The 288,358-nt window shown below is 35.1% G+C and overlaps 2 protein-coding genes across 2 annotated transcripts; one reads left to right on the forward strand and one right to left on the reverse strand.

Annotated features, from left to right (window-relative positions):
• Positions 1 to 49,476: 49,476 nt before the first annotated feature.
• On the reverse strand, positions 49,477 to 49,848 carry LOC131801736 (uncharacterized). Its single transcript, XM_059120679.1, has one exon. It carries the CDS (start codon positions 49,846 to 49,848, stop codon positions 49,477 to 49,479), a length of 372 nt encoding a protein of 123 aa, XP_058976662.1.
• Positions 49,849 to 80,954: 31,106 nt separating this feature from the next.
• On the forward strand, positions 80,955 to 234,479 carry LOC101896748 (protein prickle). Its single transcript, XM_011292690.3, has 7 exons — positions 80,955 to 82,455; positions 135,290 to 137,041; positions 194,493 to 195,348; positions 207,266 to 207,379; positions 219,648 to 219,776; positions 224,350 to 224,553; positions 232,247 to 234,479. Exons 2-7 carry the CDS (start codon positions 135,771 to 135,773, stop codon positions 234,092 to 234,094), a joined length of 4,422 nt encoding a protein of 1,473 aa, XP_011290992.2. The 5' UTR covers positions 80,955 to 82,455; positions 135,290 to 135,770; the 3' UTR covers positions 234,095 to 234,479.
• The last annotated feature ends 53,879 nt before the right edge of the window (positions 234,480 to 288,358 follow it).

Below are 288,358 nucleotides of genomic sequence, written 5' to 3' on the forward strand. Positions count from 1 at the left end.
GGATAATTTAAACTTTATTTAGAGTTTGTAATGGGTTCTACCTCACGTGGCAGAATATTGTCTATATAGGAACTCGTTTTCTTATCTCCCAATATAATTGTACCTCCCGATATTTGATATTTTGATGATTTTAACTTCAGATTCTAGCGGAAAAGCTGAAAACTGGGTATTTAGAGTTCATAATGGATTCTATCTGCTGTAGGAAAACATTGTCTATACACGCCAAAGTTTTCGTATAGCCCCGATATAAATATACCTCCCAATATTCGGAATTTTTACAATTTTGCCAACTTTTTACAGAATTTTTCGAAATTTGCTTAAGATGTTCCTAATAACAGAAGTGAATACTGAAATCTCGGCATTTACAAACATATTTTTATACTGTTCTCGCTACTGCGTCAGCGAAAGATCCACTTTAAAATTTTAGATTCGTTCCAACAGTTCGTGTTAGGCCTTTTTGGTACTCAAAGTTCACAAATTGTTCAGTTTAACAAAATTTCATTTATCAAAAATTCATACATCGTTTCAAAATTTTCAAACATTCAATGATTTATATATTATTCAAGTTTTTCTTTTTCGAAATGAATAATAGGAAACGATTACTTTTTACACCAAAAAGTCTTCAAAATCTTTCATTTTGAAGTTTACCGAGGAGGATCACATCCAATCCATCCACATCCAATTTTACGGGTCTAAACTATTTCAACGTTTCCATATGTAAACCCTAGAAACGAATAATGACCTAAATCTCAACTTTCAGGATTCAAGCTTTATCCACACACTCAGAACTATATACCAACAGTGGCTTCCATATCAAGTTTCAGGTTTTCAGCTATATCCCTTCACCCAATAGCAAATTAAGTAACATTTCGTTCTTTTCGTAGAGTTAAAGTACGTATTATCGTAACAATCTCCATATATCTTCCATAGATACCAAGAGTGGCCTTAATATCCAATTACATCCCCTTTATATTCTCTGTTACAAAACTTAGTAGTACCATTTAGTACAATTATAGTACGCATATTCAAAGCCAGCTCTTTCTCTCAACCATCGTCAACAAAAGTGACATTCACATCAAATTTCAGGATTTATGCTCTTTGAATTCATCCAATACCAAATTTAGTACTTTTCCTACAATTATAGTATACATTTCCAAAACCACCTCCATATATTAATTCCAGATCCCAACAGAGACTTTAATAGCAAATTTGAGATTTCCAACTCTATTCCTTCGCTCAATATAAAATTTTGTAACATTTAGTACCTTTCGTATGATTTTAGTACTCTATTGCAAAACCGTTCCAAACCTCAATTCTAGGCATCAACGTCTATATCAAATTTCTGGATTTTGGCCCCATTCCTTCACCTTCACCAATACCGAATTTAATACTATTTAGTACTTTTCGTGCAATTATAGTACACATTCCAAAAACCACCTCCATATCTCAATTCCAGATAGCAACAGAGAGAGAGAGACTTCAATATGAAATTTCAAGATTCCAGCTCTTTCCCTTCACCCAATACCCAATTTAGTACCATTCAGTAATTTTCGTACAATTATGCCTCGAATTTTCAATTTCTCCTCCATATCTTAACCACAGACATTTGACATTTATGCCAAATTTCCGGATTTCAACTCTATTCCTTCATCCAATACCAAATTTAGTACTCCATATGTCCAGGCTTCACATGAACAGCAACTCTAATACCAAATTTCAGATTTCAAGAACTATCTGTTCACCCAATATCAAATTGTACCGTATATGGTACTATTTAGTACACATAAGTATGAATTTCCAATGATTTTTATATACATTAATCCTACACTTCCACAGTAATCCCATATCGGTTCTCTAAAAAAATATAAATTGTACCGAATTAAGTACCATTTAGTATACTCCTTTACCCTCCATACCTATATGGCTAATGGTATGTGAGATAAAAAAATCTGTAAAAAAGCCAAACGCCATAATTTTTAATTTTTTTTTTTAATTTCATTGAATGAAAGCAAAAAATGCCGGAATTAGAATCAAATTTTAGAATAAGTTTAGATTTGTTCAAATTGGTCACCTTTGGCACGAATTATGGCCTTCAAACGTCCAATGAAACACGCTGCTCGAATGTTGCTCTGCGGTATTTTGGCCCATTCCCGGCGAAGCGCTTGCCTGAGGTGATCGACACTTTGGTATTTTTTAGTGCCAACCTTGCTTTCCAAAATAGTCCTTGCTTTCCAGACACAATAGTCCAACGGATTGCTATTCGGAGATTTTGGTGGCCTTTGTGCGCTGGAAATGAAGCGAGGAACCTTATTTTGTAACCATTCTTGGGTGGCGCGTGCTGAGTGCGACGGTGCTGAGTACTTTTGCGTGTCCAAGGCTTTAATACACCCTCCAGAATGCCACAGTTGATTAATACGAGCGAAGAGCGACCATCCGCTGTTATGACGGCCCACACCATCACCATGGCCGGCGCTTGGGTTCTGCAAGTAAACACGATAATTTTGTTTGTTTACAAACTGCTGGACAACGAATGTTTTCTCATCGGAGAAAACCAAATTCTGCAGTTCACCACTTTCGGCCAAGCGGATCAACTCTTTTGAGTCTATTTTCTTTCTGTTGCGGTGTAATTTCTTGCACTTTTTGGAATTTTAATGTCTTTACCTCCAGCTTATTTTTCAATATTTGCCGAATGGAATATTGTGATATGTTCAGCTCATTTTCAGCCATTTTTTCGAACAATTTCTGCTAATGTTGCGGATTTTTTCCATCCACTTCCTTGATGTCGGCCTACGCAACCAGTAACGAGCGATTGTACAAAACACACAAAAGATTTATTCACATTTAAATGATGGAGTGCTCTAACGATAGCCACTTGTAGTTTTCCAGCCAAATATATAAATCACACTATTTTATATGTTTGTTACTGGAATAATTTTAACAGCTGTCGGACGAGTGGTTTATATGTCAAGAATAGCTGCTTATATGTCAAGAATAGCTGGACCGATTTTGACAATTTTTTGTCAATTCAGAATGCCCTCTTTTCATAAAAGTATAATTATACCCTCCACCATGGGTAGGAGGGTATATTAACTTTGTCATTCCGTTTGTAACACCTCTAAATATTCGTCGTAGACCCCATAAAGTATATATATTCATAATCAGCATAAAATTCTAAGACGATTTAGCGATGTCCGTCTGTCTGTCTGTCTGTCCGTCTGTCTGTCTGTACGTCTGTCTGTCTGTCTGTCTGTTGAAATCACGATAGAGCCCACATTATTTGACGGAGACCTTTGAAATTTGGCACAAGTGTGTGTATTGTCCCTAGGATGGTTGGTATTGAAAATGAGATATATCGGTCCACGTTCTGGTATAGTCCCCATATAACGGTACCTCCTGATATTCGGTATTTTAATGATTTATGCCACATTTTTTCACGGATTTATCTGAAAATTGGTATTTGTAGGTCATGACGGGTCCCTGAGCGTGTGGCAAAACATTGCATGTATAGGTCCACGTTTTGGTATAGCCCCCATATAACGGTACCTACCGATTTTCGGTATTTTGATGATTTATGCCACATTTTTTCACGGATTTGTCTGAAAATTGGTATTTGTAGGTCATGACGGGTCCCTGAGCGTGTGTCAAAACATTGCATGTATAGGTCCACGTTTTGGTATAGCCCCCATATAACGGTACCTACCGATATTCGGTATTTTGATGATTTATGCCACATTTTTTCACGGATTTGTCTGAAAATTGGTATTTGTAGGTCACAACGGGTCCCTGAGCGTGTAGCAAAACATTGCATGTATAGGTCCACGTTCTGGTATAGTCCCCATATAACGGTACCTCCCGATATTCGGTATTTTGATGATTTATGCCACATTTTTTCACTGATTTGTGTAAAAGTTGGTATTTGTGGGTCATAATGGGTCCTAGCTCGTGTGGCGAAACATTGTAATTATAGGTGCACGTGTTGGTGTAGCCCCTATATAACGGTACCTCCCGATATTCGCATTTTAATGTTTTTTGCCACATTTTTTCTAATGTTCTTTTACCCTAGGGTGGAGGGTATTAAAAGTTTGGCCCGGCCGAACTTAATGTTTTTTTACTTGTTTTTAAAAAAAATGCTCAGAAGGGCAATATATTTAGAGGTTGAAATGGACCAATAACTAAAAATTTTCCTGTTTTCGCAGCCAATATAAAGGTCACAAATATAAACTTAAGGCGAGTAGAATGTTTGAAAAAAATACCACTATTTCCATTCTACCGAAACGATGAAAATAACTTAAAGGCGAAATCCGAAATACGCAAGAGGCGAGCTTTTCTTAATGCTGATTTCGTTGAAGAATATAGGCAAATATTGTAGACAAGCAAATCATATAGACGAGTCTAAATTTGGAGATACGGACGGACCTCTTGCATTTGGAGATTATCGCAAAATATTTAGGGGTCAAATAAACCCAAAACACAAAAATTTTCCTGATCACACAATTGAAACCAATCGACAAGGTATTTTTTTTGTTCGCTCAGCAAATTTTATGTGGAAAATGCATAATTTAATAATTAATGGTCGAACAACGAATAGAGAGCGAATCACTTGCCATGTAAACTTAGCATTAGGGTATTTTATAATAACCAAGCACTTTAGGTATTTTGTGGTTATGGGCTTCTGCTTCTGAGTTTCTATCCATCCTAATACAATATTCTTATCCGAAAACACGAAATAAAAGATGCACATGTTCCTAACAGACCAAACTACTGCACGGTGTGCGGTACTTCACCGCTATCGCTGCCTCATTCAGCTGGTCGTGTGCTTCTGATGCAGCGTTATAAGGGTGAGCATCTAAGTATTGTACAAAACTGTTGCCACCGAAGTGATGAGGTTAAGTTTCCACTGAGAATAAATAAGTTTTTCTTCATACTTTTATCGTTGTTTTTTTCTTGTTTTGTTTCTTTTGTTGATGTACAATGCATATCTGTTGTTTGTTGTTGGTCATAAATAAGGTGAACAGTGTTTGGAGAGCAGAAATTCAAATTTGTGATATGGATTAATGATTTGTAATTTTGGGTTAACATAAACACATGTTCCGATATTTTCGAGGAGTGGAAACCTAATAGTTTAAGGAGATTGTTATTTTTAGCAACTCAGTTAGGATTGGGTAGAGAGTCCGTCTCCCAATTTTAAATTCTTTAATTACCTTTTTATACCCTAATGTAACACGAGATAGACCCATAGCTACTTTTGAGGATATTCATAGAATCAGTTTCTGAGTCGATTTATGCATATCAGTCCGTCTGTCCATCCTTGTATTCTTTTAAACAAAGTGCAGGTCGCATTTATTATCCGATTTGGATGAAATTTTGCAAACAATATTAGTTTGGCCAATGGACGAACCCTATTGAAATTGGTGTTTATTGGACCAGATTTAGATATAGCAATTGTAATATGCACCCACAAGGATGATGTTTGCATCAGATATTAGATACAGCCCAGAAATACCTCCGCCAAATTGTATCAAGATCGGTTCTGATTTAGATATAGCTCCCATATATATATCTTAAACCGATTTCGGGTTAATTGTGCACCAAATGTAGATTATCAGTCCAAATGGTCTAAATTTTGGCACATCCGACAGAATTCAATCTATAGATCCCATATATATGTTTCAACCGCTTTGGGGTTTAAGTCCCTTACATTCGTAATATGCATTCGGCGACAGCCCAGAAATACCTCTACCAATTTTTATCAAGATCGGATCAGATTTGGATTCAGCTCCCGATTTCGGCAAGTGGCCAATATCTGCCCAAAAGTCCTGGGTTTTGGTACATCCAACAGAATTCAGTCTAGAAGCAAGTACATAAAATTTTGATAAAATCGGTTCAGTTATAGCTATAGCTCCCATATATATGTTTCATTCGATTTTGTCTTTGAGTCCCTCACATCCGTTATATGCTTTCGTCCCACACATCCGTTATATGCTTTCGAGAACAATAATATTTGGTACCTGCTCTTATAGAGCTCGAAAATGTGTTTACCACATTTTATCTTGAACGGCTAAGATTTGGATACAGTTCCCATATATATCCTTAATCCGATTTCAGGTTTATTGTGCAAATAATGGATAAAAAATGGAGTGAATATGGGGATTTTTAATATAATCCTTCTCGAAGTCATATAATGCACTGTATAGCAAAGTTATTTGGTATTAAAGATTAAAATGTCTCCGTCAAATTTAGTGAAAATCGATTCAGAATTGGATATGCCTCCCATATACAGGGTTGCCCATATTCGACGGACCCATCTGGCAACGCCATAACTTTTGACAGAGATGTCACATCGCTTAATGACATACCGCGTTTGAAGCGTCAGTCCAAGCAGATTTTTACCATGAACCAATACACGCCAATGGAATGGGCCCTAAGATTCATCGAAATGGCCGAAGATGACGAGCAATTTTGGAACAAAATTATCATGTCCGATGAAGCCCATTTCACATTGAATGGGACCGTAAATAAGCAAAATTGCCGTTTTTACGCCACTGAAAATCCTCTGGAGATTCAAGAAGTGCCTCTTCATGACGAAAAAGTCACAGTTTGGTGCGGCGTTAGTGCGAAAACGGTCATTTGGCCGTTTTTCTTCCAAAATGAAAATGGCCATGCTGTTACCATCAATCAGGAGCGTTATCGCGACATGATGACCAATTTTGTGATGCTAATTATTCGTCGAAAGCGTATGAGGCAGTTCTGGTTTCAACAGCGCTCCACCGCACACAAGTCGCATAACAAACATGGGTCCGTCGAATATGGGCAACCCTGTATTCCTTAACATATTCGGAGCTCTTCTAAATATCTTGTTTTTCAATGGTTCTGGTTGTAATTGTGGAGAGAATTATGCTCTTTAAAAGCATATGTGCCTGATTTTGCCTAACCCTTCGTTATACGACATTTTCCATTTGTTATTTATTTTGGAAATGAAGACAAAATTTGTTCTAAGGATATATACATAAATATTTCTTGGCGCAAGCTGTAATAATTTGCAATAATTATGCATTTCAAGTTTGATGGAACACAACTGCAAATGTTAACACGCTCATTCACCAAAACCTGTAAGAATTCCACAACTTGTTCCTTGTTCAAACACTGTGTTAGTAAAAAGACTTTAAAAAAAAAAAAAAACTGAATATCCGCACATGTGCGGCTTTTATTGTTTCCCTTTACCAGTTTTTTTGTTTTTTTTTTTTTTTCTTCTTATTGTTTATCATCGGGCGTTGTTAGTTCTGTTCCACAAACATTGAAGTGAGTGAATATCTCTGCACAGCATATGGTTCTTTGTGGATATTTGTCTGCACGTCTTCACATTCGTCCGCTTGTCTGTTGTTTATATGAAAATTGTTTATGCCAGTGTACATTTGATATAGAACTCCATAGTTTTTTATGCACTTGCATCTTGCATCCCCCAAGAAGTTTTTCTGTTTCTGTGTTCTGCTTAAAATGCTTTGAAGACGAAATTCAATTCGACGATATATAAACAAGTATTGTTTACACGATCGAATAGAAAAGCCGAAGCAGTCGTAAAAAGGTAGCTGCTTGTTTGGCATGAAAGAAATCTCCATATGTTTCTCATAGTGCAGACTATGGAGGGTATATTAATACTCATGTCAGACTCAACAAAGTATATATTCTTGATCAACGTAAAATTCTAAGTCGATTTAGCGATGTCTGTCTGTCTGTTATAATCACGCTATCTTTCGAACAAATTGAGATAGAAGGCTAAGAAGGCCATGCAGGCCCACGTCTTCGTATAGCACCCATATAACGGTAACTGCCTATATTCGGTATTTTTATGATTTTAGCGACATTGTTCACCGGAATTGTTTCAATTTTAGTATTTAAAGTTCGTAATGGCCTATGACAGAAATTTGTCTGTGCAGGTCCGTGTCTTCGTATAGCTCCTATATAACGATACCTCCCAATATTCGATATTTTGACGATTTTAGCGTCATTATTCACCGAAGTAGTTTCAAATTACGTGTTTAGAGTTCGTAATGGGAACTACAGTCTGTGACGGCAAATTGTCTATGCAGGTCCAAGTCTACATATAGGTCTCATATATCCATATTCGTTCCTAATGGTGGAGGGTATTCAAAGTACGGCCCGGCCGAACTTAGTGATTTTTAACTTGTTCTTTCCTTTCCATATATGCATTTTCGTCCAAAACCCGTCTGCTTCGTATTTTCCCTTACCCTATATACAGTATTCACACCCTTTTATGTTAATATATTTACACTCACATTGTATTGACACCAAAAAGTGTTAAAAATTCTGAAATTCGAACAAGAAAAAAAAGGAATGTTTTTCCAATAAATTTTTTTTTTGAATAAGCCACAAAACCAATTTTTCCCATAAGAAACCCATTGACCTCAAAGGTACTCTGATATATTTGTTGGCCAAAAGATGTTTCCTTTGATTTTCCCTCTTTTGAATTACATTTGCACACACACATCCACACACACTGATGTGTATGTTCAAACTAAACATCATCATTTCAATCGCTGTTGCACGCCAAAATCGTGGGGAGGTGCTGCCTTGGCGTTTGCCCGCTCGTAGCTTAGGGGATATCTTCGGTAGCTAAAAATAAATAAATCTTTATTCTTTTCCTTTTGGCTTTATTTTGTTTTCGTTTTATTCCCGGACATTCATTGGGCCGCCAATAATTTTTTTCAAATATTTTTGTGGGCATCTCTTGTACTTCTTGTAAGCCGTACTAGTTGGCATTGGTCAGCAAACATTCTCTCGTGGAGAGCAGTGAGCCTGGTTGAACAGATGCTGTTGCTAGTGGTCCGGCATGGACAGGGTATCCAATGGGGCAATGATTGCAAATCGCACATTTGTGCATATTTTATGTGTTTTAAAGAAATGCAATCAACGGCAATCATTCGCCTCTTCCAGGTTTCCCTCCGTTGAAATGTGTTTTCCTTAGGAAAATCTTAATCGCAGCGGAATTACATGGCAGATGTTTGTATCTCTGACCAGAGAAGTATCATTATGGAAATGGAAAAAGCCAAGTTTAGCACGGGTCCCAACACTGTTATTTGCCATGGCATTCAGATGGTCTCCACTCATTTCCCAATACTGGCTGTTGGCTGCTGGCCTTTGCGGTTTGTTTGGTCTGCACGGCCGCCGATTGCCGGCTTGCGGTGCGAAGCATTTGATAATTGCACTGGAAATATTAATCATGGATTTCTATGCCGACAGCAAATGGATCTGTGATTAAATCATTTTAATCTGCCACTTTTAAGTTGTTGCATTAGACGTCGTGTGTTTGTTGCCGGCCGTGACCGTTGAAAGGGGTGGAGTATGAGGTGTTACATGTTCGATAAATCGGTATTATGTTTTGTTTAGTGCCGTTAATGCTATGCATTTGGAAGATAAAAACCGCGCCGATGCGAATGCTGCGGACATGTACAACATCATAGAATACATCGCGATGTGTGTAATTATTTTCCTGTTAAATATTGTGAATGTGCTACCAATTTACACAGGAGATTTAATATGCTTCGATGTAGGCCGCAATGGACGATTGTAACTTAAACAACATTTATGATAACAATTTATGTTTGACAAATTTGTATGAGAGAAAAATGTTGTGTTTGATTTTGATTGTGGCTGGAATGTAACTTGGAGTTTCAGTGCTAAGTTGTGTAGAATGCTACCCAAAAATTTAAATTTTGCTTGCAGATGTGATTTTGTTTTGCGACATTTTCTCATCAATTTCGGTACTGCATTCCTGCAAGGTTCTTCATCACAAATGCATAATGACTGCTAGATTATTACCATTGTATAACTGTATAACTTAAGCTACATGGCTGCAGATGGTATATGTGCTTCTTCCAAATAACGGTTTTAGACCCTAGGTCTCTTTGAACCAAATCCGTTTCATGGTGATTGAAGACGATTAAGAGGTTTTCGACTACCTGGCTTTCTCTCTGGCGGGTGCGCATTATAACTCCCTAAGGCGGTACCCGAGTTCGCCCAAACTTGATACATTGAAATATTATTATCAAACATAATTCGAGTTCGGAGGATTGACTAATCCCGACGACTTCTTCTTGTACCACCCCCACAAACTGTCAACATTTTCAAGAAAATAATTTACCTCGTGGAATACTTGTATCAGTTGTTGGTTAGGAGAGAAAATAGACAATGTCGGCCCACTGAATGATACTACGATTTAACTTGTTGTGAATTTATTTCATTCAACAGTGGGATATCTCATCTTTCTTTGTTGCATGCAAGTTTAGTATATTATTTATTATTACTAAATTGCTAGATATATACGAGTTTTCCAGACTTCCCTAAATTATCCAACAAATCCGCAAGTCTTCAACTTTAAATTTTCGTCCCCAATTCTGTTGAATATCAATTTTATTTAGGAATAATCCTCAATCGATGCAGAAAACTAATTTTCAAACGGTACACATTTAGTATAATCTCCCATAATTCAAGGGTATGCTAATTAGTTTAATCGTATTTCGTACGGCAGAATTTCAATTTCAAATTAGTATTGCATTTCCTATTACTCCAACTCATTCCACTACAGATCAATTGTTTATATGTTTTATAATTTTTCAAAACAACGCAAATTATATTAAATTCATCGGAATTGTTTCAAATTTGGTATTTGAAGTTCGTAATGGATGCTACAGCCTATGACAACAGATTGCAGGCCCACGTCTTCGTATAGCCCCCATATAACGGTACCTCCCGATATTCTGTATTTTGATGATTTTAGCGACATTATTCCCCGGAATTGTATCAAATTGGTATTTGTAGTTCGTTATGGATACTAAAGCCTATGACAGAAAATTATCTGTGCAGGTGCACGTCTATTTTTTATTATTTTTTTTTTTTATTTTTAAGATTTTAACAGAATTTTTAACGGATTTATTGTTTTGGAGAATTGCCAAATTCGTTCCAAACGGTGGAGGGTGTTCTAAGTTCGGCCCGGCTGAACATACACCTTTTTATACCCTCAACCATACTATGGAGGGTATATTAACTTTGTCATTCCGTTTTTAACTCCTCGAAATACTCATTTCAGACCCAACAAAGTCTGATCAGCGTAAAATTCTAAGTCGATTTAGCGATGTCTGTCTGTCCGTCTGTCTGTCTGTTGTAATCACGCTATCTTTCGAACGAATTGAGGTAGAAGGCTAAGATTTTGCACACATGTTTATTTTTCCAGTAGGCAGGTTAAGTTCGTAAATGTGCCATGTAGGTTCACGTTTTTATATAGCCCCCATATAACGGTATCTCCCTATATTCGTTATTTTGATGAGTTAAGCGACATTATTTACCGGAATTGTTTCAAATTTGTATTTGAAGTTCGAAATGGAAACTACAGTATTTGAAGTTCGTAATGGATGCTACAGCCTGTGACAGAAAATTGTCTATGCTGGTCCAGGTCTTCGCACAGCTCCTTATATACGTTATTTTGATGATTTTAACTACATTATTCACCGTGTATTTCAAGTTTCGAATTTGAATATGGTAATGGCTCATGACAAACAATGCCTATGTAGGTCCGCGTCGTATAGAACCCAATATAACGGCTATATTCGTTATTTTCGGTAATTTTAACAGAATTTTTTAAGGATTTTATTTTTTGAGAATTTTCAAATTCGTTCCAAATGGTGGAGGGTATTCAAAGTTCGGCCCGGCCAAACTTACTGCTTTTTAATTTGTTTGCTTGTTATGATATGCAAAAGATTTTACATATTTCAATAATTTCTTATAGAAAGTTTATAATTGCAAAATTAGTTTGACATTTCCGTGTCCAGGAAGCTATGTCGATGTCACTTCTCGTATTCTTCTCCCTCCATTCTATGGTGGATAGTATAAAAATTTGGATACCATTTCACGGTAGCGGTCATCATTTTCTGGACGCATTGATAGCTATTGCAATGCTTCTTGCTCATCATCACTTTAAAATCGCACTTGTGCTTATTTACGGACCTATTGAGCCAAAAATGAGGTTTATCGCTGAATACCAGAAGCGCGTGATAAACTTTCTTAACAGATCACGCATATCTAAACGAAATATGTTTGACAGCCAAACAAATGACGGAAAGTGCGGGAACTGTTTAAAACAGTATTGCCAAGAAGATGATAGCTAAAAAATCACCTTTAATTTGAGTGGCATAAAGTATATATTTTTACAAATGATCATGTATAATGGTACATATTAGACCTACCGATACTTTTCAACACGATTTTTCTAATTTTGGTATTTTAAGTGTCCTCAAATAAGTGTTCAGGAATGAAGTGTGGGTGCCCCATATGCAGCGTTAATTACTTAGGGTAAGGTATTAACCTCTGCCTTCGAAACTAAGAATGCGCCCAATGGTGGTGAAGACATCTTAAAGGATTCTACTCGACCATACATAGATCTTAAAGTCCAAACATTCCAAATCCACATTTAACCCTCATTTATTTGTAATCACAAAGCAAATCATCACAAATAGTATGAAAATAATTACACAAGCACGTTTCATGTCATTTCCTAGCTGAGGCATAGCCACTTGAAATATTAAACAGATGGGGAAGCTTTGTTAGACCTTCGGCTTACTCTTGCAATCTTGTTAGCGTGAAAATGTCTGGAGTTCAAAAGAAACCCTTGTAGTGACAAAAAGGAAGAATACAAGGTCCCCTTGTTTTTTGTTTTGTTACAATTCCTAATTCTATTTGTTAAGCGAGGGCGAGTCACAGTGCGCGGGAGAGAGAGTGAATGTCAAACACTTGGAAAATGCTGGAAACCGCACAGTTTGGCAAACAACAACCGCTCCCACCAGTTCATGCAACATGCATGCGTTGTGCCGTTCGTTTGTCACTTTCGCCTTATTGAGTTTGAATTTTCACTTCGAAAAAGAAACGATAGTCGTCGAACTTAACTAGATTTTGGTTTATTTGCACACAATAAAATTTCCTAATTCTATTTTTTGTATGTTGCGCAACAATGCTACCAAAAACCACCCATTTTGAAAAAAACGAACTACATCTGGATGTGGATTTCATTTGCGAAGGGTTAGTCACGGCCATACGGAGGGTTTTTGTATTTGATTTTCTACCAGTGACAATAATCACAAGAACGTGGGTATCGTTTTTTAATTTGTTCGGTTTTTGATATGTCACGTTTTGTGAAATATTTGGAGTACGTACTTGTCAACTCGAATGGCGTATTAAGTTAATTTGTTAAATTCTAGTGTTTGTTAATTGGAATATAATGACGTTTATTGGCATAGTTTCAAGATCAAAATGAATTCTATCGATAAAATTGAATCAGTTCTTTTAATTTTCCACTAACTTCAAGGAGTTTTGGATGATATGACTCATTTTTTATAAAGTTTAAGTTTTTGGGGTATAGTGGTTTCAACCTATGCGTTTTGACCAATTTTTGTAATCAAAACTTGGAATCCTTAAATCATCAGAGTTTTGTTGAATGAAGGTCTTGAAGTCGGGCAAAGGTTAGGTTAAATTTTGTGTAGTTACAATTGAAATTGTAACTACCTCACTGGTGACCTTTCGGTCCATTGCGATCTTCATTGAGTTTATACTCCTAGTCTCTTTACACGACTAACTCTAAAATTGTGTATTCGATTTTTGTAAGTTCGAAAATGGCCCATTGCCCAATAAGGATTTAAATCGGATGAAACATATATAAGGGAGCTATATCTTAATCTTAATTGTTTTCCGTTGTTGCAAAAATCGTCAGGCTTAATCCCATTTTTGTTGTTTTTATAAAACAACATATGTTTATTAGAGGAGAACGATGTTTTCCACTAAATTAAAAGGAGATATTTTTATGCTGTAGTGAGCTCTCGTACAAAATGTCATTTCTTTAGAGGGTTTATTATGCCTTTGAGAAGACTTAGATATAAAATCGCATGAAACATATACATGAGAGCTATAGCTATAAAGAAATTGATTTGGTCCAAATATGACAGGCTTTAATTTAGACGGAATTTTATCGTATAATCCAAGACACAACCTAATTAGACAAAATTGTCACGGTTGGTGTATCATTTACTTAAAAAATCGGCATTTACAGACATATTTTTACATGAGCTACTTTTCAAATGGTAGAGGGTATAAAAACTTCGGCCGGCGAACTTAAATAATTCTTAATATGTTAAAAATTGTATTCTTCATAAATATTATGATGTTTTGTGGGAAAGGCCATGCCAACTTCGCTCTGGTAACAATGCTGAAAAAAATATTTAAAGTGAGTGAATTTTAGTATCGGTGAATTATTCGACCTTTTGTGGTAAAGGTATTAGAAAGACAGGTGGCAATATTGTATTCGATACTCCCTTTGAGAGTTCTCATATGCAATTGATATAAACCCTCTGTAATTATACAGCTGTTGGTATAATTAAAGTCATACAAAATATGAAATTTGTAAAAAATCTTGATTGTAGTTTGCTGCGAACGAAATCTCCGTAATTGTACCATGTTTTGATATAGCCCCAATATAACGGAACCTTCCGATATTTTCAATAGAATTGTTTCAAAAATGGTATTTGGAGTTCGTAGTGTCATAAAATTACTCAAACAGATCCATGTCATTGTGTGGAATTTGTACATACATACATATAGGAATCCACACTCCAATACTAAAGGGTGATTTTTAAGAGCTATAGAAAACACATACAATTCAGAAAAATTCCAAATTCATCAAATCTTTATCTGAGTTGAAGTACGATCCATACAATTTAATGTTTGAAGATAATTTCATGCAAATGTTAAACTCGACTTCGTCGCAAATGGTCCATCCGCTTAGTCCAATTTTGGCACTTTTCAATATTCCGGTACCTTACGAATAAATGATTCAATATTATCTTGCAATGCATCAATTGAAACGGACTCGAAAATAGTCTAAGGGCATTAAAATGTACGGTCCTGCTGGCCAATTAATTGACCGGTTCCGAACCTTGAAGAAGAAAAGTCGAATGATCCTAGCAGCCCATAAAGCGAATCAAACTTTGACCTGTTTCTGGATGCATTGGTAGCTTTTGCAATGCTTCTGGTCGGTCTTCATTCCAAAGTCGAACATTTTGCTTATTTACATACCAATTGAGCCAAGAGTGACAAATCAATGATTTGCAAGCTCCGTTTTTTGTTAAATGTGATTATTTGAGATAACTTATTTTTAGACATCCCTACTTGTTTCTTATTTCTATTTTTTAAACAAAGTTAAAATCAATCGTAAAATATATAAAAAATAATACTCGTTTCTTTTAAATAAACCACGCTTTACGCACGGCTGATTTACCACAAATGAACACACATTTTTAACCCTCTTTCCTTCTTTTCATTACAGGTAAGATAAATAATTAATTTCCGGCGTTATAACCAAATAACACTCTGAGATATGGGTACATTTTAATGATACATAACAAAATTTCTCAAATTCTAGTCTGTGAGAGAAGCCATTTATATATGTAAAGTTCTCTTTTGACGACATTTTCACTACATAGTCTCACAATATATAAATGTTCATTCCCATTCCGAATATTTACAACAAAAAAATCTAAAATAACAGATAAATAGAGAAGGAAAATATTTTCACATTTGCATGCATCCCCCCGAGCTACAAATCCTTTGCAAATGAAAATTTATTTTATGTTTTACATACGAAAACGATTAAAACGCGCTCAAACCAAATCTGGTGATTTTCAAGCCCCCCCATTCCCCAACATCGTCCGAATTAATTTCAATCTTTCGTCCATTCAAACCTTTAATGGATTCCTTTCTGAATATTGGTTACAGTTGGGAATGAAAGGACGGATGGACGGACGGACAGACAGACAGAAAGAGTCAACGAGTAAATGGTTTGATGGTTGGACGCATTGACGTTTTATTCGAGGCATAACCATTGTGTTTTTGATGCTACGGATGGATCTCGGTCGATGTTTGTCCACATAACATGGGGTGACTTTCCAAATGATTTTTTGCCCTGTGACAACAACAACAGTACTGGGCAAAATACAACGCATATATGAAACTTTTTAATCTACGGAAAAACACGTGGTTTCACATAAAAACTTGAAAATGGGGATAGAGTGCCAGCCGAAGTGTGAGCGATCACAAAGTGGTTGGATAGCCATGAATACATGTGCGTCTTAATGAATTTCAGTTAACAGTCGTCACAAGGTAATGGTCGGTGGTGGCATTGGCGCCATTAAAAGCTCGGCCTTCTCCCTTGTATCGCAGCACGGCACAACATTTGTGGTACAAAAGAGGTATTGTCTTTAATATTGCATACATTTTGGCGCCCAAGGGTTGTTTGTTGTTTGGATTTGAATATGGTTTTTGGCCACATGGAGGTCGTTTGTTTTGACTGTATCGTGTTGGTGTGGCTGCTTCGCAAAACATGTGATTCTAAATTGAGTCAACAAAGGAAACAAACATGTAGAAGGACAAGCAAAATTTGTTCAACAAAACGATTAAGGATAATGTTTGTATACATGTTAAGAAGCGACAAGCGACGGGGCTACATGTTGACATGTGAGTTTTGTTGTAAACAATCAAATGTTGCTGCATCATTTTTCCAATAAGAAAAACATTCCAATGGGAGATTTCATGCATATTTATTTATCTTAATTTGAGGAAATTTTGGCTAATTTCCTTAAAACGCCCAAAAAAATTTCGAACCGCTGTATCCAGAATATAAGAAACTGTGGGCCCAATTCTGGAATTACAGCTAATTCGATCGGAAAACTTAAAGTAGTCGGAAAAGTCTTTTGAAACCGATTTGCTTCCAAGGACCAGGCAAATAAAATATAGGCTTTTCAACCATTAAGTTCAGAAATTTACCATTTTAATTTTCTTAAACGTGACCCACTAATCTATATTTTCAATGGTATATAAAACTATTCTTTAAGTTTTGTTAGGTCTCCATCTCTTTGTATGATGATTGACTTTATCCTCTTCCTCAATTATATTCCTCTTCGTGACTTTTCACACACTGAAAAAATTGAATTTATTTTATTTTTAAGTAGTGCACTACCCATCGAATATCGGGGGTTGACTGTTGTACTCCAATAACCTCGCATTTTAGGCGACTAATGATTATAAGAACTGTTGATGCCTTTGGAAGAGGTATTAGGAGGTGTACCAAAATATCTTCACGCAAAAAATGTTGATGTGTAGATGATATTTCGAATCATTCGAGGAACTGTAGGTCAATATTTTCATTGAACATACATGGTGAGATAAAAAAGCAGCAACAAAGTCAAACGCCATAATTTTTACATTTTTTTTTTCTTAAATTTATTGAATGAAAGCAAAAGATGTCGGAAACAGCATCAAATTTTAGAATAAGTTTAGATTTGTTCGAATTGGTCACCTTTGGCACGAATTATGGCCTTCAAACGGCCAATGAAATCGTCACACGCTGCCCGAATGTTGCTCTGCGGTATTTTGGCCCATTCCTGGGAAGCGCTTGCTTGTGATGATCAAACTTTGGTATTTTTAGTGTCAATCTTGCCTTCCAAAATACTCCAGACACAATGGACCAACGGATTGGTATCCGGAGATTTTGGTCGCCCACACCATCTCCATGGCCGGCGCTTGAGTTCTGGTGGCCAACCGAAGCTGCACATTTTCAACTGACCTCTGTGGCAAGTAAACACGATCATTTTGTTTGTTTACAAACTGCTGGACAATGAATGTTTTCTCATCGGAGGAAACCAAATTCGACAGTTCACCACTTTCGGCCAAACGAAACCACTTTTTAGCTCTTTTGAGTCTATTTTCTTTCTGTTGCGGTGTAAGTTATTGCACTTTATTTTTTAATATTTAAGATATGTTCAGCCATTTTTCGGTTCATGTTCAGTTCAGCCATTTTTCGGCCACTGCGACGCGGATTTCCTTCAAGTCGCTTCCTTACTTTTCGAACCATTTCTGCTGATGTTGGTGTTTTCTTCCTTCCACTTCCTTGATGTCGGGCTACGCTACCAGTATCACGGAAACGAGCGATGGTATGAGACACAAAAGATTTATTCAAATTTAAATGCTGGAGTGCTCTAACGATAGCCACTTGTGGTTTTCCACCCATATAAAGAAATCGCACTATCACGCTTGAATTCCATTACGAGTAAGTTTTTTCTGGAAAATTCTCACCAAAATGCTCTTGTACGCTTGTAAACAATATAATGAGGTGGCTATACTAAAAGATGGACCTGCACAGACAATTTTCTGCTATAGGCTGTATTATATACTTACGACCAAATACCAAATTTGAAAAAATTTTGGGGACTGAAAGCCAGTTCAAAAAGTATTCCCAGCTTACTATTCTGTAAATCCGTTGACAGAAAATGATTCAAAATGTCACTAACTATCCTTTGGCATGATTGTATAATAAACCGAACATTATATGTAAACGGCCTCACCAAATCAACGAAAATCATTTGCCTTATGCGGTAAACTGCATATTGCCGAAAGCTAAATTTTCAATTACATTGCCAACATAGATTAGGTTTGTTGGTGGATGTTGTGTTCCTTGCTATTGAGGCATGTTCTGGTTGTTTTGCAGTTCCGGTTGTTATTTGTGCTACAATTGGTGCAATATGTCCAATTGTATGTTCTGACTAATGTAATAATGAAAAAAATACACTCCGGCCAAATTTGAAATTTTGGATAGGAGGAATTCCGGAAGAAGGAGGAATTCCGGAAGAAATCCAAACCCCATAGAGTGAAGCAGGAAGTTCTCTTTCCGGAATTCTTCACCCTCCAGACGGCGCATCGATAGTTACGTGTACGGATGATCATGACGTTGGGCACCAGTTTTGATGACATATGTGTAAGGTTGAACACCGTGAACACAGGTATATAAAAATATCAGTCAAGAAATCATCGGCCATACTCTTTACCAATTGATCTGCGGAGATGAGAACAGAACTAAACCCTGCACATTTTCAATTGCCCGGCCAAACCTAGCTCACTTATTTCAGAAGGCCTCCGCCCATTAAAGTAGCCGAATTTTTGAATATGGAGTTAGAACCGGATTAGCAGAACCCAAACAGTATTTAAGTTAGACATGTAAAACATAAAATATTCTTCATGTTCTCTTTGTGGACCTTCTGCCATTGAAATTGAATCAGATAAGTCTGATTCATGAATATCAAATATAAAAATTATTCAGTTCCGAATGTATATTATGAACAGGGTTGGATCTGAGAGTTAACCCGGTAAAACGATGTTAAACTGTTATATTGTTCCTGTCGAACAGTTTTTATTTTATTGTTCTTCATGTTGAAGGCTGATGATAGTTCGACTCGATCTTGGGCATTTCTTTCAGCTCGATTATTCTGGAATTTCTTAAATCTTTTCATTATTGTTGGGTTTGTTTCAATAATATGTAAGGCAAAACACAAATTCTAGTATTTTTTTAATAATCTTATGTTTAAGTTGTGCAGACCGCAAGTATACATTTGGAATAAATTTTATCATTCTTCAATACTCTCCACAATTTAAAGTTTCGTGACAACCTAACAATAAACACCATTTTATCTGTGATAAAATCGTAGCAATTTTATTTTATGCAAACCACATAAATAAATCACATATTGTCAAATATCCTTTAATTACAATTTTACAAACTATATCCTTAGACAAACGCCAGCAACACTCCTTCGAAACAAATTTCATGGAGAGACAGACAACACACACATCCTTTCTGCACCTAAACATGTTAAACACTAATAAATATTCAAAAGACTCTCATAAAAATTTATGATCACCGGTTTGTCCATTGCAACAACGAAACAGGCCAGCCAACCAACAACAGGGATTCCATTCGGTCGAAATGAACAAAAGGTGTTTTTCATTTTCATCGAAAATAACAAACAGCCTTCTCGTGACTCATACACCGCCGACGAGGTAACTACCACCCTTTTTATGTTTTCCCAAACCCAACCGTCAACGACTTGCAACATGGCACACAACCAATCCAATCAGACACCCATTTTCCATTTACATACTGCACTCCCATTCCTAATTGGACTGGGCCGGAATGCTACTGTAACCTTTCTACTATTGTTTTTGGTCTGTTGCAAACGAAGAATGCAAAAACAAAACCGACGAACAAGAAGAAGAAGAAGGAGAGGTGAAAGCATAAAAAGAAAAGTGCAATTCAATATCCAAAATGGACTCGACACTGAAGTGGAAGTGTTTGTGAGTATTTTTATCCTTTATGTGCACTCACAAGCACACACACACTCACTCTCTCATTGTTGTTGACGACGGATTGTTTCGTTTGCCAAATGGAAGTTTGTTTCTTTGTGCGTTGATAGCCGAAACACGTGCCTAAATTGCCGTAAGTTCGCTTAGGGGTGAATTTTTAAAAGGGCCTCTTTGTTGTTGTTAATGACAGCATTGTAAGTGAATTAAAATCCGCGCTCACACATACATGCATACATTCATAGCATTTACTCTCGCAATCTGGGAGCACTAATACATTTTAAGTTTCTTTATAAGGTGTTTGGGTGTTGCTGTTGAGAGATCGCCAAATACTTAAATATTCATTTAGTTATGGTCACAATGACACCAGTCGTTACAGTGGGCCGAATACAAAAAATGTGAATTGTATAATATACGCAGCAAAAAATTCAATTTCCAAATAATTGCACCCCTACGCAATTTCTGACAGTCGTAAATACTTACAAATCAACTAATACATTATTATACCTTCCGCCATAGTATGGAGTCTGTATAAAGTTTGTCATTCCGTTTGTAACACCTCGAAATATATATTCTACAACCCACATAGTATAGATTAGCATAAAATTAGCATAAAATTCTATATCGATTTAGCGATGTCTGTCCGTCTGAGGAAATAGCATTAGTTTCCGAACAAAGTGAAGTAGGTTATTTAAATTTTACGTCTGCAGGACTTTTGTTGAAATCAGTATGCAGTCCACACTTTCAAATTTGGCACAATAGTTCGTATTGCGTCTAGGATGGTCGGTATTGCAAATGTGGTATTTCGGTCCACGTTTTTGTATAGCCTCCAGATAACAGTATTTCTCCATATTCGATATTTTAATAATTTTAGCCACATCTGCCATGGAATTGTTCCAAATTTTGTATTTAGAATTTTAAAGGGTTCTACCTCCGCAGGCAGTATGTATATAATGGTCCTGTATCGGTCTACGATATCGCATAGTCTGGTTATATGCATGATTTGGGTCACTTTCTTTTAACGAAATTGTCTGAAATTCGGTATTTGGAGTACGTAAGAGGTAGTTTAAGTATCACCCCCATGTAAAGTTACCTCCCGATATTCGGCAGAAACTTGTCAAGATAGGTCCACGTATGAGCCCCAAATAAAGTTACTAGTTCTAGTCGGTATTTGGACTTTTTAGCTACATTTTTCAATAGAATTGTCTTGAACTCTAATTATGAAGTTCTTAATGAGTTCTAATCATTCCCTTCCGATATTTGATGATTTTTGACCCTTTTTCCAACGACATTTCGAATATTGAATGCCTATAGTTTTCATTATAGGTTTTCATTGCACGTGGTTTTTATACCCTCCACCATAATATGAAGGTTATATTAAGTTTGTCATTCCGTTTGTAACACCTTGAAATATACATTTTAGACCCCACAAAGTATATTCTTGATCAGCATAAAATTCTATGTCGATTTAACGATGTCTGTCCGTCTATCCGTCTGTGGAAATCACTCTAGCTACCGAACGAAATGAAGTATGTTGATAAAATTTAACTCAAATGAATATTATGTCTGCAGAACTTTTGATATAAATGGACCATGTAGGTTCAGGTTTTGGTGTAGCCCCCATATAATGGTACCTGTATATTTTCGGTATTTTGGAGATTTAAGCGACATTATTCACCGGAAGTGTTTCAAATTTGGTATTTGAGGTTCGTAACGGATGCTACAGCCTATGACTGAAAATTGTCTGTGCAGGTCCACGTCTTTGCATAGCCCCCATACAACGATACCTCCATATTTTCGGTATTTTGGTGATTTTAGCTACATTATTCACGGATTTATTAAATTTAAAAATTCGGCTCGGACGAACTTACAGCTTTTTTAATTGTTTTTTTGTTATATCTTATACATTTAGGTTTTCTGGTGTTGTTTTTAGATTTCTATACCCTCCATCATTTTTTGAGATCTATTTTACGCACGTAAAATTTCAGTTGTTGAAAATAGTTCATATAGGTCCACATTTTGATATAGCCCTCAACTATACCTCCAGTTTTAAAATATTTTTAGTTGTTTCAGTCATATTTTTGACATAATTTACTGTAAATTGGCAGTTTGAAGGAAACATCCTACAAGAAAAGAATTCTCCATGCAGATCCGAATTTAGGTGTAGTCTATAACTGTATCCCTATATTCAGAATTTTGGGCGATTTGTGTGGCTTTTTCAACAATTCTGCATTTGAAGTCCGCAATGCAGGACCACGTCTTCTTATAACCCCATTACAACCCCGGCATTTCGATGACTTTAGCTCCACCTTTTACTTAATTATTTACAATTTGGAGTTAGCAATGCTTACTATTTCCTATGACAGCGGTAACTAACTATATTCGCTATTTTTTGGAGTTCGTAATAGGCACCGCCTTTGCTGGTAAATAATTGACTACACAGGTAAACTTTTTCTTATAGCCTCATATAACTGTAACACTCTATATTCGGAATTTTTAACAGCTTTCGATAGTTTTCGATATTTTGAAATGATAATATTGAAATATAGTGTGAATATAAATAGTTTACCAGATCCAATAAGTGGTTGCTGCCTAAGACATTTATACTATATGGGCCGGAACCAGGTCATCTGCCATCTAAGCATTCAATACTTATAAAAAAATAAGGTTTGAGCGAAAGTACCTAGTAGAATCTATACATATCACTGTCCACTGGTATCGGCTCACTAAAACAGATTAAGGATTAACATTGAAGACAGGACTTCATTTAAGGCCGCCTTATATTTTTTTTGTGTAAAAATGATCACAGCACCCAGGTATGGTGCTCGTTTTGCAATGCATCTCATGAGATTGCCATTTATATTCTTCCCAGCATGCCCCTAATATGATTTTATGCCGTTTTGAGATCTATGGTTCCCCTTTCTGGCCCTGTGTTGGAATGGAGCGTCATAAATCCTATTAATTTTAATTTAAAATGAAATTGGATTTAGGAATGCGGCAGATTTGGGAATTCGTCCAGAGTGGGTTTTCTAGTCCAGTACCCTTATCTTAGCTGCTGAACCGGCCTTGACTAAAATTGTAATTGATAATAAATATTCGACAATATATCTAACTTGGCCCCAAAGAAGTGGAGTGTATCACTTCGTCCCACTGTATTGTTTTTAAAACACTGTAATTGTATCAAATGCTGAACAAAAGCAAAATATTTCTTTATTTGCCACATAAGTTTCCAGGAGACGTTTACTCACGTACATACATACAGACATACGTATAAATTTCAACAATATGCACACTTACTGACAGACCCCAATTGCCGAATTCGACTGAGAAATCAGACACAAAACATTAAATTGCAAAAAAGAACCCTTATTTTGTTTAATAAAAAAAAACGCAGTTTTGTGTCGGCATATCCATTTATGCATTCTCACATAAACCGAACACACAGACACACACACACATATACCCACATTGAGGACTATGTACGCACTAAAGAACATTTAAATACCGGTGTGCCACTGTTAGCCGGCAAGGGAGTCGAACACAACAGTGTGAACACCAGCAAACCTAAGAACAACAACAAAGGAAAATCAAACCAAAACAGTAACTGTAAAATTCCATAGACACAATGTACGCACACAGACACATTTGGGCTCCTGCCACCAAAGCGACTCACTCACCACGGTCATGGGCAAGGACAATAATAACAAGAACACAATCGACATTATCCTGAGAGGAAAGTCTGCTGCAGGGCAGTAGCGAAAACATTAGCAAACGATCCGATGTACATCGAACCAAAAGGGATGCAAACATAGTCGGAATACAGACACACACACACAAGGACACTATTCCAGCATTTTGAAAATTTACCCTCTTATGGGTGATTGTTTGTGTGTGAGTTTCAGTACGTGTGTATGTGAACGAACTATGTTGCAACATAGCCAAAGCAAAGACGACGACGACGACAACAAAATCAAGGAAGACGACGAAGAGGTGGAAAGCAAAATAAAAACATTCGCTCTACTCCCGTGAATGAGTGCTTCCACAACAACAAACAAAACTAAACGTGGTGTTTTTCATGTGACTGTGACTGACGGACGGCGAAAATTGTGAGCCAAAACAAATGTTGGAAAATTTCAGCGATTAGATTCAATTCGATTGCATTGTGAGCGGGACGGTTTTTTGGTAGATAACGAAGCAAAATAAAGAAAGTGCACAACGGCTAAATCAATCGGTCGTGATTTTCTAATTGCAAAATTGCCCGGTTTTGAAAACAACAACAAGAAAAAATATTGAAAATCAAGCACAAATTGTGCAAAATTTGAAAGAAAAAATTGCCTAAGGAAAATAATAAAAAGAAAATAACCGTGTAATTTTTAAGAAAATATAAAAGTGTTGTGTATAATGAGTCTCCTGGTGTGAAGGGCGCTCGCTGTGCACCAAAGAAAGATAACCAAAATTAAGCATTAAATGAAAAGTGAATATTCCTTTGAAATGTTGCCGCATCTTTGTTCGTCCTTTGTTTACCCAGCACGACCACGACAATTACCATTGCCAGCGTCATCATCATCATCATCATTGCAATCACTCGGCAGATGATGAGGCTACTGCTCCGTGTCTTTGTGCTATCCTAAACATCCTTTCTACTACCGTTGCCAAAATTTGTGTTCTTCCTCTTCATCTTCGTGTTATTTTTATTTTTATATGCGTGCGCATCCTCATTGTTTTGGGTGATTTTGCCATTGTGTGTTTTTAGTTTCCGTTTCTAAACATTTGTATCTGTCAAAACCCAAGAAGAAAAGTTTGCCGGGTCTCTCTTTCTCCTTCATCTTCTCCTTCGAAAACAACGCACATTGCGTTGTTGTGATGCTTAACAATGTCGAACATGACTTCAGAAGATGATAACTTCAGCTTGGCCGGCAACAATGACGAATCCGATGAGGAGGTCATTGAGAGTATGGAATTGCTGGAGGGCAATTATCAAATGATACGACAATGGGTACCACCGGCACCAAATTATTGGGATGCTCCACCTAAGGCTGTCATTAAATCTGCCGCAGTGAGGTAAGTAATTCCGAAATGTACAACTGAAAATGAGGATATAGCCAATATTATTTTGTACATTTAATGCAATGGAATTCACTATTACTTTAAAGTGGAAGCTTGGCCTAAAGTTTAGGCCGATTCCATTGCCGCATTGAATGTGATGCAATCCTTTACTTTATTTTATGATACAAATACCCCACAATATCCCACTCTACTGGACACGAAACGGATGTTCTAAATATTAGTTATTTCTAAAATTTTATTTGAATTTAAATTAAATTTCACAAAGCAATGTCCTAGCAAAAGTTTGTAGCCTTATAGACCAATTTCAGCATTAGTGGTAATTAACAATTTCCCCAAAACAATGACAACTACAAATCCTCTGCATTACCAATAAGGTAAAAAATAATGTGTTATTCCCACAAAAATTGCAAGGCAAAATAACTTAATTTGAACATAACCAGTATTGAGTATCATGCGGTACGTGAGTGATCACGTCCGTAAATATTTTGCCAGAATGCATAATACTTAATGTAGAAATACTTTCGAATTACAGACTTTTGGTATAAAACAGAATAAAACTCGACGTTTAGTAACCGATAAGCGTTGTAAGATAATATTTTCTATTTGTGATCCTATCCTATAATTTTACCATCAACAACCACTCTGCCATCAATAGCAAATATATATTAATTAAAATCCGGCCGAATATATGATACTTTACGCCACTATGCATATTTGGTAGAGCTTCCGTAACAAAAGAATTTATTTGAAGTAGGACATACCACCTATCAACTTTTGGCTTTAGAGCAGTTATAATTTAATCTCAGACGGAACTAATATCCAATTCTGAATTGATTTTCAGTAATTTTGATGGAGACATTTGAATCTTTTATACCAAGAAGGATTACATTAAAAATAATATATATCGGAGCCGAGTTTGGCAAAATGGAAACATACGTCCCAAAATTCACTCCATGCATATTACGAATGTGAGGGACTTAAAGATCAAATCGGATGAAACCCATATAAATGTGAGCCATAGATATATCTGAACAGATTTTATCCAAATTTTTATATACTTGGTTCTAGATTGAATTCGGTCGGATGTACCAAAACCCAGGACATTTGTACAGATATTGGCCATTTTGGAGTACAATTAATCCGAAATCGGTTGAAGATATTTATATGAGCTAAATACAATTCGGATGAAACATATATATGGGAGCCATAGCTATATCTGAACCGATTTTATCCAAATTTGATGTACTTGCTTCTAGACTGAATTCGGTTGGTTTTACCAAAACCCAGGAGTTTTGGACAGATATCAGCCATTTGGAGCACAATTTACCCGACTTCGGTTGAAGATAAATGTGGGAGCTATATCCAAATCTGAACCGATCTTGATACAATTTGGCAGAGGTATTTCTGGGCTGTATCTGATACCAAACATCATTCTTGTGGGGTGAATATTACGAATGTGGGGGAATTAAATTCGGTAGGATGTGCCAAAATTCAGGATTTTTGGATTGATATTGGCCTTTTGGTGCACAATTTACCCGAAATCGGTTGAAGATATATATGGGAGCTATATCCAAATCTGAACCGATATCGAAAAAATTTGGCAGAGATATTTCTGGGCTGTGTCTGTTATCTGGTACCAAATACCATTTTTGTCGAATGCATATTACGAATGTGAGGGACTTAAGAACCAAATCGGATGAAACATAGATATGGATGCTATAGCCATATCTGAACCAATTTTCACCAAATTTAATGCACTTACTTCTAGACTGAATTCAGTTTGGACTTATATTGGCCATTTGGTGCGCAATTAACCCGAAATCGGTTGAAGATATATGGAAGCTATATCTCAATCTGATCCGATTATCACCAACTTTGGGCAAAAAAAATATCAATTGGATAGTAAATGCGACCTTCATTTTGTACACAAGAATACATGGACGGTCGGACGGACTGGCATGCATAAATCGACTCAGAAAGTGATTCTATGAATATCCTCAAAAGTGAATATGGGTATATCTCGCTTCCTTCTCCATGTTACAAACAAATGCAGAAAGACATATTATCCTTACATCTATGTGGTGTAGGGTATAAAAACATAAAACAAATCATGGTAATATTAAGTCTGGATCGATTATGGAAAATATTGGTCCACTCGAAAGTATGTATGAAATACCAGTGAATGATAATAGTTCTAATAAATTTAAGCTTAAGTTGAGGTATGATGTCAAATCTTTTGGGACGTCCATAAAAAAAGACTTACATAAAACTTTCTAACTTGTTGTTATCCAGACTGGTGAATCATATAATCCCTCCACCTCATTTCTGTCTTACTGTCATCTTAATATATAAACATGTTTCTTCGTAGGCTCCCACTGTTTTTAAACATTTTGAATTGCTTTACCTTATCCCAACTATTTTTAAGCGCCTATAGTTTAAAATAATCAGACTTAATCCCATTGATTTTCTAAATTTGTATACCCTCTATAGTATTAAGTTTGTCATTCCGTTTGTAACACCTCGAAATATGCATTTTAGACCCCACAAGTTTTGGTATAGCCCCCATATAATAATACCTCCCTATATTCGGTATTTTGATGATTTTAGCTACGTTATTACCGATTTTTTTTCAAGTTTCGCATTTATATATTGTAATGGCTTATGACGAAGGTTACCTATGTAGGTCCAAGTCGTCGTACAGACCCTAATATATCGGCTAAATTCGGTATTTTAAGCAGAACTTTAAAGGTTTTTTTTTTTAAATTAGCAATCTCGTTCCAAATGGTGTCGGGTATTTAAAGCTCGGAGGGGATTTAAAGTTGAGTTAAATCAAATTTTTTTAAAAAAAATAAACAAGTGAAGATCTCTTAAAAGTCGGTCGGGACCGACTTTAGCGTCTTTAAAGTTCGGAGAGTATTCAAAGATGAGTTAAATCACATTTTTTGAAAATTTCGGGACCGAATTTATGATACCCTACACCACTATTCATATTAAATAGAGAGTAGAGCTGTTTTAATATAAATCATACCAAATAGGATTGCTTTTGAATGGATTACGGCTTTAAAACAGTTATATTCTAAAGTAGAAACGGACTAATATATTGGTAAAAATCTCTTCGGAAAAGGATCTTTTCCGAAAAAATTTCTACTAAATTTAACGAAGGCATTTGTGTCTGAACCAATATTCATTAAAATCCACGCTATTTGAACTGATATTAATTTTTTTAGGCGCAATAAACGTGAAATCGGATGATGATATATATGGAAGATATAGAAATCTGAACCAATTTCTATAAAATGTATGCTGTATCTGATAGCTGGCACCAAATAACGTTGTTGTGGGTAGCATTTTATGGGTGTGAGGGACTTAAATACAAAATCGGATGAAACATGTATATGGGAATTATGGCTATATCTTAACCGAGAGTGGGTGCAAATTGATACACTTTCCTCCAGGCTGAATTCTATCGTTTTTGCCAAAATCCATTCTGTTGGGTTTACATCAACCATTTAGTGCACAATAAACTTGAAAACGGATAAATATATATATATGGATGCTATGTTTAAATTTAAACGGATCTCGATACAATTTGGCAGAGGCTTTTCTGGATATCCTTGCATATTACACCTATGGAGTACAAAAATAACAAATCGTATGAACAATATATATGGGAGCTATGGTTGTATGTGCCAACAGACGGACGGAATGTGATTATACGAAGATCATCAAAAGCACATATGGGTCTATATCGCTTCCTTCTCTATATTTGCAAACAAATAACACCCTGACCCTAACAAATAACACCCAGTGTTTGGTAGGGTATAAATAAGGGGTATGAGGTTTATTCGCATTGACAGTCGTATTGTCATAGAGAAAACTGCATTTTTCTTCGGTTCCTATTTCAAGTGACGATCGCAAGACTAACAGATCGTCTCTTTGGTATAAAACAAGCTAAAAAATATCAGTTTAATTTGACAACATATGTCTATCATCAGTCTATATTTAAAACATATTTTCACTTATATTATGAATCTTCCAAATGTTGACCCATTATGGAAGGGAGTGGACCAATATTATCCACTTCGCATACGACCTTACTCTGACATAAATATTACGACGTTGCAGGTTTGATCTCAGCTTTATATAAGATTTGATTTTTGGGGAAATGTTGAACTGGCGGAGATACCAGAATTAGTAGACCGACATATCCAATATTTCCATTTGATATATGGTTGATAGTAATATTGAGATCCACAAAAATTTAAGCAAATCACTGACTTGTTTCAAAGGTAATAAGAGCTATAATTATTCAACATTTTTACCCCTTGTGCGGAAGAAATTAGAAGGAGTGGGTCAATAAATACAAGATCTTGTGTTGGTAGAGATATTGTTGTATGCCAAGTTTGATTATAATCAAATGCCCATTTTTCATTTTATGAGGGCGATGGGAGTGGTCTGATACAAGTGGTCATACAAGATCTAGAATTGGTAAAAATATTGTGAAAAATATTATTTCATATTTTGTAAATGTTGTAGTTACTCAAATTTTTGATCCTTTGTGATGGAGGTACTTGATAGATTGGACCGATATTGTACAGGTTGCGCATATTCGACGGACCCATGAGTCCTTGGGCCCATTCCAATCGACTAGGGTTGTCCGCAGGCAACATTCTTTGCGTCAATTGAATTTTGAACGGGAACAAATGCAAATCAATCCGAATAATCCGTTGTAAAGTGGATCGAGCCATGCCCAACTGCTGAGAACGGCGTTTTTGGGATGTTCTTGGGGCCCTGTCAACACTGGCTCGTACGGCAGCGATATTCTCGGCCGATCGCCTTGGTCGACTTTTTCGTATAAAAGCTTAATGGTGTTCTTCGAAGGCGCACTTCTCACATTTTTTAATGTTTTAAAAGCACGTTGTGTTTTCACAATTGACTTCTTCTGTTGAATTTAAATTTCAACTATTTCAGAGCGCTCGCGTGGCATGTATTGGTTCATGGTAAACATCTGCTTGGACTGACGCTTCAAACGCGGTATGTCATTAAGCGATGTGACATCTCTGTCAAAAGTTATGGCGTTGCCAGATGGGTCCTTCGAATATGGACAACCCTGTACCTGACTTAGCACTGATTCAAATATTGGGATTTGATAAGTTTAAACAAAATTGGATGTTCCTTTCTTGTTTTTATACCCTACAACACTATGTGTTGGGGGTATTATAAGTTTGATTGGGCCAAAAATTATGTAACACCACGAAATATTGATTTCCCATATAGGAAAGTATATATGGATCTTCCTATCTCGGCGATCTGAGTCGATCTAGCTATGTATGTCCGTCCGTCCGTCTGTCCGTCTGTCCGTCTGTCCGTCTGTCCGCCTGTCCATGTTAATTTGTAATCACTCTACAGGTCGCAATTATGGTCCGATCTTCACGAAATTTAAAATGGAGGTGGGGCTAGGGTCAGAATAGAACTCTATTTCTTTTGGTGATGATCGCATAATATTTAGGGGTTGAAATGGACCAAAAACTGAAAAAATTCTTGATTTTGCACTTGGTCTACAGGTCGCAATTATAGACCAATCGACGCGGAATTTCGCATGTAGCTAGAGTTTAGGGCTGGCAAGAAGCCTACCCATTTGGGTGGTCATCGGATAATATTTAGCGGGTAAAATAGACCATATCTTTTTTGTTGAAAAAATTCAAAATTTTTCATTAAACCGCGAATATTTTAAGTCCCAACGAAATCACAAAGCCATGACAAGGTTACTTCTGACCTTTACATTGATGTTATTATCCAACAAATCGGATATATAGCAAAATATGTGCGATAAATATGTCTATCAAAGAAGATATGCTTGAAAGATCTCTTATATGTCGAGAACGGCTGAACTGATTTCGACGGTTCTCATTAATTCAGAATGGCCTCTTGGCAGGAAAGAAAAAACGTCTAAAAAATCGCATAAAAATATCTCTCTAAAGCTGAAAATATTGATTTTGTAAAATTTTCTCACATTTTTTCAATTTTGTCATATTTTTGGCATATTTTCATTTTGAATTAAACATTTGGTAATATTTCTACAGCTAACAAAACTAAGTAGTTAGGATATCAGGATATCATATACAGATCGCATTTATGGCCCGATCCTTACGAAATTTTGCATGGGGATAAGATGAGGGTCAGAATAGAAGCCTACCCTTTTTGGAGATGATCGCCATATATTTAGGGGTTGAAATGGACCAAAAAACTGCAAAATTGTCAGCAGGTCGTAATTATCGCCCGATCCTCACGCACATTTGAATTGGGGTTACCGGACATTGCAAAAGCCAAGCAGTTTTGGATGGTCATCCAAAAATATTCAATGTCTGAAGGAGTTTTCCAACTTTTGTAGACAAAATACGAAAATGTCCATTCCAGTGACTTTTTGGGGAATTCACAAATATAGGAAAGACGCACTTCTGACTATGTCGTTAACGCTGATTTCGTTGAAGAATATAGTCATATGTCTGTATCCCATATAGATGCGTTTCAGTCAAAAACCAATAATAAATGTTAATCTTTTGCCACTTCTGAGAGATTATAGGTCTTTGGGAAATATTGGTTCCAGATCTAGAAAAACCATTTACGTGCAACATCTACCAATAAATTGGAAATGAGCAAATTAGTTTAAGTTGCTATTATCCGAAAATTAGAGAACGAAACCTGATGATTTTCTTTTATTATTTGTCACAATATCTTGTGGAATTCTTTCGAGTATCTCGCCTATATAATCTGTATCGTTTATTATAGTGTTGTAGGGTATTCAACGGTCGGCCCCGCTCGACTGTAGCCTTTGCTTACTTGTTTTTTTTTTTTTTTTTGAAAATTTTGAACTTTTGTGGTGGAGGTCCCAAAATAAGTGGACCGATATTGCCCGTCTTCGAACACAATCTAAGTTTGATAATAAGATTAGGTAGTACCAAGTTTTGACCAAATCAGATACTCCCTTCGAGAGTTATAGTGCGTACCAGTCTAACAGACAGACGGACGGACTGGCGGACAGTACTAGATCGACTTCAAATGTCCTGAAACAGTTTTGGTTCAAAGAGACGTTGGGTCTAAACCCGTTATTTCAATGTGGCGGTTGGCAAAACCATACAATATTCTTACCTGTTAATTGGGTTTTTCTGGCTTCTCACTTTGAAAAACTTATGGTCGGTTTTAGAATAAATTATACGACACTTTATTTCTATTGGTTTATCACTTTATCTGTATTTGAACCGCTAGCTTGTTTAATAAGTTTGTTTAATGTATGTAAAACACATTGTCATCTGCTGTCAGCAACATGACTTTTGTGGAATTTAATACCAAGGAATTAGAACTCCGGTACTCAGTGTTTTTTTGTTTGCCTGTGGTTTCCACTTTGCTTGTTTATATTTATTGGTTTTGTCGTTTTGCTGGTTACCTTTGTTGTTCGACAACATCAAACCGCATTTCAATATTGTCAACAGTATCATTTAACTTGATGTCTAACTGCCAGTCTCTCTCTCTCCTCTGTCTGTCTGTCCGTCGTCAGAAAACAATTGTCTGTCTGACGACCATCATCTGCAACAGCGTTTTAATTATTTTGTATTATTCTGTAATCAAGTACTTATTCCGTAATACAAGTACTTATTCTGGATCTATTGTTGCTATTGTTTTTTTTTTCTGTGCTTTGTTTTGTTTCCTTATCCAGCGGAGGGTTTTAATTTACTTGGAAGACACTGAGGACAATTGTCTTGCCAGAAATGAGTTGTGGTTGTTCTTTGTAAAGATTTATGTGTGAGATGTTTGTATCCGTTTCGACTATGTTTACTCCCAGGATGCACGATTGATTGCAAAAAAACAGCCAAAAGGTGCTCCAGTTTGCAATGAATAATAACCATCAAATGAATTGGAAACCACAGGACTGGAATATGCAATTCCTGCAATTTGATTGTGATTAATGCGTTGTTTTTGTTCCGACTGGATTCGTTTTTTTTTACAAAACAAATCGATATCAAATCCCAATTGGAAATTGGTTTATTAACCTTTTTATCAATGGAAAAATTGATTTATAGGCCAACGTATGCCTGCCATTAGTGCTTGTTGCCCAGGCACATCTATCAATTTCAATCTGCATAAATTTGAATCCCTCGGTATATTCCACCCTTCTGTTTGTGCTCTATCTTAATCGGGGTGGTTGTTGTCGAGTTTTGGGGGTTGGACATTTTGTTAAATCAGATAAGGGAAAAAAACAACCGGTGGTATCAGAAACGTGTTTTTGGTTTTATTTTGTGTTTCAAAGGAAATCTAATTGTGGAAAACTTGAAGAATGTTGTCAAGGCATTGCAACATGTTTATAAACATACTTTTCAATGTTGGAAGTAATTCTGTGTATCATACAATGGACTATGGTTTCTGAAAAGTAAATTTATTCAAATCTTTTGAAATTAGGCATACAATTTTGTATTATGTCTTGAATAATTAGTATTGGCCAACTTTAAGGCATAGTCAGTCAGTATAAATACTGAAATATAGTTCATATAATGTTCGATATTTTAAATGTTTTATCCAGGATATCTAACCAAATCAGTTTTACTTGAATATGTAGGGACTTTCAGTGTAAATTTTTATTAAGGCAATCCGATACCTGTTTTTAGTCATTTTTAGTCATCACATCAAAGAATATAAAAGAGTTTTTAAGTTCCTAGAAGAAACTTTCTATAAAATTACACAATTTGGTGTAGATCCCATATGGTGGTACTTACAGATATTCGGCGTTTAAAGTTTTATCCTTTACTTCCAACCCATATAATAGTAATCTAGCTTTTTTTGGTTCTCAATGACGAAAAATTAAACTAATTCGGTATTTTAGAATAATATCTAGTAAACATTTTGAAACTTGTGAACATTGTATAAATTCAGATGGGATAGCAAATAGGCGGGATTAAAAATATTCATGGTTTAATGGAAAAATTGACTTTTATTCAACACAGATGTCATTGTCTGGTGGAAGGCTTATGCCCAGCTCTAGCCCCATGCTAGCGTCCGCGTCGATTGGTCTATAATTGCGACCTGTAGATCAACTGCAAAATCAGGAATTTTTTAAGTTTTTGGTCCATTTCAACCCCTAAATATTATGCGATTATGTCCAAAAGCAATAGGCGCTTATTCTGACCCTATCCCCACCTGAATTTTTAGTTTCATGAGGATCGGGTCATAATTACGACCTGTAGAGTGATTATAAATTAACATTGAACCAAAAAATACCCAGCAAAAAGTTGGTAGTTATATGTGCTTTTTTCAGCATTAATAGTAATGGAATTCCGTATATTCTTTGCATAACCAGTAGGCCATCAATAATGAAAACTTATATTCTCTGTATTACCAATTAATTAAAAAATATTGAGTTATTCTCAAAAAAGTGTAAGGCAATTAATTAAGATTAGGTTAGGTTAAAGGACGCATAGTTGCATCAAGGCGACTGCTCCAGTAGGATGAACAGTTGCAAATAAAACAAGTAAAAAAACAGCTAAGTTCATCTGGGCCGAACTTTTAAACCTCCACCATTTGAAAGGAACTTGAAAATTTTCCAAAAAATTTCGAAAACTACAACTTAAACGAAAACCGTTATATTGGGGGCTATGCGAAGACGTGGACTTGCATACGAAAATTTTTATCGTAGGCTGTAGTACCCATTACTAACTTTAAATACGAAATTTAAGACGATTCCGGTGAATAATGTCGCTTAAATCATGAAAATACCGAATATCGGAAGGTACTGTTATATGGGGGCTACAGGAAGACGTAGACCTTCATATGAAATATTTTGTCATAGAATTTAGTACCGATTAAAATCTTCCAATACGAAATTTTAAACAATTACGATGGATAATGTCGCTAACATCATAAAAACACCGAATATCGGGAGGTACCGTTACAATGGTGTAATACTAATACGTGAACCTGCATATGCATTTGTAGCACCAACTAAAATCTCCCAATACGAATTTTTTAACGATTCCGGTAGCTAAAATCATTATAATAACGAACTTAGGAAGGTACCGTTATATTTCGTTCGGAAGCTAGAGTGATTTTCATAGACGGACAGACAGACAGACGGACGAACATCGCTAAATCGACATAGAATTTTATGCTGATCGAGAATATATATACTTTGTAGGGTCTAAAATTTATTTTTGTGGTGTTACAAACGGAATGAAAAATTTTTTATACCCTCCATACTATGGTAGAGGGTATAAAAAACTGCATGACAGTGCCTAAACATTTTTTCATATTTACCCAAAATTCGAAGTTATTCCATGGTCAAGGACATAAAAAGTTGGGGCGATTCCTTTACTAGTTCTTGTTTCATTTACATCCTTTGACAACTACACGCCTTCAAACGCATCAAAATATTGGTGAAAATATACTCTTCCCAATACTTCATTAGATGTTAGTTCGTAGTTAAAAATCTGTGGGCGACACAACCACTCAAGACACAACAAATCCATTATCTTATCTCATTTTTCCCAAAGTATGTATGTATGTGTACATTTCATGCAAAGAAGAAAAACACTCACTCTTTGTTTGTTCTTTTTTTTTGCAATAGAACAATATTAGCAACATAATAATGAGATTGGCTGTTTGATGGGTTATTAAACTCACTTTCTAACTTAGATGTCTAACTTGGATGTCTCGACTGGTTTTCTAGCAGATCCTTACTGGGAAAACACTTGCAAAATTCTCGTCTGTCATTGGCATTGAGATTTTTTTTTTTTTGGTTTTCTTGCCTCCGCAACCCAGCCATGGGGATATGACGTACCGCGCATACAGCATAACTTGTCGACATGTAGGTTGTCATTTATGACAAGAAGAACTGTCACTCGTGTACAATAAATACGAGTGAATGTTGTTGTCTATCTATCTAGTTGTTGTTTTGTTATGCTCGCTTGTCTTGTTGCTAGTTTACGCCGCACGTTGCATTTGCGAGCTTGAATAGATGGTTGGCTGGTTGGCTAAATGGCCAAGTGTGGCGGCTATATTTCGGCATGCACGCATATTCGCATGGCATGACAGTGTGTGTGTGCGTAAATTGCATGCATGCATGTATCCATCCAGTCTGCTGTTAATTCCCTCTTTTTTCTACGAAAGCATTGAGTTCTGCCAACCAACCAACCAGCCAGTCAGACATTCAGTCAGTTAGTGTTAACAGTCTGCCAAAGAATTTAATCGTCAACCATATTCGTTTGACAAAAGTAGCTATTCATAAAAAAACCGATTCGAAGTTGTTGTTTTGATGCAAGGAATGAATTTATTGCATATTCTGTTGTAAATGAACAATTATTTCTGGTTTTTTGCCTTGCTTTGTTCGTCCACATTTTCCATTTGTTCAATAATGCCGCACTGAAAAATTCATTATTTTAGATAATGATGAAAAACAAGTGACACTGCTTCCATATACAAAAATACAAACATGCGTATTGTCGTACCTATGTGGTATAGGTATTTGCGTGTGTTTTATATGCATTTATATTCTTGAGATTTTTCTCGTTATCTCTTGAGATTTGCTATTCGATTTTATAGCATTTTTTCGCTACGCAGACAGTCAAATAAAGTCAGAATTTTTATTGGAAATGAAAATTCCAATGACTGTTCCGGTACAAAATATTTAAGGTTGTCACGAATATGTCGGCACAGCGAGTATACTTTTGGCCGTATGAAGGCTATAACATGTGGTAAGGTCTATGATTTTTATATAAAAAGTAGTTATAATTTTTTTCGCAAATACATTGATCTCTTTTAAATCTATATCTATCAAAGAGGAAAATGATTGTACATTTGTTTGCTTGTAATTTATGGACTCGAAAAAAGCTGAACAGATTTTTCCGAAAATTTCCAAAACTACATAAATTTTTGAAATTTCACTTGGAACTGAAGTTATAGCATCAAAATCAATAAATTTGCCAAATTATATTGAAATCGGTTCAGATTTGGAGATAGCTCCCTATACATTTTCGGTCGATTTCATGTATTTGGTGCACCCAACCTGAATACAGGGTGAACCAACTAACTGACTGGAACCAACTTCTGACTGCTGTCATTTTAAAGCCACTCGTCCGTCGTCGTGAGAATTTTCCTGAAAAATAGTTATTCGTGATGGAATTCAAGTGTGATAATGTGATTTCTTTATATTTGGCTGGAAAACCACAAGTGGTTATTATTAGAGCACTCCAGCGTTTAAATGTGAATAAAACTTTTGTGTCTCGTACCATCGCTCGTTACCGTGATATTGGTAGCGTAGCCCGATGTCAAGGAAGTGGACGGAATAAAACAGCAACATCAGCAGAAATGGTTCGAAAAGTAAAGAAGCGACTTGATCCAAACCCCCGTCGGCTTGTGAGCTGAACATATCGCAATATTCCATTCGGCAAATATTGAAAAATGAGCTCGGGGTAAAGCCACTGAAATTCCAAAAATTGCAAGAACTTACACCACAACGAACTCAAATGAGCTAAAGAGTTGCTTCGTTTGGACGAAAGTGTTGAACTGCCGAATTTGGTTTTCTCCGATGAGAAAACATTCGTTGTCCAGCAGTTTTTAAACAAACAAAATGATCGTGTTTACTTGCCAAAGAGGTCAGCTGCAAATGTGCTCCTTCGGTTGGCCAGCGGAACTCAAGTGCCGGCCATGGTGATGGTGTGGGCCGCCATAACAGCCGATGGTCGCTCTCCGCTCTATTTAATCGACCATGGCATCAGAATAAATGTCAATTATTATCCTGAAAATATTCTGGAGGGTGTGTTAAAGCCTTGGGCACGCAAACATTTTGGCCGCAGACCTTGGGCATTCCATCAGAACTCAGCACCATCGCACTCAGCACGCGCCACCTAAGAATAGTTACAAAATGAGGTTCCTCGCTTCATTTCCAGCCCTCAATGGCCACCAAAATCCCCGGATACCAATCCGTTGGACTGTTGTGTCTGGAGTATTTTGGAAGGCAAGTTTGGAAGTAAAAAATACCAAAGTGTCGATAACCTTAAGCAAGCGCTTCGCCGGGAATGGGCCAAAATACCGCAGAGCAACATTCGGACAGCGTCTGACGGTTTCATTAGCCGTTTGAAGGCCACAATTGGTGCCAAAGATGACCAATTCGAACAAATCTAAACTTATTCTAAAATTTGATGCTATTTCCAACATTTTTTGCTTTCATTCAATAAAATTTAAAAATAAATGTAAAAATTATGGCGTTTGACTTTGTTGCAGTTTTTTTATCTCACCCTGTATATGAAGAAGTTTTCTCTAGGGGCTCAGTCATTCATGGGGTCGAATTATGTCGCAACAAACCTTGAATTCTTCTATTTTTGTTGGTTTCGGTTTTATGTCAGCTTCAAGGGCTTCGGTATACTTCATCGGGATCCGACAATTTCCCGAGCAACATTCGAGTTGGTGAACATGATTCGGATAATAAAAATTGGCTGTTTCTTATTTGAAGGTCTGTTCGTTGGAAATAGAGTTGCAAGGGTCACCTTGTTGACGATCGTTGACGATATGTTCCCCGAAAGACAACATTGTTTTCCGACTTTTCGAAAGGTAGTGTTCAACCAATAAGGAAAGGACAAAAGTCGGATAATGCGGACTATGTAATATCCTACACCATTCTGCATATAATAAAGTTCAATTATATTTGAGATTTGTGTAGAGTAAATCATATCATATTTTATTGTAATTGTGGTATTACGATCTGTATGCTGTGTCCGACAAAAGTAAATATTCAGTGGCTGTCAAATAAAAAAAAATTCTTATATTAAACCCAATACTTGAATATTTTAATTAAAATGATTCATTAAAAAAACATAATCTGAAAGACTAAGAATTATACAACATGTGCATAAATAAAATCCTGTTAGTTCAAAAAATATGATCATAAGACTGCATCCAATGTTCTTCAAGGATGGATATTCCTAAACTCCAAATCTAAAATCACTTCTGCAAAAATTGTATTTTCCACTAACAAATTGTTATTACTGTTCATATTTGTGACAGATTATATTTAAAAGTTACAAACATACTTATATAATTATTATGCATGCAATTTACAGTTTACTCATATGTTTTCTAGCAGCAATACTTAATTCAAACTCAACAAAATTGAATGGAAAATAAAAAGCTTCTTATTTTTTAATCTGACTTCAATTCAAATGCACAATCATTTTCGGCCAGACAAGACAATCAGATTTGACAATTCAATTTAAAATAAACAAAAGAATGCACCTGCTACAAAACTTAGAATTGCAAAAGTTATAAATGAATGCATGTGTGTGTGGTGCATATGTGTATGTGCATATGCATTTTTGATTTTTTTTTTGATATTGTGTCTGCGTTACCGATACCATATTGTAATACCCTTGTATGGGTACTATTTCGAAATATAAATTTATACTAAATAGCTTCTGTCGAAAGGATTCCTACCCTTAAGGAAATACAAATTTTCAGGCAAATCTCTTATAGGGCCAGGGTCTTTACTAAACAGTGGACCGACGCATTTTGTAAACCAATGAATCTTGAGGTAATCTCTATAAATTTTTAAAGCTTTAATTATGTAACTATGTCAGTACCGATTTTCGCCAAATTTGAAGTACTTGATTCTGGCATGTATTCGATAGTACCTACCAAAATCGACTTCATTTGGACTTATATTAACAAGTTGGTGTACAATAAATCTGAAATCGGATATATGGGAGGTATATCCAAATCTGAATCGATCTTGATAAAATTTGTAGGAGGTATATCTGACTAGTATCTCATAGCAATTCATCATCATTGTTTTTGAGCGAATAAACGGACTTAAACGCCAGATTGGATGAAACAAATATATGGGAGCTATATCTGCACCAATTTTTACCAGGTTTGAAGTACATGTTTCTAGGCTCAATTTGGTCGTATGTGCCAGATGTGTTCCTATTTGGACTAATATTGCACATTTGGGGCACAAAAAAAAAAAAAAACAATGGGATATATATGGGAGCTATATCAAACTTCGACCGTTTAAAATGATTTGTGCAATTTTTTTATTGATCTGGAAAAAATGCGACCTGCATTTTGTTAATAAATATACAGGGACAGACGGGCACGCATGCATCGGCTCAGAATGTGAATCTATGAAGATCATCAAATGGAACTATGGGCCCGTCTCGCTTCCTTCTCCATATTCAAACAAATGCATAAAGACGTAATACCTTGAGCACAGTTTGGTGTAGGGTATTTAAATGAAATGTCTTTCTTTGGTAGTTGCATCAGCTGACATTTGAACAAATTTGGAAAATGTTTTTTTATTTGTGTGGGTAATTATTTTTTTAAATGGTTGTAGTAATCCAATTTAAGTTTTTAATGAAACCACATCCACTTTTGCACCCACTATCAACTTATTAAAATAATTTTCATGGTGTTAGTCACTGATGCTCTCTGGAATTCGTGAACCGACTTTGTTTTAGCAAACTGTACATGAATATTGACATAAATATTAAAGTTTATATATGTGTGAATCGATTCACGAGTTACATCCATTTTAGTTTATTCATATCGAATGATGTATTATGAAATTATTTCAATGAGTAAGTCATTGACTGATTCAGGCGAAACGGCTTGCATGTGGTGTTTAGGGATAAAATAAAGAAGGGCATTTGAAAATTCGAATTATAAGTGTACTAAAAGCTCTATAATGTATTAAAACTGAATCCATTGTATTGGGCAAATAAAAAGAGCTAGAATTATGACATTTTTAATGAGGGTCTCGGTGGGGTTTACGAAAGTCGTATGAACTAAAACTGTATTTGAAATTTAATAATTTTTTTGGCCACACGGAGGAAGCTAGAGTTCTGAAAAACGAAATGAGTGTCTACTAAAAGGCAACAAATATGGTACCATTTGTTATTATGTAACCGAACTGAAATAAAATTTGACACTTGATTTCTTATATATTATGTTTGAGAGTAGGGTTAATATATGACGGCGATTTTTGAATCTGCACCAAATATAAAAATTCTACTTAAAAATAATAAATTTGGCAAAATTTGTTTTATAAAATTGTACTACAAGTATACGAAAAGTACTAAATTTTGAAGGTGGTAAATGTACAGTGCCTAAAAAGCTTAACATTTTTTAATTAAGGTCACTGTTAGCCTATGAGATTCAGTTTTGAAGGTGGTTTTTGGAAATATGTACTAAAAAACCTACGAATGGTACTAAATTTTATATTTGGGAAAACCAGAAATCTAAGGTTTTAGGAATATGTTTTTATATACCTGATACTACTGGTCGGTACCGATATCTAAAACTCACATCAACATTTGATAATGAAAAATTATAAAGGGGAGTTTCAAAACAGTTTAATCGTCATAGAATTTTACTCTGATCAGCAATAAATACCACCTGGATAAGAATATTTCCAGGTTTTACAAACTGAATAGCAAAATTAATATAACTTTATGATATGGAGGGTATAGAAGAAGAAGCGTTATGTTTGGACTACTCCAAAACATGACATGGATTTTTAGCGTCCTAATAAACGAGTTGTGTCATAACATGACAAAACCTTGACATTGAGATCTCAAAAAATTAAATTACTGACTGTTCGGCTAAAAATGTATAAAATATGTCAGATTCGGAATTGTTTTCAGCAGACATCAAGATTTTACTTCGGAAAGTTGTGGTGTCGAAATATTCTACTCATTGGGAGCCATAGTCAAAAATTACATCTGATGCATTTAGGAAAGAAACTTCAATACTAAATTAGCAACTTCATCGTGACTAAAATCGACCACTAACAATTGATAGTGCCTTAGTCATAACGACAACTATATTGACCTTTTTATAGTGGGGTACTGTATATGGAGAAATTTCAGTAATAATCACCGTAAGAGTACGACAAGTGTTTATTTATCTTAAATCTATTTTATCTTAAATATTGTTCCTTTGAGGTAAATGGATGGAAAGGTTTACATCAATTGAAAAATTGACTTTAGTTCCAAGCCATAATTTTGAACAAAGTATAGATTTTTTAGGCTGAAATCGAAAAATATAATTAAAACAAGTAAAAAAGCTGCCGGGCCGGGACGAACTTTTAATACTTCAAACTTAAACTTAAAAAATTAAAAAATAATCCGAAAACTACCACTTCAATTAAAACCGAACTTTAAATACGAAATTTGAAACCGTTCCAGTGAATAATGTCGCTAAAATCATCAAAATATCGAAAATCGGGAGGTACATATGGAAGCTATACGATTACGTATTATCAAAATACCGAATATCGGGAGGAACCGTTACATGGGGGCTATACGAATACGTGGACTTGCATACAAAAATTTTTGTCATAGGCTGTAGTGACCATTACGACCACATGAAATTTGGAATAATTCCGGTAAATAATGTCGCTAAAATCATGAAAATACCGAACTTCGGGAGATACCGTTACTCCTGGTAAACTATGCATGTATGCAAAATTTTAGCCTTCTATCCCAATTCGTTCGAAAGATAGTGTGATTACAACAGACAGACGGACAGATAGACGGACGACGCTAGATGGTCGTAGAATTTTACGCTGATCAAGAATATATATGCTTTGTAGGGTCTATTATAATTATTTCGAAGAGTTGCAAACGGAATGACAAAGCTAATATACCCTCCATAGAATGGCGGAGGGTATACAATTTTGTGCCAATTTTCTGATAAAATGGCTGGTATCTATTGAGAATATAAAATATCATTAAAATATGGAGTACCTGGAGGTATCGTTGCAATGTTCTACCACCAGAGCTAGATCCCACTATAAACATAGCATGGAGTTATGAGAATATGGGAAATGACTAGGAAAACAAACTGCCTTTGTTATATGTTTTCAATAATTTTTTAACTTTATTAGCCTGTTGTTACCACCAATGGCATAATCCAATGAATACAGGTTCTCTATAATATTCAGCTGAAAAAATTGTGAAGCTTCATCCTACCTATTTGTAGCAATAAAACAAGATCAGAAAATTCCATGAAATTATGATCAGAAATGATGAATGCAACATTTTTATGAAGTTCTATTACCACATCCATATTTATGGCTTAACAATCTAATGAATCGCTGTCATACGTTACAAATTGTATGGAAGTACAACCACTGGGACAACATTGCAACATTGTTGAATCCAGTTCGAATGAAGAGAAGTTGCGAAAAACATGTTAATGCACATAGATAAGGTATTAAGAGATATTTGCTTTATTAAAAGCAAATGAAAGGCTAAACGGCCGTCTAATGGTAACTGTTTTAATTAGAAAATTGAAGAAAAAATACATTCAAGAACTATTATGGCCTACTATGGTCAAAGTGAACTATTTGTTGCATTAATTATTTTCTACAGGGTGAAATGAAAAAACTGCAACCAAATTCAGACTGCTGTCATTTCTAAGCCACTCGTCCGTCAGGTGTTAAAATTATTCCAGTGACAGCTCATTATATTGTTTACAAGCGTACAAAAGCATTTTGGTGAGAATGTGCACCTTCGGTTGGCCACCAGATCTCAAGCGCCGGCCATGGTGATGGTGTGGGCCGTCGTAACGGACGATGGTCGTATTCTGCTCGTGTTAATCGACCGTCGCAGAATAAATGCCGAATATTATCGCGAAATTATTCAGGAGGGTGTATTAAAGCCTTGGACACGCAAACATTTTGCCCGCAGATCTTAGACATTCCAACAGGACTCAGCACCATCGCACTCAGTACGCGCTACCCAAGAATGGTTACAAAAAGAGCGCACAATGCCCACCAAAATCTCTGGATACCAATCCGTTGGACTATTGTGTCTGGAATATTTTAGAAAGCAAGGTTGGCACTAAAAAAACACCAAAGTGTCAATCGCCTCAAGTAAGCGCTACGCCGGGAATGGACCAAAATACCGCAGAGCAACATTCGGGCAGCGTTTGACAATTTCATTGGCCGTTTGAAGGCCATAATTCGTGCCAAAGGTGGCCAATTCAAACAAATCTAAACTTAGAATAAGTTTAGATTTGTTTGAACTGAATTAAAAAAAAATTAAAAATAATGGCGTTTGCATTTGTGTATACGTGTCTTGGATTGTTCTTTCAACAAAAATATGTAAAATTTATCTTCTATTCATTTATTTATTTTAGTTTTTATATTTGAAGATTCCCTCGGAAATTTTTAATAGGAACCTGATAAAAATCACGGTCAATGTTTTCAATATATTTTTTCATTTGGGCTGATAGTTTAAATATTCCCTATTCCAATATTTTCTCTGAGAGCATTGTAAAAACATCTTTTTTCTGTAAAACAACATATGGTAGAAAAATGTTGTCCATAGCTTTAAGTGCATAATTGTTAGAATACAACAACGTTTTATGACGGCACCAGATTCCATTTTTTATTCATTCATTTATGCTTATTTACCAGACACTATACGAAAATGGGAAATTGTTCTTCGTCTGTAATAAATATTTATTGAAAAGCGGCATTAATTGATGTTCATTTTTCCCGTTTTGACTGACAGCTTTCAAAGGAAAAGTCCATACATTCATGTTAATAACTTAACATTGAAGCTTAAAATGGAAAACTAAGTAATTTCTATGTTACACAAATCTACAAATTCACTGAGACTTCACTGAGCCAAATGTAAACACTGGCTTTATAAAAATATTTAGCGTGATTGTGGAACAAAATAAGTGTATTACAATTTTATTGGAATAAAAACTGTTGAAAGCCTTTTAAAATTCCCAAACCGCGTGGAAATTTTATGAAAAGTTATCCTTAAAGAGTCAGCCTTTCCAAAAAGATAACTCTAAATATTGAATGAACTGAACAATTACTAGTAACCCAGCCAAACTAGATTTGCAAACAAATAAGAAGTTGCGAAAAAAATATCCGACCCACAAACGAACCGTTAAGCAACAAATTATTGTTCGTAATTGTGGCCAAGTCCATAGTGACCAATCTTAGGCTTCCAACCTCTCAAGCACAATTACAAAATAATAAGTTTAAAGAAATGTATTCTAAGACCAGTAAAGAAATTTTTAAAGTCGGGCGGGACCGAATTTATGATACCCTACACCACTTTGCTAATTTAGTAGAGCTCAACATAACAATTAAAAGTTTTTATGGGAGAATTCAATCATACACGCTATGATTATAATTTAAAGTCCAAAAGACTCAATATGCCGAAGCATTTATATCTTTTAAATTCGGACTTGTATTACCCATTTGGTGCACAATTAATTTGATATCGGATAAAGATATATATGGGAGCTATATCCAAATCGGAACCGATCTCGATAAAATTTGGCAAAGATATTTCTGAGCGGTATTTGACATATTTGTCCGAATATCGTTGTTACGGAGTGCATATTACGGCTGTGGGTAACAAATATAAGAAATCAGATGAACACTATATATGGGAGCTATAGCTATATCTGAACCGATCTTCACGAAATTTAACATACTAGCTTCTAGACTCAATTGGGTCATAAGTGACAAATTCCATCCCATTTGGACAAATATTAGACGTTTGGTGCACAATAAAATGTAAATCGGACGAAGTTATATATGGGAGCTATATCCAAATCTGAACCGATCTCGATAAAATTTAACAAAGGTATTTCTGAGCTGCATTTGATATATTTCCCCAAATATTGTTGTTACAGTATGCATATTACGGCTGCAGAGGACAAAAATAACAAATCAGATGAACAATATATATGGGAGCTATAGCTATATCTGATCCCATTTATTATTTTCAGGCCTAATTTGGTTGTTTGTGCAAAACTCCATACTATTCGGGCTGATATTACACGTTTGGTGCACAATAAAAGGCAAATCGGACGAAGATATATATGGGAGCTATATCTAAATTTTTAGCGATTATATCCAATTTCAATAGGGTTCGTCCGTGGGCCAAACAAATGATATATGCAAAATTTCATCATTCGAACTGTACTTGCCTGTTACAAACAAATGCACAAAGACATAATACCCTGACCACCTTGTGGTGTAGGGTATAAATAGAACTGATATTTTTGAGTTATTTATTAGATCTATGTGACATTGTTAAGTACTTATTTTCTATGGCATTTCCTTATATTTTAGGTACTGGTTCCAGAATGTGATCACTAAAACCATTATTTGGTAACAAGAGTTTTTCCAATCTTTGCTTCACAATAATCTATCTTATGCATTATGGGGGTCAGTCTTGGTTTGAAGGCAAGGCAAATTAAATACTTTGTATTGGACAAGCGAAATAAGCTAATTTGGTATGAGAGTGACGGAGTACAGGATAGATGTGACAAGGGGTTTTTGGAAACCCTTCAAGGTTACGAAACGTTCAAATATGGTACTAAACTTCTAAAATAAGGTAAACAGATATAAATAATGGGCCTGGAAATGCCTGTTCGAAAAGTCCTAATTTGAATTAAATTTGGCATTGGGTGAAGGGATAGAGCTTAAACCGTGAAATTTTATATTACGATAACTGTTGGTGTCCAAGATTGAGATATGGAACGGTTTTGCAAATGAGTACCAAAATTATAAGGAGAGTACTAAATGTTACTAAATTCGTATTGAGTGAATGTATAGAGATGGAATCCCGAGGTCACCGTTGGAGTCTGGTTCTAAAATACTAATTGGTACTTATTTTGGATTACTTTTGGTGTCCGGGAAAGAGAGATGTATATTGTTTTGGATATGCGTACTAAATGTTACTAAATTTGGTATACTTATATATTGAGTATACTTTAATATTGAGGTGACTGTTGGTTTGGACAGAAATCTTGGATGTGAGCCCATTGTGAAATGGTTTTACTAATATCCTCGGCAAATGCATGATTTTGAGGACTTTTTGCCGACATTTTCCCATTATTATTTCCGAAAAAGAAAAACTTGAATAATATGTAAAATCTTAAAAGCCTGAACATTTGGTACGAAGTATGGAGTTTTGGTTAAAACCTTTGTCAAAGTCAACAAATTGTGAATTTTAAGTACTAAAAAGGCTGACGAAGTATGTAATGGACCACTTGTATTGGTATATAAAGAAAATAAAACCAACTGATTTTATTGGGAAAGAGGAGTGGGCGGGAGCCATTCAAGTGCTAGCTAACAGTCGGGGTTGGGGTGAATCTTACTCTCTCAATTCCCTTTAACATTTTGTTTGGTCCACACTAGAAATAAATTTATTTTAGACTCCCTGATCTTAAGAAGGAATATGAACTATGAATTGGCCCTAATCAAATGCTGACAAAGAATACCCCATTTTGGTCAATAATGCTGAAATTATACGAATCTTATCCAAAATACATATTTGGATCTCCTGATGGAGTGGAGTCCTGTGCCGCAGCCCTCCCAACCAATGATTTTAACGAGGCACATTATCTTAGTTAAAATCCCTAAAGTAGTTATTTAAGTCACTTTCCGATTACACCTTGTAAGAAAATTTTAATCAGTTTATTCACTCATTTTTGTAAACTTCAAAAACAAAAATTATTAGCAAACATAAAAATTATTATATAAGAGCTTCAAATTAGCACATAAAAACTTAATTCAAGATACAAAATTACTCTGTATGCCTATCGTAGGGCTATCGTTAAATATATTCTTTAACATAATTATGATGATGATAATGTAAGACACATTATAAGAAAGAACAGAAAGAACAACAAAAACAATTCTTCCGAATCTGTTATAGGAATTGAATGCAGTAAGTAATAAAAGCAAGCGACATATCAAATGTAATGATGATGATGTTGTTTTTGTTTTCTTTTGTTCTTTCTTTGGCGATGTAACAAGCAATGCAAAAGATCAATGTTATTTTGTTTTGATTAATTTACTCACCAAACAAAAACACCGCTGGTAGAGGCCTCTTCCATTATGGTAGTTGGTAGTTCTTTGTTGTTGCTATGCTGCGATGAAGATCAATTTTTACTTTTGCGTTGCTTACATACCGAAGTTCAATCTAACAACGTGATTATCATCTCCATGTAATTAATGATATATGGGTAACTCCATACATATTTTTTTTTTAACTTAATAGTAGGTATTATTTTATAAATATTAGGTTATTGTAGGAATTGATGATGAAACAGAACTGAAAGGCGTATTTAATTCAGGCTGGGTTTAAAGTTGCGTTGAAACTTTCAAAATTTTATGGCAACGGTAGAAAATAAATTATAAAATTTTCAGCTTCTTAAGACGTAATTGACTGAATAAGCAGACTCCAATATGAAATTGTGGAAATACAATATCCACTGACCCGACTTGACGTAATTGGAAGTTTTTGTACCAAATTTCGGGAAGATTTACAAAACCACAATTTTCAAGCTGTTTGTCTTGGCAGTTTAGATATAATGTCAGGTAGCCAAACAGACTGCTATTTAATTCTGTATTTGGAAATCGAACTTGTCCTGGATTTGTAGAATAGCGTTTAAGTGGTGGCTCCTCAGAGCCCCCAACACGGTATAAAAAGGTTTTATAACCTGTGAGGATAAAAATTAAAAATTAGACAAATCCGCGGAACCCATTACTGTTTTAGATTACCTTTAAAATAATGAATAGCGGTATTGTTTCCCGTGATATAGAGAATGGTTATCCTCTGGCAGAGGTAACACAAAAAATCACGTGGGCCGCGTGGCGAATATGGGGTACCTTTTCTGTTAATAAAATATTTCACTTAAATTGAACACTGTATCAGAAAAAATGAAATATTTACCTCTCGATATTTTGTGTTTTTTTTAGGGTGAGAAACTGTGAAGAAAACTTCAGCAATTGAACGAATCAATTTTACAAAATATTAAAAAACTTAACAGGTTGAAAACTTTTAATTGTCACAATATGTTTTATAGTTCTTTGCTGGTTGGTGGATCGATAGAAAAGAATGATGAAGACGATTAGCTGGTCTAAGTAAACCTCATGCAAGGGCAAGTTGAAACAAGAGAGAGATTGCAGTGTAGTGTTTAATAATCACTGCCTTATTGATTGACGTACGTTGTTTAACATGATATAATGTTAAGTACTGTACAGTAAGTGTACGTTAATTTTGAAACTCATATTACAAACCACATAATACTTGCATTGTATGCAAAAGTATTAGGAGGAGAACTAAATCTGATTCTTTTTTTTTAAGGACGAATGTCCTTGGCATGGTACGTGCCAATATTTGTGGTATCAGCATCCTGCAATATATCGTAATTACTGCCTACTTTTTCTTTAACAACTGCCTTGATGAAAAGAGGGGCTAATTTCGCGTTGAATTTCTTTTCATGTGAACTCTGCGCAAAATTTCTACGAAAAACAACTTGGCCCACCTTATAAATTATAGGTCTCGACCTCAGGTTATACTGATGACGATTAGACTCATAGGCTTCAGTTAAGCGGGCTTTTAAATTTTTCCTTAGTATTTGCAGTGCATCATCTCTATGCATTTGGACATGGGGTTCATTCAAAGCTTCAAGATTTCTTAAAAGTTTGTATGAACTACCGTGGGTAACCATATTTAAACCGAAAACGGCCTGGTATGGCGAACATTTAATCGTTTGGTGGTACGTATTTCGCAAGGAACAACTTATGGCGCTAAGGTGTTGATTCCACATAGTATGGTCTTTTTTCAGGTAACTACGGATACCAGCTATTATAGAGCGATTAACCCTTTCTGAGGCATTTGCTTGCGGAGAGTACAATGCTGTGTAGGTATGAGAAATGCCAAAAGATGTAAGAAAGGCGTTAAATTCGTTGACCTTGAACTGCGAACCATTGTCGCTAACTATCGACTCAGGCACTCCAAATATATAGAAAATATTTGTTTTCAAAAAATCCATAATGGAAGCAGAAGTAAATTTCCTAAGCGGACATAACCAATGGAATTTGGTCAAATGATCCAACACAATAAGTAAGCCGATATAACCTTGTGTGCTACGAGGATATGGTCCTAGCAAGTCAATATACATTCGTTGGAAAGGCCTTGAAATGTCTGTTTGTTGACCCATATTGGGCTTCATTATAAAATTTGGAGCTTTTGAAGTTTTGCAAATCTCACAAGAGCCAATGTAGCTACGAACGTCATGAACTAGTCCTGGCCAGTAAAAATTCCTACGAATCAGTTCTATGGTTTTTCCTGTACCACAATGAGCTGATATTGGTGAATTATGAGCACGGTTATAACATTTTGTCGTAATTTCTCTGGAACCCAGAGTTTCCAACAATATACTTCATGCTCAGGGTCCCCGTCATATGGATCAGTTCTTATATAAACGAACTGGTCTACAATCTTGATATCCGGATACTGAGATAGGTTTTTATTTATTTCATCCTTTAACAGGATATAATCTTCATCATTGAAATGGGACGACTCTAAATCGATCTCGGGTTGAAGACACTCAATTTCAGATATTTCTCCAAAGGGTATTCTTGAAAGAGCGTCGGGCACGACGTTTTCTTTGCCTTTTCTGTGCCGGATAGAAAATTTGAAGCCTTGAAGCTTGAACACCCATCTGGCTAAACGTCCAGTTAAATCTGGTTGCTTCATCAGCCATAACAACGAAGAATGGTCGGTGATGACCTCGAATTCTTGTAGCTCGAGATAGCAGCGAAATTTTTTTATAGCTTCGACTGCTGCCAAGCATTCGCGCTCAGTTACACTATAATTTCGCTGAGCGGTATTCAGTTTGCGCGACATGAATGCAATTGGCTTCTCATTTCCTTCCTCATCTAACTGTATCAGAACGGCACCGATACCGAAATCGCTGGCATCGCAGTGTAAATAAAATTTTTGCGAAAAATTAGGGTTGGAGAGGATAGGAGCAGACGTCAGGAGCTTTTTGAGATTGTCAAATGCTGCCTGCGCTTCATCTGTCCAGCGAAATTTCTTTTTGGTCGACAAGACTTCAGTAATGGGGAAGACAATAGACGAAAAATTGGCTACAAATCTTCTGTACCATCCGGCAAGGCCGAGGAATCCTCTCACCTGTTTAATATTTTTCGGTACAGGCCATGACAATATCGAGTCGATTTTCTGGGGATCGGTCTTAATACCACCGTCGCCGATTATGTAGCCTAAATAATTAACTTCAGTTACGCAGAAGTGTGATTTGGCCACATTTAAGGTTAGATTGGCTTTCCGAAATTGGTCAGCAAGTCTTACGAGAATGGCCAAATGCGTGGGAAAGTCTTCCGAAACTACGACCAAATCATCTAAATAGCCGAATACACAATTTCGTAAGTCTGGAGGAATAAGCTCATCTACCAAACGACACATTGTGGCAGGAGCGTTGCAGAGGCCAAAAGGCATGACAACGAAATGGTAGAGAGGCCTACCGGGCACAGTAAAAGCTGTTAATGCTTTCGACTCCTCCGTGAGCCCAATTTGCCAATAAGCATCTTTCAAGTCAAGCTTCGAAATGATGTTAGCTTTTGGAAGTCGAGAAAATATTCCCTCGATACTCGGCAAAGGGTAAGCATCTTTTCGTGTGACCTGATTGAGCCTACGCGCATCAAGGCACAATCGAACCTTATTGGGTTTTAAAACTAGCCGCATTGGTGAGCTCCAGGCTGAAGTTGAGGGCTCGATTACTCCCAAAGCCAGCATTCGGTCTATTTCCTGGTACATTAATTTTTCCACGGCGGGTGACACAGGATAGTGCCGCTGTTTTACAGGAGGAGCTCCATCAACATCGATATGATGACGTATTAAGGGTGTTCGACCTAAGCCTTGTTTGTCACAATTGGGGAATAGATCAATTACAATAGCTAGCTGTTGACGTTGTGATGGGGAAAGTGGGTAATCATGAGAATTGGATATTTTGGGAACAGATAGGTTTGACTCTGACATTTCGGATACGATTTTAGATGAATCTTCATTGGACGAAGAAAAGACTATACTGCCAAATAAATCAGGAGCTAATTGGAAAGATTTCCAAAATTCCAGTCCCAATATGAGTCTTTGTGAAATCGATGGTACTATTAATAGTCTCATTTTATGCGTAGAATTTTTAAACTCAACTGGAACTTCTAAATAACCGGTTACCCTTTGAATATTACCGTCAGCAGTTTTGACGCTAGTCTTCAATGGAAAAAATTCTCTAAAACTATCAAAATTTGTGTTGGCGAGATCTGCCCCAATACAAGAAACATTTGCTCCTGTGTCGAGCAATCCTAACTCGCTAAAAGTTAAAAATTTTACTGAAGCATAAAAACGTTTGTCTTCGGCATTATTGACAGTAGACGAAATGCAAAATTTTGAGATGAACCTTCTTTGTTTGTAATAACGCCGCAACCTTAAAGTTGATCGTTTTGGTTTTCTGTTGGAAATTGGAAAATCTTCAAAAATTTCCTTTCGCTTGGCCAAATATTGTTCCCATCTCTGATGGTATGGTAAAATAGGGTATAAAACTGGTGTGTCTGAATTTTGAGTAAGTTTATTAGGAGTTTGTCGGTGCAGAACTTTAAATGTGTTTTCTTTATCCAAGCAGTCAGGTCTAGAACAGTCTTCTAATGAACCGTGAGTATGATTCTGCTCTGGAATTGAGTCTTTTGTTAGTTTTTTGACTTGGCAATTTTTTTTAGGGAACACTTGGAGCATTGAGGTTTATAAGTATTTTTGGCTCCACAACCATAACAAAATACTTTCCTTTCTTCTTCACAATCTTCCCAAAAGTGTCCAAACACATCGCAATTCCAGCACTTTACCTGTCTAGGAGGCTGTTGAATCGCATCTATAGATAATTGCGGAGTAACTTCCTCATGTTCGGAATCAGCGTCGCTAGGGAAATGTATTTCAGCCACACGACGATTACATTGAGGCTTTAACGACATAGGTTTTCGGAAATAATCTTCTCCAAGTAGGGATTCTCTCATTTGCACTAACTTGCGCAAATGAGCAATAGAAAAAATGGGTACGTAAAGAAGCTCGTGCCTAATCTCAGGACGCAAGTTTCGAGTCAAAATTTCAAACAATTCTTGTTCGGGCATTGGGGAATCAAGCCTGTCTAACAAAGAGGATACTGCTTCATAAAAAGTTTCAAAGTTCTCATTTGATTTCATTTTTCGGGCTCTTATTTCCTCCTTTATGTCGAAGGACGATCGAAATTCTTTATATTGGTATTTAATAGCGAGACAAAAGGGTTCCCATTCGATGTGGTCTACCTGTTTGTGGTAGCGCCAAAACCAATCTTGGGCTTTCCCAGACAGCAATAAAGGTAAATTTTTGCAGAGTTGTGAGAAGCCATTATTTAAGTTTTCTCTGGTCAGTGTACGAACTCTGTACAAGAATTCATCTACACTTATTCCAGTGGAAGAACCATCAAATTTGATATGCCAATCTCGAATAATTGAGGTGACTTTATCAGGTCTAATCTGTTGGGCATCTAAAAAGTTGGGCGATCTACACTCTTGTGAATGAGAAGGTCTGACTGTATCAACTGGTGGTCGATTGTTTGTGGTTGGTGGTGGAGGAATTGTGGTATTATTTATGATGGAATTTGAAGGTTGATTGCTGTTGTTTCTTTGAATGGGTTGCTGAACTGATGTGTTGACATTTAAAGACAAATTTGGATTACTGTCTCTAGTAGATGTCGTAGGCAACAGGTTTAAATTCTTGAAAATTTTAGTCATTGTGGTTTCAATTATTTCTCCTAATTGAGTATAATCTATTGTAGGTTGAATTGTGTTTGGAATTGCATTCCTATTGCTATAGTTGGCGGGTGAATTAGGCACCTGTGAGTCTTGTACATTGTCTGCCGAAATGTCTACATTAGAATCAGCCAACGAATTAGCAAAACGCTCTTGAAAAAGGTTTCGACAATAGCTTCTTGTATTGTGTTGTTTTGCTCTGGCTCCACGGCCTCTAGATTTATTATAAGATTTACCTTTGTCTATGGGTACATTTTTCTTTAAATCTGCAAGAGAGCAGGGCCTTTTACAAGTTGGGCATTCTGCGGATTCAGCCAAATAGCCTTCTAAACATATACGATGGAATGTATGGTTACATTCTAAAATGTTTATGGTATCTTGATCGGATAGTATTTGTTCGTCACAAACTACACAATGGTTTTCGGATATGGAGTCGGAAATTGATGCAGTAGCACCTAATGCCTGTATTGGAGTTCTCTCCATAATTTAAAATCCAATGTTATTTTAATATAATATTCAATAATAATTTCGAAACAAAAATATTTAATTTTCATAAAAAGTACTTCTTACATATCACGGTGTAATGCAAAAAGGACTTAAGTATTAATGTATTTTGATTGAAGACACTAAATTGGTCTATTGAATGGATATTCAAGTAATAATCAGTCTAAACAAATCATCCTCTTCTTCACCTATATACTACCTCATAATGGACAAAATATGCAATCAGCAACTCTTTTGTAAATCCTACTATAAGGCAGGAGGAAGGTAGTCCAGTTCTGAAAGACTATAACATAGAATCCCAATAACAATGAAATCAAATGAATTAAACAGATTCAGTGAACTGCATAGAAGGAATTCCAAAATTAATTAGGTTGATTTGTTCGGGTTTACAACTCAAACAATTCAAATTTCCAAAAATAATTCTGCAATTATCTGTACAAAAGATTCAAAGCAACTGTTCAAAGCATATTCATTCATTGTTTTGTATGAAACGTACAATTTAATGGATTAATGTGTGAGGTTAAGAAGATCAAAACTTTAAACAGTAAAAAATCTCCTAGGCCCCACGTTGGGCGCCAATTTCTGTAATGGACCACTTGTATTGGTATATAAAGAAAATAAAACCAACTGATTTTATTGGGAAAGAGGAGTGGGCGGGAGCCATTCAAGTGCTAGCTAACAGTCGGGGTTGGGGTGGATCTTACTCTCTCAATTCCCTTTAACATTTTGTTTGGTCCACACTAGAAATAAATTTATTTTAGACTCCCTGATCTTAAGAAGGAATATGAACTATGAATTGACCCTAATCAAATGCTGACAAAGAATACCCCATTTTGGTCAATAATGCTGAAATTATACGAATCTTATCCAAAATACATATTTGGATCTCCTGATGGAGTGGAGTCCTGTGCCGCAGCCCTCCCAACCAATGATTTTAACGAGGCACATTATCTTAGTTAAAATCCCTAAAGTAGTTATTTAAGTCACTTTCCGATTACACCTTGTAAGAAAATTTTAATCAGTTTATTCACTCATTTTTGTAAACTTCAAAAACAAAAATTATTAGCAAACATAAAAATTATTATATAAGAGCTTCAAATTAGCACATAAAAACTTAATTCAAGATACAAAATTACTCTGTATGCCTATCGTAGGGCTATCGTTAAATATATTCTTTAACATAATTATGATGATGATAATGTAAGACACATTATAAGAAAGAACAGAAAGAACAACAAAAACAATTCTTCCGAATCTGTTATAGGAATTGAATGCAGTAAGTAATAAAAGCAAGCGACATATCAAATGTAATGATGATGATGTTGTTTTTGTTTTCTTTTGTTCTTTCTTTGGCGATGTAACAAGCAATGCAAAAGATCAATGTTATTTTGTTTTGATTAATTTACTCACCAAACAAAAACACCGCTGGTAGAGGCCTCTTCCATTATGGTAGTTGGTAGTTCTTTGTTGTTGCTATGCTGCGATGAAGATCAATTTTTACTTTTGCGTTGCTTACATACCGAAGTTCAATCTAACAACGTGATTATCATCTCCATGTAATTAATGATATATGGGTAACTCCATACATATTTTTTTTTTAACTTAATAGTAGGTATTATTTTATAAATATTAGGTTATTGTAGGAATTGATGATGAAACAGAACTGAAAGGCGTATTTAATTCAGGCTGGGTTTAAAGTTGCGTTGAAACTTTCAGAATTTTATGGCAACGGTAGAAAATAAATTATAAAATTTTCAGCTTCTTAAGACGTAATTGACTGAATAAGCAGACTCCAATATGAAATTGTGGAAATACAATATCCACTGACCCGACTTGACGTAATTGGAAGTTTTTGTACCAAATTTCGGGAAGATTTACAAAACCACAATTTTCAAGCTGTTTGTCTTGGCAGTTTAGATATAATGTCAGGTAGCCAAACAGACTGCTATTTAATTCTGTATTTGGAAATCGAACTTGTCCTGGATTTGTAGAATAGCGTTTAAGTGGTGGCTCCTCAGAGCCCCCAACACGGTATAAAAAGGTTTTATAACCTGTGAGGATAAAAATTAAAAATTAGACAAATCCGCGGAACCCATTACTGTTTTAGATTACCTTTAAAATAATGAATAGCGGTATTGTTTCCCGTGATATAGAGAATGGTTATCCTCTGGCAGAGGTAACACAAAAAATCACGTGGGCCGCGTGGCGAATATGGGGTACCTTTTCTGTTAATAAAATATTTCACTTAAATTGAACACTGTATCAGAAAAAATGAAATATTTACCTCTCGATATTTTGTGTTTTTTTTAGGGTGAGAAACTGTGAAGAAAACTTCAGCAATTGAACGAATCAATTTTACAAAATATTAAAAAACTTAACAGGTTGAAAACTTTTAATTGTCACAATATGTTTTATAGTTCTTTGCTGGTTGGTGGATCGATAGAAAAGAATGATGAAGACGATTAGCTGGTCTAAGTAAACCTCATGCAAGGGCAAGTTGAAACAAGAGAGAGATTGCAGTGTAGTGTTTAATAATCACTGCCTTATTGATTGACGTACGTTGTTTAACATGATATAATGTTAAGTACTGTACAGTAAGTGTACGTTAATTTTGAAACTCATATTACAAGTATCGAACCCTTGCTAGTCTTACATAAATCGAATAGAGTACGTAATTTGACCCTAATTACAATGTAATTGCAATGTAATGTTTACTCTAATGTCGTACAGTTTAAAGAAGTATCAGAAGAGTTACATTCCTATGATAGCTACACAGTGGTACTTATATAAATTTCAAACTTCACAAATATCAAAATTTTCGCCAGCATTACATTAAAACTGTGTCTTTTTCCACGCCACATTTATAATATCGCTCGTTTAATATAAAGTACACAATTTGATCGCTCTGTTGATATCGCATCTTTTTCGAGCAAATTGAGGTAGAAACTTACAATTTTGCATGTGTCGAGAATGTTTTTGTATAGCCTGTATATAACGGTAGCCACCGATATTTTGTATTTCGACGATTTTTTCCATATTTGGCAAGGGAATTTTTTAAAATTCACCATATATAGTATACAATGGGCCGAATAAATGAATCGAGGAACCTCATTTTGTAACCATTCTTGGGTGGCGCGTGCTGAGTGAGATGGTGTTGAGTCCTGTTGGAATGTCCAAGTTCTGCGGCCAAAATGTTTGCGTGCCCACCATGCAGAATATTTTCGCGATAGTATTCGGCATTTATCCTGATACCACGTTCGATTAATACGAGCGAAGAGGGACCATTGGCTGTTATGGCGGTCCACGCCATCAGCATGGCCGGCGCTTGAGTTCTGGTGGCCAACCGAAGGTGCACATTTTCAGCTGACCTCTTTGGCAAGTAAACACGATAATTTTGTTTATTTACAAACTGCTGGACAACGAATGTTTTCTCATCGAAAGCCAAATTCGGCAGTTCACCACTTTCGGCCAAGCGAAGCAACTCTTTAGCTCTTTTGAGTCCATTTTCTTTCTGTTGCGGTGTAAGTTCTTGAACTTTTTGGAATTTCAATGGCTTTGCCCCCTGCTTTTAATATTTGCCGAATGAAATATTGTGATATGTTCAGCTCACGAGCCATTTTTAGGCAACTGCGAACGGACATCCATAAATCTATGACTATCAGCAAAAGTAAGATGGGTATAATTCGGTATCTTCGTTATGTCGCAAACAGACGCGTGAAGGCTATATGTAGTCTATAACAGTGTTTCGGATAAGTTTTTTTTTAGGTTGTCTAAATCTGTACGAAATAAAATACGGTGTTTTATCTTTTTTAGAACTGACCGATTTTTCAACAATCACACTCTTTTTGTTATGCGCAGCATTAACATATTTCAAAATATTTTTTTCCTTTTTTCGAATCAAAATCTTTTAGCTTTATGAATACAAACCATTTTAGCAAAATATGTATCTTTGATATTTTTTGTTTAAAATTACATGAAAAAAATATTAAAATAAATTATTTCATTTGCACAGTTGTTTTTAATATGCAACAAACATAACAACATCATAATTACGCAACACCATTAGGCGAAAAACCCAACCATGACTTCTCATCACATTTCGAAGTCAAAAGGTAACATTAATCGCAACTCGATGTATTTGATGATATTGAAGACATCAAACAAAGAAGAAGATAAAGAGAAGACAAACAACAACTAAAACATATAATTTACTTGATTTACATTTTCAACATCAAATACAAGAAGAGAATTGTCAACAGCAGCAGCAGCAACAACAACACCAGTCTTAGCCTTTCAACATTCAACTTCCAGTCAAAGTGTACGGCATGAATACAAAAATTAGCATGTAACGTGCCACAAGGTGGTAAATTAATTTTCGTACCTTCACGTTGCTGTACTATACAGCCATGGTAGGTCGTTGTAGTTGTTCGAATTTGCATAACTAGATTCGAAGCTACCGGCCGGCACCCAGTGACGATTTAACAATGTCGATGAGAATGACGACGACGTCGACGATTTGTGAGTTGTTCTAGAAGTCAAACGCGGCGGCAATGTTAATAGAATTTATTATAAACACACAAAGAGTAACAAATATTATGTGTTGTAATTTGATAATAATTCGAGCACAATGCTGCCCATTTCTGTTTGTTTGGTGGCCTACCCTACAATTGGTATAATTGCCAGGTTGCCATGTTTCGGTGATATTAGTACTGGTTAATTAATATTATAAAACCGACTCTGTAATGATTCTTACGAAATTTAAGATGTATAAATAAAAACGCGCGGAACATATGCTATGGCCTTAAGATTCCATAAACATCGACAAGTTGATATCTGGGCCCCATCGGGTATTATCTCGTGACTATATCAAGTGCATACTTCCTCGGCTTTCGAAAAAATAATGAATAATGGGTATCATCTGAACAATCTCATACATTTTTTTAAAGAAATCGAATTCGGAATCACCTTAAAGTTTGTCTTGTAGCCACCATATAATGGTACCTCTCGATATTCGGTATTTTCTAACAGAATTGTTTAAAATTCGATACTTAAAGTTTGTAATCGGTTATGCCTCCTGTGGCAGAACATTGTCTATATAGGTCCATGTTTTCGTGTACCTCCCGATATTCGGTATTTGGATTTAAGCCAAAGTTTCATTATTTCTTTTATAACTCATAAGGCGGTGTCTCCGAATATTTGGAGTTTTTTGTTGAGTTAAATCAAATTTTAGCAGGGTTTTATACCCTACACCACTTAGTGGTAAGGGTATTATGTCTTTGTGCATTTGTTTGTAACATGGAGAAGGAAGCGAGATAGACCCATAATTATTTTTGAAGATCTTCATAGAATTACTTTCTGAGTCGATTTATGCCTATCAGTCCGTCCGTCCATGTAATGCAGGTCGCATTTATTGAGATGAAACTTTGCAAACAATATTTGTTTGACCCAAGGACGAACCCTATTGAAACTGGTGATAATCGGATCAGATTTAAATATAGCTCCCACATATCTTCAACCAATTTCGGGTTAATTGTGCACCAAATGGCCAATATCACTGCAAATTACCTGTATTTCGCTACATCCCACCGAATTCAGTCTGGCAACAAGTTAAACAAATATGAAAAAAATCGGTTCAGATATCTCCCATATATATCTATATCCGATATCAGGTTTATTGCACACTAAACGGCTAATATTAGCCCAAATGGACTGAATTTTGGTATTAACGACCAAAAAAGAATTGTCCCATATGTATGTTTTATCTGATTTGGGATTTAAAGTCTCTCACAAGCGTAATATGCATTCCACAACAATTCAAAATGCAGCTCTGAAATAAGGGCATCAAATTTTGTCAAGATCGGTTCAGATTTGGATATAGTTTCCATGTACATCCTCAACCGATTTCAGGTTAATTATGCACCAAATGGCTATTATCAGCCCGAATGGATTAAATTTCGGCATATCCGACTAAATTCAGTTCAGAAGCAAGTACATCGGATTCGGAGAAAACCGGTTCAGATGTAGCTGTAGCTTTCATATATATGTTTCATCCGATTTGGTGTTTTAGTCCCTCACATATGTATCCTTAATTCGATCAGCCCAAATGGAGTGAATTTCGGGACGTAAATTTTCGTAAATTCTTTTGTTGCGGGAGCTCTACTAAAAATGCCTAGTGGTGTAGGGTATCAACGTCCGACTTTTGACTTTTCCTTACTGGTTTAATTTTGTATTTGAAATGGATAACAACCACCTAAAAGGAAACCTGTGCCATTGAATTTACGGCATTTTTTCGACTTTTCACTGGCAAAAATGGAAATGAATCAAATATTCAATCATCGATTCCTTTAATTTTAAAGAGTTTCTTTACATCATGGTGGAGGGTAACGCGTTTTTACTTTCTAGTTTTTATGTAGTTACTTGCAAGAGGTAGTCATTTAATAAATTTCCGGGAAAAAAATTCGAAGAGAGAAGGATATATTTCAAACGACGTTGCTTTCAGCGTGTTTCATTAAAGATATTAAATCGTTAAATTCTTTCGAGTCAGGTGGAAAATGGAATTTAATCCTTCTCGACTTCATCTAGGATTCTCTTTCTCAAGCACATTTTTTTACAAACCCATATAACAGAGAGATTCCCTTTTGGTCAAAACATTAGTTATGATTATATTTATCTCTCACTCCCCTGGGATATATCCATGACCGGCTTCGCGAGCTAAAATTGTGTCCAAAATCATTTTAAATGAACTGAAGAGAATCGGATTTTACAGATAAAAAGGCTAATATCACTGGATTCATGTCAGGTGCTGACACATATGTCACTATTTTGGAAAGGTTTTGATTTTCAGTAATATTTTGGCAAATGTTTGAGGACCACTTTAATGGACTCTGAAAAAAATTGTTTTCTTGGTTAATTGTCATATTATTTGCAAGATTTTTTATTACTTGTAGACTGAATATCAAAAAACTGTCAATTTGATCTAAAAATTCTGAATCAATGCACCACATCTGGCCAAACTGTACAAAAATACCAAGTAAAACATATATTTCCTCTTGTTCTTAAATTATTATTTAAAGAGGTTACAAACGGGATGACAAGCCTAACATATACGTCATATCAAATTGGTATCCTCCATATCCTAAAAAAAAATAATGAAGAACTACCAAACAAATATGATTAACATACTTCCGCAAACAAAACAAACATAGAAACAGCAAGCCTCCATTCAACTCGCCCAAACAGTGTGTGTGACAAGTGGTCGTAATTTTCAAATTCATTTTCCCCCAACAAAAAGAGAGAAAAGGAACCAAAAACAAACAAATAGTTTTCATTTCAATAAATACCACCATTTCGTTGGCCAACAACAATAACGGTAGCAGGGTGCCACAACATGTCTCCTCTAAATGGAAAATGGCCAACATTTCAATATGTGTTATTGCCGTGATTAAAACACACAATTCATGCCACTTTGGAAACTTTCCTTGTACACTGTTTCTTTTTGCTGATGCCAATGAAATATTATAAATAAATTGATTTTGTTTTCTAAAAGACAAGCCAATTCCACCTCCTTTCCTCCCACCCAACCAGCCATTCACCCAGCTATCCATCGAAAATTTGATGTTCAAAGTTTCGCACAATGATTTGGGTTGGGCGCTCAGCAACAAAGCATGCCATAACTGTGGATGTCAAATTCATGCTAAAATGTAACTAAAATTGAAATTTGACGAAAGGATGAGTGTCTCTGGCTAATTAATAAGAAAATAATTAATGTCCACTGGGTGGAGGAAAATGAAAGTTTTGCTTAAATTGAGTGTATTGGAATGTCAAAGAGGTATTGAAAAACTGTTTAAACAGTAAATTTATGGCAATTTAAAAGAGAAAATATTCACAAACTCATATTTGTATAGGAATTAATGTAAATGCATGTAATGGCAGAGATTTATATTTAAAAATTAAAATTTTGTCCCCAATAAAAAAATAAAGAAAACACATATATCGTATACGCAAAGAGAACAGATAAACATTGCACATTACAATATTTGTTATATATCAGTCAACTCTTATTCATAAATGTTTCAAATTTTGAATATTCGTAGCTCTTATAAAATTAAAAAGGAATCACTTGTACATCAAACAATATTTTAACAAGTCCGAACTGACCTTCAGTTATAGAAATTGATAATGTCGCCAGATTCCTTTAAGTATCAATCTCACTAATGGTCAAATTATCCGTAACACTGTGCGACAAATTTCCAATTTTTAATAATTACGGGGAAAATCAAAAAGTTTATGAAAGTAGAGCTAAACAAGTAAAAAAGAAGCTATGTTCGGATGGGCATAACTTTTAATACCCTCCACCATTTAGAAGGAACTTGAAAATTTTCAAAAAAGAAAAAAAACTACCACTTAAGTGAAAACCGTTATATGGGACTATACGAAGGCGTGGACCTGCATACAAAAATTTTTCGTTCGCAAAGTAAATTTTGGAAATTTTTTTATTAAGATTGCACAAAATCCGCACTTTAAGATATATAGTGTCTTGAGCAATATTGCAGATAAAAATACAAGGAATATTTTGGTCGAAAATTTTAATCCAATGGGACTTTTTAGTACTTTTTTAAAATTCGGCAAAAAAATACTCTCTTTAAACGGGATGGTAGTAAGTCAAAATATTCGACCAAATGTTTTGTCATAAAATTCTAAATCTTAAATCTTACCTAAACGCCAGGAATCCATATATATATTAAAAACACATTTTATGGTTAAAACCAACAAATCATCATTTTAGAGGGATGACGTCAAAGGCACAAATATTTTTCATCAAATTTTACTATAAGTTATCAAAGAAAAGATATCTCTATTTCCATATTATGCCAAACTACCTTTGCATCAACGTTCCGAAAATATTTCTAATTTTTTTTTATAAATTTTTCAAAATCTACCTTTATACTTAAGTTTTTTGTGAAAAACGTCAAAGTAAGAATTATTCTAAAGAAAACGCTTTGGAAGAAAACTTTGAAATTTTATGGAGATTCTTTTAGATAAATTATCAATTTTCCTTCCCTCAGAAGTATGACTTAATACGTCATACTGTAAAATATTTGTTTCATCTTCCACTCAAAACCAACCATGTCATACAGTATGTCCTTCTGTCTGGTTGGCACACACGGCAACTATTGCAAGACATTAACCATCCCGTCCAGAATAATACGAATCGTATTGAATTATTCCACTTCTTCTTAAACTTCACCTCAGAGATACTTATAAAAGTTCTATTTTAGTCTAAAAAACTAAACATATCGTTATTTTTTCTATGAAAGAAACAGTGGGCAAAATTAAAAATCATTTTTCACTTGTTCGAATAATGAAACCTTATGAACCTTTATAAACATTTTCCGCATTTAATATTTATTTTATATACTCATGCGTAAATTGGTTATCATGTGCCTTGCACTTTTTTACAAAAATTGTTTCTTTCCCAACGAAATAAAAATGCTCCCTAAACTATGCCATGAATTTATTTTTGAAAATTTACAAACGAAACCAGCTAAGACATAAACCATAAATAATACATTCCACATTATACAATCTATTACAATTTTATGGCACAGTACTGAGAGAGTAGAGAACAACTACAAACGCCAACCCATATGCCACACACATTTCGTTTGTGGTAAGATTCGTTTGCCACAATTCACCACTTTAAATGTTTATGTTCGAAGCATACTCCTAGGCAGTCAGTTGGTCGTGTGGCGCCTTTGAATGAAGATGTTGGAGAAGGTCTATCCAATGCAATGAAGTATTTTTCCAACATTGACAAACGCGACAAAGATGGGAAAAGGAACCTGACAAATAATTAAAAATAAAATTTACGTTCATTTGTAATTGTTTGAATAAAAATTGCAAATAAACGTATCAGATAGAAATATACATCTATTAAGAAAATGTTTAGAGAAAGTATAAACAAATTAATATCTTTAATATTTAGGTGTAGGAGGTAATAATAAATCATTTTGAATTCCCTGTAATTTATATAACTAAAACTTCTATAAAAAATTAGCTGCAAGACCAATATTCGATGCATCATCGATAAATGGCTTGAAAGTATTAACTGAATTTTTTTAAAAAAATAATAAACTCCACTGCCTGCACTACTAAACAATTACTTCCAAGCATTTAATTTAATTTTATGCTATATGAATACTTATACAAGTGACTTCATTTTTCAAATCTCGCAAAAAATGTCTGAAATTGTAATTTAAATTCCGAAAAAATGAAAACCGTGCCTATTTTTCCACTAACTTTTCGATAACTCATATAATTTCGAATATCGCCTTTTTCAAAAACTTGTCAGAATCACAATTTTCGAAAAAGCTGTTCTGAGTTTTTCTCATTTTGTGTTTACTTTTGGAGTGTAAAAATCAAAATATTGGGAAGTGAAACTGAAAGTAACGGGTAAAAGTGAAAATTCTATATGTACGGGTGCAAAGTTATAGCGAATCTCGATATTTACACTTTTACGAAAATTACGAAGATATTTCCAAAGAAGTAAAATAACATTTTTTAATTTGAAATAATGCGAAAATATTTTGCTGAGCATTGAATACCCTCCATCATTTGGAAGGAATTTAAAATTAAAAAAAAAAAACTGTTAAAAATCATAAAAATACCGAATATAATGAGTTATGCAGTTTTCTGTCGCAGGCTGTAGTATCCACTACAAATACAAAATTTGAAACAATTCCGATGAATAATGCCGCTAAAATCATAGAAATACAGAATTTAGGAAGGTACCGTTATATGAAGGCTATACGAATACCTGAACCTGCATGGAAATTTTTCTGTCACAGGCTGTAGTACCCGTTACGAACTGCAAAATGAAATTTGAAACAATTTCGGTGAATAAAGGGGCTATTAAAAAACGTAGACCTAGTCAAATTTCTGTTATAGCTTGAAGTGCCCATTAGAAACTTCAAATATGGGGGCTATACCAAAACGTGGACCCATGTAGCCCATTTTCAATACCAAAAATCCAGCAGAACAAACACACAGGACAAAATATGACAAACATTTTTTGACAAATCTATTAGAAAATGTGGCCTAAGTTGTGAAAATGCTGAATATCCAAAGGTACCGTAATATGGGCCTATTGGAAACCTACGGACCAAACGTGGAACAATTCCATGGAAAAACTTGGTTTAAATCATAACGAATATGTGGAGGTACCATTATATGGGTGTATACTTCACAATAATCGACCCCATATTAATGGATTAAACATGAGGTATTTTCCTTGTTTTGTAGAATTCTATCTTTTAACTTAATCCAAAAAAAGAGATATTTAAGCAGTGACCAATTAAGAGAGGTGCGCAAAGTTATATGTAATATTCAGCATAAGTCGGGAATTTTTCATTTTCTTCAATACTGTCCGATATAATGGTACCGCCATAAATTAGGTATTCTGATTATTGATACCCCATTTCCTTTTTTCCATAACTCATGGTAAACAATGCCATTTGTTCCTCTTATTAATAAAATACGTTATTTTTTAATATAAACCATCAACCAATAGTTATGCCTTATACCACACCGACAACTTTGCAATCCATAACATGTAGGGTATGTTTTATATTTTAACCTTCACCCCTAAATTTCTATTTATCACTCATTGTAATAAAATCAAATTCGTGATATGATATAATTTAAAAAAATCATTATTAACACATTAAGTATTTCAATATTTGATTTGAAAAGTAACACCCTCCATGGAGCCGAATGTCTTAATTTCCCAAAGACATACCTCCCCACTCATATGGAATAGGTGATTATTTATACTTACCATTACGATAATATTGATGAAATCCACGGAAGGGTTTCTCCCTTCTCTTAATGTGCCCTAAGTGACCCATTTAAATATTGATGCGATAACGTTGACCAGTCGGTCGTCTGTGTTGTGCTCCACACAAAGACAACTTTACAAAGTTGGCAACTTTACTTCCTCATAACCCAAAAGAACTAAATTACAATATATAAAACTAATTTAGTAGAACTTTTTCTGTCATGTCAGCTATTTTACGGGCACACCTGTGACTTGCCTTTTGCCGAATGGTATGCCAAAAAGAAATAGCAACAACAACAAAATATGTGAACATGTTAAAAAAAGTGGATGGCGAACTTTAGTTTTATTATTTTTTGGCACAGTTAAAGGAATAAAATTGACCATTTGTTAGGAAATAAAAAAACTTTTAAATTTCATTTCAGGCAATTTCTTTTGCCTTGTTGTAGTTTATTTATCATGAATTTGACATTAAGATTTTTATTTTATGACATTTTGGAATTCGTTGCCCAGATTTGAAAAGTTTTAGCATGTAACCAAAATGTTAGATATCGATAAGAAAATGTTGATGTGAATACTTAATAAAATGTGGCATGTAGGGTAAGTGTACCAGTAGTCGGCACTTTTAGGCTTTTCAATATTTCAATCTTTCGACATTCTGAGTGAAATCTTTCAATTGCAGAAAAATAAAGTTGTTCAGATTCCATATTTTGTTTAGTTTTCGAAATAATAAACAACAATTTAATTTGTTATTATTAAATTGGCAAAATTTGCAATTTTACCAAAATAGTAGTTTTTGCCAGTAGTCGGCACCATTTTCCAATGCTCGGCATGTATATTTGCCAGAAGTCGGTATATGCTATTTCATTAAAAAAATATTATTTTGTATATTTTTTATTTCAAATAGTATAAAACAATGCTCTAATACTAATTCACAGTTTAATTAACTAATTTCGTTTTTAAATAGAGTTTTATTTTTATATTATCATTCTAAACCAAATATAGGTAGGAAATCAAGAATAGTATGGATTATTAATTAAAATAAAAATGAGATTAAATAAAAAAGTACCTTTCTTCTATTTGGAATTTGTGAATTGATCTTTTTCCTTTAGATAACCAACATTTTTATTAAATGCCACCGCTATCAAATAGCTGATATAAAAAAAAACCTACTTGATTTAGAAAAGTTGGTCAAAAAGCACAAATAAAAGCAACTGCCGACTCAAAACTATTTTTTTATTTGAGTAGTTTTTGGAACTTTTTTTAATACTTTTCCCAAGTTTTGGTGAAATAGGTCAAAAATGATATTTTTCTAGTAATCAGCGCCCCCTATCGACTACTGGCAAATCTCTTTTTCGCTATGATACCATATGATTTCAATTTTTTTATTTTCTTGGCTTAATATGTCATCTTTATTTGTTTATGTATGTGTTTTCTTTTCAATAACAAAAAAATTGTTCAGAAAACATTCAAATTCGGATGTTTTCAAAATGTTTATTTCATCGTATGCATCGACAAAATCTAGAGTTTTTGTAGCGAAATAATCCTTTAGAGATATATAGAACCTGGTTTTGAAAAGAAGTCTTGACCTTTCATTCAGTTTTCGCGGTTTTCAATTATTTATTGAAAATAAATGCAACAAGTTGTTTGATTTTTTTTATTGTTTTGATACTAATTTTGACATTACAAGCCAAACAGGTAGACATCTATACTTGGAATTTTTTCAAAGTTTACCTACCTTCTCTTCATTGTACCATCAAAATTTTTTTCATCAAAATTGTAATTTAATTTGATAATTGTAACTGAATATAAAACAAGTGAAAAGAATATTAAGTTAATCCGCACCGAACTTTTAATACCCTCCACCATTGGGCAAAGAAAGACTTTTATTACAAAAGTATCTGGATTCAAATGTGTTCCACTTTAAACTACAAATCCCAATAAGACGGTTTGGATAATCAAAAAACCATAAAGTGAGTGAGGCCGTTATATGGGGCCATACAAAAACGAGAACCTCTATAGACAATTTCATACTTCAAGGATTGTCACCTACCAAATCTTCTTAAATACCAAATTTGAAACAGAAAATTATCTGTGCAGGTCCACGTCTTCGTGTATCCCCCTTATAACGGTACCTCCCGATATTCGGTATTTTAATGATCTTGGCCACATTTTTTCAAATTTAGTATTTAAAGCTCATAATAGATACTACAGCCCATGACAGAAATTTGTCTGTGATCCCATACAATGGTTGGTATAGCTCCCATATAATGGTACCTCACTATATTCGGTATTTTAATGATTTTAGCTACATTATTCACCGGATTTTTTTTTCAAGTTTCACATTTGAATATTGTAATGGCTTATGACAAAACTTGCCTTTGCAGGTCCTTGTCATCGTAGAGACCCTAATATAACGGCTACATTCGGTATTTTTAAGATTTTAACAGGATTTTTAAGGGATTTTATTTATTAATTTTTTTGGTGAAAATTGCCAAATTCATTCTAAAGTTCGGCCCGGCCAAACTTACAGCTTTTTTACTTGTTAATTCTACAATGATTGTACCAAAATAAAAATATTAAATAGAAAAGCCAGTCTCTGATATAAAAAAGTCGAGAATAAAAGTAAATCATATGAAAAATATAGTTCAGATAAAAAATATCAAAAACGTATTTATTGTAATACTTTAATGCGTAAGCAAACTAATCGCTCAGTTAACCAACGAGTGAACATGCCAGCAACAGCTGACAATGATTAAAGCAGGATAATGCCTTATTTAATCCGCATACATTAAGAGTTTGTCTCTCGGATTTATTAATTTCATAGTAAAAGCCATGCATTCAGGATACTGCAATCTTTTGAAGTTGAATTGCGGACATATATATCGTGTTTGATGCATAAAATTCATGAAATCAGCCGTTCTGAATTTTATTGGAATCGGATATACGGCGTGAGATAAGAAAACTGCAACAGAGTCAAACGCCATAGTTTTTACTTTTTTTAATTTTATGGAATGAAAGCAAAAATGTCGGAAATAGCATCAAATTTTTGGAATTGGTCACTTTTGGCACGAATTATGGCCTTCAAACGGCCAATGAAACCGTCGCACGCTGCCCGAATGTTGCTCTTTGGTATTTTGGCCCATTCCCGGCGAAGCGCTTGCTTGAGGTGATCGGCACTTTGGGATTTTTTTTTAGTGCCAAACTTGCTTTCCAAAATACTCCAGACACAATAGCCCAACGGATTGGTATCCGGAGGAACATCATTTTGTAACCATTCTTTGGTGGTGCGTGCTGAGTGCGATGGTGCTGAGTTCTGTTGGATTGTCCAAGGTCTGCGGCCGAAATGTTTACAATCCCAAGGCTTTAATACACTCTCCAGAATAATTTCGCGTTAATAGCGGAGAGCGGCGGCCAATCGAAGGTGCACATTTTCAGCTGACCTCTTTGGCAAGTAAACACGACCATTTTGTTTGTTTACAAACTGGTGGACAACGAATGTTTTTTCATCGGAGAAACCCAAATTCGGCAGTTCACCACTTTCGGCCAAGCGAAGCAACTCTTTAGCTCTTTTGAGTCTATTTTCTATCTGATGCGGTGTAAGTTCTTGCACTTTTTGGAATTTCAATGGCTTTACCCCGAGCCCATTTTTCAATATTTGCCAAATGAACTACTGCGATAGGTTCAGCTCACTAGCTATTTTCCGGCCACTGCGGCGCTGGTTTCGATCAAGTCGTTGCTTTACTTTTCGAACCATTTCTGCTGATATTGCTGTTTTGCTTCTGTCCACTTCCTTGACGTCGGGCTACGCCACCAGTATCATAGTAACGAGCGATGGTACGAGACACAAAAGATTTATTCATATTTCTGGTTTTCTCACCAATTATAAAGAAATCACACTATCACAATTGAATTCCATCACGAATAACTTTTTTTCTGAAAAATAATCACCAAAATTTCAAAATGTAAAAATTATGGCGTTTGACTTTGTTGCAGTTTTATATCTCGCCCTGCATGCTTTGTCTACAAGAATACATGGACAGACAGGCGACGGGCAGACTTATCGACTCAGAATATAATTCTATAGAGACCATTAAAAGGAACTATGAATCCATTTCGTATCTTTCCGTATGTTACAACCCTGTTACCAGTGCGGCGTAGGGTATAAAAACAAGAAATTGTAACCAATCTATGATTTTAAAAATCTATATTTTGATATTGTGTCTGCATAATTGTACTGCATGATTTTCGGTTTCGGAAGGTTTCAACTATATTTTCCGTTCGAGTTTTCTGTAAAGTGACATCTTGGAACTTCTTGATTTAATACTAGTCAGATACGCTTTAAAATAGGGAGATCATACACATACAATCCGAATGCATATGACAGCGTAGTCTGATTAAACAACATACTCATACATTTTCATAAACATACATTTTTTGCACTCAGACTTATGCCTACGGACGTCCAAAATGTGCCTTGTGCCACTCCAGCGATATTTCTTAAACTTCGTATATCTAACTTTTGGAATGGAAATTAGAACTAAAAATTACTAAATACTAGTACCTTATACTTTAATGTACTAAATTGTTATTCCGAACGAAATTCCGTACCTTAAACGTCAGAATATATAATAATAATATAGTTTGCCTTCATTTTTATATGAATATTAACATTTTATTTTTATTTTCGTTTCAGGTAAGTCACTATAAAAATGGATATAATATAATAATCAAATGGAAAATATTAATAATATTATGTGGTAAGTAACCCTGTGAAAGACAAGAAAACTGAGTTCATGTATTAGATGTCAAAAAGAAAACAAATTTTTCTGACGTAAAAGTCCAAAAAGTTTTAAGAATATTCATAAGATGGTGTCTGAAAATTTAAAACGACTATTTGTTTACTACTAGATTTTATCTATGTTTATCATTTTATTTCATAAATTCCCAATTTTTTTATAGTTTTAAATAAAAAATACAAATGCGATTAAATGTCAGATAAATACATATTATCTTGTCCCACATTGCCCAGTGTCAAGGAATTTGACATTTTTTACATATAATGATATCAATTGTCATTCAAATTATCCCAATAAGTTTTTAATATAAATCCGCCTAAGTGAAACTCATACGATATTAACACATTAACAACTGTCGGCATATATATTCACTTTTCAAATGCGAGACTTTCACATTTGCATTCCTTTCGCACACAGAATGCTGCTAAGCACATTTAACTAAACAAATACAAGTTTAGTTCAGAAAAGATAGCCCCCGGGAGATCTAGACAAATGGAACATGTTCTCATTTGGATTCAAGGAAATTGTTAAACGTTTAGATTTTCTTTCGTCTGATTGACTGTTTCATGTCTGCTCATTTGATATTCGTTGGCCTATAAAAGTGTTTTCTTCGCCAAACAACAAGTGTACTTTCGAATCGTCTGTGAGAATATTTGCAGACGGAGTAAATGCTGCCGACGGCTCCATTGTGTACAAGGAATAAAAGTTCTTGGGGAATTTGATTGAAGTTATTACGAATCAAAAGGGAAAGAGCAAAATCTACTAATTACATAGTTCGAAGAAAACATTAAAGGTGATACACATTCCCGGGGGTCCTGTGGAATGTTGTGGTCGTTGTAAAGATGAAAGATATTAACTGATATTGCTGAAATATTAACAATTTTCATACATATGTTGATCAAATAAGAATTGAAGTATGGGCCAAAAGATTGATTAAGAGTTCGTTTAATTTATTTTCTAAATTCTATTTTAATATTCAGACGATGTTGCTCGAATTCTACAGGTGGCGTTTCTTGTAAAAATATTTGGTAGGTCATCCTGTTTATCGACTTTAAACCGAAGCTTGTTTAAGAATGGTCCATTGTTTTCCTTTTAAGGAAGAAAATGATGAGAGGGAAGCAGGAGCTTTAATATTAGATATTAAAGGGTTGTCTTCTTTTCAATTTAAATATATAAGAGAGTAGTGAAAAAACTCAGTCAGTCCGATCTAGAATTAAATTCGTATTAAAAGCGTACGAGAAAACTAAAATTTTGAAACTTTTACACAAATGGAATGAGTTTCTGAAATTTGTAATGAGAGACACTGATGGACGGCAGGATAGATTTCTTAACGGATTTTCGAAAACCGAACTTTAAGTTTTCGAAAAGTTCTACTTAACTTTTAAAATGGTACCATTTGGTATTATGTGAAGGGATAGAGCTTACAACTTAAGTGTGCGAACTGTACTATGGCACTAAATTTGGAACAGTTTGGTTCAATGTAAACGGATGTAGCTGAAATTTTCAAATTTTGTATTGGGGTCCCCTTTGGTAATAGGTTTATGATAAAGATAATTACTAAATGGAATTGGAAATGTGTACGAAATGTGTGAGCCGTTCTAAATGGTACTAATTTTATAACGATTTCGTTTAGGGTGAACGGGTAATGCTTGAAACATGAATTTTGGTATTAGCGTCGTTGTAATATGTAGCCTTGACATATGGAGGCGGATTCGGAAATGTGTACTACAATTGAACGAAAAGTACCAAATGGTACTATATTTGTTATTTAGATTACTTATGGTATCTGTGTTTGAGATTTGGTGGTCGCTTGGAAATGTGTCAAATTTTTTGAAGAAAAGTACTAAATGGTACTAAGTTTGGTATTGGGTGAAGGAATAAAGCTGAAATTTGATATTGTAGAGAATGTAGAGCTGAAATCCTGAAATTTGATATTGAGTTCTTTGTTGGTATCTGGTGATGGTTTTCCAAATACTTGCTATTGCCAATTTAGGATCACACTTGGAGTTTAGGATGGAAACATGTAGACTGTCATCCAAATGGTTTTATTATTATTCTCTTGGGTAAACTTTAAAATGAAATATTTTGAAGACTTTTGGGTATAAAAAAGTAAACATTTTCCTATCAATACTTCCAAAAAAGGAAAAAAATTAATAATATAAAAAAACTTTAAAGTCTGAAAATTTAGTATGATGTATAAAGTTTTGATCATTTTTTTTTCCAATTATTGAAATTATGAATTTCGAGTACTAAAAATAGTAGCTAAGTTCTGCCGGACCGAGCTTTAAATACACCAAAGTACTTGAAATTTTTCAAATATTGCTTAAATGAAAACCGTTATATGGGAGTTATATGAAGTCGTGGTCCTGTAAAAGTTTTTTTTTCATAGGTTTTAGTACCGATTCCATTACGAACTTCAAATCCGAAATTTGAAACACTTCCGGTCTATAATGTCTCCAAAATTTGTGAAAAACCGAATATTGGAATGTACCGTTGTATGATGGCTATATGAAAACGTAGACCGGCTTCATCCATTTACGAACTTAACCTGCCTACTGGCAAAATAGACATGTATATTTTGTCATTTTATCTCCAGCTTTGAAAGATATATTACAACAGACAGATGTTTGCAGCATGCAGTGTGTAAAGGGCAAACTGTCTTGAAACTGAAGATCCTGCATGAAGTCTCATTTGGTGTCATAGGTAGGGATATCAACTTCCTTTTGCTGTTTATACGACCGTGCAACCAGTTGATTACTGTTCATTTCACACGTCGTCAAGGTTGATTCATCTCCTGAAACATTTCAACCTTGATATCATCCCGTTTATCCCAGGGATGAGGTATGGCCTCAGACCCCCTCCCCATCTATCATTTGGAGTTCTTGCATAAATAAAGACCATCTCTCTGTGTTCTTCAATATTTTTCTTCCATTATAGTCTTAGCTTGATTTCTATGTGACCACCATAGAGCTTCCTACAAATGATCTAAACTATGCAAGAATTAAAAAATTACAAAACTTTGAAATCTAATCTAAGCTTTTTCCCTAATCTCCCACACAAAACTTCCATATGATATAATGTGTAAATCTACTGCGTTTAGAAGTTGTTTTATGGACGATTTATGAGAAAGAAAAGTTGAGTTCCCCATATAGAAATCTTAAAATTTTGTATTTGAAACTAAATGTAAATACATTTTGATAGCAAAATTACATCTGGTGAAATATATTAAAAGATACTTGCGACTTCTAAAAATTTATGAAATCCCATTTTGATGGATTGGAAAGTTTCTTTCCCTGTCTCACAAAATGTATACAATAAAATTTACACCACTCTTAGCTGAAATCGTAGATTTGACAGACATTGAACTTCAATATACTGCATGGATATAATTACAATTCGCTCAACAACGACTGCAATAATTTCTACACTCAATGTGAATTCATATCGACCTTGAACTTGACTGAATAACTTCGTAAGATGTGAACAAGAAATCTTACAATAATACAAACAAAAAGCGATTAATGTATTTATATATATTTTTTATACTTTTATTCCACGATTTTTAATGATGCATACCAACACAGAAACGTGATGCCATCGACAGTCTACGGAATGGTGGGCAAGTGCATTTTTGAAAACACTAAAGATAATTTACATAGACATAAAAATGATTAATGGCTCATTTTTCATTTCATTGAGAGAATAAAAGAAACAAAATACAAAACGAAAAGAAAAGAAAAACTGAATTCGGATTTATGATGGTTGCTGTAATGTGACCACTGTTTGCAAGTGTTTAGTGTGCATCTGGAAGGAAAAAAGGGCAGCAGTAGCAAATGACCACTCAAGCGAAAACAAAGTTGTGAAGCATAAAAACAGATAAAACGTCTGAATGTATGGTAAATAAATCATTTGATCAATTAAAAACGAAATTAATTAACCATTCAAAGAAATAAATTCAAAGATTAACTGTTAATAAAAAAAATACCTCCAATAAACATGCTACCAAATATTGTTCACGGTATGACTTTGTTTTTGTACAAAACCACATTAAAAATTTTACACCTAACTGTAAAGAAATATCAAATTTATTCTCATTCCGATCTCAAGTCTATAAAAGATGTTATGATTTTCAGTAAAAGGCGCAAAGGGCCATAACGTCCACATGAATAGATAATGGCAAGTGACATTGCAATGGATAAGGTTTCTTAGTATTTTAAACAATTTTTATGTTTTTATTAAAACGTGTTTTTATTAAACTTATATTAAGCTTGCCGAATTTTGTATACCCAAATACCATACGCAAATTTGGATCAAATATGTTGTCTTTAATCATCCTAAAACTTGGGAATAGGTCTAAATGGCCGATATACCAATATATTTGCTGAATATTATTGCCACACAGTTTTCTTCCTGTTTTCAGCCCAAAATACCAAATTAAAAAGTAGCAAATATCAATAACAATATGAGGAATTCCGTAATATTCAGGCCATTCCAAGATCTGGATCTATATTGAACACTTTTTGAGGGATTGTTCTGCACATTAAGATTTCATAAGACAAAAATTCAGTATACTGTCATTTTTTTAATATGAACTTGACTGGAAAGCACCGTCAACCCCTGCAAAAATTATCATTGTTAAATACAGGGTGAGTTAAAAAAACTGCAAAAATGTCAAACATCATAATTTTTAAATTTTTTTTAATTTTATTGAATGAAAGCAAAAAATGTTGGAAAAAGCATCAAATTTTAGAATAAGTTTAGGATTGTTCGAATTGGTCACCTTTGTCACAAATTATGACCTTCAAACGGCCAATGAATCAGTCACACGCTGTCCGAATGTTGCTCTGCTGTATTTTGATCCATTCCCGGCGAAGCGCTTGCTTGAGGTGATCGACACTTTGGTATTTTTTAGTGCCAACCTTGCTTTCCAAAATACTCCACACGCAATAGTCCAACGGATTGTTATCCGGAGATTTTGGTGGTCATTGTGCGCTGAAAATGAAACGAGGAACCTTATTTTGTAACCATTCTTGGGTGGCGCGTGCTGAGTGCGATGGTGCTGAATCCTGTTGGAATGTACAAGGTCTGCGGCCAAAATGTTTGCATGCCCAAGGCTTTAATACACCTTTCAGAATATTTTCGGGGAGAGCGACTATCGGCTATTATGGCAGCCCACACCATCACTATGGCCGGCGCTTGAGTTCTGGTGGCCAACCGAAGGGCCACATTTTCAGCTGGCCTCTTTGGCAAGAAAACATGATCATTTAATCTGTTTACAAACTGCTGGACAACGAATGTTTTCTCACCGGAGAAACCCAAATTCGGCAGTTCACCACTTTCGGCCAAGCGAAGAAACTCTTTAGCTCTTTTGAGTCTATTTTCTTTCTGTTGCGGTGTAAGTTCTTGCACTTTTTGGAATTTCAATGGATATGTTCAGCTCACGAGCCATTTTTCGGCCACTGCGACGCGGGTTTCGATCAAGTCGCTTCTTTACTTTTCGAACCATTTCTGCTGATGTTGCTGTTTTCTTCCGTCCACTCTCTTGACGTCGGGCTACGCTACCAGTATCACGGTAATGAGCGATGGTACGAGACACAAAAGATTTATTCACATTTAAATGCTGGAGTGCTCTATCGATAGCCACTTGTTGTTTTCAGCCAAATTTAAAGAAATCACACTATCACGCTTAAATTCCATCACGAATATTTTTTTTTCTGGAAAATGCTATTATGCGCTTATAAAAAATATAATGAGCTGTCACTGGAATAATTTTAACAGTTGCCGAACGAGTGGCTTAGAAATGACAGCAGTCCATGTATTCTTGTGAACAAAATGCAGGTCGCATTTATTATCCGATTGAGATAAAATTTTCCAAATAACATTTGTTTGGCCCAAGGACGAACCCTAATGAAATTGGAGATAATCGGTAAAAAGTTAGATATAGCTCCCATATATATCTTTGTCCGATTTGCCTTTTATTGTGCACCAAACGTGTAATATTAGTATGAATTTTGCACATACAACCAAATTAGGCCTGAATATAAGTATGCCAAATTTGATCGAAATCGGTTCAGATATAGCTATAGCTCCCATAAAACAATAGTTCATCCGATTTGTTATTTTTGTCCTCCGCAGCCGTAATATGCACTTTAACAACAATATTTGGGGAAATATATCAAATGCAGCTCACAAATACCTTTGCGAAATTTTATCGATATCGGTTCAGATTTGGATATAGCTCCCATATATATTTGATTTCAAATTAATTTGCACCAAATGGGCAATACAAGTCCGAATTTAAAAGATTCACATGATTCGGCATATTTAGTCCTTTGAACTTTAAATTATACTTATAATCATAGCGTGCATGATTGAATTCTCCCATAAAAACTTTTAATTGAGATGTGGAGCTCTACTAAATTAGCAAAGTGGTGTAGGGTATCATAAAATCGGTCGCAAGCTTCCAATTTGTAGTTATACACACTAAACGCTGCTCTTTAAAGTCTTACAGTTTGCATCACAAACTAATTACTTCTTCGTTTACCTTCGTCAAGTTTCGAACGCACAACCTTTGTAGCGCCGTTACCTATTACGTGGTAATGAGTGAAATAAGCCATTGCGATTTGTTATTTTTTGGGGAATAACCAATTATTTTAAACCTTCTGACATCGAAACATGTGGTTTGTTTACATCACCTTGCAATGTTATTCAATCCATTTGGCTCCACATTTTTGCTGGGAATTATCAAAAACCATCAATTAAGGGATACCAAGCAACGGCTCTGACTAGCTTTAACATGGCAAAGCCCAGGTCCCATCTTGGTCCTCTTTCATCTCAATTGTGGACACTGACCTCCCCGCGGTGTCACCTGGGGTAACTATGTTCAACAGCCGTTGAAATAGTGAGCTAATATGTGCCGCGAGTTCAGCCATAAGAACCATAAAAAAATGGGTTGAGGCGTCGGGTTAGTTGCCCACACTCGGAAAACACCCTCTACTATGAAAAAGCAAAGAAAAAGAAAACCAAACCCCCCAAATGTTGACGACCCCCGCAAAAGTATAAAGGACCACGATTTGCGAATCTGAACTTGGAATGTGCGCACGTTGAACAGAACAGGCGCAGTATTAGCTTTGGCGGATGTACTCAAGAAGTACAAAGCCGATATTATTGCGTTACAGGAAATGCGATGGAAAGGGACAGGCGTAAGTAAATCCAATGATTACGCACTATATTATAGCTGCCATGAAACGAGACATGAATTTGGCTCTGGATTTATGGTCAACAGGAGAATAAAAGACCTCGTCTCCAGATTCACTCCTGTAGATGAGCGAATTGCTATAATTCGTATAAAAGCCAAGTTCTTCTACATCAGTCTCATTTGCGCTCATGCTCCGACCGAAGACAAAGATGAGCAGACCAAAGACATATTCTACGAGCGCCTAGAAACAGCATATGACCGCTGCCCTGGCCATGACATTAAAATTCTGCTAGGAGATTTTAATGCAAAAGTAGGAAGGGAGAATATCTTTGGGCCCACCGTCGGAAGATTCAGCCTCCATGAAGAAACATCCGACAACGGTATGAGGCTGATTGACTTCGCGGCAGCAAAAAACATGGTAATTAGCAGCACCAGATTCAAGCACCTCGATATACACAAGGCCACTTGGCTTTCTGCTGATCAAACAACGAGAAATCAAATTGATCATGTTGTGATAGACGGAAGGCATTCATCCAGTGTTTTAGACGTTCGATCGATCCGAGGAGCGAATATCGATTCGGACCACTATCTTGTAGCAGCCAAGGTTCGCACCCGTCTTAATGCAGCAGCAAAGGTGCAATCTAACACAACACGGAAACTCGACGTCGAAAAGCTGCAAACACAACAGATAGCAGAAGCCTACTCCGCTCAACTTACCCACCTTCTTGACGAAAGCACTCCTTGTCCTGATAATATAGAAGCACAATGGCAAAGAATTGCCAACTCCCTACAAACTGCAGCAAAAGCAACACTTGGGTACCAAAGACCACCAGCAAGAAACCCATGGTACGATCAGGAGTGTCGTAATGCTACTGAGATGAAAAACACAGCGTATAGGGCAACCCTGCAGACAGTAGCAACACGTAATGCAAGAGAGAATTATCGGGAGAAAAGGAGAGAGGAGAAACGTATTTTCAGAAAAAAGAAGAAAGAACAAGAAAAACGTGAGCGCGAGCAAATCGAGATGTACAGGAGTCAGAATGAAGTCCGGAAATTTTACCAAAGAGTAAAACACCAAACCGAAGGCTTTGGTGCAGGCACATCCTCCTGTAGAGATGAAGAAGGAAATCTGGTGACAGATACAGATAGCGTGTTGAGGATCTGGAAGGAGCATTTTGCAAAGCTTCTGGTATCAAATAATGGCGGTGAAGAAGATACCCCAGAACCAATAAGAGATGACGGTATAGAGTGTATACCACCTAGCCAAGATGAGGTCAGAATAGCAATCAATCGGCTGAAGAATAACACAGTAGCAGGTGCCGATGGTTTGCCAGCCGAACTATTCAAGACCGGTGGTCAAAAGCTGATTAGGAGCATGCATCAGCTGATTAGAGCAATTTGGCCAGAGGAATGTATGCCCAACGATTGGATCCTCAGCATCCTGTGTCCCGTTCACAAAAGAGGAGACAAGACGATATGCGGCAACTATAGAGGAATCAGTCTCCTTCCCATCGCGTATAAAGTGCTTTCCAGCGTGTTGTGTGAACGACTGAAGCCAATGGTCAATGACATTATTGGACCATACCAATGCGGCTTCAGACCTGGCAAATCCACCATAGACCAGATTTTCACTCTGCGGCAAATCCTGGAAAAGACCCAAGAAAAACATATCGACACATTCCACCTCTTCGTCGACTATAAAGCCGCATTTGACAGCCCTATTCGCTCAGAGGTGTTTAAAGCCATGTCTGCGTTCGGCATTCCTGCAAAATTAATAAGGCTATGCAGGATAACTTTAACTGGCACAAGGTCAGCAGTTAGAGTCGGAAAGGACCTCTCGGAGCCCTTCAATACCGAACGAGGGTTCAGACAAGGTGACAGCCTCTCGTGTGACCTATTTAACATCCTGCTGGAAAAGGTCATACGAGATGCAAAGGTGAACAGAAATGGCACTCTGTACACCAAACAACACATGTTGCTCGCCTACGCCGATGACATCGACATAATGGGTCGAACATTGATAGCGGTAAACTCCACCTTTGAACGAATTGAGAAAGAGTCTGCCAAAGTGGGTCTGGCAGTAAATGGCGAGAAGACCAAGCTGATGGTATCAACGCGCAAGACGTCCAGTAGACTCGGACCAACTGTGGAACTTGAAAACTACATCTTTGAGGTAGTTAGTGACTTTGTCTACCTCGGTACCGCCATAAACAAATCAAATGGCATCAGTTTTGCGATTCGGAGAAGGATAGTGTTGGCCAATAGATGCTACTATGGTCTATGTAAGCAGTTCAGAAACAAGGCCACATCTCGCCAGACCAAACTCACACTCTACAAGACACTGATACTACCCGTGCAGTTGTATGGATCTGAAGCATGGGTACTTGCGCAAGCAGATGAGGCAGCGCTTGGAGTGTTTGAGAGAAAAATTCTCCGAAAGATCTACGGGCCGATCTGCATCGACGGTGAATATCGACGTCGAATGAACCACGAGCTATACCATCTATACTCGGACATCGACATAGTCAGACGTATCGAGCTGCAGCGACTACGGTGGCTAGGTCATGTAGTGCGAATGGATGAGGATGCCCCAGCTCATAAGGTATATAAGAGCGAGCCTACTGATGGTTCACGCAGATGGGGAAGGCCAAGAATTAGATGGAAAGACCAAGTAGAAGACAACATATCGGAACATGGTCTTTCAAATTGGAAAAACTGCGCACAAGACCGACGCGCCTGGAAATCTTTTCTAAACTCGGCTTATGGAACAAATGTTCTGCTCGAGCCAGCTAAGAAGAAGAAGAATTAAGGGCAAGTAAACTTGTTATGGTTTCTCAAAGTGGTTTGTATATTCTTCTCCATATTTCGGATGTTTTGATTTATGAATTTGGTCATTTCATTTGTTCAACTTAAAATTAATTAAATGTTTGAAGAATGCAACAATACCCCAAGTCTGTAATGTGTTATTTAAACCGCCTCACTGAAATATATAATTATAGGCCCCTCAAGTTAATTAATACGAGGTCTGCAATATTTAAAGATCATAACAAATGATCAGCGCAACTTATTTTCCCAAACATAATACAATTACAAGACAAATGTAAACAAAGATTAAACTTATGCCCGGCTTTTTCTATGAGAAAAATACCAGCAAAATGAAAAACAACTTCTCAACAGCCATAAGAGCCGAAGGCTGGTTCGTTTACAACATGTTGCAACAAACTCTCAGTAAAACTTGAACACATCCACAGCCAAAGAATGAAAACGAAACGGAAATTGTAAGACAATGCCACACACACTCACACAACCAGACACATCCAACCCAAAACAACATTGGCTAAGCTGAAGTGAGCGCTTTTGGGCTTTTGGAGCAGTTGTAGATTGATACGATCAGTTTGAGAGTAAACGTAAACGCGAGCGGTTGTAACACCTGTTTAGCGGTTAGATGAGAGAACGTGTGTGGCAAAAACAAACGATAAAATAATAATAACAAAAAAAAAAAAAATAATAATAATAAAAAATAGCGGCGCATGCGCAAATGAATGTTTACGTTTTATGAGGTGTTCTTCATAAAAAAATTGTAATAAAAAATTAAAAAAACCTACGAAATTTTATGATCTTAAAAAAAGAAAATACTCCATAATGGTGAATGAACCCATTATATAAAATTATCAAAAAATACTTATCCTTCAAATTTTTTTCTTAAAAATTTATGTATGAATCCATCAATCAAAAGTGAATAAATGTGAAATCTTGACAAGCTGTGAATCCAGTGCTACTATATTATTCTCCAGCTTAACCTGAATATAATAACAAGAAGAGCAAAAGAAATCATGAAAAGAAAACATATAAATACAAAATAATGGATTAACCAGCTCAACGGCAGCCAAGGAGATACCAACTACATGATCGACAAGGGATCAGCAATCGTTATTCTTTATCAGCCGAAAAAAAATATAAAAACGGATTAAATTGTTTTCCTCTTCGTCTTTTTCGTTTTTGAGGAGTGTTTTTATGCCTGACATCACATTTTCGGGTATTGCTCGTCATCGCCAGAAACAGTCTGTCTGTCCCAGCGTATGGTGTAACAACGATAAAGTTTGAAGGTGCGTTATTTGCCCCTTTTATAGGGCTGCCAAAAGTAAGCAGAAAAAACAAAACTATCTGAAATGTATGTGCATACAGTGGGTCTGGTGTCCATGGCAATTGTCCATAACAATTGACATCAAGAAATGTTCAATAACAATCTATTGCAATTAAAGGTCCATGTTTATTTTTGATGTGTGTTTTTTTTTTTTTATCTGAAAGAAATAGTTATATGAAAAAAAATTCTATCTACATCAAATATATGGAGAATTACCTTGTTTTAAGGTACACCAAAGATATGGAATTGACAATTGAAGTTTTAACTTTTTTCGGAATATATATGGGATATTTAATCTAGAATCGGAGTCAAATGGAAAAGTAAATTTATATTACCCTAAAAACTGATCGGTCTTAGGTGGCGATATTATTGCCTAAGTAGTTACTTGCCCACCAAAAGTAGAAAAATAAATACTTTGCGACAATAAATTCTTAAAATAAGCAAATCGAATACTTTTGTTTGGCAGACTGCCTATTTACATGTCGTACCATGACGGACACCGAAATCCCTCTCATTTGAACTTTTAGCATAACTTCACTACTGAAGATTATCGATTTGAGGACAAGTTGACAAGTTAACATGCTAGGGCGGGCAGTGCACCTCAAAAATGGCTACATTGTGTATTATCCATAAACATTTGGCTAAAAAAAGTTTATATATTGCCCGTAAGGACTAAAAGATAAGCTGTGAACCCTTAAATACTTATAATGAAGTGATATGTTCATACGCAATCCCATATTAAACATTGGACTAAATATAAAGAATTACCTTTGCACATAAATTTGACATTGTTCTCAGTTTTTGTTCGGAGGGTATGCCTAAAGCGGCTTAAAAGAAAATTCCATAGCTTTTTAGGGCCAAAATGTTGATTTCATGATGTTCCAACAGAAAGGAGAAATAATTTTTGATAGAAATGTTGTTGCGTATGCTAATGGACTTGTTCTGAAATTAAATGAGAAATTTCCGGAGTCCAAACGAAACTAATGCAGGGAGGTTCTTGTCACCCTTATAGAATAGAGCCGATTTTTTACAAAAAGAATAAATTACCTCATTTCCAGTTATCAACGCTAGTTTCTTCCAATTCATTTCAATTGATACTCATGGTCTGTGATGGAGAATGCCATTAGTGCAATATTCATCTGGGACAGACTAGATCTCCTTGATGCTTTTTGAGTGTTTTTAAAAGAACATATCAGGCAGCTCAGAAAGCAGCTCAGAATCTAGAACTATGTCTGAAGGTAGAAATGTTCTTCAAGACCATAATTTTTTTAATCTGCATACCCTGCATACTCCTTGTTTTTGCAAAACAGTATTATTTTAAATATTTCTAAATATTCAAAGAAGGGCTCAAGAAATCGTGGGAAACTTACAAAATGTCAAATCAAAAACAAGTCCATTCAAAAAAGTTGTGAAAACCCTTAAAATATTTGAACCAGTGGGGACGTTGCATGATGCGATATCAAACATAGGACCGATTTCGATCAGTATCATATTAAAACAATGTAGAAATACAAAATTTCGTTGGGAAGTGGAATAAAAATCTTACGGGTACCTCAAAGGTCGGATCATAAAGATAGATCATCAGACCAAAATATATTATTTCATAATAAGTTCGTAGGAATTATTCTGTCATCTGGCATAGGTTATAAGAATAACTAAAACGTAATAAATTTTAATTTTTCCAGCAATACCGACCTATTTGGGGAATTCTAAAAATGCCATATACCTCACAGTTTGGATGATTATACGCTTAATAAAAATTAGCCTGATGCATATCGAGAGATAATATGACCTGGAAAACGCGTAGGCTTTGGAAAGCTCTTAAAATGGAATGTAAACCCTATGCAGAAGAATAAAAATTCTAAATTTTCCTATATATCCTATATATGAGAAAAAAGTAATATAAGACACCTTTTTCAAAATACCATGCCATTTTTTATACAAGAAACACGCTTTGCAGAGAAAGCCATTTTAGTAACAAGTTTGGAAATTGAAATTAGTCTGTAATCGGATTTATTAAATAGTTGTACTCAAATGGAATCTTAAATGTTCTGAATTTGAATAATAGAGAAAGTCGCGCGGAGTTTAAGTATCTTGCAGATCTTAATTGCAATAGATTGATTAAAGTATTTTTTAATTTTTAATATTTAAAATGGAATGTATTGGCCTATAATAACATCGCAAAACGCTTTGACCCACTGTATGGTTATTTATTTTATATTATGAAGAGATGTCTCCGTTGTCACATTGTCACCATTGAATGTTGCCCCTAAAGTCGGGCAACCATGTTACTACTTACTATGACACAAAAAATACAACAAAAATTACGATTTAATTTTTATTAATTATTTGAGTTTATTTTAGAAAAAAAAGATTTTTAAGAAAAAAAGATTGTTAATATCTAAATAGAGTGTATTCAGTTTTTGGTCAAACTTGAATCATTTCATCTTATGAACATACCAGTATTAACCAACTAATACAAATAAAAAGTGAACAATAAAATTATTTAATTAATTAATTTATTTATTTTTGTTGGAAAATTTGAAGTGAATGTGGAATTTTTTAAGCAAATGGTTTTAGACATATCCTTCCCATATTTCACATATTATCAAACTATTTCCCTTAAAAGGGTATAATCGATTCGACTTGAATGCACTGAACACCTACCGCCATTCTTTGCAAGCCTTTGCCAACATACTTACTTTTCGCTTTGCTGCAGCAAATTCTTTAATTTGGTATTCTGTGGGTTAAGCTCATGCGATTTTGATAGGCATCAAAATGCAAGTAATATCGTTATTTAACGCTTTATATTCACCTTGGCTAGCAGGGACAGCATGGACGGAATCCATTGTTTTCTAAGTATTCTCTGCCCGTTTGTTTGGTTGCATTTCTGCAACAAAAAGAAAACAGAAGACAAACAAAAGCTTTGGATGGCTTAGGCGTAAACAGATAGACTTGGTGGTGATGGAACCAAACACAAGAATAACAAAAATAAAAAGGAAAATAATCATCGGGCAAGTTGACAAAACATACTAAGCATATTTACATAGATTTATTGTATAAATTATATGTCCCATACCATAAATGGGTGTGTTGTGGTGCTCTGCTACTCTGCTATGTTTATAATGTTATATTGCGAGTATGTGTGTTTGGTTTATTACTTTGTCAACTGTTTCCCAACAATCAACAAAAAAAAGGAAAGAAAAAAGAGGGATTTTCCATGGAGTAAAGGTACGTTTTGAATTACGGTGACAGCGGTGAACGTGTCGGCATAATTGTAATTTCATCGCTCAACTCCCTATGTTTTTTGTTTCGCCCATCAGCGACAATGCAATCAAATTGATGAAACAAACACTTCAATGTGATAAAAGTGATGTGTGGAAGTGATGCAGCAGCCATGCTTGACTCACATATCTGAATTGTTATTTTACGTGTTTGTGTCTTAAGTCTTTTGTTTTATTAACACCTAAGCATTTTTGTAATACGAAACTCAGCCTGCTGCTGTGTATGTTTCCATGTTTACCTCTCCACTAACCATAAATATAAACAATTTTTTTGTTATTGTTATTGTAGTTGCAAATTTCAGATACCTATTGTGTGATGCTGCTCACAACGCACACACACACACACATACTCACGTACATATGTGCTTTCTATTGTTTCCTTTAAAGTCGTTTTTAATGAAATTTACATAATAATTAAATTGTTGCCATATAACAATAATCAAAACCAGTTTTCATAGTTGGACTATTCGTTGTCAACACATATTGAACACAGCCTGCTCTGTCATCAGACCGATGATGTATAGGAAAGTCAAAGAACTACGTGGAGAAGAATTTTAATTTGCGATACCATTTGCTGTTCGCTGTTTTTTTTTTTTTTTTTGCTGGTTGTTGTAGTTGTTGACCACCACAATCACTGATAATAACCAACCATTAGAAACTGGATTTGTAAAAATAGTATTCGATTTTGCAGTGAACTGTAAATTTCACTGAAGACAGGAACAATTTAATCAATATGTAGGTATTTTATAAACAAATCAATCTACAGTTTTTTATACATTTTTTTTGTGCGTTTGCTGCAACTTGTTTGACGCTTTTGTGTGAGGTTGCTGTATTTGCGCTTTATGTGTTTCGCAACACCTGTGTGTGTGTGTTTTTGATAACAATCAATAGCTGTAAAGTCTTAATTGCAGCGGAGTTCTTGAATAGCACATGAAATTGTGTTAAAGTTAAACTATAAACTCTTTAGTTTTGTCTTATAACACTATGTTATCACATTGTCCTAACAATTGTCCTAATTGTGACAAGAATTTGAGAAATTTCTAACTGTTCAAAGCCCATACTATGTTGGAAAAATTGTGATAAGATTGTTTGGGCACGAAATATTGTTACAAACCGGTTAAATGTTCACATAAAAAGCCTAGTTACCTTTCAAAAAGTTTTAATTCGGCTCTGTGGTAAGAAAAGTCTTCCACAAATTAGATCATTATAAAACTGGGGAAGTTCTCAATCACTGATAAATATATTTTACCTGAATCAAATTTGTAAAGTAATAAATAAATAATTTTTAAAGAACATAGTAATTTTTGAAAGAAGCCCCATTTTCGTTATAGTAACGAAGTTAGGGTTGCGGAAATCGGTGTCAGAATCCGACAATTCTACTAGAGTCCGAGTCTGGACTCTAAATCCAAGTATTAATATTTTTCTTCCCTTAGGCATATGGCTACCGAGGGTATATATCATTTGATACGGGCTGATCGTGCCTCTTCGATATAACGGTTTTAGATCCTAAGCTTTTTTTTGACAAAAATGCGTTTCAGGACATTTGGAGTCGGTCTTGGTGTGTCCACTCGTCCGTCTGTCTGGCTGTCTGGTGGGCACGATAGCTCTCGAAGGGAGGATCCAATTTCATCCAAACCTGCATAAAACAAAAAAGAATCACACAAGTCTGTGAAAACTTTGCAAATTCCAATATTTGTATCACAGCTATTCCATGTGCGAAAATGGATAATATCGGCCCAATCCAACAAGTACTTCTCCCACAAATGGTCAAAATTTGGAATAATTTTAACTCTCATTAAAAGATCTGGTATGGAGATGGAATATCTATCCTCTATATAATCGTGAAGCTCATAAACGGGAAATAAGCATCCGATGTGAAGATAGAATATGTCGGACCACTCCTTCTGGAACCTCCCACACAACGGTTCAACATTTTGAGAAACGATGAAGGTCATAAATTCGTCATGAATATTTCTAAATCCCCCACAACGGATGAAAATTGACATGAAGATGATAGATATCGGTCAAACACTTCTATTACCCCCCACAATTCAATCTTAAATACTTACATCTTGCGAACTTGGTTCATCTAAATATTTCTCTCAACCGGAGATCTGATGCGAATATAAAATTCCTCCTTCTCGTACCTTCCCAAAAAAAGGTTGATAGTTTGATTAACTATTTTTAAATTGGAAATAAATGTTCGACAACGCACATTTAAACATTTTCCAAAAATTATCACATATCTCATATAAAGTAAAGGAAGTAGTCGACATAGTCTAGTCTAATCTTTATATCAGAGTTATTTATCCCTCACCATCGCCGTCTAAGTTTTCCCCAATACCTTAAGCTAAAAAAGGATCTGTTCTTAGGAAAAATTGTAAATATAGATGCATTATTTTATATAGGCTCAATTCAATAGAATCGACCGATTTTAGGCATGTCTAAGAAATAAAATGTTATTTCCAACTTAATTTCCAGTAATTTAGAAAGTCAGATTCTTAAAATATATGATCCTGTCTTGCCGAAAATGTCCAATATTAACCAGTACAGAAAGGCATATATACATAAGGTATTTTAGCACACGAATTTAAAAGTCTTGAAATCTTGACTTTTGACCCTGAAAAACTTCCTGGGGAGGTAATTCCTGTTATTTAAGCATTATTTTTATACATTTTCATTTAGCTGCATCGACTATCAATTTAGTTCTTAATTATTTCTATTATATTAACAATTTGAAATATTTAAGCTTTTCGGGCACATATGTTCCCATGTCTACATATAAAAGCACAAAGGATTCCCTTAATGTTCAGAATCCTATGTAAGACTGTTTAGTATAATCCCTCTTTTATAGAGAAAAACTAAATTTTCGGGGATTAAAAATGAGTCACTGACTTATCATTTTTCATGAATCGTTAATAACTCTTCTTATTGATGTAATTGATGGAATTTCAAAATTTTGCACATGAAACATAAATATTAAAAGATATGATGCTTTTATCAGCAAATCCTTACGATAACCAACAGCTTTGTTTTTTCATCACTTAGGAGAAAACTTGTTATTTTTTAAAGCATCTTCCTGCTATTTTTTTTACAATATTTATTATGAAGTGACAACATTTTCGCATACATTTTCAGTATGCGGTTGTGTCATTAGCGATAATCAATGAACTGTTGTGGAAAATGATTTATGATTTATGTCAAAGCTAAATTGGCTTTTCTTCAATTTTCGTTTTGTAAATTTTTATGTAAACACTTTAATTGACTTCACCAACCACATGTTTGCTTCCTAGTTTTTGTTGTAGTCACCAGCGCGCTGTTGACCATCATTATACCTTTCCAGATATTCCATGCCATTCCATAACTGTTATATTTTTTTGGTTTCTGTTTTAATTTGAATTTTTTGTACTCTTAATTATGTTTTGCTGCGGAATTTTTTCATCAATTTCAAAATTCATTACTTTTCTTAATTACTTTTTTTTCTTTTGTCTACCACTCTTAGTTCACTTGCCAAATGGGAGTATTCTTTTAATGATGAGTGTTTGTTTTGGTGTAGTAAGGAAAAAACAAGAACAACAACAAAAATTTTACAAAGTTATATGTAAAGGTGAAAGTTGCTTGTGGAAGGGAAGCAAATCTTAAAAAATGTACATCCGCTTTACTTTCTAATGAACAACAAATGTATTGACAGTTGTTCATTTTCATAATACCTGGAAATTAATTTTGAATTCAATAATCTTCTTCAATTTCCATAGAATTTTTGAAGTTTTTAATTGTTTTTTATACCTCTTAAAAGAACTGAAATGTAAAATGGTCGGCTGTCGTAAATTTAAGAAATCCACATTTCTTTCTTAAAGAAACAAAAGACTTAAGCAACAAACTTGTTTTTTATAAAGGGAATAAAGCAACACACATAAATATATTTCTTTATATTGCATCTGCATCAAGAAAAAAATCACTTAATACCTACAACATATAATATTAACATTTATTGCCACTGTATGGCAATGACTTACTTGAAATTATGAACGAATTTAAACTCGAAGTCATGGCTTGCATGCAGCATAGACCCTGATATGGGAATTTGCATTGATAGTGGAGGTTGGTGGTCAGCCAGTGAAACATATAATTAGGTGAACACTATCGTATCTTTAAACTTGAATGACTTGCAGCTATTTCGTGTCTTTCGAAAATAACAGTGAGGTGCATAATTATTGGAAAAATGGTTAAATTAAAATTGCAATTTTCGGTACTTGTCACTTTCCGTTTGTAACTCCGTCTGTTGTAATCACGCTACAGTCAAAACGAATTAAGATAGGGAGAAGAATAAGAATTTTGCACAGATCTGTCTTTTGTCTGCAGCCAGGTCAAGTTCGAAGATATCGGTCCATGATATCGAATATCCCCATACAACTGTACCCCCCGATATACGGTATTTGATTTTTAGTCTAAAAATTTACAAAAAGAGTTTCCTGTGAGTACTTTACCCCCTGAAAGAGAATTGTCTATATAGGTCCACGATATCGTATAGCCCCCGTATAACGGTACCCCCGATATTTGGTACTTTTATGATTTGAGCCAAATTATTTCAAATTTTGTATATAAAGTTCGGAACCGTTACTACAGCCTATGACACAAATTACTTATGCGGGACGTCTTCGTATGGCCCACATATAGCGGTTTTTATTCGAGCGGTCGACAGCATTTTTTGGAAAATTTTGAAGTTTCTTCCAAATGGCGGAGGGAATGCTGTCCACTTGTTTCTAAATATGAATGTCCAAAATTTAGAATGAATAACATTTAAGTTGTGAACTTCTTACTAGCACCAAAAAATGTTTAAAACTTGACAACCTTACCTCTGGACAACCAAATGCATTTTTGTAACCACCAAAGGATACTTTGGAGACTCTCATAAATATATGAACATTACTGTGTCTCTATATAAACCACACTATCACTTTGCGGTAAAGTGATACCGATTCTCATATCAATTTCAGGAAATTTTCAATGGCCATCGTTGAACGGCGTTGTCAGGTTTTGGTTTTCATGAAAGTTCCTATCTATATTTGAATTGGACATAGCCATTAATAATAATACAAGCAAATGTACAAATGTTTATAAAAGTGTGAGACATATAGGCACACATATTTAAATCTTAGTTTTTTAATTGAAAGAAAGCGGGAATTCATTTCAATTCGCCAAACTGTTGCCGGGTAAACCAGTTTCCGTTTTCTTTTTGGAAATTAAATTAAAGATCGTTGCAATGATAATTTAGTTTTGCAAAAGTTTTTACATTTAGATTGTAATCAAAGTGCTTTGGAACTGGATTGATACGTTTTCATTTTATGATGTTTCTATTTTTGATAAAATATACGCTTTCAATTTGTCAGGGGAAAAGCGCTCAAATGATTTTTCACAAATGAAATACGATTTTTGATGAACACACATGTCAAGCAAGAGCATTGATTATTTTTGCACATACAAATATTGCAATGAATCAAATTCAGAATTATTGGGGTTTGTACTTTCTTTCTTTCTTTGTACTTGTTTTCTTTAATATTTTGCCATACACAACACTTCGCAGAGAAGTTATTATAAGTCTCATTGGGCCCTATACCCACCATCTTTATATGTACATATCATAAAAATCGCCACGAGCTGAGTCGATCTAGCTGTGTCCGCCCGTCTCTACAGGTTACAATTATGAACAGATACTCCCAAAATTACAGAATAGAAGCTTATAACTCCTGGGAATGATTAATAAAAATAACTAAAATCAGATATAATATGTACCAAAATGCTAGAATTTCTTGAAATGGAATGAAAAACATTATCAAACGTAAAGTCGAAATTTAATCAGAGTAATCCTTACATGGGGCTATACCATTTTCTTGACCAATGATTCGGGATGTAATTCAAAGATGACTGTCAAATTTCTATGTTCAATACTAAATGTTGCACATAATTTTCGCTTGCACATAATTTTCGAATGTAATTTTCTTAAGGACTACTGCACTTTGATATATAGTTTAGTAGCTGGCCCGGTCCGCGTCACCGGCCCGTAACGGCCGGCCGGTAAACATCACTATCGGTGGACCTGGGATGTCCTATTATATGGGGACTATACCAAAATATGTACACAAATTGAAAGTTTTCTGTAAAACGATTCTCTACTCCCAAAAGTAGCTTTAATACACGTTTTTAGATAAAGCGATCGGAGAATGGGGAATAGGTCTCGAAATATGTAAAATCAAGAGTTACCTGATGTGGGCTCTACTTGGAATTTTTTAGATACATTTTCTGTGTAGAGGTTTTCTACTCTTTTAGAAGCCAAATAAGGGTCAAGTCAATTGAAAAATGTGACCAAGACCCCGGAAATAGCTGAAATCATGGGATACATTCAAATGAGGGACATGTTAAAACGTGGTCCAATACTTATAATTTTTGAAAAGTATTTCTTAAATAAAAACAAAATAATCGTGGTATAGCCTTACCAAATTGTAGACCTACATGACTCAGAGGAAAATATATGAGGTCCTTTCTACATGGTTAGGGCTATATATAATGAGCCCTAAAAATTTGTTTTTTTTTGCGATTTTGATGTACCTACAAAAATACTATTCACTTAAGTGGAGGATACATAAGCAGCTTGGCGTCATGGCCAGGCATGTTAATGTGAAATTATATGGGGCGGCAGGATTCGAGTGCGGCTCTGGTATCACTTAATGATATGTCACCAAATATGCCATGCGAAGACTTCAATGCTTATGTACCCTCACCTTTAGAATTTCCCAACCCCCAGATTGGATGTTGCACAATGCTATTATTACTTGCTACTGCGTAGAGACTCCCGTATAATGGCACCTAAGATTTAAATTTCTTGCAGGTTCAGAAAAATTTTCGAAGAATATGCATTCTTTTTTTACTACATTTTCAATTCGATCTACCATTTTGTATAGTCCTTTATATTCAGTTTTTTTTTTACTGATTTCAGTCCAATGAATTTGAATTGCGAGTTCTCATTGGGCATATTACTGTCAAATGTAGATACACGTTTTGATATGACATATATACAGCTGTATCGGCCATTTTATGTTTGATTGGAAAGATCACAATCTCACACCGTATTGTGTGATAATCTCATTTTCATCACAAAAAAAATGTACCAGACATTTTTACGCGATTTTTTCGATTCAATTGAAAATGTTTTCTGGATTTTAGAATTTTTGCAATGAGTCCAAACGTCAATTTTTTTACAGTTTTACGCGATTTTTTTTGTATTTTATCCTTTTCTGCCAAGGGACAATTCCGAATTTCTTCTTTTATATATGCAATATTGCCGATGACACTTTATACCTATAATCAATGAATTCCATGGAATTTCCAAATGTGTGGAAGAGGCCCCTTTTATTTGGGTTACTTTGCCAAGTAATCTTTTAAAACGCCTATAAATGCGACTTCTATGGTTAGCTCTACTTTCATTCAAACACGAATATATTGATTGGAGGTGGTCATCCAAGAAATATAACTTCTAATTTTCTCAAGACATGAGGCGATATTCATGAATTGAACTCATTACAATTTCTAAATTGAAAATTGTAAAATAGTGACAGATATTCAAATCTTTTCGAAAAGACAATTTTTATCGAACGAGAACTCAAATAACAAAGAATGAGAATTCAATTATTAATAGGTGCCCAAATCCATAATAAGGATATATTAATGAATGGGATCGATAACAAAAAGTTTATCAATTAGAAATTTTCGCTATATCCTTTGTGAACATGAATTGTCAAATTACAGCTAATTTTCTTGGAAATATATATCTCAAAATTGACAGGCTTCAATAAAAGGATGTTATATGAAACAGTAAACCTATCTAGAGATTGATGTGTAAGATAAGAATCAACTTCCTAAAAAAATTTAGAATACCGAATATCTGGAGGCACTTTTACCTGGAAGAACGTCGCTAAAGTTACTTAAAATTTCGTGCTGTTCAAAATCCACGTTTTGAGAAAGCTTTCCAAGAGAGTTCCCTACTGCAATCTCTTCCATAAAAAATTAATTTGCCAAATTTTTCTCCAAAGGTGAGTTGAAGTCTTACCTTTACATTGACGTCAGATATTGAAGATACGTTCATCTGGGTTTTCAATTTGCATGTCTATATGGTATCATGAAATGCATGAAAAAAATTCAAATACAGGGAACCTATTTGATATAAAAAATGTCAAGACACACAAAGGTAGGTTGGTACCAAAAAGTTTGATGTTAAGAACAAGAAATCGCCAAATTTCCAATAAATCCTTAAAATATATGCCGAAAACTAGGGAACTTCAAAAAATATAACTAGATATATCGTTTATTCCAGGAGTGTAGGTAGCTATAAAACTCCTCATTCCAAATTTTAAGGATATTCTGTTGAAAAATCCGGCGAAATCTATTAAAACATTGAATATGGGGATATACGTTATATTGTGTATTTAAAAAAACGAACACCTATATTGACAATTTTATTTTATTTCAATAAATTGCCAAATATTAGGAGGTAACATTGTATAAGGACTATACAAGTAAGGTAGAACCAAGCTAAAAATACTTGTATACAAGATTCCAACACTTTACTTCGTTTCGGTCGCAAGATAGAGCGATGATGATAAACATATAAGCATAACAAGATTGACATAAAATTATATTCTGATCAAAATGCACCTGGGAATGGGGAATTAATATTATTGTAGGTCACAATCCCATTTAGCAGCTGCCCACATATAAAATATGAAAAATTACGACATTTTCTTCAAGATATATTTTATAAATCGGTGTAGTTACTTGTTGAAAAAGGTTGTATTTTTGGCAATAAATAAAAAATATTCTTTTTAGGTAAGACTTCTTATAATGCCTTAGTAATATTTACGCATAACCACTTTATACCTGTCTAAAATATATAATTTTTCTGAGATCGGATGAAATGGGTTTTACCCAGAAACAACTTTTGGAAATATTTTTATTTGGTATGAGCATTGTATCAATTCGCTGGAAATATTTTAATATGGTATGAGCATTGTATCAATTCGCTCCCTCACAAAAATATTAAACTTTACACACTTTCATGTAAAAATACTTTGTTAACATTTGCATTTACCGTTTTTGCTGAGAATTTTAAGAATTTTGTTAAAAATGATGTATTATTTATAAAGTATTTTTTTTTTTAATTTAACGCTTTATATAAAATGCAAACTTTAACATCTTGAAAAAACTTCTTTAAACAAGTAAGCAAAGGCTACATTCGAGTGGGGCCGACCGTTGAATACCCTACAACACTATAATAAACCATACAGTTTATATAGGCGAGATACTCGAAAGAATTCCACAAGACATTGTGACAAATAATAAAAGAAAACCATCAGGTTCCGTTCTCTAATTTTCGAATAATAGCAACTCAGTTTAAGTTGCTCATTTCCAATTTATTGGTAGATGTTGCACGTAAATGGTCTTCCTAGATCTAGAACCAATATTTCCCAAAGACCTATAATCTCTCAGAAGTGGCAAAAGATTAACATTTATTATTGGTTTTTGACTGAAATGCATCTATAGATACACAGATTTGACTATATTCTTCCACGAAATCGGCGTTAACGAAATAGTCAGAAGTGCGTCTTTCCTGTATTTGTGAATTCTCCAAAGAGTCACTGGAATGGACATTTTCGTATTTTGTCTACAAAAGTTGGCAAACTATTTCGCACATTGAATATTTTTGGATGACCATCCAAAACTGCTTGGCTTTTGTATGTCCGGTAACCCCCATTCAAATGTGCGTGAGGATCGGGCGATAATTACGACCTGCAGACAATTTTGCAGTTTTTTGGTCCATTTCAGCCCATAAATATATGGCGATCATCTCCAAAAAGAGTAGGCTTCTATTCTGACCCTCATCTTATCTCCATGCAAAATTTCGTAAGGATCGGGCCATAAATGCGATCTGTATATGATATCCTATCTACTTAGTTTTGTTAGCTGTAGAAATATTACCAAATGTTTAATTCAAAATGAAAATATGCCAAAAATATCAAATATATACCAAAAAATCAATATTTTCATCTTTAGAGAGATATTTTTATGCGATTTTTTTAGACGTTTTTTCGACGTTTTTTTTTATATATCGCACATATTGTGCTATATATCCGTTTTGTTGGATGTTAACATCAATGTAAGGATCAGAAGTAACCTTGTCATGGCTTTGTGATTTCGCCGTGACTTAAAATATTCGCGGTTTAATGAAAAATTTTGAATTTTTCAATACAAAAGATATGGTCTATTTTAACCGCTAAATATTATCCGATGACCACCCAAATTGGTAGGCTTCTTCCCCGCCCTAAACTCTAGCTACATGCGAAATTCCGCGTCGATTGGTCTATAATTGCGACCTGTATAGCAAAATCCGACATTTTTTCAGTATTTGGTCCATTTCAACCCCTAAACATTTGGCGATCATATCCAAAAGAAATAGGGTTCTATTCTGACCCCAGTCCCACCCCCATTCTAAATTTCGTGAAGATCGGGCCATAATTGCGACCTGTAGAGTGATTACAAATTAACATGGACAGACGGACGGACGGACATACATAGCTAGATCGACTCAGCTCGGCGAGCTAGGAAGATCCATATATACTTTCCTATGTGGGAAACCAATATTTCGAGGTGTTACATAATTTTTGGGCCAATCAAACTTATAATACCCCCAACGCATAGTGTTGTAGGGTATAAATAGTCACTAAATGTTGTGACATTTATTTTCCATACAAACATTTAGTTCGTTGCCACTACCGCCCAACATCTAACCATCGAACCACGATGACGACGCGACTTGGTGTTATCTTTGTGTGTGGCAAAGATGTTCGAATCGATGCGGTTGGTATTCATTGGAATGCTGCTCACAATTAGTGTTGCCTATGAAGCTACAATTTTCTGCCATAATTTATGGATCAACTTGGTTACGCATTGCCTGCATGCGGCTTGCCACAGTTCGACGCCTTGTCCACGCGCTGCATCACATAAATCGAAATTGGCGAGCTGGACTGGCTTTGTAGCGTTTCAACAGCGAATCGATTTAATGAACCAAATAGTTGCCTTAGTTTGCCTTTTTGGCCACATATAGAGCAAAATTCAATTTACAATTTATTTGTTTGTATTCATTAGAGCCGGGCTAGAGCGAACTGAAGAAAAAGAAACAAAACAAAGCAACGCGCTGAACAAACAACAGTGTCGAGTGAAATGTCTTTCATTTATCGGTCCATGCCTAGTTTTTGTTTTGTTTTATTGCAATTTGCCAGTTAAAATGTGTTTTCAGCTTTTTTCCGACGTGCCAGCAATGCTTGTGATCCGAATCGGCAACATCTGTTTTCATGGCAATGTCTTGGTGTGGCTTTGCTGCTGGTAATTATGCAGCTTTAACGCCTGCAGTCGTCTTGTACTCCATATCTTGAATTATTTTTTTTTTCTCCTCTATTGCTGCTCGATGCTTTATTTTACGCATCTGACTATCGCTGTAATGCCAAAAATAGCATTCAAACTGTCTTTTATGGGTTGACATAATTGGTGGTGGTTGGTAGGTTGGCTGACCGACCGGCATATCGCCACGTTGCTGAAACTTTCTCCTCTGAGAGTAGCTGGAATTTCCAAGTCATTGCAGGCGTGATTAATGTAATAATTAATATTTTCAGAGCAGTGCATTAAGAAATGTCCCACCTAATCACAGGTTTTGACCATAAAATATTTCTCTGGTTGTTGTTTTAGTAGGACATTGCCTACTTTAATGGGTGTGAACAGATTTGATTGATTGCATTGCGTTTGTTATGTGTCAGATATTTGTGTTGTCATGCCTTTAAAGAGTTGAATTATTTGCTTATAATTCGTAAAAGGAAATGATTCTTTTTGTCCGTCTAGTAACCCAGCCAATTATTGAAAGTAGAAATAGAGGTCAAATTGAGCAATATAAAAAGTTAGAAAGTGTCCATCGGTTTGAATACAGATAATTTACATTTAGCTTATGATCGATCGTTATGGCGGATAGGCTAATAAACGACACAAAAGAAAGTACTCCTTCAAATTATAAAAATGAATGATCTAGCGGAGCTGAATCAATCTAGCATTGGTGGTCCGATGGTCCGCAATTATGGCCCGATCTTCACTAAATTGTGTTTAGGTTAGGGTCAGGATTAAGGCCTATTTTTGTAGATGATTGCATTTTTTTTTTTTTTTTGGATTTTGCAGTTGCTTTACAGTAATCAATGCGGGAAATAGTTTAAGCGGGTCATATGGACCATAATTTTTTTATGAAAAATACCAACATTTCCGCTGAACCTCGAATATTTTTAACACCGGCAAAATCAGAAAAGGTCACTCTTGACCGTTACTTTGATGCTGCTACCCATGATATCGGATTTATAGCAAAACATGTACAACCAATATATAGAAGAAATTGATGTTTATAATTCAAGAATGGTTGGACTGATTTTGACAATTCTCGCTAATTTGGATTGTCCTCTTGGCGAAAAAAATAAAACCTAGAAAAATTGCATAGAAATATGCAAATTATGGGAGATACACTAAGAGGAGTAGTCCAAACTTGCATTGCAATATGCGAAGTTTCGATCACGTAATACAGGTTGAGATAAAGAAAAAACTGCAACAAAGTCAAATGCAATAATTTTTACATTTTTTTTTTAAATTTTATTGAATGAAAGCAAAAAATGTCGTAAATGGTATCAAATTTTAGAATAAGTTTGGATTTGTTCGCATTAGTCATCTTTACAAGAATTATGGCCTTCAAACGGCCAATGAAACCGTCACAAGCTGCCCGAATGTTGCTCTGTGGTATTTTGGCCCATTCCGGCGAAGCGCTTACTTGAGGTGATCGACCCTTTGGTATTTTTTAGCGCCAACCATGCTTTCCAAAATACTCTAGAGACAATAGTCCAACGGATTGATATCCGTGGATTTTGGTGGCCATTGTACGCTGGAAGTCAAGAGAAGAACCTCATTTTGTAACCATTCTTGGGGGGCGCGAGCTGAGTGCGATGGTACTGAGTCCTGTTGGAATGTCCAAGGTCTGCGGCCAAAATGTTTGTGTGCCCAAAGCTTTAAAAAATCCTCCATAATATTTTCGCGATAATATTCGGCATTTATTCTGATGCCAGGTTCGATTAATACGAGCGGAGAGCGACCATCGACTGTTATGGTGGCCCACACCATCACCATGACAGGCGCTTGAGTTCTGGTGGCCAACCGAAGGTGCACATCAGCTGTCAGCTGGCCTCTTTGGTAAGTAAACCCGATCATTTTGTTTTTTTACAAACTGCTGGACAACGAATGTTTTCTCATTGGAGAAAACCAAATTCGGCAGTTCACCACTTTCGGCCAAGCGAAGCAACTCTTTAGCTCTTTTGAGTCTATTTTCTTTCCGTTGCGGTGTAAGTCCTTGCACTTTTTGGAATTTCAATGGTTTTACCCCGAGCTCATTTTTCAATATTTGGCGAATGGAATATTGCGATATGTTCAGCTCACGAGCCATTTTTCAGCCACTGCGACGCGGGTTTCGATCAAGTCGCTTCTTTACTTTTCGAACCGTTTCTGCCGATGTTGCTGTTGTCTTCGTCCACCTCCTTGACGTCGGGCTACGCTACCAGTATCACAGTAACGAGCGATGGTACGAGACAGAGAAAATTTATTCACATTTCAATTCTGGAGTGCTCTAACGATAGTCACTTGTGGTTATCCAGCCAAATATAAAGAAATCACACTATCACGCTTCAATTCCACCACGAATAACTTTTTTTGGAAAGTTCTCACCAAAATCCTTTTGTACGCTTGTAAACAATATAATGAGCTATCACTGGGATAATTTTAACAGCTGTCCGACGAGTGGCTTAGAAATGACAGCAGTCTGAAGTTGGTTGCAGTTTTTTCATCTCACCATGTATATTTATTTTACTTCCTCTTATCATCTTAGGCAGGCATACGGGGGATAGACGTTGCTAGATTAACTCCATAGGTACTGAATCATATTTCGTCCAAAGATATATACCGTTAGATCCATTGGGAACATTATCCTTATATTCAGGCATGCGCAACATTATTATTTCATCAAAGACATATCGCCGGTGGCATGCCTGAATGCTACATACGTCATTTTTGACTTTTTGAAATTTAGGTGATTTCTGTTTCCGAAATCTTCTCAAATTTCCAAGGCATCCCCGTAAAACTCTAGTTTTTCGGAGGGTTCCAATCATATTATTAGCAGTTCAATATAATACAACAATTAAAAACGACTGCAATTCGCCTTGGCCAAGCTTTTTATACCCTCCAATAACTGAAAATTTGACTTATGGCCAAAACGGTTTTTTTTTTTTTTCAAAAATCGGCAAATTTGAATGCTCTTTTATATGTGGTTGTCGATTTATTTTTAAACAAGATTTAAATTAACCCTGGTAACATGAAATTAGGATAAAAATTTTTAAAATATTATGGGGGGCTAGACCTACCGAACATTATTAATATTAATATTTATCGTAAGAATTGTAATTTTATTCGTACGAAAAATTATTTTCAAGGAAATAATACTCGTTGATCGACAGATCCCAAATGTGAACTTTATATTATTTGAATATTTTCAAGACAACGGACAAGTAAATTTCCTATACAGCTCAAATTATTCTTTCCCCACAGTTCTTTTTGTCCCCAATATCAGCGAATTTTTCCATGTAAATCAAAAAAGTATACATTCCCACCCACGTGCAAAACACAAACAATTATTTATATTTTTATTTTGATTCTGGCTATGATCTACAGTCCGATAAATCACCACAGCTGAAGAAACCATTAACAACTCGTTTACAGCAAAAAAACATCTAGCCAATTAAATGATATGATCACCATAACCGTCATCATCATTCAAATTTTTTCTTCCACGCATAACAACAATAAAACAGACAGACAGTATACAGTTAAGAAGTACAACAACAACTTCATTTCAAATCTAAGACAGATTGTCTGAAACAAAATTAGCGGCAGAAAACCTTAAGTTTTAAAAGGGGCAAAGCAAAGGTATATTTTTGTGTTTTTTTTCAGGTCAATAACCATGTCATTTGGTCAAAATCTTGAAGATAACTTGGCATTGAGAAAAAGAAAAAACACTTTTGAACAAAAGAAAATATTTGGTGGTCACATCTAAAAAAGTAGTTCTTGCAATGTGGAGAAATATATCGATAATTAGCTTAAAGTATAGAGATAAAAGCAAGGTGGTGTTAAACCGCAATTTGACCATTTTCCCCTTACATTAGCCAACAAAAGACTTAAGACACAAACGTCGCCTATTTTTCATATTTTTGAAATGGAATGTTTTAAATATTTTGGTAGATCAAAACATTTGTTTTTCTAGATTTGTTTGTTCAGGGACTTTTTCAATTATTGTTAAAACTAAAAATTCCACTCGTTATCTTATTTGTTGTTGAAATTCCATTTTATAGCACGACACCCTGTATTACGTATTCGAGGTTGGAATTTATAGTTTTTAATTTATTCAAAAATATTTGTTATTTCATCAACTGTTTTTATATAAAACTATAAATCATTTCGTGACGAAAAATAAACACCAAATATTCTTTGATAAATGGCAAAGCAAAGCACTTTGATGAATATCCGTCAACTTCTTAACGGAGTTTCTTGGCAACTGTCATCAATTAACGCTTCATTTTGTTCTATACAAAATATGAACGCAGGAGAATACAAACGTGAAAACAAGAGAAGTTTCAATTGAAGATTTGAATATAAGAAATTGAGAACAATTTAACAGTCCCAGGTCGAAAAAATGTCCCCTTGGCCAAATGATGCAGTATTTTTCTGTTTGAAGCATTTAATTTTATTGTTTTAATATAGTAAGGTTTAATCTCAATGTTATTGTTCTTAAAAAACAAGAGTTTATTTACAAGTGGCAAAGAATGAAAATTTTAATATTGATGCAAGTATTGGGAAAGAAAATAGCTATCTTAAACAGCAAAATATCTGTGGTATATTAACGAATGAATGTCAGCAGTTAATTTGGGTTATAAACTGTAAATTTAAATAATAACTTAAATATAACAATCGATTTGTGGTTAGCTGTATATCTAAAGCCTGTGGTCGTATTCATTAATACTGATTTTTTGAAAATTTTAATAATAAATATTTCACTCCGAAAATCTTTGAAAGTTATACGGAAAGAGCATAGTTTAGAGGATGTGCAGTTATTTTGTAACAACTACTCCACTAAAAAAATTAAGAAAAATGGGGAAGAGAGAAACGAAAAAAGGGTGGAAAGTGAATTATGTGTGATCCACGAAGAAACTGGCTAACTGAAGAATGACTGCTGGCTCAGTTTCGGAGAATCAAAACAAATCTTACAGAATTTGCTTCGCCGTAAGCCTATGCTTAACACCGAAAAAAGTTCGGCAATAGCAGAATAAGTGCTCTACAGTTTCAGTTTCCTCCATATATTGACAGAACCTTCAGTAATCCGCACTTAGAAGTCATGGCCATAGATGTTGCGAGTGACAGTTTTTAAAGTTTTCGACTGTCAAAAAGTTGTAAACGTCGAAAACGTCATATACCTTTATAAAACATCGAAAAAGCTAAAAACGTCATAAACATATTGTGTTATTCCACATAATAGTTGTTTGTTGTACATTTAGCTCATATTTTAAAAACTTTGCTAATCATAATGTAATTATGTGTTCGATATCATAAAGGAAAAATATTTATCGAGGTTTACGGTTTTTTTGACGTATGTATGATACGTCGTAATTGTGTGTCATATACGTCTATGTTTCTGACAGGCCATCTATGGTCATGGCCCTTATGTTACAGTGACCTGTGATTATTTCCACCACAAGTATTAGATATGAATTTGCCATGGATATTAGCGACTTATTCTCAGAGAGTATGTTCATATATCACTCGGAAGATGTGGCACAATGGTGGCTTCACCTAGTTCTCAATCTCCAATCTACGTCTTGCTAACTCATCTCTTGATTAATTGCAATGACCTGGAACCCCAAAAAGCTTAATGGGCGACTTATGTTTTTCCCGAGCATTCCTACATTTCAAAACTTTCATAGATTTAATGGTACATGAATTTAGTGTTTTCAGTGCCGCTTGACTCGGCATTAGGTCATATTGGATATTTTGAATATCCTATTCACATTTTTCATCCGTATGGACATTCATATAATAATTTCTGCATTTAGAAAAATATATTTTGACGTATTTCAATTCCCATATACAAGATGAGATAAAACAAGTAAAAAAGCAGTAAGTTTGGCAGGGCCGAACTTTGAATACCCTCCACCATTTGGAACGAATTAGAACATTTTCAAAAAAATTAAATCCATTAATTTTTTTTTTTAAAATCTTTACAATATCTAATATCGGAAGGTGCCGATATATGGGGGTATATATGATATTATGGACCTATTAAGACAAACCTATGCCTGGGTGTAGAGTACTCACAAGGAACTCCTTGTGTGGATTTTCAGATAATTCCATTGGAAAAAGTGGCTAAAATCATCAAACTACTGAATATCGGGGGATACCGTTATATGGGGGATATACAATATTGCGGACCTATATAGACAATTCCCTTTCAAGGGGTAAAGTGCTCATAAAGAAGGAGTTCTTTGGATTTTCAGACAATAAGATTTGAGAATGTGGCTAAAATCATCAAAATACCGAATATCGGGGGTACCGTTATATGGGTGCTATACGATATCATTAACCTATATAGAGAATACTCTGTCGGGGGGTAAAGTGCTCACAAAAAAACCCTTGTGTACAATTTCCGTTGAAAAATGTGGCTAAAATCATAAAAAACCGAATATCGAGGGTACCGTTATATGGGGGCTATACGATATCGTGGACCTATGCAGATAATTCTCTGTCGAGGTATAAAGTACCCACAAGGAACTCCTTGTGTGGATTTTCAGACAATTCCGTTGAAAAATGTGGCTAAAATCGTCAAAATACCGAATACCGGGGCGGTACCGTTATATGGGGGCTATACGATATCGTGGACCTATATAGATAATTATCTCTCTATCTCTAAAAAATATCAAAAAACCGAATATCGGCTGTACCGTTATATGGGTGCTATACGATATCGTGGACCGATGTGGCCCATCTTCGAACTTGACCTGCTTGCAGACAAAAGAGAGATCTGTGCAAAATTTTAGCTTCCTATTTTAATTCGTTTAGACTGTAGCGTGATTACAACAGACGGTCAGACGGATGGAGGGCTAAATCGTCTTAGAATTTTACGCTGATCAAGAATATATATACTTTGTTGGGTATAAAATGATTATTTCGATGAGTTACAAACGGAATGACGAATTTAATATACCGTCCGTACTATGTATGGTGGAGGATATAAAAATACAGCAACAAAGTCAAATACCAAATTTTTTTAGATAAATACAAATAAATAATAAATAATAATAATAAAATAAATAAATAAAAGCAAAAAATGTCGGAAATAGCATCAAATTTTGAAATAAGTTTTGATTTGTTCGAATTGGTCATTTTTGGCTCGAATTATGACCTTCAAACGGCCAATGAAACCGTCACACGCTGTCCGAATGTTGCTCTGTGGTATTTTGGCCCATTCTCGGCGAAGCGCTTGCTTGAGATGATCGACACTTTGGTATTTTTTAGTGCCAACCTTGCTTTCCAAAATACTCCAGACACAATAATTCAACGGATTGGTATCCGAAGATTTTGGTGGCTGGAAAGGAAGCGAGGAACCTCATTTTCTAACCATTCTTGGGTGCCGCGTGCTGAGCGCGATGGCGCTGAGTCCTGTTGGGATGTGGAAGGTCTGCGGCCAAAATGTTTGCGTGCCCAAGGCTTTAATACACCATCTAACATATTTTCGCGATAATATTCGGCATTTATTTTGATGCCACGGACGATTAATATGAGTGGAGAGCGACTATCGGCTGTTATGGTGGCCCACACCATCACCACGGCCGGCGCTTGAGTTCTGGTGGCCAACCGAAGGTGCACATTTTCAGCTGACCTCTTTGGCAAGTAAACACGATCATTTTGTTTGTTTTCAAACTGCTGAACAACGAATGTTTTCTCATCTGAGAAACCAAATTCGGCAATTTATCACTGTCGGCCAACAAAGCAACTCTTTAGCTCTTTTGAGTCTATTTTCTTTCTGTTGTGGTGTAAGACTTGCACTTTTTGGAATTCCAATGATTTTACCCCGAGCTCATTTTTCAATATTTGCCGAGTGGAATATTGTGATATGTTTAGCCCACGAACCATTTTTCGACCACTGCGACGCGGGTTTCGAACAAGTCGCTTCGTTACTTTTCGAACCATTTCTACACGGTACCGAGCAATGGTACGAGACAAAAAAGATTTATTCACATTTAAATGCTGGAGTGCTCTAACGATAGCCACTTGTGGTTTTACAGCCAAATATAAAGAAATCACACTATCACGCTTGAATTCCATCACGAATACCGTTTTTTGGAAAATTCTCACCAAAATGCTTATGTACGCTTGTAAACAATATTATGAGCTGTCACTGGAATAATTTTAACAGCTGTAGGACGAGTGATTTAGAAATGAAAGCAGTCTGAAGTTGGTTGTAGTTTTTTCATCTCACCCTGTATATTCACTGGCTTCGACCGCTCCACCATGTCTTAAAATAATAGAATGTTCAAAGAACAGACCGCGGCATCTTCAAGTCTTCTGCTCCCTAGCTCCATGTTCTTCTACAAATAGACTCAAAGGGATTTAAGTTAAGAAGAGTGTCGCCTTAAAACTGAATTTTTAAACTAAAAATTTGAAACTTCTAGTATTAGTAGTTCCTGATTAAGTGAAATGATTAAATTATGAAATGAAATGCCAACATTTAGAAAATAAGGGTTTTGTGACCAAAACACCCAAACTCACTGATAAATTCTAACTGTCAAATAATCATAGCACTCAACATATAATCAATTTATACCTAATTTTCACAATATTTCTACTAAAAATCAATAAAATGCAAAATCCTTCAGAGACTCCCTTCACAAGAGACTCAAATTCTGAAACCGATTAAATGGTTGTTTCATTAACATTTTATGAAGAAGTCTTAGTGTCTGGCATTAAAACTAAAAGATCGTTAAAGAAAATTCGAGAAATTTGTATTAACCCTTGCTTAAATGACTTTTTTGCAACTCTAGTGATAAAAAGCCTCTTCAGTCCAATGCATGACATGGGCTCGCAAAAATGTTCATCATCTTAACAACAACATATCCACTTAGCTTATTCGGATTAAATAGTTACGATTATCAAATGCAATTGACAGCAAAAACTGGTTTTGAAAAAATACCTAACCATCTTCGGACAGCACACATTTATATATCTACACAAATAATCAAAATGTCATACATGTCGAGATTATCCATTGATATTTTCAATTCAGTTGCCATTCAGAGTAACAAAACGCACATTTACAAAACATGGAATTGATTTTTCAACACAAAATCCTCAATACAATCTGAGGTATGCAACACATTATGAGCGTAATGCAAATCTATAATTGTGTCACTTAGATTTTCTCCATGCCACTAACTCATCATGTTTTTCTATGCCACCGGTCTAATTGGGAATTATCCGGGGTGTAAACACATTTATGCCATGGCACATACCATTTTGGCTTAGAAAAGATTTCTTGATTTACTCATTTTTGTTGTTGTTGCAGATGTTATTGCGTCACGCCCGTTCCATTATTATTCATTTGCTTGCGTTTTTTTTTTGTTGTTGTTGTTGTCGTTGTTTTTGTGCAAATATTTACCAGTTTCAGTTATTTCTTCCAAAGTCAGCAACTGATTATTAAGTCTTGGATCCAATGCTGATTCTTGACTTTTTGTTTTGTTCGGGGGGAAGATGTTGTTGTCGCCGCCGTTGTAGTTAAAGTTGATGTTCTTGTTGTCTATCTGTCATTTGCAGTTATTTTCTTGCGAGTATATATTCTGTCTGGAAAATCTCTTGTGGCCAACTTCTAATGCAACTTCACTACATGGATAATTCTTCATAATTTTTATCTCGACATGGCTAATTTACAATCGCATTCAAGCGTTTGGTTTCGTTTTGGTATTCTGTTTCTTCATTTTTTCCGCGCTTTTATTAAGATATGATAGTGTTAATGGGGCTACCTTTAGTCGCTGCATCATTTTTTTTTTTTATTATTGTTCGCTGAATACATTTAAACACTTTTGAACAAACTTGGATTTATTCAATTGTGCTATGAAACTCAAATAAGAACTTGATTTGAAATGACACATATTTTGCAGCCACTTTCAGGTTGGAATTGTTTTCCAGACGTTTTCGAGGATAAATTGAAAATGTGTTTTAGAATTAGAGTGATATAAATGTTTTATTAATCATTACTTTTTAGGCTCCATTTACTACTTTTATTCTCTATTTTTCAACTATTTCATTGATTTTCTTTTCAATTTTGAATAATTTTTAATGGGAAAATGTACTCTCCAAAATTTGTTTCCTTTGGATATTTAAGTGACTGCATCATTACTCATCAGTCAATAAAATTCCTAATTTTGTGGTGTCTTCCCATAAATAAATGGACCATAGACATCCTCGGTGTATTGGGTGAAATGGGTATTTATGTTAAAAGTGTTTAATGATGGATATACGGGTGAGATAAAAAACTGCAACAAAGTCAAACGCCATAATTTTTACAATTTTTTTAAATTGTATTGAATGAAAGAGAAAAATGTCGGAAATGGCATCAAATTTTAAAATAAGTTTAGATTTGTTCGAATTGGTCACCTTTGGCACGGATTAAGGCCTTCAAACGGCCAATGAAGTCGTCACACGCTGCCCGAATGTTGCTCTGCGGTATTTTGGCCCATTCCCGGCGAAGCGCCGGCTTGAGGTGATCGACACAATAGTGCAACGGATTGGTATCCGGAGATTTTGGTGGCCATTGTGCGCTGGAAATGAAGCGAGGAACCTCATTTTTTAACCATTCTTGGGTGGTGCGTGCTGAGTGCGATGGTGCTGAATCCTGTTGGAATGTCCAAGGTCTGCGGCCAAAATGTTTGTGTGTCCATGGTTTTAATACACCCTCCAGGATATTTTGGCGATATAGGACATTTATTATGATGCCACGGTCGATTAATACGAGCCATCACCATGGCAGGCGCTTGAGTTCTGGTGGCCAACCGAAGGTGCACATCAGCTGTCAGCTGACCTCTTTGGCAAGTAAACACGATCATTTTGTTTGTTTACAAACTGCTGGACGGCGAATGTTTTCTCACCTGAGAAACGCAAATTCGGCAGTTCATCACTTTCGGCCCATCGAAGCTCTTTTGAGTCAATGGCCTTACCCCGAGCTCTTTTTTCAATATTTGCCGAATGGAATATTGCGATATTTTCAGCTCTCGAGCCATTTCTCGGCCACTGCGACGCAGGTTTCGATCAAGTCGCTTCTTAACTTTTCAAACCATTTCTTCTGATGTTACTGTTTTCTTCCGTCCATTTCCTTGGATAAGAATTCAAGAATAAGAATTCAAAAATATAGCTCATGCCCATCGATCTATACAAAATGTAAAATATTAAGTCTTTAGTCTTTTCCTACCCTTCTAGTACGAATTTCCAAAATATTTTTTTTTCGCAATCACAAGTCAAACAAGAAACAAGGCCTTTTTAAAGGGGTTAATCGCAGTAAAATAAAATAATGAAAAGAGTAGAACATGTTTTAATTAAAATAATAAAATGGTTGGAAATTATGGCAAAAAAACCTTTAAACTACTGAAAATCTGGAGGTATCGTTATACGGGGGCTATATCTACTTGTGGATGTGAATCGAACATTTTTGCAAGGTTAAAACAAAATATTCCTACCGAGAACCCCAATTGTCAAGTTCCACTGGATTTGGTTGGACATTGTGGCAGAAACTTTAAAAATACCGAAAATCTGAGGGTAACGTCATATGGGGGTTATACCATTAGTAGACCTGAGTCGAACATTTTTAGCACGGAAAGAATAGATCTACCAAATGCCCTAATTGTCAAGTTTTGGTTGGAAACTGTGGCAGAAACTGGGGCTACCTTTTTAAGGGGCATACACCTAAACGTGGGCCCATATAGTGAATTTTCAACACCAACCAACCTGCACATAATATAAACATTTTTCAAAGGTCTAGATTAAAAATCGTGGACTGTATCGTGATTTCAACAGAAAAACAGACAAAAATCTCTAAACCGGCTTAAAATTTTACCTTGATGAATAATATATATATATATATATATATATATATATATATATATATATATGCTTTTTGCGGTCTCCAGCGAATATTTCAATGTTGTTCTGAGCTCCAGAGCCTCCGAATTACGCAATATCAATGGTAACAAATTAGATCTTGTTTGTACCCTCCTAGAACCTAATTACAAAAACCAAATCCTATATTGCACCTCCACCACAAGGTTGACTTCATGAGCTCCAGTGCCGCCCAATCACTTAATATCAACAGTAGCATTATTAGTACTTTTTGTACTGTTCATATCCTTCTGGTAAGAATTTCGAAAAATCCACCTTTTCCCCAAGTTTGAACCTCAGTAAAAATTTCAAGATTTTAGTTTCATCTGTTTCGTCTGTGTGTTGATTAATCAGAATCAAGTTCAAAGGCAGAAAGCATTGGTCAATTTTTTTTTATTTCCTCTAAAATCTTTTATTTTTATACGAAAGAGGGGAAATGTAAGCGTGTTTATCCGAAGCCTTGACTCTTTCGAATCGACATCCCCCTCAAGCCGAGTAGGTTTCTTTAAAATTTAAAAAGAATCTATCTTTATGGACCAATATTTTAGATTTTTTTTTCAAGAGGTTATTTTACTATTACCTCTAAATTAAAAACTTATCAAAAAAATCGTTTAATTATTACTGTACCACCCTCGTATGTTTCGCAGCATTTGCAACGTATTTTCATTTTGACAACGGTTTTGGTGAAAATATCTTTGACTAAATTGGATTTGTACCCACATAAAGTTGTACGTTTTTTTTCTCCCTCTTTATTATTGTCTGTTGGTCTTGATAATTGTTTTTATTACATTTGTCTTGTCGATGTCGGATTTTATTTTTTCGCCAAAACAAGTTTTTGCGGTTCGAGATTTTCGAATAAATAAATTGCGAACACAATTGTTGTAGCGATTTAAATTAATTCGATTAGTGGAGGTGGACAATTTTCAGCTTGTCGACATCAATTTCATTTACAACAAATGAATAGTTTTGCGCTTGCGTGTCTGTCTAACTTCGTTTGCAAATGAACACAAATGTTGCGAATAATTGTGCTGGCAGAAATGTCAATAAAATTGTTGACGTTCTACTAAAATAATTTTGTTTTCATCCAAGGCCCTCGGACACAAGAAATGAAAAATATTTTTTTATTATTGAGCGCAAAACAAGATTTGTGCGTAGGTATGCAACATTAACATAAATATAAACTGCGTATTCAACTTAACATCCCATAACCATATCCAAATCGGCACATCCTAATAAACACACATTTCACTTGGCCCCGCTTTTGTGTCTTTATTCATTCATTCATTTACCAATGTTGTGTTGAATACATCCGGCGGAGATGAAGCTACTAATTAAGTTAATCATAACATAAACATCAATACCTATTGTCCACCGCTGAACTTGTTGTTCTGGAAATATCGTCAATGCGCAAACGCAGATCAACAGAGTTGTTTTTTTTTTTTTTCGAAATACGCAAACAACGAACAATGTCTGGGAATATAAAAAAACCTCATTCCTTTTGCATTTGTGTTTCTTCGGACATTCTCAGACGTTTTATAACATATCTTAATTGATTTTGATTGGCATCGCTTCTGATTGCTCTTGGAAAGTCTAGGAAATGTCAACGTAATTATGTTTGCCAAGACATATTTATTTATGTTGTTATTTTCAATATAACTGTAAAATGTGTTAAATATTTATCACTTTAATGTTGTATAGTAACCTAGCAATAACTTGGAAGCTGCATGAACATGAACAAACAACTTTCTGCATTACCACCAAATTGAAAATAATGGACTATTCCTTCAGAAATGACAGGACTAAATAATGTACTTTACTCACTGCCAAGTAATGAGAAACATCGGCACAGAGTGTGCGTCTCCGACTGCAAAACCGAAGATTGTGATGGAGATGCACGATCTTTAACACTCCTTTATGTTCGCAACAGTTGCACAGTGCGCGATGTGTCTAACTGCAAATCATAATGTTGGTGGCAACAGTGGACAAAATAAAATTTAAAAGTGGATTCTGAACAAAACAAGAACTTGTTTCCCGATTTTAACAAATAATAACTGATTCATCAAAATGCGTAGTAGATAGTGTATAGTGTGAACACTCAACTATTCTACAACTATGTGGTAATAATAGTTCTTGCAAGGAATGTATATACAGGGTGAGATGATAAAACTGCAACCAACTTCAGACTGCTGTTATTTCTAAGCCTCTCGTCCGACAGCTGTTAAAATGATTCCAGTGAAAGCTCATTATATTGTCTACAAGTGTACAAAAGCATTTTCGTGAGAATTTTCCAGTTATTCGTGATGGAATTCAAGCGTGATAGTGTGATTTCTTTATATTTGGCTGGAAAACCACAAGTGGCTATCGTTAGAGCACTCCAGCATTTAAATGCGAATAAATCTTTTGTGTCTCGTACCATCGCTCGTTACCGTGATACTGGTAGCGTAGCCCGACGTCAAGAAAGTGGACGGAAGAAAACAGCAACATCAGCAGAAATGGTTCGAAAAGTGAAGAAGCAACTTGCTCGAAACCCGCATCGCAGTGGCCGAACAATGGCTCGTGAGCTGAACATATCGCAATATTCCATTTGGCAACTATGAAAAAATGAGCCATGAAATTGCAAAAAGTGCAAGAACTTGCACCGCAACAAAAATATAATAGACTCAAAAGGGTTAAAGAGTTGCTTCGCTTTGCCGATAGTGGTGAGCTGCCGAATTTGGTTTTCTCCGAAGAGAAAACATTCGCCGGCCAGCAGTTTGTGTTTACTTGCCAAAGAGGTCAGCTGAAAATGTGCACCTTCGATTGGCCACCAGAACTCAATCGCCTGCCACGGTGATGGTGTGGGTCGCCATAACAGCCGATGGTCGCTCTCCGCTCGTATCAATCGACCGTGGCATCAGAATAAATGCCGAATATTATCGCAAAATATTCTGGAGGGTGTATTAAAGTCTTGGGCACACAAACATTTTGGCCACAGACATTGGACATTCCAACAGGACTCAGCACCATTGCTCTCAGCACGTGCCACCCAAGAATGGTTACAACATGAGGTTCCTCGCTTCTCCGTCTCCGGATACCAATCCGTTGAGCTATTGTGTCTGGAGTATTTTGGAAACAATGTTGGCACTATAAAATACCAAAGTGTCGATCACCTCAATTAAGCGCTTCGCCGGGTTTGGGCCAAAATACCGCAGAGCAACATTCGGGCAACATGTGACGGTTTCATTGGCCGTTTGAAGGTTATAATTCGTGCCGGTGACCAATTCAAACAAATTTAAACTTATTCTTAAATTTGACGCTATTTCCGACATATTTTGCTTTCATTCAATAAAATTAAAAAAATATGTAAAAATTATGGCGTTTAACTTTGTTGCAGTTTTTGTTTATCTCAACCTGTATATATGGGGGCTATATCTAAATGTTGACCAATTATCACCCATTTCAATAGGATTCGCCCTTGGGCCAAACTAATGATTGGTTCAAAGTTTCATTTCGATCGGACAATAAATGAGACCTGTACTTTCTTTAAAAAACAAAAAAATACATGGACAGTCCGTCTGTGGGGCGAGCATAAATTGACTCAGAATGTGATTCTATGCAGATCATCAGAAGAAACTATGGGTCTATCTCGCTTCCTTCTCTATGCTACACATAAATGCACAAAGACATAATACCATGACTGTTGTTTGGTGTAGGGTATAAAAAGAAGTCGAACCTGTCCTACTTTCAGTGCTCCAGAGAGAATGTTTTGCTAATTTTTGAGTTGGATTAAAATTACCTCGAAATGGAGCAGATTCCACTCTTGCCGATTGCGCTTTTAAGTTAGGTAGAACAGCTGTTTTATTTATGAGTATGTGTACTTTTCTTGGCCCACAGCTACCACCGAAACGCCTCATCTACATGCTAGTGCTCTAGAGTTTACCTTTCTTCATCCATTCGAAATGCTCTCGAATCTAAAGTTGACTAAAAGGTAAATCATGTGGTTGTTGGCTTGTCATTTGTCATTTCAAATTCGCCCTGAGTTGAACTTCTTGCTTGTGTCCCTGATGTCACCTTTAAATCTAAAGCTTCTTTGGCTTATTTTTGTGATAACATATCTTTAGCAAAATCAAATGAGGTTTTTCAGTCCTTGGACCAGGAGATAAGTACTACGTGATTAATTCGACTTTAAAGTCTTTCGCAAAAATGGTGCTCGTAAAATTTTAGGTATAGTTCTCTCAAATCCTTTACCCGCAAATTGCCAATATTTTCTTTCTGGTTGCCTGCTGTGTATACAACAAATGTTATCCAGTTTTCATTTTTGTCCATTTTCTGAACGATGCAGTATTTTTTCAAGGCTACTAGAGAGAAAATATTGCAAATTGTATGCCAAATCAAAAAATAATTTTAGAAAATAGACTAAAATCCCGTACTTAAAATGCTAAACATTTTCTCGTTATGCATTTCCCCATTTTTTAGCAAATAATACTTAAATTCGCATTAACTGAAACCATTTCCAGTTAAATATTAAACACAGGGAATAACAACAACATTCCAAATGGACTGGGTTGATGTTTTGAGGCAGGCACACTTCATAACAAATATTGCATCACGCCTTTAGCGGTGCTGTAATGATTGACAGTGTCGAACTGCATCTATCTTCTGGAATTCTATGGGAGACCAAGCCTCGTTAAAGGCTAAAAATTTTCTGGCAATATTCCTTAACTTTTGCGTGCGTGACTTTTAACCAACTGCATATCATAATTACACCATGCCATGCATGTACAACCGTGTGTGTCGTCTATATCATTGTGAATAGCCAGTTGGACAGTGGTAAGGCCGCTGAAAATTGCCAGCTGAAATTGCAACAAATGACGTTTTAATTGCTTTATTATGGCCACCATTACAAAACAATTTCATTTTAACAGATGATTGAATGTCGAGAAATGAGTGATGGAAAACAATCACAGTCATACAAATTATCTATGCCGATGCATTTATTTGCCCAAGAAGATGTCTGGTTACGTCTCCAGAAAAAAAAAAAAAAAAAAAAAAAAAAAAAAAACAGAAATAAAAAGAAAATGAAAACTTGGCCTGAGATTGCCTTTGGCAAATTGGATGTGAAATTTTTGCCAAGAAAATGTAATACTACCTCTGCTACTTGGATATCACTTCCACATCAAAGTAATCAACAACAGGAGTAAAACTTTTACCACCCGAAGTCATAACAAAACCGAAAACAAAAACAAAGTTATTTTTCATGAAAAATATCTGCAGTTTTGCCAGACGTTCAGTTGTCTTTTCTAAAAACTATTGCAGTAGCAGTTTTTGCAAATATTCCTTGGAGGAAAACGTTTAGTTTGCAACTCTTGCCAAGATTTGCATGCCGTTGTAGAGTCTTGTTTAACCCTCTTTCTGGAAAATTTTGAAGTTTTGCTTGGCGTTTGCTCTTCGTTTTGACTGGCTGCTGGTCTAGCAGCCTCAGGCAAATTAATCAATCATTGGCATGCAATGGCTGTTTTTTGTTGCAAATTTCAAAATATGCTTGGTTTTTTCTTAGGTCTTTGTTTCCACTGTGTCTTTTGGGTAATATTTGTCAAAAGAAAATTTCCTTATTTTTGTACAACTGTATTTGAATGGACTTTAGGAGAATTTCCAGTTTTTTTGTTTCTTCTGTGGACCAGAAGAACATTTTAAAACGGGAATTAAACAATTTCTGGCCATTTCCAGTTGTTTTTAGTCGCTCACTACCAACTCGAATGAATGAAGTTTTGCTTCGAAAGTGGGTCGGCCTTGGAATAATTTGCAATCGTTTTCATTCATTTAAATTTTACAGTTTTCAATTATTTTTCACCTCTTAAACTGAAATACCATTTAAATGATAATAAATAAATCTCCAGCCATTCGTTATGACATTAACGAGTGTTAGTTAACCATCGTCTTTGCCAATTCTAATTGGAAATTCATTTGGTTAAATGAATGTCACAGTCCCGTTAGAAAATTTTGCATTCCATTTATTTTCGATTATTTTCATCAGATAAATGTGATTTGGGTGTTCGATTAGGAGATTGCATATCGTTTGAATCAAATTTACGGCAAAGAAAGAAATGTTGAGTATTTTATTATTATTAATGACTAAAAGGGTGATTTTTAAGAGCAATGGAAAACAAATTTCAAAAGCACATAAAATTTAGAAAAAAAACACGAAAACTTTATTTGAATTAATTATACAGTTCATATAATTTAATGTTTGAAGATTATTTCATGCTGATGTTGACCGCGAGTGCGCTTCAAATGGTTCACGTCCTTAGTACTATTTAGGCATACTTTTCCAACGTTTCGGGCAAATAAATGCTTCAATATTTTTTTCACTCCAATTGAAGTGGTAGAAATGAGCTTTAACATAGCCCCGCAAAAATAGTCTAAAAAGGTTGAATCGCACGATCCAGGAAAATTGGTCAATCCCGATTATTAAATGTGTAGCCTCAGCCAATGTCCGTTTTGTTTAAATAGTATACACTTTGATTTGCGTTATGATTATCCGAACTTTTGATCCTTTATGGGGGTGGTTCCGAAGCAGTGTCCATTTCACATCTGACAAAAGTCTGATATAAATATTACAACCTGCCAGATTAGGACTATATTGACCATTTCATTCACTTGAGATAATGTGATCATTTTTGGACAATATTGAAATGGGATATGAAAAATTGAAATAAGAATTGTTAATTAAAATTTTAATATTTTGTGCGGAGGGTAGAAGGAACAAGGAGTGAACCAATATGGGGTTTAATATTCACGTCAGATATCTGATTGAGAAAAATATTTAAATATATCAAGTTCAAAAAAAAAAAAAATCGCTGATCGTATTGAAAATTTAGACCCTACCAGAAGGGGTATCTCTAGGCCAAAACTTGTGTTATAAAAATATTGTGTGAAGTTTGAAGAGAATCTGTTGCTTATTTCTATTTTATGAGATTTATAATTATTCAATATTTTGACCCATTGTTGGAGAGGTAGCAGAAGGCGTGGTCCATTCTATTCTGTCTTCATACTAGATCTTGTGTTAAAAAGTACTGACATTTTTGAAATTTTTGAAATTTGAAGACAATCGGACCCTTATTTTATATTTTATAAGAGCTATAATTATTTAAAACATTGACCTTTTTTGGGATGGTAATTGAGAGAGTAAGCCGATATTATCCATTCTCGCGCCTGACCTAGTACTGTCAAAAATATTAGGATTTGGAAAATTTGCACGACATCGAATGAGCCTTGTTCCTTCTACGAGGTAATTGATTTTCTTTGTAAATTTTGACCTTTTTGTGGGGGTGGTACCAGAAGAAGTGGATCGAAGTAGCCCATCTCCGAACTCGATCTAAGTTTGACAATAATATTACGATGAACCAAGTTGGATAAAATCGGATATTCCCTTCGAGAGTTATCGTTCGCACCATCCAACAAGACTGACGGACACCGTTATTTCGATGAGCCACCATAACCGTATCAAATGATATATACCTTGTGTAGCCATGTAGCTGAGGGTATAATGAGTTTCACCGCTAAACACTGAAGCGTGCGATGAATTTTCTTAATAAAGCACTCGATATAGCAGTACCTCGAAATATTCGTCGAAGACCCCAAAAAGCATATATATTCCTGATCAGAATATAATTATATGAGGATGTAGCGGTGTCCGTTTGTCTGTCTGTTGAAATCATAGAGTCCACATTATAAATTCTGGAGCTTTGAAATTTGGCAAAAAGCTTTTGTATTATAGCAGGCAGATTGGTATTAAAAATGGGCTATGTTGTTCCACTTTTAAATATAGCCCACATGAAACCTCCAGATTTTGGTATTTTGAAAGTTTTATGGGTTCTTGGAAGGTCTGTTTTATCACTGCAACCAATATTCGCCACAGGTCCACTAATTTGTAGAAATACCATGCAATGGTATCTCCCGTTTTTCGGTATTTTGAAGGTATCTGCTACGACAATTTCCAACCAAACAAGTTGGTTCTTGAAAGTTCTGTTCTCTCCTTGGGGAAAATATTTGATTAAGGTCTTCTATTTGGTACAGTCCCTATCCATCTACCTCATTGTAATTTATAAACTGTAACTGTATTATGCAGTCGATGTCACCGGTAGTTGAAGTTGAATCACTTTTGAATCCAGATACTTTTATTAAAAAAGCTTTACCAAACGGTGGAGGGTATTGAAAGTTTAAAGATCCGATTTATAGTGGATTTATGTTGTTCCATCCAGAAAAAAAAACAACAAAAGAAAAATCATCTGTAATTATCTAGTCCACTTGAAATCAAATTCCATGTCAATCTTAATACGATACAGAAACGTTACAAAGTAGTAAAACTTTGAATAAAATTATGTTTACAAGTTTTTCCTTCTTTGTTAGCAGGTCTACAAAGAAAATTTCCCGCTACGTTCACACACTCAATCACAAATTTAGATTGAAATGATGCAAATTTTGCAGTACATCAAGAAATAAATTAAAATCATTCAGAATAGCATCAGGTCTCATATCATTGAGTCTATTTTCTTTTTCTACACCTCCGCCTCCTCCACAGTTCAGCTGCCAGACAACAAACAAACAAACAAACATATTATCATACAAAACCATAAATCTAACTATCAAAGTATGAGAGCACATTTCTCACAACATTCCAATGACGTTGAAGAAGCCACATTGTTTTTGTTTCTATAGTTTTTTTTTAATGTTTGTGACTTCTGTTGTTAGTGGTACCGGTTCTGCTTCTGTTTCGACTCCGGACACAGAATTGTACTGTAATTGTACCAATAGAAGATCGCGTGCTCAAGAATTATACATAATTTTATTGTATTTGACTTTTTATAGGGAAATAATGGCATGACATGCTCTTGCATCCTCCCTCCTTCCCTCCTTGTCATCTTCAACCTCCAATTCAGCCATTAAAATGTTACATCTTAGGAAGTTACATTGTGTTGGACTGGTTGTTTCTGCATGTTTTGTGTTGGTGGAGGAGCAAAACAAAACTGTGAATACTTCTTTTGTTTAGTTCGAAATTATGAAAAAAAAACAGATTTTTTTTACTTTTTCTGTACGAGCCGGAAATGACAAAAAGTTCATGTTTTTTATTTCGTTGTTACTAAAATGAAAGACAATATAACTAACAATTCAGTAGCAACATTGTTGTTGTTTTAGGGATATGCAATATCATAGAATAACCGGTTGGGATTGCTACTAGCAATTCATCGCAAATCGATTTATTTTTCGCATTATTTATTGAGAATGAAAACAAAATTATTTTGCATATGGCTGCTTTGCTGTGCTTGCCGCGGCTTTTTTTATGATGAAACTAGTAAAAGAGTGAATTATCAAAATCTCTTATCATGAATGGGGGAGGTGTGATGACATCTGGCGTTCGTTTGAAAAATCAAACGCCGGATGGGGTAATGTAGATGGAAAATTCGCAATTCAAACAAAGCTCCCTTATCAGCAATCCAAGGCTATCGGAACTATTTCCTACTTCTGATTCTATCGCAGAAAGATCCCTCGAAAATGATGAGTTTTCTAACCAATGTTTGACACTCGTAACCACTCACAAGATACAGATCCCAGATTTTCTCGATTTAACTCATAACTGAAAAATACTTGAGAGTTTACAAGGAGAGTAAACCACTCTCGATTGAAAGAGTATTTTTTTCTTTTTTTTTTTTGCTGATTTGTGTATTCGTTTGAATTAGTTTAGTTTAGAGGGCCGTAATTTTTGCGTGAAAAAAAGTTTAAAAGTATCAGTCGGTTTTGCAGACAGATGTATACCCTCAGCCTTGCGTTATAATTGTTCAAACTGTTGGACCTTTATGAGGTGTTTCGAAGGTGTGGGCCATTATTGTCCATTTCGTATTTGACCTAAGTCTGATATAAACATTACAACGTGTCAGATTTGGACTACATCGAATATTTCCTTCACATTTTATGAGAAAAACAATAAAAAAAACTAATAAAATCGAACATTTTTTTCCAGTTTTATGCGAATAAACAAAATGTTAAACTTTTGTGGAGGAGGTGCCAAATGGTGCCAGAAGGAGTGGACCGATACATTTCATCTTCGCACCAGATCGTTTGTTAATACAAATATAGGGATGTGTGAAATTTTAAGAGAATATAATACTTATTTCCCTTTTATGACCGTTTTCCTTATTTTTCTTATTTTTTTGACTCCTTTGTGGGGGAAGGAGTGAGCAGATAGCAGCATTTTCAACCCAGATCTTTTGTTAACAAAAATATTTGGATGGGTGAAATATGAATAGAATCAGTAAAATAATTATTCAGAATTTTAACCCGTTATCAGAGATTATTTCATCTTCATACCAGATCATGTGTTGGTAAAAAAATATGAAGACAGTCGGACTCTTATTTCACATTTTATAAAAATTATAATATACAAAATTTTGAACCTTTGTGGGGGTGGTACTTGATGGAGTGGACCGATATTGTCCATTTTCATACCAGACCTAGCACTGATACGAATATTGCATTGCATTTTTTTCCTGAAATTGTTGGCCTTTGGTGTAGGAGGTACAAAAAGTAGAGGATCGATATTTCCCATCTCCGAACTCAATCTATGTTTATAATAATATTATAATATTATAATAATATTACGATGTACCAAATTTGGACCAAATCAGATACTCCCTTCTAGAGTTATCGTGTGCACCAGCCCGCCAGGCAGATCGACTCCAAATGTCCTGAAATGGATTTGATCCAAAAAGGCCTAGGGTCTAAAACTAGCAATGTTGTTCGTCCAAGCATTTGAACACTGTCGCTCTACTATCACTCTGATTTTTGTACTTTGCATTGAATTCAATAGTTAAAGAAGAATCATAACTGTTTGACGTTTATGTGTGAAAATGACTTGTTATGAGACGTGGAGCAATTAGAAACTTTTCCTCATCATTGACAGAAGTAGTGCCCAAGTATTTATCTACGGACAAGATGAGCGAAATCAATCAGACTCACCGCTTTAGCAATAAGAGCACCAAGATATGCCACACCACAAATAGTACATAGCACATCCATCATCGTTCTATCGACCTCTGGGAGCTCTATAAATTAAAATGGCAGGCGTGCTTCTTCGGATCTCTCGCGTGCACGCTGCAGAAGATGTCATTTTTTACCATGATTAAAGGGATGTTATGGGGGTTCTAATGGTTTTATCACTTTTAAGCAAAATCTAGCCCACTGACCTGCGGTATTGTGGATCATCAGAATATTCATGGCAAACACAATCTCAGTTTAGGTTTCTCTGACGGGAACAGACATCTCTCAAAAAATGGAGTTCTATAAAATGTTGCCTAATTAAGGCCGTTCAGATCGTTATAAGCCACATTGACATAGAATTGTAGGGAAATAAGAGTAGAATGCCCCATTATTTAGATCTAACGGAAGAGGCTTTTATTGGGCAGAGTGGTGCAACTGAATAAACCTTCGCTTATTTTCTGCCATATTTTGCAACAGATGCAAAGATAAAACGACGCTTTGTCTTTTGGATACCGAGGAACTTAAAAAAAAAAATAACTTTTTCGTTTTAATTGTTCAAAAAACTTCAGAAAAGTAACCGTTTCGAAGAGACAAGGTCCACAGACCACGGGGCCCTATGTGCTTTTCTACTAAAACTCTAATAATTGGAAACCTAGGGAAAAGTATTGCCGAAATTTTCTGTATAACTTTTTCGTAACATCTTATATTATGTTGATTAGCAACGTGCGGAATTCCAAATGCCATAGGTAGAATCCAACATCCAACAGGCGGATTTTCAAAATTCTTCCCTGCAAATGAAAACCGGTTTCTTACACGACCATTGCATTTGGTAGCAATCAATTATGCAATAATAAAGTAGATATCTATGTTAAGTTCTCCGGTCTCCTCGCCGTCCGTCCAATGTTAAAGTTCAATTAAAAAGAAATTTAGTTTCTGACAGAAGAGAAAGAAAAGAATGAAATGTAAGCAACGACATTTCGCCCCGGCACTCATTACCGAGTTATACACATGAAAAATGCAATTAATTATTCTTTTCTATTCTATTCGGTCGTCTTTGCGGTGGTCTTTGTCTGTGTCTCAGGCCTGCATTCATTCACAATAGAAGGCATGAGCTGGCTTGCTGGCATCCCTCCTCCATGCAGCGACTACTGGGTTCAATTCGATGAAAATTCTCAACAGAGGAAATGAAATTCTTTGACATAAAATATCCCAGTTTAATGACAAAATCAACCTCAGTGAGAGTTGCAACACATAAAAATCTCCAACATCTTAATGCCGGTCGGAAAACAAACTGGCTGTTAAGTTGGGTGCTGCTGTTGATTATAATGTCCAATATCGAGTCAGTGAGTGTGTATGTTTTGGTGTGTGTGTGTGTGTGTGTGTGTGTGTCTTGTAATCACACATAACCGGCTCTCCAATCGCAGCAAGCTTCCACTCATATCAATGGTTATTAATTCTATTGTTTATTAGCAGCTTGTGGCAGTGGTGTTGTTAGTTAAGGTTGGTTGCATGGTCTTTGTCTTCCGTTGATGATGACATTCTATTCGCTTGGGATTGTGAGAATATACGAGCATATTTTGTTTTCTTATTTGGTTCTTTTTTCGTCTTCCTCTTCTTCTCCTCAATTCATATGTTAATAAAAGTGACAATTCTTTGCATCTCCAGTGAACTGCTCACGTCGAGCATTGTTTCAAAGCTGTCCGATTTAATTGTGTCATAAATTCTTGAGTTTCATTAGAATTTTTTCAATGGAATTTATAATCTATCGTTAGATTGTTTGCCTATTTACACCTGCTGCGGTGGTGTTTAATGTACTTGTCGATCCGTTTTGTGGCTGTCCCACTAAATGACAAAAGACTTAACGATTTTGTATGGAGTCGCTATCAATTTGGAAAAGCTAAAATATGAGTTTAGTAGGCCAACATTGGTCGAATGGAAATATAATCGTGCATTTTATATTCTCAAATGTTTGTGTGATTGTTGAGCTGCTAACTTGATTTATTTAAACGGATTATTCTTCATTTTTAAAAAATGTTAGGTAATTAATGTAAAATATATATTTTACATTATTTTCATCAATTAAATAAATATTAAGATATAAAAGAGAGGCAAATGACTAACTGGGAATCAACACCGAAACAACTGAAGCTTGATCTTTCAAATGTTGCATAAGGGTCAGTCATGGTGCTTAGGTGTGCTGGTGTTTTTGAAAATACGTACAAAAAGGTTACGAAAATTACTAAAATGTACTAAAAATGTAAGACTTTGTATTGGACAAACGAAACGAGGGTCATTGATATAGTGCAGGCTAGATGTACCGAAGGGTTTTTGGAAAATTGAATTTATTGTAAGGTGGTAGTTTTGGAAATGTGCAAAGTACTAAGTGGTTACAAATTGGGGGAATTGCTGGAATTTTAAAATTTGGTGTCTGGGAGGTGGTTCTGGAAATTTGTACGAAAAGTACTGAAAGGTATTATATTCGGTACAATTTGGTATTGAGTGTGCAGAAAGTAAAACAGATCTGAAATTAGGTATTGAGGTTGTTGTTCAAGTATAGCCTTTTATGATGAAATTGTGTACGATAATTCTTCGAAATTTACTAAGTTGTTCTAATTTTGGATCACTTTTGGTGTCTAGGATGAAGAGATGTAGATTGTTTTAGATATGTGTACTAAATGGTACTAAAGCTGTTATCGGATGAAATGGTCGAGCTACAATTCTTAAATTTGATGTTGAGGTCACTGTTGGTTTCTTGGGTTAGCATATGGAGACGTTGAAATAGTTTTGAACAGAAAAAATGGATATGAGTTTCTTCAATATCCTCCTTGGTAAACTTCATAAATAAAGATTTTGAAGATATTTTGGTGATTCCTTTCGAAAAAACGAAAAATTTGCGTTTGAAAATTTGGTACGATGTATGAAGTTTAGATTATAAAAAAAATTATTAATCTGAACAAATTGTGAATTTTGAAACCTGAAAATGTCGAAAAAGACCAAAACGAACTGTTGGAACGAATTTAAAATTTTAATACGGACTTTCCGTGTGATTCAATCAAAAAACTGTAGCTTATTCCAAGGGAATGAGGGGTACTTATTTCCTAAGAGAATATTTCCAAGTTTATTTTTTACCCTCAGTCTCATGACTAAAGAGGGAATACAGGGGGAGATAAAAAAATCGCAACAAAGTCAAACGCCATAATTTTTGTATTTTTTTTTTTTTAATTTTATTGAATGAAAGCAAAACATGTCGGAAACAGCGTCAAATTTTAAAATAAGTTTAGATCTGTTTGGTCACCTTTGGCACGAGTTTTGGCCTTCAAACGTCCAATAAAACCGTCACACGCTGCCCGAATGTTGCCCTGCGGTATTTTGGCCCATTCCTGGTGAAGCGTTTGCTTGAAGCGATCGACACTTTGGTATTTTTTAGTACCAACATTGCTTTTCAAAATACTCGAAACTCAATAGTCCAACGAATTGGTATCCGGAGATTTTGGTGGCCATTGTGCGCTGGAAATGAAGCGTGAAACCTCATTTAGTAACCATTCTTGGGTGCAGGTGCTGAGTGCGATGGTGCTGAATCCTGTTGGAATGTCCAACGTGTGCGGGCAAAATGTTTGCGTGCCCAAGGCTTTAATATACCATCCAGAATATTTTCGCGATAATATTCGGCATTTATTCTAATGCCACGGTCGATAAATACGAGCGGAGAGCGACCGTCGGCTGTTATGGTGGCCCACACCATCACCATGGCCGGCGCTTTAGTTCTGGTGGCCAACCGATCATTTTGTTTGTTTACAAACTGCTGGACAACGAAGGTTTTCTCATCGGAGAAAACCAAATTCAACAGTTCACCACTTTCGGCCAAGCGAATTAACTCTTTAGCTCTTTTTATACCCCCCGACCAAAAAAAGTATGGAGGGTATATTAAGTTCGTCATTCCGTTTGTAACTCATCGAAATAATCATTTTAGACCCAACAAAGTATATATATATTGTTGATCAGCGTAAAATTCTAAGACGATTTAGCCCTGTCCATCCGTCTGTCCGTCTGTTGTAATCACGCAACAGTCTAAACGAATTAAGATAGGAAGCTAAAATTTTGCACAGATCTCTCTTTTGTCTGCAGGCAGGTCAAGTTCGAAGATGGGCTACATCGGTCCACTATATCGTATAGCCCCCATATAACGGTACCCCCGACATTCGCTGTTTCGATGATTTTAGCCACATTTTTCAATGGAATTGTCTGAAATTCCACAAAAGGAGTCCCTTGTGGACATTTTACCCCTTCAAAAATAATTGTCTATATAGATTCACGATATCGTATAGCTCCCATATAACGGTACCCCCGATATTCGGTATTTTGATGATTTTAGCCACATTTTTCAACGGAATTGTCTGAAAATCCACACAAGGAGTTCCTTATGGATACTTTATACCTCGGCAGAGAATTATCTATATAGGTCCACGATATCGTATAGCCCCCATATAACGGTACCCCCGATTCTTTACTTTTCGAACCATTTCTGCAGATGTTGCTGTTTTCTTCCGTCCATTTCCTTGACGTCGGGTTACGCTACCAGTATCACGGTTACTAGCGACTGGAGTGCTCTAACGATAGCCACTTCCTGCCAAATAAAAAGAAATCACGCTTGAATTCCATCACGAATAACTTTTTTTTTTTTTGGAAAACTCTCACCAAAATGCTTTTGCACGTGGAATAATTTTAACAGCTGTCGGACGAGTGGCTTAGAAATGGCAGCTGTCTGAAATTGGTTGCACTTTTTTCATCTCACCCTGTATATTATTTGGTACGGCCAAATTATACCCCACCCGAATCACTGTGTTTTTGACAATTTTGTAATGTCAGAAATTTCTAAAATAATCCTAAGCCAAAAATGAAATACCAGATTTTATAATTTTAAAATTTCATAATAAATTCGCATGACATTTGTATAGTTTATCTATATTCCAACAACATATAAAATGAAATACAGCTTCAGTATGACAAATTACATCTTATTTGCATAACTAATATTTGCTTGTTTGCGTTGTGTCGTTGACATCGTGCAGCTGTTTACAAAAATGATTAGCATGTTCACACTAGAAACAAAATAAAATACCATTTAAAAGTTTACGATTTACAACCAAAGCGTTGATAATTAATCTTTTCAAACACTCTACAATCGCTCGGAGGGTGAACTAATATTGTCATTGTCTTTTTAATTTAACTAATCGATCATTTGGGACCCTATAAAGCATACCTTGTAATAATTTAAGATTCGTTTTTCACTCGTAGAAATCACAAATCGGGAGAAATACCTCGTAAATCTGAGCTTGAAGCTTATGCAACCGTTGTATTATATTACGTATATCTCACAAAGTTTGGTAGTCGTTAGAACATCAAATCCAAAGTGAGTTCTTCTAGAACTAAAATCACACTCTGTCGCAACTAGTCTTTTAAATGACTCACAAAAAAGTACAAGTGTGGAAAAATACTGTAGACAGATGTTTTGCAAAAAAAAATATTTAAAAATATGTAAGGGTCCATTTTGTCATATTAGTTTCAAAACAATATAGGAAAACATTCCTAAAACCTATGCATGTATGTATTTATACCAACGCCTACCAAGTCCTAATTACAACTTTCACAACTTTCTTTTAGAATTAATGTAATTATGGTGGAAATGTAAATCAAAAATTGTATTCAAAGAAAGTGATAAGTCTGTGACATTTGGTTTAAATACATAACGGTGATTTTGGAAGAAAATCGAAAAGAAAACCATTCTTTACATATTTTCCAAATCCCCCAACAATAGAGACCAGATCAGCAACAATAACAACAATATTACCATGTTTTCCCTGACAAAACAAAAGAAGGCAAAAAGTCATTTTGATTTCCATTATGCGACAAGTATGTTAGTCTCGGGTCTTGTGAAGAATATGATAATCATGATCGAAGACAATGGCTGCTGGATGGATGGATCAACCAGACAAAAAAGATAAACAAGAAAAGTAAACAAACAAACAAACAAACAAACAAAAAAAAAACGAAACTGGAGAACTGAACTTGAAATTCATTACCAATTCTAAAAGACACAAGATCGATTTCTTTGCTTGGTTTGTTGCTGGCTGCTGCAACATCAGTTGCCCAGATCGCCAGAGATGCTTTAATGCCCACATTTCAAGTGAGAGATACGATGTACCCACCACGCCATTCATGGCCGTCTACAGAGATATGCTCAGATGAGCGTAAGAAGGCATAATCATGATATGGATTTCATGTAGTTTAACACTTTAAGAAAGCCTCAAAGAACAAACAGCAGAGGACAGCCCAAACATGTATGAATGTATGTATGTCGGTATGTTTGCAATAACTCGAATGCATTAAGAGTCATCTTTTCGCCAGTTGGAGTGGGAAAAAGGGCTTGCACCAATGGATCCTGGTCGTTCTTCTCTTGTTATGGTGTAAGCAGTGGTGTTATTACCACTCTTCGAGACAATAAACAATGCCAGGCGTATCCTATCACACAGGAATGACGATTACGACAGCCACCATTCCGATCCAACACACATGGGAGCCAACACACAGATCTTCTTCCTTACATTTCTCATTATGATTATGTGATATGGCAGTGAATTTATGGCTGGCAGTTTGGCTAGATTGCTGGCCAGCTATCGACAACTTACGATGCAGAGATTGATTCACTTGGAACGGAAGAGTGGTTGTTGGGTGATCAGAAGACGTATTGCTGGACAGGCGAAAAGATAAGTTTTATTTTGATTGTGATATTGGCACCTCTTCTTCTTCTGTTGTGGCTGCTGCTGCTGTTGATCATCAAGCAATTTACATTTAGAACTTATGTTTGCTTGATCATCCAAGTGGCATGGCCCCATAAACAATTTGAGTAAAGAGAGTAGTAAACTAGACAATAATATACGGAAGTATTGACAAAGCATCAATCGGTTTGCTGGCAGAATGTCAGCCTTTATTGAATCGAATTCGACCAGAGATTAAGCCAATGCAGCGGTCATGTGGGTCAAACAAAGAATTCTCTTTTGAGTGGGAGTAAATATAGGAGATTCTACCCTTGCCGAGTTATCTTTTAGCTTTTGTAACATTGTCCTTTCATTTCCAAACAGGGGCAACTCGCTAGCGTTCCTATAATATAAACTCTAAAATTTGTGATATTTTCAAAATTCATCCGTTGACAAGAAGCTACAAGAAAGAGTGGTCCGGTATACAAAGTGAGATAAAAACCTGTAACAAAGTCAAAAGCCATAATTTTTTCTTTTTTTTTTAATTTTATTGAATGAAAGCAAAGAATGTCGGAAAAAGCATCAAATATTAGAATAAGATTAGATTTGTTCTATTTGATCACCTTTGGCACGAATTATGGCCTTCAAACGGCCAATGAAGCCGTCACACGAATGTTGCTCTGTGGTATTTTGGCCCATTCCCGGTGAAGCCCTTGAAAATGTTTGCCTGCCCAAGGCTTTAATACACCCTCTAGAATATTATCGCGGTAATATTCGGTATTTATTCTGATGCCACGGTCGTTTAATGTGAGCGGAGTGCGACCATAAGTTGTTATGGCGGCCCACACATCACCATGGCCGGCGCTTGAGTTCTGGTGGCCAACCGAAGGTGCACATTTTCACGATCATTTTGTTTGTTCACAAACTGCTGGACAACGAATGTTTTCTCATCGGAAAAACCAAATTCAGCAGTTCACCACTTTCGGCCAAGCGAAGCAACTCTTTTGCTCTTTTGAGTCTATTTCATTTCTGCTGGTGTTGCTGTTTTCTTCCGTCCACTTCCTTGACGTCGGACTACGCTACCAGTATCATGGTTATTAGCGATGGTACGAGACACAAATGATTTATTAACATTTAAATGCTAGAGTGCTCTAACGATAGCCTCTTGTGGTTTTCCAGCCAAGTATAAAGAAATCACACTATCACGCTTGAATTCCATCACGAATAACTTCTGGAAAATTCTCACCAGAATGCTTTTGTACGCTTGTAAACAATATAATGAGCTATCACTGCTATAATTTTAACAGCTGTCGGAGTAGTGGCTTTGAAATGATAGCAGTCTGAAGTTGGTTGCAGTTTTTTCATCTCACCCTGCATATATCTTTTTGAACTTTACGAGAAATGCTACCTTTGTGATGGAGATACCAGAAAAGGTCGGCCGGTATTGTCGATTTTCACACCTGACCACAGTCGGAAATAGATAGTACTGTGTGTGAAATATCAACCCACTCTAATGGGATGTATTTTTTTTTTTTTTGTTTGTTTGTTTTTATTTAGAGAATTTTGAACTTTATTTGTAGGAACAATTTGAAGGAACATTTAGCTCATTATCGAACTCTTTCTAAGTCTGATAAACATATTACCATAGAATATTCGAGAGTAATCAACCCGCCAGACAGAAAAGTATTTTGTCTAAAGTGTTTTGAACCTCTAAAGGAGTTATTTCGATGAGGCACATTTGGCCAAATCAAATCGGTATACACGTTCTATTGAACTTTTGAGATTATTTTAGTAAAATGGTCTGTTTAAAAATTTCAATAGATTTTCCCTCTTTCGTGCTCTTGCATTTTATACAAAAACACCCGTCAAAAGTTTCTCTTGGATATAATAAAGTAACCAGCCATGCGCCACAATTCTCCAAAGGTAGACATCTTACAATACAATCAATCCAGTCAATCAGAACAAAAAAGGCAGTTATAAACTGCACCAAAACATTCCATTTGAAATGATAAACTCTGAACTAGCTGGAGAGATGAAAAAAAAAAACACTTCCATACAAAGTCCATGGGTAGATATGCTTGCGCTGTGGCAATAAGTTATTCGAGCCATAGATTGCCTTGAAAGTGAGGAAACTCAACTGAAATGATAAAATAGTAGTATAGTCATCATCAATGCCGTCCCCATCCTCATCCATGGCATTGGTAATGGTAGTATTAATGTTTATCGGTTGGGTACCCCAAATAGTAATGGAAGTTGCCACCACTCCTGCTACTCCAGCAAAAAGGTTCTTTTGTTTGCTTGTTTGAAATATCCCGATTGCAAGAATTTATATGTTAACCAAACGGCTGGATGGTCATGGCAGCAAAGAGAAATGGCTAGCAAAAAGGCAAGATGGAAAGAGAAAATGAAAAGGTATGAAACTGTAACTGGATGAGGAGCAACTGAAAATGGCCAACAGCATTAAATACGGAAGTAATCGATCGATATTGAATCGTGAGCATTGAGTTTTCTATACCAAACGAATGCAACAAAAACAACAACACTTTAATATGGTATAATAAGTTAATCGCACAGTGTGTCAAATTCGATTACACTTTTTACTAGGCCGAATTCTTTCGTATGTGATAGGATAGGAATGGATAGGAAATCGAGTAAAGATATATATAGAAGCTAGATCCAAATCTTAACCGAACTCGATAATATTTGGCAAAGGTATTTCTGAGCTGTATTTTATATATTTACCCGAATATCGTTGTCACGCAGTGCATATTACGACTGTGGATCACAAAAATAACGAATCGGATGAAGAACATATATGGGGCTATAGCTATGTCTGAACCGATTTTCATTTAATTTACTCGTATATGCCAAATTCCACCCTATAGGGAATAATATTACACACATTTGGTATTTATTGGTGCACAAAAAAAAAACGAGTAAGAAGAAGATATATATGGGAGCTATATCTAATTCTTGATCGATTATCTACACTTCCAATAGGGTTCGTTTTTGGGACAAACAAATGATTTGTACAAAATTTCGTTTCGTTCGGGCAATAAATGCGACCTGTACTTTGTTTACAAAAATACATGGGCAAGCAGACAGACGAACGGACATGTATAAATAGACTGAGAATGGATTAATGCTGATATTATTTCGAAGAGAGTATTATTATTATTATTATTATTATTATTATTATTATATTATTATTATTATTATATTATTATTATTATTATTATTATTATTATTATTATTATTATTATTATTATTATTATTATTATTATTATTATTATTATTATTATTATTATTATTATTATTATTATTATTATTATTATTATTATTATTATTATTATTATATTTGGATATATTTAATACACTTCCCCAATTGTAAGAAACTAGCAGTATGCAGTTGAAGAATAACGCTAAAATCCGGATATTAGGTGATTCAGTTATATAGGACCATAAGAAGACTATAGCAAATTGTCAGACCGAGGCCAGCGCATATTACGAACTCAAAATATCAATTTTGAGATAATTCTGTTTGAAAAATGCAGCTTACGTTATAAAAAAGCAATTATAGGGTGGTACCGTTACGGTAGGGGACTGTACGAAAGCGTGGATCTGCACAGGCCATTTTCTGTCAGAGGATTGCCAACTCCTAGAAATCCAAAATAATTCCGGTGAAAAAATGGAGCTAAAATCATAAAAATAGGGGGGTTATACGACGTGAACCTGTATAAGCAATTTTCTGTACAGTTATTTGGGGACTATACGTAAAATTGGATCTCTATAGACAGTTCTGCCAAACTACAAACTGATAGCAAATTCTGTTCAAAAATATGAATAAAATCAAACACCTTAATCTGGCGTTACAGTTATATGGGGGCTATATAGAAATGTGGACCTATAAGGAAAGTCTCATGGTTTAACATTAGTCCAAAACAAAAATTAAGTAATATGAACGATTTTGATCTAGTTAAAGGTTATACCTTCACCCGTTATACCCTTTTGCGTTATATTTATTCAAAAAGTTTCTTGCAATATTGTGAAAATAAAGAAGATTCTTTGTTGATTTATAGTGAAATTTGAAGAAGCCTTTGACTTCTAAAATGATGATTTGTATAAACTCTTTGCGTAAACTTTAATAAAGTAGGACCATACCCTTAAATGTATTTTCAATATATATGAATTAATGGCGTTTAGGTAAGATTAAGACTTCTGATGTCTTCAGGGAACGATATTAGAATTTTTAATACATAAATTTACGGATTTTTTTGACTTATGTATTTGTACTTTGAAGGCAGTTTTTATCAATATTTTGAAAACAGGACCGGAATTTTCGCCCAAAATAATCTTTGGAAATATTAATCAAAAATCCCTCTAATTACGTTAATTTTAAATCCACGAACTGCAAGTGCGAAATTTCAAACAATTCTGGTAAATAATATCCCAAAAATCATCAAACTTCCGAATTTTGGGCGGTACCGTTACATGGGGGCTATACGAAGACGAATGCCGCACAGGGAATTTTCTGCCAGAGGCTGTAGTAAAATATCGAACTTCAAATACAAAAATTGAAACAATTCCTTTAATAATAATGTCTCTTAAATCATAAAAATACCGAATATGGGGAGGTACAGTTATATGGGGCTATACCAAAACGAGGACCTATATAGCCAATTTTCACTACCAAAATCCCGTCAGAACAAGCACACGTCTAAGTAAAATTTTATCAACCTACTTCACTTCGATCGAAAAAGAGTGATTTCTACAGAGGGATTCTATGCTGATCAAGAATATATACACTTTGTGAGGTCTAAATCTGTATGTTTTGAGGTGTTACAAACGGAATGACAAACTTAATATACCCTCTATACTATGGTGGAGAGCATAAAAAATGGTCTTAGCCACGTTTGTCATCTCAACATGTTACAATTTGGTACTTTGGGTTTGTAGGAGAGACTATCTCAAGAATATTTAAATTAAATATTTGAATTATATGTGTAAATATTCCATCCATCCAGCTATAAAGGGAGATTTTGTATTCCCAGTGGGTGAAAATGGTACAACAATGCTATCCGATTTATAGTTGTTTGTATGTGTCAGCCATATTTTCCTTAAAATCATAACATTGTCCAGTTCAAAACACTGTGTCCCTTGTTTTTGTTGCAATATCAACTCGAATAATCATCCAATGCAACACGTACTCCCAATAAATACCACAAAACAATGCCAAAGTCATTTTTGATTAAGTCACGGTCAGTAATGGATTTTCATAATCCAAAGAAGAAATATGGCTGAGCCCTATCTTCAAATATTTTTTTAGTTCGCTTACCGGCCGCATACCTTGATATCTGCTCGATTGTATTTAAAGCAATTTGCAATTTAAAGAAAAAATAAACAATGGCAAAAAAGTTTTTCAATTAAAATTTCGTTCACAGATAAAAAGTACAAAAATTATTCCTCTTATATTTGGTGGGCCCTCGCCCCCTTACCTTGGTCTGCCAACTACCTTTAGGTTTGCGATGCATATTTGCTTGTGGCATTTTTTATGTTGACTTCAAACTTAGATGGTGTTAGCGTACAACATGTTGTTGTTGCGAGATAGGTATATTGTTGGCTTACAGCTTTGTATGTTTTAGGTTTTGAACAAAATACTTTTATTAACTTAACAAAGTTTGAATTTCAAAGAAGACAAAGAATGTGAAAAAGTATGTATATTAGGATGAACTTTATTGTTAATTTGTTAGTTAAATTTTTATATTTTGATGTGGAATAATGAATTTAATTAAGACCATTTTATGTAATATCACAGCCACAAATTTTTTAATTTTGTGAAAATTCGCTTTTAATTAAGCAACACAGAATATTTAAAAATAAATAATAAATTCTCGATAATAAAACCTGTTTTATATATTTCAGTCTGTCCTTCTTTCAGTTCAATATATTCTTACCAGAAATTGTATTTGGAGTCAGCACTTCATTGTGTACCACCCTAATGTCAACAAGATTCATAGAACATGAGCCAAAAAAACAGAAACCAAAAATAAGAAGGCGGAGGATGGTAACTTTTCATAAATCAACACTAATAGTTTTAAAACACGATCATTACCACGAACATAACAATGCGTTTACGTTTACCACTGTGTGACGTGTGAGCATGCGGTGTTTTCTTGTACCGGAATCAGTTGCAAGTTGCAAGCCTACTACAACTTATCTATGCATGTCTGTCCGCTCTCAAGTAAATGTGTATGTACGCCACACTCATGTGCAAATGTTTGCAGCTGTTTTGTGAGAGTGTGTGCGTGTTTGTGTAATCTACACTCTGAGAGTGTGAATGTTCCGTGTTAATGTGTTGGCCACAATTCCATATGGCCTATTGGCACGAGAAGAATATGAGATAGTATCTCGTCGTAGTTTGAATAGGTTTCCAGGGAATGGAAATGGTTTAGCGTTTAACACCACAATTTGGCTAAAGTTCAAAATTTGCCAGCGAAAAAAGAATGTATATATTTCCGTTATTCCAGAAAAAAAAAGAAAAAAAAAAACGACAACAACAACCATAAAAAGCCACAAATGGCTGGTCAATGGTTTATGAGACACGTTTTAATTTTTGACCAAAAGGGTTAGTTGTGGACTGTAGTCACAAACAATGCGGCCAGTAATTAAAGCAATTGTCAAATTGTGTTGGTTGGTTGGTTGGCTGCTTGGTCTTGTTGGCAGACAGGAGAATGGAAACCACAGCAAAAAATTAGGTTAATGTTGGATTATGGACAAAAGATTGAAGAAAAAATAGAAAAATGGAAACAGCCACGAATATTGAAGTGCCAGTTTAAAGAATAGTAATCTGATGGAAATTATAATTGCATTAATTCTTTGTCTATTCTATTGGAATTTTTTTCCATTGTTCTCTTCTTTTCAATCTTTGGCTGGAGTTTATAAAAAGTCATTACTTCTTCAATTTTATCTTTAATGGAGAATGACTCGAATCATATTACACAAACCATGGCGAATTTAGGTGATCTCAAAATTTTTGTAATTAGTCCTTTTGCTATTGACTCATCAGATCGTTAAAGTATAAGAAATGAGTAAAACATGAAAATAATCTATCTTTACAGCTTCAAATAAAAGCAAGTTCATATTAAAATTATCTAGAATAGATCAAGTCTGCTGTCATTTCTGATACAAAACATGCTTTATGTTAGAACGGCACAAAAATGCATAAAGTCGATGTCATGATTAAGTGTTTCATATGTTATTCGTTTGTTTAGAATGGCTTTAGGCCAGCTCTAAGTTATAGTGGGAGTTAAAAAATGTTTTTCAATTTGTTCCACATCAATAATTTTCACAAAAAAAAAAAAAAAAAAAAAAAAAAAAAAAACAAGTAAAAAAGCAATTCGGCCGGGCCGAACTTTGAATACCCTCCAACATTTGGAACGAATAAGAAAATTTTCAAAAAATAAAATCCATTAAATTTTATTTTAAATCTTTACAATGTCTAATATAGGAAAGTGCCCAGATAATTCCATTGGAAAAAGTGGCTAAAATCATCAAACTACTGAATATTGGGGGGTATCGTTATATGGGGGATATACGATATTACGGACCTATATAAACAATTCCCTTTCAGGGGGTAAAGTGCTCACAAAGAACTCCTTGTGCGGATTTTCCCCCAAGGGGGCTATTTAAAAAAAAGGGCCGATACGAACAATTTTCTGTACAAATGATATACCTCTCTGTAGATATATGGCTAATTGTATATAACATAAAGTAGCAAATACAAAAGCCCTTAGCTAGAATTCTGAATTTACTTCTGGTTCTTCTTTGTTGCCCAAAAGGATCCAAAGAGATTAATGGTAGACGTTTCAAATTCGTTTTTTCGAACAAAATGATGTAACGAATAGTATAAATTTACAAAGCATTTCGAATAAAACTTATGGCATGTAAAGTTGAACATTACAAGAATATGGTATAATTTTTTAATAAAAAGTTCAAAGAATTGTTATAGACTTTACAATTTCTGAGATTGGTGAAAGCGTATAATCATTGTTAACTTGTAGTTTCCCATCTATAAGTCCGAATTTATAGGACGTACATTTTCTAACAATTGTTTAGAATATAAATTGGTATTTAAGTAGACCTTTTTAGGTTTTACATACACACAAAAAAATTGAATGTTAGACTTTGATCTTTTGATTCAGATCGGAATGGCAAAAAACTGTTCAGACATCGCGATTCTTACTTTCCCATGGAAATATAGAACACCTCTTTTGACAAAAACTAAAAACCCATTAAATCGTAAAGGAAAATTAACGACTTCGGTAAACAAAGTGACAATGGAGAATAGTTTTTTCCTCAAAAGTTTTTAGAATTTGTGTTTTTCCCTAACAAAAAACATTATTATTCCTTTAGGGAAGAAACAGCTTCTGAAGCGACCACATAGGATGCCGGAGAGCCATTAATAAATTGCAATATTGCCCTGAACAAGAATATTATGTCGCAGACATGCTAAACACCGACATTAATTATGGACTAGCAAATGTTTTTTGTATCCAACGAAATTGGTAGCCAGACACACACAACTGCACGTTAAGTAGAAACAGAGAAAAAACGCTCGGCAAGAAACTAACTGATCGACATGTAGTACAAACGTTCCAAAGAGAATAAGAAGAAAAAGGAAAACAAAGAGGATACCATAATAATTACCACACAGAGTCTATGTTTAAGTACACGAACATCAAGGAGTACGTTTTTTTTTCTCCTCTACTCTACTCCTTTTGCTGATGCTATTGCTGCTGAACTTCAATTGTAAGTTGAAGAAATCCTTGCAAAAAGGGAAAATTATAATATAACAATAACAACATTAATAACAGCTACAACCACAGCAAAACCCATGAGCAGCAACAACATGGAGAGCATGTCATCGTCAATTGAACCCGTCGTTCCACGTACCGCCAATTTGCTGGCCTGCAAACAATGGTGGCGTGTCTGTTTCTTGTACGGCGATCAACAGAAATATTATCGACAGGTTTACAGCAAGGCAGCGGCTCAGCGATTGGCCTTATCGGCGGCCAAGACCGCATCGATGGGCTTAACAAGTGAGCAGAATAATGAAAATGACAATAACAACAATCCCGAGTCAGAGTATGATACGGTGGCCATAGATTTTATCGAGACGCAATTAGACGCAGATGCAGACGACACTGAAGATGCATCCCGCGATAATACAGCAACAATGACGATAAAAAACCATATTAATACGCCATCCAGAGCAACAACCAAAGAACACCAAACGCCAGTGGCCTTATTTCCCTCAAAATGTGAAACAAATGCTGGAGGCCAAGCCAATAACAACGGCAGCAGTAGCGGCGGAGGTGGCGGTGGGGGTACAGGTTCCAGTACCTTACGTAAAAGCAAACGACTCTTACGCTCTTTAAGAGGACATCGAAAGGGCGGTGGCGATACAAATAACGAAACAAGTACAAGTACCAACGAAACAAATAGCGCCCAACACGGAACAGCATCACGGAATCGCCCGTCCAGTCACAATTTGCGCGATACATTGGAGACATTAAAAAACCTAAGCCTTAATAATCGTCAACAGCAACCTACGACAACAACATCGCAGGCAGTGGACAGTAGCCAATTTGTGGCCGAGCCCACCAAACAGAATGCCAAACACACCCTACTCGACGATCCGTTTCTGTTCGGCATCGATGAAGATCATTTGGGCGATTTGATACGAGGCAAAACGCTTCATAATTACACGCCACCGACAGCCATTGAAAATGTATCGAGGTACTTTAATCTTTTCTCTGAGGCAGACCAAGAGGCTTTGAGTAGCTTCAATCCCGAGTGTATGGCACTGGAAATGCTAGTCGATGATGTGGTGGAGGAGGAGGAGGAGGAAAAGAAGCCAGCCCTGCCACCAAAACGTGGTGGCGGTGGTACACCAAAGTCTACGACAGCATCAGCAAATAATGATTTGCGACTGAGTGAAAGTGATTTAGAATTTTTGAATTTGAATTTACGCAATCGTAGCTTACCGCGTCATCTAAAGCCAGCAAAGGATCCGCATGACATTAGTTTCACATTTAAAGAGGACGAAGATGAGGACAGTAAAAGGGAAACTGCAAATGCCGATACGAATGAAAATGACAATGAGTAAGTAAATATTAACTTAAGAGAACATTCAAATTCTAGATAGACATAATCTAGAGTGCCATTATTTTTACATTCTTATTAATCACTGGTGATAATAGTATTTATGAACCGTTGAAGGGATCGAACTAAAATGTAAATAATAATCACAATATTTATAAAATAATTATATTGGACTAATAAGCGATATATCGGTTTATGTTTCTGTCTTTGCCCAAAAAAAACAAAAACAAAAAAAAAATAAGTAAAAATGTAGCTAAGTTCGGTCGGACCGAACTTTAATATACTCCGTCATTTGGAAGGAATCATAAATATAAGGAAGATCTGGAGGTTCAGTTATGAGCGGACAATACCAAAACAAGGACCCATATGTACAGTACTCTGCAAAGATGTTTCCTATATACTGAGAACACATACTCCAATTTACAGCAAAGTCGGTTTGAAATTGTGACTGTATTACCGTAAAATCTTTAATTATGCAGGTACAGTAATATGGGACATATACGAAAACATGGACCAGCCAAATATAAAGAAATCACACTATAACGCTTGAATTCCATCACGAATAACTTTTTTTCTGGAAAATTCTCACCAAAATGCTTTTGCACGCTTGTAAGGAATATAATGAGCTATCACTGGAACAATTGTAACAGCTGTCGGACGAGTGGCTTAGAAATGACAGCAGTCTGAAAGTTGGTTGCAGTTTTTTCATCTCACCATGTATATGCCTTGTGGTGTCTAAATATGTGCAACAATGAATGAAAAACTTTTTCTTTTGAATGAAGTCGCATTGAACCCGCACTTTACCTTATGTCAACTTCTCAGAGAAAAATCTAAAATGACACTGAACCATGGTGTAGAGTATGAAATTAAAATTGACCGTGCATCTCCTTTCAATTGTATTAAATTTAGTACCATTTAGTACAACATAGTTCGAATTTAGAAAATTCTAATGGCACATCTATCCCAAATGCCATCAGCACTTCTCATTCTGAATTTTTCTAATCGAATTTCTAAAAACTGCACCATCATTGAACCACGTATACAATTTCGTGATTTTAGCTTCAGCCGTTAATCCTAGGCGTTTATGAATTGGTCCGACAGTCACTCATGGACATTTTTTCAAAATACTTACATGTTTCGAAATTAATGAAGTTATCACTAAAATAGCTGTAATTCATAAACCAATACACATACAGAGATCGTATATAAATACAAACTTCGGTATTACTAGCGACACAAACTGTCAATGTTTGGTCCCACTTTGAACCGTTATATGGAGTGGCTGACCTTTTGTAGGATCGAAGTGCCGGATGAAAGTCTGAAATTTTAGCCGATTTATGAACCCAGGTCGGACAATATGTAAGCACAAAAAACCTCTCCAAAAAAGAGAGAAAATCACTCCATTTTTTCCATTTTTGCTTTCTTACAACAAATTAACCAGAAGAGAAAAGAACTCTACAATAAGAGAAAAAAATCCTCCGACAAATTGGCAGAATTCGTCGATCGGTCAGACATGTGGGAAAAAACTTCCGACTTTGAGCAGACGTGTCGGACGTACAACATTTGGTTTGGGTACTTATTTCAAAATTCTCAATATTTTATCTACATACTCTCTCATTTATTTATGGTACAATATTTTAGGACAATTACACTGGCCCCAAAAGTCTCAGTGTGGAGCAATTACAAGGCTTTATATAACCTGACCTCTTATTAAATATCTGGGGCAGGGCTTTACCTTACACTTAACACCGCAACCCAACTGTTTTAACAACTCTTTAAAGATCATATAATTTGAACTTCTCAGAGACTACATTCTGAACAAAATATCTCTTTGCTGAAAAATATCCTCCTTAGCTTATAAATAAATTGCTTCATTTTTCAAAGATTATTCGAAAAATGGTCAGTCGTATAACTTTAAAACTGTTCCAGTCTTTTGTGTTATGCTGTTGGAAACATAACCTCAAATAGAAAATTTTATGAATCAATACTCATAGTTTTTGACAATATGTTCTTAAACTTTGATCCATTCATTAAAATGCCATATTTTTATTTAACGATTAGAAATTGAAAAAAAAATCCGTTGTAACCCTCACGAGAAGTGATTATGGTTGACGATAATCACACTAAAAATTCTCATAAAATCTGTCTTTCTTTCTCTTGCTCTTACATAATCACAGCATGATCATAATGAATCATGATTTCCTAATTATTATTATGGTATACAATGACTACAAATCACCGAACATTTTACCACCCTGGAAAATATAGTGGTTGGTTGGTTGGTTACGGCCATTGTTAGTTACTTTCCTGCTGTTAGGCAATCATGTGAAAAAACATGTCACCTCAGTGTAATTTGAGCTGTGTAATGTTAAACCCGACTACAGGGACATAGGGTATAACCTGAAACTTTAAACACAACCTAATTTACAGGATGTAGTCGGCAAGGAATTTCTGTTTCAAAGGGCATGCGTGTCAGTGTTCGAAGACTTCTTCATTGTGACCAGAATAAAATGTCGATGAAAAAAAAAAAAAAAAAAAAAAAAAACAACATGTCACCACACAGATTTTGTTTCAAAGGGTGAGTTTGGTTTATTTTCTGATAAGAAAAGAATACTTATGGTCTATATGGCCTGTAACAATAAGAAGACCAACCGAAAAAAAGTTGTGGTGACCCATTCTTCCTTTCCACCTTTTGTCCATCACTTCTTTTTTTGTAAAGCCTCTGAATGTTGCCTTTGCTTCGGTGTTGCTATCTCGGCCCGCATCAAGTTTTCTCTTTGTTCAACAAGTCACTTACATGTGAGTTGTGGTTTGTCTAAAAGCTTTTAGTGCTCTTACCATAAGTCCATAATAGCTGACGGAAGAAATTAAGATTATCCTCCGGGGAACAAAATTGCGAGTTTAAAGCAAAATGCTTTTGACAATAAAAATCCCATCATTTTCTAACGATTAGTTGTATTAAAAAAGTAATACTTATTTGTATTGTATTGGTGCTGGTATGTTTCGAGTTTGATGGTGTTTTATTGTAAAATATATTTGAACCTCACCTGAGCACATGTTAAATACTCTATATGGAGTTTTTATTCTCATTTTTGTAATAAAATAAACTATATCCTCTTGAAATTGTATTCTATTTGCACTCTATTAATTCCTTTCATCTCTTTCCAAAGTGGAACATTGTAACCAGTTCCACCACTCACCTTTCCTAGAGTACATGCTTAGGATTATATTTTCTCAAAGAAAATCGATTATGTTCGCCAGCATCCAGACATAAGTACATGTAAATACTCGTACTTTGATGCACAAAAGGTATTGCATTGTCTAAAATGTACATTTTATGCAAATAATTGAAACATACGAAGAAAGAAAAAAATAATTATGCATTTCCCCTTTTTTCTTGTTATGATTTATCGTTTACAACGTAAGGCATTGCATAATGACAGTCTATGCTAATTTGCATACGAAATATAATGGCTTTCATGCAAAACCAGTTCATATTTAATGGAAAGGTAACAACAACATTTCTTTCATGTATGTTGTGTTATAAAGAAATACTGATTCGTTATCGATAATGCGGCAAGCCCTTTTTAATGTCATTAATCTTTACAACTTTATAAATTTCTTAGAACATGATGTTACATCAGTTTAAAATTAAAAATATATGGAAATAATTAAAAATAGTTTTTAGATGGAAGTCCAACATATTTCAATAATATGTCGTAAGTACCCATGCAAAGAAATTAAGGTTCGAACCATAATTTCCAACGAAATAAGCCTTTACTCTTTATTTGTAAGTTTACTGTGCTACGTGTTACGTTTAACACTTTAGATGGATATAACAAGTGAAAAAATACAGCTAAGCTCAGCCCCACACTGTTGAAAAATACGAAAGCGTGGGCGTGTTTTGCCAATTATCTGAAAGAGAAGGTTACTTGAGGTTACTCCGTTGAAATGTGGCGAAAATCGGAAAATACGAAATATCGAAAAGTACCATTATATGGGAGCTATACGAAGACGTGGACCTGTTAAGGCAATTTTCTATAATAGCAGGTAGTTAGTGGCAAGTGTAACATTAAACCAAAAAAGATCGCAGGCAGCTCAGCCTTACACTGTTGATTTGCCACTTATCTGCCAGAGAAGGCATGTTGCGAACTTCAAATACCAATTTTGAGGTTACTCCCTTGAATGTGGCGAAAATCGGAAAATGCGAAATAACGAAAAGTACCATTATATGTGAGCTATAAGAAGACGTGGAGCTGTTACGGCAATTTTCTATAATAGCAGGTAGTAGGTGGCAAGTGTAAAATTAACCCAAAAAATATCGAATATTTGGAGGTACCCGTTATCGTTATAGTTCTCTGCAAGAATGTTAACTACAAACAGAAAACACCAACTGTCAATTTACTGCAGATTATGAATAATACACCTCGCTGTATATGAGCCAGATAACACTGTGCAATACAAAAAATTATTGCGGGGAAGATCCAGCAAATTATAAAAGTAGAGCTACACGAAAAAGACATGTATATTTACATTACATCGAAAAGTACCCAAAATAGAGGGGAAAAGTTATCCCCATACTTTTGGGAATTTTCGGATTAAGATTCGGGAATGTTTTGTATATAGTGTCTTCAACATCAAAAATATTTTGATTGAAAATGTTAACCCTCAAGCGAGTCAAGATTGGGGTCTTTCTGATCCTGTTTTTAAATATAGTTAAAAACTCCTGTACAATTTCCGATATAGGCGTTTGGGCTTGTAGGGGTTCTAAATATACAGAGTAGATTTAGAGACGAAAATATATGTTGCCCAAGGCGAACAAAAATAAATATTAAACAAAGCACGGAGTATACAGGCGATACTTACGTGTTGTTAGGCTCCATGTACCTCGGGACAATAGTTTGTATGAAAATTACATTAAAATTTTATCTACTAATTAATTTTTTGGGATAAGTCTCAAAGGAAAACTAATTCTAGATCAAATTTCTCTGAATAAACGAAATCCGTATACTTAATATGAACGATAAAACATAGGATAAATATTTGTTATTAAAAAAAAAGTTAAAAAAAAACTTGTTTATTTCGAAAAGTGTTTGCATTTTTTTCCAAATTCGCTGTAAATTTTCTTATAATTTCACAGCAAAATTGCCAGTCTGGGTTGTGAAAGGGGACTTGATAATACTTATTTTTACATTAAAATCCAAAAGGAGTTTTGGGTTTTTAGGCCAAATGTTGTTAGGGCTCTTATATAATTTGGACAATGTACGAGGGGATAGTTTGAGATATACTTTGCAACATTTAGGTTAAAGCTTTGGATTTTGATAGAAATCTTTGGATTACAGCCAGATTCATTTGTACTGAAAATGGGTCATATCGGGTCAACTTTTTTGAATAGTCTCTTATAAGGATAATTCCGACTTAAAGTATTTTTTCAAATTTTAGCCATATTTTCCAAGTTTTATTGGTTCAGTTACTCATGTAACTCCCTACAAAAGGTCGCCGTTTTGAATAACTATAATAACTGTATCAAAGAGGGAACTTAATGTCCGAATTTCAGTTTTTACTTTACTGAAATTTTCTGCAAATTTATATGGCTGCACTCAAATTTTCACAACATTAAGCCAGTCTCAAAACAGAAATAAGCCGATAAATTGGTAGCAATAAACATTAAACATGGATAGTTATCAGAAAAACAATTAACGTGGACCTATACATACAATGTTTCACCACACGAAAAGGTACCCATTGTAACCAACACATACCAATTTTTAGACAAATCCGTGAAAAAAATTGGCAAAAATCAGCAAAATACCGAATATCGAAAGGTACAGTTGTATGGGGACTATACCAAAACGTGGACGGATAGATCTGATTTTCAATACCAGCACAATACAAATGGTTCTGCTAAATTTTAACGCTCTATGTCAAATAATGTGGGCTGTATCCTGATTTCAACAGACAGGCAGACGGACAGACAGACGGACATCATTAAATCGACTTAGAATTTTATGCTGATTATGAATATATATACTTTATGGGGTCTACAATGAATATTTAGAGATGTTACAAACGGAATGAGAAACATAATATACCCTCCTTTCCAAAGTGAAGGGTATAAAAATAATTAAAATTTGGTACTCAAATGAGAACCAAATTGTAATTAATTTTTTAAATTCAATATGTTTTGTTTTAATTTATATATTGTAATTTAATTTTGGTTTTAAATAATCTGCACTGAAATTATTCTCCTTTTATGAGTTTAATGGAAAATGAAAGCAACACTTTTGTAACAAGTTGACATAAAACCAATTGTTTATATACAACAACCTATTGGTAGCACGTAAAGGGAAGACACAACAAACAATTCATACGAAACAAGAAGCCTATTTTTATATGTATTGAAAATAATTGATAGAAGGGTGTGGCAAACACAAAATGGATAAGCTTAAAAACGATGTCCTGGTCTATAAAGTTGCTCAAGCATTAAAAACATTGAAAACCTTAAAATAGGCATCTGCTACTTGAATATGTAAATGGAAACAAAACAAGCCTACCTCATGCAGTATGCTCACTTCTTACAGATGTCAGGTACAAAAACAAAAATAATAACTTGCTTATGAATTTTTATCTCACCGACAACAACCGATAGCGTATTGAATAGACAGCTAGCTACCACAAGCATGTTATTAAAATTACATTCGTGTGGTCCAAGATCTTATTACTGTCGCCGACACCTACACGAATGTTCATGTCACCTATCATGTTTGAGATATGTATGTGTCTAGCTATTATTGTTGTTACAGTTGTTCTCCGGTTTATCGCATGTAATTGAAAGCTTAAGTAAACTGGAGTGAACACATATACACACACAACCAATCATTCTTTTCTCTGAAGATGCTTTTGCTATTGTCATTGCTGTCTGTGCCGGTATCTGCGTCTTGCCTTTCCATCTCTCGGTTATCGGTTTTGAATGCATATTTGTTGGACGTAAAACAAAAATCACTGGATTATTTGTCTAATATTCTCTGTTAGCTGGTAGTTGAGTGACAGTCACAAGACAGTTGGAGGTCTTACGGAAATATTAGAAGTACTTAGTGGCGGCAAAATGTGTTTGAGTTTTTGAAAGTGTATTCACACTTTTGTGTAGTGGTTAAAATATATTCGTGAGAAGTTCGTTTCTTGAGTCTTTTGTTTCGATGACAGCTGAAATGTATCGAATTCATGGAATTCTATGAATGTTATTCAAATACAAGAAATACAACATAGATTTCATTGAAAAGTAAAAAAACGATATATACATTATCATATTATTAATGTCGAATTTAGGTGATTTCATCTATTCTCCGTAATTGAGAAAATACAATTACACGATTTTTTAGCAAACGATCGAGGTATGAAGAAAAATAAGTTGGGTGTGCCAAATGAAAGCTTTGCCAAATGTGAACCTGCATACTTAGAATGAGGCTATACTAAAACAGGGATCCCTTAAAAACCTAATTTGTCTTATATGAAGACAAAACGCCAGCTTAATGCTGACTGATTTGCAATATACATTTAACTCCTACTAAATATCGTTCCATCTTCTTAAACAATATGAGACTTTCTTGGCATTCATAAAAATGGTAAAAGGCATTTGTAGTCTTTATAAAGCCTCAAATTATAATTTTTATAAACTATCGATAGTTTAGAAATGAATATTGGTTTCACTTGGAAGGAGAAGGTGAGACATTGATTCGGCCATTAGCCAGAGTATTTTGGTTATTTTTTCTTCATTCTTGAAGACCTTGTATTATCATTACCACATCATCCTATATGTATGAAATGATGCCATCGCGTTCGTAACTCCATGAAATACTCGTTTGTATTGTAGACAAAATATGCTTAATGACATAAAATTATAATAAACTTGGAATTGATTGTCCATAGGCAGGCTAAATTTGGCTTCGTTTTGAAATAGCTCCATAATAATCTGTTATCCATATTTGAGGAAGGAAAAGCTTTTTCAAAAAATAGTTAGCATAGGTCAACTCGTTGGTCTGGACCTCATATAACCGTACTACCTGTATATCATTGTTCTTTCCTAATAGATATGAAACCTTCTTGCAAAAATTGTACCTTTTGGCATTTTCTTCACTGAAATGTCCTAATTTGACATTTTTCAGTATTAGGTTGTGGAAACCTGTAATTTGTGGCCCACTTTATAGTATTTTCTATAGAGGCCCCTTACAACATTACCGCCCACTATTCTATATTTTGCAGTAACAATTTTAACTCGTACTTGCTTTTCAAAGGCTTCATAGGCTTGTGCTAATGAAAGAGGTTAACAAAGCTTAGTCCGGCCAAACTTATTGCCAATTATATTCGTTTCCAAATACATTATCCTTTAAAAAAGGCAAGTTTCTACCTTTCCAAAAGTCTTTTCTAAACTTAACTGTGATTTTTTATTATCTTTTTTGTAACAATAGTTTAAACAGCTCACGCATGATTCGTGTTTTGTTTCACTATCAAACATATTAAGTTTGATGTATAATTTACCATTAAATTTTATTATCAAAATGCCTATCCTGTAAAAAAGTTTATTTCTGGCTCAAATTGTCGTTTTTTGAAGATCAGCAAGTAGCGTTGCAAAAGCTAAAAATCTATGCAGAAAAGTCATAGTTTGGTGCGTTTTATGGGCTGGTGGCATCATTAGACCGCAGAGCCATGTTTTGCCCAAGATGCAAAAGGTTGACTCGCATGACATGTGGTTTCAGCAAGAAGGCGCCAGGCACAGGAAAGAGTATTTCAGGATTGAACCAAGCAGTTGAACCATAACTTAAAACAGTTTTCAAATATTATGAAATACATTAAATATTCTAGCAATTTATAGATTCTTATGTTTTTTATACCCATAGTATGGAGGGTATATTAAGTTCGTCATTCCGTTTGTAACTCATCGAAATAATAATTTTAGACCCAGACGATTTAGCCCTGTCCGTTCGTCTGTTATAATCACGCTACAGTCAAACTAATTAAGATAGGAAGCAACAATTTTGCACAGATCTGTCTTTTGTCTGCGGGCAGGTCTAGTTCGAAAATGGGGTATATCGGTATAGCCCCCATATAACGGTACCCCCGATATTCGGCATTTTGATGATTTTAGCCACATTTTGCAATGTAATTGTCTGAAATTCTACACAAGGAGTTCCTTGTGAGTACTTTATCCCTTGGAATAGGATTATCTATATAGTTCCACGATATCATATATCCCCCCCCCCCCCCCCCCCCAAATCAACGGCGAATGCTTATTTGACATTTATAATAGTTATAATTATTGATAATGTTGACACTTTGTGGGGGATCTGGTATTGACATCTGCCATGTTTAAAAGGAATCGTATGCTCTTTTTGCAATGTATGAGAGCTATGGGTATTAAAAATTTGGACCCGTTGTATCTTAGTTACCAGAAGAAGTGACCAGATCAGCCCTATTACATTTTATAGGCGTTGTGATTAAAAAAATGTTAATCCTTTTGTGGTGCAGGTGCCAGAAGGTGTGGGCCATTGTTGTACGATTTTAGACTTGATAAAATATTATGATATTTCAAGTTTTCAAGAAATCGGATACTTCATTCGCTCTCCATGAAATAGAACATTGTTGGCTTGTTTGTTGGGGATACCATAGTATTTTGTTGTTGCAAAATGGTCAGGCTTAATCCTTTTATTGTTGTTTTTATAAAAACAACAAGTGCTTCGATAGTGCCCATTTTTTAACCTGATCAAAATTTGGCAAAAACATAAGGATGCGCCAAGTTTGGCCAATTTCGGATTCCTGTCGAGAGTTATATTGCGCACCAGATAGACATATGGGTATGATCATGGGATATATATAGTTCTTCATAGAATAGGTTATTTTGGAGTTCTTTGTGGTTAAGTTAGGCTTTTTGGGAAGGTAATGCTATTCTGTCCACGGAACAACTAGATGACGGCAACTCACATTATTCCGCATATTTTTACCAGAATTCATGCCTTGAGGTTCTATTCAGTTCTTCGTTAAATATATCTGTATATCTGGTATAATGCTTGGAATAATCAGAAAATGAAAAACAAACGCAATAGAACTCTTTCATTACCTCAAATATCTTTAGGGCGAAATTCAGTTAATTGGACACAGATCCATCAAAATTGAATTTATTTGTTCTATCTTCTTAAGAAGCGTTGATAAAAACTAATGGAAATTAAAATTGTATTATTCCAAACTAATCAAATGTTTTCTTTCCAAAAAGGAGACATTAAGAAGTTTTATAATTGAAGAAAATTAAAACGCTTTCGGCGTGTTTGATATATAAAATATTGGATGAGGGGAATGGGTTCTACAGTAAAACCATCAAATGTGGTGTTGTCTTATCCATTCCACCGAAAAAGCTAGAAATTAGTATACTTCACAGCCACTAAGATGTTATTTTGCAAGCTATATTTATGCGACAAGAATAGATAGAGAACAATTTTCGGTTATATTTTAGGTCTAAACTCGTATTTATGTCAAAATTAACCGGAGAGTACATATAGCTTGAAAAATAAATTATCGTGTGAACAATTTGCATGACATGGAAACCTGAATATTAGAGTCATCATTTCCATCAATGTGAAAATGTGACACTTTTGGTTGAAAAGTGATTCTGCAAAATAGTAGCAGAAGTAGACAGCGGTAATGCTTTTGATAACGACAATTGAGCCGAAAGCAACCAGTACATTCAGATTTGTCTCTTTCAGTTTTCGAATTTAAGTAATTTTATTATTCTTATCAAAAGTATCACAAATATCTAGTGGTCATTTGATATGCATTATCCTCAATGGGTTATATATCAGCATCAACTGTGACAACATTTTTCCATTTGAGAATATCGCAAAGAAAATGCGTTTCAAGTTTTTGTTTTTCTACAAAATTCAAAAGCTGTTAATGCGATTTCCTTTATGGGATCCAGTTTTCGGGTTTTTCTTCTTCAGATTTGCTCTAGTTTTCATTTAAACAAAGATTTCACATGTGATGCGAATAAATTACTACCACGACAAGATTTGATTTTGGACATTACCAAGTTGACACTCTAGATTTGTATCGAAGTGACTAACTGGTCCACAAAAGCAACATTATTTACATACGTACATATGTATGTCACAGTGTTAAGAGGCATTTGATCTTGTCTGTATTCAGAGAATGGGAATCTGGGAATCTCTTCAAGGACCATTTACAGTCATTCGCTTTAATTAATTTGCAAAATGGAAAATGTTAACAACCCATTACGATTCCGTGAGTGATGTTTGCTTTCGACTAAACTGTGATTTACTGATTTGTGGAAAGCGCGCAGCGAGCGGGGCGTCAGCGAAAATGCGCCTAAACCAGAAGTAGAACATAAATAGAGTTATTAGCAAATATTACACCGTTTACAATCCAAGATAGACAAGACAACGAATTGATGTGGCTGACTTGACTAAGGCAGCTGTGCCGTAATCTTCTTCTGGTCGGCTATTACAACATAAATGGTTAGAATGGCCACAAAAAAAAGAAAAGAATTTGTAAAAAACAAGAAACTGCACGAAACTTCTGCTGTGAAAACAGTGAAAAAACAGTCTTTTTCTTTAAAAATATGAAGAAGCGTGCTTTCTTTCCTGGTTTGGCACCACAAACACCGATGGCAGCAGCGGCTACAGCATCTGTTTTTGTGCCACTTACACTCATTTTACAGAAGTTGTTGCTATTTAATTCCTGTTCTAATTGCTTTTGACTATTTCCAGTAGTGGTTGTAGTTATTACGACAGAAGCACTTCACTGCTTATAGCTTTGAGTGGTAGGTAGGTAGCTACCAGCCGAGATGAAGCAAATGGTCAATGGCCCCAGGAGACTGCCACAAAAGATGACAACGACGACATTGTTGTTTAGTTAGATTTCTCAAATTATTTGTAATTCTTTGTGACAATACACAATTCGAGGCATGTCAACGCTTTTGCATTGTATTTTGTCTAGTGCTCAATAAAAGAACTCAATAACTAAAAGAAAAATTGCTTTATTTGTGTAATTATGTCCTCTTGGCGACAAAATCCAAATAATTGTAAAACTACTCTAATTTCTAATTGGTTTATCATCTACCAACTCAAAGTAACAAATTTTACCTCATTCTGTATGATTACGACACTCAATATGCAAATTATTTGGTATATGGTTTTATGAAGCTCTTTCAAAAACTTGACAAATATTGCGAAAACAAGAAAAATAGAAAGTATACAATACTACACACTATACAGTGAACTTATAGTTGCTTTTTTGAAAACGAAATGCTTTTTTGTTCTTGATATTTGAAATACAATAACAGAATTGTAAAATAACAGGATATTAATTTTCGTATTTTTCACACAAAATTGTGGTCTATTTGAACACCTAAACATTATCCGATGGCCATCAAAAATGCTTGGCTTCAGCACAGTTCTAAACCCTAACTACGTATATCCATGTCTAAACCCTTCCAAAACAATAGGCTTCTATTTGACCCTAACCCCTATCCTACGCAAAAAGTTGTGAAGATCGAATAAAATACCCCAAACATATGAAAAAAACTGAAACCAATTTCAGACTGCTGTAATTTCTAAGCCACTGCTGAGTAAGCCGACAGCTGCTAAAATTATCCCAGTGACGGCTCATTATATTGTTTACAAGGGTACAAAAGCATTTTGATGAGAATTTTCCAGAAAAAAGTTATTTGTGATGGAATTCAAGCGTGATAGTGTGATTTCTTTATATTTGGCGGGAAAACCACAAGTGGCTATGGTTAGAGCACTCCAGCATTTAAATGTGAATAAATCTTCCGTATCTCGTACCATCGCCCGTGTCGCAATTGCCGAAAAATGGCTCTTGAGCTGAACATATCGCAACATTCCATTCGGCAAATGTTAAAAAATGAGCCATTGTAATTCAAACAAGTGAAAGAACTTATATCCCAACAAAAAGAAAATAGACTCAAAAGAGCTAAAGAGTTGCTTGTAAATAAACATAATGATCATGTTTACTTGCCAAAGAGGTCAGCTGAAAATGTGCACCTTCGGTTGGCCACCAGAACTCAAGCGCCGGCCGTGGTGATGGTTTGAGCCGCCATAGCAGCCGATGGTCGTTCACCGCTCGTATTAATCAACCGTTGCATCAAAATAAATGCCGAATATTATCGCGAAAACATTCTGGAGCGTGTATTAAAGCCTTGAGCACGCAAACATTTTGGTCGCAGACCTTGGACATTCCAACATGACTCAGCACCATCGCACTTAGCACGCGCCACCGAAGGGTGGTTACAGAATAATGTTCCTCGCTTCATTTCGCACAATGGCTACCAAAATCTCCGGATACCAAACCGTTGAACTATTGTGTATTTTGGGTATTTTGGAAAGCAATGTTGGCAATAAAAATACCAAAGTGTCGATTACCTCAAGCAAGCGCTTCGCCGAGAATGGGCCAATATGCCGCAGAGCAACTTTCGGGCAGCGTGTGACGTTTCGTTGGCCGTTTGAAGGCCATAATTCGTGCCAAACGTAGCCAATTCGAACAAAAATAAACTTATTCTAAAATTTGATGCTATTTCCGACATTCAATAAAATTAAAAAAATGTAAAAATTGACTTTGTTGCAGTTTTTTTTTATCTCACTCTGTATATTCAAGATCAGCGTAAAATTCTAGTCTGATTTCGCCATGTCGGTTCGTCTCTCCGCCCGTTTGTTGTAATCTCTTTTAGGAGTTGTGATAGACTGCTGAAAATTTTTGGTCTACATTTTACAGACTTTAACCGCTATTTCCATTCGAGAAATCACAGAATAAACTAATACCACATTTTTAATTATTTTTGAGAATTTTTTTGTTCATTTTTTATATGTTTTTGCATTTGTTTCTCATTTATTTATCAGATCTGTGAAAACACACACAAGATAGTTGACTTTATTTTCGATTGGTTTAGAAAAACCGGATGTACAAAAAATTACATTTGAGAAAGCCTAAACGGCTATATATTTAGCCCCGGCAATATTATCAAAACTTGCAGATTGACAAATATTCTCTTTATGTTATACCTTTCCATTATTTTCCTGTTATTACTAAGCCTTTTAACCACCTACAAGAAAGTATCAATTTCCACTAACCTAATTTTTTTGCAATTAAAAGCAAAACAAAATTCTATAAATTTCAGATGAAATAAGTGAGCATTATAAAGTTTTCTTTGCTTCTTTTTGTAATCATTATGACAATGTTTGTCATAATTCATGTTGTTAATTCCTGTTGAAGAAAATGTGCCTTTGAAGTACTTGTGAAACTTCCACTTATTATGCTTCGTTATTTCTTGTAATTTTCTTTGGTTTTATTTTTTGTGAAGCGAATTCATTTTTTTCTCGCAGATAATTCTTGCATTCTGTGTTTTCGTGATGGATTGTATATTCTCATCATACCAACTAAGATAACTGCTTTGTATTGCAGTCTGATCCAATTAGGATTTTATTGCATTATAAAAATAATAAGTATTAAGGCGGGTCATACTCATACGAATGTTTGCTTCAATTATACGTTTTTACCAACCAATTTGCCGTTGCCCCCTTTGAATATAATTGAAACACATTAATATGATTTGCGTTTTTATCTGTTTTGTTTTTCTTTTCTTCTTCTAAATATTTGCAGACATTCACAACATACCAATATCAATCACAACCTTGAGAAGTGAGTGTATTGGATACACACACACACACATGCATTGTTTTTATTACCTCTCATATATTTCATTGTTCGCGTTTTATCTTTATTGCGTGTTTGTCCCATTTGTTTTGCTCTCTTTGGATTTCAATGTTTACGGCTTTTTATCTCTGTGTTGCTCTAATTGTTAACACTGGTATTAGAGCAAACAATGTCGAATATATTTTGTGCGAAATTTATGATTTCAAACCGGTCTTCATAAACCCAATTCATAATTTGAATGTAGTGAAAGATGTTTCAAAAATATGAGACACAATTATAATGATGAATTGATATAAAATATCGAAACAATGCTACAGAAACTTTTGTCCCAAACTTTGGAAACCAAAATTCCCTGTAGATCATGGCTGGCCGTATATAATTAAGAGCAGGGCTTCAGAGTCACAGGTAAAGAGTCGAATTCGACCAATTTACTGGAGTGGCAGCCTGAGTCGAGAAAAGTAACTCGACTCACAATTCCAGTTTTATTATGTTTTCATGGGGTTTTAATCTTAGGAAATAAAGGATAAGAAGTGTCAGAAATAAAATCCGCCAAATCTCCTTTAAAAATTTGCAATTCTCCACACAAAAAATGGGCAACATTTTGGATTTAAATGTGAACTACTACACATATTTACAAGTTTTACAACAAAATTCTTATTTCGTTGTTTATACAAAAAAAGATTCAGCACGGTCTAAGTCGATTAAAACGACGTTTAAATCAAAATGGAGACTACATTATGTTATGTGGAGTTTTGAACTGTCTTTGTATTGTCTTACATGATTAGCATTGCAATAATCACATCGCATTTATATTTAGACTCTTGTAACGGTACCTCTTGATTATTTCTGTTATCTGAATGTTTCAGAGAGCTAAATATTTATTCTAAGTTGATAGGTTCCATTTAGTGGAACCTACTGATTCTAAGTATGTCTAAGGATTAAGATGTAGTTTTTAACCAATTTATCAGAAGTTTGGCGAATCAGGTTCTCAAAGATATATTTCCGACCTCCCGAATCTTTCCAACAAAAATAAAGCACTCAATTGATATCGATCCCATATAATGGCATTTCCCGATTTTTGGCGTAAACATTCCAATTTATAAAAATTGTTTAAAATCTGTCCACATTTTGGAAATTTCGGCACCACAAGCTACTTAAAATCAGCATCCTTAACCATTTTTTACGTGGACATGTCAAAGGAAGTAAGTACTTACCAAACTGCCACCAAGGGCCAATAATTATGTAACTAACACTTTTTTTTGTATAAATGGGTGTCTGTCGATTGTTAATAGAAATATTAATATTACTTTGCATTTATAAGAGTTTTAGTCATTAGTCTTTACACTAGGCCTTGAGTTGGTAGAAGAGAATCGGATGCTCATTTTGTATTTTATAAAATTTATACTTATTCAAAATTCTGACCCGTTGTGAGGGAGGTACATGATGGAATGGGTCGATATTGTCCATTTTCGCATGTAACAATAAAATAAGGACGCACCTAGTTTGGAACAAATAGGAGTGTTGTCGTGCACATCAGCTGGACAGACAGACGGACACCCCTAGATGAACTCACATGTCCTGAAACAGATTTGATCCAAGGAGAACTAGGGTATAAAACCGTTATATCGATGAGGCACGTTTTGGCCGTATCAAATGATATGTACCCTCTCTAGCCAACATATCTAACCTGACTAAGAAAAGTCCGTTAAGACAACAGATTTTTTGGACAATATAAATGAACCACTTTTAGGATCTGAGTCTAGATTAAAATGTGATATATGTTATAATGCAACCAAATGCCTAACCAAAATAAGGGTTATGACTCTTTGGACTAATTTTGTTTCAGGACATTTCGAGTTGATCTCATATCCAAAAAAATTGAGATTTTCTATAAAATAAAGGACGATTTCGATGATTTTTTCGCATTCAGGACTGGTCAGTTGGCCGCCTAGATGGTGCATCTTTACACCTTCAGACTATTTTCTGTAGGGCTGTCTTAAAGCTCATGTCTGTACAGGCGAACCCTCTTTGATGCATTGGAACATTGCGGTACTGCCCGAAATATAAATAAGTCAACATTTAACTAAGCGATTGGATCATTTAAGCCGTAGTCGCGCTCCATATTTGCATGAATTTATTCTCAAATTATACAGACCATACCGTCAATGCAAATAAAATTCCCATGAATTCCCTGAGTTTTATCTGATTTTTTAACTTTCCTATAACTCTTAATAATCACATTTAAAAAAAAATCTCAAATCGAACTTCGTACAAATATTCGTCTCCCCAGGCATTTTAAATAATAGTAAAATTGCACATTCTAATTTTTCTTTTAATATTAAATTCCGTGTAGAGATGGTTTGTATTGATCCAATGCTTTACAAAGTTGAAAAACTTAAATATTCCATATCAGCGCCGAACCCTGATATACAACTGGAAACCATTTGTAGAGACTGGGGAAACTAGCAAAAAATTGACATTTAAATATAAAATGTAAAAAGAATGTCATAAAAGATAGCATTTCGGAGAGGTTTGGGTACTAGCCACCCCAACAAAACATAATTAGACAACATCATAATAGGTAGGAGTTATGCCGTATTCTGCTTGATTGCCCTTTCTATAAAGGGACAACATTGGAAATAATCATAAAAAATTAAAATGAAGTAAAGTATTCCTCAAATGCGATAGTTAGATATAGGTTTACTTCTTCTGGTATTTCTAAAAAGGATGATCAACATTTTGAAGAACACAACACAAAAAAGAAGGAATTGCATGATTTAGTACTTTATTGTAATATTTGTAAGTCAGGTCCGACATTGGAAAATTGGAAATAATTAAACCATTTTGAAATGTGTAGCCAATTTTCTTCTAACTTTGGATATTTACCGTTGTTTCTTTTTTTAAATAATTTATAATATTATAACAGTATAATTTTGAAGGCATAAGATTTTAAATTATTTACCATACCAAAGCCGAAAACAATGGGTTCGTTTAAATTTTCAATGTCATGTTTATGTTTCACACAATCATTTTGGCATACTTGACAAGAGGGTTCGAAAACCAGAATTATATTTTCAACAAACATATCCGACAACTACAAGGCATCTATCAAACACCTGCCGCCATTCTACTATCAAAAACCACTCAAGCGAATTGCAAAAATACAAAACATATCATAAAAAAGCGAACTATGAAATTGAATCACCAAGATACAAATACCAATTGTTGTTTTTCTTTTCTTTATCAGCACTCAATGTTTTCGTTGTGTTTTGTTGTGTTCAACACAGAATCATATTTCCTACAAAATACGGGTTTGTGTCTTAAGTCTTTTGTTTTTGCCGCTATATAATTTAATTTGCAACACACACAGACACACGTTTGCCTTATCAATTACAGTTAAACATTTCGAACAAACTCATAAGCAAGATAATTATGTTTAATGTTTTTTTGTTTGTTTGCTTTTTTTAATAAAACACAAAAATTGTGTAAATTTATGACATGTTCAAAACTACATTTAATTAAGGCAGCATTTGATTTTCCGCCTTGCCATAATTGTATCAGAGAGAGATAATCAACTGGTTTTTCCGCCACAGATTTCTCATTTAGGATCAGGAGTGTTTTTGTGTTTTCAATTTTCATTTGCCAAAACAAAACACACCTGTGCCGAGTAGATTCGTATATGGACATTAATAATAAATACATCAATAGATAAATAATTTTTAATTAATTACCTATAAAAATCATTATGGGGTGTTTGTTTTTTTTTCTCAGATTTAATGATTAGAAAATTGTTTTATTTTTGATTTTGTATAAAAAAAACAACAACTGGTTCTTCTCCAGTGGCGAGAATTTGCCATTTCCTCGGCAGCATGTGACAGACAGCTTTCTATGATTTGACTGGTATGGAATCCACGTCAATTGAATTTATTGCCATACCAACAAGAGAGTGCAGATCTGCGTGTGTGTGTATGTGTCTGATGGAGAATCAATACAACGCTGGCTTAATGCGTTGCATTAAATCAGCCAAAAGCCGACGAAGACTATGTCTGTTTAGCAATACATTAAGCTAAACATGTGAAAATCTTGTACACTTAACGCCTCTTAATGTGCTGCCTGTTAATGTGGCCAAATGGCCAATGTGAGGCCTCAATTTTCAGACAGACTTGCAGAAAAAGAAATGCAGAGAAAAGAAACATGCAAGTGGCGGAATGCATGAGGTTTTTTATTTTATACAAACGCTCGTCATGTCTGCCATGTCTGTTAATGCGGATTTTGTTATGGCTTTATGCCTTAACGGCTGCTCCTACTACTCGAACTCTCGCTCTGTATGGATGGGGTGGTAGACGGTTAGACATGGCTATTGTGTGTGCTTTTTTCTCCTTCTTCTTTTTAATAAAGCTGTTGTCGGCATTTTGGAGGTTAATAAATTTATTGAACAGCTCAATTCTGGTTTTGCACATTTCCAATGAAAATTCTATGTTGCGGGAAACTATTTGCAAATTAAGATAAACGTCATGGCCTCCGAGGCATTTATTCACCACTTATCGCTGTTAACATCCATAAAAATAACAACTCGACAAGTGATTTAATCAGCCATGGCTTAATCCGATTGGCAAATAGCTAACTTAAGCGTGTAATCTTTTATCTCCTATACAAATAAATTAAACTAAAATGTTTTAAATCATTAATGTTTTATTTCTTTTCTCTCTCTTTTCTTTCCAGGTAAGTTTGTGTAAACAATTTTCCACATCGATTGCGGTCACACAGAGGTAATGGTGCGATAGCACTAACAATTTATCATGATATCTCTAGAAATCGGCATACCATTGCTGCAAAATCAATAAAATCCAACACTGTATGCAAATAGCTTATTTCATTTTGCCCATCTTGAACGGCCGGTTTATGATCAGATACTATAGTAGCTATGTTTGTTTGTGCGTAGACTCCATTGTAATTTGAAACTTTTTATGGTATCCAAAACTCAATTCAAGACATCTTTAGAAGTGCAACAATGTAACATCAAACGGATACATAAATTACTGGGAAGTAATTTGTTCAGGCCTAATTTTTTATTGCATCGGTAATCTAGAAACCAAAAGTTAATCTACTTGATTTTAATTGCCATTATAGATAACAGGGTTTCAAGGTCTTGGCTGTCGAAAAGTAATTTATTGGTGAAACGCTATGAAACAAAAGATATGAAAAATATTTATTTTTTGTTTTATAGAAAAGGGTAGCTTTGTTGAAATGAAAAGTGTTCGGAATTTTATTGCGATCAGTAAAAAAGAAAAACTAAAACAGTGCTGTACCATAAAATCACTTTTAAGAAAAAAGGTCTTACAATGCATTTGTATGACATTATGTCACCTTCGCTAATTGAAAAAAAAATAATTTTAAAACGTTCACGTCGGCCTGTTCAAGCAGTTATTAGAGGGTCAAATGTCAAAATGTACTGCTTTTTAATTTTTCTTCTTAGAAAATAGAAAGCGTCGTCGAAAAGAAAATAATCTTTAAACATTTCTCAAATATGTCCACATGATTTTTACCTTAGAATTACCTATTCTGGGAGAGTCACACAAATTTTCCTATGTCTGTCTGGTTGAGAGATGCGCATCATAAATGGCAAAAGAAGTATTCCATTAGGTTCGAATATTGCACATCGTAATAATTCTATTAAATTTAGATTGTGCTTGAAGATTCGCAAAGGGTATTTCTTTTTTAAATAATCATATAGCCTCCATATGACGATAACTCCCGATACTCCGCATTTTCATAATTTTTGCGGCATAATTCACCGTAATTGTAACAAATTTCGTATTTGAATATCGTAATGAGCACTTTAGCCTATGACAAAAAATTTCGTATGCATAACGGTTTCCATTTAAATGGTAGTTTTCGGTTTTTTTTTTTTAATTTTTCCTTCAAAAAGCTGGAGGGTATTAAAATTTCGGCCCGGCCGAACTTAACTGCTGCTTAACTGCAAGTAAAAACTTGTTTTAAGTTGAATTTTTGTACAAGAAAGTGATGCCTTTCTAATTTTACAATAAAACAAACTTTGGTTATAAATATCTGTTTATAAATATACTGTGACGCGAAGTGTGGTTAGAAGTCTGGGGAATGGACAATTCCTTATGGGGAGAAAATACCTTTATTAGAATATTACGAATTCCGAAGTAAAAACTTACAATAAGTTATAACGCGAAGAACATTTGCTTGTGTAAAGTCTAGATAGTAGGTAGTAGGTAGTAGTAGGCTGAAGCAAGTCAGTCTTGGTGCGTAGGCGTGTGATAAGACTTTGAGTTGAGTGAATGGATAGAGCTTGAATCTTGAAATTTTGATATTGAAGTCACTGTTATTTTCTTGGATTTAGATATGGTGCTGGCCAATATTTATTACGAAAAAACGTTTAATTAGTTTTGGATTAAAAAAATTGAAGCGGAACCATTGTGCAGGGGTTTAACTAATAAACACATCGATAAACTTCAAATCGAAAGATTTTGAAGACTTTCTGCTGCAAAAAATAATAATTTTTCTGTTATCCTTTTCGAAAACTTGAGCATGAATAAAGTGTTATCGAAGAGTTGCACCTAAAAACCATCTCGATATTCGAAAATTAGATTTTGGCCACAGTTTTTAAGGGGTTTGTTTCAAATTCTGTACGTGTAGCTTGTAATGGGTATTATCCCTGATGGCAGAAAATTGTTTACATATGTTCTCGATTATGTAATGGGGGCTATAGACAATATAACTGCACACATTCTGCTGATAGTTGCAGTTTTAAATGGAACTCCTTTGAATATTGAATTTCGGTACATTTATTTTTAAAGTTTTTTTTTTATTTTCCTTATGGTGGAGAGAATTTTATGTTCACACCGGCTACTCACATATCGAAGGAGATTTTTTGTGGAATATTTCATTTCTCTAAATGGATTACTTATATATTTTCGTCTTAAATTTCCATACCTCTTTATTCTACATATTTTCAAATATATAGGCCATGAAAATATCGATTTCCTAACATTTGGCCCCGTACCTAAAATTTTTTATGTTAAAAATGTATTTTTAATACCCATTTGTGACATAAAACTTAGACGGCAGAAGCCTATCGAACACTGGATAATCATGGTTGCAAGCTCTAAGGAAAGACACCGACGAAGCCAAATATGTCTTTCGAAACCATTTCTAACTCGCCTAAAAATATCTAAAAATTTATAATTTCGGATGTGACCCCTTTATTATCTTCTTTTTCTCTATCCTATACACGCTGTTTCGAGGGTTAAAAATAAGATACAGTCCATATTATTTAATGTTGAGCTTTAAATTTTGTATTATTCTGATAATAATTGGTATTAAAAAATGCCCATGTCAAGGTAGGTCTATACCCCCACAGTTTACGGTATTTCCATCTAAATCGGCAATAATTTGTCATTTCGGATTCACATCAAGTAAAATCTTTTTCAAAGTACCCACTATGATTTTAAGTATTTTAAAGTTTTGAGATAATTTTTTCTGCCGAATGAGCTGTAACTTTGCGACTTAGTTTCTCAAAAAAACTCTTTCCTGGAGACAAATTTTATATTGGTTCATTACTTGATATATATAGAGTTCTCAGATAAAATTTCGAACTCAATTTGCATAAGTTTGTACAAGTTTTTATAAAAGAATTATTGGTTGTGTTTTATTGGTTTTCAATATGCATATTGGGATTTAAGATCCAAGCCATATTATGTTCAGAAAATATCAATATGGGTTCAGGTTCTATATAACTGTAAAAAACAATCGAATGGACTTTCATTTTTATTTCCAGCCTTATTCCTTTAACCGATACCAAAATTAGTGTTTTCATACAAATATATAACGCATTTCCAAAACAACCTCCATATCTTAACCACAGACCACGCATTTCCAACCACAGACACCAACAGGGACCTATATAACAAATTTTGGTATTCCAGTCTTATTTCTTTACCCAATACCAAATTTAGTTTTTCGTACACATATAGGACGTAGTTTTTGTACACATATAGGACCCATTTCGAGAACCACTTCCATATTTTAACCACAGACACCAACAGAGACCTAAATAACAAATTTCGGGATTCCAGCTTTATTCCATTACCCAATACAAAATTGAGTGTCATTAGTAGTTTTCGTACAAATATAGGACGCACTTCCAAAACTACCTCCTTTTTTTATCTGCTGACAACTTCAGAGCCTAAACAACAAACTTCGGGATTCCAGCCTTATTCCTTCACACAATACCAAATTTAGTGTCATTTAGTAGTTTTCGCACAAATATAGGACTCACTTCCGAAATCAGCTCCATATCTTAACCACAGACACCAACAGAGACCTATATAACAAATTTTGGTATTCCAGCCTTATTCCTTCCCTAAATACCAAATTTAGTATCATTTAGTAGTCTTTGGACAAATATAGGACGCATTTCCAAAACCACTTCCATATATTAACCACAGATAGCTTAATAACAAATTTCGGGATTCCAGCCTTCTTCCATCACACAGTACCAAATTTAGTGTCATTTAGCAGTTTTCATATAAATATGGAACGCATTTCCAAACCACCTCCATAATTTAACTGCTGACAACTTCAGAGTGCTAAATAATAAATTTCGGGATTCCAGCCTTCGGATTTCAACCAAATGAATGAATTGAATGAAGAACATTTCGAACTTTAAACTGTATTCAAAATTTGTCATCGAAATCTTTATATAGTTGGAGAAGATCATCAAGAAACAGGTGAATAATAAGTGTTATTATCGTGTCCCTTGTGCTACTCCCACAGAAGCACTAGTATTTTATAATCATTCGCTATCGATAATTTTCGAATTTCAAATTCAGCCATGCGTTTTTACATGTCATACAAAACTTTTTCAAATATATCTTATATGTTCGGGAAATTTTTATTGTAGCTTGGTGGACAAAAACGTGTGGTATGTAAAAGTGTAACGATCCGGCAAAGACAACTTCCTTTAGATCACGCTCTTTATTACCCATCAAAATTAGCTTCTGATTCCAATATGTTATGATGTTTTATAGTCACGAGTGAAATTTACTCTCATTTAATAATTTTTATTGAAATTTTATAATTATATTTATAATTTATTTATAGACATATGCGGATAATGACGATAAACAACTATCGCTTACTCTACATAACCATTTAAAGCTTTCATTTCCTGTTTAGAATGAACTAGATTCGTATAATTTTCTGCCGATCAAGAGCTGTGTGTTTGCGTCGTTATGTCTAATCAGTTTCGAAAACATAAATTACAATTTCTGCACCACGCTCTATGTGTACGTAGGTATGTGCATCACATTCTATGGATATTGTTGAAAAATATATCATATCACAGCCGTCTGCTCGTGCGTACCGGTTGCACGTAGCTCATCATGTCCTCACATGTGAAACTTCTAGGAGCGAAGACACAGCCACAATTTGAATATCTTGTTGTTGTCCTTGTTGTTGCATTCGTTTTGTGGTGCTGGAGCATCGGCTTACAATAACATCATCTTCGACAGAGTCATAAATTTAACTTTCCATTTTCATTTTACGTCGTTTTTATTTATTATTCAACATTTTGCCGGCGATTTCTAAAATCAACTCCCCATAGTTTGGCGATAGCGAGTTGCTATTTTTGCCACAAAGCCAAGGAAAAGTACACCACTGCGCCACGGCGACTATCTATGAGAATATGAAACCTATTCTCCATATGTGATGCAAATGAAAGAAAACAAACCATGAAATACATAGTGCCTACTTCCATGACGATGAGAAACTGGATTCGAGTGTGTCTATGTGTGCGTATGGGGTGCATAGCGGCATTACGCATTTATTTTAACATTTGTTTTCATTTCAATATTGGCACATGCTGTGGCACCAAGTTTCTGGTCTCCCTTTGGGCAACCACCGAGGCCAGAGGCACAATCGAAAGAGAAATAAATAATTCCTAGACTTCTCAATTGGGGTTCTTCCTGAATCCACGAATGTTGTTGGTGCAATTTCCTATAGAAATCATAGGCTGCAGCGGTGTGCAACTTGTTGAGAGCATAAATTTTTGTACATCACACGTACAATAGATATCTGTTCATAGTCGGTACCGATTGATTGTGAATTATGTTTTTATGGCAACTGATATGCATATTAAATTGCCGTAGTTATCTTTTCCCCTGTATTTAAAAAAAGGTTTATATCATAATTCGGAATATTCATGTGAATGTATGAAAAGTTTGGGGTAAAGAATTGCAATGCAGTTTTTTTTAACGAATTGAGTAAAATTGAAAACAATTAAAATGTTAACATAACCGCGCAGAACTTTTAACACCCTTTAATACAAAAAAAAAAAAAAAAAAAAAAACAGAAATTTCTATTTTCTTCCTAATCTTGTGAGCATTTTTTATTATTCAACACTAAATTTTCGTATAATATTCGATTATTTGCGCAGATTTTATAAAAAAAAAAAACATTGTACTTCCCCATAGTTTTATCGAGCTTTATTTGTAAGTCATTCTCAAAAAATTAGGCAACAATGGGTTAATCTTGATGGTGCCTTTATATATAATTAATCTTTTGAATGATGATGAATATGTGCCAACTTTAAGAGTTGCATTTCATTGCGTGATTAGGATTGGCTGAATTTTAATCTGTTCAAAATATGTACTTAATAGGGTTTACATACTAAGGTATGGTGGATACGCCAGTAGCCCATATCTGGTGACTAACGGTTGATAACGTTTTAGAATTTTTTGGATCTTCATAGAATAACATTCTGAGTTGATTTTCATGTCCGACCGTCTGTCGCACTTATTGTCTTATTGAAATGAAATTTTCCACAAATCATTTGTTTGGCCCAAGGACGAAACCGAAAATCAGTGATAATCGAATCAGATTTGAATGTAGTGTCTTCTTCATAAGTATTATGCACCAAATTCGTAATATCATGCCGATTCAAATGAATTTTAGCACACACGACAGAAATATGTCTGCCAACTTTGGTGAATATCGGTTGAGATTTAGATTTAGCTCCGATATATCTTTTCGTCCGATTTCAATGTTATTGTGCGTCATATGTGTTATATTCGTTCAAATGGGATGGATTCCGGAACATCCGATCGAATTCAGACCAGAAGCAAGTATTTCAAATTTGGGAAAAATCGGTTCAGATATAGCTATAGTTCCCATATATATGTTTCGCATTCCGGCTTGAAGAAAGAAATATATTCAGTGCGGGCACAGTTTGAACTTCGGTTAAAAAATTACACTGATAGAGTCTAGTTACAGTCTTTTATCCTCAAAGGTTATTCCGCATGCAATCAGAATAGGTCTCCTTCGGACGCCAAACCAACAGCTAACACCGTGACTTATGTCATTGATTATCGTTGTTTTTTGTGACGCTCTACCAGTTCCATTTCATTTCCAGGATATAAAACAATTTTTAAGAACTTGATAAGTTTAGAAGTTAAAAAAGAAAACAAGTAGCGATATTTGTAATTTTATAATTTTTACTTTTTTGGAGATGTTTTCAAAAAGGAGAGGACAAGACAGAGAGAGAGAGAGGAAAAGGCTTATTTATCCAGCGGATTTTTTTGCACATACATCTATCTATTTTCGGGGTTACAATGAGTTCTAACCGACCCGATTTTTCTGGAATAAAATTGGTCCAAATTTTAATTTTGAATAAACGCGCCTTATGGAGTACCCTTTTTAATAAAAATTATATTAGATTGTGTTATCACACGGAAAATAACGAAGTGCAAAGTTTGAACCAGCTAGGAGGGATGCCAGATGAGGTGGACTGATATGATAGAAGTTCGCACTGGAAGGAAGTTTGATAGAAATATGACAATATTACAAAGTTTGTACCAAACGGAGATTCACTTCCCTTTTATTATACCCCACACATACATACTCGTAGTATGGAAGGTATATTAGGTTTATCATTCCGTTTGTAAATCATGGAAAAAATTATGTTAGAACCAACAAAGTATGTATATTCTTAATCAGAGTAAAGTTCTAAAAAAGATGTAATTAAGCTAGAGTCTAATCGGCATGTGATAGGAAGCAAAAATTTAGTATAAAGCTGTCTTTTGTCCGCTGTTAGGCCAACCTCGAAGATGAGCTATATCGGCCAACATCTTCGTATAGCCCCCATCTATTGCACCTCCCGATATTCTGAATTTTGAAGATTTTAGCCACAGCTTCTAGCTGAATAGCTAAAAAACGGTATTTGGAGTTCAAAATAGATTCGATTTTCTGTGACAGCAAATGGTCTCTATAGGTCTATATTTTCCTACATTCCTATATTCGGCATTTGGATAATCTTAGCCTCAGTTTCTAACGTATTGAAAAAAAAAATCGGTAGTTACAGCTCATATTGGTTTCTTCCTACTGTCGCACAAAATTGTAGCCATAGGGATGTATTTTCATATAGCCCCATAAAACGGAATTTCTCTTATTCGGCATTTCTCCGATTTTAGCCACTTTTTCTAACAAAATTAATTGTAATTCGGAATTTGGATAATGGTTTGAAATTTGGATTGTATGTTTCCTCTGGCAGAAGTGATGTATATCATTCGAATACTGAAATTTCGGCATTAACAGACATATTTTTACGTGAGTTATTTTGCAATCTATGGAGGGTATGAAAAGTTAAGCCCGGCCGAACTTAACTGTTTTTTTACTTGTTTATTTGTCAAATCTTTGACGATTTGTGAGAGATACCCCAAGAAGTGAAATATTTTATTCCGTGTAGGTAAATCGTTTTATTTTGTTATAAATACTGGAATTCTAAAGAAAATCTGAGTCTTATTTCGCATTTCGTAAGAATTAATGGGGGGGTGTAACAGATGTGGGGAACCCATATTGAATAGCATCGATCTTGAACAGGGTTTGATAGAAAAAAACCTCCCAAATACAACTTGCCTTTAATTGTTTTGCTTTACGACAAACTCTGGTTTTATCTTCTCAGCACTTAAACTAACTAACAAGTGATAACTCGGTTAAAGTCGCACTAAAGTTATGGTCCATTTCACTCGCTAAATATTATCTAAAATAAATATTGTCTGATGACCATCCCAAATGTAAGGCTTCTGCTCTGCCTTTCTGGCAAAATTTCGCGTCGATTGTTCTGTAACTACCACCTATAGAGCGACTGCAATCAGGCAAAAATTCTGCATCCTGTAAATATAAGCTTTTATTCTGACCCTAACATTGGCAACATTCATTCAAAGTTGTGTGAAGATTGGGCAGATTAACTGAGCTCTTCGAGATATGCTTACGAGTATACTTCTTTTGGTTCTAGGAATAATATTTCGAAATGTTACAAATTGTTTGTCCCAAACTGAGTATAGTAATATAAATTTACTTGGCATACTTAAACGACTGATTCCTCCTTTACTGTCAAAATGTTGTTGTTATGTTCTAGTTGTTTAAAATTCTTAGGACTATTATTTGAGAACATTTCTGAACAATTATATTATCAGCTTTGCTTGTCAGTCCTAAGAGCTTAGAATAAATGCATGGTCTGAAAAACTAGGGGGTTAGGTTTGGGCCCAATCCATATATAATTATTCATGAAAAATAATATTCAAAACATAATTCTATTTACATGCAAAACGCTGACCTAGAGTTATGATGAAGAATAAAACACTTGTGTTTTTTCCAGACCATTGTTTGGACAAAACAAGTGTCTTCCTAGCTATCAATATCTACATGCATACCTACACATGTGTTATGACAACGCATATTATTATTAAGCAAATACACACACATACTCACTTAATTTAGATGGTACAAAATTTGCATGGTTGCACTTCACACGGTCACACAGACGAATTGGCAAAAGACTTGTGGCCTTCTACCCGCCAATGTAAGCTGTAATTCTTGGAAAATAAAATGCACATGTTTCATGCTGTTGCACGTTGCACAATTTCACGTACAATAAAAGCTTTTAGGGGCAGTACGAACATCATCTAGCGTTTTGTCCAAGTCATTTCTGTTTGCTTGTCCTGCAGCTATGTGTGCAAGTAAGTCTTAGTCTTCTTGTCTCTTGGCTCCTTCTTATACGTTGTTGTGACCATGAATTGGCAATGTGTTTCTTCACTTGTTGATGTGCTGTCGAAGCATTTGTATCCCTCCTCTACCTCTCGTTGGCATCGATGACTTGGTGAGGGGAATCTTTAATTTGTCGTCTGCCGTCATAAGTCGTCATTAGCATAAGCATTACTAGTTGTCAATGTATTTGTGCGAAAGACAGCAAATGCATATTCAGCTGTAAGGCTGTAAAATGCTGACAGAACAAACTGCATCTGCATTGGCATTCAAGAAGACAAATAACATCACATTTAAGTCGTGTTGTTAGGCTGGATGGTTGGTAGGATGGCTGTTTGCTTGAATGGCTGGCAAGTTGGCTGGTTGGCTAAAATAACGACAGCTGTTGTCGGTGACTAAGCATTAAATTATTGTTATAATATTTTAATGTTTGTAATTTGTCAAATGGTGTTGTTATAAAACTCTTTAAAGAAATTCTAATGAAATAATCTAGGAAGCTGCTGATGCATATGATTTGTGAAAAAATTATATAAGTATAGAAGTCAGGACTAAAAGTTTAAGGAATATAGGACCTGACGCTGTGAGGATTTTAGTGAGTAATTTAATTTATACGGAATTCGATTCCAGACCCAGCGTTTAAGAACATCTTATTATGGATTTCCACAAGTCGGACGGACATGGCTGAACCAATTTGCATTTTGCGTTCATCAAGAATACAGGGTGAGCAACAAAGTTAAACGCCATAAATTTTTACTTTTTCTAAATTTTATTAAATGAAAGCATAAGTTTAGATTTGCTTGAATTGGACACCTTTGGCACGAATTATGGCCTTCAAGCGGCCCATGAAAGCGTCACACGCTGCCCGCATGTTGCTCTGCGGTATTTTGGCCCATTCCCGGTGAACCGCTTGCTTTAGGTGATCGACACCTTTGTATTTTTTAGTGCCAACGTTGCATTCCAAAATACTACAGACACAATAGTCCAACGGATTAGTATCCGCAGACTTTGGTAGCCATTTTGCGCTGAAACTGAAGCGAGGAATCTCATTGTGTAACCATTCTTGGGTGGCGCGTGTTGAGTGCGATGATGCTGCGTCCTGTTGGAATGTCCAAGGTCTGCGGCCAAAATGTATGCGTGCCCAAGGCTTTAATACACCCTCCAGAATATTTTCACGATAATATTCGGCATTTATTCTGATGTCACGGTCGCTTAATACGAGCGGACCATCGGCTGTTATGGCGGCCCAGACCATCACCATGGCCGGCGCTTGAGTTCGTGTGGCCAACCGAAGGTGCACATTTTCAGCTGACCTCATTGGAAAGTAAACGCGATCATTTTGTTTGTTTACAAACTGCTGGACAACGAATTTTATCTCATCGGAGAATACCAAATTTGGTAAAACGGAGCAACCCTTTAGCTCTTTTGAGTCTGTTGCGGTGTAAGTTCTTACACTTTTTGGAATTTCAATGGCTTTACCCCGAGCTCATTTTTTAATATTTGCCGATTGGAATATTGCAATATGTTCAGCTCACGAGCCATTTTCGGCTACTGCGACGCGGGTTTCGATCAATTCGCTTCTTTACTCTTCGAAACATTTCTGCTGATGTTGCTGTTTTCTTCCGTCCACTTCCTTGACGTCAGGCTACGCTACCAGTATCACGGTAACGAGCGATGGTACGATACACAATAGATTTATTAACATTTAAATGCTGGAGTGCTCTAACGATAGCCATTTGTGGTTTTCCAGCCAAATTTAAAGAAATCACACTATCACGCTTGAATTCCATCACATACAACTTTTTTTCTGGAAAATGCTTTTGTGCGCTTGTAAACAATATAATGAGCTGTCACTGGAATAATTTTAACAGCTGTCGAGCGAGTGGCTTAGAAATGACAGTAGTCTGAAGTTGGTTGCAGTTTTGTCATCTCACCTTGTATGCCATGGTTTTAGATCCTATTCTCATAGGATGAAATCTGTTAAAGCAGATCTGGAGGCGATCTGTCTATGGAATTTGGACGCCCGCAGGTATACGATTTAGTCCAAAACTCGGTACACCGTAACAATATTAGCAAATTTATATCAAGTTCGGAGATAGAGAATAATGGTCCACTCCTTTTGGTATTTACCCCATAAATATCCAAAATAACTAAAACACAAAATTAGTTAAAATTTTGCAAAACCCTAAATATAGATGAGATTTAGGTCAGGTCCATGCATTCTTGAACTTTCCTCGAAAGGGGTAAATATTGGTAAAACGAATATTGGTAAAACCGAAAATCAATGTCGGATTTTCTTTAAAATTTTTGAAAAAGTTCTAAAATTTCGAAACACATTAAGTCCACTTATTGGCATCTATCTATCTTGTTCTCTAATTAATAAAACTCAATTTTTATATGTATGTATGTCTGTATGTTCCCTAAAGACTCGAATACGATTTTACTGACATTTTCACAGAACATTTAGAAATTTTTTTCACATAATTTCAAATGGTACTAAATTTATTGCATTTTCGAACTTATTAAGTTTTATTTATTGCTAAAGTTACTTAGTTTATTTTGTAAGTTTTTATTAAGTATTTTTCATACTTTTTAGTACGTACTTCCAAATCTCCCGTCAAGTATGAACCCAACCGCCAAGTTTTAAAATTCTAGCTCAGTACTTTTTAGTACGTATTTTCAAAATCACCTCCAAATCTTAACCCTACTTCCTAACAATGATCCAAATGCCAAATTTAAGATTTCCAGCAGTATCCGTTCACGCAATACCATATAATAATCCTACACTTCGGCGGAAATTTTATTTCCAAATTTCAGGATACCAGCTCTATTGGTTCACCGAAATTCAAATTGCACCGAATTAAGTACCATTTATTACACATAAGTGAGCATTTTTATAACTACCTATATCATGCAATCTAATAGATATCTTATTTCTAAATTTCAAGATTCCAACTCTATCTGCTCTCCTAAAACTTACATTGAATTTCCAAAACTACCCACATACCTCAGTCTACAATGCAATAATAATCTATTTCCAAATTTCAGCATTCGAGCTCTATCGCTTCACGTAAACCGAAATTGTACCAAATTAAGTAAAGTACTTTTTGTGCATATAAGTACAAATTTCGAAAACTTCATCCACAGGCCAATCCTCCCAATATTCCTTCAGTAATGTTAATTTCAAATTTTAGGATACCAGCTCCATCCGTTCTTCAAATACAAATTGTACCAAGTTTAGTTCCGTTTATTGCTTTTCATATACATGAATACACACTTCCAAAACTACCTATTTGCATCGACTCTACTCCTCAACTTTGAACCCATCCCAAATTTCTTGTTTTCAGCTCTAACCATTTATATGATACGTAATGGTACCAAATGTTGCACAATGTAGTACGAAAAGTAATCAATTTCGCATTTGATTAGTTCGAATTTCCAAAAACCTTTTGATACATCCATCATACACTACATCAGTGGCCAACATTCCAAATTTAAGTGTTCGTCAAATACAAAGGGTACCATATTAAGTGCCTTTGGTACTTTTCGTACCGTTTTAGTACGAATTTCAAAACCCCAGCCTTATCTGACACCTTTCCTTTTTTCGCAACCCTATATTTTGAAACGTATGGATAAAAATTACGAAATATTAAAGGAGGATAGGACGATATTTCAATTTATCTAGTAATGGGTAAACGAATGTTGAGCCTTTTGGCGTTATTTCATTTTAAAATACGTTCTGGTACCCTAAAATATGGATGTACCATTCTTTCAAACACTACATTGTTTCCAAATGATATTTTGTTCATTTTCACACTCCAAACAGTATTTCCGTATTCCTAAGATCGGCCATGAATCATTGTAGATAATGCCCACTTCAGTTACTCCAAATAAAGCATAATGTTGTAATCTTCTTCTTCCCCTTTTTTGCTGTCACATAACACTGCTTTGTTCATCATCATCACCACTACTATTGTCCTCCGCTTTGTAGTGCCGGACAAAGAAGGTATTCAAATAAATTATAAAAGTAACGTTTTAAGAATTTCAAGTAAAATGTCAAATTGTCAACCAAGTAATGTTGACATATTGCCGCGTACATGAAAACATTTGTTGGAACCACTTGAAAATTTGCTGGAGGCCATAGACAATACTAACACATATAAGCATATGCCCATAGGCCATAGTTGGTACTTTCCAGTTGCCGATGGCGAGGATTTTTTTGTTGGCACAAAGAAAGAAAGAAGAATAGTGCAAAAACAAAGTCAATACCTAATATTGCATAAGTGAATGAAGTGTAGGGGGAAACCTGAAACAGAAACACTTCAAATACAGATTAAAAACGATTTATGTGCTCTCATGTACTTACACGCATGCGTAGAGGAATATTAAAGAAATTGAGCGCTTGAGGGTTTTTTTTTTGGTCAGGGTTCGCAAAAACATGTGTTTTGGGAAAATAACAAAAGCTGGCTTTATTAAGATCATTTAGGCACCAAAATGGCATCCTAAAAAACTGTCGTTCTATTTGTAGAACACTGTAGTTAAATTTGTGTTAATGTTACCACTCCTAATTTTTGTATACCCACAGCCATATGGCTAGAGAGGGTATATTCTATTTTCGCGATAATATTCGGCATTTATTCTGATGCCACGGTCGATTAATACGAGCGGAAACGACCATCGGCTGTTATGGCGGCCTACACCATTACCATGGCCGGCGCTTGAGATCTGGTGGCCAACCGAAGGTGCACATTTTCACATTTTCATTTGGCAAGTAAACACGATCATTTTGTTTGTTTACAAACTGCTGGACAACGAATGTTTTCTCATCGGAGAAAATTCGACAGTTCACCACTTTCGGCCAAGCGAAGCAACACTTTAGCTCTTTTGAGTCAATTTTCTTTCTGTTGCGGTGTAAGATCTTGCACTTTTTGGAATTCAATGGCTTTACCCCGAGCTCATTTTTCAATATTTGCCGAATGGAATATTGCGATATTTTCAGTGCGTTCAGTCAAGTCACGTCTTTACTTTTCTTCCGTCCACTTCCTTGACGTCGGACTACGCTACCAGCATCAAGGTAGCGAGCGGTGGCACGAGACACAAACGATTTATTCACATTTAAATGCTTGAGTGCTCTCACGATAGCCACTTGTGGTTATCCAGCCAAATATAAAGAAATCACACTATCACCCTTGAATTCAATCACGAATAACTTTTTTTCTGGAAAATTCTCACCACAATGCTTTTGTACGCCTGTAAACAATATAAGCTGTCACTGAAATAATTTTAACAGCCGTCGTACGAGTGACTTAGAAATGACAGCAGTCTGTAGTTGGTTGCAGTTTTTTCATCTCAACCTGTATATGCCTACCATATGAAAAAATCATAAAAAATGACAATTATGAAGTAGGGTATAATGGAGTCATCCACACTCGATTTGCATCCTTTTCTTACTGACTACATTACGCTCTCGTTCCCTGAATATCGCACTCACACAAAACAAATTCACAATTCAATGCTACAACAATTCCACTATTCTGACAAAAATCACACATCTTTTGTAATGTATTCGAACAAAAGAAGCGACAAAACCAACAGATCACCGCAACCGCAACTTGATGAAGATAAAGAGGAATTTTTCAAAGTGTTAAATTATCACGAGATGATGATCAGCACATCCCATGAATAAACATGCAGTGGTCTGTTGTTGGTCGGTCAACAGAAATCACCAACATTTCGCCTGGATGGACTACAAAAAGAACACTTGTTTAACAACAACGGCTAAGTGCCATTAACTACACTCGGAGTTTATATTGCCTCCATGAATCCATTTCAATGAACAACACCAGCATTTCTGCGACGACGGAGATGATGATGATGCGGATGATGACAATATTTTAACATCCGCTGAAGTTAGTTGTTGGTCGGTCAATCGGCTGGTTGGTTGGTTCATTCACTTAGTGCAACCACTTTGTTTTGTGTGGGCCCCATTGGAGGACACTAGGCACAGTTATTTGTGTTTCGCTTGTCGTGGATATCTTTTGTGCCTTAACCGCGCGCAAAAGCTATCTCAGCGAGGTGTGAAGATTCAATTCAATTTTCAAAGCAAATTGTTGCCATAACAAGACATTATTTCATTGTTGCACGCAAATTATGCACATGCCAAGGCTGTTGGCCGAATATGTTTTGTTTTTTACTTATCAATGCTCTAATCATATGGGCAATTCCGTTGTGCTAAGAATATAATTCCTTTAAAGTTTTTAAATTGTCTACCTTTTTAAAAATGAACTTCTTTCTAAGAATTTTTAAAGGAAATGTGATATTGGTTTCAAATTATTAACTGTCATAGAGGGAACTTACTGTTTCCAAATTCCAAATATGAAATATTTAAAAGACTATCGAGTGGTCCATAGAAAATAAACAATGTATCCTAGTCTTCATTATAGAAAATACTTTAGATAATGTTGCAGTGGAACACTCCCCGAACAACTGGCTACGGACAGTATCGTAAAATTTTCCATAGCTAACAGCATGATATTACTTTAGGAACAATTTATGGTGTAAAAATAAAAATTCTTGGGATACTTCCCAACTAACTTGAATAATCTAATAGTCAACATTGAGTTAATTATTCTCTTATTATTTCTACCACACAAATTAAATTTATAGTATCTCTGATATTTTTTCAAAAAACTTGCATAACTCACATGAAACGTTTAATTGGCCCCTAAGTTTACCAAATTCCTTATATTTCAATATTTTTGGCTTAGAAAATATAGAATTCGAAATTGGCATACCTATTTTTCATTTCGTAAATACTTCTAAATCGTGGACTTTTTCAATATTTAAATTTTTTAATCAACGATTTTTTGATATTATAAAATTGTAGATGTTTTTTATATCTCGGATCTCGTCGTTTTTTAGTTTTAGAGATAAAAAAAACTGCAACAGAGTCAAACGCCATAAATTTTATTATTTTTTTTTAATTTTATTAAATGAAAACACAAAATCTCGGAAATAGCGTCAAATTTTAGATTAAGTTTGGATCTGTTCGGATTGGTCTCCTTTGGCACGAATTATGGCCTTCAAACGACCAATGAAACCGTCACACGCTGCCCGAATGTTGTTCTGCGGTGTTTTGGCCCATGCCCGGCGAAGAGCTTGCTTGAGGTGATCGACACTTTGGTATTTTTTTCAATGTTTGCCGAATGGAATATTGCGAAATGTTCGGCTCACGAGAAATTTTTGGACACTGCGACGCGGATTTCGATCAAGTTGATTCTTTACTCTTCGAACCATTTCTGGTGATGTTGCTGTTTTCTTCCGTCCACTTCCATGACGTCGGGCTACGCTACCAGTATTACGGTAACGAGCAATGGTTCGATTTATTCACATTTAAATGTTGGAGTGCTCTAACGATAGCCTCTTGTGGTTTATTCTGGAAAATTCGCACCAAAATGCTTTTGTACGCTTGTAAGCAATGAGCTATCACTGGAATAATTTTAACAGCTGTCGGACGATTGGCTTTGAAATGACAGCAGTCTGAAGTTGGCTGCAGTTTTTCATCTCACCCTGTATGTAGGAAATATTCGATCTGTTGGTCGATAACTCGTTTTTATTCGTAATTGAAGAAAAGGTAAATAGCAGTTAAGTTTGGTCGGACCAATCTTTAAATATCATGGAAAGTAAAATTTTTAAAAATTGAACAGTGTTGGCTTGTTTGTTCGGAATACCGTAGTATTTTGTTGTTGTTTTATAAAAACAACAATAAAGGGATAAAGCCTGACCATTTTGCAACAACAAAATACTACAGTATCCCGAACAAACAAGCCAACACTGTTCTATTAATAGACAAGGCACGGTCGACGGAGGGTTTTTTGTTGTAACAGACAAAACCAACTTACATGGTTATGCTACTTCGTTCAGGTTGAACGAAAGCATAACAAGTGGAGAAAGATGTAAATGTTTATAAGTGCGGTTGTAAGACTTAGAAGACTTTCCAAAAGAATTTTAGTTTTATTTAATTCTTTGGTTCCTCTTCTATTGAGCTTACAATCTCGTCACTTGGGTAAAAAATGTTTTTTGTCATAGAAGTTATTTTTTAAAATAACTTTTGGGGAGAATATAACAGACAAAAAAAATGGAACTGATGAAGATTGGTGGCTCTTTCCGAAACCTATGTATTCCCTGCCTTACCCCCTGGTAAACATTACCATCGTTCTCCACTAATAAACAAACGTTGTTTTATAAAAACAACAATAAAGGCATAAAGCCTGACCATTTTGCAACAACAAAAAAACAAATTTTTAAAAATTGCTTAAAAGTGCCGAGATTTAGTATTTGAGCACTTCATTTTTTTATTAGGAATTTGCAATACAAAATTTAAAAAAAAAAATCCGTAACGAATATAGACTGTTATAGTTATAAGGAACCATGGAACCGTATAGATAATTAACTAACACAGGAAGTGATGCCCACGGTAATCTCCACATCGACTTAAGAATCAGTTCTTAAAGGAAGCCGTCAAATTGGGAGTAATTTCCTGAAATACCAACTTCAATGTAATGTCGTTGAACAGTGTGACTAAAACGAAATACCAGAGGGCTATACCAAAAAGTGAACCTATCAAATCGTAAACCATTATCAAAATCAAAAATCCTAAAAATCCAAATTTGAGTAAAATTTTATCCACCAACTTCATATAGCTCGGAAGCTAGAGAGATGGACTGGCATGGATAAATCGACATAGATTCTTATGATGTCAAAGATTATATCTACTTTATGGTTATTTAGAAGATTAACAAACAGAATGACAAGGTTATTATATTATTATAGTATGGTTGCAATAAATCGAATAACAAATTAAACCATATTTGGAAACCCCCATATTGTCGATTCTATGTTGATAATTTCCATATTCCAACAAAACTAACAATGTATGCAATCTTTTAACATATTTTGTAAATATGAAAGTATAGCGTTTGCATTGAAACTTCCCTTTATGCCGTTACAATAATGTTAACAACGGCAACTAATATTGGGTTATACCACCTAATACCGGCTACCGACTACAGGTTGTTTCCACCTCTTTTTCGTTGTCACAATTTGCGAATCTGGTTGCATTCATGAATATAGATTTACCCCGACACACTCGATTCTTCGTTCTTCATGCAAATTCCCTCATACACATATATATAGCTATATGAAGACTATCGCAATATAGTTATCTATGGTGAAGAGCATAAAAACGCACGACTGACTGAATTCCTTATTTCAATTCTTCGAAAAAGAAAGAAGACAATAACAACAATAAAGAAGCGTCATATGTTAACAAGACAACAACATCAAAAGTCACTGCCAATTCATTGGCAACAAGCTGTTGCTGTCGCTAGCATTATTGTCATTTCGCGGGTCCAGTTCGGCGGTCGGTTGGTTGAACCGTCTCTCCGTTCATCTTGTGTTATATTTGTTAATGAATTTGTGTGACGGCTTCGTTGTTGCAATTCCACACGTTGTTGTTGTGGTTGGGTGTGTGTGTGTGTGGCATCCAACTGGGTAGTATTTATGCAACTCCAATAACTGACTTGACCAGCATTAATTGGTCGACACAAACTCTTTGCTAAAAACAGAGCATCAGCATCGTAGTCAACAACTGTTACAAACAATTAGGATATGTTTTCAATATCTCCACTCTCTGCTGTTGGTGCAAAGGAAAAACCAAGTAAAGAAAAAAAAAAAAACAGAATTCTCAAGTTAACTTTGTGAAATGCAAAAACTGATCTGAAAAATTGTTTCAAATGATTGGAAAATAGCTTTGTGAAGTTTGAGAGTTTTGTAATTAAAACTACTCTGGAATTGACATGTCAAATGGAATCACAAATGTTATTCGAACGACCGACCATTTGCATTGAAGCTGGAGGCAGGCAGAGACAGCAGATGGAGTGAAATTGTTTTTCCTTACGAATTCCATTGATGATGTCAACATCAATAAGGATGTTGGCACTGACTAAAATTGAAATGTTTTCGATATTTGAAAGTTGAAAAACAAAGTTAACAATGGCAATTTGTCTTTAGTTACATGAGAAAACAAAGGTCGTTTACGTTTTGAAACAAAATTTGCAATTGATGTTATTGAATTGATTCCATTTTTAAATTACTCTTGGTTGTGGGTATTCGTGTGATTTTTAGTTGTTGATTTCAACTTATTGAACTAGGAATTTAATTTGTGCATTTCTGAAGCTGAAAAAGTAAGGAGCAAATGGTTTATTCTTCAAGAAATTAGAAACCATAAGAACATATTCTTCTCATTACCAAGTAATAAGTAACGTCAAAAGTGTACGTCTCCACCTACAAACCAGAATGTTGCAATATGGAGGCTCAGCGTTGTCAAAGCAGAAAGACATAATAAAATATTATAGCTTGTTGAAATGTAATTCTTGAAACCATGGCGAAGTGTGTACTATATTTAACCCCAAATAAAAAGATAGTGAGTTCAATGCCAGCGGCGAACATAATGAACAAGATGATTGTAGTAAAAGGAAACATTTATTCTAAGAGTAGTGAACGCACGGAAGCTAGAACATTGAAAATTTTGCACGAGCGTCAGTCTTGGTGTCTGAAAGGTTGGGTACAAAAATACTACGAAAATACTTTGTACAGGGTGAGATGAAAAAACGCCATAACTTTTACTTTTTTTATTGAATAAAAGCAAACAATTTCGGAAGTAGCACTAAATGTACCTTTGGCACGAATTATGGCCTTCAAACGGCCGATGAAACCATCACACGCTGCCCAAATGTTGCTCTGCGGCATTTTGGCCCATTCCCGGCGAAGCGCTTGCTTGAGGTGGTCTACAATTTGGTATTCTCTAGTGCCAACATTGCTTTCCAAAATACTCCAGATCCAACGGATTGGTATCCGGAGATTTTGGTGGCCATTGTGCGCTGGAAATGAAGCGAGGACCCTCATCGTGTAACCAAAATGTTTGCGTGCCCAAGGTTTTAATACACCCTCCAGAATATAATAATATTCGGCATTTATTCTGATGCCACGATCGATTAATACGAGCGGAGAGCGACCATCGGCTGTTACGACGGCCCACACCATCAGCATGGCCGACGCTTGAGTTCTGGTGGCCAACCAAAGGTGCAAATTTTCAGCTGATCTCGTTGGCAAGTAAACACGATAATTTTGTTTGTTTACAAACTGCTGGACAACGAATGTTTTCTCATCGGAGAAAAACAAATTCGGCTGTTCACCACTTTTGGCCAAGCGAAACAACTCCTTAGCTCTTTTGAGTCTATTTTCTTTCTGTTGCGGTCTAAGTTCTAGCATTTCTTGGAATTTCAATGGCTCATTTTTCAATATTTGCCGAGTGAAATATTGCAACATGTTCAGCTCACTGCGACGCGGGTTTCGATCAATTCGCTTCTTTACTCTTCGAAAAATTTATGCTGATGTTGCTGTTTTTTTTCCGTACACTTCCTTGACGTCAGGCTACGCTACCAGTATCACGGTAACGAGCGATGGTGCGAGACACAAAAGATTTATTCAACTTTTAATGCTGTAGTGCTCTAACTTGTGGTTTTCCAGCCAAATATAAAGAAATCACACTATCACGCTTGAATTCCATCACGAATAACTTTTTTTCTGGAAAATTCTCAAGAAAATGCTTTTGTACGCTTGTAAATATCAAAATGAGCTGTCACTGAAATTATTTTAACAGCTGTCGGACGAGTGGCTTAGAAATGATAGCAGTCGGAAGTTGGTTGCAGTTTTTTCATCTCACACTGTATGTGTCATATATGGCTGTCACTGAGTCACTGAACGAAAAGTACTTAATAGTACTATATTTGGTTATGGGTGAACAGATAGCGCTTGAAATCTGATATTTGGACATATGAAGGTAGTTCCGGAAAGGTGTACTATATGTACTAATATGCACTATAATATGTACTAAATATGTAATATAATTGTGAGAAAAGTACTGAATGGTACTGGTATGTTTCGTACTGGGAGAAGGGATAGCACTAAAATTGTGAAATTTGATATTTAGACTACTGATGGTGTTTGTTTAAGATTTGGCGATGGTTTTAACATACGATCTATATTTGTACGAAAGTACTAAATATTGTTACGAATATAACTTTAGATTTAAGTTAATTTAGATGAATTCCGTTAATTTAAGAATTTGAATTGTAACGTAAATTTCTACTACGCAGTTTATTTGAATAACTTCACAACAACAACTACTGTATAGATTTTTCTACATCCTTCCATTTCCTCTTTCATTTTCTATTTTGTTGCTGACGTACAATTCTTGTTAAACGTCATCATTGATGATCGCTTAATTCCTCTTTCTTTGTTACCCCCTCGCCTGTGTATGTGTTGTTGTTATTGTTCACTCAATGTAAGTTTGTATGTGTTGTTGTTATTGTTCACTCAATGTAAGTTTGTATGTGTTCGTTGCATTGGTAGATTGTTCGTAATCTAGGCGTTACCAGATCGTCTAGAAACTTCTGTAGCGACAGGCGAGGCTCATATAAATAGGGGAAATGGAAAGGCAGTTAGTCAGTTGTGAATCAGATCGCGAATTGAAACCGTCGAGTAAAGTAAAGTGCAAAGTAAAGTTGTGTGAATAAAATCATTGGTACGAGCTGTATTGGGAAATAAAACAACGTCTACACGGGATTAAGTAAAATCCAAGAACGTAACAATATTAATAAATTTGGTATTTAGTAAATGAATAGGGCTGAAATCCGGAGATTTGATATAGATGTCACTTTTGGTGTCTGTGGTTGAGAATTATACTAAACGGTGTTAAATATGGTAATATGGGAAATTGCAGAGCCGAAATTCTGAAATTTTATATGGATGTTACTGTTAGTGTCTGTGTCTGTGATTAAGATATGGAGGTGATTTTGGAAATATGTACTATAATTGTTCTAAAAGTACTATGTTTTATTAATTTGGATATTGGTAAATTTGACATTGAGTCGCTGTTGGTATTTGGGATTGAGATATGGAGGTGGTTTTCGAATTGTCGTACGAAAAGTTTCAAATAGTACTAAATTTGAAATTGGATGAAGGGATAGAGCTAAAATCCTGAAATTTGATATGGATGTCACTGTTTGTGTCTATAGTTAAGAGAAGGAGGTGGTTATAGAAAAGCGTACTATGAACGTACGTAAACCGCAAAATGCCGCAAAATGTGCCATTGGCTGTTAGGATAGAGATAAATTTCTGAAATTTGGTATCAAGGACACTGTTGGCGTCTAGGGTGGAGGTGGTTTTGCACATGAGTAAAACCTTACGCAAAGTATGGTAATAAATTCGCGATTGGGTCTTAGGGTAAAGCTGAAATTGAGAAATTTAATATGGAGGCACTCTTTGATGTACAGCTTTGAGAGAAGGCTTTGGGAATGCGTACTATGATTGCTCGAAACGTACTAAATGGTACTAAATTTTTATTATGAATATACGTTGAAATAGTCTTCGCCAGAAATTTGTATGTGGAACCATTGTAGAAGAAAAGATTTTGAAGACTTTATTGTGCAAAAAGTAATCATTTATCGATTATGCTTTTCGATAAAGGGAAAAATTGGAAAATATATAAAACCATGAAAGACTAAAAAATTAGAACGATACATGAAGTTTTGATTAACAAATTTTTTCAAACTTAACAACTTGTACATTTTGAGTACAAAAAAGGCCTAACACGAACTCTTGGAAGGAAATTAAAATGTTCAGATGGACTTTTCGCTGACGAAGTAGCGCAAGAGCACGCTACTCGTCGAAAATATAATTTTAAAATATAAAACAGAAGACCCGTGTATCGCCGTTTTGAAGTTTTACCTCGCAGGGTCTGAAAATGTATATTTGGTTTCTTCGGGGTTAGAAACCCTTCCGAACTAACCTTATTTTATTTAAGTATAAGGGAAGATTTTCTACCCCCGAAGAAGCCAAAATACAAATTTTCAGGCTCGTTGATTGGAAAATACGAACAAATCCAAACGTGGGCCTATTTTTGTTAATACCGTTTTTAAATAGAAACAATTCAAAATTCAAAAAAATAACTAAAACGTAAAACAATTTTTTAAACCAATGATTCTTGTAGTAATTTAATCTCTCTCTAAGCTTTCAAAGCTCTATTTGGGTTCCCTTTGAATATGGTCAAGGCTTTATTAAAGTCTCTAAATAAGTTTTTTGCTGGGGGTTTCCTTTAATTATTGATTTTTTTTGTACAGTGTAATAAACAAATTAATTTAAAAATTGTTTTAAGTCACAGTTCCATATGTAAAAATATCACAAACTCTGTTGCCCGATGACAAAGTGTAGGTGTGTCGTGTTTCCCATATTGACAATAAAGGTGGGTGGATGCACAAAGGTTGATATCCTCTGGCAATAAACTGAAGTCGTCAAGTTTATATGACTTTTGTTGCTTTTGCTCCAATTCCGCTCGCAACACGTTTCGTTTATTGTCAATTCAAAAATCGTTTATGACAATCATTGTTGCATGTATGTATGTGTGGAACATCATAGCAAAAGCATATTTTTTATTGAAACTCCCAGAGAAGAAATAAATAAATGCGGAACATATGAAATGGTGGAGAAGAGTACAAACAATATAGGGACGAAAATAAAAATGCCAACATGTCGTTGTACCACCTCATTTCTATGGTTGTAAAACAATAAAAGTTCGGGATGTGGAAGTGGCTCCTAATGTTGTGCTGCAAATATTTTCATAGGTTTATGTATATAGATGTGTTTACATAGCGGGACAACCCTAATGTGCAGAGAACATATAAAGCTCGTTCATAAGGAATATGAAAATGCGTTTCTCAATGCTGGCTTGTTGTCATGGTAGTTGGTTATAACTACATTCCTAATTACGGTTCTTTACTCTGTGGCATGTGAATGAAGTAAAGTTCCAAATGTTCTGTAAAAATACAAGTTTGTCATCGACAGACCAAAGATCCAAAAACAACTTTTCTGTAGACGTTTTTTCTTCTTGCTTTTCTGTTGTTTACTTCATCGTTGACAATAAAATGTGTAATTATTGTACCCTATGCGGGTATAACTGGACAAAACTCAATCGAAAACCCTTTGGAAAGATCATTTTAGTCATAGTAATCTAAAAATGGGCCAAATGGAGAATAAGAAAAGTAATTGTAAATTCAATAAAGAATATCGGTAACTTAGAAAGAATCATCGTGCTGAGGAACCGTTTCAAATTATATTCACTTTTAGGTTTAGGTCATCTAATAATTGCGATATTCAAAAATATTATTGAAAAATTCAACAGATGTAGACTTCAAAGACCGCTATTTTTTATTGTTATTTTTGAATTTAAGTAAAATGCGCTTTTTCTGGAAATCTGGTTCTTCTGTACCTAAATTAGGAACTTCTACAAACTGATTAACCGTTCTAGTAACATGTTAATGATATTAAATCGTGTTAGCACGCAGGTTCTCGGATAATCCAGCCTTCCCTAAATCAAGCTCATATATTATCTGTCTGACTGACCTAGAATCGGGCCCACACCAAACTCGATCTTAAAATTTCGCATATGTCAGTCAGTCTTGATAAGGCTGGATTTTTGTACTAAAAGGGTACGAAAAGTACTAAAATGTAGTAAAACTTGAATACTTTGTATTGGACAAACGAAATGAGTTAGAATTCTGAAATTTGAAATGAAAGTAACTGATAAAGTGCTAGATAGATGTCCCAAAGGGCTTTTAAAATTTCGAACTTTAAAGTTACGAAAAGTTCTAATGTGGTACTAAACTTTTAAAATCGTGCCATTTGGTATTATGTGAACGGATAGGGCTAACATTTGGTATGAGATAAAAAGTTTGATATAAGAAAGTGGAAATATGTAATAAATGGTACTAAATTTGGTAGAGTTTGGTTTAGGGTGAACGGATGAAGCTGGAATTTTAAAATTTTGTATTGGAGTTCCTCTTGTTGTTGGTGTTTGTGAAAGAGTTTATTTTGGAAATGTGTACTACTATTACACAAAAAGTACTAAATTGTACTACATTCGGTACAATTTAATATTGGGTAAATAGATAATGATTGAAACGTTGTATTCGGGTCGTTGTTCATTTGTAGTCTGAACATATATATCTCGAAAATGTATACTATAATTATACGAAAAGTACTGAATGGTACTAAATTTGGTATTGGTTGAAGGAATAGAGAAAAAAATACTAAAATTTGATATTTAAATTACTGATGGTATCTGAGTTTGGTTTTGAAAATGTGTCATACATATATATATGTACGAAAAATACTAAATGGTAGTAAATTTGGTATTGGGTGAAGGTATATGACTGGAAGCCTCAATTCTGATATTGAGGTCACTGTTGCTATCTGCAGTTAAGATATGGAGGTGGTTTCGGAAATGTGTGCTACAATTGTACGAAAAGAACTAAGTAGTACTAAATTTAGTATTAGGTGAAGCGATAGAGCTTAAGCCCTAAAGTTTGATATAGATGTCACTATTGATGTCTATGGTTAAGATATGGAGGTGATTTTTTAAATGTGTACTATAATTGTTCGAAAAATTCAAAGTGGAATTTAATTGAATATTGGCTAAAGGATAGAGATTCCGAAGTTTTATACTTAGATTAATAAGAAAATTTGGCAATGATTTTCAAATGAGTCCTATATTTGTCGAAAAGTACTAAATTTGGTATTGGATAAAGGGATATAGCTGAAATTTGATATTGAAGTCACTGTTGGTTTCTAGGATTTACATATGGAGACGTTGAAATATTTTTGTACAGAAAACTTGGGTGTGGGTCCATTGTACAATGGTTCTACTAATATCCTCCTCGGGTCAAGATTTTGAAGATTTTTCTATTATTAAGGAAACACTTGAATAATATATTAAACTTTGAATGTTTGAAAATTTAGTACGATGTGTGAATTTTGATCAAAAAATTTGTCGGAATAATTAAATTATGCATTTTAAGTACTAAGTACAATCAAATTTAAAATTTTAAGGTGGACTTTTCGTTTGCGAATTAGCGGTCTTCAGCTTGTATACTATATTTACGCTATGCTTATATTATTAAGTGTATTATTTGATACTGTACAGTAAAGGTTTTCTATTTGCTTCATAAAATTTCTTGCGAGCATCTAAAAGCATGCAATAAAAATGCAAATCATAAATGTAGATGATATTATATGATATTTTAATATTGACTATAATTACAAATGCCAAACTTTTATCTAACAATATTCCAAACATTGGTTGGAAATTGTGAAGTAATAATATTAGAAGTTGCATTATATAATTACAAATTTGACTGCGTTAAAATAAGTGTAGATAAAAAAGGTACCAGGTATTTTCAAATTCCTTAAACCAGCATATATATAGTTATATTGAATTATAGCAGATCTGGTTAAATTGCGAGATTAAAAATAACCAAAATAGGGAGGTAACGTCGAAAAGGCTATGACTAAACGTAAGCCTATATAGTCCGTTTTCAATATCTACCATCTCTAAATCGACTTACAATCTACGTTTCTCAAAAATAATTATCCATTATGGGCTATACGACAAATATTTTTCGGTGTTACAAACAAAATGATAAATCTAATGTACTCCACTTTTTATGGTGAAGGGTACAATGGCCCCTTATGCATCTTCCTATATCCACCTTGCATTTTTGGGTTTTCCTTTTCTGTATGCACGAAAAAAGGAATTTCCTAAACAAGACAATAAACAAAAGAAGCCAAACCAGTCTCGAAGGTATAATTGCAGAGAACATCATTTTATGAGCCACCTGTCGTCGCTGTCTTGCAATTTAACCCTTATGAACGACACAACGACACAAAATGTTAGAAAAGAATGTTGTTGAAATTTAGTTGTTGGATATTCGAATAAGGTTGTTGGCATGTGTGTGAACGGAAAAAAGGAAGGAATGAATGACATTATTTGTACGACAAGTTATTTTGGGAACGCATGGGGGAATTGTTATTCTGAGAAGGGAATGTATTCATGTGTAGAAGAATAACCATTAAATATATAAATATATTTAGTTGTTTTGTAAATATTAAGTGTGTTCTCGATATTTAGTAATAATTTTAAAGTTCAGTAAATAAGAGTCAACCTACAAAATGTTGCTGAAAAAATTTGTTCAATACATTTTTGTAAGTTGAAAACAATTATAAATGGATATAGGGACTATACCAAAAAGTGGGCCGCCATGACCCATTTTCTAGACCAATGATTCTGGATTTAATCCAAAGATGGCTATCAAATTTCAAAGCTCTAACGCAAATTTAATGAAGAATATTTTTGTTTTTGACGTCATCCTCCTAAAATGATGCTTTGTTGGAGATTTTTGTATAACTTCACACAAAGCACAGCTTTAATCCTAAAATGTATTTTTAATATATTTGAATTCCTGGCGTTTGGTTAAAATTTATACTCTCAACGTCTTCTAGGACCTATAGTAATATTCTATGACAAATAATGTCGTAGAATGTTTTAGCTTGCAACGATCTCGTTTAAAGGGAGTTTTAACCGTATTAAAGCTTAAAGGAAGGAACCCTATTTTAGTAAAAACTTTCGATTTTTTTCCATAAAATTAATAACAAATTATAGCTTATTGTAACCTTTCCAAAAGGCTACAATGCATGCTATTACTTCGATCCTGGATGGACATGGGTCTTTAAGCCCGTACAAACAAACTGACACGCGAACCAAAGTTCTAAATTTAACTCTCCTTTTAAATTGCTGGCACCGTCTGGTGCTTATTTCTCCTCTGAGTATGTTTAACAGGGGCTACTCGAACGCAAGTTTTTTTTAATTTGATACCCTTTCAATTAGCCGGCCTTCGGGCTGGGTTTCAGATTTATTCCTCTGGCTTCGCGATCTAAGGATTTTCTAAATCTGATGTTGTTTTAGGTAGGCGGCTGTCGGCAGGGACTTAAGATTTTCCTCTCTGGGTATGCCCAAGTGCGAAGCAAAGTATTTTTTTTTATACTAAAAACATCATTTTCCCAAAATGGGGCCCTTTTCGACATTTGTATAAATAATGTTGATACAACTCCCGAAATGTTTTGAATAACCCCATCATGAGACCAATTATTAGATAGGTATTTTCATTATCTTTCATTATTAGGTCTAACCGGGATCCAAAATTTTTAGTCAAATATCCCAGCATTCGGGCCCAAATCTCGGAATCAGGACATAAATACCTACCTCTGGAAAAATTTCAAAAAAAAAAAATTCTAGAGATTTTACTAAATTAAAGTTAAGCCGAAAAAAAAAAACCAAAAAGAACCCTTAATAATCCCTACCAAAATAATCGTTGTGGTTTTATCTGCACGAAACTATATATCTAAAATCAACAGGTTACAAGAAATCTTAATTTGAAAATTTCAACAAATGTGGAAGTTTAATTCAATTGTCTTAAACATTGAAAGGTGTAAAGCATACATTATGCGTAACAGTTGCTTTCTCGCATGATCTGCCTGAATCTTTCATTCACTTTTTGAAAATGCTTTACTGAGTAATTGGTATTACTATCGTTCACACCTAAAGGTGACTAAATTTTACACGACAAATATATTTATTCTCTTTGTTGTTGGCTTTAGAAATACATGAACTCTATGCAACATACAATTTGCATTCCCAACATCGCTGTCGCACATTCGATTTTCGAGATTTTTTACAGCGCATTACATCGAGGGTAATATAATTTACTCAAAAGTACAAATAACTGTAATAAAATTAAGCATAAAATAAACAACACAAACTGGGCAGCAATAACAACAACAACAACTGCAGCGGCAGCAGCAGCCGTATGTCCCACAAAGCAGTTACAAATGTAGACATTTTGCCAAAAACTTAAGAGCTGCGCCACCAGCATCACCCCGGCAACGGCGACGAGACTCTCTGGGATACAGTCAAATTGTCTGACACAATTACTTAACAAAGACTTGGAAATGACGCTGGTGGTCGACCGTTCATTCAGGCATTCGCTATTCGATTAATACTTTGTGGGGGCAACTGTGAAATGCAACACCTCCTACGTGCATTTTCCGATTTCTATTCTAATCCGTTTTCGGGGGTTTTCTTGGACAGCACACCAAGAGAAAAAAAAACATTCAACAATCAAAACAAAACTAGAAGAAATATTTACACGAATCGTATGGCCTAGATGAATGTGTTATTGTATCGGTAAGTCTGGCTGGCTGGTTCTCCCATATGGACTGGAACCCCCAAATGGTTATGGACATTAGACAATTTGGTGTCTAGGCAGAAGAAGAAAACAAAAAATAAAATAAGTTCAATAAATTTCGACTGGTATGCAAGCATATTCCGGGGTTAGCCAGAAAGCCAGAAAATTCAGTTTTGGCGGAAAATGATCCCAATGCTATTAGATTGGCTCACACTGTGCGATTTCATGCAGCTAATGTATTGCTCTTGTTTTTGTTGTTGTTGCCGACATCCATTGAATACAGCCGAAGTTGTAGTTTTTTTTTTTTTTAATTCACCATGAATTTTTCCTCTCCATTTGAAGTTTGTAACCTGCTGTGAGGTATTTTTATACCCTACACCACATAGTGGTAAGGGTATTATGTCTTTGTGCATTTGTTTGTAACATGGAGAAGGAAACGAGATAGACCCATAGTTACTTTTGAGAACCTTCATAGAATCACTTTCTGAGTCGATTTATGCATGTCAGTCCGTCTGTCCGTCCGTCTGTCCATGTATTCTTGTGAACAAAATGCAGGTCGCATTTATTATCCGATTGAAATGAAATTTTTTTGGCCCAAGGACGAACCCTATTGAAATTGGTGAGAATCGGATCAAATTTAGCTCCAATATATGTCTTCATCCGATTTCGGGTTAAATGTGCACCAAATGTCCACTATCAGTCCAAATTACCTGAATTTTGGCACACCCAATCGAGTTCGGCCTAGAAGCAAGTATATCAAATTTGGAGAAAATCGGTTCAGATATAGCTATAGCTCCCATATATATCTTTCATCCGATTTGATCTTTAAGTCCCTCACATTCCTACTATGCACTCCACAACCGTGATATTTGGTACCAGGTATTAGATGGAGCACAGAAATAGCTGTTTTAAATTTTATCGAAATCGGTTCAGATTTGGATATAACTTCCATATATATCTTCATCCGATTTCGGGTTAATTGGCCACCAAATGGCCAATATCAGCCCAAATGGCCCGAATTTTGGCACATGTGACCGAGATTAGCCTTAAAGCAAATACAGCAAAATCGGTTCAGAAACAGCTATAGCTCCCATATATATTTTTTATCCGATTTGGTGTTTAATCCTCTCACATTCGTAATATGCACTCCACAAGAATGATATTTGGTACCAGATAAAAGATACAGCCCAGAAATAGCTGTTTGTAATTTTATCGAAATCGGTTCAGATTTGGATATAGCTCCCATATATATCTTCATCCGATTTCGGGTTAATTGTGCACCAAATGGCCGATATAAGTCCAAATGGACTGAATTTTAGTACATCGGACCAAATTCAGCCTAGAAGCAAGTATATCAAATTTAGTGAAAATCGGTTCAGATATAGATATAGCAACCATATATATGTTTCATCTGATTTAGTGTTTTAGTCCCTTACATTCGTAATATTCACTCCACAACCGTGATATTTGGTACCAGGTATTAGATGGAGCACAGGAATAGCTGTTTTAAATTTTACCGAAATCGGTTCAGATTTGGATATAGCTCCCATATATATCTTCATCCGATTTCGGGTGATTGACCACCAAATGGCCGTAATAGCATCAATTTTGGCAAATCCGACCGAAACCAGCTTAGAAGCAAGTACACCAATTTTAGTAAAAATCGGTTCAGATATAGCTATAGCTCCCATATATATCTTCATCCGATTTCGTGTTAATTGTGCATCAAATGGCCAATATCAGCCCAAATGGCATGAATTTTCGTACATAAGACCGAATTCAGTCTAGAAGCTAATACGTCAAATTTGGAGAAACCCGGTTCAGAGATAGCTATAGTTCGTAAAATGCACGATAGAATTAGATAGATTTTGATTTTGTACCAAATATCTCATAGAGCTCTGAAATGCCCTGTATAAACCTTTTTACGAGAGCTCTACTAAATATGCATAGTGGTGTAGGGTATCATATAGTCGGCCCCGCCCGACTTTTGAGCTTTCCTTACTGGTTTAGTTTTGTTTCAATATTAGAGTTGTATTGAAATAAAATATTTTCCATGAGGCCTGTTGCACGTGCTTGAAATTTTTTCTTTCGAATTTCGGTGCTTGGCAATTTATTACAGTTATGGATTTATATATACATGAGACATGTGTTAGTACTTTCAAATGAAGCAAAATCGAAAAAATATCTGAGCAGACATATTTTACAAATATGTTATATTTATTTATAGTGTCACTGCGTTTCAATAAATATCACAGCCGAACTCTGCCACTTATTTCACCTTACAGCTGCAGCGATTTGAATACACTGGTATTGAGGGAATGAAAAGACAAGAATCGTAATAAACAAAAGTAGAGTGACTGACTGATTCATCAAAGCAAAGGCGAAACGGCTGAAGGTAGAATCGTGTTTAGTGTTTAGTGGTGGGATAAGGCTGGGTTTTTGGAAATTCGAAATACAAGTATACCACAGGTACTTAATGATGCTAAAAAATGGATTCATTGTATTGGTCGAACGGATAGAGCTAGAGTTCTGAAATTTGGAATGAGGGTCGTTGATCCCGCACCACGTATTTGGGATATCGATATATAAGTTTAATAAAAACACTAAATATGATACCATTTGGTATTATGTAAATGGACAAACCTAAAATTTGATACAAAAATTAAGTTATGGTTAGAGGCTGATTTTTTAATGTATACTTAATTTGTTACAATTTAGGCAGGGGTGCACAGATGGAGACGGAATATTGAAATTCTGATATTGGGGTCACATGAAGTTAGTTTTAGAAATACGTGCTAAAAAAGTAAGAAAAACACTAACTTTGGTTGAGGTGGGTTTGGATATATAAAGGTGGACATGGAAGTATGGAAACACATCTAGATAAGTAAAAACTCTGGAATTTGTTGAATCTTTTCAGATATCGGTCTATGTACACTGTTTCTGGAAATTTTTTTTTCGTGGAGGGACACGGATACTCGGATAATTGGCCTAAAACTTCGGGTTTTGGAACCGGCAATCATTTCATCATTTGAAAGCCAATAACAATTTGTATCTAAATAAAGGTATTATTTGAAGGCTAATGAAAATATCTATTCAACAATTGACCACATTTATAAAAACTCCGAAAAGTCGAGTCGAGTCACTTCATCCAAAATGTTACAACTTGCGATATTATCTTTCCTGGATCCAGATATATGGGCATTTAAACCTGGGAAACACGATTCTGATATAAATTGTATTTTATGACAGGGGCTTGATTATGTCTAACTCGCGAAGGAAAATTTTTTATACCGAAAAGATAAATTCAATATTGAGAACATAATCGGCTCGTACGGGTTCAAAGGCGCATATCTAAGAAAGATAATAACACATAGGAAAGGTTATAGTGCCAATTATAATTATAATCCACAATCTTGATAAAAATCCCGAACCGTTTTCCGTTTCTCCATAGTATGGAGAGTATATTAAGTTTGTCATTCCGTTTATAACACCTTGAAATATATATATATATATATATATATATATATATATATATATATATATATATATATATATATATATATATATATATATATATATATATATATAATATATATATATATATATATATATATATATATATATATAAAATTTTACTCAAATGTATAAATATGTATCAAATGTATATTATGTCTGCAGGACTAATGGCATTGAAATGGGCTATATAGCTTCACGTTTAGTTATAGTCCCCATATAACTGTACTTCTCCGTATTCGGTATTTTGATGATCTGAGCGACGTTATTCACCGGAATTGTTTTAAATTTCGTATTTGAAGTTCCTAATAGGTACCACAATCTATGACAGAAAATTGTCTATACAGGTCCCTGTCTTCGCATAGCCCTCACATAACGATACCTCTTTATATTCGGTATTTTGCTGATTTCAGCGACATTATTCACCGCAATTGTTTCAAATTTCGTATTTGAAATTCGTGGTGGGTACTGCAGCCTATGACACAAAATTGGCTATGCAGGTCCAGGTCTTCGTATTGCCTCTAATAATCGGTTCCCTACATTCGGCATTTTGATGATTTTAGCTACATTATTCTCCGGAATTGTTGTAAATTTCGTACTTGAAGGTCGTAATACATGCAAGTCCACGTCTTCGTATGGACCCCAAAATTATGGCAACTTCCTATATTCAGTATTTTTAGAATTTTAACAAAATTTTTATCGGATTCTATTTCTTATACATTTATTTATTTTTTTTAAATTTCCCAATGATGGAGAGTATTCAAAGTTTGCCCCGGCCGAACTTACTGCTTTTTAACTTGTTAACATTCACATGATACCTATATTGTCCATATAGATTTAGTAGACTCGGGTTTAGCCCAGTATTTGCACCAGGACTTTTGTATCAAGCATACTAGCCTGCCCCCAAGAAAAAAGTACTTTCCTCGGAATCATTAGTACCTAATCTTGTACCTAAATGTATAAAATGTACTTAAATGTATTAAATATGGTATTAGGGGAAGTAACCAAGGCTGGATATCTGAAATTTGGAATAAGAGTCTTTAATGATGTGTATGATATACGAAAGGAAGGGCTTGTGGCAATTCGAACAAGAAAAAATCGAGAAATTTATAATGAGAATGAAATTTAGAAGGGTTGATATATGGAGATGCTTCTGATTAGGTATACTATAAATAATGTGGAGCGTTTAGCTATGGAATCGAATATAAAAATTCCTTCTATAACGTATAAAAAATACTAATTGTACTAAAATTAATATAGATTGTAGGAAATAGCTGAATATCGGTATAGGGGTCAAAGAACCTATGTAGCATTTAAATCAGGACGTGAATTCGGAAATCCATAGTATAATATGAATGAAAATTTCTAAGTGGTACTAAATTTGATATATGTGTAGGAATAAAGCTGAACTTACAACTTTTGCTATGAGGATAACTGTGGGTCCAACAAAGGACGGTTTTTGGACTAGTGTGCTATATAGTGTACGAAAAATACTAAATTCAGTAGGGAATGTAAGAACAGAGCTGTAGAAATAAATGTTTGTACTAGGATCACTGTGAGTATGTAGTTTTTTTGCAAATGCGCGCCATAATATGTACAAAAGTATTAAATGGTAATACATTTAATACATAAAAAAGAGCTAGAATTGTGCATTTCGATATTAAAATTACGGCTACAATTCATTCTATTTTGGTGTAAAAAGGTTCCACATAAATTCACTTAATATAAATACTTCTTTCCGCATACAATGTAATTTGCTAATAGTGGTATATTCTTTAACCATAATAGGGTTCTGCTTATTGGTAGACATTTTCCAAATTTCCTTATATAAAATGACCACAATTTGGTTTTGTATTCATTTAATTATTAACTGCAAATCCCATTAAATTGAATATGCTTTATTTTCTAATAAAAATTTGAAACAAATGTTGCACTAATTTAGTTGATCCTGTTATCATTGGACGAGTGTGTTCCCCAGTCCACACCTGAGTTCGAAACCAATTAAAATGGTTAAATTTCAATTTGTGGTTATTTCATTGTGGAATTCCTGTTGTGATTTCACAACATTGTCCATTGTAGTTGTCGATTTTCGCCACGGTTGAGTTTTCGTTTTTATTTTGGGACTTTCTATGCTGTCGCCATAACAAAACTAAACAAAACAACAAAAAAAGACTCTTTCCTATTCGAACTTAATTGTTTTTGTAGCCACAAAAAAAAACCGCCTGTAACAATATTGACACATCAAAATGTTCGGCGAAGTAGAAAAACAAAAGCTTATGCCGTCCGTGGCTGGCCACCGCCGAAAATACTCTCGGAGTGAACACCATATCATTTAAGAGTGGGCTACAACATGGCCAGCCTTCGTTATTGTGAAAAACTAGATCCCTGTCCATGGCAGCGGGAATCAGACAATAAACAATACCAACTTCCATAGATTATGACTTAAAGCTGGGGGAAGAGACCAGAACCATTGGTGGACATTGGAATTGCATGTCTCCCCAAAATGGAGCATTGTCTTTGTTGTATTGGCAACATTGTATGTTGTAGAAATTGAAAATGCATGCAAATAATTGCCATAGGAGGGATTTTCCGCCACAGCATTATATGCTTCTAAGTTGCCCGCAGTTAACGAAGTATTTTGGAATTCACCGTGTTGCCAATTCACAGTAGGCTTCTGTTATATTTTAGTGTAATTTAGAAGTTGCTATATGAAATTGAGAAATTCAGTTTGAAATTCTGGCATCTATCCTGTTTTGAAATTGAGTCTTCCTTTAATATTCTCCATTACGAATTGCAGTAAAAAAGGAAATATTACTATTAAATTTAGTATTTTCAAATGGCAATAGTGATTAGCCCAGAACCCCCACCGTAATGTAAATTTTTTTAATTACATGGATAAATACAGGGTGAGATAAACAACTACAACAAATTCAAACGCCATAAATTTTACATTTTTTTTAAATTTTATTGAATGAAATAAACAAAATGTTGGAAATACCATCAAATTTTAGAATAAGTTTAGATTTGTTCGAATTGGTCACCTTTGGCATGAATTATGGCCTTCACACGGACAATGAAACCGTTACACGCAGCCCCAATGCAGCTCTGTTGTATTTCGGCCTATTCCCTGCGAAGCGCTTGCTTGAGGTGATCGACCCTTTGGTATTTTTTAGTACCAACTTGCTTTCGAAAATGCTCTAGACACAGTAGTACAACGGATTGGTATCCGGAGATTTTGGTGGCCATTGTGCGCTGGAAATGAAGTGAGGAACCTCATTTTGTAAACATTCTTGGGTAGCGCGTGCTGAGTGCGATGGTGCTTAGTCCTATTGGAATGTCCAAGGTCTGCGCCAAAAATGTTTGCGTGCCCAAGGCTTTAATACACCCTCCAGAATATTTTCGCGATAATATTCGGCATTTATTCTAATGTCACGGTCGATTAATATGAACGGAGAGCAACCATTGACTGTTATGGCGGCTCTCACCATCACCATGGCCGGCGCTTGAGTTCTAGTGGCCAGAGAAAACCAAATTAGGCAGTTCTCAACTTTCGGCCAAGCCAAGCAACTCCTTAGCTTTTCGTGTCAATTTTGTTGCGGTGCAAGTGCTTCCACTTTTTGGAATTTCAATATTTGCCGAATGGAGTATTGCGATATGTTCAGCTCACGAGCCATTTTTCGGCCACTACTTCCACAAAATTATATACCATAAAATTCTACTATAGGTCCTGAAAGACATTAAAAGTCTACAACTTACCTAAACGCCAGGGATTCATATAAATCAAAAACACATTTTGGGGTTAAAGCCTTACTTTTTGTGAGTTTGTGCAAAAGTCTCCAATAAAACATCATTTTTGAGGGATGACCTCAAAGACAAAAATATTTTTCATCAAATTTTACCATAAGTCACCATAGAAACGGAATGTTTATATCCACTGTATATAAAAAAAGATATGTGCTTTAAGTTTTTCAAAAAAAAAAAAAAAACGAAATATTATCTTATTTTATTTTTTAGAGTTGACGCCTAAAGTAACTTAAATCCTCGATTAAGATGCAAAGTGTCTCTTTTTGGCTACTTTTTAATGGAAACTTTTAAAACAACGATACACGTGTCTTCTTTTTTTAGGTCTACTTTAATATTTTTCTGCATTTCCCTGTAATTATTGAAAAACTTGAATTTTGTCGCAGAACACAATTGAAATTTTCCAACTGCTGTTGTGTATAAAGATGGGGCTATATGATTTATTAATTTTCTATAGGTAGATTGTATGTGCGCAAATATAAAAATTCTATGAGTATTGGAAAGTTCGGCTTCTGAAAGGTTTAATGGCATCTGACCGCATATAATACATGCAGGCTTCCTTAGAAGATTTCTTCATAGAGTTACAAGACTTGTCTTTCATTTTGAAAAAAAAAAAATAAAGAATTTTCCTGATACCTAAATTGATCTCTTGTGAGATGTTATTGTTTAAGAGAAAATAGTTTTGAAAATATCAAATAAAATTGAATATGCAAGCGTGGACACCCAAGTAATAAATCATTTTTTTTACATTCCTTAGTTGTAATACATAAAATTAATCCCTGCAATATTCCATTTGCACTCACAAGGTATTAAACTATCACCAATAACACCAATATCCAATAACTTGCCCCACAGCAAGGAGCCCATCTAACTAGTCAATATTCAGAGACTGACCACAATGTCCGCCGCAATAGTTAAGCAAAATGCTCACGTTTACAATTTAATTAACTTTCGATTTGTTACGGTCTAACCCTAAAATACTTGCACACTCAATAATTTTCCTTTCATATTGTGGAAATATTGAGAATATGGCATGGGGCATTTTTTGTTGCTATCTGACCTTCATTAATCTTTTGTACATTTTTTGCTCAATTTTAATTTATTTCATTTTTTCTCCTCTCTCCCCATTCTACTTGCAGACCAATCAGTCGAACGCCACTTACACAGGTGTCGTACCTACAAAAAATACCAACATTACCGCGTCATTTTTCACCAAGTTCAGCGGCGACAGCAACGGCAGGTTCTGTTGGTGGACCATCGGCAAGTTCAAACACACCACCTCCATTGCCCCCTTTGGGAAGTCTAAGACATCTAGGCCAAAGTAATGTCCCATCGTCATCAACAACAGCAGCATCGGCCTTATCGTCGACAACTTCGGGGCCAATGCCCAGTAGTTCTTCTGCTGGGGCTTTATTTAATCCTGCCGGCTTGCCAACATCACCATTGCCAATGCAACGTCAATACCTTCAACAACAGCAGCAGCAGCACCAGCAGCTACAACAAACACCTCATTTGCCACCATTACCACCACACCAGCAGCAGTTACATCCTCATCACCACCATCAGTATCTGCCACCACATCTACAGACGCATCATCAGCCACAGCAAACAACAACCTCATTGCCACATCACCACCAACAGCAACAGCCATCACAGTACTCACCTGCGGCATCTGCATCGTCATCAATCTCCAAGTATTCCTCATCATCGCTCAAGCATCCACCTCATCACCATCAGCACCAACATCAGCAACAACAACAACAGCAGCAGCAGCAAACACAACAACAGCATCCACACCAACAAACCCATCAGTTATCACCGGCCATCTCTTCACCATCACCGCCCTCCCTGTTACACCATCCATCGGGTGGCTTTCATGCACCCTTTATGGTGGGCCAACACCTAGACATCCAACGGCAATCGCATTCAGATGATGACAGTGGTTGTGCTCTGGAGGAGTATACATGGGTACCACCGGGACTACGACCGGACCAGGTATGTTCACCACATTCTACTGTGACTTCTCTTTGTAATCACTAGCAAGTTGGAAGATATCTTGAAAATGATAATTATATTTGCCCTCCTGACACTGTTTTTTGTTCGGCAATCTAGGCATTTGCAACCTCAGCAACAGCAGCATAGCCTAGTTGGCATTGGAAGTGACTGATTCTATGCAAATGAACGGTTAGACATAAATCAATTACAGCTGACCATAACAAGGCTTATTTTTTCATCTTTGCAGCAGCAGCATCAGCAAAAAAGTAGTTCAATAGATATTGAAAAGAGGTCATTTGATGCTAGTGTTCGATGTAAAAGTAGGTTGAAGTGACCTGTTTAATTCAGTTTGTGGGCTCGACATGATTTTTGCCAACATTTTCATCATAATTAATTTCTAGAAAATTGAGATTCGTTGTCATTAGTCAAATATGTCTATGTCAACAGATGCTTGCCAGGACAATCCAACAAGAGACTGCTTTCCCTACTAAAGTGAATGTACCTATTTATTCTAGCTTTAAACTAGATGTAATATGATATTGACCTACACAAAGTCTACAACATTTGGGATACTTTTTCATATTTTCACGAAAATTATAAGTTTTTACGATATAGCCCTTTTGTAAAGGAGTCGCGGGAATTGGTATTGAGCCGATATTGGCATGATATAATTCCAACAATGTACCAAGGTAGTACTACATCAGATACTCATTTCACTTCATTTTTGGCTGATAAATACCATTTCCCCAACAGATCATATATTAGCAGCAATATTGAGACGTGCAAGGTTTGAAAAATCGGTCACTTATTAAGATTTCGTTTAAGATTTCCATTTTTATACCCTCCACCATACTATGGAGGGTATTAAATTTGTCATTCCGTTTGTAACTCCTCGAAATACTCATGTAAGACCCAAACTATATATATTCTTGACCAGCGTAAAATTCTATGTCGATTTAGCGATGTCCGTCTGTCTGTCTGTCCGTCAGTCTATCTGTTGTAATCACGCTATCTTTCGAACGAATCGAGATAGAAAGCTAACATTTTGCAGACATGTTTATTTTGCCAGTAGGCAGGTTATGTTCGTAAATAGGACATACAGGTCTACGTTTTCATATAGCCCCCATATAACGGTGCCTTCTTATATTCGGTATTTTGATGATTTCAGCGACATTATTCACGGGAATTGCTTCAAATTTGGTATTTGAAGTTCGCAATGGATACTACAGCCTAAAACAGAAAATTGTCTGTGCAGGTTCATGTCTTCGTATAGCCCCCATGCAACGGTGCTTCCCGATATTCGGTATTTTAATGGTTTTAGCGACATTATTCTCCGGAATTGTTTCAAATTTGGTATTTGAAGTTCGTAATATTCTTTAGCACTGAAGTTGACAACATTTTTCAATAGAGCAAAGTTTGAGCAAAACTGTGATTCAATTCGGATTTTAAATTAGTTGACCCTGTGTGGAGAGGTACCATATGTATAGCACCGATATTTTCAATATTCCAAGGGAAAATGTTATTACCATGTATTAATTTCGAACAAGCAGGATACTCTCTTCTATGGGATATATAATTTGAATTATTCGCTTAATGCACTCAAAATTGTGGGAGTAACAATCTTAAACCCGGTAAAAGTTAATAGAAATATAAGGATATATAAGGGTGGGGTCAAAACGGAGTTAAAGCAAGCACCAAACAATTATTTTAGACCTATCATATGGCATATACTCTCTGTTATATGGTTTCCCATAAGTAGTACAAGAGCTCAGATTTGCTCGTTTTCACTGGGAGACGAAGTGTTCGAAGAGTAGGATTTTTATACAGTGCACACTCTTTAATCTTTTTTTTTATATGGGAGCGCTGCAAGAGTAAATTTTGCCCCACTCTAAAATGAGCAAAACATGACTTCAATTCGAGAGACATCGAAAAATAAATTCGCTCGATTCTATTTTCTACTTCCAAGAATGCTGATGCTCGAATTCGAGTAAAGATTGGAAATCAAATGTCTGATTCAAATGTCATATACCCTCTTTAGGCATATGATTGCGAGTATAAAAGATGTAAACCTACCTCATTCGAAATGCTGAAAAAGGTACCGATAACTGGGGATAAACCAAAATCATAGTTCTATATAGTAATTATAATAACTTTTATTAAATACTTTGGACTCAAATCTGTAGGATACATAGAAGAACATAGCAATACCCAGCACTTATGCAAATATACTACTGGGCGTTTTACTTCTGGTGGTAAGCATTAAAAGCTTGACCGACCGAAAGCAAATGGGGTTTTCCTTTTTATACCCTTAGCCATATGGCTACAGAGGGTACGTATCATTTGGGTACGTATTATTTGATGCAACCAAAACGTATCTCATCAAAAACACCTTTTTAGAGCCTAGGTCTCTTTGGACCAAATTCGTCTCAGGACATTTGGAGTCGAGTCGTTTACACGGACAATATCTTATCCTATAGAAAAAGAAAGAATGATCCAATTCGGTGCAAACTTTGAAAATCCCAATATTTTTGTCAGCAGGGTGAAAGTGGACACCCTTTTTATACCCGTAGCCATCTAGCTACAGTACCCTCTGTAGCTATATGGCTAATTTGATACAACCAAAACGTATCTCATCAAAAACACTTTTTTAGAGCCTAGGTCTCTTTGAACCAAATTCGTCTTAGGACATTTGGAGTCGAGTCGTTTACACGGACAATATCTTACCGTATAGAGAAAGAATGATCCAATTCGGTGCAAACTTTACAAAATCCCAATATTTTTGTCAGCAGGGTGAAAGTGACATAGCAGGGTGAAAGTGGACAATAGCGGCCCACTCCATCGAGTACCTCCCCCACAAAGAATCATAACTTGGAACAACTTAAACTTTCATAAAATTGCGAAATAAAAATCAAGCTTCACACATTTCAATATTTCCAAGGTTTGGGGAACATATCGGCCTACTTCTTCTGGTACCTCCGTCACAAGTGTTCAACATTTGAATAATTATACACCTTATAACATGCAAAAGAAGTCAGCGATAATTTTCAAACTTGGTTTAACAAAATATTTCTTTAAATTTATCGACTAACTCCTTCTGGTACTTACCCCACAAGGGGTCAAGATTTTTATAGCATTCGAAAGAAGTCAGCGATTTCAACTTCGTATACCTCAAAATTTCTATTGACTATAGACCTAATAGATATTTTGGTCCACCCTTCTGGTTAAATTTTTGACTAATAATTATTCCTATAAAGCTGTAAATATGTTTTCGATTTTCTTAAAATTTTGCACATTCCAATATTGTTATCGGCATTCGATGAAGCGGAATACTTCGGCCTACTTTATCTGGTAAATTTTCCAGAAATTATTACATATCACTTATTATTATTACATAAACTTGACAAAATGGGTTTCGCAAGATTATTTTTATCATGGATATCATCTTATTTGCAAGGGCGTACACAGAGAGTTTCTTTCAATAATGTTCTTTCTAAACAGATAACTGTGTACTCTGGTGTCCCCCAGGGTAGCCATTTAGGTCCTCTACTTTTTGTATTGTATCTAAATGACCTTCCAACGGTTATACGTTACTCTAAGATCCTAATGTTTGCTGATGATGTCAAACTTTTTTGTAATATGGACTCTCATATTAGTTCCCTTAACTTGCAACATGATATCTACTGCCTTGTTAATTGGTGCAGTGCTAATGGTATGACGCTAAATCTCAAGAAATGTAAAAAACTGTCTTTGTTTAGAACACAACCTTTTAAAAATGATTACCTCATTGGTTCTTACAAATTGGACAATGTAGACTCATTCGTTGATCTTGGTGTAATTTTAGACAAAAAATTGCGTTTTAATTTGCATATTGATTCATGTGTAAATAAAGCCAAGTCATTGCTGGGTTTTATAAAAAGATGGTCAAAAGAATTTGACGATCCTTATGTGACTAAGCGTTTATTTATTAGTTTGGTTCGGCCCACTTTAGAATACGGTTGCGTATTGTGGAGTCCTTTTTACAAAACATATTCTGCTAAATTGGAATCAGTACAAACCCAATTTCTTTTATTTGCTCTCAGAGGATTAGGATGGGATATAAATGATACACTTCCACCATATGAGAATCGCCTAAAACTAATTGATCTTCCGACACTGGAAAAGAGACGTTTAATGTTAAGAGCTTTATTTATTATAAAACTTTTGCGTGGCGAAATCGATTCACAGTTTTTAACCGGTGAATTAAATTTTAATATTCCTGCTCGTAATACTCGAAATTACATACCACTTAAACTTTGCTTGGCTAAATCCAATTATGAATCTTATAATCCTATGAGGTCTTTATGTGATATCTACAACAAATTATATAATGAGATATCATTGACAGACCCTTTGCATGTCATTAAACACACTATTTTACATCTTTAGTATTAAAGCAAGTAGTTGCCAGATTCTCTACTCTTATCTGTTATATGTTGTTTTATTTCCTGTGTGTTGTCTTTATTTGTGAATTTAAACAACCGGCTGATGTATAACTGTAGCTGGTTTCCCTAACGTACTAACCCTCCATAGTTCGGACTATGGGGTGTACGCGCTCTCTACGTAATTGGGAGGTGGCCCCCTCGGTCGGCAGGGGCCTATATCGACTACAGAAAGTAGTCGATATAGGCCAAATCTGCGCCCAACCCTTTCGGATCCTCCCACATAAATGGTCAAAAACTAACAGACATTGACTGAGGGTGTACATGTGTCGGCATAACTGACTGACACCTTTTTCTTTTTACCCTGAAAGCAAGAATTTTTCAAGCAAGTTAAACAATAATATTCTACTACATAATTTTGTGGGTGATCGTAAAAAACTAATACCTTTTTCCAATGGGAAAAGAAAAAACTTTTATGCAAAAGTATCTGCATCCACTTTATGCTACAAACTCCAGTAAGATCGGTAGGAGAATAGTCATATGAGGGCCATACAAAAACGGGAGCCTATATAGACAATTTTATACTACAACGATTGTAATCTATTGCGAGTCTTAAATCAATTTATATATAATTTTGTGGGTAAATATGACTAGAATGACTAGGACAAATAAGGACAATTTTGAAGCCGGTTCTAGAAACCATTATGAAGTACAAATACCAAATTTCACACAAATCGATTAGAAAATGTGGCTTAAATCGCCAAAATACCGAATATTCGAAGGAACCGTTATAGATATTCAATGTTCTGCGACCGGAACTAGAACCCATTACGAACTACAAATACGAATTTTTGGAAAAGTCCGTAGAAAAATGTGAGTAAAACCATCAAAATACCGAATATCGTGAAGTACCGTTATACGACGTCTATACGAAAACGTGTGATTCGCCAGCGGAGCTAAAACCCATAACAAATCACAAATACCAATTTTTAGAGAAATTGGGGGAAATATGTGGCTAAAACTATCAAAGTACCGAATATTGGGAGCTACCCTTATATGGGGGCTATACGAAAACTTGGACCTATATAACCAATGTGCTGTCACCGAAGCTGGAACCCATTACAAACAACAAATATCATTTTTAAGACAAACCCGTGGAAAAATGTTGCAAAAATCATCAAATTGCCGAATATCGGAAGGTATTGTTATACGGGGACTATACGAAAACGAGCTATACATACAATGTTCCGCCACTGGAGCTAGAACTCAGAACGAACTACAAATACCAATTTTTAGACAAATTGGTGCAAATATGTGGCTAAAACTATCAAAATACCGAATATCGGGAGGTACCGTTATATGGGGCCTATCCCAAAGGTGGACCGATATATATTTTTTCAATACCAACCAGACACAATGCAAGCTACTGTGCCAAATTTTAAAACTCTAAGTCCAAAAAAGTGAGCTGTATCGTGATTTCAAAAGACAGACAGGCGGACATCGTTAAATCGACTTAGAAGTTTATGCAGATTATGAATATATATACTTTTGGGGTCTATGACGAAAATTTAGCGGCATTGCAAACAAATTTAATATATCCTACTTTCCAAGGTGGAGGGTGTAAGTAGAACGACAGCAAAAAGAGTTTCCCTGATTTGCAAAAAGTCAACATAATTTTTCGATTTTTCGACAATTACGACCGAAATTACAACCGAATATGAATTTTTTTTAAAGCAAAAATATATCGTAAGTTGAAGAGTAAAAACCTTATTAATTGTTTAATGGTAGGGAACCTATAGCTTATAGGTTCATATCTTGTTAAATTGTGAAGATTCAGGAATAAGGATTTATTTTTCATTGAGTCTCTTCTTCTTCAGGAAGGTACACACATGGGTCCGAATTTGGTACCATTGGGAGTATTTTTATAATTTTTTTAAAGTTCAAGCCCACTACTAGTCTTCGCCTTTAATAAAACATAGTAGTTTTTTATTTTAATTTTTTGTTCATTTATATCTCTGCCCTAGGATATACTGAAATCATTTCCATTGATCAATAAATGATTAAACAATATCCACCTCTGCCAATGTCATTTGTCTTTGCAGATGACAACTAAGAGAATTCATCAAAGCACCTACGTAACCAGTATTTTCCCCTCCTAACGCTTACATTGATTATGATGAAATACAACATCACAAAGGGGAATAAATTCTCTGAAACACCCAATAAAGTATCAAAATATCAATTACAGGATTTGTATCTATAGAGAAAAGACAGCGACACAGACGAATCGCACAAATATTTTATTTATTTAGTTCTATTTTTATAAAAAATAAAAGATAAAATACTCCCAACATTCGCATATACGCCGAACATATTTAACACAGATGTGTGGGGTTCCATTGCACCACCAAAAACCCAAAAAAAAAAGGAACAACCTGACTCTAAGTACAGCTATGAATGAATGCCTGGCTGGCTGGCTGATACATGAACTACGTTCCCAGCCATCCGGCGAGTTTCATTCAATCTCCCCAAATAAAAAACACAAGAAAATGATTGTGGCATAAATTATTGCCGTGAATTGTCCAATGCTGTAAAATAAATCTTCTGCAATCTTGTTCATTTTTTTCGACGACGATGATGTTGTTTTAACTCTCTTTTCTGACCGTCGACGATTTTTGTTTATTTTTATTTTGTCTGGCACTGCCGCCATCAGCTGGGTAGCTGGGTTTGTATTTTTGATCTTTTTGTGCATTTCCTTTTATTACCAACATCATGTCAGTCAAATTCGTTTGATATACCCTCATAAAATATGGTTTTAGGCCCTCCTCTCCAATATTTTCATTTGAACAATCAAAGGATTCGTTCGTTCGTTCGTCCATTCACAACTCTGTTGATTGTGACATACAAAGGACAAACCGACCAGTATTTAATCAAATTTGTATGAATCATTTAGCAGAACCAAAAACGAAACTGCACAATCAAATTAAATATTTAAACAAAAATGAATCTATGACTACGTCAAAAGGCGCCCAAAAAATGTAAGGTATTTTTCCAATTTGAGTAAATTGTTTAATATATTCCGAATATTGCAATGTAATTGGGTTGAGAACAAATAATCATTGCCAAGATAACTCTTTTATTTTTCATGATTTTCTTTTTGGTTTTTTTTTTTCGAAATGTCCACATGTTTCTGTCGTATATCATGATTTAAATACATTTCATGTAGGGTTTTTTTCTTTTTGCTACCCCAAACCTAACACTGTCCATCACGTTTAAAATGTCCAGTATAGTTTTCAGTTGATGTTGGCCGTTCATCCATTTAGTATGCGGGATAAAAGAGTTTGTCAAATTGGACGTCAAAGAATGCAAAACAATCAAGGTGCGATTTAAAATTGTTTTATTCAATGTAAACGGGGAATAATTGAATGCGGACGGAATGTGAGATATGTATGCATGGATGTGTGTGTAGATATTTAAATGACTGAAGTGATGGGATATTTTCAATGTTATTGCAAGTCAAATAAAATTGATGGCAGTTATAGTCGGTTAAGACTGACGTACGGTAATAGTTGTATCAGAAGGACTGTCTGGGAAACATTTTTTTTGCATAATGTATATTATAACTTAGCAGTAAAAATCTCAGTCATAATAACAAATCAGAGTAGTTATAAAATCATGAAATAATTCCAGTATAATAATTCAATATATATTTTTAAGTACAGGGTGAGATGAAAAACCCGCAACCAACTTCAGACGGCTGTCATTTCTAAATCACTCGTCCGACAGCTGTTAAAATATTCCAGTGACAGCAGATTGTATTGTTTACAAGCGTACAAACCACAAGTGGCTATCGTTAGAGCACTCCAGCATTTAAATGTGAATAAATCTTTTGTGCCTCGTACCATCGCTCGTTACCGTGATACTGGTAGCGTAGCCCGACGTCAACGAAGTGGACGGAAGAAAACAGCAACATCAGCAGAAATGGTTCGAAAATTAAAGAAGTCGCTTCTTCGAAACTCACGTCGCAGTGGCAATATTCCATTCGGCAAATATTGAAAAACGTAGCTGGGGTAAAGCCATTGAAATTCCAAAAACTGCAAGAACTTACACCGCAACGGAAAGAAAATGGACTCAAAAGAGCTAAAGAGTTATTTCGCTTGGAGGAATTTGGTGAACCGCCGAATTTGGTTTTCTCCGATGAGAAAACGTTCGTCGTCCAGCAGTTTTAAACAAACAAAATTATCGTGTTTACTTGCCAAAGAGGTCAGCTGAAAATGTGCACCTTCGGATGGCCACCAGAACTCAAGCGTCGGCCATGGTGATGGTGTAGGTCGCCATAACAGCCGATGGTCGCTCTCCTCTCGAATTAATCGACCGTGGCATCAGAATAAATGCCGAATATTATCGCGAAAATATTCTGGAGGGTGTATTATACCTTGGACATTGCAACAGGACTCGGCACCATTGCAATCGGCACGCGCCACCCACGAATGGTTACAATGAGGTTCCTCGCTTCAATTCCACCAAAATCTTCGGATACCAATCCGTTTGACTATTGTGTCTGAAGTATTTTGAAAAGCAAGGTTGGCACTGAAAAATACTAAAGTGTCGATCACCTCAAGCAAGCACTTCGCCGGTAATGGACCAAAATACCGCAGAGCAACATTCGGGCAGCGTGTGAAGGCATAATACTTGCCAAGGTTGGCAAATTCGAACAAATGTAAACTTATTCTAAAATTTGATGGTATTTCCGACATTTTTTGCTTTCATTCAATAAAGTTTAAAAAAATGTAAAAATTATGGTTTTGTTGCCGTTTTTTTATCTCACCCTAAATAAATTTATTTAAAATCAATGTAATTTAAGGGCAGTAATAGATAGCCGTATTGCCCCTACTATTCATTTTGAAGGTTTATATCTTAAATTGACTATTCTGTTCAATTATTTTACTGCCCTACTAGCAAATGTGCGCTACTTCATTAGCGGAAGTAAACAGTTTAAAAACTTTAAAATTCTCAATTTATCATATTGCAGATTACAATTCCACACCTTTATATGTATAATAGTTTTGGGAGTACCCTTAAAATATGAACACCCGAACTCATTTCATATCCCTGGAGGAATATGAAGCCATTTACAATTTTAAACCAGGGCTGCAAATCGAACCGCTATTTCTGTAAATAAGCCAAGTGAACTAAACCATTGTCTAAAAAAATTTGAACTGAACCAATACCTGTATTTCAATCAAAAACAATTTGAAAGCTATCAATCGGTTTTGCCAAAAGATGTATAGCCTCATCCAATTTCCGTGGGGCAGGAACTTAAAGGAGTGGACCTATATTGTCTATTTTTGCATCTGACCAAGTTGTGATAAAAATATTAGGATTCGAAGAGATTGATTGGTTCTCAATCTAAAGGGTATAACATGTACTAAGAGCTTTGTTTTCCTTTTGTGGGGGAGGTATCAAAGGATTGTCCCGTAATTACCCACCCGAACTAGATATAACTTTGATAATCGGATACTCCTTTCTCGAATTATGGTGCGCACCAGTAAGCCAGACGGTCGGATAGACACCCTTAGATCGATACTAAATGCCCTGAAACGGATTTATTTGAACGGAGATCTCAGGTCTAACGCCGTTATTTGGGTGAGGTATGTTTTGGCAGTGTCAATTGATATATCTCTGTTGCCATAAGGCGTATAAGGTAACGAACCAGACAAATCGACAAGTAGTTTGGGGCCTTATTTCGAACATTAGCTTCCGGCAATAGCTATAGGTGTATGGAGAAATAAAACATTATCCTGGCCCGCAAAGTATGACTAATTACTCTATAATAATGCTGGTCTATTTCCACCTTTTATACTACTCGCTAAGTTTAAGTACGAATTGTTGAATCTCATCCTAGAGTGATCATCAAACAAACTTGTATAGCTTAAGTCCCATTTGGTTCGCACATTAACTATTTTGTACCATTTCGTAAATGGGCGTTATTTTCCTTTCCCATTAAAGTACAAAAATATAAAAAGTCCCGGATTATTTCGTAGCCTGAACAAATTAAAAATTGCATATTCTTAAGTACAAAGATCTTAATATTCCGACGAAATTCTCTCTCTCTCCCTTTGAACCAAACTTTTGGTATACAAACACGTATAATTACAAAATTTCACCTTTAGGTACTTTTCATACATTCAAGTAGAGAATTTCCAAAAGTACCTTCTTAAATCGAGGGTAGGACTAGCGGGGAGATAATTTTAAAAATAGGTGAAAGCGCTAACTCATTCCGGTCGCTTTATAAAAGTACGGCACTATATAAAGCTTTTTGTCTTTTTAGTCCACCATAGTTCAAATTTCCAAAAATACCTTCTTATCGCACATTAATCCCATATTTAATAATTAACTATTTTGCATTAAGTAAATCTAATTTCAGAAAACATGTTGCCAAGGTTGAACATATCGATTACAAATTTAAAAATTGTACAACACTCAGTACCAAAAACGGACTAAATGTTGTACTGTTCGAGCTAAAAATTCTAACGTCTCCAACCTACTTTTGTTTGGTACCAATAGTGTGAAATGTTAAGATTGTGACGTTAAAAGTATATATATATATATTTTTTTTTTGTTTTTGTACATTTGAGTATTATATATTACTTTTTAGTAAAAATATCCTTAAATACTGCAGCTCAGCCTCCCCTCACACCAGAAGCAGCCTAGTATATAATAAATCTCAGAAATCTAGCTCCCTTTCTTGTGTCTGACAAAGCTAATTATAAAATTTAAGAATTCTAGCCCCAGTAATACAATTATTAGTATTTCGCAGCACTTTTTTGTACTAATTGCCCGACACCTTATTGTATGTCTAGCATCTATGATAGCCTACGAGGTCTAATAGTAAACAATTTACGTCGTAAACACAGTTTGTAGTACTTTGTAGTACCTTCATTAAAACGAATTTCAGAAAGAAAACCTTATGTGATGTGTATTGTTAATAGAGACTAGTATGCGAATTTTGAAGATTCCCTAAAGTGCAGAATTGTAGTCCAAAAAAACACAGTTTTTTTTCGTTTTAAGAACTCTGTGCTTCAATGATAATATATTTAATGATTGCTAAAACTCAAAGACATAATTTAAAATATTTAAGGGTATAAAGTACGAATTTTGCAAATTGAATATTTTGCGTAATTATATGTTTGGTACATGAACCAATATATGCGTATAGGTGATATAACTATATCTGAGCCAACTTGAAGCAAATTTGAATAATACGAAATATATTTTCTACATCATAAGTTTCGTCACACAGAATAAGTTAAAGCTTACATTATTACAAGCACCATTTCTATTTTGTTTTTTGCTATGTACATATTCTAAAATAAAAACAAACAACATTTACCCTTGTATTAAAGAAAAAATTATTCCGAATATTTGTCTTCTCAAAAAAAAACCTTAAATGTTCACACTTAGAACATAATTCTCTACTCCTTCTTTTTTGTTTCCAGGTGCGTTTGTATTTCTCACAAATATCCGATGATAAAGTGCCATATGTCAACAGTCCCGGAGAGCAATATCGAGTGCGGCAATTGTTGCATCAGCTTCCGCCGCACGATAACGAGGTAAGTGTTACAGTCAGCGCAATTTCTAACTAACAACCGATAAAAATGGCCAACACATGGCAATAGCAGCAAATAACATCAACATCAATTCTCTTAATTAAAGTAATTCCAAAGACAATCAATTTTCATCAGTGACTGCACACCTCCATGTGGAGAAATGTGTTTTCTTCTGCTCCATTGGACTGAACTGAACTTTTGCATTCGGTAATAAATTGAAATTGTAATTCCTATTTAGCTCTTGGCCATTAAAATGCAGATTTAGTTTGTTTCAATTAGATGTACAACAGGATACAAATCGAAAAAATATAGTTTTCACATGTTAATGTTACATTGGGGCTGAAGTAGTTTGGGGATCGACACCATTGATGGGAGCACTTGTGAATAACACCCACTTGAGAGTTTGGTGGAAAAAGACAGGATCCATGTTGCAACAAATAACCCAGAGAGGGTTATAACACTAACAAGCTGTACATATACACATTAAGTTGAGATTATAAGTACCATATGAATGTTGTAAATGATGTTGCCAGATTATTGATATTTAAAAAGAAAATCTTTATTTCCCAACAAGGATTAAAACCCAACACTGAAGTTTCTACTTAAGGACTTACATTATAAGTTGCATTTTAAAAATTTTAAAAATAGAATTTCGATTCAACCAAAACTTTTACTGAGCAGCTGCTTCTTTTAAGAGTCTATAAGTAGAAGATTTGTTTTATTTGCAGGACTTCTTTCTTCGCTCTGAAACGTTAGGGAAAAGTCCCAAGGAACAAATAATGCAAGAGCATAGCTTGATGGAAAATACTTATATACTTTCTACAATGAAATCTAGGTATAACCCTGCGAAACAAAAGTCCGAAGTAGGAACGTTTTCCTACTTGTATGACCGACACATGCCCGAATTCCGCCACAAATTTCGAAGAAATTTTTTTCTTATTGTAGAGCTCTAGAAAAACTCAATAAGAAAACAAGCAAAAAAGCCCGGGCCGAACTTTGAGTACCCTTCACCATTTGGAACGAATTTGAAAATGAAATGAAAACAATAAAATCCGTTAAATAAATAATAAATATGTAGGCAATTTTTATCATAAGCCATCACAACATTCAAATGGGAAAGTTGAAAAAATCGGTAAATAATGTAGCTAAAATCATCACCATTATATGTGGGCTATACCAAAACGTGGACCTGGACAAACAATTTACCGTCATAGGCTGTAGTATCCATTACGAACTTCAAATAGCAAACTTGAACCGTTTCCGGTGAATAATGTCGTTAAAATCATAAAAATACCGAATATCCGGATTTACCGTGATATATATGAAGGGCTATATGAAGACGTGGACCTGCACAGACAATTTTCTGTCATAGGCTGTAGTATCTATTACGAACTTCAAATATCAAATTTGAAACATATCCGTTGAGTAATGTCGCTTAAATCACCAAAATACCGAAAAAGGGGAGGTACGATTATATGGAGGCTATAGCAAAACGTGAACCTTCATGACCCATTTTCAATACCAAAAATCCAGCAGACATAGTATACCTTTGAGTAAAATTTTATCAATCTACTTCATTTCGTTCGGAAGCTAGAGTGATTTTCACAGACGGATGGACATCGCTAAATTGACATAGAATTTTATGCTGATCAAGAATATATACAGTTTGTGGGGTCTAAAATGTATATTTCGAGGTGTCACAAACGGAATGACAAATTCAATATTCCCTCCATATTATGGTGGAGGGTATAAAAAAATGGTTTGAGTGTCTGTCTTTTTAAGAGGTTTTATGTGCTAACACATTTTGAAAGAAATAAATGTGTCATTGTTGTTGGGACGTCGGAGAAAAATGCCTTCGCCGATTAGTGTTTAAAGGTGACGGTGGCAGAAATGTTAGAAAGTCAGCAAAAAAATCAAATATGCGCACAATATTACTTTCGAGTTCGATCCGAAATCTAATTTCTAATTTCCCTTCCGAAATTTCCAAGGATATTCATGCGAATTTCGTCCAACTTCGGTTCGAATGCCGACTAAAACTTCAGAATTTAATCCGACTCTTCAGTCCGACAACACGTCAACCACTCCGTATAACTTTCGGTAAGAAGTCAGACGGTTCGGAGTCGCACAGAACTCAGACAGTTTGGTTCGCTATGTAGTTGGTCGGCTTATAATTCTATGTCTGTTTTGAGTGTGCGCATGTTGAAATCACGGTATTGAAAGAGGCCGATCCATAGAACGATATCTCCTGTTTTTCAATATTCCTGAGACCACAAATTCGACGAAATATAATATGGTATTTCAGTTTCTTTGGATGTATAATCTCTCTATAATCTCTCAGAGACCCCTTTATGCTCCAAACTCCCTTCTTTAGTCAATTATATGGCAACGTTACTCATGAAAGTTTCAAACTTTCTGCTTTGGCATTGTTGGATTTTTTGACCAACTACTTACATTTTTGCTAATGAATTTTTTCCCACAACTAACGAGCATTTTATACAATATTTTGTACGTAAAAGAGTAAACACATTGTTTGCGTGTGTATGTGTGTGTATTAGGGTGGGCCGATTATCCAAACTAGCATTTAGCGAAGATACAAGGATAAATATTATGATATTCTACCAAAGTTAGATCCAAATAAATATTAAACCTGACAAGTTTTCCTTTTAATATTCTATTCCTTTCTCGGTGTTTCTATTCTATGTATAACCATGGTTTGATAATTATACAAATTTTGTTAAAAAATAGTTTAAAAAATATCTGATTAACATTTTTGGCACTATTTTTCTATTTCGATTTCAAAATCACTGTTTCATTGATAAATCTCCATTCTTGAACCTAGGATACCAACATCCGCTCGCTGTGTTATAATATCGAACCACTTTATTACACCACAATGCATAACATAACCACAAAACAAGTTAAAGTTTAAAGTAAAACGGATAGATGTCTGTGTGTGAACTGGAGCTGCTTGAAAAAAATGAATTTCCCATATCAGATAACTTCATTGATTGGAATTGCCATGTTGTTAACAAGCAAAACCAGAACACTGGACAGAATTGTAAATGGTCAGAGGAGCCAAGCTCAGCAAGAGTGAACTCAACTGAACTGAACTTGGCTGCCTAGTCTGGCTTGCAAAATCAAACTGACAAACAATTCTCTTAACTTCATTGAGCGAGCCATCAGTTTTGGGCTACCGCCAATGGCAAGTACAACAACAACTTCTATGAGAACACCACTTACATCAACAGAAGACACACACAAAAAATTTGGTATCATATCAAAAGCACCAAGACCAACAACACAATATCAGCAATATAGAGCAGTGATTTTTTCCCAATTCCGGAAATGGACGTATGAAAATCTATCGACAGAATTCACAGCACACAAAGAAAAAAAATACATATAAACTTATATTATCGTAAAAGAGTAGAAGTACAAACGTACTGTGGTTGCGTTCTGATTTCTAATATTAAAATAAGTATTTGGTATTATTTGTGCGACTAAATTCATTGTTTTCAATAAATGCAAGGAATATCGGGCAGATAATAAAATAAGAGCTAAATAAGAAGACGTTTTGAATGTTTACATCTCGAAGTAAGTTTCCTCGGAGTCCGTACATTTATGGAAGAGTTCCAATTCATAGTTCATTGTGAGTTTCTGAAAAAAGACTGTGGATGCAATATGTACCATGAATCCTGCTAGTGCATTGTGTTCATCCTAATAAGAAATTGGAAGAAAGAAAGAATGGTGGAAAAAAGTAAGGTGTCAGCGGTTTAGTATATAGTTATGAGGATGATCGACGGCTAGAGATCTTGCCGTGTAGTATTTAGCCACATAAATCATCTGGCTAATTGAAAAATTACTGTAGGGTCAGTGTTAGAGAACGGAGACAAATCATGTAACTTGCTCCCCCACTATCCTGTATCTCACGTTAATGAGTGTTGGACAGTGGCAGACCAGATTTTCGATCGTCTCAATTTCTTCTTTGTCCTGACATTTTCTATAGTAATCAATGACATCGCTGTCCCATTTCGTGGTCATTGCCCTCACCTTGCAGTGACCTGTGATGATACCCACCACATGTTTTAAGTCAGGTTTAGACAATGACAGTAGCGACTTTGTTCTCTTCTCCGAGAGTATGGACCATATTCCGAGTAGTGTTTATGTATTACCTGTGGGAAGTGGCACAGTGGTGGTTTGACCGAGTTCTCAATTTCAATGGTAGTTGATTTCGGATCCTAGTCTAGCCGTCTGCAGTCTCGTTGCCTGGAATATTGTAATGACAAGGAACCCAACAGTTCATGATGGACAACCTAGCATTTTCCAAGGATCTCCTGCAGTCCAAAATAAACCTTAGACTTGACAGTAAAGGAGTTTAGGGCTTTCAGTGCCGCTTGACTATCGACGTATATAGTCTCCGGACTGCTAACCTTGTTGTTCCTCGTTACCAACAGGTCTATGGCTTTTTTGACCGCAAAACTTTCCGCCTGAAATACGCTGCTGTCGTTTCTAAACTTGTAGGATTCGCGAACATTAAGAGTGTTACAGCAGACACCAGCTCCCGTTCCGCATTCCATTCTTTGAACCGTTGGTATAGACAGCTATGCCGCAGAAACGTGGGCGAACAATTTACTCATACGCCCATTTAATGATGTGTGGTTTAAAGTTCCAGCTTCTACCCATGGAGTCCTTGCAAACATAAAATGCAATCAAACCCCTCTTTGCTCGCTTCTCGGTGTTCCTCTTCCAGCTTAGTTGGCGGTTGAGTATAGTGCCGAGGTATTTAGCTTCAAAGGATAGGTTTAGCGTGACCCCATCGGTGATATAAAGGAAAGACCTTTAAGTTTCCACGTAAATAGGACGATCTCTCTTTTTGAATCCATGAATTTTAAATATTTGTTAATAAAAACCAGTAAAGAAAGTCCTAAAGTCGGGCGGGGTCGATTTTATGATACCCTACACCACTTTGCTAATTCAGTTGAGCTCCACATAACAACTAAAAGTTTTTATGGGAGAATTCAATCATACACCCTATGATTATAATTACAATTTAAAATTTAAAGGACTAAATACGCCGAAGCATTTGTACTTTTTAAATTCGGACTTGTATTGCCCATTTGGTGCAAAATTAATTCTAAATCAGATAAAGATATATATGAGAGCTAAATCCAAATCTGAACCGTTCTCGATAAAATTTGGCAAAGATATTTCTGAGCTGTATTTGATATATTTCCCTGAATATCGTTGTTACGGAGTGCATATTACGACTGTGGGTAACAAATACAATAAATCGGATGAACAATATATATGGAAGCTATAACTATATCTGAACCGATCTCCACCAAATTTGACATACTACCTTCTAGACTTAATTCGGTCGTACGTGCCAAATTCCATCCCATTTGGACAAATATTAGACGTTTGGTGCACAATAAATGGTAAATCGGACGAAGTTATATATGGGAGCTAAATCCAAATCTGAACCGATCTCGATAAAATTTGGCAAAGATATTTCTGAGCTGTATTTGATATATTTCCCTGAATATCGTTGTTACGGAGTGCATATTACGACTGTGGGTAACAAATACAATAAATCGGATGAACAATATATATGGGAGCTATAGCTATATCTGAACCGATTTCGGTAAAATTTGGCATACTTATTTTCAGGCCTAATTTGGTTGTATGTGCAAAATTCCATACTATTCGGGCTGATATTATACGTTTGGTGCACAGTAAAAGGCAAATCGGACAAAGATATATATGGGAGCTATATCTAAATTTTCACCGATTATCTCCAATTTCAATAAGGTTCGTCCTTGAGCCAAACAAATGTTGTTTGTAAAATTTCATCTCAATCGGATAATAAATGCGACCTGCATTTTGTTCACAAGAATACATGGACAGACGGACGAACGGACAGACGGACTGACATGCATAAATCAACTCAGAAAGTGATTCTATGCAGATCATCAAAAGGAACTATGGGTCTATCTCGTTTCCTTTTGCCTGTTACAAACAAATGCACAAAGACTTAATACCCTGACCACCTTGTGGTGTAGGGTATAAATACCTCCCTATATTCGGTATTTTGATAATTTTGGCGAAATTATTCACCGGAAATGTTTCAAACTTCGTATTTGCACTTAGTAATGAGTACTACAGCCTGTGACAGAAAATTGTTTATGCAGATCCAGGTACCTGTATATTTTTTCGGTACCTCCCTATATTCGATGATTTTTTATACTTTATTCATCGGAGATGTTTATAATTTTCTACTCACACTTTGTAATGGGTACAACAGCCTATGACATAAAATTGTATATACAGCTTATCTTGTATTTACATCCTCTTCGTATAGCGCCCATATATCAATAGACTTTTGAAATTTAATACAAATTTTTGGAACACATCCATAATCATTGGTACAAAAAAAAATCAGTCCACTTTTTGATGTAAGGATAACTCCGATTTCAAGTATTGTTTATGTTTCGGATATGTTTTTCATTTAATTTCGCCAAAATTTGGCGAATAGACGTGTTTTCTTTTTTTAAGCTCTACTTTCAGAATCTTCTGGAATTTCCCCGTAATTATTTTTGTGTTGCACAGAGTTTATATAGTCATATTCCATGCATACTTCAGGTTTGGAAATGTGCCTCCACAGTCTAATATTGACGGAAGCAGGAAAGTGGTGGCAAAACCTTGAAAATATTTTAAACAAGAAATTACAAAAACCTCAAATTGTAACGTTCTGTATCAAATCGTTCAAAAGTGACAGTCCAATATTTGGACAATCAAACATACACACATGAGCTACATCCGATTAGATATCTACGATGCCCATGAATATGTGAATACATGGACTAAAAAAATAATTTTGAAGAATTATAAATTTCTAATAAATTGATTTTTTTAAATCAGCCGGAGATTTATTCTCCCAAACAACTCTTTAGGCAACTTGCCATTCTATAATTGTAGTCATTTTTTCCGCATTTTTCCACTTAATTCACGGTGCAACGCTTACAAACAGGAAGAATGACCAAAATCTATAGCCATAATAATGAAATAAAGAAATTCAGAGAGAAAAAGCCAACCAAAGTGTAAAATGTTCAAAATATCAGAAAAAAACGACCATTGTGAGCGTCCAGGCAACATATCTTGGCCAGATAACCACATGTGTGGATGCATGTTGTTATTGCTGTTTGAGCCTTTTTGGTTGGGTACCAGTGGCGACGAACAAATCATAGGCTTTGGGATTAAAACTATAAACACCATATAAGTATCCAAGTGTGTGTGCTGTGCAATGAGTGGCATTGCATGGCCTGGAGGCCATGAGTGTAGGCACCATCGAATGCATGAGCTTTTCGGTATGATATCTCCTGTCTGTCTGTCTACCTAAGGTCCATTGTTGGTTACAGGGCTGCGTATGTGATAGTATTTGCATACAACTCAAGTACGTTCGGACACATTTAAATCTAACTGACGACGATAGAGACTTTGGCCAAAATGGTTATGTTTGTTTGGTATGACGGCTACTGTTTTTTTGTTTGGTCTCGCCATACCAAAGGCAAGAATTTGAAAACTAACACTCAAATGCAGTCGTCGTCATCGTCGTCGAACCGTCTCCGTGAAAAACAACATCCCAAGACAACAGCAGCAACAATAGCAGCTTTCATTGTTGGCCCAACATCTAACGCTTTAACCATATCATATTACCCCCAGAACATGGTCATGGCAACAGAGAACACCAGAAGTTTACCACTATTATTAATATGGTGGGACGCTTAGGACGTCCGTAATGTATGCTATTTTATAACATGTGATGATACCATTGGACAACGGCATAACTTTCAACTGGGAAGCTTTATCATATATTGAATTTTGGAAATTGCAGAACCATATATTGAATTGAAAAATTTTAAACGAATATATTTGGCATTGTTAAACCTATGGGAGAACGATAATTTCCAAAATATAATTTTAATAATTATAAAGACCTTCCGACTATTCAGGTTGGTTAACAATAGAGAGATTTGAAGAATTTTTAATATTTGGCAAAAAATATATAATTATCGATTCACATTTTAAATAATATCGTACCAAGTCTTCTCCAGGTCTTAAAATATATGCGTATAAAAATAATGACTTTTACATTCTCGGCATTGGGCCACTTGTTTAAAGAGACTTGCAAAAGACCAACTTTACATTAGATCAAATGTTAGTACAAATATTGCATGTGAGATGTTTGAAAATAACTTGCGAATGTTATGATAACACTGTGCTACACAAAAAATTATAAGGGGAAAATCCAGCAGATTATTAAAATAGTAGTAGTAAGTAGTTATAAAGAACTTCTTGGGTAGATTCTCAGACAATTTCATTGAAAATTTTGGCTACAATCATCAACATACCGAATATCAGGGGTGGGGTACAGTTATATGGGGGCTAACAATATCATGCACTGATATAGCCCATCTTCGTACTTGACCTGCCTGCTTTCTATCTTAATTCGTCTTGACTTTAGTGTGATTGCAACATACAGACAGACGGAAGGGTAGTTATAAATCATCTCAGAATTTTACGCTGATCAAGAATATACAGGGTGACATAAAAAAAACTGCAACAACGTCAAACGCCATAGTTTTTACTTTTTTTAAATTTGATTGACTGAAAGCAAAAAATGTCGGAATAACATCAATTTTAAGAATACGTTTAGATTTGTTCGAATTGGTCACCTTTGGCACGAATTATGGCCTTTAAACGGCCAATGAAACCGTAAAACCCGCCCGAATGTTGCTCTGCGGTATATTGGTCCATTCCGGGTGAAGCGCTTGCTTGAAGTGATCGACACTTTGGTATTTTTTAGTGTCAACTTTGCTTTCCAAAATACTCCAAGCGAGGAACCTTTTTTTCTAAGCATTCTTGGGTGCCGCGTGCTGACTATTTTCGCGATAATATTCGGCATTTATTCTGATGCCACGGTCGATTAATACGAGCGGAGAGCGATCATCGGCTGTTATGGCCGCCCACACCATCACCATGGCCGGGGGTTGAGTTCTGGTGGCCAACCGAAGGTGCACATTTTCAGCTGACCTCATTGACAAGTAAACACGATCATTTTGTTTGCGAACTGCTGGACAACGAATGTTTTCTCGTCGGAGAAGACCAAATTTTTTAGAATTTCAATGGCTTTATTCCGAGCTCATTTTTCAATATTTGCCGAATGAAATATTGCGATATGTTCAGCTCACGGACCATTCTTCGGCCACTGCGACGCTTCTTTACTTTTCGAACTATTTCTGCTTATGTTGCTGTTTTTTTCCGTCCACTTCCTTGTCGTCGGGCTACGCAACCAGTATCACGGTAACGAGCGATGGTACGATTCACAAAAGATTTATTCACATATTAATGCTGGAGTGCTCTAACGATAGCCACTTCACAAATTACGAATCACGAATAACTTTTTTTCTGGAAAATTATCACCGAAGTGCTTTTGTATGCTTGTAAACAATATATTGAGCTGTCACTGGAATTATTTTAACAGCTGTCGGATGAGTGGCTTAATAATGACAACAGTCTGAAATTGGTTGCAGTTTTTTCATCTCACCCTGTATCTTCTTTGATAGGTCTAAAATGATAATTTCGATGAGTTGCAAACGGTGGAGGTTAAAAAACAAATTTTAGGTTTAGAAGCGTGCCTTTGTGAATTCGTGCAAAAATCTCCAACACAGTATCATTTTAGAAGGACGAATTCCGTATTTTTTGATACATTTTTCCTCTGACTTTTTTCGAGTTGACGAGAATATATATATATGTATATATATATATATATATATGTATATATATATATATATATATATATATATATATATATATATATATATATATATATATATATATATATATATATATATATATATATATATATATATATATATATATATATATATATATATATATATATATATATATATATATATATATATATATATATATATATATAGGCTCAATAGTTGTTATATTAGAAAAATTACATTCAGAATGTATGTACTAAAAATGAAAATTATGTCTTTTCACTTTTACTGTTAATCTAACACATATCCAATCCGAATCAAAATCTCCCTTAATACATATTATACCATCCACATTACTATGGAGGGTATATTAATTTTGCCATTCCGTTTGTAACTTCTCGAAATACTCATGTCAGACCCAACAAAGTATATATATTCTTGATCAGCGTAAAATTCTAAGACGATTTAGCCATGCCCGTCTGTCCGTCTGTCTGTCTGTTGTAATCACGCTATCTTTCGAACAAATTGAGATAGAAGGCTAAAATTTTGCACACATGTATATTTTGCCAGTAGGCAAGCCATATAACGGTACCTCCCGATATTCGGTATTTTGATGATTTTAGCGACATTATTCAGCGGAATTCTTTCAAATTTGGCATTTGAAGTTCGTAATGGATACTACAGCCTAAGACAGAAAATAATCTGTGTAGGTCCACGTCTTCGTATAGCCCCCATATACCATACCCCCCGATATTCGGTATTTTGATGATTTTAACGACATTATTTACCGGGATTGTTTCAAATTTCGCATGTGCGGATACTTCAGCTCATGCCAGAAAATTGTCTGTGCAGTTCCACGTCTTCGTGTAGCCCCATATAACAATACCCCCTATATTCGGTGTTTTGATGATTTTAGCTACATTTGAAACAGATTTTTCTTCAAGTTTCGTATTTAAATATTGTAATAACTTATGACAAAAGCTGCCTATACAGGTCCACGTCGTCGTATAGGCATTCGGTATTTTTAACATTTTAACAGAATTTTTAACGGATTTAATTTATTTATTTATTTTTTTTTTTTTTTTTTTTTTGGAAATTGTCAAATTTGTACCAAATGGTGGAGGGTATTAAGAGTTCGGTAGTTTTTTGCCAGTAGTCGGCACCATTTTCCAATGCTCGGCATGTCTATTTGCCAGTAGTCGGCATATGCTATTTCAGTAAAAAATATTATTTTGTATATTTTTTTATTTCAAATAGTATAAAACAATGCTGCATTACTAAATCACAGTTTAATTAACTAATTTCGTTTTTAAATAGTGTTTTATTAAATTATCATTCTAAACTAAATATAGGTAGAAAATCAAGAATAGTATGGTTACCTTCAGTAACGTATGGATTCAATCAGAATAAAAATGAGATTAAATAGAAAAGTACCTTTCTTGTATTTGAAACTTGTGAATTGATCTTTTTCCTTTATATAACCAACATTTTTTTAAATGCCACCGCTATCTAAAACGTCAAATAGCTGATTTAAAAAAACCTACTTAGTTTAGAAAAGTTGGTCAAAAAGCACAAATAAAAGCAACTGCCGACTCAAAACTATTTATTTGAATAGTTTTTGGATTAGTTTTTAATACTTTTCTCAAGTTTTGGTGAAATAGGTCAAAAATTATATTTTTCTAGTAATCGGCACCCCCTGCCTACTACTCTCTTTTTTTCTGTCAAAGATAAACAAATATATAAAAATGCGTAAAAATTGATAAAACTAAACCCGAAATTGGTAGAAATAGTGTACTATTTAAAGTTTGTTAATTTTATTCGTAACAACTACCTACCCTTTAAAACTATAAAAATAAGATTATTAAAGTAGCCTTTGAGACCTTGATATTATTTATCAATGCTTTTACAAAAACAAATATCAACACAATATCCAAACATAATGTAGGGTTCAGACCGTAGTGCACACATCATGGTGCATAAACGTGTCCATAGCTTAAAAAAGGAACATCAGTTTTTTTTTTCTTGCTCCTTCATTTTATGACCCCAGTAGTTGATAGACATTTTGCCAAACGTTCGGTTTTGTTCCTTCTGTTCTATTTATGTTTTGGCTTATTTTGATATATGCATGCAGTCAAAATATTTGTGGTCCTAGCAAATTCATAAATGAAGATGGTCGGTTGCGAACTTCTACTGCTGGCCAATGACTTGGATTTTAGTTGGCAATGTTTGTTGTTTTCTTCTCTTTTTTAAAACACTCCATCCAATGTTTGTTTATTTTCCTACGATCAAAAGTTGTTGCTGCTGTTGTTACTACTGCTGCCGTTACAGTTGCTATTCAAAACATTTAACTGGCATTTATTATTTAACAGTTGATGGCCTTGTTTGAAGACCATCTTTTTTTTTGCTGTTGTTTGGTCTGAAAGTTTTCATCATTGCCTTTGTACTTTATTTCGTTTTCTGTCTCTCTGTCATTTCAGGTTCGTTACTGTCACTCGCTGACGGATGAGGAACGCAAAGAACTTCGCCTATTCTCCACACAACGTAAACGTGATGCACTTGGACGTGGCAATGTCAGACCTCTGATGAGTGCACGTCCCTGCGACGGGGTAAGTAGATAGATATTTATCGATTTAAGATTAAATTTCAGCGTTCTCCCACCTCTTAAGCTGCCATGAAATTAGTTTGTAATTTTTGCATTTTCCATGGACGCTGATAGTGGGAGAAGGTCAATTTTGTAGAAAGAAATGCAAGAAAAGTGGCACACCATTCCGTTAAGCAATTTACAGAGATGGTGTAAAAATTGCAAAGTATGCTGAAATGAAATTGGTATTTAATTTTTATGTTGGGTATAGATTGTAAATAAGAAAATTCTAGACTAAGCTAATTGAAAATGGAACAAGTTGGAGGATTACAGTCGTAAATAATCGGAATAAATTTGATGAGGGAAATTTGACCAAGCTAGATGGATGAATGTAAGATATGTCGCCTATATTCTTAAAAAAGCTTGTGAAGAAACAAATTTAAGGGGTATAAAAAAGTTCATATACCTTTAAAACTATATCAAGACCATGTTAATTTTTACAAACTAATATGAGGTTCAATATTCTATTGGCAAATCAGAGTAAACATCTTCTGATTGGCTGAAAATTATAGCTTCAACGTCAGAGGAAGGAAATTTCAATCATAATACAAACTGTATAAAGCCAATTAAAATATGAATAGCTGAAGTTCATGTTCCTGATGATGTACTGTTGCTAAGCCTGCCACCATTGAATGGTTTTTGTGACCAAGAAGTTCCATGTAGGCCTTTATTTAAATACTATCCGACAGAAATTTTTAGAAACAACTTTTTCTTTAAGTCGATATAAGCTGATAAATATATGAGAACATATGTAGAAAGAACACGAAGGACAACCTAAGGTGGAGGCTGGAACAGGAATCCTAATTTACTGTTAGAAGGGATTGAAGTCAAGTTGCCCATAAACAGATTATTGTTGGTGATGAGCATTTTTTATTTAAGATATCCAAATATTGTTTTTAGTATGGAAGGGTCATTCCATTTGGAACACCTCGAAATATACATTTTGACCCCACAAAATGTATATATTCCTGATCTGCATAAAATTCTAATACGTTCCCATACGTTCCAAATTTGTAACAAACATCCTTGCATAGAACTATCAATGTAGGTCTAAGTTTTGGTATAGTCCCCATAAGACTGTACTTCCAAATATTCGGTAATTTGAAATATTTCAAATTTGTACAGAAAATTGTCCAAACAGGCCTACGCCTTCAAATAAACCCATATAACAGTCCCTCCCTATATTCCGTATTTTGATTGATTTTAACGACATTATCCGCCGGAATTGATTAAAATTTCGTATTTGTAATTCCTAATAGGTACTACAGACCATGGCTCAATGCAATTATGTACCAGAGCCATATAGTGTCAAATAGACATCTAAGTATGCAACAATTAGTTTTGCTTATTTTATATTTTAACCACGCAAACGCAAACGCAATTTTGGGGTTCTTCCACAAAATTGAATAGATGATAGAAGATACAATGACGTTTTCTCCCAAAATTTTGCAATTTGTTTCCCATTAACGTTGAAAATATGCATTTTTATTGCAACTGAATTTGAAATAATTTCATATTATTTTATTTTTATTCAAAACAATACCCACACATATACAAACTGTGTATATGTGATGACATAATAGGGGCACCAGTAGAAAAAATTGTATTTAGGGGTAGCTTTGTTCTACTTTCTGTAATTGAGACATGTTACAGCCTATGCTAGAAAATTGCATATGCAGGCCCAGGTCTTACTATAACTCATATAATGATACACCCTATGTTCCGTATTTTAATGATTTTAGCGACGTTATGCATCGGAATTGGTATTTGAATTCCTAAAGGGTAATACCATCTCTGACAGAATATGTTTTTGTTTTTTGGAAATTTGCAAATTCTTTCCAAATGGTGGAGATTATTTTAAGTTCTACTCGGCTTTAATGTGAAATTCTACACAAGGAGCTCCTCGTGACTACTTTACCTCCTGAAAAATTATTGTCTATACAGGTCCATGATATCGTATATCCCCATATATCGGTACCTCCCGATATTCGGTATTTTGATGATTTTAGCAAACATGTTTTAATGAAATTGTCTGAAATTTCTGTTTTCTGTGAGTGCTTTACCCCTGAAAGAGAATTATTTATATAGGTACACGATATAGCACCCATACAATGGTGGCCCCCAATATTCGGTATTTTGATGATTTTAGTCACATTTTTTCAATGGAATTGGCTTAAAATATACGCATGAAGTTCCTTCTGAGTACTTTACCCCCTGAAAGAGAATTTTCTACATAGGTCTACGTTTTAGTATGTCACCCATGTAACGGTACCCCGAGATATTCGGTATTTCCAGAATTTTCGCGACATTATTCACCTGAATTGCGCGTAATTTCGTATTTAAAGTTCGTACTACAACCTATGACGGAAAATTGTCTATGCAGGCCTACGTCTTAATATAGCCCCCATACAACGGTTCATACCTTTATTCGGTATTTTGATGATATTAGCGACATTATTCACCGGAATTATTCGTATTTGAAGTTTGGAATTGTTACTACACCATGTCTTCGTATAGCCCACATATAAAGGTTTTCATTTGAGCGGTATTTTTCGAGGGATTTTTTTTTTTAAATCTTTTAAGTTCTTTCCAAATGGTGGATGGTATAAAAAGATCGGCCGGCCAAGCTTCGCTGCTTCTTTACTTGTATTTGTTTTTAATTTTGACCATGTTTTCCATTTAATTTGTTTTGACGTACATTATGATTATTCAAATTATTGATCCTTTATGGAGGATATACCTTTATTATCTTCTCATCAGAACTGACTCTGATATACATTACAACGTACCCGATTTGGACTATATCGACAACTTCCTATGAAATATTTGCGATGTATTAAATAAATTGGATCACAGCATTCCACTTCATCTAATAGTGATAAAAAATATTTGGATGTGCAAAATTTGAAGAAAATCAATTTTTTTTGAGAATAATTGAGGTATTAGAAGGAGTGGACCGATATGTCCCGCCTTAACACCAGATTTTGTTTTAAAAAAAGTATTGGTATGTGTTAAATTTAAAGATAATCGGACACTTTTTTGCATTTTTAAGGTTTATAATTATACACCTGGCCTAACACTGATACAAATATTAGAATTTGCAAATTTTGCACAAAATCGAATGATCCTTTCTCTTTCTATAAGGTATGCTATTTTTTTTTTAATCTCGAATTTGCCCTTCACCGAACTCGATATATTTCGATGCACCATACTCCCTTCAAGAGTTATCGTGCGCACCAGCCAGACAGACGGAGGGACGGATACCCCTAGATAGACTCCAAATGTCTTGAAACGAATTTGGTCAAAAGAAAACACTTTTTGGCCGTATCAAATGATATATAATACTGTAGCTACATAGCTGAGGGTATGTGTCCAGCCTTTGTACAGTTTTCACCCAATTTGCTAATTGGTGATTGGAATCGAAATTGAGAGATATTATAAAATTAGTGGAGTTTTAATGGTCAAGAGAATCTGGAACCTCCAATAATTTACAATTTTTATACGGAGTTTTTTATTTAGGAGAACAAAAATTTGCATAATCGTCATTCTTCTAAGTTTCAAAACTATAATTTTGGAGACTTTTCGCAAAAGCCTTTTATGTGCTTTAATTACATTTTTTCGATATGTCCTTTGTGGGTATTTCATACGCATAAGGTGCTAAGGTCTTGGCATATGTCGGAATGCTTATTTTTCTCTAATATGCTCTCTGCTTTGTTGGTAAGCGCAGAATTTCATAAATTAAAACTAAATTCAATACATAAATATTTCATACAATTAAAAGTTAATTTTTAGCTAATGACTTGGGAGTAGTTTAACGACACTGCCAATTATGCGAACGGCGACGACACATTCCTCCCCCACCATCACCTCAACTAATTGTGGCAGCAAACAGCTTAAGTTGCAACTGTCAGCGAATTGTTAACCCAAGTGTCATGACATGTGTTCGGACTGATTGTACATAGCCACCTACAAACTTCAAGTGGCCAAGAGAATGTCGTTAAGAATGCCCGGCATAAGACAGTTGTGAAAAGGCAACCTGCAAACAACGGATAGAAGCCAAGCAACTTAACTCAACTCAACTTGACTTTGTTTGCTACGAAAAAAAGAAACGAACACCTTACAACATGACTTGACCTGGCTAACTGGAGGGTAATTGAATGATTGTGGGTAGCTGGGATTCCAAAGACATCAGCTGCATCGGACGCTGCGGCGAAGAGTGAATGCAAGGCATTCTCAAGTTTATCTTTATCCGAAGTGGGAATGTTATTAGGAGCGCTGAGAAAAGTTGGTAGGAAGAACAACAGCCAAAAACAAATAGACAAAGTAAATGTTGACAGTAAGCAGGGGGTCAAGTGTTAAAGTTTTGCCTCCTCTTTTCTCTGAATTTCTTAAAAATTTGTCAGGCGCCAATTTTTCCCTTCCTTTAAGTTTCACGCAATTTATAGCAAAAAGCAAACAACACCCTGTTTTGCCTCAAGATGATATACTTTCCGATTTTAATATTAATTTAATGTCTCATTTTGCAAATCTAATTTCAGTGCGACGATTTGATTTCCACCGGTGACATGGCAGTGTTTGCCTCTCGTTTGGGTCCCAATGCCTCCTGGCATCCTGGTTGCTTCGTGTGCTGCGTTTGCCGTGAATTGCTTGTCGATCTTATCTACTTTCATCGAGACGGACGTCTGTATTGTGGCCGTCATCACGCAGAAACTTTGAAACCACGCTGCTCCGCCTGTGATGAGGTAAGTTTTCATTTTTTTTCTTTGTTTTACTGTCTGGATAAAGTTTTCTCGGATGTGAATTAATCATGTTGAGAGTGCTTTTACTCGAGACTAATGTCACTTGTTAAAAGTTGAAAGAAGTTATGAGTTATTAATAATAATTATAAAGGACTCAGTCTGTGAATATCGTATTGCGTTTAAAGAAATGAAAGTGTCAGACATTTTGTTTCGAAGATTTATGTTGTTTTTGGAAAAAAAGAAAAGTTTAGTCATATTCTGTATTGTGTTGGATGATCGAATACTAAGTGCATGGGAAATTGTATATGTCATATACAATTATATATCAACAGGATTTCGTTTACACAAGGTCTGTTACCCATTGATACCTCATAACTGAAAACCGAAATTTTGTGTGCCCTCTATTTTTGGTCTCGATTGATGTTAAAAGTTTCTTGCTAAGATGTAACACAATCATACATAACAAGAAAAATATGTAAAAAATCCACATTTACGTTTTTCGATATATGTGTACTTTCAATACAATATTTGCAACCTAGTCCAGTCACAAGGAGTATCTTTTTATACCCTCGGTCATATGGTTACAGACGGGATTTATCATTTGGACGAAATCCGTTTCAGGATATTTAAAATCGATCGAGAGGTGTTCCTCCCCTGTCTTTGGACGGGAGTATTCGATTTGTTCCAAACTTATATGGAATTAGGAGATGAGCAATATCGGTCCACTCCTTCTTTTACCCCCCACACAAAAAGTAAAAAATTTCACAAAAAATAATGTCCATAACAAAACAAGTAAGCTACAGTCGAGCGGGCCGACCGTTGAATATCCTACAACACTATAATAAACGATACAGTTTATATAGGCGAGATATCGATAGAATTCCACAAGATATTGTGACAAATAATAAAAGAAAACCATCAGGATTCGTTCTCTAATTTTCGAATAATAGCAACTTAAACTAATTTGCTCATTTCCAATTTATTGGTAGATGTTGCACGTAAATAGCCTTCCTAGATCTGGAACCAATATTTCCCAAAGACCTATAATCTCTCAGAAGTGACAAAAAATAACATTTATTATTGGTTTTTGACTGAAACGCATCTATATGAGATACAGGCATTTGACTGTATCCCAGCAAAAAAACCAAGGAAAATTCCTCACTATTCTAAACGAAGATTTTCTACATTAGACATGGTAGAGCTAGCTGTAGCGTAGAATTCACTGGTGAAAATATAAAGAAATGTCCCGCGAAAATGCGCTTCCTTTATTTATCCTGAACAGCGCAAACGAAAGCCCGCCACGGAAAGAGTGAATTCATTGCAGAAAAATGCGTTTATTAAGCAACATAAATCAGCGAGGAAAGGTTTGCTTTTTTACAGCGCCGTTAAATGCGCAGAAAGAAAGACAATTCCGAAGCACACCCTTTTCATCCATAAATAAAGCAGAGTTTAAAATTAAAAAAACATAAATTTTATTACTTCAAAAACAATTTCTTTGTACAAGAAAAAACATTAAAATTCATATTATATAATTAGTGAGGTACAGAATGTGGTAGGAACTTGTTATATAATTCTAAAAATTCAATAAATCGATATAAATCTTCGATATCTTCATTTTTTTGCTTCTTTTTGCTTGAATTGTTTTTATAGTAAAGGTTTTTTACGAGTCGAACGGCCTTGCTCAAATGTTTAAAGAATTAATTTTTGGCGGCGAATTCCGAACCTACAGCATCTGTGAAACAAATAATAAATGCACTCAGACACAATTCTAATAAACTTACGATAAATGACGCCAGTAAAATTTTCATATTTAAGTAATCGTTTTGGGCCTTGCAGACGTTATACTCCAACAGTAGAGGCATATCAATTAGTTCCCTCAAGTTACTTTGTAGTTACCCACAGCCTAAAATACTTTTTATGGTCGCAATTTGAGGGAATAAATAAATATAATATTAATGTCAATATTTTACCAAATAAATTTATTTTTTACCATTAATCCAACATTTTCATTGTTTATTTAATTTTCAACTGCTTCGAGTTCCTCCTGTGTTCTTATTGGAAACAATTCTTTATACTTCTGTTTTTCAAGTCCTGGGGTTAGATGGGTTTTTAACATAACGCTGATTTCTGATAGTAGTGCAGTAATTATGAAGACGACACACAATTGTTTACGTACAGAAATTCATAGGAAATACATCAACTTACTTCAACTTTATCAAAAAACAGTTTTGCTCAACAACAACAAAAAAAGACACACAAAAAATATCCCGTTATAAATCATCAAACGTGCGTAGAGACGTCCGTCCACATCATAATCAAATCACAAACTGATTACGTAATCGAATAATAGCTCGAGAGCATGCATGTGAGATCCTAATTGCGTATTTTCAAACCATAGATACGAACATTAACGATCTTAACTTCGTGGTGCTTCCAAGTGTGCAACCGTGTAAATGAGAACGGAAGCTCCCACATACTTTACTGAGGAAAAGTTGCGCTTCAGCCGTTTTTACCAACTAGCAATGAATTTGCCTCTAGAGAAAGCGCTAAAGGAGACATGAAAAAAATTACTGCTTCCAATTTTCAGAAATTTTTTTGCTGGGATTCTTCAACGAAATCAGTGTTAACGAAATAGTCAGAAGAGCGTCTTTCCTGTATTTGTGAATTCTCCAAAAAGTTACTGGAATGGACATTTTCGTATTTTGTCTATAAAAGTTGGTAAACTATTTCACACATTGAATATATTTGGATGACCATCCGAAACTGCTTGGCTTTTGCAATGTGCGGTAACCACCATTCAAATGTGCGTGAGAATCGGGCAATAATTATGGCCTGCTGACAATTTTGCACTTTTTGATCCATTTCAACCCCTAAATATATGGCGATCACCTCCAAAAAATAGGCTTCTATTCTGACCCTCATCTTATCCCCATGCAAAATTTCGTAAGGATCGGGCCATAAATGCGATCTGTATATGATATCCTGATATCCTAACTACTTAGTTTTGTTAGCTGTAGAAATATTACCAAATGTTTAATTCAAAATGAAAAATATGAGAAAATTTTACAAAATCAATATTTTCATCTTTAGAGAGATATTTTTATGATATTTTTTAGACGTTTTTTCTTTCCTGCCAAGAGGCCATTCTGAATTAATGAGAACTGTCGAAATCAGTTCAGCCGTTCTCGATATATAAGAGATCTTTCAAGCATATCTTCTTTGATAGACATATATATCGCACATATTTTGCTATATATCCGATTTGTTGGATGTTAACATCAATGTAAAAGTCAGAAGTAACCTTGTGATGGCTTTGTGATTTAATGAAAAATTTTGATATGGTCTATTTTACCCGCTAAATATTATCCGATGACCACCTAAATTGGTAGGCTTCTTCCCGCCCTAAACTCTAGCTACATGCGAAATTCCGTCGATTAGTCTATAATTGCGACCTGTATAGCTAATGCAAAATCAGACATTTTCTCAATATTTGGTCCATTTCAACCCCTAAACATTTGGCGATCATCTCCAAAAGAAATAGGCTTCTATTCCGACCGTAACCCCACCTTCGTGCAAAATTTCGTTAGGATCGGGCCATAATTGCGACCTGTAGCGTGATTACAAATTAACATGGACAGACGGACATACATAGCTAGATCGACTCAGCTCGGCGAGCTAAGAAGATCCATATATACTTTCGTATATGGGAAACCTATATTTCGAGGTGTTACATAAATTCTGGCCCAATCAAACTTATAATACTCCCAACATATAGTGTTGTAGGGTATAAAAATACCATCCAATTATGTTCACACTTTGCAAATCTCAATATTAGTATCAGTGCTAGATCAAGTGCGAAAATGGACAATATTGACCCACTCCATCAAGTACCTCCGCTACAAAAGGTAAACATTTGAATAAACTGTGAAATAAGAGCCAGATTGTATTAAAATTTCGCACATCTCAATATTTCTACAAACGCAAGATCTAGTATGAAGAGCGGATAGAAGGGACTACTCCTTCTGGGACCTTCCCCACAACGGGTTGAAGTTTTGAATAACCATGAAGCTCATAAAACGCTAAATAAGCATCCGATTCATTTCAAACTCGGTACATCCCAATATCTCTACAAAATCAGTTGTGAAGATAAAATATATCAGACCATTTCTACTGGTACCTCTCCAACAACAGGTCAAAATTTTGAATAATTTTAATTCTTATAAAAAGAGAAATAAGCATCCGATCCCTTGTACTTCCATCACTTTTTATGAGATATGTGTTTTTTTTTTTTTTTTTTTTTTTTTGGTACGTCCTTGTATTTATATCAAGTTTCGGTCATTAAGGTCATCATTTTAAAAAATCATAATGCAAGTCAAAATACATTTTAAAAACTTACATAGGCTGAGAGGATACAAAAGCAACGGATCCAAATCTTATTTTGGAAAACCAAGGATTTCTAGCAAATGTTTCGTCTCAAACTTGCTGCCCAACCATAATGTTTTTGAATAACTGCCTTGAATTCCAATTACTTTTTGTCATCGACCTGCTTTTATGGCCTTCAAATAACCTTCATTTAACTCTTCAGGGCACAGATCAACCAGCTATATCGTTACCTTGCTAATTTAAATAAGATGACGGTTCCTTTCCACATTCCGTAGCCATTTTATACGGATCCTGTGGTTTTTTCGGGAAGCCCCAGGACAAGCAGTGATTTTGCGGACTGGCTCGCTGTGCCATCCCCTCATTCTCGTTTTCGGGGTATCTGTTCATTCTCGTTTTCGGGGTATCAGTTCGAAGGATGAGTGCTTGTAGCTGTAAATACTGTTATAGATGCCAAGGCACCCATATCGGTGCAGGATGACGACGGAGGTCGACTTATAGGTACATCAACGACAGCCGACTATACTAGGTTATTTTGGCCCTACACCATAACTTTCTCCACTTGGGTTGCTGCTTTGTTTTCTATTGGGATACCATCCCCATAGTCAAAAAACATCAGGGATGGGATGTTTCAACTTTAACCAGTAAAGAATGCCCTAAAGTCGGGCGGGGCCGTCCTTATGATACCCTACACCACTTTGCTAATTTAGTAGAGCTCCTCATAACAATTAAAAGTTTTTATGTGAGAATTCAAACATACACGCTATGATTATAATTATAAATTAAAATTTAAGGACTAAATATGCCGAAGCATTTGTATCTTTAAATTCGGACTTGTATTGTCCTTTTGGTCCAAAATTAATTTGCTCTCCTATATATATATATATATATATATATATATATATATATATATATTATATATATACATATATATATATATATATATATATATATATATATATATATATATATATATATATATACATATATATATAATATATATATATATATATATATATATATATATATAGATATATATATATATATTATATATATATATATATATATATATATATATATATATATATATATATATATATATATATATACATATATATATATATATATATATATATATATATATATATATATATATATATATATATATTTGAGAGCTATATCCATATCGTTTTTACTGAGTGCATATTACGGCTACTGATAACAAATACAACAAATCGGATGAACAATATATATGGGAGCTATAGCTATATCTGATGGGAGCTATAGCTATATCTGAAGACGTTTGATGCACAATAAAAGGTAAATCGGACAAAGTTATATATGGGAGCTACACCCAAATCTGAATCGATATCAATAAAATTTAGCAAAGATATTTCTGAGCTGCATTTGATATATTTCCCCAAATATTGTTGTTACAGGGTGCATATTACGGCTGCGGAGGACAAATATAACAAATCGGATGAACAATATTATGGGAGATATAGCTATATCTGAACCGATCTTCACCAAATTTGGCATACTACCTCAATTCGGTCGTATGTGCCAAATCCCATCCCATTTGGGCAAATATTAGACGTTTGGTGCACAATAAAAGGCAAATCGGACGAAGATATATGTGGGAGCTATATCTGAATTTTTACCGATTATCTCCAATTTTAGTACGGTTCGTTCTTTTTTCATCTCAATCGGATAATAAATGCGACCTGCATTTTGTTCACAATAATACATGGACAGACGGACTGACATGCATAAATCAACTCAGAAAGTGATTCTTTGGAGATCCTCAAAAGTAACTATCTCGCTTCCTTCTCCATGTTACAAACAAATGCACAAAGTCATAATACCCTGACCACCTTGTGGTGCAGGGTATAAAAATAGGCAACTGAGACCATCCAGCCTGCCCCTGATCTAGGGATGTGCCTTATAGGAAACTGACAAACTCCCTCGGGCTAATAAACACCATATTAAGACTCTTTGAAGAAACAGGGTCGTTTAAGCTCAGCTACGATAATATCCCTCGACCACTTTAAGGAAAGCAACAGTCAGCTGCAATGAAGGCGATGCTATTCGACTGCCCATCCGTTCATATCCTGTGTAGAAGTAGGAAGGCAATTTGATATAAATTTAGAGAATATAGATCCATGTAAAAATTATTGTTCTCAGACCGAAGGTCAGATCCGAAAAATCTTTCTCTCAAACGACGTTGATCAGACGTAGGATACACTAGCCTGCCCTGTTCTTTAAAAAGAGTCAATAATATAAAAGGGAATAGTTTCACTAGCTGTCCTTGCTGCGTATACATCCTCTAATGGAGAAAAAAGAGAAACAGACTGTCAATAGGTAGTTGGAGACTTTTGAATAATGGTGTTGTTGATATCAAATTTGTTATGGATAGACCCAAAGAGGGGTCAAAACGTGTACTGATTTACTACTTAAAACATGATCTGATTGTCAACTAAATTATAGAAAACATGTGTTAGTTTGTAAATAACAATATTGATTGAAACATATATCGGAAGCTATATCTGAACCGATTATCACTAAATTCGAGTTTCTAGGCTAAATTTGGTCGTGTCTGCCAAACAAAGGCCTTAGCAATTTAGCAATCAAAATTTAAAAAATGTATGAGTTATTCATTTCTTTTGAAATATAGGTGCACTGTTATATATCGATAGTACAATATATGTGTACAATCGTTTCGGCAAACAATGAAAATCCAATTTTATAAATTGTTAGTACGGTCTCACAGTGGAAAAACTCCTAGTAATTTTTTCAGTTGAAGTGGCTCTAATTAAATATTTTCTTTGACATCTAATCAGAGCCATCTTAACGCCGTCTTTGTTCTTTTCAGTTTTTACTCTCAGGTGATGGATCTTATCGCATTTCAACTTTGTTAGAGAAAATAATGACCAAGTAGCACTACGACCACTCAAACACGCCACCATTCTGAAAGTCTCTCACCTTCACCTGGCGTTATCAATATTCCTTCAATTTCAAAAGTCTCAATCATGCTTATACATATCAAAATTTGCAATGACACTAAACTTTTGCCAGCTCACGACCATAGCACGCACTTTACGTCGAAGAAATTCCAATACTTTAGCCCAGCACGATGCTCCCCAAACACGTTCGGTCATGAATAGTTTTTCATCCCCGGTAACAATGCACCACAAAAGAAAGTTAGTTTAAGTTTTTCCTTTTTCTTTTTGATTTCAAGTGACATAAAGAAGAAAATGCTACTAGTCATGTAACGGAATAACCAAAACTTTTCCATTTTCCCTGCTCTGTCTTACAGATTATCCTGGCCGATGAGTGCACCGAAGCAGAAGGACGTGCCTGGCATATGAATCACTTTGCCTGCCAGGAGTGCGAAAAGCAATTGGGTGGCCAGAGGTACATTATGCGTGAGGGCAAGCCCTATTGTCTGCTCTGTTTCGATGCGATGTTCGCTGAATACTGTGATTACTGTGGCGAAGCTATTGGCGTAGATCAAGGACAAATGAGTCATGACGGCCAGCATTGGCATGCCACCGACGAATGCTTCTCGTGCAACACATGTCGCTGTTCGCTGCTGGGACGTGCATTTCTGCCCAGACGTGGCTCCATCTATTGTTCCATAGCCTGCAGTAAAGGTGAGCCACCAACGCCGTCGGACAGTTCGGGCACCGGCATGTACACCACACCCACGCCACCCACTCAGCGAGTAAGACCTCAGACGCGTATTCCGTCAAGTCATGCCTCAAGTTCGCCGCCAATGTCACCTTTGCAACAACAGCAGCATCAGCAAAACTTCAACAATGCCATGTATCAGCTGCAAAGTCAGCAAATAGCGGCTGGCATCTCGAATAGCAGCAGTGTGAATGTTGTCGGAGGATCCAATGTGGGTTTGGTGGCCATATCCACCTCGTCGGATGGTGCTAAGCAAAGTTATCCCACCTCGGATTCAGATGCGGGTGTGGTCAAGGATATGGAGCATACGGCAGGTGATTTTACCGACTTTTCGGGCGGCATTAACTCGTCGTCTTCCCAGAACATGTCACCCCTGACATCGCCGGGAGAATTCAATCATTTGATGCCAAAACCCATGGAACTGAAACGTGAAGGGCCGTATAATTTCAATGAAATGGCTCTCAATCTGGATTCAACCTGGCCCAATAAGCCCATACTGACAGGAGCCACGAGCTATAACCTGCAACGACAGCTGCATCAAATATCCGAGGTGGAAAATTCGAAAACCTCCAGTATGCCTGAGCTGTCGATACAAACAAACTCTTCGTTACCTCAAAATCCAAATGCCATCACTCAACAATATGGAAATTGTCCAGAATATTCGCAACCCTTGCAACAAACGCAGCCACATCCCGCAACCTCTGCACCGCCCTCGGAGGTTCCTGATCTTCCAACACCAAACTTATCGGTGGCCTCAACAGCTCTTCCTCCAGAGTTGATGGGATCGCCCACAGCCTCGGCCGGTGAACGTTCCATTGTGTCACATCAGTCAGCTCAGTCGGGTACAAATCCGCCCATACATCCGGTGTCTATTTTGAGTGGAGCATCCTCATCGTCACCCATGAGTGGTGGAGGGGAGAGTAAAAAAGCCAAAGGTGTTAGATTCGAAGGTATACCCGCCGATACATTGCCACGATCTCGCAGTTATTCGGGCAATGGTGCCGGGACCAATCGAAGCAATGATAACAGTTCTGAGCCAACGCAACGACATGGCGGTCACTCTTCACGGCGACGTAGACGACGAAAATCTCATCGTTCCGGTAGTGGTCATCGTTCCAATTCCACAACACGAGCCGACACATACAACACAACACAGCCGCTCTCATCTTCGTACCAAGGACCACCTTCCATTCTACAATCAGCCACATTAGATCCTACCCGACATCATCATTCATCGCAGACTACCATGTCGACCGGGCAACACGATGACGATTCAGACGATGCGTCCAGTGTGTGCTCGACCTGCTCTTCCAGTTCGTCCAGTTCCGAGGATTATATGATGTATCAACTGCCACAGCGACGTCATTATGGCGGTGTACGCGTCAGTTATGTGCCGAACGACGCCTTGGCCTACGATCGCAAACGCAAGACGTCCGATGCGAACGACAAAGACAAGAATTGTATCATTTCGTGATTTACAAACAAAAGCAAATGCGTGAGCATCGATGCTGCTGCAATAACTGGTCGGCAACAACATAACTGCCAATTGTGTCCATGCAAAAAACACATCAATGTCTCCCTCCTCCTGTCTTTTCTTCGTCTTTTGTTCTAGCGCTAATGCTGCCAAAGGCAAAATCGATACCGCCGTCGCCAATACCAACGCCACTAGTTTTCGTTTCTACCACCAACACCACCGTCATCTTCTTCAAAATAATTTATGCTGTTAGAAGCAGCTACATATTAATTAAGGATTTTTGTTTTTGTCTTCATCGGTTTCGTGGAGTTTGCATTTGGCGTTTAGATGTTTGATTTTATACATTACCGCACAGTGAATTAAAAACTGAAAATTGCGGGTTTAATTGCCAATGTTAAAATAATATATAAGAGATATGTAAGTTGTGCTTTCAAAAATGTAGGAAAAAGTTAAAATTGAAATAGTTTGTTCAATATGTAATATGACTATAATCTTTTAAATTATAATCGAGTGATTTTCACTCTCTTTTTTTACTTGGGGTGAGTATTTTGGAGGTCTCTTGATTTAGTATGCTTTTGTAGTCTTTAGTATGCTTTTGTAGTCATAAGGCTGAGGCAATATAAAATAGATAGTGGGCACACTTTTTCAGTTATTCTCTCATAAAAAAAAAACATTTATATTCGTCTAAGTTCCACATCCTCGGACATAATATCCATTGCAATTACTCCCCCTGGGGAGTATGACCATTGAACAATTTTCGGACATAATCCCCAGAAAGAAAACAAGGTTTATGTTGAGTTATGGGCTATGCTAAGATTGACTTGCATAGCTCTTGAAGTTCCGAAGATATTGACTTTAAAATCAAAGACCGTCTACTGGCAAAAGTTATATGGTTTAGAAAAAACTATGGATCGCGTATCCGGTGTTGGACATCTTAAAATCTCAGTCCCGGCCGAAGTCTGGCTAATTTTAAAAGCTCTAAAAGATACATGCAAAAATTGTGTGCATATCAGTTTTGTAGAAACGGATAATCCGCATTTTCGAGTCGAATAACCGGGTATTTCCCACTCGAAAAAATTACTTTGCCGTAATCAGGTTAAAAATACCTACATCATTATTTTGGGGATTATGTCTGCTACTTTCTAGGGATTACGACCGATTATTTTGGACATAATCCCCACTCCATTATGGGGGTTATGATAATGGGGATTATATCTGTGGCACCTGAAGATGGGTCATATCGGTCCACTCTTTTTGGTACCTTACCCATAAAATAAGTTCGATCCTCCATTACTTCAACAACAAACGGTCTACATTTTGAAAAAAGCTCCACAATAAGATGGAGTGCAACGGTGAACCGGTTATGTATACCTCGAACTGCTTGCATGAGACCCCGTATAGTACATGAATTGGTGAACACCACAACAATTTTAAACCGATTTAATGAAGTCTATCCCATCTGCTGAAAAAAGATACTAGTTACAGTTCTAAGATACATGAATGAACGTTTGTAGTATTCTTTAGATGTTTCTTATTGGTCCACATTTATGTATAGCCCCCCATAAAACACAAGGTCCCAATTCCCAACAAAATCAGCTATTATATTTTGAGTTCTCAGTGGATAGTTTAATTTTTTGCAAAATTGAAGTTTGTTTGTATAAGGTTAGAGACGATTTGTAGAGTTTTTTTCTTCATAAACTCCAGGTCATTTACGATTTAAAAACACTGTGCTTCATTATTGGATTCCAATATACATACATTTTTGTTTTGCAGCCAGTAGCAAAGAGGTTGCAACCAGACAGACCGGTAATTTGGTCAAGTTGGCATGGCCATTGTGCATGCAATAAAATAATACGTATTGGCATCATTTAATCATGGCCTTTGGCTAGACTGCTTCTTTGCTGCTGTTTTTATTTCTTTCCGACCATTTTTGGCAAAGGCCTGCCTCCTTATCTCTTTGAAATTGAAAAATAAAAGATTTTTCTTTTCAAACGCTAAACCAAAATTGATGACTTTCGGCATACGATAATATCGTGCGCATGTCATTCGATGTAAAACATTTAAATTTCAAAATTTTACGACATATCTTTTACGACATAAAATATGATTTATGTACCAAATATGCTTAGGACTATAAATGCTTTCGAATGGATGTAAATTTTAAATCTATAATAGTTAAGAAAAAAAAAAATAAAATTCTATGTATAAGTATATAGTTCTTACCATGTATTATTATGTATAAACATACACTCACACAGATGCTACTGTAAATACTTTCACATTTATAGCAACAAGATATAATATGAAAGTGAATACAAAGTCTAAAGTACAATCCACACATCTAACTATTTGTGTTTTCTTTTTCTAAACAAAATAAAACTTTACAAATAAGTACACATGTGAACATCATCAAAAACTAACAATAACTATGAAAAAGTAATAACAATAACTACAACATTTTTGTTAACAGTGAAAAAGCGAAGCAATAACTTTTATTTGTGAGGAAAATCGCCTAGCTTTAAGTGCAACTAGATTTAAGCTATTCTTAAACAAACAATTATTTATATTTATCTTATGAAATCTAGGTATTTATATCTTTATGGTTAAAAACGAATGAAACTGATTACATATTAAGTATGATATACACTCCTACATATACACACACATATATTTATATAGCAAACAAAATGTTTAACTCCAAAAAATATGCATATTTTTAAACCAAGTTTATCTAAATTATTAAATAACTAACTCCTAGTTGTAAGTTGAAATTTATTTGAATAAAAGAAAACTGAATTAACTGGAAAATGCCGATGTTTTTTTTTATTGAAAAAGGAATGACAAAGGATAGTTATTTGATACCTTCGAGGCTGATTAAAATAATACTCAGAATTTTATGTAAGCTTTCTATATGACTACGCTACAGGCGAGATTTTAATGGAAACGCCTCAAATGGGAAATTGGGATGGATAAAAATTTAAATTTTTCTGCAAAAAATTTTTTGAGGACAAAACTGAAGAATAATTAGAATAAACAATCATTGAATTATCGCTAATGTTGTAGCACGATGGTTCGGTCTTGTGTTCATGTTTTATACCCTACACCACATAGTGGTCTTTCTGCATTTGTTTGTAACATGGAGAAGGAAGCGAAATAGACCCACAGTTACTTTTGAGGATCTTTATAGAATCACCGTCCGTCCGTCCATCCATGTATCCTTTTGAACAAAATGCAGGTCGCATTTTTATCCGATTGAGATGCAATTTTGCTAAATATATTTGTTTTGCCCAAGGACGAACTTTATTGAAAATGGTGATAATCAATTCAGATATAGCTATAGCTCTCATAAATGTGCTTCATCCAAATTGGGGTTTTAAGTTCCTCACATGAGTAATATGCACTCAAGAAAAATGATATTTGGAATTTCGAGCAGCATCTAGCTCGAAAATACTTCTGTCAAATTCGAGATCGAGATTGATTCAGATTAGGATAGAGCTCCTACATATATCTTCGTCCGATATAAGGTTTATTGTGCACCTGAATTCATCCTTTAAACCAGTACTTCAAATTTGGTGTATCTCGGTTCAAATATAGCTGTAGCTCCCATATATATTTTTCATCTGATTTGGTGTTTAAGTCCCTGAAATTCGTAATATGCATTGGACAGCAATGATATTTGGTACCAGGTTTAAGTGCAAATAATTGCTAATATCAGCCCAAATAAAGTAAATTTCGGGGCGTCTGTTTTCATTTTATGCAACTCGGCTTCGATATATATTTTTATACCCTCAGCTATATGGCTAGAGAGGGTATATATCATTTGATACGGTCAAAACGTGCCTAGTCGAAATAACGGTTTTAGACCCTAGGTCTCTTTGAACCAAATCCGTTTCAGGAGCCGATCTAGCGATGTCCGTCCGTCTGTCTGGCTGGTGCGCACGATAACTCTCGGAAAAAGTAACCGCTTTGACCAAAACTTAGTACATCGTAATATTTTTGTCAAACTTAGATCGAGTTCAGAGATGGGCAAAATCGGTCCATTCCTTCTAGTACCTCCCCCACAAAATGTCAACATTTTCAAAGAAAATAATTTTGTGTACATAAAGAGAAAAGATAATCCGATTTTGCTCGACCATTGCAAATCCTATTATTTGCATCAGTTCTAGGTCAGTTGCGAAAATGGACAATATCGGTCAACTTTTAGTTAATCAAGGTCTGATATTAAGATTTAATATATCGGTCTACTTCTTCTGGTACAACCCCCCAAAAGGTCGCCATTTTAAAAATATTTATTTTGCACAGAAAGAAAAAACGATAATCGTATTTTGCTCCAACTTTGCAAATGCTAATATTTGCGTCAGTGCTAGGTCAGGTGCGAAAATGTGCTCAAGTGCTTCCCCCACCAAGGTTTTGAATTATTATTACTCTTATAAAATGTAATGTAAGAATTAGATTGTATTAAAATTTCACACATCCCAATATTTTTACAAACTCAAGATCTGGTGTTAATATGGAAAATATCGGCCAACTCCCTCTGGTACCTTCCCCACAAAAAGCCAAAATTTTGAATATTCATTAAACTCATAAAACGCGAAATTAACATCCGCTTCCATTTAATTTTGGCATATCTGAATATTTCCATTAACACAAGATCTGTTATAAAAACGACAGAGATCGGACCATTCCTTCTGGTACCTCTCCTACAAAGGGTCAAAATTTTGAATATCTATGAAGGTCATAAAACGCGAAATAAACATTAGGTTTTCTTTATACACAAGATCTGTTGTAAAGACGGGATATATGCGTCCACTCCTTTTGGTACCTCCCCCACAAAGGCTCACAATTTTGAATATCCATGAAGCTCATAAAAAGCGAAATTAACATCCGATTCCATTCCAGACTTGGTACATCAAAATATTTTCATCAACACAAGTTCTGTTATAAAGATAGAGAGATCGGAAAGCGAAATAAGCATACATTGAAATTTCTTTTCAACATTTTTGTTGATACAAGATCTGTTGTGAAGATGATATATGTATATCTGTGAGCCCCTTCTGGTACCTCACCCACAAAAGTTCATAATTTTCTATGCTTTTATCTGTTATAAGTTGCAAAACAAGTCAGCAATACTTTACAACTTGATGTATCTAAATATTTATCTCAACCAGAAACCTGAGATGCATAAAGAATTTATAATCTGCCATAAATTGGATATAAATGTTCGACTGTCTTGTAATTTTGCCCATACCAAAATTTTGATATGTATTAGATGAAGCATGAAAATGGGATACTGCTTTCGTTACGGGAGCTCTACTATATATGCATAGTGATGTAGGGTATCATATAGTCGGCCCGCCCGACTTCTGAGTTTTCCTTACTGGCGTTATCCTGCCTTAATAAGTAAAAAAAGTAAAATAATATTATATTCGGCCTTTATAAATAAAATTGTTCAATATTCGAACGAGTTTCGTTTTAAATTGCAAATGTCAGTGAAATCGGTTGGTAGCGTTGTGGACACAAGCCAGATAATAAAACTGCAACAAAGTCAAACGCCATCATTTTTACATTTTTTTTTTTAATTTTATTGAATGAAAATGCAAAAAATGTCGGAAACAGAATCAAATTTTAGAATAAGTTTAGATTTCTTCGAATTGGTCAACTTTGGCACGAATTATGGCCTACAAATGGCCAATGAAACCGTCAGACGATACCCGAATGTTGCTCTGTGGCATTTTGGCCCACTCCTGACTAAGCGCTTGCTTGAGGTGAACGACACTTGGGTATTTTTAGTAACAACCTTGCTTTCCAAAATACTCCAGACAAAAAGTCTTGGGTGGCGCGTGCTGAGTGCGATGGTGCAGAGTCCTGTTGGAATGTCAAAGCTCTGCGGCCAAAATGTTTGCATGCCCAAGGCTTTAATACACCCTCCAGAATATTTTCGCAATAATATTCGGCATTTTCTCTGTTGTCACGGTCGACTAATAAGAGCAAAGAGCGACAATCGGCTGTTGTCGCGGCTTACACAATCACCATGGCCGGCGCTTGAGTTCTGGTGGCCAACCAAATGTGCACATTTTCAGCTGACCTCATTGGCAAGTAAACACGATCATTTTGTTTGTTTAAAAACTGCTGGACATCAAATGTTTTCTCATCGGATAAAACCAAATTCGGCAGTACACCACTTTCGGCGTAGCTAAGCAGCTCTTTGGCTCTTTTGAATCTTTTTATACCCTACACCACATACTGGTAAGGGTATTATGTCTTTGTGCATTTGTTTGTAACATGGAGAAGGAAACGAGATAGACCCATAGTTACTTTTGAGAACCTTCATAGAATCACTTTCTGAGTCGATTTATGCATGTCCGTCCGTCTGTCCGTCTGTCCGTCCGTCCGTCCGTCTGTCCATGTATTCTTGTGAACAAAATGCAGGTCGCATTTATTATCCGATTGAGATGAAATTTTCCAAACAATATTTTTTTGGCCCAAGGACGAACCCTATTGAAATTGGTGAGAATCGGATCAAATTTAGATATAGCTCCCATATATATCTTCATCCGATTTCGGGTTAAATGTGCACCAAATATCCACTATCAGTCCAAATTACCTGAATTTTGGCACACCCAACCGAGTTCGGCCTAGAAGCAAGTATATCAAATTTGGAGAAAATCGGTTCAGATATAGCTATAGCTCCCATATATATCTTTCATCCGATTTGATCTTTAAGTTCCTCACATTCCTACTATGCACTCCACAACCGTGATATTTGGTACCACGTATTAGATGGAGCACAGAAATAGCTGTTTTAAATTTTATTGAAATCGGTTCAGATTTGGATATAGCTCCCATAAATATCTTCATCCGATTTCGGGTTAATTGACCACCAAATGACCAATATCAGCCCAAATGGCCCGAATTTTGGCACATGTGACCGAGATTAGCCTTAAAGCAAATACAACAAATTTGGAGAAAATCGGTTCAGAAACAGCTATAGGTCCCATATATATCTTCATCCGATTTCGGGTTAAATGTGCACCAAATGTCCACTATCAGTCCAAATTACCTGAATTTTGGCACACCCAACCGAGTTCGGCCTAGAAGCAAGTATATCAAATTTGGAGAAAATCGGTTCAGATATAGCTATAGCTCCCATATATATCTTTCATCCGATTTGATCTTTAAGTTCCTCACATTCCTGCTATGCACTCCACAACCGTGATATTTGGTACCAGGTATTAGATGGAGCACAGAAATAGCTGTTTTAAATTTTATCGAAATCGGTTCAGATTTGGATATAGCTCCCATATATATCTTCATCCGATTTCGGGTTAATTGACCACCAAATGGCCAATATCAGCCCAAATGGCCCGAATTTTGGCACATGTGACCGAGAATAGCCTTAAAGCAAATACAACAAATTTGGAGAATATCGGTTCAGAAACAGCTATAGCTCCCATATATATGTTTCATCCGATTTGGTGTTTAAGCCTCTCACATTCGTAATATGCACTCCACAAGAATGATATTTGGTACCAGATATAAGATGCAGCCCAGAAATAGATGTTTGTAATTTTATCGAAATCGGTTCAGATTTGGATATAGCTCCCATGTATATCTTCATCCGATTTCGGGTTAATTGTGCACCAAATGGCCGATATAAGTCCAAATGGACTGAATTTTAGTACATCGGACCAAATTCAGTCTAGAAGCAAGTATATCAAATTTAGTGAAAATCGGTTCAGATATAGATATAGCAACCATATATATGTTTCATCCGATTTAGAGTTTTAGTCCCATACATTCGTAATATTCACTCCACAACCGTGATATTTGGTACCAGGTATTAGATGGAGCACAGGAATAGCTGTTTTAAATTTTATCGAAATCGGTTCAGATTTGGATATAGCTCTCATATATATCTTCATCCGATTTCGGGTTAAATGTGCACAAAATGGTCAATATCAGCCCAAATCACCAGTCTAGAAGAAGAAGAAGAATACGTAAAATTATGGAAATCCGGTTCAGAGATAGCTATAGTTCGTAAAATGCACGATAGAATTAGATAGATTTTGATTTTGTACCAAATATCTCATAGAGCTCTGAAATGCCCTGTATAAACCTTTTTACGAGAGCTCTACTAAATATGCATAGTGGTGTGGGGTATCATATAGTCGGCCCCGCCCGACTTTTGAGCTTTCCTTACTGGTTTCTTTCTGTTGCGGTGTAAGTTATTGCAATTTTTGGAATTTATATTGCTTTACCCCTAGCTAATTTTTTCAATATTTGAGAATGGAATATTGCGATATGTTTAGCTCGCGAGCCATTTTGCGGCCACTGCGAAGCGGGTTTCGATCAAGTCGCTTCTTTACTTTTCGAACCATTTCGGCTGATGTTACTGTTTTCTTCCTTCCACTTCCTTGACGTCGGGCTACGCTACTACTAAATGCTAAAGAAATCACACTATTGGCTATTTAAAAAAAAAATGGAATTTAACTATCTTTTAATAGAAGATGAATGGAAAACTTGATTTTTTCTTGGAAATCATGTTCCTTTATCACCTTCTGAACAGTTCAGAAAGTTAAGGTTATTCTGATTTTGGATATTGTTCCCAATTTCTTCGAAAGAAGAAAGAATCATATTACCAGAGTTTTAGACCCAATATCTTTTTTACAAAATGTGTTTCAGGACATTTGGAGACGATGTGAGCATGCCCGTCTATTTGTCTGGTAACCTGCTACATATAATATCTTACTCTTTAATTTCTAGGGACAAAAATTAGTTTATCATTGCCCGATAATGTGAGAGCTACTCCTTGCCCATTTTCGAAGAAAAATGGCTCAATTATGTCTCTAGGGTCTAGACCAAACGGTGAATCATTTTGCATCGCTTTTCAATGCATGCGTGCCCCTTTCAATGTACCTTAGCTTCAAAAGCGACAATTTTGCTTCATTGCAAACGGATTCTTTTCTTCCAAAATCCGTATGCAATTTTTTACATACATTTCGCAACAAAACAATGTCGATATATTTCCCAGCGTTGTTCAAACGCAGACACAGCCATATTCGTTCAGGGGTAGGTTAAAAATAATTATCTCTCAAATTAGAGATGAGCTAAGTGTTAGCATTCACGACATAAGAACTAGTTTAAAAAGAAAATGTGATATAGAATACCCTGTGTTGCAGCCTTACCTAATCGTTGCCCGATATATACCATTTATACCATGGGAATAATACAAACAAATGTGCACGATTTCATAAATATATTAGATATTGGAACAGCAATCTTGAATTTAGCGGAAGTTCAAAAGACAAGAATTATACAAAAATGTCCCTAAATCATGAGGTGGCCAAAACTACTTACATGATCAGGTTGTACATTTACTGATATTTTTGTAGTGAGTGTTAATTAAACCATCAGTCATATGACTACGCTTATAACTTAAGAACCGCTGGACTGATTTTAACGATTCAAACAAATTCGGAATTTTCTCCTCTCCGAAAAGGATAATATCCAAAAAAATCGCGTAAAAATGTGATATTTTAACATTTTCATTTTGACTTTTGAAATGTACAATAGTAATGTTTTATTTTGCATGATTTTTTTCCATTTTTACTTCCTTTTTTCTAATGTACATTTGTAGTGTTTTTATATATATATAGATATATATTTTTTTTTTTTGAATTCAAATATTAATACCAATTTATTTAATTGACTTGATTTCTTGAGAAATGAAATTGATGGCGAGTTACATGGAAGCGTAGTACCGAATTATGTGGTGGCGAAACGGAATAGATGATGTCGAAATAATTTAATGGAATCGAATTTTAAAATAGAAGTACATTCTATTGACAAACTATATAAGGATCTTTAAACATTTGCTGTAAAAAAATCAGCGAACAAGTTGAAGATTTTTTCAATGTGTTATTCTTCTTTTGTCAATTTTTTTTTTTCAATTTGTATTATCTAATTGAATTCAGTAATTTTTTTGCGAACAAAATAAAGAATAATTTTTCACTATATACAAATTTTCACCAAAAAATGAAATAAGTGGGAAATACGATGTCAACTGGCATCTACCTTTCAACTCCAGGGCCGACATCGTGGTTCAGCTGGAAGATGCGAACACATTTGAACAAACAAAAATTGCCGAAAAAGCCTAATGGGGATCATTTCAAAGCGTGGACGGTCACAATAATCCGTCCAATGTACAATCAGAAAAATACCAAATATAAAGGGTGGAAAATAGTAGAGCGAATGGGACTTTTAGTAAGATAAAGATTTCTATCCTTCCAGAAATTCTTCCCAAACATTCAAGATAGGTCATGATATCGATCATAACTCACGGATAAGGACAACCCGATTTCATATTTATATAACCATCGTATGATTTAAGCTATTTTTGGTGTCTTGGTCACTTTTTTAATATTTTAGCCATTATTTGGCATTTTTATTTCTAAGGAGGTAGAGAACCTCTTCGCATAAAGTTTGAAATTTTCAGAATAGGGCCCATTTTGGTCTTGACCACATTCATTAATTGACTTGGCTAAAGGTTGTATTTATGCTACTCTGGGGTAGGGAACCATCATAAAGATAATTGCCACATAGGAATTTATTTAAGAAAAGTCCCCACATTGGCGTATTCCCAAGTCCACTTTCACATCTAAATGTGAAAAATGTTGTTTTCTATTGAATTTGTAACCCCCAAGAGAATATTGGTTGGGCCACGTTTTGGTATAACCCTTATATAAATGTATCCCTGACCTGACAGCTGTGACCGTGGTCTTGGCCACGTTTTTCAACTGATTTGGCCATTATTTGCTGCATTTAGGCTACTTTGTGAGTAGAGAACCATCTTACAGAAAAATGTCAACATACGTAAATATTTTGGTACAGTCACCATATAGTCCCCAGGCCCGCCGATCTATAGTGATGTTTACCGATTGGCGGATAACAACGCGGGTATTGTTTAATCGTTATTGAATTTTACCATGAACAAGAACATAGACTTTTTGGGGACTCTAATGCGCAATTTGAGGTGCTATGGTAATGGGTGTAAAAGCGTAATTAACTTTGATTATTCAGAAATTATTTTGCCCTCCTTCCATAGTTATTTATTTCTATTTAGTCGAATCAATATTTATATTAAAATTTGTTCACCTTTATGAGATAGATTTGTGAAATATTATGCTATGCAAAATTTGCATTAAAGACTAAAACTACGGGCCGGCAACGCGGACCGGGCCAGCTAGTTTTAAATAATTAAAATTTTTAAAATGCGAAATAAGTTTTCGGTTATCTTCCAACTTACACAAGATCTGGTGTGAATATGGAATATTTCGCAGACAACCTTCCGGTACCTATCCCACAAATAGTCAAAATAACTCTAGTAAAATGCATCCAAATATTTTCACTAACAAAAGATCTGGGTGATTATGGAATATTTCGGAGCCTTCCTTCCGGTTTTTCCCAAAAAGAGTCAATATTTTGAATAATTATATCTCTTTTAAATTTCAAAATAACCATCTGAAAATCCTTAAATTTCGCAAATCTCAAACATTATTGCTCAATCTTTTGTTTTTAACAAAAGATCTGGTGTGAAGATGAAATATTATGAACCACCCCTTCCGGTACCTCCTCCACAACGGATCAAAATGAATAATGAATAATCATGAAGGTCGAAGAACGTGGAATGAGCATCCGACCACTTTCAAACTTGGCACATCCCAATATTTCTAATAACAATAACCAATCCTTCTGGTACCTCTTGATTTAGAATTAATTACCTCCTTAGCACAGAAATTATATGTTCATAGGAAGATCTTTACTGGAAAACGAAGGATCATCAAACATAATGAACTACTTCAAAAATGGTTTGAAAATACTATAGAAATGCTAGTTTATAATAAAATTTTACAAATATTACCTACTAGCAAAAAAGTTGTGATGTAGAATATCACGTGTCCAACTTGACACGATTAAACCCCTTTTTTGTTGACTTAAATATTTGGAAAAATACTGTTATTCCATCTAAAGCTATATTTGATTTCAATATTTTCATAACTACACCACATCATATCTCTGTGGGGTATAAGTCAACAATCACCCGCATCTGTAATATATCCAGTCATCGAGAAAAGAGGCTTTGTCCAAGTATTAATAACAATAATAAAACAGTGCAATAAAACGAGTAGCCAACCTTACCCACGTTAATAATCTGTCATTAATTAAAAAAGGAACTCATAACATCAGTGCGGTATCAGTAATTAACTTATTACTCCTTTTTATGGTTCAGTGCAACATTTGGTCTAACTTCACTGTTGTCCTTCGCCTGCACCGTCCCCGGGCAGATTAAATTCTATAACTTCGACACGATGCTATAGAATTTACGACATGAACTGAACAACAACAAGAGTACATACGAAAATTCAACCAAAAACCAAGAACCACTAAGCCTGAGATATCATAAATTCATAATAAAATACGACCCCAATTGTGACCGACCAACCGACCATAAAGCGATTGTGAATGACCGGCAGGGCTAGGCCAGTCAGCCACTTGCACAAAGGACATAATGACCATAGTCCAGAGTGCAATAAATAAACTCACTCACTCACTCTCGCTATCTAAGGCACAGACAGCGAAAGACAAACACACACACGCACACACTAACTGCCTTGCCACACAAGTTCAACATGTATTCGCATTCGTTTGACCAATTTCCGGCCAAACAAATCGGCCATACATACATACACACAAACAAATAGCCAAAATGCACATACATACAAGTATTATGTGTGTAGACGAACAAATAAATTGTACCGAAATCTTCTCTATAAAAATTCTATCACCACCTCCGGTTGTGGTACCATAAAATGACCCCATGTGACAATGTACTTTCTTCGGATGTAGATATTTTGCTTTGTGTGTTGAGGAGGTGGCAGTCGTAAAGAATCCAAATACGACTCATTGGCCATCATCGCCGTCATTATCACTGTTTACAGTACCAACGCAGTAGACACTTTGACTGCTAGTTGTTGCAAAGGCCACGAAGGAGAATAACTTTAACGATTATTTGGACTTTAGGAAACATTAATGCATGTCTTGTCTTGGTTTGTGTGGTTTGCCCTTAAGGCGCTTTGTTTTAGTTTTATGATGGCAAAATATAAGCCTTTCGAAATAGAAAATAGTATTAAATACAAACATCTATTTTGCTATGGTTACTATTGGAAGAAGCGCATTGAAGTGTGTGTTGAGCTGTTTTTTCTTCTTTAGATATTTTACTTAGAAGGTATTACAAAGCCGGGGGAGTCTGAGAATTTTGTTTAGGCCGGAGTCGAGGAAAATAATTAAACGCGAACATTATTGTTTTTGCTAAGCTTCTCCCCAGAAGTTATTAAAAAAATAACTTCTATGACAAAAAACATTTTTTACCCAAGTGACGAGATCGTAAGCTCAATACCCCCTGGTAAACATTACCATCGTTCTCCACTCATAAACAAACGTTGTTTTTATAAAAACAACAATAATGGGATTTTGCCTGACGATTTTGCAACAACAAAATACTATGGTATCCCAAACAAGCAAGCCAAACACTGTTCTATTTTTAAAAAAATCTGCAGCAAATTTAAAAAAATTCTTAAATTTAAAGAAATAGACAAGTTTTTATTATCTTACATTTTTGCCATTTTTATGGTACATATTAAATATACTAGTTTCATTTTTTCAGTGACTCGCCATAAAATTTGGTCTAAAATAATTCTTACTTTGACACTTTCTCCAAAAAATTAAGTGAAAGGTCATTTTGACTATTAATTTAACACGCCTACCTGAAACCAGATTTAATGTTACTTTAAGTCGTCAACTAGAAAAAAGTCCGAGAAAAAACTTATGAAAAAAATTAAGGAATATATTAGGGTTTATTTTAGGAACATTGCTGCAAATATTTGTTGATATACAATGGAAATAAAAATTTGTAATTTGGATGATTAATGTTATAATATGATCCTTTGTTGGAGATTTTTGAACTAACTCACACAAAGAACGTCTTTATCCCTCTTTTTTTCATCCCCTCCACATGGAGGATATATTTTTATAGTTATAGTTATTTATAGTTATAGTTTGTAACTCGTTTTAGACCCAACACAGCAGTATACAGGGTTGCCCATATTCGACGGACCCATCTGGCAACGCCATAACTTTTGACAGAGATGTCACATCGCTTAGTGACATACCGCGTTTAAAGCAGATTTTTACCATGAACCAATACACGCCACGCGGGCGCTCTGAAATAGTTGAAATTTACAAGAAGTCAATTGTGAAAACTCAACGTGCTTTGAAAACATTAAAAAATGTGAGAAGTGCGCCTTCTAAGAACACCATTAAGCGTTTATACGAAAAATTTTCGACTGGTAAGGCTCTTTCTAATCCGAAGAGGCCATATAAAAGTCGACCAAGGCGATCGGCCGAGAATATCGCTGCCGTACGAGCCAGTGTTGAGATGTCCCCAAGAACATCCCAAAAACGCCGTTCTCAGCAGTTGGGCATGGCTCGGTCCACTTTACAACGGATTATTCGCAGTGATTTGCATTTGTTCCCATACAAAATTCAATTGACGGAAAGAATGTTGCCTGCGGACAAGCCTCGTCGATTGGAATGGGCCCAAAGGTCCGTCGAATATGGTCAACCCTGTATATTCTTTTCCCATATCGATGTTAGTTATAATCACGCTAGAGTCCAAAGGGCGTGAGATAGGAAGCTTAAATGTTGCATAGAGTTGTTTTTGGTTTGCGGTCAGGCCAAGTTTGAAGATGAGCTATATTGGTCAACGTTTTCGTATAGCCCCCCTATAATTTTACCTCCCAAATATTCGGTATTTGACCGCCACATTTTCTAATGTAATAGTTTAATGTTCGGTATTTAGGCTTTATATTGGGGACTTCCTCCTGCGACAGAACGTTGCCTTTATAGATTCACTTTTCCCTACAGCTCCCATATAATTGCACCTCCCCATATTTGCAATTTTGGCAAATTAAGGCTCAGTTTCTAGAGAAAAAGCGTTAAATTCTATATTTAGATTTCATATTCGATTCTTTATCCTGTTGCAGAACTATAAAGACACTTCCTAATATTAGGTATTTTGGCGATTGAACCACATTTTCTAACGGAATTACTTAAAATTCAGTTCATTTCTTCTGCTTATATCAACAAATTTCTATATAAGTCAAAGTTTTTCTATAACCCCTATCCTCCCGACATTCTGTATTGTGATGACAGAAGCCAATTTTTTTATAGAGCTGTTTGAAACTTGGATTAGATGTTCCCAATTACAGAAGTGATGCATACCCCTAGAATACTGGAATTTCGGCATTTACAGAGATATTTTGAGTCAGAGTCAGAGATATTTCATGAGTCACTTTCCAAATAGTTGAGAGTATAACATATTAGGATTAAATAAATAAATTGGGCATTTGTATCTGCAATATTGCCAATGATATGTACCCAAAAATTTATTGCAAAATAGTTAGGCCTAATCCCATAAATGGTGTTTTTAAATACAACGTTATTTATTAGTTAGGGGAGAAAGATGGCAATTTTCAAATAACTCCTGGGAAGATTATCCCCAGGCAAAAACAATGGGAACTGATGAAGATTGGTGACTCTTTCCAAATCCATGGTATTCCCTGTCTTACCCCTGGTAAACATGAATATTTTTCTTCACTAAAAATAACGTTGTTTTAATTAAGCCTAATTATTTTGCAACAACAAACTAACTACGGTATCCCAAACAAAAATGCCTACACTGTTCCCATACATTCTTAGAATTAGGTTAATTTTGAGAAACTGCAAAAGAAAGAACAACGATTTCTTAATTAGAGGGAAAGGGAAGTAAATGGATTTTAAGTTAGGTCAGGATGGATTTTTGACACCCTCCTCCTTATGGAAAGTAATCGCAAAAATTTTTGGTAAAGCATTGTACCTCAAAATTGTGCACCCATTTTTGGGATATCCCAAATATTTTAAATAATTATTGTATTATATTTTAAATTAAATACTTCTACTTCTCTACGGCAAAGTGAAATGAGAACTGCAGATCATCTCCGAAGAATAATGCTAACGCCTGTCTCAATACTCATAGTTAATTGTCCTCGTCCTCTGTGCCCAAGGTCTTCTGTGTTTTATACTCGCGCCTGATTGGATTGATTTTTTGTACTGTGATAATAATTGTCTGTAAAAAGCATTTTTCTTTTCAGAATGAGCACTATTGATCAAATATTTTAAATAAAGTACATATAGACACGACAGTGGCATTGGTGTCACAATTACCTAATGAAAGAAATGAGCATTCTGGTTTAAAACTGTATTTCCATATACTAGAGTAGAATGAAGCAAAAAACTTTCAAGGGGTTTTTCTAAATTCCAACCTACATTTAAGCTCGCATCTTTAATCTTTAAATAACAAATGTTATTCTTGTAAAATTCTTATTGATTGGTTTCATAGGGCAATCCATAACATTAATCTGATCAATCATTACTACCAACCCCTCCACAACAACATATATGTGTACGTATGTGTAAGTGAAATATACTTAAATAGATTTGGGCTTTTACTTTATTAAACCCTCTATTAATGAATGAACATTCATACTCACACACTCTCACATGCATGAAATATTTCCAAATACATAAATAGTCACACACGCTTGCAAAGATTCAATAACAACATTTACTGAGCTATTTAAGGATGCTTTATATTCAGACCATGTTGTAGTTAAAATAATTTACGAAGGGTGCGTGTCCAAATGACTGCGCCGTTGAGAAAGGTTGCTAGTGGTACTAATGCCGTCAACAATATAAAATTTCCCAAATACGTAGATACATTCTGTGGTACTGTTATTAGTTCTATCTCATTATGGGGCGTTAACGCAATGTGAATTTGTTTCATATGGTGGCGGTGTTGGTCGAATTCGAGAAGATGGTATTTTTTTTTTAAATATACAATAATTTTTGAAACAAAAAATTTTGAATTTGCATTGAAAGATGAAGAATTGAACCTTTTGAGTTCACAGCAGTAATAAATGTAAATCTAAATATCGGAAGAATCATTTCGAAAAACATCAAGACACCGATTTTTGTCCTATTGAGAAGTTATGTACCCAATTTAAAAGAAGTAAGCAAACCACTAAATAGCCTACACCATTATACAATTTTATCTAGAGCTAAATAAATTCGACTTTTTTGCAAAACATTCCAACTATCAATAAATGTAATAAATAATGAATTAATTTTAAACTTGAGTTTGGATATGTAAATGATGCTTTCATCCATTCGAATAAGCCATTTTTATACCCTCCACCATACTATCGAGGGTATATTAACTTTGTCTGACATGAATATTTGGATATTTGGGTCTGACATGAATATTTGGAGGAGTTACTACTCCAAATATTCATGTCAGACCCAACAAAGTATATATATTCTTGATCAGCCTAAAATTCTGAGTCGATTTAGCGATGTCCGTCTGTCTGTCTGTTCTAATCACGCTATCTTCGAATGAATTGAGATAGATGGCTAAATATTTGCACACATGTTTATTTTTCCAATAGGCAGGTTAAGTTCGTAAATGGGCTATGTAGGTCCACGTTTTCATATAGCCCCCATATAACAGTACCTCCAGATATTCGGTATTTTGATGATTTCAGCGACATTATTCACCGGAATTGTTTCGAACTTGGTATTTGAAGTTCGAAATGGATTCTACACTCTAAGACAGAAAATTGTCTGTGCAGGTAAACGCCTTCGTATAGCCCCCATATAACGGTACCTCCCAATATTCGGTACTTTGATGATTTTAGCGACATTATTCACCGGAATTGTTTCAAATTTTGTACTTGAATTTCGAAATGGATTCTACACTCTAAGACAGAAAATTGTCTATGCAGGTCCACGTCTTCATATAGTCCACATATAACGGAACCTCCCAATATTCAGTATTCTGATGATTTTAGCGACATTATTAACCAGAATTGTTTCAAATTACGTATTTAGAGTTCGTTATGGGAACTACAGTCTGTGACAGAAAATTGTCTATACAGGTAAAGGTCTTCGCACAGCTCCGATATAACGGTACTTCCGTATATAAGATATTTTGATGATTTTAGCTACATTATTCACCGTTTATTTCAAGTTTCGAATTTGAATATGGTAATGGCGTATGACAAATAATGCCTATGTATGTCCACGTCGTATAGACCCCAACATAACGGCTATATTTGGTATTTTTAAAATTTTAACAGAATTTTTTAAGGATTTTATTTTTTGAAAATTTCCAAATTAGTTCCAAATTGTGGAAGGTATTCAAAGTTCGGCCCGGCCGAACTTACTGCTTTTTAACTTGTTGTATGAGGAAGAAGGTACATCTTGAAGATTTTGCTCCAAATATTTAAATTCGAACTTGCCTTGTATGTACATCATATTTTCGTTGCAAAAACCCTGCTTTGAAGAATCATTGAGGAGGGACATCTTCGGGCATGCTAGTAATTATTCTTTAAATAGTTTGAAATTATTTTTAACTTGTGATAATTTAACTCTCATGTCGCTATTATAAACACCTCAACACTGTAATTTAACATATATGAGGAGGAGCATTAAAAATATTTCTTAAGAGCTGAAATATGTAAAGACTTGTAAGAAAGAATCGGTTTGCCGACGGATATGTTCTCTCAGCGTATAGTTTTTCTTGAGTTTCTTTTTTAAATCCTTGAACATATGTTTTGTTTTATGACATGCAAAATTTCAACCAAATCGAAAAATCCTTTGCGATTTATAAATGTTTCAACATTTAGATTTTTTTGGTTGAGGTTGGTCTTTCTTTTCTCACTATTTTATTTGGTACTTCGAGCGAAATACTAAGAATTGAATGAACTGCCAAACCATTCGGATGGTTTTCTTTTCTCATTTTCTACATTGATCCTCCGAGCAGGATCCGAATAAAGAATAGAGTTGACAATCGAAGATGGAGATTGGACTCTATTCTCAAACAGGTGGTATCAAGAAAAGGATTAACGGAAATAATGGAATGCGCAGAGAATAGAATAATTTTTTTTTATTTTTTATTTTTTGTCGTTTGGAATAACTTAATTTTGACAAAAATTTTAAGATGACGAAAATCTGGGCCAAGTTATATACGTTCTATTATCCACCATACGGCCGAGAGTATAATAATGTTGCCGAAATAAATTTCAAGGGAGGTCCATGTTTTATAAACTGTTATATCCTACACCACCTGTAGTCAGGGTATTATGTCTTTGTACATTTGTTTGTTAGATAAAGAAGGAAGCGAGATAGACCCATAGTTCCTTTTGATGATCTGCATAGAATCACAATCTAAGTCGATTTATGCATGTCCGAACGGGATGAAATTTTGCACAAATCATTTGTTTGGTCCAAGGACGAACCCTATTGAAGTTGGAGATAATCGAAATCGTCCGATTTGTTTTGTATCATGCACCAAATGTGTAATATTAGTCGCAATGCAACGAGATTGGGTCTAGAAATAAGTATGTCGAATTTGGTGGAGATCGGTTCGGATATAGCTATAGCTCCAATATATATATTTTTTGTCCGATTTGTTATTTTTGTCCTAGACAGTCGTAATATGTACTCCGTAATAACGATATTCGGGGAAATATATCACTGCAATACCAAATTTGCCAAATTTAGTCTAGATCGATTCAGATTAGGACCAAATGGTTAGTATAGGCCAAAATTGATTGAATTTCCTCAAATACGACGGAATTTAAAACAAATGGAAGTGTGTGTGCCAAAATTGGTGAAAATCGGTTCAGATATAGCTATAGGTCCCACAAGATTTCGTGTTTGAGTCCCTCTCATCTCTAGAATGCAATTCACAACAACGATATTTTATTTATGCTGTTCAATCGTTGAAACAAATAAAAAATCATATCAAAAACCATCTTTAAAATATTTAGGGAGAATAAGCTCTTTATCTTCTTGTCTACTTTCTTCTTTGGTACAGTAGTTTGTATTGTGCCTATAATTGTAGGCATTGAAAATAAGATATATGGACCCACGATTTCGTATTGCCCCCATCTAACGGTACCTCCCGATTCTGTATTTTGATTGTTTTACCCACATTTATCGGGGATTTGCCTATGATTTGGTACTTGCATTTCGTAATGGGTTTCAGCCCCGGTGGAAGATCATTTTTTACAGGTACACGTTTTTCTATAGCGCTCATATAACGGTATCTCCAGATATTCGTTGTTCTGGTTATATTAGACACATTTTTCCACGGAAATAATATTTAATATTAAGAGTTTATAACAAATTCTACCTCTGGTGATAGAACATTATCTGTATAGGTCTTCATTTTCCTATAGTGACCATATTACGACACCTTATGATATTTGGTTTTTTGATGATTTAAACCACACATTCTATATGGTTTGTCTAAAGTTTGGTATTTGTAGGTCTACAACCGCTATCAGAAAATTGTCCATATTGGCCACGATTTCTATATAACCGTACCCACCGATATTCGAAAACTTAGTATATTTCGACAACTATAACACTTGAATCATATATTGGGAAGTACCGGAATATCGAAGTATAGCCACCAAATTATCCCCAATATGGTTTCGAAAGCTCTGCCACAGGAGGTGGAGGTAATTGCGATATCTAAATTTCAAAATTAAACAGCTTCCTTTGGTAAAGGGGGTTAAATTGCATATCGGGAGGTTCCATTCTCCTAGGCCCAATGCAAACTATAATAGCAAATATAAAAGCTGTACGTCAAATAATATATATTCAACACACAGAATACATGTAATTTTTAGGTCTTCGACAAATATTTGGAGGTGTTACAAACAGAATGACAAATTTAATATACCCTAATTTCTATGGTGGAGGGTATACAAATAGTAGCCATATTAGAACTTAATAATTCTAGATAACGACTGCACATATTTTTTATAATTTGATATCTGTCTTTATATAGTCGATCTCTGAGCTCTCTTAAAATTAGTCGAAAATTATACAATCTATTTAAAGAATATGTGTTCTTTTTCCCTATTAAAACTCGTTGGAAAAAAATTTAATATAGAAACAACAAAAACCCGGAGAATCTATTAATGAAAATACTTTGGCTGATTTTATGTATTACGCTTGTCTCGTTTTCGTTTATCTATATACCAAATTTTGTCATGAATGTGCAATACTTCCCCCCTAATGTAGAGTGTGTCCTGTTATTAAACACATTAATATTCCTAAGGTGTTGTTGGGCAATAAACCGGCAACAACAGCCACAACATAGTTTCTTCGCTGCAAAAAAAGGAAAAAAGTTTTCTTCGTTTCGTTACATTTCCAGCAGTTGATATTGTTCGAAATGTTACTCTTTTATGATTCATTACTATTCCCTTTTATAGAGCAGGACATTTGCACACATCCGCCATCAACTTTTATGCGCCATTTACTGTTAGTTTTGTGTTCGTGTTAATAGCGTTAATAATTTCAGATAGTATGTCTTCGAAGTTAGTTACATTGAGGGGGTTGGCAATGTAATATAATTAACAAAATTGCACTTATTCGCAAGATTGTGTTTGGGGAGAGTTAGTGTTTGTGTGTTCGCTTCTAATTTATGACTTCTCATTAAACGGTGGGGAATATATATTTATTATGTGTATTGGAATTGAAACAGATGGGATTTTAATTATTTTTAACAATTGTCTAAAATAGAAAGAGAATGTGGGATGCAGCCACACATACTTGCAGAGACTGTAGAGTGGAGTGGGAGCGAATGAATAGCGCCAGGCAGTATTGATTGAATTTAAATCAATGTTTAAAAACAATAGCACAGTACAGATAGGTTTAAGGCATACTTTGTATGCGGAAAAATGAATTTTTATTAAGTGGAATTATGGTTGATAGTTTACCACAAATAAACTGCTTTAAATAAAGTAATACAATTTCATCATTTAAAGTTAAAAACTGAAGGAAGTTGCAAATAATAAAAGAGAAATCATAAATGTGTAATACAACAAATGTGTAACATTAGTCGAAATGCAACGAAATTGGGTCTAGAAATAAGTATTTCGAATTTTGGTAGAAATCTGTTCGGATATAGCTATAGCTCCAATATATATTTTTTTAATCTGATTTGTTATTTTTGTCCTAGGCAGTCGTAATATGCACTCCGTAATAACGATATTCGGGGAAATATATCACAGCAATACCAGTGCCAAATTTAATCTAGATCGATTCAGATTAGGATATCTTTATCCGATTTCAAGATTATTGTGCACCAAATGGTGCACGAGCGGGCCGACTTTATGATACCCTACACCACTTTGCATATTTAGTAGAGCTTTACGTAACAATTAAAATTTTTGTTGCAAGCTACGATTATAATTATTATTATTCAAAGGACTAAATTTGCCGAAGAATTCGTATCTTTTCAATTGGGGCTTGTATTGTCCATTTGGTGCACAATTAACTTGAAATAGGATAAAGATATATATGGGAGCTACATCCAAATCTGAGCCGATCTAGATAAAATTTAGCATATATATATATATTTCTGAGCTGTATTTGATATATTTCCCCAAATATTGTTGTTACAGAGTGCATATTATGGCTGCGGAGGACAAAAATATCAAATCGGATGAAACATATATATGGAAGCTATAGCTATATCTGAACCGATTTCGATCAAATTTGGCATAATTTTTTTCAGGCCTAATTTGATTGTATGAGCAAAATTCCATACTATTTGGGCTGATATTACACGTTTGGTGCGCAAAAAAGACAAATCGGATGAATATGGGAGCTATATCAAAATTTTGATTGATTATCTCCAATTTCAATAGGGTTCGTCCTTGGGCCAAACAAATGACTTGTGCAAACTTTCATCTCAATCGAGTAATAAATGCGACCTGCATTTTGTTTACAAAAATACATGGACAGACGGACATGCATAAATCAACTCCAAATGTGATTCTATGCTGATCACCAAAAGGAACTATGGGTCTATCTCGTTTCCTTCTCCATGTTACAAACAAATGCACAAAGACATAGTACCCTTACCACTATGTGGTGTAGGGTATAAACAATACGGTAAGGAAATTTCCGGCTATGCATATTTGGTAGAGGTCCCGCAACAAAAGAATTTATTTGAAGAGCAGTCATAATTTGGTTTCAGAGGGAACTAATAAATGTGAGGCATATCCAATTCTGAATCGACTTTCACTAAATTTGACGGAGACATTTTTATCCTTTATACCAAGAACATTGCTATAGAGTGCATGATATTAGAATTATATTAAAACATGTTAAAAAACATTAAGTTCGGCCGGGCCGAACTTTTAATACCCTCCACCTTAGGGTAATGGAAACACTAGAACCAATTATGACCCACAAATACCAATTTTTAGACATATTCGTGGGAAAATTTGGCAAAAATCATCAAAATACCGAATATCGTGAGATACCGTTATATGAGGGAAATACCAAAGCATGGACCTATAATGCAATATTGCATTATGACCTAAAAATACTAATTTTCAGACAAATCCGTGAAAAAATGTTGTAAAAATAATCAAAATACCGAATATCGGGAGGTACCGTTATACGGGGGCTATACCAAAGCGTTGACCTATACATACAAAGTTTCGCCACCGGAGCTATAATCCATTATGACTAACCAATACCAATTTTTAAACAAATCCATGAAAAAATGTGGCAAAAATCATCAAAATACCGAATATCGGGATGTACCGTTATATGGGGACTATACCAAAACGTGGACCGATATATCTCATTTTCAATACCAACCACCCTGGACACAATACAAATTATTTTACACTCTACGTCAAATAACGTGAGCTGTATCGTGATTTCAACAGACAGACTGACAGACGGACGTTGTTAAATCGTCTTAGAATTTTATGCTGATTATGAATATATGTACATTATGGGGTCTACGACGAATATTTAGGGATGTTACAAACGGAATGACAAAGGTAATATACCCTCCTTTCCAAGGTGGAGGGTATAAAAATATGTATATCGGAGTCAACTTCCACCAAATGGAAACGTACGTCCCGGAATTCACTTCATTTTGGGCTGGCGTTAGCCATTATTTGCTTAATAAACCTGAAATTGGATTAAGAATATGTATGGGAGCTGTATCCATATCTTAGCCGATGTCGATAAAATTTTGCAAATTTATTTTCGACCTCTATAAGATATCCGGTACCAAATATCATGGTTATCGAATGCATACTACGAATGTGAGGGACTTAAAGACCAAATCGGATGAAACATATATATGGGAGATAAAGTTATATCTAAACCGATTTTCACCAAAATTGATGTACTTGCTTCTAGACTGAATTTTGATGGATTGCCAAAACTCAGGTCATTTGGGCTGATATTGGCCATTTGGTGTACGATTAACTCTAAATGGGCTGAAGATACATATAGGAGCTATATCTAAATTTGAACTGATTCTCACCAATTCCAATAGGGTTAGTCCGTGGGCCAAACAAATGTTGGTTGGAAAATCCATCTCAATCGGATAATATTTGCGGTCTGCATTTTGTTCACAAGATTACATGGACGTACGGAAGGACAGACAGGCTGAGATGCATAAATCGACTCAGAAAGTGATTCTATGAAGATCCTCAAAAGTAACTCTGGGTCTTTCTCGCTTTCTAAATCCAAATTTCAGGTTTCCAGCTCTAATCCTTCCCCAAACAGCACAGTTAATAACATTTGATACTTTTCGTTCTTCTTAGTACGTATTTCCCAACATCCCGCTAAATATCAACAAAACCGCACAAAAAGTTATTCTATACTAAATGTTAGACTGCCATCTCAATCCCTTACCCAAAAACCAAGTATTATTTTTTAGTGCATGTTTTTAAAACCACTTCCCAAGTTCAGATTTCAAGAAGTATTTGTTAACACCATACCAAATTTAGTACCCTTCAATACTTTTTGTTGACATAAGTACAAAATTTCGAAAACTACTTCCTTATCCCAATCCTACACTACAACAAATTTCCAACAATGCAATGGAAATATTATTTCAAAATGTCCAAATCTATTGGATCTTCCAAAATTTAAATTGTATGGCCTTCAAGAATTATGGCCTTGAAATAGCCAATGAAACCATCACACGCTGCCGAATGTTGTTCTGCGGTATTTTGGCCCATTCCCGGCGAAACGCTTGCTTGAGGTGATCGACACTTTTGTATTTTTTAGTGCCAACCTTGCTTTCCAAAATACTCCAAACACAATAGTCCAACGGATTGGTATCCGGAGATTTTGGTGAACATTGTTCGCTGGAAATGAACCGAGGAACCTCGTGCTGAGTGCGACGGCCTTCAATACACCCTTCAAACTATATTCACGATAATATTCGGCATTTATTCACGGTCGATTATCGACAGTTATGGCGGCCCACACCATCACCATGGCCGGCGCTTGAATACTGGTGGCCAACGAATGTTCACATTTTCATCTGACCTCTTTGGCAAGTAAACACGATCATTTTGTTTGTTTACAAACTGCTGAAAAACGAATTTTTTCTCATCGGAGAAACCCAAATGCCGCAGTTCACCACTTTCGGCCAAGCGAAGCAACTCTTTAGCTCTTTTGAGTCTATTTTCTTTCTGTTGCGGTGTAAGTTCTTGTACTTTTTGGAATTTCAATGGCTTTACCCCGAGCTCATTTTTCAATATTTGCCGAATGTAATATTGCAATATGTTCAGCTCACGAGCCATTTTCGGTCACTGCGACGAGGATTTCGATCAAGTCGCTTATTTACTTTTCGAACCATTTCTGCTAATGTTTCTGTTTTCTTCTGTTCACTTCCTACCATTATCGGTAACGGCAACGAGCGATGGTACGAGACACAACAGATTTATTCACATTTAAATGCTGGAGTGCTCTAACGATAGCCACTTGTAGTTTTCCAGCCAAATATAAAGAAATCACACTATCACGCTTGAATTCCATCACGAGTAACTTTTTCTGGAAAATTCTCACCAAAATGCTTCTGTACGCTTGTAAACCATATAATGAGCTGTCACTGGAATAATTTTAACAGCTGTCGGACGAGTGGCTTATAAATGACAGCAGTCTGAATTTGATTGCCGTTTTTTCATCTCAACCTGTAGTATATATTGGTAGTTTTCGTACGCTTAAAGCAGGAATTTGTAAGTGCCAAATTTCATACCATTTGGGCAAATATTAGACGTTTGGTGCACAATAAAAGGTAAATCGGACGAAGTTGTATATGGGAGATATATCCAAATCCGAACCGATCCCGATAAAATTTAGCAATAGTATTTTTGAGCTGTATTTGATATATTTCCCCAAATATTGTCGTTACAGAGTGCATATTACGGCTGCGGAGGACTAAAATAACAAATCGGATGAACAATATATATTGGAGGTATATGCGAACTGTACTTTGTTCACAAAAATACATAGACAGACGGACGGACATGCATAAATCGACTCAGAATGTGATTCTATGCAGATCATCAAAAGGAACTATAGGTCTATCTCGTTTCCTTTTGCCTGTTACAAACAGATGCGCAAAGACATACTACCCTGACCACCTTGTGGTGTAGGGTATAAAAAACAGAAGAATGGCTTATAAATGACAGCAGTCTGAATTTGATTGCCGTTTTTTCATCTCAACCTGTAGTATATATTGGTAGTTTTCGTACGCTTATAGTAGGAATTTCCAAAAAATCCTTTTTTACATTCACTTACCATCATTCCAAAATTAAAAGTTCTACTCTACTGTACATTTTATATTTTAGTACTTTACGTACCGTTCTAGTATGAATTTCCAAAAACAAACACCAAGAGTGGCCGCCACCCATGATTTCAATATTCTAGCTTCAGCCGTTTCATTTGGGTATTGATGAATCGTCAAGTCAGTCATTCAGCCAATTACTTTACTATTTTATTAATATAGATAACTGTTGGGTCCAATATAAAATCCCCTATTTCGAAAGGTACATTTTTCCTGTAGTAAATTAAAACAGAAGATAATATTGAAAATCAGCCTTACACTTTTATTAAAGAAGGATTTAATTTTCGAGAGCAAATAACAATGGTACTGAATTCTATGAATTGAAATGTCAATATTTTTTTACAATAGTTTATAAATTGTATGATGTGATTTAACGGAAATAAGCGGAGTAGCGATGGAAATCAATTCCAACAAACTTAGATATCAACATCTGAATGTTATCACACAATAACTGACAAACAGAAAAAACTTATGCATTATTACCATTTATTATGAATACTGTAAGTAGTATGGACCAGTAGAAAAGTCCTAAAGTCGGGCGGGGCCGACTTTATATACCCTACACCACTTAGCTATGGGAGAATTCAGTCATATACGCTATGATTATCATTATAATTTAAAGTTCAAAAGACTAAATATGCCGAAGCATTTGTATCTTTTAAATTCGGACTTGTATTGCCCATTTGATACATATGGAAGCTATATCCAAATCTTAGCCGATCTTGATAAAATTTGGCAAAGATATTTCTGAGCTGTATTTCATATATTTCCCTGAATATCGTTATTACGGAGTGCATATTACGGCTGTGAGTAACAAATATAACAAATCGGATGAACAGTATATATGAGAGCTATAGCTATATATGAACCGATCTTCACCAAATTTGACATGATAGCTTCTAGACTCAATTCGGTCGTAAGTGCCAAATTTCATACCATTTGGTTAAATATTAGACGTTTGGTGCACAATGAAAGGTAAATCGGACGAAGTTATATATGGGAGATATATCCAAATCCGAACCGATCCCGATATAATTTAGCAATGGTATTTTTGAGCTGTATTTGATATATATCCCCAAATATTATTGTTACAGAGTGCATATTACGGCTGCGGAGGACAAAATTAACAAATCGGATGGACAATATATATGGGAGCTATAGCTATATCTGAACCGATTTCTATCAAATTTGGCATACTTATTTTCAGGCCTAATTTGGTTGTATGTGCAAAATTCCATACTATACGGGCTGATATTACAAGTTTAGTGCACAGTAAAAGGCAAATCGGACGAAGATATATATGGGAGCTATATCTAAATTTTGACCGATTATCTCTAAATTCAATAGAGTTCGTCCTTGGGCCAAACAAGCAAATGATTTGAGCAAAATTTCATCTGGATAGGGCAATAAAGGCGAACTGTATTTTGTTTACAAAAATACATGGACAGACGGACGGACGGACATGCATAAATCGACTCAGAATGTGATTCTATGCAGATCATCAAAAGGAACTATGGGTCTATCTCGTTTCCTTTTTCCTGTTACAAACAGATGCGCAAAGACATACTACCCTGACCACCTTGTGGTGTAGGGTATAAAAACAGAAGAATATAATTAAATCCAAGCCCATGTTCTGCTTTCAAATTTCAGTTGATAAATCACATCATTACATATTCCATATAATGAGCCTAGTTTAGCGTAGCACACTTCGCTAAAAAAATCTATATAACTATTGAAGTTTTTCACACTTGCATTCTAGCAAATTAAATTACAATCGCAAATATATTTTATTATGATCCAGTAAAATAGAAAGACCATAAATTACTGTCAATTACAGATGCACTCTCGGCCAGCAATTACAAGGTTCGGAGAATGATAAAATCAGTGAAATTAATTTTTATTTTGGTTCTAACAATATTTTTGCATTTTTTCAAAGCACCCAACACTTTCGATGGACGAATGAATAGATGGTTGGTAATAACCAGTCACGCAGTCGTTAAATTGAAGGATGAGATGGAGATTGGACAAATATGTAATTAGATTGTGCAGGATGTCATAGCCAAAGGGGGCACAACAAAAGCCACGATTTATGGTCACTCCTCCCTGTGTTAACAAAAACAAATGACAACGTCAAGGAATGTTCAATGGCAATTTGTGGTCGAATGAAGAATAGAATTGAACGCAAAGTGGACCCGTATATTTTTGTGACTGCAATGTAGAGATGTACTAAATTCACGTGGAAATTTTTTTTGTTATCGAAAAGAGATAAAAATATGTAAAATGTTTGAAACAAGTTAAAATGTTTTGGTCGGTTTTGCCGACAGACATCATCATATTCCATATTCCGTCAATATTGAGATATGAGAAACAAAACAACAAACAAAATTAAACCGTCTTTCGTCATGAATTTTATAATTATACAAAAATTCGAATTTTTCCAAAGTTCCGAATTTCCACTAAGAATTTTCTGAAAAGTCATTCCGGAACAATTCCACACAAAATTCCATATTAAACAACTATTTCGATTTTTTCCAGCTTCCTGACTTTTCTGAAGGATTTTCACAAAATATTCTTTCTTAAGAACCTTCCAAGGTCAAGAAGTATTTTAAATCTACATCTATAGAAGAGGAAAATGTTCGTATGTTTGTTTGTAATTTATGGACTCGAAAACCGCAGCACAGTTTTTCTGAAAATTTCCATGTATACTACAATATCTCCTGAAAGTAACATAGGCTATATATATTTTGAAATTCCACTTGGAACTCGACGTATAGCATCAGAATCGGAGGTATCTCCCAAAAATTTGGATTTTATTGATCGATTACAGATACAGTCTCCAAATTTGGAATGCGTAAAGGAATTCGGAAAAAATAAATTTGCCAAATTATATTGAAACCGGTTCAGATTTGGATATAGATTCCATATACATTTTCGACCGATTTCATGTGTTTTAGTGTATTTCTCATTTGAATGAAATTTGGAGTGTAACGGAATTTAAAATGAACAAACATTTGCCAAATTGTATTGAAATCAGTTCAGATTTGGATGTAGCTTCCATATATATTTTCGACCGATTTCATTTATTTCATGCACCAAACATGATATGTATGTTCGATTCCTATGAAATTTGGAATGGGTGTCGGGACTTAATCAGAAAATAAATTTGTCAAATTATATTCAAATCGCTTAGATTTTTATATAGCTCCCGTATATATTTTCGGCCGATTTTACATATTTTATGCACCCAACGCGATTTGTGTGTCCGACTTTAATGAAATTCGAACAGAGAGAAGAAATTTAGTACCAAAAAAAAAATGGTCAAATTATATTTAAATAGGTTTAGGTTTTGGTATAGCATATACAGGGTGAGATGGAAAAATTGCAAGCAACTTCAGACTGCTGTCATTTCTAAGCCACTCGTCCGACAGCTGTTAAAATTATTCCAGTAACAGTTCATTAAATATAAATCTTTTGTGTCTCGTACCTTCGTTCGTTACCGTGATACTGATAGCGTAACCCGACGTCAAGGGAGTGAACGGAAGAAAACAGCAACATCAGCAGAAATGGTTCGAAATGTAAAAAAGTGACTCGATCGAATCCCGCGTCGCAACAGAACAACCGCAACAGAAAGAGAATAGACTTAATAGAGCGAAAGAGTTGCTTCGCTTGGTTTTCTCCGATGAGAAAACATTCGCTGTCCAGTAGTTTGTAAACAAACAAAATGATCGTGTTTACTTGCCAAAGAGGTCAGCTGAAAATGCGCACCATCGGTTTGCCACCAGAACTCAAGCGCCGGCCATGGTGATGGTGTGGGCCGGCATAACGTATTAATAGTATTAATCGACAGTGACACAAGAATAAATGCCGAATATTATCGCCAAATATTCTGGAGGGTGTTTCAAAGCCTTGGGCACGCAAACACTATTACCGCAGACTTGAACATTCCAACAGGACTCACAATCACACTCAGCACGCGCCACCTAAAAATGGTTACAAAATTATGTTCCTCACTTCATTTCCAGCGCACAATGTCCGTTGTCAATCCGTTGGACTATTGCGTCTGGAGTATTTTGGAAATCAAAGTTGACACAAAAAAATACCAAAATATTGATCATCTCAAGCATGTGCTTCACCGGGAATGGGCCAAAATACAGCAAAGCAACATTCGGGCAGCGTGTGACAAAGGTCACCAATTCGAACAAAACTAAACTTATTCTAAAATTTGATGCTATTTCCGACATTTTTTGCTCGACCGATTTCACATATATGATGCACCAAACACGTTATAAACCTCCAATTTCAATGAAATATGGAAGGTGTAACGGAATCTGGTGTAGAAGTAAATATTGTCAAATTATATTGAAATCGGTTCAGATAGGGATATGATTTAATTAAAAAGCATTGACCCACAACGCCTTTGCATTGGTATTAGGTTAACAGTAAAAAACTACAAAACAATTTGATTGAGAATGCGATTACTACGGGGAAGTATGTTGCTACCTCGAATTCTTTGATTGCAACAGCATCGTCACTCAACCTCAAAAGATTGCAGTTTCCTGCACGCTTGGCATTTGCTATGAAATTAATATATCCAAAGGACAAACCCTTCGTGTATGCGGACTAAATTTGGCATGTTCCTACCTTTTTCATGGTCAGTTCTTCTTGGCATATTCACGGGTAGACCGAGCTATTTGTTTGTTTACGCATTCAAGTATTACAATAATTACGTTTTTTTTTAAATTTTTGAATTTGACTTTTTTTGAATGCATATAAAATCAAAAGGGTTTGCGAAGCTAGTTTTTTATATAACTCAATAGCATATGACTGGAATACAATATAACCATCTCAGGTGACATTGTCTCGAAATAAATGTCACTGCAAAATTATAATTTGTTTCCCATTTGTTTCCCCATCCACCCTATTATTATGTTAATTCAACATTTTTACACATCTACACCGTATTAATATGGGCGCAGCATTGATTAGATGTGTATTTTTGTATGAATGTGCGTTTGTAAATATTCAAAAATATCACCGCATGCTGCCACATGTAAACCATAGAAAATAACCAGAAGAGCTCATGGCTTTAATATGCATCTAATGGCCGTGTAATTATAGCCTTGTTAAATGTGTTGCACTAAATCATGCTATCGACAATGGCCATGCCATGCCATGCCAGTTTGCCACCATAGCTTTGGTGCCGGCATGTCAGAACGACACATCACAATGAAAATATCTGGCCAAAAGATGCGCTTACAGAGAAACGAGAAACGAATTAATGGTTAACAAAAATTGCATCATAAACTATGCGTTTGTTGCATAGATTCTACGCTGCCGTCTAAATTCAGAAATTCCTTTGTAACAGCAGACGCAACGCCACACAACACGCACAAACAAACAATTTTTGACGAAATACTGCTGCAAGCAATTATGGAGGGTTTGGAAGATTGCAATCAAGAAGATCTTACGGTAGCCGGTTGTCGTAGCCATTACACGTAATGCCGATCATACATAGATACGTGTGTGTGTACATATCATATACATGTATTTATGGCATACCAGTGCAAACACAGACCATCACATTGATAAGACAACTAACTATTGCAAGTCTGGCATCGATAAGCCCAGCACAGTATGGAATCAATGGCAATTACTCGCATAAAGGCTTCCAGCATACTTTGTACATTTTTGAAAAATTTTCCATTTTGTGCAATTTCACCAAAGAAACAACATCAATTACATCCGATAACGAAGAACACACGTGAACTTGTAAACGGAGATGAGTTTTGCAAAAATCAAAACAAAAAAACCACAATATTTCACTCATACACGTACTTCTATTTCATATTTTATTACTTGGCATTTCCGTTTCCTATTCGGTTTCAACTTTACTCTTTTTGAATTACAGAGAGTTTGTGAGTTTATTTTTGTATAAATTCATAGCAAGGGCTGAGAGTATAAAAACTCGAATGGGAATTCTTAAAAAATGTCAAAGATTTGCAGGGAAAAATATCAAAATAAACAATTTATTTAATTATGTATTTTTATGGATTACGTCACATTGTGATACAGGGTATTATGTCTTCGTTCATTTGATAAAGACACCCATAGTTACATTTATTATTTCTATAAAATCACTTTAACCATTTTATGCATGTTCGTCTGTCTATTCATTCGTCTGTCTGTGTAAATTTGGCACTGTTCATTCGTTTGGCTCAATTATGAGCCATTTTGAAATAGATGATAATCGGTTTGGATTTGGATATGTCTGAAATAAACAATCTGATTTCATTGTTGTTGTGGATTTTATTACACAGGGTTTAAGAATTAAAGTAAGCCTTAAATATTGGTAACAAGTAAAAAAGTAGCAGCCGGGCTGAACTTTTAATACCCTGCACCATTTCGAAAGAACTTGAAAAATGTACAAAAAACCGAAAACTGCCACACTTAAACGAAAACCGTTATATGAGGACTATACGAAGACATGGACCTGCATACGAAATTTTTTGTCATAAGCTGTAGAGCCCATTACGAACTTAAAATACGAAATTTGTTAAAATTACGGTAAATTATGTCGCAAAAATTATAAAAATGCGGAGTATCGGAAGGTACCGTCATATGGGGGCTATACGAAGACGTGGACCTGCATACGAAATTTTTGACGTATGTTGTATAACCCATTAAAATCTTTTAATACGAAGTTCGAAAAGATTCTGGTGAATAATATTGAAGTACCGTTATATGGGGGCTATACGAAAACGTGGACTGACATGGTCCATTTACGAACTTAACCTGCCTACTGGTAAACTATGCATGTATGCAAAATGTTAGCTTCCTATCTCAATTCGTTCGAAGATAGCGTGATTACAGCTAGATCGTCTTAGAATTTTACGCTCATCCAAAATATATATATACTTTGTAGGGTCTATTATGAATAATTTGACGGGTTACAAATGGAAAGATAAAGTTAATATACTCTCCATAGAATGGTGGAGGGAAAAAAAATAGATGAAATTAGTGTTCCAACTTCCAAATAAACATTGAATATATATTTCAGCTTAAGTTTCTCCAATGCTATAATGTTCACTCCATAATAAATATGCCCTCAGCCATATGGTTGCAGAGGGTATAGATCATTTGATACGGCCAAAACGTGCTTCATCGAAATAACGGTTGTACGCTTCTTTACTTTTCGAACCATTTCTGCTGATTTTTCTGTTTTCTTCCCTCTACTTCCTTGACGTCGGACTACGCTACCAGTATCACGGTAACGAGAGATGGTACGAGACACAACAGATTTATTCACATTTAAATGCTGGAGTGCTCTAACGATAGCCACTTGTGGTTTTCCAGCCAAGTGTAAAGAAATCACACTATCACGCTTGAATTCCATCACTAATAACTTTTTTTTCTGGAAAATTCTCACCAAAATGCTATTGTACGCTTGTAAACAATATAATCAGCTGTAACTGGAATAATTTTAACGGCTGTCGGACGAGTGGCTTTGAAGTGACCGCAGTCTGAAGTTAGTTGCACTTCGGCATCAGAATTGACCTGTTCGTCTATTTGCGATTTAGCCGGGATTAAAAGTATTCGCGATTTAATAGGAAATTTGACCTTTATTTAATATTAATGTTATGGTCTATTTCACCCACTAAATATTACCCGATGACCATCAGAATTGGAACTCTTCTGCCCAGCCCTAAGCTCTAGACACATGTTAACTTCCGCGTCGATTGGTCTATAGTTGCGACCTGTAGACAACTGCAAAAATTATTTAGCAGTTTTTGGTCCATTTCAACCCCTAAATATTATGCAAGATATTATTAAGCAATAGGCTCCTATTCTGGCTCTAGCCCACCTCCATTCTAAATTTCGTGAAGATCAGGCCAGGACGCATTACAAATTAATGTGCACAGATGGACGGACGGAAATACATAGCTAAATCGACTCAGCTCGGTGAGATAGAAGATCCATATATACTTTTCTATATGGGAAACCTAAGTGTTACATAATTTTTGGCCCAATAAAACTTATAATACCCCCAACAAACACCTAGTGTTGTAAGGTATAAAAAAAAAACAACTAAGTTAAAGCATAGGTGGAGTTGTCGTCAAACTAATTGATACTTGTTAACTTGTTTTGGTTTTACACTGGCACGAGGCAATTTTCATGAAATTTCGCTTGGCCTCCTCCCTCTTGTCGCCTGTAAAACACCTTGCTTATTTGGTATATATAATAATATATTACAGAGAAACGAAAAAAATTTAACATCATGCATTTAATATTGTCCAGCAGGACTATTTCAACATTCTAGGAAAACAATGAGAAAACTGTATTGTTGAAAATCGGCGATAAGTCACTGATATTATTTCCGACATTTCTATTGCAAACCACTTTTTCTTTTAAAAATAAGATATAAAGACACTGAATTAACGTTTTTAAGTTATGACGTCTAAAACGGACACCTGATTTGCCAAGTTTAAATTTACTCAGTATTATAATATATTTTGCATTAACTTTAATATCCCGGCTAATATGGAATATATTACATCATCGTCAACCCTACTTTATGCGTTAGTGATATCCACAATAATCCACCCGCATACCGTTATGACCATACCCACACGCAAATGCAAAACAAAAATACCAAACCATACTACATGTGAAAAGTCCAAATAAAATTCCTATCGAAACATATCCATGCAATTCCAGTACGTTTCAAGACCCCCTCCTTCTATTTTGAGTATGGCAGGGGACATACCGACAATCCCAACAAACAAATCATCAGATAAAAATAAAATTTATATTCGAATTTCCTCTGCACGTTCTTATCACTCGACCATAACCAGCAGTGCAACCGGATGCAACTTTTAAACAACAGCAATGACCTGCGTAAATGCCAGGACATTGGCATTTTCCTTTTATATCCTTTTTATACATTTTCGAACAGCATTAAATGGTCTCTGTTCGAAATAACTGAGCATTTCGTTTCGTCGATTCTTATTTTGCTAAACATGGAATGCGAAATATGGACAGGACGGAGTATTGCTATTTTATACTTATGTATTTTTATTATTAAATGGCAATAACTTTTGTGTTTGCATTGTGCATTTTATTAATAAAAGAGCAGATACAGATATTTGCATATACTGTGAAATTTGACAAACTCCCAATAATAATGAATACAGGTATAGTGTGAGAAAGAAGATTAAAAAGGATTCATATTTTATATGTCTTTCAATTTGATTTACGGCACTTTCGGTGTTCATAAGGATCCGAAATAATTCAAGGTTGGTAAAAGAAAAGATTTATTGCTACAAAAAGGATTAAAATGAATGAGTTCCCCAAATATCAAGGTTCGTTTTCCAATTTTTGATAGCTAAATACGTGTTAACTTCTAATATAAAAGAAGATGTTATGTTATGAATGTTATGAATCAGAAAACAATATTTCCAGAAAACTACATTCCGTAGAGAAACACTTTATGCACTTTTATTCGTACGTACGTTTTCGATTCATTTCGTTCTGGAAATCAATTAAAAGTTCAGAAGTATACTTGCAATCGATTCCCCATGGAACGACTTACATTGTTACATATATTCCTGATTGATTGGTCATTTTGGTATTTATACCCTACTAGCTGAACCCGGTGCGCTTCGCTACCCCTTTTTGATTTAATATGCATTCAAAATTTTATATACGAATATTTTGTGGTTAAAAAAAAAACAAAACAAATTCAAAAATATAAAAAACATGTCAAATTTAGTCCCCATATACGAAGAGTTTGTCCTTCGGATTTATTAATTTCCTAGCAAAAGCCAAGGAAACTGCAATATTTTGAAGTTGAGTGGAATTTCTGTTGCTATTAAAGAATTCGAGGTAGCAATATACTTCCCCATGATAATCGTATCCTCAAATAAATTTTTGTGTAGTTTTTTACTGTTAGCCTAATACCATAGCAAAGGCGTTGTGGGACACAATATCCCAAACTAAACCGATTTCAATATAATTGGGAAATCGTCCGAAAATATATACTGAAGCAGTGTTTAAATCTTAACCGATTTAAATATAATTTGCAACATTTATTTTTATACACAAATTCCACCACACATTTTAAATTTCATTGGAATCGGACATACATATCGTGTTAGGTGCATCAAAAATGTGAAATCGGCCGAAAATATATATGGGAGCTATAATTAAATCTTAAGCGATTTAAATATAATTTGACTAATTTATTTTCTGATCAAAGTCCCGTCACACATTCCAAATTTCAATCAAACATACAAATCGTATTTGGTATATCAAATAAACGAAATCGGCCGAAAATATATATGGGAGCTATATCCAAATCTGAACCGATTTCAATATAATTTGACAAATTTATTTTTGTTTCAAATTCCGTTACGCATTCCAAATTTAGAGGCTGTAACTTTAATCGATCAATAGATATGGGCTATATCTCCAGTTCCAAGTGGAGTTTCAAAAATTTATATAGCCTATGCTACTTTCAGGCGACGTTTTAGTATACTTAGAAATTTTCAGGAAAATCTGTTCAGCGGTTTTCGAGTCCATAAATTACAAACAAACAAACATATAAACATTTTCCTCTTTTATAGATATAGACTAGCTGAACCCGGTGCGCTTCGCTACCCCTTTTGATTTTATATGCATTCAAAATTTTATTTACGAATATATGTTGGTTAAAAAAAGAAAAACAAATTTAAAAATTAAAAAAAATTATTGCACTACTTTAATGCGTAAATAACCAAAACCATTAGAAAAGCAGTAACATGACATACATACACGAAGGGTTTGTCCTTCGGATTTATTTATTTCATAGCAAATACCAAGCGTGCAGTAATCTGCAATCTTTTGAAGTTGAGTGGCATTTCTATTGCAATTAGTGAATTCGAGATAGCAACATACTTCGCGTAATAAGCGTATTTCAAACTAATTGTTGTGTAGTTTTTTACTGTTAGCCTAAGGCGTTGCGCATCAATGGTTCTTATTAAGATCATATCCCAATCCGATCCGATTTAAATATAATTTTAAAAAAATTACTTTTCATTGAAATTGGTGCGTCAAATATGTGAAATCGGCCGAGAATATATATATGGGAGCTACATCCAAATCTTAACCAATTTCCAATTAATTTGTCACATTTATTATTGTAACCAACTTCCGCCACAGATTCTGAATTTCATTGGTATCGGTCATATATATCATGTTTGGTGCATAACATATATGAAATCGGCCGAAATATATATGTCACATATATCCAAACCTCAACTGTTTTCAATATAATTTTTGTCTCTCTCGCTTTGGGTGCATCAAATATGTGAAATCGGCTGAGTATATATATATGGGAGCTATAATCAAATCTGAGCGTATATGAATATAATTTGTCAAATTTATTTTTATACCAAATTTAACCACTCATGCCGAATTTCATTGGAAACGGAAATACGTATCGTGTTTTGTGCATCAAATATGTGAAATCGGCGGAAACTATATATGGGAGCTATATCCAAATCTGAACCGATTTTAATATAATTTGACAATTGTATATTTGTTTTAATTTCCGCTACACATTCCAAATTTCATTGAAATTAGAGATACATAGCGTGTTTGGTCCACCAAATACATGAAATCGGCCGAAAATGTATATGGGAGCTATATCCAAATCTGAACCGATTTCAATATAATTTGGGAAATCAATTTTTTAGATAAAATCTATCACACGTTTCAAATTTCATTGAAATTGGGGATACATAGCGTGTTTGGTGCATCAAATGCTTGAAATCGGCCGAAAATATATGTGGGAGCTATATTCAAATCTGAACCGATTTCAATATAATTTGACAAATTTATTTTCGGATTAAATCCCGTCACACATTCCAAATTTCATTATCAAACATTCATATTGTGTTTGAGGCATCAAATGAACGAAAACGGTCGGAAATATTTATGGTAGCTATATCCAAATCTGAACCGATTACAATATAATTTGGCAAACTTATTTTTGTTCCAAATTCCGTTACGTATTCCAAATTTGGAGACTGTATCTTCAACCAATCAATAGATATGTGCATATAAAATGTAAATTTTTGGGAGGTACCTCCGATTCTGATGCTATATCTCCAGTTCCAAGTGGAAATTCAGAAATGTATATAGCCTATGTTACTTTCAGGCGATGTTGCAGTATATATGGAAATTTTCAGGAAAATCTATTCAGCGGTTTTCAAGTCCATAAATTACAAACAAACAAACAAACATACAAACATTTTCCTCTTTTATAGATATAGATAACACGGTCCTTTGGGGTTTTATATGTTTAATTGGGCCAAAAATTAAATAACACATGAAAATATTGGCCGCAGAGATAGGACACTACATATGGATCTTCCTATCTCGCCGAGCTGAGTCGATCTAGCTATGTATGTCCGTCCGTCCGTCTGTCCATGTTAAATAAAAATCACTCTACATGTCGCAATTATGACCCGATCCTCACTCCGGAGGTGAGGATAGGGTCAGAATAGAAGCCTATTGCTCTTGGAGATAATCGCAAAATATGAAATGGACCAAAACAGGCCACAAATATCAATCGATCGACATGTAATTTTGCATGAAGTTAGCGATTAGGGCTGTGCAGAATCATAACAATTTGGACGGACATCAGACAATATTTAGAAGGTAAAATAAAGTATTGTTTTTATGTAAAAAATAAGAAAATTTTCACTAAACCGCGAATATTTTTAATGCCGACCAAATCGCAAATACATTGTAAGGATATTTGTGATGCTGATGGCCAATATATGGGATATATAGCAAAATAGGTACAAAATATATGTAAAAGAAATATTTCTTAGTTATTCTGCTTATAAGTCAAGAACCGTCGGACTGATTCTCACAATTCTTATACATTCGGAATAGTCTCTTGCCAAATAAATATTAAATCTAAGAAAATCGAGTAGAAATGTTTAAAAAAAGTGAATAGTTTTTGTTACATTTTTTCAGTTTTTGTCACATTTTTATAGCAGGCCTTTTTATACCCTGCACCACTAGGTGGTCAGAGTATTATGTCTTTATGCATTTGTTTGTAACAGGCAAAAGGAAACGAGATAGACCCATAGTTCCTTTTGATGATCTGCATAGAATCACATTCTGAGTCGATTTATGCATGTCCGTCCGTCCGTCCGTCCGTCCGTCTGTCCATGTATTTTTGTAAACAAAGTACAGGTCGCGTTTATTACCCGATCCAGATGAAATTTTGCACAGATCATTTGTTTGGCCCAGGGACGAACCCTATTGAAATTGGAGATAATCGGTCAAAAATTTAGATATAGCTCCCATATATATCTTCGTCCGATTTGCTTTTAATTGTGCACCAAACGTGTAATATCAGCCCGAATTGTATGGAATTTTTGCACGTACGATCAGATTGGACCTGAAAATAAGTATGCCAAATCTGATCGAAATCGGTTCAGATATAGCTATAGCTCCCATATTATTGTTCATCCGATTTGTTATTTTTGTCCTCCGCAGCCGTAATAGGCACTCTGCAACAACAATATTTGGGGAAATATATCAAATACAGCTCAGAAATACATTTGCTAAACTTTATCGAGATCGTTTAAGACTTAAGATTTTTTTATAGTGCACCAAACTTTATATCTTTGCCCAATGTTATCAAGATCGGTTCCGATTTGGATATAGCTCTCATATATATCTATATCCGATTTCAAATTAATTGTGCATCAAATGGGCAATACAAGTCCGAATTTAAAACATACAAATGCTTCGGCATATTTAGTCCTTTGAACTTTAAATTATAATTATAATCATAGCGTGTATGATTGAATTCTCCCATAAAAACTTTTAATTGCTATACGGAGCTCTACTAAATTAGCAAAGTGGTGTAGGGTATAATAAAGTCGGCCCCGCCCGACTTTAAGACTTTCTTTAATGGTTTTCAATTTGATTTACATTTTCTAAAGTTTTTCTACACCCCGCAACACTATGTAAAGGGAGGCTTCTTGTTCGTATGTACTAAAGTCCGTCCCATTTGGGCTGATATTAATCATTTGGTGCACAATATACGTCGAATCGGTTAAAGTTATGTATGGGGACTATATCCAATTCTGAGCCGACATTGATAAAATTTTAAAAAGATATTCTTGGGTTGTGTCTGGTACCAAATATCATTGCCGTGGAGTGCATATTACGAATGAGGGACCGAACCGATCTCAACAATATTTGGCAAAGATATTTCTGAGCTGCATTTGTAATTTTTTCCCGAATATTATTGTTATAGAGTTTATGTTACGGCTTTAAGCCACAAAAACAAAAAATCGGATGTACCATTTATATGGGAGCTATAGTATCTGCATCTAAATCGATTTTCTCCAAATGCCACATACTTACTTACTGGGCTCAATTTGGTCGTTTAATTTGTGCAACATCTCATCTCGATCGAGCAATAAATGCGACCTGTGATTCTATGATGATCCTCAAAAGTAACTATGGGTCTATGTTGTTTCCTTTCCCATGTTATAAACAAGACTACAAAGACATACTCGCAATACCATTAACATTTTGAGTTACTAGAAGGAGTGGTCCCCTATATTCCCACCGTTGACCGAAATATTGAAATGTGCAAAATTTGGACTCGTATTTCACATTTAAGACTTACTTTTAGTCTTTGGGGGAAGAAAGAGTGGATCGATATTGTCCATTGTGTCACCTGATCTAACGCTATTATGATTTGCAAAATTTGAAAAAAGGGATGATTCTTTCTATTAATATGATCTTTACCCTTTGTAGCCATATGACTGAGGGTATATATAGTAAATATGTAGAACAGTGTGGCTTGTTTGTTCGGGATACCGTAGTATTTTGTTGTTGCAAAATGGTCAGGCTTTATCCCTTTATTGTTGTTTTTATAAAAACAACGTTTGTTTATTAGTGGAGAACGATGGTAATGTTTACCAGGGGGTAAGGCAGGGAATACCTAGGTTTCGGAAAGAGCCACCAATCCCCATCAGTTCCCTTGTTTTTTGTCTGGGATATTCTCCCCAGAAGTTATTTTAAAAATAACTTCTATGACAAAAAACATTTTTTAACTAAGTGACGAGATCGTAAGCTCAATAGAAGAGGAACCAAAGAATTAAATAAAACTAAAATTCTTTTGGAAAATCTTCTAAATCTTACAACCGCACTTATAAACATTTACATCTTTCTCCACTTGTTATGCTTTCGTTCAACCTGAACGAAGTAGCATAACCATATAAGTTGGTTTTGTCTGTTACAACAAAAACCCCTTCGTCGACCATGCCTTGTCTATAATGGAACTGATGAGGATTGGTGGCTCTTTCCGAAACCTAGGTATTCCCTGCCTTACCCCCTGGTAAACATTACCATCGTTCTCCACTAATAAACAAACGTTGTTTTTATAAAAACAACAATAAAGGGATAAAGCCTGACCATTTTGCAACAACAATATAGTAAATATGTCTGAAACCCGAATTACACCCTAATTCGGGTTGTACCCAACTGTATATCACATATTCAAAACAAAAAATTTCAATATATATTTGAGAGAAAATTTGTCCACACACTTTATTAAAACATTTTTGTACAATTTTTCGAGAAATTGCCTTATCTGGGGCCAAATATCGGTCAAATCTTTTGGTGCCTCCCTACGAAGGCTTAGAATTGTCAAGAATCATAACTCTCATAATATGAAAAACAATTCCCCGATAATTTAAAATTTGCACATTCTTAAATTTATCTTAATATTAGATTAACTTTAAAGATGGAATATACTTATTCCTTATTATATTATCCAATCTTTTTCTGTTTTTTCCTCGCTCAATATTCAAGACAATTTTAAATTTCGAATTGAAAAAAAGGTACTTCTTCAATCTTTCAATTTGTTCTCTTAGTGCCTAAACTAAACAGCTTAAAACTATTATAAATATATTAAATAAATATTCTTTTAACTCAATTTGCATAACAATTATCTAACACAAGACCAAGAAGCTGCTCTATACCCGCAATATTCATGAAAAATGACTGGACAATGAGAAGCTATTAATTACAATCTGCGTTCATAGTCACATTCTTGTTTTCACTTTGTTTCCATCATCCAGCTAACGACAAACTTGTTTTCAAAATATTTAAATATCAATCAATTTATCCTGAAGCTCAATTGATGACAATTAACTTACCCACTACCCTTCCTCTCTCCCTCTCACAAACTCTCGTTTGCTCTATTGCTAGCCACAATTTTTGAAAAGTTAAGAAAAATATAGGAAAACACGTGGACTTTTAAATTTTTTTTTCGCAAAATGTTATTGATGTCTGCTAAAGTTATTGACCACAATTTCTAACTGGGATACCTGGCCAATGATACTTCATTCCATGCATAAGTTGTTCATCAACAGTTTAGAATATTTACTTTGGGCGAAAAAAGGGAAATTTGTACACCTGGTTTTAATTAAGTTCTCCGAGGCAACGGCAACAAAAAGTTTATTTTCCAGCCACAAAAAAAGAAGAAAAAAGGTTCGCTACACCATTCTGTACGACGGCTGGGCTTCCGGCAGCGAATGAGAGTAAGGAAAGTTATTGTGCAATACGTTCATTATCAGCTCCCGTGTCCTTAACACAATCTAAATAATTAAAATATGCAAATACGGTCTAATCCTCATCCACAATCCGTCGTAGAAACAAACGACCGACGTGAACGGAGAATACGTTGTCACAAAACGGAATAACAGACTGGTAATGGTAATGAACAGTGGTTTTGGGCATGGGCACGGGCACGGGCATGATGTGCCATTGTTTGAGGTGTTCTAAATAGTGGGTCTACTTAAGATATTTTTCAGTCAATGGAAACCAAATATATCGAATAACTCGTACATCTTTTTGAAGAACCCAAAAGATGGCTCAATTTTACTAGAACGAAAACGAATATACAATGCTAAACAACTTGGGAATATTAGGAACTGATAGAAATAAGCATTTTCTTGATCAATATTATATTCTATGTCCATTTAGTCATGTCCTCCGTGCGGAGTGAAACAGGTAAATAAAATTATACTAATATGCATAGCCATATCAATAAAAGAATAAAGTAATTGGATGATTGACTTAACGATTCATCAACGCCCAGACGAAACGGCTGAAGCTAGAATGTTGAAATTTTGGGTGAGGGTCACTCTTGGTCCAATGGGGTCAGATAAGACTGGAATTATGGAAATTCGTATTAGAACGGCACTAAATATGGCACGCTCTGAATTTGAGGAGGCAGTAGAGCTAGAACTCTTAAATTTGGAATGAGGGTCACTGATGGAGTTTATGATAGATGTACAAAAAGGAAATTCGCACTATAAGTGTACGAAAAATACTAACATGTACTACATTTGCTACCATTTCGTATCATTTGGAATGGGAGTCCAGGTTGAGGAGTAGAGTCGATGTTAGGAGGGAGTTTTAAAAGCGTGTACTCATGTATACGAAGAGTACTAAATATAACTAAATTTTGTACAATTTGAATTTGGAGGAACGGATGGAACTGGCATATTGAAATTTGAAATTACAATTACTAGCGAGGTATAGGATTGGGATATGGAGGTAATTTTCGAAATGTATACTTATGTGCACGAAAAGTACTAAATTTATATTTGGGTGAACCTATAGAAATTTCTAGATAGTTTTGGAAGTCTGTACTTATGTTAAATGGTACTAAATTTGGAACCATTTGGATTTGGGTGAACCTATAGATCTGGAATCCGGAAATTTGGAATTAATATTACTGTTCGAGTGAAGGAGGGTATGTAGGAAGTTTTGGGAGCATAGGATTGTTGGAATGAAGAAAACTTTGAAAGTTCGTTCTTATGTGTACTAAATTGTTCTAAGTTTCGTACAAATTGGATTTGTGGTGAACCGATAGTGCTGGAATTCTGAGATTTAAAAAACACACTAAATTTAGTACCATTGGGAATTTTGTAAACGAATATTGGCAAAATCTTGAAATTTGGTATGATAGTCAATTCTTGGAAGTGTGGTTACCAAGTATAAGAACGGTATTAAATGGTAGTAAATTTGGTAAAATTCCGTTTTGGCTGAACGAAAGATGCTGGTAGTATGAAATGTTTGTATTAGGGTCAAGGCTGGTGGATAGGGTTAAGATAAAGATTTGGAAATTCGTTCTCCAAGTTCAGAAGGGTATTAAATGCATTATATTTGAAATTTGGCATTATGCTCACATTTAAATGGTACTAAATTTGGTATTTGGTTTAAGCATTTAATTAGAAGTCTAAAATTTGTCAATTTCAAACTTTTGTACGGTTTGGTTGATATATGGAGGGTTATTTGGAAATACGTACCAAATAGTATTAAAAGTTCTAAGTAGTATTGAGTTTGCTATTTAGTGAACGAATAGAGCTGGAAATCTGTAATTTGGAATGAAAATCTTTAGTGTGGTGTTGGATAGACAAACTAAAGATTTTTTTCTAAATTGAAATTCTGAAAATACGTGTGCCAAAAGTACTAAATTTGGTACCATTAGAAATTATATGAACGGAACATGAAACTTGAAATTTGATATGAGAATTAAGTCGAAGAAATTTGATTGATATAACGAAATGATTTTGGAGCTGTGTAGTAAATACAAGAACTTTGCTATATGGCACCAAATTTAGTACACTGTGCTTTTGGCGGAATGAATAAAGGTGAAATGTTGAAATTTATTATAGAAAGTAGTTGATCTGGATCTACATTTTGTATATGGAATAGGAAAAGAGTTAGAATTGTACATTTCGGTGTAAAGATCCTTGTGAAATATATACTTAATTTTTAAGAAAATTACATTTAAGTTATTTGTGGGGTATTTTTACCGAATTTGCTATAAATCGGCAGCAATCAAAGAAATGTCTATATTCCGTCGTATGCTGTATCTACAAAAATAAAGAATAAGCCTTATGCGTTAATAGTGAGCCTTAAGAGGTCTTAGCTTCTATCGATTGTTCATTTGCAATGATGAAGAATTTGGTGATTTTTAGAAATATTATGGTCCTTTTGATATAAATCTCAATTCATCTCAGCCGAAATTTAAAAGTTTTTGTTCTGTTTGATCTTTTTTTTCCAAAAAATTCCGAAAAAATCCGGCTTTATGTCACACAAGAGCGGACCTCACTCAAAATGCTCTCATCGATCGTTCAATAATAATATTACATCATTTGTACCTCTTAGTAATTTGCATACGCTTAATGTGTCAAGTCCCAAAACTCCCCCTCACAAAAGTTCAAAGTTGTAGCTCTAACGAATCGTTAATAACAATTTTGTAGTACTTTTTAATATTCCTTAGCATCAATACTGATATTCTTGTAATACTTTTAAATATTACGAAATATCAACGATCTCTCAATAACAACGTCGTAACTTTTTTCAGCATTCCCCTCACTTCTTCTCACTTATAGTGACTTTCATACAACATTTTAAAGTTTTAGTTCTTTTCCAATACTCAATATTAATTTTGTACCATACGAACCATTTCGCGCTTTTTGGTACTTTTCATATTCTTTCCAAAAATCAATCTGTATCTCAACACATCAACAATGATCCGCATGCCAAATGTTTCCATTGGTAATCATTGTCAATGATTACTGAATTATATGAACCTAACACTAAAAGGAGGAACATCTGAAATCTGGGAATACACAAAATTGTATAGGTTTTCGTAGTTTAGTACCTTCCTACTACGATTTTTTTTGTTTTGTACCAATGACACGTTTTCAGCATTTTCCAAGTTACTCGCACACATAATTCTAGACTTCCATCTTCTCACTTTTAACACGAATTTACAAAAAAAGAATTTTCTTAACTTTAAATGCCAAAAGTGGCGCTGTCATCTGAATTCATATTATTATGTCCAACCGTTACCCTCATATTAATAATAAGTACTTTTGAAAACTTTAAAAAACGATATACCTCGGTACGGTACCTCCCTATATTCGGTATTTTAATGATTTTAGCGACATTATTTATCGGAATTGTTTCAAATTTGATATATACTACAGCATAACACAGAACATGGACCATGTAGGTCCACGTCTTCGTATAGCCCCCGTATAACGGTACCTCTCGATATGCTATATTTTGATGATTTTAGCGACATTATTTACCGGAATAGTTCCAAAATTGGTATTTAAGGTTCATAATAATACTACTGTTTAAGACAGAAAATGGGCCATGTAGGTCCACGTCTTCGTATAGCCCCAATATAACGATACCTCCCGATATTCTGTATTTCGATGATTTAAGCGACATCATTCACCGGAATTGTTTCAAATTTGGTGTTTGAATTTCATAATATATACTACAGCCTATGACAGAAAATTGTCTGTGCAGGTCCAAGTCTTCGTATAGCCCCAATATAATACGGTACCCCCGATATTCGGTATTTTGATGATTTTAGCGACATTATAAATAGATTTTTTTCAAGCTTCACATTTGAATATTGTAATAGCTTGTGACAAAAGTTGCCTTTGCAGGTCTATGTCGTCTTATTGACCCTAATTTACGGCTACATTCGGTATTTTTAAGCTTTTAAAAGAATTTTTAACGGATTTTATTTTTTTTGAAAATTGCCAAATTTTTAACAAATGGTGGAGGGTATTCAAAGTTCGGCCCGGACGAACTTACAGCTTTTTTACTTGTTTTTTTTTTTTTTAACTTTTCAACAACCATCTCTATTGAATTCCCTGCCTGATTCACTGTATGGCAAACGTGTTCACCCCACTCCCCAAAATGATTGTGTCGTCGTCGTCGGTGTCCCAACATTGAGGTAGAACAACTGATCCGATTTGTATAAATTATTCATAGCAAGTGAAATTATATCCGTTTAAGTTTTATGAGTGAAACTTTGAAAAGGTACTCGAATCCTTCACTCATTCGTAGATGAATGGCTTTGGTTGGCTTTTTACAACCTCCATTATTTGGAATTATTCTCTTCGCTGACTGAACCGAAGCAAAGTACAATGTGCTGCTATGCGATATCTATCCACCTCTACTGCAGTTGTTCCGCAGCATTCAACACACGAAACATTTTTATTTCAAAATAAATTAATTTGAGTTGCGCTACAGAAGCATATTGAACTTATGTGGTATGATATGGAGATATAGATTAAACCATAGAATTCAACTAATATTGAGCGAAGTTAGTATCATATGGGTCATGTCCATCCATGTTTTATACCCTTTACCACACTGTGGTACGGGGTATTAAGTATTTGTGCATTTAAAGGTATTTGAGCAGAAGGAAACGAATAGACTGAGTCGATTTTTGCATGTCCGTTCGTCTGTCTGTGTATTTTTGTAAATAAAGTACATGTCGCAATTATTGTCTGATTGAGATTAACTTTTTCACTAATTATTAGCTTGCCCAAGGACGAACCCTATTGAAATTGTGATAATCGAATCAGATTTGGATATAGCTTCCATATAAAGTGTCGTTCGATATGATAAGTATTGTGCACCAAACGCTTAAAATAAGTCCGAATCAAATAAATAAATTATGTCTGGTAATTTTGGGTGAACATCGGTTCAGATTAGGATATAGCACCCAAATAGATCTTTATCCGATTTCAGTTTTATTGTGCGCTATATTTGTAAAATTCTTTCAATAGGAATCGATTTCGGCACATCCGATCGAATTCATGCCAGAAGCAACAGCTCAGAAATACCTCCACCAAATTTTATCGATTTCACATTTACTGTGCACCGAGTGTGTAAGATCAGCACAAATGGAGTGCGACCGACATTTGGTGAAAATCGTTCATGTATCCCATGTTTCATCCGATTTGGGGTTTAAATCCCAAGCATTCGTAATATATATTATACAACAATCATATTTGATACCACATAAAGCTCATATTTTATCGAGATCGAGATTTAGCTATAGGTTCCATATCAGAGGGCTGCAATGAGTATGATTGAGTAGGCCTTATCACACACAATAGAAATACAATCAAACTCAATCAGTCGGTCAGATTTAACATGTTTATTCGAGTTGCTGAAGCCAAACGAAACAGCTCCCATGAGTTATTCGTTTACGAACTGTTGTTGAATTGTTCATAACGGGTCGATTATCTATGAGGAGTCTTGTCGTTTTGATTCATCCCAGTTAAGTGAATGATTTGATTTGATTAAAACACAAATGTTCGAATCTGAGCGAAATCATGATTGTAATTTTACAAAGGATTTCATAACTAAAAGCTGTCCCCATTAAAAAATTGGTGCAAATTATACTTAATAAACCGACAATTTTTTCATTTTATTTGGGTTTTTGTTATGTTAGACTTCAGTGACTTATTTCTAAAAAAAAACAATATTAAAAATTTTAATACGGAAACACATCAATGGTATTTAGTAAAAAAATGTTTAAATATTTTTTTTATTTTAAAATATTTGTCAAGATTTTTCACAAACTTCGACCTTTTCTTTTACCTACACGTGTGTAGTTTCTACTTGCAACAATTTCGGTCGCACTATCACAACATTATTCCATTTCAAATATTACCCAGTGGGAAAATGGAATGTATGGTAAACGAAGAGGTAATGCATAAACACTATGATTTATACATTCCAGAATTCATTATTGTTAACACGGTCCATGTCCTAAGAAAATAATGCATTCCTTTTGTTTGCCTAAGCGATTCGTAATATAATGCAATCTATATAATGCATTTTGGACAATCTTTTAAGTATACATTATATAATTGATGTATCTCAATGCATTAAATAATTAATACTTTATCATTTGTTTTATAATTCATTCCCCCAGAATACATTAAAATTATGTTTTTTTAATTTGAAATATAATAAAATAATTTATTAATAATAAACATAGTTTATATGCATTTTATAAACTCATTGTGAATACATATTATGTTTAAATAAATTCTTATTTCTCGCTACGTTTTTTTGCGAGATGTGTTTTTTTAAACTGCCTTAATTTTATCAAATGGAATACGTTTTTAACATCCTTCTTATATTCCTTCTCGTCGTATCCTTCCCTCTTTGACACCGCTGCAATAAATAATATATGTATTAATATGTATATTCTAAAAGTATTTAATGTAAAAAATTTGAACAATTTTACTTACAATACAATCAATACAATCAATCTGCTGTCAAAACTCTCTTCTGCTTCTTCGTTTTCTATATTCAAAGTGGGAATTTCTTCTACACAAATATTTTGTTCACTTGCACAAATTAAATTATTTTCATTTGATGCACTTGCACAAAGTTTATTTTTATGTGATATTAAACGCTCCCAATGTCGCTTTGAATACATTTTATAAACTATAAACTGTCACACAAATGAAACAAAACTAAATAAATTTACAAATTTCAACAATAACGCGACATGAAGTCGCCCGAAAATAACGGGACACAAAAAAAAAACAAAAAAAAAAAAAAAAACTATGAAACTACACATTCCATCATGTATACATTCTGGAATATAGACGGTAATCAATTTGCAGATTTCGTCAAATGAAATTACCATTTCGCTTCTATTGGGATGAATAATATAATACATTCCATAACAATAATGTTATAATCATTTTTTGCTCAAATTGCATTCTTTTCTCGAATATTTTAGACAAATTCTGTAATGTAAATCATAAAATGCAAGAAATTATTCATTATCAACGTAATGCATTCTCCATTTTCCCACTGGGTATATAGGTCAAAATAAAGTGTCCCAACTTGATTGAATGGTTGAATAAACAATGACGCTGGTTGTGATTGCTCATTTACATTCATGTGTTCGATCAACTCATGTTGCTGAACACATCTAACCGTCTCGAACACTCATATTTGATTGTGAGTGAAGTGATTCAAACTGAGCGTTCGATTCGATCCGATGCGAAAACGGTCATTTCATTCAGATCAAACTAAACGACTGCATCAACAAAAATCATTTAAGAAACCGAATGTGGTTGAATTTTTGCATATTCGTTGCAGCCCTCTGTTTCATATATGTTCCATATGTGTTCATTCCATTGCAAGGTTATTGTATACGAAATATGTAATATCAACCCAAATAAGATGAAATTTTACGTACTCAATTGAATTTTCCCAATTCGTGAAACTCGGTTCCCATACATCTATTACTATTATTATTATCCTTCTTCATCTTGGCACGAGAGGTACAATGCCTCCGTCAAATTAATTGGAAATCCATTTAGAGTTGGATATGCCTCCCATATTTGTTGGAAATCCATTCAATGTTGGCTATGCATCCCATATATTAGTTTCCTCTGATTCCAAATGATAGAGACATTCTAAGTGGAGGTGATGTATTAGGACATAATTGAAAAAAATTTGAAATGGCCGTACTTGCCGGGTCCCCGTTCCCATCTAATATTGTCTGGGCGTTAAGAAATTGTAAGTGGTGGTAATTCCAGATAATCTCCTTAAGGAATTGAATTCTAGTGCCTAATCATTTGACAAATTCGGCCAAGACCATTTTTATTATTATCCTCCCTGAATAGCTGAAATCAGGGGACACCTTCATATGGGGGTTACCCCAACCTTTGTGCTTATATTGATCATTTTTTGCAAGGATTGATTCTTTTTACTAAGAACTCAAATCGGAGCTTTACCCGTTTTTGCATATGTATTAAATTCTGTTTGTCCAATATTTACGCACTCCGTCGTGTTGTTAGTTGTTGTGATCCATTTTTCTTCGCTGTTCTTAACTCTCTTCTGATGCAAAATTCCGGTCGATTGGTCTCAATTGTGTAATCAGGAAAACTTTTCTGTTTTTGGTTCATTTGAACCCCTAAGTATTTTGCAAACATCTCCAAATGCGAGAGGCCTCTTTGTATCTCCAAATTTAGACTCATCTATGCGATTTGCTTGCCCACGATATTTGGCTATATTCGTCTACGAAATCAGCATAAAAAAGCCAGAAGTTCGGCTTTTGTGTATTTTGGATTTTGATTGTAAATTATTTTCAGCATCGGTAGAATGGAAATGTCGGTATTTTGCACACAAGAGTAGTGGTCCATTCTACTCGCTTTCCTAAACTCTAACTTCATGCGAGACTTCGTGTTCTTTGGTTTCTATTTGTGACCTTTATAACAGCTGCAAAATCTGGAACATTTTTAGTTTTTGGTCCATTTCAACCCCTGAATGCGGACATCTTTGGAAACAATAGACCTAGCCCTTCTGAGCCCAACCCTACCCTTATGAAAATTTTCGTGAGGATTGGACGATAATTGCAATTTGTATATAATAACCCCAACCTGTGTTGTAAGATGAAAAAATATTACAAAATGTACACTTATAATACCCCCAACAAATAGTGATGCAGGGTATAAATATGAATGATTAAATTTTCACTTATTCGCTCATTTTGAAATACATCTATTTTGGCTAAGCCCTAATTACGTAAATTGGTCCTTACTGGACTTAGGGGTTCAGGTCACCTTTAAATTAGTTCTATTGTTTACTTAAAAAGATTTGTATTGCATCTTTAATGGTATATACCAGATCATACTTAATTAATTAACGGTCATTCTAAAGTCGACTTAAGCCTTTCAAAGTGTTCTATAAAATGCTGTAGTCAACTGTAAACTGTTGTACATTTGTAATTTATATAAACGACATTCGTCTAAAATATTTGCTCCTAAGCAGCTCCTCATACCCATCGTGTTCTCTCAATTGCTAACTAGACTCTGCCACCTAACAAACTGAAATGATTCAGTCCTGTTACCAATACATCCATGTTCGACCTTCAATTGTTGTTACTCCCACTTCTACTGCTACTTCCACTTCCTTCGAACGCTGTCGTTGATGCTGATGAAGTATTACCTTTAGCAAACAGAGTTCCTGTTTTGTCTCATTGTAACGCTTAGTACTTAACGAAATTTTCTTACTTCAAACGAATTTTCTTACTTAATTATCTCAATAGCCTGCAATGACAGTGGCTGGCTTTACTGGATGGGGGAAAGGGTGGGTGGTTAGCATTTCGTTGGAGTAACTCAAATATTTTGACTGACACATTCAAAAGGATTAACCGTCAATGTCGGTAAAGTCTGCGCTAGACTTGAGCTTAAAATGAAACAATAACAATGGAAAGAACGATTATAGGACGAAAGATAATTAAAAGATAATATTATTTTAGATCTGTAGACATAGGTATTTATTTTTTAAAGAAAAATAATTTTATCTCGTAAATTAAACAAAAACAATTCAAATTATTTGTAAGTATTTGTAATGAAGCGTTAAGGAGTACTTTTATGTTTCAGTTAAAAAATTAAGATGTACTAAACGTTCAACGAGGGTCCAACCACCGTTATATCATAAACAATATCGTTCGAGAGACATAAGGAGGTTCTCTGAATGGAGTTGCAATGTGTGCTAGCCCATGTGTGGAATAGTGGAGAGTTGATTGTTAAGTTCCGAAAAATCACATCTTTATTGGAGATCTAATTGAGTATATATTTGCGATATGCAAAGTTTGAAGAACCTCAGAAATTATTTTAAAATTTATTTCGACTTATTATTCAAAATTTTGACATTTGGGGGAAGGCACGGAAAACATTTGACCAATATTTTTCCTATGCGATCCTGACTATAATGACAATGATAAGCTGACCAGCACAGCGTTTCTAGTCCATAGTTTTAGAGTTTAATGGATATTTTTAATACGATTATAATTATAGAAAACTACATCATATAAATTGTAACAATATAACATTTATCTTTGGAAAAGCTTAAAATTGTGCTAAAAAATTGAACTGCAACTCCAGCCAATATAATTAAGATTATTGATGTCACAATATCTTTCGAACGAATTGAGATAGAAGGCTAAAATTTCGCACACATGTTTATTTTGCCAGTAGGCAGGTTAAGTTCGTAAATGGATCATGTAGGTTCACGTTTTCCTATTGCCCCCATATAACGGTACCTCCCGGCATTCAATATTATGATGATTTTAGTGACATTATTCACCAGAATTGTTTCAAATTTGGTATTTGAAGTTCGTAATGGATACTACAACCTAAGACAGAAAATTGTCTGTGCAGGTCCACATCTTCGTATGGCTCCCCTACAACGGTACCCCTAAATATTAGGTATTTTGACGATTTTAGGTACTATAGTCACCGAAAATGCTTGAAATGTCGTATTTAAAGTTCGTAATAGATGCTACAGCCTGTGACGGAAAATTGTCTATGCAGGTCCAGGTCTTCGTATAGCTCCGATATAACGGTACCTTCCTATAAACGGTATTTTAAAGATGCTACATAATACCCGTTTATAATATGGTAATGGCTTATAGCAAACAATGCCTATGTAGGTTCAGGTCGTATAGACCACAATATAACGGATATATA

This window comes from Musca domestica, unplaced genomic scaffold, assembly GCF_030504385.1.
Source record: "Musca domestica strain aabys unplaced genomic scaffold, Musca_domestica.polishedcontigs.V.1.1 17, whole genome shotgun sequence".
Lineage (NCBI taxonomy): Eukaryota > Metazoa > Arthropoda > Insecta > Diptera > Muscidae > Musca > Musca domestica.

Excerpts from the sequence above, each read along its gene's own strand:
- LOC131801736 (XM_059120679.1), bottom strand. The coding sequence starts at position 49,848 with ATGGTTACCCACGGTAGTTCATACAAACTTTTAAGAAATCTTGAAGCT.
- LOC101896748 (XM_011292690.3), top strand. The coding sequence starts at position 135,771 with ATGAGCAGCAACAACATGGAGAGCATGTCATCGTCAATTGAACCCGTC. Across the intron at positions 137,042-194,492 it reads ACGAATGAAAATGACAATGA|ACCAATCAGTCGAACGCCAC; the intron begins GTAAGTAAATAT and ends TTCTACTTGCAG. Across the intron at positions 219,777-224,349 it reads GTGCACGTCCCTGCGACGGG|TGCGACGATTTGATTTCCAC; the intron begins GTAAGTAGATAG and ends ATCTAATTTCAG.